Source organism: Hylobates moloch, unplaced genomic scaffold (assembly GCF_009828535.3).
Source record: "Hylobates moloch isolate HMO894 unplaced genomic scaffold, HMol_V3 SCAFFOLD_11, whole genome shotgun sequence".
NCBI lineage: Eukaryota > Metazoa > Chordata > Mammalia > Primates > Hylobatidae > Hylobates > Hylobates moloch.
Window position 1 is genome coordinate 92,201,779 of NW_026652286.1, and position 238,102 is coordinate 92,439,880.

Here is a 238,102-nt window from a genome sequence, read left to right on the forward strand (position 1 = left end):
ATATCCATTCCTTATCTTACAGCCTATAGGTCAGAAGTCCTGGTGGGCTCAGCTGGTTCTCTGGTCAGGGTTCCACAAGACCAAAATCAAGGTGTCAGCTGGGCTGGACTCATGTCTGGAGGCTTGGGGCAAGGATCCACTTCCAGGTTCATTCAGGTTGTTGGTAGACTCCAATTCCTCATGGCTGCAGGTGTGTGGCCCCTATTTCCTTGCGTTAAAGAAAAATCTGAGGCACAATAATATTTTTGAGTTTATTTGAGTAAGAAGCAATTGATGAATTGGGAAACACCAAACTGAAGAGGTCTGTTCTGGCGGCAAGCCATCTGGGGCAAGTATTTATGGGGTAAATACAGAAGCAAAATCAATAAATTATTTGGTTGGTTGCAATTATACAATTGCCTTATTTGGCCTATCCTGTTGGAAAGTCCTTGGTTATATAGTATAACTGTGTTGGGTATTTCTGACTGGTTGAGCCTGTGATTTGTTTTTCCTTAATATAGGCATTTATAAGAAAAAAAGTCAAGTTTCACTTATGTTTGCAAATCAAGCAAGGTTTAGGTCTCGTTATGAAGCCTCACTGGTTTTGTCTGCTCAGGGATTCTTCAGGCCTAGTATCCCTTTAAATTTACTTTAACAGTTCCCCGCTTTTGGTCATTCTTCTAGCAAGCTGAGAGTGTGACCAAACAGTATAGCATTACTCTCGGTAACCAGGTTACCATTATTGACTAGTTACTGGAACAAAGAATCGTGTAGATGTTGTCATTCTCAACAGTTGCATTGGAATGTAAGGTCAGGTAGTCATCATTATCTGCGGTTGCAGAGTCATCATAGGCTTGAGTGGTGGGGTTGTTGAGTTCTTCTAGTTGTCTAATCCTGATGGCAATTATTTGATGTGTGAGTGGTTAGGGTCTCACACCTGAATGCTGCTGGAAAGCATTCAAATCCCTTGAGAGGATACAATGGACTACAGAGATGAAAACCATGATTATAAGGAGAATAATAGCAAGAATTGAAATTTCTCTGGAGCAGACATTGAGCTCAGGAGTTCAAGACCAGCCTGGCCAACATGGTGAAACCCTGTCTCTACTAAAAATTCAAAAAGCCAAGAATTAACCCATTAAATAAATCAGTAGATCAGGTAGATCACACCTATCTGATGAGGAAGTTACATTTGTTTAAGATCTTTTGAATTGGAGGCAATAATTTTTTTTTAATTATTTCCATAGGTTTTTAGGGGAACAGGTGGTATTTGGTTACATGAGTAAGTTCCTTAGTGGAGATCTGTGAGATTTTGCTGCATCCATCACCTGAGCAGTATACACTGAATCCAATTTGTGGTCTTTTATCCCTCACCTTCCTCCCACCCTTTTCCCCGAGTCCCCAAAGTCCATCGTATCATTCTTATGCCTTTGCATCCTCACAGCTTAGCTCCCACTTATGAGTGAGAACATATGATGTTTGGTTTTCCATTCCTGAGTTACTTCACTTAGAATAATAGTCTCCAGTTCCATCCAAATTGCTATAAATCCATTAACTCCTTTTTTATGGCTGAGTAGTAGTCATATATATATATAGATATATATGTATATATATCTATATATATATATCACAGTTTCTTTATCCACTCATTGATTGATGGGCATTTGGGTTGGTTCAATATTTCTGCAGTTGTGAATTGTGCTGCTATAAACATGCATGTGCAAGTATCTTTTTCGTAAAATGACTTGTTTTCTGGGTAGATACTCAATAGTGGTAGTTCTACTTTTAGCTCCTTAAGGAATTTCCACTCTGTTTTCCATAGTGGTTGTACTAGTTTACATTCCCACCAGCAACGTAGAAGTGTTCCCTGATCACTGCATCCACACCAACATCTATTATTATTATTATTTTTATTATTATTATTATTACTATTTCTTTTTCTTTTTTTTGAGATGGAGTCTCCCTCTGTCTCCCAGGCTGGAGTGCAGTGGTGTGATCTCAGCTCACTGCAAGCTCTGCCTCCTGGGTTCACACCATTCTCCTGCCTCAGCCTCCCGAGTAGCTGGGACTACAGGCACCCACCACCACGCCCGGCTAATTTATGTATTTTTAGTAGAGACGGGTTTCACTGTGTTAGCCAGGATGGTCTCGATCTCTTGACCTTGTGATCCGACCCACCCGCCTTGGCCTCCCAAAGTGCTGGGATTACAGGTGTGAGCCACCACACCCAGCCCGCATTATTTTTTGATTATGGCCATTCTTGCAAGAATAAGGATGTATCACATTGTGGTTTTAATTTGCATTTCCCTGATCGTTAGTGATGTTGAGCATTTTTTCATATGTTTGTTGGCCATTTGTATATCTTCTTTTGAGAATTGTGTATTCATGTCTGTAGCCCACTTTTTGATGGGATAGTTTGTTTTTTTCTTGCTAATTTGTTTGAGTTCCCTGTAGATTCTGGATATTAGTCCTTTTTTGCATGTATAGATTGTGAAGATTTTCTCCCACTCTGTAGGTTGTCTGTTTACTCTGCTGACTGTTCCTTTTGCTGTACAGGAGCTTTTTAGTGTAACTAAGTCCCACCTATTTATCTTTGTTTTTGTTGCATTTGCTTTTGGGTTCTTAGTAATGAAGTCTTTGCTTAAGCCAATGTCTAGAAGAGTTTTTTTTTTCCAATGTTGTCTTCTAGAATTTTTATAGTTTCAGGTCTTAGATTTAAGTCCCTGATCCATCTTGAGTTGATTTTTGTATAAGGTGAGAGATGAGGATCCAGTTTCATTCTCGTATATGTGGCTTTCCAGTTATCCCATGGGGCAATAATTTCTAATTTATTGACATAGAAACAACATTTTTTTTTGAGACAGGGTCTCACTCTGTCACACAGGCTAGAGTGCAGTGGTGCAATCGAGGCTCACTGCAGCCTTGACCTCCCAGCCACAAGGGATCCTCCCACCTCAGCCTCCCAAGTAGCTAGGACTACAGGCATACGCCACCACACCTGGCTAATTTTTGTATTTTTTTTGGAGATGGGGTTTCGCCACAGTGCCCAGGCTGGTCTCAAAACCCTAGGCTCGAGTGATCTGCCCACCTTGGCCTTCCAAAGTGCTGGGATTGTAAGTGTGAGCCACCATCCCTGGTAAAACACTTTTTTAATTAATAAAAGCACAAGCTCTTCTTTGTTAAACTGTGAGGTATCAAGCATTTCTGTTTTGGAGTACTTTTGAGGCTAAATTGTTCATTTCAGATTATATTGCTTGAAAAGTATTCAAGTTATCATTCTATGAAAACAAAAGAAAAACAAAGATTAATTTTGGAGCAAATTATGATCTTAGTCTTTGTGTCTGGAGGGTCAAGATTTGTAGATTTGAGTCTGAAGTATCTTTAGATGGTGGAATGAAGATGGCATTTGAGAGCTGGTTGTATCATCAGGTGGTGTTCTGGTGAACTCACATAGCAGCAGGCATAAAGGTTCTCTATACATGGTCTGTTGCAGTGATTTTTTCTGAAGTTTGAAGTCATTCAGTTTCAGCTTTTAGGACTTGAGAAAAGGGCAGTTTTAGTTTTTAATGAAACTAGAAAACTTCAGGATTCAATCCAGTTTATAGATGGATAACAAATCTCAAAGAAAATAAACAGGACCAGAATTTGGTAATTGGTGCTCTACAGTTTTCTACTGAAATGTAATCTTTTTAATAGTCACTCTCATTTTTATAAAAAATAGTCACAGTTTGATTTTTTTAACGAAATAAGTCTAGTTTCAATAAGGTAGATCTGATTATATAAATGCAACACAGATATTAATTCTATGTAAGTTTTAAAATATGATATTTTAGTCAGAGCTTTGGTAATATCCAAGGGGCTTTACTGACTTTGTATCTGTCAAGTTTAGTTTTTTAAAACTATCTGGTATCAGCACTCCCTTAGCCACCCCGGCTGATGTCTCAGTAAGTTGTGTGCCTCTACAGTCCACTGGCTTTGGGCTCAGTTCAGTACTAGGACTTGCCTAGGAGTTGCAGTCCTTGTGGCCTAGACTGCCTTTCAAGTTTCTTTAGAGCCCCAGAGCACTTTAGCCCATGGTGGTGAGGCTTGCGGGGACTCAAGTTCACACTGCTGGGATTGGCAATTCCCCTCTGGCTAGGGCTGCTTTAAATGCCCCCCCATGGGTGGGCATTAACTGAGTTTGGTTTTGTTTTGTTTTCTGCTATAACAGGGCACCACTGAGTTCAGTACTTCAAAATTGATGTGCTCTCCCTCTCCCCAGTGCACAGAAACACTCTCCACACCATGCTGCTGCTGCTGGGGGATGGAGGATGGCGTCAGCGATTCAAGACTGTTTTTCCTACCTGTTCAGCACTTCTTTCAGCGATATGAGGTTAAATCCAGGTACTATGAGTGCTCATCTGATTTTTGGTTCTTATGAACCAAAACCAAGCACTTTGGTGCTTTTTGTGTGTGTGTGCATGTGTGTGTGTAGATGTTAAATTGGTGTCCTTGCCAGGGAGGAGGGGACAATTAGTGGAGTCTCTTATTCTGCCATCTTGCTCTTCCTCAATATGCCCTTTCTTGCAGATCTTTTATAACTCTCTATATTTGTTCAGTTTGCGTCTTACTTGTTTTCTTCTTTATTATTCTGGAACAATTGTCTTGTTTTTAAGATAACATCATTCTCTTTCTCCTTTAAAGGAAACACATTCCTTATATAATTTTTCTTGCTAAAAACACACCTACTTCTAAAGTACAGTTTTTTATATACAGTTGTTTTCTTTCTTTCTTTTTCTTTTTTCTTTCTGGAGTCTTCCTTTGTCACCCAGGCTGGAATGCAGTGGTTCAATCTCAGCAGCTCACTGCAGCCTCTGCCTCTCAGGTTCAAATGATTCTTGTGCCTCAGCCTCCCAAGTAGCTAGGATTACAGGCGTGTGCCACCACACCCAGCCATTTTTTTTTTTCTGTTTTTAGTAGAGATAGGGTTTTGCCATGTTAGCAAGGCTGGTCTTGAACTCCTGGCCTTAAGTGATTCACCTGCCTTGGCCTCCCAAAGTGCTAGAATTACAGGCTTGAGCCCTGCGCCCAGCTGAGTTATTTTCCTTCATCTTTACTACTTCTAGTAGTCTTTATTACATATATTAATTAGAATTATTTTTTATTTTTTGAGATGAGGTCTCTGTCACCTGGACTGGGAGTGCAGTGGTGTGATCTTGCCTCACTGTAACCTCTGCCTTCTGGGCTCAAGTAATCCTCCTACTTCAGCCTCCTGAGTAGCTGGGACCACAGATGTATGCCACCATGCTGGGCTAATTTTTTATTTTTTATTTTTTAATTTTTGGTAGAAAGGGGGTTTTACCATGGTGCCTAGGTTTTTTTTTTTTTTTCCCCTTTGAGACAGGGTCTCACTTTGTTGCCCAGGCTGGAGTGCAGTGGCATGATCTCGGCACACTGAACCTCTGCCCTGGGGCTCAAGCCATCTTCCCACCTCAGTCTCCCAAGTAGCTGGGACTACAGGCATGTGCCATCAAGCCTGGCTAATTTTTAAAATTTTTTGTAGAGATGGGGTCTCACTATGTTGCCCAGGCTGGTCTCAAACTCTTGGGCTGAAGTGAGTCTTGGCCTCCCAAAGTGGGAATGTAAATGGACCAAATTTCCCATTTAAAAGATGTAGATTGAAACTGGCTCTGGTGGCTCATACCTGTAATCCCAACATTTTGGGAGGCCAAGACAGGAAGATTGCTTGAGGCCAAGAGTTCGAGACCAGCCTGGACAACATATTGAGACCTCTTATTTAAAAAAAATTAAAGAATTAGCTGGGTGTGGTGGCACATGCCTGTAGTCCCAGCTACTTGGGAGGCTTAGGCAGGAGGATCACTTGAGCCCAGGAGTTTGAGGCTGCAGTGAGCTATGATCATGTCACTGCACTCCTGCTTGGGCAACAGAGCAATCCCCTGCCTCTAAATAGATTAGATAGATAGATAGATAGATAGATAGATAGATAGATAGATAGATGAGATTAGCTTAATGGATTAAAAAAGAAGACCCAACTATATGCTGCCAATGAGAAAATCACCTCACCTATAAAGAGACACATAGACTGAAAGTGAAGGGATGGCAAAAGATATTTCATGCGAATGGAAACTAAAAGTGAACAGGCATAACTATACTTAGACAAAATAGGCTTTGAGTTAGAACCTACAAAAAGAGAAAAAGAAGGATATTATATAATAGGGGATCAATTCAGCAAGAAAAATGTAACAATTGTAAATACATATACACCCAACACTGGAGCACCCACATATATTAAGGAAGCATCATTAGATCTAAAAGGAAGATAGACCCTCAATACAACAATAGTTGGGGACTTCAGCACCCCACTCTCAGCATTGGACACATCATCTAGATAGAAAATCAACAATGAAACATCAGATTTAAACCGCATCATAGACTAAATGGATCTAACAACAGATATTTACAGAATATTTCACTGAACAGCTGCAGAATATACATTCTTTTCATTAGCACATGGAATATTTTCCATGATTGACCATACATATGTTAGGAGAGAAACAAGTTTCACAAAATTTGTTAAACAATTGAAATGATATTAAGTATTTTATCTGACTGTAATGGAATAAAACTAGACATCAAGAACAAGAGAAACATTTGATACTATACAAATACATGGGAATTAAACAACATGATCCTGAATGACTAAGTAAAGGAAGAAATTAGGAATGAAATTTAAAAATTTATTGAAACAAATGAAAATAGAGACACAACATAGCAAAACCTATGGGAGATAGCAAAAGCAGTAGCAAGAGGTAAGTTTATAGCAATAAATGCCTACACCAAAAAACTAGAAAATGGCTGGATGTCACAGCTCACATCTGCAATCCCAGCACTTTGAGGGGGCCAAGACAGGAGGATCATCTGAGGCCAGGAGTTTGAGACTAGCCTAGGCAACAGGTAGAGACCGTCTCTACCAAAAATAAAAAACTTAGCCAATTGTAGTGGTGCAAATTTGTAGTCCTAGCTACTTGGGAGGCTGAGGCAGGAGGGTCACTTAAGCCCAGGAGTTCAAGGCTGCAGTGAGATATACTTGCATCACTGTACTCCAGCTTGGGTGACAGAGTGAGACTCTATATCTTAAAAATAATTAAAAAAAAACTAGAAATATTTCAGATGAACAACCTAACAATGCACCTCAAGAAACTGTAAAAGCAAAACCAAGTAAAGCCTAAAATTAGTAGGAGAAAATAAATAATAAAGACCAGAGCAGAAATAAATGAAGTTGAGACTAAAAAACCAATACAAATGTCAACAAAACAACAAATTGTTTTTTTGAGAAGATAAACAAAATTGACAGACTATTAGACTAAGAAAAAAAAGAGAGAACACCTGAATAAAATCAGAATCGAAAAAGGAGATGTAGCAATGGATGCTTCAGAAATAGAAAGAATCATTAGAGACTACTCTGAACAACTATTCACTAATAAATTTGACAACCTAGAGGAATTGAGCAAATTCTTGGACACATACAATGTACCAAGATTGAACCAAGAAGAAACAGAAATCCTGAAAGACCAAAAACAAGTAATGAAACTAAATCAGTTGTAAAAAGTCTTCTAACGAAGAAAAGTCCAGGACAGGGTGGCTTCAGCGTTCAATTCTACTGGACCTTTAAGGAAGAATTAATGCCAATTCTTCTCAAACTTTTCCAAAAATTTGAAGCTGAGGGAATTATTTCTAACTCATTCTGTGAGACCAACATAATCCTGATATGAAAACCGGACAAGGACAAAACAGCAACAACAAAACTACAGGTCAATATCCCTGATGAATATAGATGCAAAAATCCTCAACAAAATGCTAGCAAGCCAAATCCAACAACACATCAAAAGGATAATACACCATGATCCAGTGGGATTTATTCCAGGAATGCAAGGATGGTTCAATATATGCAAATCAATAAACGTCATACATCATATCAATAGAATGAAGGACAAAAGTCATATGGTTCTCTCAATAGATGCAAAAAAAGCTTTTGATAAAATTCATCACTTTATGCTAAATACTCTTAATAAATTAGGTATAGAAGGAAAGTATCTCAACATAATAAAGGACATATATGACAAACCCACAGCTAACATTTTACTGAATGGGGAAAAGCTGAAAGTTTTTCCTGAAGAACTGGAACACGACAAGGATGCTCACTCTCACCACTTCTATTCAATATAGTCCTGGAAGTCCTAGCCAGAGCAATTAGGCAAGGAAAAGGAAATAAAGGGCATCCATGTTGGAAAGGAGGAAGTCAAATTGTCCCTCTTTGCAGATGACATGATCTTCTGTACAGAAAAACCTTAAAACTCTAGCAAAAAATTCTTAGAACTGATAAAAGAATTCAGTAAAGTTGCAGGATACAAAATTAATATAAAAAACCGGTAGCATTTTTATACACCAGTGACAAATTAGCTGAAAAAGAAATCAAGAAGGCAATCACATTTACAACTACAAAGTACTGATGAAAGAAATTGAAGAAGTTACAAATGAAAAGATATGTTCATGGATCAGGAGAATTAATATTGTTGAAATGACAATACTACCCAAAGCAATCTGCAGTTTCAATGCCATCCCTGTCAAAATACCAATGACATTCTGTACAGAAATAGAAAAAAAAATCCCAAAATTTGTATGGAATCACAAAATATCTTGAATAGCCAAATCAATCTGGAACAAAAGATCAAAACCGGAGGGATCACACTTCCAGACCTCAAGATATACTACAAAGCTGCAGCAACTCAGCAGAGTACTGGCCTACAAAACAGACACATAGACCAATCAAACAGAATAGAGCACCCAGAAATTAATCCACATATCTACAGCCAACTGATTTTTGACAAAGTTACCAAGAACACTCACTGGTGAAAGGACAGTCCCTTCAATGAATGGTGCTGGGAAAACTAGACATCCATATGCAGAAGAACGAAACAAGACCCCCACCTCTCACCATACACAAAAACCAACACAAAAAGGATCAGAGAACTAAATGTAAGACTGGAAATGATAAAACTACTAGAAGAACACATAGGGGAAACCCTTCAGGATATTGGCCTGGGAAAATTATGAATAAGACCTCAAACAGACAGGCAACAAAAGCAAAGATAAACAAATGGGATTATCTCAAACTAAAAACCTTCTGCACGGCAAAGGAAACAACAAATTGAAAAGACAGCCTACAGAATGAGAGGAAATATTTGCAAACTATCTATCTGACAGGGGATTAATGTTCAGAATATACAAAGACCTGACGTATCTCAATAGCAAAAAACCAGACGATACAATTAAAAAATTGGCAAATGATCTGAACAGACATTTCTCAAAAGACATACAGAGTCCAGAGAGAGCCTGGATGGGTGTGCTCAGTGCAGCAGCTCCTAGAACTTCCTCCTTGGCTTCAGCCTTGCTGCTCAGGAAGGTGCAGGCCCTGCCACCACCTGCGTGGTGTCGTGGTGGTCCCCAAGTATCCCCAGCTGGCATGGGCCTGGCCGTCGCGTGAGCATGGAGCCCCCGGGAGCCCCAGGCAGGAGTCTGGTGGGCCAGTAGCTCCAAGACCACATGGACACCATGCTGCCACTGCCATCTGCCTTCCTTCCTGGGGCCTGCTGACGGCTCCAGTGTTGGCTGTTCTGCATGAAACAATTCCTTAACACGTTCCTTAGGCATGGTCTCCTTCGAGGTGTAAAGGGCCTGTTCTCTTCCCAGTTCCCCGCTCACATGTGCCCTAGCCAACGTGTGGTGCAAGAAACAATTTCTCCTCTGCACTGTCTTCTTTCCCTGCTCCCCAGTCCCACTAATGAGGATCAGCCCATGGTGGTATTTTGTGATGATTTCTGTGTCTGGTGTCTTCTCAGTCCTGTTCTCTGTGATGCTTACTTGTGTAGCTGATGTCACTCAGGAGCAGAGCAAAGTACTGCTCATGGCTGGGCTTCAGCCACCTTTATAGCTCTTCTGGGCAACAGCCCGGCCATCGGAACACACCTTTCTGCCAGCTGTGGAGACAGCATCATGCTGGTTGCTGCAAGGCTTGCTCTCTGGACAGCTGTATCATTTTAGTGGCTGTTCTGGAATCTCTGTCTGAGAAAAATGAGACAGTTCCCTGGGGAGTTCAGATTTCTTGGAAACAAGCTGTCTCTTTTGCATCATCGAAGAAAGTTGGAAAAAAATTCTACTGTCTTACTAACCTGCATCACTGTGTTTCTTGCATGCCTTCCTGAAGCAGGACAGTGTTTAAGTTTTTTTTTTTTTTTCATCTCAGGCAGGTCATAGATTTTGGATCTGTTGAAATTGCAGCATTCATAGCTATGGTACAAATTCTGTTTGTTATGGCTCAGACAGTCTTTCTTACCATCTTGATGAGATCATATGAGAATATTATCTTCCTTTGCATGGGTTTCCAGAGACTCCAGTTAGTGCAGTATGATTTTGGATCTCAAGCCTGGATGATGTGGTCAGTGGGGACTGTGGCCACCATGTTCAGCATCACATTTCCAGTAATCAGTGCCTTTGTCTCTCCTAATGCAGAGTCAGATCGGCAAGGAGTTGCCTAGGAGATCGTAACTGGGATAAGAGGACTATGCAATGGTCTGGGGCCAGCGCTGTATGGCTTCATATTCTACATGTTCCATGTGGAACTGACCAGGTTGGGCCCAAAATTGAATACTAACGGTGTTACCCTGCAGGGAGCTGTCATCCCAGGCCTGCCATTTTTATCTGGGCATGTACAGTTCCTATGTCTTTTCTGGTTTTCTTATTCGTCCCTGAATACAGGAAAGCCAGGGGAGTTCAAAAATATAGCAGCAGTGGCAGTGGCAGCCTGACCAACATCCCAGAATGGGGCAGTGATGAGGACAGTGAGCCACTGCTGCAAGACAGCAACATCTGGGAGCTCTCTTTGTTCAAGGAGCCTGAGAATCAGTGCACTGAAATGTAACTTGGCAGAAAAGGGGACTCTGCAGACACCACCATCTCTGAGAGCCAGGTGGGAACCACACCACATGGAGACTTTGTGGTTCTGGATGGGAGGGCCAAGTTTTGTAAATACCCGCTCTATCCTTCTCCCCTTCCTCCTCTCCCTCCTCTTATTCTTTTTCTTTCTGTTCATACATTAGAATAAGGTAAGGTTTGGAATACTCCCCTGCAAATAATGTGCAACTCTGAAGGTAAAACTCAAATAGAAAAGTCATATCTCTGGGAGAAAGGATGGCTTTTCTGTAATGACTCTGAAGTAAGAGTGACAACAGTCTTTCCATGGGCTTTCCAGCAGAAGGTGCAGGATTGGAGGGGGACTGTCATATTTGGCAAGATTTCAGGTAAAGAATCCCTTCTTATTTTCTTCCTTCTTGTTTCTCTTAATTAGTCCGTAGGTGCTGAGTGGCCACTCTTAAGAGTCACTCAGGAATATATTGCCTTTGTTCAAAGGTCAAATGAAAACCTAGTTTTACTCTCCTTTTATTTTCTCTACTTCCTCTTCTTGGCTAGAATGAAATTCAACATATATACATCTCTGGACATTAATAATATTGAATAGTGATTACCTTTATTATGTGAAGGGGCTTTTTCTTGTAAATTTAAATCACGTAAAACTTTCAACTCGTATTTATGAACTTAGTAACCTGATACGATCCAAGGTGATTTTACAGAAGGAAAAAAACCCCTCAAGCATTCTGGTGGCAATATAGAAAGTGGAGGGTGCTTCCAAGAAAGTTTTTAAAATTTTGAAATTCCTAAGCGAGAATGAGAGTTAGTAAGTGGATACTAGTAGAGTTTATATCCAAGTTCAGACTCACAATGCATTATTATGATTTGCTCCTTCCCGTGTCTCCCATGTCGTGCTTCTCAAGCAATTTTTCTCATCCATCACACTCCTGCCTTAACTGCTGTGTAGTATGTATTTGTTTTCAATTAATCTTTATTTCAATCTGCTTATCTGACTTTTGAATCTCATAGGATGCTGCACATCAAATTCCTTTCCGAAATATTGTGGTTTTATGAAGCTCAGTTTCACAATGAATGTCTTGATAATTTCTTGAGATATTTTATGGACAAAGAAAACTACAAATTTGTATGTATTTTGCTGCACCAGTAAATGGACTGCTAGCTAGGGTCCACCTTTAACAGGAGCACTCCTTTGAAAGTTTTATGGATATAAAACATATATAGATATTTGTAAGGGGTTTTAATTTTTTTTTTTTTTTTTTTTAGATAGAGTTTCGCTGTTGTTGCCCAGGCTGGAGTGCAATGGCGCGATCTCAGCTCACTGCAACCTCTGCCTCCCAGGTTCAAGTGATTCTCCTGCCTCAGCCTCCCCAGTAGCTAGGATTACAGACTTGTGCTACCATGCCTGGCTACTTTTGTATTTTTTTTTTAGTAGAGGTGAGATTTCACCATGTTGGTCAGGCAGGCCTTGAACTCCTGACAAGTGATCCACCTGCCTTGGCCTCCTGAAGTGCTGGGATTACAGGCATGAGCCACTGTGCCTGGCCAGGGGTTTTAATTTTTGATGGGGTGCTGTGTAAATCTTGTTTTTACAAATGTAATGAAGGTATTTTTAAATTTTTGAGATAGGCTCTCACTCTGTCATTCAGGCTGAGTGCAGTGGCACAGTCTCTGCTCACTGCAACCTCTGTCTCCTGGGCTTAAGCTATCCTCCCACCTCAGCCTCCCAAGCAGCTGGGGCTACAGGCATGTGCCAACACTCCCGGCTAATTTTTGTATTTTTTGTAGAGATAGGGTTTCACCATGTTGCCCAGGCTTGTCTAGAACTCCTGGGCTTAAGCAATCCACCTGTCTTGGCCTCCCAAAGTGCTGAGATTATAGGCATGAGCCATTGCACTTGGCATAACGAAGGTATTAACAGAAAAAAACAAAAAACAAAAAACTACTTTTATAATAAAAAAAAGAAGACATACAAATGGCTGACAAAAACAAAAAATGCTGACTATCACTAATCACTAGGGAAATGCAAATGAAAACCACAATGAGGTATCATCTCGCCCAGTTAGGATGGCTATTATCAAGTAGACGAAAAATAAAAAATGCTGGCGAGGATGTAGGGAAAAGGGAACTCATATGCTGTTGGTGGGAATGCAAATTAGTATAACCATTATGCTATGGGGAGTGTGGAGCTTCCTTAGAAAACTACAAATAGAACTACCATATGATCTGGCAGTCCAACTACTGGGAATTTATCCAAAGGAAAAAAAATAATTATATTGGAGAGACACCTTGCACCCCCAGGTTTATTGCAGCACTATTTATGATAGCTAAGATATGGGCTCAACCTAGGTGTCCAACAACAGATGAATGGATAAAGAAAATGTGGTATATAAACACCAAGGAATACTATTCAACCATAAAAAGAATGAAATCCTGTCATTCATGGCTTAATGTGGATGGAACTGGAGGATATTACGTTAAGTGAAATAGGCCAGGAACAGAAAGTTAAACACTGCATGTTCTCATTCATATGTGGAAGCTAAAAAAAGTTGATCTCCACTTTGGGAGGCTGAGGCGGGCGGATCACGAGGTCAGGAGATTGAAACCATCCTGGCTAACACGGTGAAACCCCATCTCTACTAAAAATACAAAAAATTAGCTGGGCGTGGTGGCGGGTGCCTGTAGTCCCAGCTACTCGGGAGGCTGAGGCAGGAGAGTGGTGTGAACCCGGGAGATGGAGCGTGCAGTGAGCTGAGATCGTGCCACTGCACTCCAGCCTGGGCGACAGAACGAGACTTTGTCTCAGAAAAAAAAAAAAAAGTTGATCTCATAGAAGCAAAAAGTAGATAACAGAGGATATTAGAGGCTGGGAAGGGTAGAGGGAAGGTGGGGATAGAGAGACTTCTTAAAGGATACAAAATTACAAGCTAGACAGGAGGAATAAGTTATAGTGTTCTATAGCAGCTGTCCCCAACCTTTTTGGCACCAGGGACCAGTTTCATGGAAGACAGTTTTTCCATGGACTGGGTGAGGGGCTGTGGGGGATGGTTTCAGGATGAAACTGTTTCACTTCAGATCATCAGGCATTAGTTAGATTCTCATAAGGAGCGTGCAACCTAGATCCCTCGAATGCACATTTCACAATGGGGTTCACGCTCCCATGAGAATCTAATGCCACCGCTGATCTGACGGGAGGTGGGGCTCAGGTGGTAATGCTCGCTCTCCTGCTGCTCACCTCCTGCTGTGTTGTTGGGTTCCTAACAGGCCACAGACTGGTACAGGTCCATGGCCCGGGGGCTGGGGAACCCTGTTCTATAGCACTGCGGGATAACTATAGTTAGCAACAATATACTCTATAGTTTCAAATAGCTAGAAGGAGGATATTGAATGTTCCCCATACAAATAAATGATTAATGTTTGAGATGGATATACTAATTATCCTGATCTTATCAGCATACATTATCTGTATCAAAATATCACTATGTACTCTATGAATGTATGCAATAATCATAATAAATATTATTATTCGAGACAGGGTATTGCTGTGTTGCCCAGGCTGGAGTGCCCAGGCTGGAGCCATCATAGCTCACTGGAGCTTCGAACTCAGGCTCAAGCTATCCTCCTGCCTTGGCCTCCCAAAGTGCCAGGATTACAGGCATGAGCCACCATGCCCAGCTTCTATAATTATTTGTCAATTAAAAATTAAAATAAATTGAAAAATTTTAAAAAGAGCGAGAGATCACAGAGGTTAGTGAGTTCAGAATAATTTTTCATTAGCAGGCAGTAGAGATTCCTTTAGAGGGCCTACTTTAAAAAAAAGTAATTCTGTCTTTTAGAAACCTCTGTATACTAATAAAAACGTATCTCATTGTTTCTGAGGCCTTCAAGATTCCCCCCTTTTTTTCTAATGCACACATAAATGAATAATTTCTTCTTTCTTTTTTGTTTTTTTGAGACAGGGTCTTGCTCTTTGCCCAGGCTGGAGTACAGTGGCACAAACACAGCTCACTGCAGCCTCGACCTCCTGGGCTCAAGTGATCCTCTCCTCTCAGCCTCCTAAGTAGCTGGGACTACAGGTGCACACCAGCACACCCAGCTAATTTTTGTACTTTTTGTAGAGACAGGGTTTCGCCATGTTGCCCAGGCTGGTCTCAAACTCCTGAGCTCAAGTGATCTACCTGCCTCGGCCTCCCAAAGTGCTGGGATTACAGGCATGAGTCACTGCACTCAGCCCAAATAATATTTCATCTAGAATAAAACTTCCCCTTTGTGGTTGCTATCATTCTGCTAATCTTTCTGAGGTACACCTGTTTCTCTAGAAAGGCACGGGTTCTGGGCCCATAATTTCTGAACATAAAATTAGCTGGAGTTCTAGGTGGAGGAGTCCTAGACTCCTTAGATTCTGACAAATTCATAATACCCTGTCCTAAAATTGTGCTTTCCTGAGGTCTCCAACTAGATCCAGTTCAGTTCCTGTTGAACACCCAGTTTGATTTCTGGATTCCAGTCTGGATTCCAGATGTAGACTAGATACAATCCAGTTCCTGTCAAGCATCCAGGTCAACCCTGGATCTAATCGTAAATAAAATCACTGGAATTCAGAGAGCTCAGGATGCAAATTGCAGAGGTAGAAATCTGAGAGGGACTTATCTGGGACCTCCAGAAGCTGTGAGAAAGCAGGGAGCTCAAGGGGCTCCGTGGGTACCTTTTGCCTGGTTCCTTGATGTTCCCGGAGGCCCTCTGCTGCCACTAGCCAGAGAAGTTTCTCTGCTTTTAAGGGCTCATGTGATTCAATTATGAGTACCCAGATCATCTTATCTCTCTCTTTGAGGATCAGCTATGCCATATAACGAAACACAGTCATGGAAGTAAAATCTCATCACATTCAGTTTCCATGCATTGGATGTGGAATCTCAGGGGGCTATTTTTAGAATTCTGCTACCACTCCCACTTTCTGATATGACTATTTTATATTATCTCCTTTTACCAAACCTTTGCCCACCTACCCTCCATATTCCCACCATCTCATTCGGCTGATGACTTTGCCATATACTTCCTTGAGAAAGGAGAGACCACTTATATGAAAAGCCAAGAAACTTCAACTTCACAAAATTTCCACTTCCTTACCCATCTTCTTTAACTTTTTTTTAAATAACTTTTTTTTTTTTGGTAGAGATGGGGTCCTGCTATGTTGCCCAGGCTGGTCTCAAACTTCTGGCCTCAAGTGATCATCCCATCTCAACTTCCCAAAGTGCTGGGATTACAGGCGTGAGCTGCTGCGCCCACCTTTCTTTGCCTTCATTTCTAGCTCTTGCCTTTCCAAAGACTCTAATTCTTCCCTTTCTTCTCCCTCTTCTTCATCAGTCTTTCCCTGTCTCCAGGCATCATCACCATCAACATACAGCCATACTCCAGTATTGCCCATCTTCAACATAAATGGACTCTCCTGTACTCCACTTCCCACATCAGTCACAGCCACACTTCCTGAGAAAGAAGTCTACACTCTTCATTCACTTTCATTCACCCACTTCCAACCTGGCTTCTGTTACCACTGGGCTGTCAAAAGTGACTCTTGTCAAAGTCACTATTCTGGCTACCTATTGCTGTGTAATAAACCTCCTCAATATATCTTTAAACAACAATTTATTATGTCTCATACTTCTGTGGTTGACTGGGCTCAGCTGGGAAATTCTTCTTGGGGTCTGTTTCTCATGAGGTTGCAGTCAACAGCTGGGACTGGAGTCGTCTGAAGCCTCAGCTGAGCTGGACATCTAAGATGGCTCACTCACATGGCTGGCAGTGGATGGTGGCTGTTGGGTGGGAGCTTAGCTTGTGCTGGCAACTTGAGTGCCTATATGTGGCCACTCTGTGTGACTTGGGCTTCTCAGAATGGCAGCTGGGTTCCAGGAGGGAGTGTCCCAGGAGTGAGCATTCCAGGAGAACCAGGTGGAAGCTGCAAGAATTCTTATGAGCCAGGCTTGGAAGTCATGCCATGTGACTTCTACTATATACTGTTGGTCATAAACAAGACAAGGCCATGCCAGATTCAAAAGAAGGGATTACCCAAGGGCGCCCAGTTTACACAGGAGGCCATCTTTGGAGACTAGCTACCATAGTCACCAGCGTATTGGTCCTCATCTTACTTGACTTCATAGCAGTTGACCCAGTTGATCACTGCTTTTCAAAACTCTCCCTTCTCTGGCTCCGCAGACCCCTGGATTTCCTCTTTCTTCACTGACTGCTCTTTAATCTCTTTTGTACCCTCAAAAGCCTAAATATTGGACTGTCTCAGATTCCAGTCTGAGCCTAGAATTATAGAATTATTCCTCTGTCATGTCTCCCTGCATGATCTTACTCGTCCCATGGTCTATGTCTACCATCCAAATAATAATTTCCAGCATACTTATATTTCTAGCCTGGACCTCTTACCTCTTGCTCAGGACTGGGATATCCAGCTGTTTTCTTGATACTTCCATTTGGATGTCTAATGGGCATCACCGATTTAATATATCTGCTTTCCCAACTCAGTGCTCCCCCAGCCTTTTCTTTCTCAACAGATGTCATCATCATCCACTTGTTCAAGCAAGAGCCCAAGGATCATCCTAGATTCCTTCTCACTTCCTCTCAAACCATCCCTGAAACATTCAAACCACCAGTAAGCAAGTCCTGTGGGTTTTTTTTTTTTTGCCAAACATTTAATGTATTTCTTTAGATATATTTGATTTATATTGTTTAGCAAACCAATATATTTATAGGGACAAAAAAGTATTACTAGTTTTATAATATAAAAGCAGTCTGTTACCCCATCCTAAATTCTTACTCCCCAAAGCAACCCTCTTAACTCTATTTCTTCTGCTATTTACTTCTATGTTTAAAAATTTCTCTCATATATATGTATATATATAAAGTGTATATATATAAAGTATGTAACATATAAAAGTATATAAAGTATATTTTATATATATATAGAACTATTTCTTGATTTTTTCAGTGTTAAGTATGATCTATTGACATTTTTTTTTTTTTTTTTTGAGATGGAGTTTCGCTCTTGTTGTCCAGGCTGGAGTGCATGGCACAGTCTCAGCTCACTGCAACCTACAGCTCCCAGGTTCAAGTGATTCTCCTGCCTCAGCCTCCTGAGTACTGGGATTACAGGCATGTGCCACCACACCCAGCTAATTTTTGTATTTTTAGTAGAGACGGGGTTTCACCATGTTGGCCAGGCTGGTCTTGAACACCTGACCTCAAGTGATCCACCTGCCTTAGCCTCTCAAAGTGCTGGGATTACAGGTGTGAACCACCGTGCCTGGCCTCTATTAACGTTCAACTATGGAAAATGTGGTTTTAGCTTTCTTATACGCCCACTTTCTCCTTCACCAAATACATACACTTAACCTTTTCCCATCCTCCAATATGTTGTCATCATAATTTTTGGTTAAAATCTCTATTTAGTGTTACCTTAGTCCATTCATACTGCTATGACAAAATACCACAGACTGGGCAGCTTATAAACAACAGAAATTTATTTCTCAGAGTTCTAGAGGCTGGGAAGTCTAAGCTCTAGGTGCTGCAGACTTAGTATCTGTTGAGGGCCCACTTTCTGATTTATAGACAGCATCTTCTTGCTGTGGCCTCATGTAGTGGAAGGAGTATGGGATCTCTGTGGGGCCTCTTTTATAAGGAGACTAATCTCATTCATTAGGGGTTCATCCTGATGACCTAATCACCTCCCAAAGAGCCCACCTCCAAATATCATCACCTTGGGGTTTAGGATTTCAAAAGATAAATTTTGAATTTTGGGTGACACAAACATTCAGACCAAAGCGAATGTTTATATCAGTATAACTATGTAAATATTATTATTATTATTATTATTATTATTATTTTTTGAGACAGAGTCTCGCTCTGTCACCCAGGCTGGAGTGCAGTGGCGCAATCTCGGCTCACTGCAAGCTCCGCCTCCCAGGTTCACGCCATTCTCCTGCCTCAGCCTCTCCGAGTAGCTGAGACTACAGGCGCCCGCCACCACGCCCGGCTAATTTTTTGTATTGTTAGTAGAGATGGGGTTTCACGGTGGTCTCGATCTCCTGACCTCGTGATCCGCCCACCTCGGCCTCCCAAAGTGCTGGGATTACAAACATGAGCCACCGCGCCTGGCCAACTACGTAAATATTATTCACAGTAAATCCATCTAACCTGTTATGAGCATTCTTTTTTCCTCCCTCTGGAGTTAAATATTTGCCATCTTTTTTTTTGGGGGGTTGTGTTGAAAATTTAAAATATTTAAAAATATTTAAAGTAAATTATAGATTTACAAGAAATTGCATAAATAGCACAGAGAGGGCCGGGCGCGGTGGCTCATGCCTGTAATCCCAGCACTTTGGGAGGCCGAGGCGGGCGGATCATGAGGTCAGGAGATCGAGACCATCCTGGCTAACACGGTGAAACCCCGTCTCTACTAAAAATACAAAAAATTAGCTGGGCGAGGTGGCAGGCGCCTGTAGTCCCAGCTACTCGGGAGGCTGAGGCAGGAGAATGGCGTGAACCCGAGGAGCGGAGCCTGCAGTGAGCCGAGATTGCGCCACTGCACTCCAGCCTGGGCGACAGAGCGCGACTCCATCTCAAAAAAAAAAAAAAAAAAAAATAGTACAGAGAGGTCTCGTCTGTACCCTTGGGGTGCAGAGGTTAGAGGTCTCATGTACCCTTCACCCAGTTTCCCCCAGTGGCAACATTTTGTATAATTGGAGTACAGTATCAAAACTGGAAATTGATATTGGTAAAATCCACAGACCTTATTTAGATTTCCCCAGTCCTCTCTGTTTTAACTCTAAATGTATCTTGAAGTCACCACTTCTGTCTATCTTAACCACTACAACTTTTGTCAAAGTTGCTGTCATCTATTTTAGGACCACGGCAATATCCTCCTGATTTCTTGTTCTACTGTTATTCTCCTTTATGTTTCTACAGAGTAGCAAGAGGGATCTTATAAAAATATGACCAGATCACATCCTTGAACACTTCTCTGTTACCCTTACAATCAAATTCAAACTCTTCACCATGACCTCCAAGGCTCCTGTTGAATCTGGCTCTTGTCTGCCTCTTCAGTAACATCATGGACCACTCCTTACCATTCCCTCCATCTGGCTGTGCTTCCTGCAGCTCTTCCAATGGCTGGCTTGTTCTCACCTTTGAAGTCTCAGCTCAAAGGACACTCCCTTGGGCTCTCCCTCATCACCCTAACTAATAGGTCACTTAATATTGTTATTATTTTTTAGAGACAAAGTCTCACTATGTCACCCAGGCTTGCCTCAAACTCCTGAGCTCAAGCAATTCTCCCACCTTGGCCTCTCAAAGTTCTAGGATTACAGGCGTGAGCCACTGTGCCTGGCCATGTCACTTATTGTTCTTTATTGTCTTCTATATATAAACGATCCCAATCTATAATTATTTGATTTATTGATTGGTTTACTTGCTTAATATCCAACTCCCATACTAGAATATAAATGTTATAGAACAAGAGATTGTCTGTACCATCTACTATTCTATTCTCATTACCCGACACAAGGCCTGGCATGGAGTGTGCACCTAATAAATGTTTGAATAAATATTGACTGGATCAGGGATTCTTCGGATGGGCCTGTGTGCTCTAAGAGCTGTTATATCCACCAGCAGTTGTGTATTAACCTAGAGAGGGGCTAAGTCCTGTCTTCAGACTGAACCCACGATGGCTTCCTCTCCCTTTGCCCTAGTTTTGCAGAGTATAGAAGAAATGACATAAAATTTCTTTTTTTGCAATTAGTTTGCAAAATAGTAGAGGCTGCTTTTTGCACTCTTACTCATGACTCCTCCTCTGGGAAGCCGCTTTCGCCTGGCAAAAGGGCCCTACATATGTGTTCCCATAGCACTTTGATAAGGTATAATTTATATTCAGTGAAATTCACCTATTTTGGCCGGGCGCGGTGGCTCACGCTTGGAATCCCAGCACTTTGGGAGGCCGAGGCGGGCGGATCATGAGGTCAGGAGATCGAGACCACGGTGAAACCCCATCTCTACTAAAAATACAAAAAATTAGCCGGGCGTGGTGGTGGGGGCCTGTAGTCCCAGCTACTCAGAGAGGCTGAGGCAGGAGAATGGCGTGAACCCGGGAGGCGGAGCTTGCAGTGAGCCGAGATTGCGCCACTGCACTCCAGCCTGGGTGACAGAGCGAGACTCCGTCTCAAAAAAAAAAAAAAAAGAAAGAAACTCACCTATTTTAAATGCATGGTTTGATGAGTTTTGATAAAGGTAACCACCCCAAAGAGTTTCGTGGTGCCTTGGCTTCTTCTATTTCTTTAATATTGTGATAAAATACACTGAATATAAAATTTACCATCTCAGCCACCTTTAAGTGTACGATTCAGGCTAGGTGTGGTGGCTCACACCTGCAATCCCAGCACTTTGGGAGGCTGAGGGGGAGGATCACTTCAGCCCAGGAGTTTGAAACCAGCCTGGGCAACATAGTGAAACCCTATCTCTATTTTTAAAAAAGTGTACGGTTCAGTGGCATTTTGTACATTCTCACTGTTGTGCTACCATCGCCACCACCCATCCGTGGAACTGTTTTCATCTTGCAAAACCAAAACTCTGTGCCCATTAAACAATAACTCCCCATTCCCTCTCCCCACAGCCCCTGGCGACCACCATTCTATTTTCTATCTGTATTAATTTGACCTTTGGCTTCTTTTAAAAAGTTGTGGTTAAAAAGTCATAAATTACAGTCTTAACCATTTTTAAGTGTATGATTCAGCAGTGTTAAGTAGCAGCTTCTTTTTTTTTTTTTTTTTTTTTTTTGAAGACAGGGTCTCATTCTGTTACCCTGGAGTGTGGTGGTGTGATCTTGGCTCACTGAAGCCTCAAAACTCCCAGGCTCAATCGATCCTCCCACCTCAGCTACCCGAGTAGCTGGGACTACAGGCGTGTGCCATCATGCCCAGCTAATTTTTGTATTTTTTGTAGAGATGGGGTTTTGCCACCTTGCTCAGACTGGTCTTGAACTCCTGGGCTCAAGCAATCCTCCCGCCTCAGCCTCTCAAAGTGCTGAGATTACAGGCATCAGCCACCGTGCCTGGCCTGCAGTTTCTTTTTAAGGTAGTTTTAGGTTTAGTTAGCAATGAATGCAGAAAAGCCCAAATAACAGTCACTTAAATAAGGTTGTCCATGGCTGCCCTGACAGCTCTACCATCACCAAGGACTCAGGCTCCTATCTTGTGCTTTGTCATTTGTAACACACAACTTCCATCTATCTCATAGTACAAAATAGCTGCTCCAGTTCCAACCATCAACTCCACATTCCAGCTAGCATAAGGTGAAAGTAGGGAGAAAGTCACACTTTCTCTCTTTTAGAGCCCTTTATAGAAATTACACATACTATTTTGTGCTTATATCCCATTGGACAGAACTTAATCACATAGGCCCATCTCACTGCAATGGAACTGGGAAATAGAGTCTTTCTTTTGGATCACACATTTCAGTTCTAGTTTATGGGTCCCATTGCTGAGAAGGAAGAGGATAATGCATGTTGGGGAATCTGCACTGGTGTCTTCCACAACTTCCCTTCCTCATAGTGCTGATCACTGCACTGAAATTGATTCCTCCCTCTTATTGGACTGTGGACCCCTTCAGTTAGGGGCTTGTGTCTTTTATAGCTTAGCACAGAGCCAGGTGCATTTAGGTGCTTAATGTTTGTTGTAGAAATACATGATTTCAGCCCAATCAGCTTATTTTAAGAATTATTGTTTTTATTATTTTTTTGAGACAAGGTCTCACAGTGTTGCTTAGGCTGGCCTCAAACTTCTGGGCTCAAGGGGGGCCTCCCATCTCAGCTTCTCAAGAAGTTGGGATTACAGGTGCCTGCCACTGCACCAAGCTCTAAGACTTTTTTTTTTGGAGACGGAATCTCACTCTGCCACCCAGGCTGGAGTGCAGTGGCATGATCTCGGCCCACGACCTCTGCCTCCTGGGTTCAAGCAATTCTCCTGCCTCAGCCTCCCAAGTAGCTGGGATTACAGGCGTGCACCACCACACCTGGCTAATATTTATTTATTTATTTATTTATTTATTTATTTATTTATTTATTTATTTATTTAGTAGAGACAGGGTTTCTCCATGTTGGCCAGGATGGTCTCAAACTCTTGGTTGGCCCATGAAAGTCCCCACATCTCACGGAGTTCCCCATGCCCTTCCCAAGGAAGCCTCTAGATATCAGAGATGCAGACATTGTGCGTCTCAGTGGACAATCCAATCCAGAAATGGGGGTGCAGAGAGGGGCTTCTGTTGCTCTTGAGTGGGAATTCCATGGCCCTAGGTATGGACTTAGGTGCTGAAGGGGGGACCCAAGAGAGAGGTTAGGACTGGCGAGGGAGTGGATGGGGAGGGGGTTGGGGCATGTGTACAGGAACTAGGGCTGGGGCCAGCCCTCTATAATTACCTGAGTCACCACAGACACTCCACAGCCTCCACAAGGCCTGCTGACTTGACCAGAGAGGGACCTACGGCTGTCGCGGCCTGTGGCTGAAAGTCTGCGGACTCCCAGCCCTCAGCATGGTCATTCCGGGTAGGTTTATTTTATTTTTTATTTTTTTGAGACAGTCTCACTCTGTCTCCCAGGCTGGAGTGCAGTGGTGCAATCTTGGCTCACTGCAACCTCCGCCTCCTGGGTTCAAGTGATTCTCCTGCCTCAGCCTCGTGAGTAGCTGGGATTACAGGCGCAGGCCACCATGCCTGGCTAATTTTTGTATTTTTAGTAGAGATGGGGTTTCGAGGCTAGTCTCGAACTCCTGACCTTAAGCGATCCGCCTCTTCCCAAAGTGCTGGGATTACAGGCATGAGCCACTGCGCCCAGCTCTGGGTAGGTTTGTGTTGTGAGGCCTGATGCCCTGTTCTTCTCTTCTCCTTTCCTGAAGTCTGTGGCCCTCTGGTGGCCTCTGTGGCTTCTTGAGCTAACCTCACCCACTGTGGGCCTCAGGTTCTGCTCCCCTAAACATGGCTGCAGAGGGCAACACCATCTCCCAGCATCCTTCTAAGAGTGTGGCTGCTAAACTCTTCAGGGACACAGTACTAGAGTGTGACAAAGACCCCACAGGAGGTGTCACACAGGTGCGAGGCTTCACACAGTGCCGCTCATTTCCTTCCAGAAATACCTTCATACTCTCTTACTACCCTGAGGGTGAGGCGCCCCACATTTCTCTGGCATTTGATCTCCCTTCCACCACAGCAGCTCTTCTCACCAAGACAGATGCCTTTCCTTGGCACGGCACTTGCAGCCCAAGCGGGGCTGAAGGAGAGGGGCCTGAGTCTCAGGGGTGTTCCTCCCTTTGCAGAGCTCTGGGCTGGCAGCATCTTGCTAAGGGGTCGTCAGCCTCTCAGTCTGGGACACGGGCAGCTCCTCCTCCTCTCTTTGTGCATGGTAACTACAGGGGTGGAAGGCAAGGCAGAGAGGTTGACGGGAGGTAGCAAGAGTGGGAGCCGGTGGCATAATTTAGATCTGAGGCCTTTAAGAAAAATGCTCAGAAACAATCATCCTACCCACTGCTAAATATCAGATGAGTCAGCCTCTGGGCAGCTGTCACCTTCCTCCCCCAAATTCCCTGGCAAAGCAGGGAGGCTGGCTTGGGACTGCCTCTAACTCTGACAGCAATTGGAACCCACAGCTACCCTGCGGTCCCCCTCTCACCCCCAATCCCAGGATGCTCGCTTCCATTTTACTCTACTTTTAGGGAAGGAGCCAGGGATGGGGCTCAGTGTTCCCTCCCTACTCCCAAAGGGACAGTATTTGTCCCCAGTCCTTTCTCCTGCTGATGCTTTTGGATTTAGGAAGTGATGCCTTGAGGGCATGGGCGTCTCCCACCCTTCCTGCTCACCCTCGCAATAGTGGATGTGCCTGGAGGGGACATTTCTGAAGAACTACCAGAGCTGAGAAGAAAAGGCAGACTGCATAGCTTAGCGCAGATTCACGCAAAGCCACTTGTGCATTCCAGAGCCAGGGCCACGTGGTTCGGCCCATGTGTTGGCAGTAAGCATGTCGTTCCAGCCAGGTGAGTCAGCAGACATGGGATGTTCGTTTAATTGGGCAAATGTGTCTCGTTAGGGTCATTCTGAAAAGAAGTCCAGTGTGCAGTCATTAGCCCCTGGGGCAGTGTCGCTACTAAGTGGTTGGGGAGAAGTCAGGGAATAGGAAGAGGTGGCATCCCCCAGCCTCACCTGTGGAGACCCCAGCGAAGCGGGGCAGGCAGGCACCGCTGGAGGAGCGAAGGCCAGGTGGACACGAGGACAGATTCCAGAGGCTTGGTTTTATTGTGCAGTTTTCTTTTTCCTCAATGAGATGCCATAAGCTGTGGTGGCACTATACACAGTCACAGAACAGGAAGAACCACCGGGTGGGGGCTGGGGGTTGGGAAAAGCCATTTCCCGAGAAGTGTCCGGCTCCTGGGTCTCACTCCATGGCCTGCCTCAGGTCCCGCAGAGGTCCCTGAGAAGGCAGGCCTGCGGGGCAGGGGGCTGTCTGAGGGGCTCAGGCACCAGCCAGCAGGGGCTGGCACTGATGGGCGAGGGGAGGAAGTGCCTCCCTTAGAAACTTGGGCCAAACCCTGTGCAGCTCTGGGACTCCACCCCACCTGACTTGGAGGCTGTGGGTCAGAGCTCTGGAAGCTCTTGGGAGCTTGGGACAGCCTGAGAGGGTCTTGTCCTCCTCTGTAGCCCTCTCCACTGTGGGTGGAGGCAGGGAGGGGCAGCAGGGCCATGCTTTTAGCTTCCTTAGGCAGGGAGGGATAATGAACCCTCATCCTTTACCTCCTCCTCCAACCCTCCACTAGCACTGCTTTCCTGGTCAAACCTGCATCTTCACCAGGTCATGCCCCAAGGCCTCTGGGGTACTTCCACAGTGGTAAGGAGGGCTGCCCCCTTTTTTTTTTTTTTTTTCGGTTGTGGCTGAGAATGCTGGAGATGCTCAGTTCTCTCCCTCACAAGGTAGACCACAAATTCTTGGTGGTGCCCTCACATATGGGGTCTTCAGGCACCAGCCATGCCTGCCGAGGAGTGCTCTCAGGACAGACCCTGTCCGTGCTAGGCCCAGGCACAGCCCAACCACTCCTCATCCAAGTCTCTCCCAGGTCTCTGGTCCCGATGGGCAAGGATGACCCCTCCAGTGGATGGTACCCCACCATCCCACTACCCCTCACATGCTCTCACTCTCCATCAGGTCCCCAATCCTGGCTTCCCTCTTCACGAACTCTCAAAGGAAAGGAAGGATAAAACCTAAATAAACCAGACAGAAGCAGCTCTGGAACAAAGAGTACAAAAAGACAGCCAGAGGTGTGCGGAGAGGGTGAGGTGGCCGCGTGGACGTGGATAGATAATCGCATGCAGCACTGAAACTCCTGATGAGGGGTGGGGTCCCCACTTCTCCTCAAGGTTTGAGGGATTGGGGGGAGGGGGTCAGCTGACTCAGAGAAGTAGGATCTCTGCACTGGAACTTGAGGCTTCCTGTCTCCTCCATGGGCCCCACCAGTCACAGGGACATGAAATCCGTGGCCTGGAGGAGGGAGAGGGAGAGCAGGAGCAGCAGCAGCCACGAGGTGTTCTGAGCCAGCAGGCTGATGCCCTCACACTTGACCAGTTTGTCTGCAGAAAGAGAAGGGGGCCGGGGGCAGGGTAGGAAGGAAGACAGATCAGGACTCAGGCAGACACAGGCCCAAAGCAAGGGTGTACTCCCTTTGGGAGATGGGTACTACAACGTCTTAGCTGGGACCAGGAGCAGCCGGGTCTCACAGAACCAGCCATCTTTCCCATTTGCAGATTACTGATCTCTTGCACACATATCATCTTATGAAAACCTTACTAAACATCATCACAAGAGAACTGGCTGAGGGACGTGGTGTCATCCCTGTTTTCCCAGTGGGGGGAAGGAAGATTAGGGAGGCGAAGGGCCTTGCCCACAGTTCTGGTGGAAGCATCTACCACACTACTCTGCCTGTCTGACTGGCCCTGAGCTCTTCACCCCATTCACACTGAAGGCAATGATTCCCCAGTTGACCAGGCAGCAGTTGGGAGAGGGTGAGAGCGTTATGGGGCTATTCTCCTCTCCAGCCCAGCCAAGGGAACTGCCTGCTGTCCCCGAGCCTGGCTCTCCCAGCTCACTTGACCTTGTTAGGGGCTTGCCTCACCTCTGAGCACAGTGACGTTCTGGGAGGAGATGGGTGGGGAATGGCCAGAGTGGTGGAGTGCGCACGTGTAGGTCCCCTCGTCCTTGCTAGTGAAGGCTGATAAGTAGAGGACCTTCATGTTGTATTTGCTGGTGAAGTTGGTTCGGGAGCGGTATGTGTGCTCAGGCACCCCCACAGTGCCAAAGAGCACGTGCTTCTTTGTCTCACGGGTCAGGCTGAACTCGTACTGGATGGGTGAGCTGGTGGTATTCTCATGGCGGCAGTCCAGACGAAGGCTCTGGTCCACTAGGCAGGCCGTTAGGCTGGTCACCTTCTGCCCTCGGGAGACCTGCAAGACTGGCACCAGCAGTGCCTCCTTCAAATTGGAGGGGCCTACGGTGCAGGGGCCTCCCACCCACCTGAAGTGGAGAGGTGGGCCTGGCTAGGGAGGGGACCTGGGTCTGCTCTCTGAGTGCCTTTCCCCACCCCAGGGATCCCACTTCTTCTTTGCAGACCCCAGCCTCCCTCCCCAGTCTGCTTGAGCCTTGGATCCTATCAATGTGTTTCAAGGACAGGAGATCTTGGGGAGTTGATGCAGGTTCCGGGTTCTCGGTTGGGGATTCTAGTTCAATAGTGCGAGGGAGGGCTCAGCAAACTGTGTTTCCAAAAACCACCTCAGGCCATCAGAATATCAGCGAGGTGGATTGGCTGACTTCGGGATCAAAAAGAGCCCTCTCTTCGTCACCTGCGCTTTTCTGAGACTGTGAGGGAGAAGCTGCTTCTCTGGAGGGAAGGAAGCCAGGGTGCCTGGAGCCCCAGTCCTGCCCTGTGCCGGGTACCTGTTAGCAGGAGAGCGATGCTGATGGCCAGGTTCATGGTTCTGGGATCTCAGTCCTGGATCTGGGGTGGGAACAGGATGGGAATCAGCCAAGCTGTGCCACACTTACCGCCAGGGCTGGGAGTCCCTGGGAACATGACATAATGGCTATGGCAGACATCTAAGTCCCTCTCTCCATTCCCCCTCTCATCCCTACTTCTCACTGAACGTGATACTGCCACTGGCTCTTTCCTGCTCAGGGAAAGCAAGGAAGGAGGGAGAACAAGCCCAGTCATGGTGTGTTTCTGCGCTTGGCCATGGAGCACTTACTTGCTGGGTGACTTTAAGTGACTTTACCACTCTTTCTTCTCTTCTTACATTAACATAGTGTATGGTAATGTAAGACCTATGAGGGCTGAGGCTTCCTATTAAAAAAAAAATTTAATCGTGGTAAAATACAAAAAGCGTAATAATTACTATTTTAACCATTTAAATTCAGTACTTAAATTCAGCATATTCAGCAGTGCTGAATACATTCACGTTGCTGTGCAGCCCATCTCGGGAACTCTTTTTGTCTTTCAAAGTAAAACTCTGTATCTGTTAAACAAAGACTCCCCATTTAGGGACTTCCCATTTCCTGTTCAGAAGAAAATCCCCAATGCTCAAAACAGTTTCCATTTGCAGATTACTGGCATATAGCATACACTCCAAAGATATTTATTGTGAATGAATGAATGAATGAATCTCTCTGAATATTACATACCCACCAGCTTATGATGGGGGTTAAGAAAAACAACCAACATCTGGCGATGACTGCTTCATATACGTGAGACACAAATCCCTAAGTCATTCGCCATCCCCAGTGGATGGCTAGAGACCATTCACGGTAGCTAAGGATGCTCCCAGATAGGGAGCATCTATTCCTATCTGGATAGGGCACAAGCCAGTCGTCGTGTTTCTGGAGGAGAGAAAGCCATATGATCTCCAATTGTATGTGAGCCAAGGATGCTTCCCAATGTCCAGCTCTCTGGAGTTCCTGGGACTGCAGTTTTCCAGCCCAGTTTCAATAGCCACCCTGGATAGGCTGTCTGCCTGGTCTTTTTTTTTTTTTTTTTTGCAGCCTCGGCTGAACCAACCCTTGGCAAGGCGACGCGAAGCCGGTAGCCTAGCCTATCCGCAGAGCAGTGCTCGCCCAGGAGAGGCCACAGAAGGGGCGTGCACCCGCGAGCACGCGCAGGGCATTGCCTCGGTTGAGTGCGCCCGGGTGCGCAGGGCGCGCCACTAGACAAGTTCAGGGTCCCTGGTGCTCAGCCCCTTGACGGGTGAGGCTAGGATCCCGCGGCGGCTGCAGCTACAATCAATGCTCTCTCTGTCCCGGGGTGGAGCTCCTGCCCTGAGCCAGATCCAGGAGGAAGGGGGGTCGGCATCTGGCTTTTGATTCGAGGACTCTTGTTTGAGATGTTGTGCGGGCTTGGGATCTAGGAGGGGAAGGGGGAGCAATGGCCAGAGCAAGAAAGGGAAGAAAAGGGTCTGGGGCTGGAGAGGGTAGAAGAGCCAGGGGAGGGGTGGAGAGCGGCTGGGGAGGTGCAGTCTGTATTCATTTCCTCTGATCTGTGTCCTCAGGCGGCTCCAGACCCAGAGAAGGTCTGCTCTTCCTCTCAAGCCCCCGGCGGGCCTCACCCTTATTCCATTTCCGTATTCCAATCCTCTCCTTTCCCAAATGAGTCCCCCTTCCCCTTCTCTCATCCTTTTCCAGTTCTCCCCTCCCCCGTCCGCCCGCCTTCCACCCAGTCCCCGCCTGCGGCACTGCGGCTTCCTTCTCCTCCGGTGCCCCGCACCCAGCCCGCCGCGAGGTCACCCGGCAGATTCCCTCCAGCTCGCCATCCTCCGTCCTCTCCCCGCAGTTTCATCCGTCCTCCTCCCCGCCTCTGCAAGCTGGGTTTGGGGACGTCTGGGTGGAACGTAGACCCACAGGCTATCCTTGGTGCCCTTCCTCCCTGTTCTCCAGCGCCCCAGCCCCAGACACCAGTCCCCCAGCGGGCGAAAGCCCGGGAGCTCCTTCCCCGAAAGACATCGGGGTGCCACGCGGCCCCTGCCCTGCAGTAGCATCCCACTCCCGCCCCTGCCTGGAAAGCAGGCCCCTCCCTAAGCTCTGCGCCCTCCTTCCCTGGGCGCCCTCGGACCGTGGCCCGAAGCCTAGTGTTGGGAAGGCTTGCGTGGGCGCCTCATGGCAGCCCTCGAACCCCAGGTCCCGCCGGCTCCAGTTCCCACCTGGACTGGGGTCTTCCGCTGCCGCAGCCTCCTCCAGACGCGCCGCCGCCTCCGGTTGCTGCACCCAGCTCGGAGCCCGCAGTTTTCACCGGGGATGGAGGAGAGGGGGAGCGGGGAGCCGGGGGCTCAGCCAATCAGAGGCGGAGATTGGGGGAGAAAGGATGGCAGGGTGGGGTGGGGGGTGGGGAAGGAAGAGAAGGCGGTCCTGCATTGGTGTGAGAGTGGCAGGTTGCGGCGGAAGGGGACCCCTCACCCTGTGGCTGGCACGCCTGGCCAGGGACGGGAGGGTTCGGGACCCCGAGGATCAGGGTGCGGCAGCCCAAAGAACATTATACTCCTCCCTGAGCCCCGCAATGGTTGTTCCCCTTTTAAGGCTTTAACCCTTTCTTCTGACCTATTCTTCAGAAGTCTGTGGGAAAACCAAAGTGTTAAGAGGTGCAGGATGCAGGCCGGGAGCGTCCACGCCTCCGCATTTCCTTTTCAGCTGGAGCCCACCTCCTCCGGAGCCTCCAGTGAGAAGTTTTGGAATATTCCAGTCTTTCTGAAAGGAAGCTGGCTGGGTATTTTTCAATGTTGTAACAGCCCTTCGGAAGTAAGGCAGGTCCTGGACCCACCCTGTCCGTCCCTGGTCCCTAGCCCCATTTCACCCCCTCATCTATTCCAGAGCACCCAGCCCTTCGGGGGGGCTGCAGGCGCTTTTTGCTCTGGGCATTAACGTCTCCTTCTGTCCCTGGGCTGGCACCTTCTGGTCCAGACAGCTGGAAGGTTCTTCTGGCTTTCCTGAGTACAGTCTGTTTGTTTGGTCTTCACCAAGGGAGTGTTGCCTTTTAGCAGGCACTGTGCTGGGCACATTACATTCATGGCGACCTTTAACCCATGGGCGCCTGCTGGGTTCATCCCATCTCAATCCTCACCTCCTGTCTTGGCTGGTAAGTGGGAGAGCTGGAGAACTGACCTGGGCTATGGACCCCAGCTCTCAAGGGTGAGCCATTCCTCTCACTCATCCCTGCCCAGTGGGAGAGGAGAGAGAGGAACTCTGGGAAAGAGGAGACAGCACAGAAAGGACTGAGTCGAGGCCAGCTCCTGATCACCTGGGGCACTCCCAATAACCCACCGATTGGATGTCACCAGAAGCCCTAGGCTCATTTTTAGAGACGGTGCTGATGACTTGTCTCTCACTCACAAGTGTGGTTAATTTTTTTCAGCTAACGTTTATTTGATTGATTTGTATCCTGCCGGCCTGTTTATGAATTCTGGTCGCGACATTCTGTGGGCTGGCCCTGCCTCCCCAATGTCTGCCTGCCCGTTCTCCTATTTCTTCATGGAAGTCAGCCCTGGCACCTTCCCTGCAGTTTTTGATACTGCAGTGGCACTGTTGGAAGCCACTGTTGGAAGCTTGCAAGTGGGAGGAGATTCGCTTGGTTTCCCAGCATTTAGGGTGATGGAACGTTCTAACTGGAATGAGCCTTGCAGATGGTGAAGTCCAAAGGAGCTATTCACTTTGGTAAACCGCAGAGGTTTCTAGGGCATTTTATGAAAAATGCAGCTGGCCTTGCCCACCTAGGACCTCCTTAATCTAGTACTAGAGCCAGCTGAGTCTGCACTTTTCTGACGCTCCCCAGGATCTGGTAAGACTGTCCCTCTTCATAGGTGAGCTAACCTGGCTTCTTGTTTGTAGGGTACTTTTTAAGGCCATGAATGTCCTGGCCCCTGGCTGCTGACTTCCCTCCTCCCTCCAACTCCATCCCAGCCATCTTCCCATTCGTCTACCTGATGCATTCCAGACACGCTGGCTCTGGCTTCTGTCTGTCTCTTCATGGCAGCGTGCTCTTTCCTGCTTAACAGCTTTCTGATTCTGAGTCTAGGGATCTTAACTGCAGAAGGCATCTGGGCTCTGCTGGCTGAGACCCTGGATGCTCCGTTTCTCACTCTTTGGCCCTGTCTCTGAGTGTTGCTGGGTGGAAGGCCTAGCAGTGCTATTTTGATAAGGTTATGAGGACCTGGCCTAATTTCTGGGTCCCCAAGCACCTTGCTTTTAGGAAGGGGAGGGGAGTATAGACTGTAGAAGGTGTGGCAATTCTGTATCTGCCAAGCAAGATCTCTGATTGGATGGAATTAATGGCTCAGATGAGACATCTGAGGTCAGGGGATAGAGCACAAGGTGGTGGAGGGAGGAGATTTTAAAACTCCATTTACTGTGGACAGGATCGGAGTGCTGAAAGCAGCAAGGCTTTAGAGGAATCCAGCTAAGGCAAGACTTCCTGCCAGAAGACTGTGGCTGCCCTGTTGGTCTCTTAGATCTCTCTTTTCCCACCATCTCCTGTTGTCCCACCCAGAAACACATGGGGATAAAAACTCTTCTAAAAACACACAGTCCTTTAGCATGACCCAGGGACTGCCAGCCATTCACTCGTTTCATCAGATTGTCTTTGTAGAATCACAGAGGTGACTACAGCGGTTCCATCTTTTAAATTATATTTTATTTTTTTTTTGAGACAGGGTCTCACTCTGTTGCCCAGGCTAGAGTGCAGTGGTGCAATCACTGCTCACTGAAGCCTTGACCTCCTGGGCTCAAGCAATCCTCCTACCTCAGCCTCCCGAGTAGCTGGGACAATAGGCACTTGACACTATGCCCAGCTAATTAATTAATTTTTTTTTTTGTTTTGTAGAGATGGGATCTCACCATGTTGCCCAGGCTGATCTTGAACTCCTGGGCTCAAGTAATCCTCCCACCTGGCCTCTCAAAATGCTGAGATTACAGGCGGGAGCCACTGCACCTGGCTTGCCCCACCATTTTATAGCTGGGACTTGAGGCCCGAGAAAGGTAATGATTTGTCAAGGACAGACAAATATTTTGAAGCATGGTCTGGACTATTAGATCTTAGGTCTCCTGACTCCGTGTTCCCGCTGTGCTCTTCAGTGCTCCCAGCACAGACCCTCAGATCTCTGCTAGACTCATTTCCCTGGTTCATAGTGAAATAAGTAAAACGAGGACAGTCCGAGGTACTCTGAACATAGCTGTCAGGTTATCACCTTGTTTTGATTTTATGTTCTTCACCCTATTGATGAGGGAGAGATTCCCACCCCCTAAAGTTAGGGGGATCACGACATGACCTCAACACTGGACGAATGAGAGCAATAGCAGTTTATTAGTCACATATGCTTGTACCCGGGAGGATAACACTGCATGCCATGAACTGCTACATGGGAGTTGCACTCAGAAACAGGGATTACCAGGAGCTGTGGGAGGCAGGCTTTGTAATGTCAAAACGGTGGAATGCCCCCGTTTCCTGTAAGAGAATGTGATTGGCTGTTTGTGTAATTCTGTGGGCTGGCAGGATGCTGAAGCCCACTACTCAGGGATAAGCAGAAATTGTGCCTGGCCCCCACAATAAGGAGGGTGGTTTGGCTGGGGGACCTCATCAGCAAAGTAGGGAGGGGTTCTTGTAATTAGGCCATTTGAGGTCTCCCTGATATCAAGGCAACCATAACATTGAGATCTAATCTTTGACTAATCGAGACTATACACCTGCCTTTCCTATACTTTCATTCTAAGGTTATACCTTTCCACTTTTCTGAAGAGGTGGTGGTATTGATATGTGTGTATGTGTGTTTTTAATATCCTACTTTATATAAAAAAAAAGAAAATTGGCAACTTTCTGTTAACCCTCACACTTCTTTGGAAATGTGACTAAGTCTATGAAATTAAAAAATCTTGGAACCGTTGCTCTACACTCTGCTACCTTTCCTAACCTGTAGTCGAGGTCAACGTCCTGAGCGAGGTCAGCTCCCTGAAGAACTGCATGTTTGGTTGGAGAATGTGACAAATACAAAGTAAACATTATTTCTTGGAATGCAGGGCAGATGTTGAGAGAAAGCACCAATGGAGATAATTTAATCTTTGATGGTTATTTTAAAAACTTTATTCATAGATGGTTTAATTGATCAAATAATTAAGACATTATTGGTACCAATAATGTTCCAAGGCACGGGGCTAGATGCTAGGTATACAAAGATCAATAGAACACAATCTCAAAGGCTTGTTCCAATGGGGGAAACAGAAATGATACACAGATAATTAGAAAAAAGAGGGTAGACACAGAGGTAGAGACGTGTAAAGGGTACTGTGGGAGTCCAGAGGAGGGACAGGTGATGACCCAGTCTGTCAGAGAGGGCTTCTTGGAGGCCAGGCATGAACTGAGCTTTTAAAGATAAATGGGAGTTGCCCAGGTATTGTAGACTGTCACATCAATGGCCTCCAGTGAGTCATGCCCCCTCGGTGTCCATGCTTTTGTGTGATCCCTTCCGCACTGATTCTGGGCTTGGCCATGTGCCTTGCTTTGGCCAATGGGCCATCAGCAAATGTGATGAAAGCAGAAGCTTGTGAAATGTTTGCACGTTGGAGCTTGCTTTTTTGGAGTTCAGTTGCCACTTGAGGAAGTCTGAACTATCTCAGTTTACATCAATCACCATTTGGGATCTGCCAGCCCCCAGTTGACCTGCCACGGGACCACACAGGCATGTGTAATTCCAAGTGATGCCACACAGAAGAAAAATGAGCCACCCAGATAAGGCTACTGTGGTGATTCTGAAATGTGGACACAAATTCTTTGACATTCCTTCATCAAGAGGTGACATCTAGGCCGGGCGCGGTGGCTCATGCCTATAATCCCAGCACTTTGGGAGGCCGAGGCAGGTGGATCATGAGGTCAGGAGATGGAGACCATCCTGGTTAACACAGTGAAACCCCGTCTCTACTACAAATATAAAAAATTAGCCAGGCGTGGTGGTGGGCGCTTGTAGTCCCAGCTACTCGGGAGGCTGAGGCAGGAGAATGGCGTGAACCTGGGAGGCAGAGGTTGCAGTGAGCCGAGATGGAAGCCACTGCACTCCAGCCTGGGTGACACAGCGAGACTCCGTCTCACAAAAAAAAAAAAAAAAAAAAAAGTGACATCTATGTCCCCTTGTCTTAAATCTCAATGGGCTTGTGACTGCTTCAGCTAATAGAGTAGGACAGATGTGATGCTAAGAGACTTCTGTGCTGAGGCCTTAGAAGGCCACATAGCTTCTATCCTGTTTGCCAGAACACTCTTGGAGCCAACATGGAAAACGTCTGGCTATCCACCTGCAGCCACCACGCCTGGCTCCAGGCAATTTCAAGTAAGGAGAGACTCTGGCGGCTGGAACAAGGGTGACTCAGGTAATGGTGGAACAATTGGCAAAAACAAAATTTCTCATGGTAACTTAGACAACAGAAGAAGTACTTAATGAATTTGTAGATTTGGCTAAAGGGATCTGGAGACAGAATGCTCAAAGTGTCATTTGGATGCTTCTAGTTGGCATGATAAATTATTAGAAGAGAGCTGAGCTACAAAAGGACCTGCTCAGTTTGTTAGGTGGAAAAGAAAACCAGCTCTCATTGCCAGTCTCAGTATCAGGCAATGGGCTCTCAAAATTAGAACTGGCCTAAAGGTAAAGATTAAATCAAGGGTATGATTTTACAACCTTTGTTAAGAAGGTCATGAGACCTTCTTGACGAGACAGAAGGGTTTCTAAGAATGTTAAGGACATTGTCCTTGCCAGGCACAGTGGCTCATACCTGTAATCTCAGCACTTTGAAAGGCCGAGGCAGGAAGATAACTTGAACCCAGGAGTTTGAGATCAGCCTGGGCAACATAATGAGACCTCATCTCTACAAAACATAAAAAACTAGCTGGGTGTGGTGTCACGTGCCTGTGGTCCCAGATACTTGGGAGGCTGAGGTGGGAGGATCTCTTGAGCCTGAGAGGTTGAGGCTTCAGTGAGTCACCCCAGCCTGGGCAACAGAGCAAGGCCCTGTCTAAAAAAAAAAAAAAAAAAAATGCATTGTCCTATAGCTGAAATGGAGTCTTTTTGAAATTAATTATGTATGTGGCTTTTGGTGCATGGAGTAGACCCCAGTAATATTCGCAGAAAACCCATAAAGTTTTAAGGAGTATTGTATTGGCAAAAGCTCCACCAGTTTGGAGTAAAAGGAACTGAAACAGTTCAAAATGAAAAGAAGCCTCTGGGGCCTCCAACTTTCTATGGGCAGGAAGCTGGCCCCTATATGCAGGTCCTTCTCTTAGGGAAAAGAAGGATCTCTTGGAAGGCAAAACCAACAGCCCAGAGAGTGTAACTAAGAGCCAGGGAGAACTGGGTCCTGTTCAAGTAACATTCCCTGCCTCTAGCATAGGGATCCCAATGACATGTGCCTGCCTGGATTCCAGAATTACTTTGAACTAGTGATTGCTATGTGCCTCTCATTTCTCCCCTTTTGATGGGAGTATCTATTGAGCTTATCCTCTCCCTGTGTCACCATTGTACATTGGGCATGTGGTCTTGTCTTTTTAGCTCACAGGTCCCTGAGTGATGAGGAGCCACCCCTGAGAAGTTGTACCCAAAGAGATTCAGCCACAGCCAGACCTACTGCACATTTTGAGATCATGGTCTTGGAGCCTGATGTCGTGATTGGGTGCTTTGGGAAGGGTAGGTGTATTTCACAAGTGGGAGGACAGCGCATCTTTAGGAGTAGAGAGCAGACTGTGGTAGAGTGCCCTAATTAATGCCCTCAATCATGCCTCTTTCACACTGACTCTGGGCTTGGCCATAAGACATGTTTTGGCCAACAGGAGTTCAGCAAACGTGGTGCAAGCGATTTCCTGAGTGCTTGCCATCTTAGGCAAGGACCCTGGGGCCCTATGAGGAAGCTAGAGCTGGTCACAATGGAGAGACCTGAACAGAAGTGCTGTGGCTACCATCCCCCGCCCCAATCTGGGAGTTACCCGTCACTGAGTGAGCCTTTCCAGGATTACCCAGTGTCCAGCCCACTTGTCACCTGGCCACACATGCAGGAGTGAGCCCAGCAAATCCCGTATGGAGCTGTTCCCTGACCAAACTGCTGACCCACAGAAAAGCTGCCTTTGGTTACTAGGTGGGGTGATTTGTTACAGAGCAATAGCTAACTAAGAAACCAGGCGAGGAGAGGGGAGAGGATCTAAGACAGAGGAGGCAGCATGAGCAAAGGAAGAGAAATACAGCAAAGCAAAGCAGAGGCAGGAAAAAACAGGCAGTTTTGTGTCTCGTGGCAGTGAAGGCTGAGAGAGGATGATGGAGAAATGGGGAAGAGGCAGTCGAGGAAGTCCTTGTCTGTCTGGACTTGGATAATGAGGCATCATGACAGGTTTATAGGAAGAGTGTGAAATGGCTGGACAGGTGTATTCTTTAGAAAGATTACTCTGGGAGGTCGGGTGCAGTGGCTCACGCCTGTAATCTCAGCACTTCGGGAGGCCGAGGTGGGCAGATCACCTGAGGTCAGGAGTTCGAGACCAGCCCTGGCCAATGTGGCGAAACCCCATCTCTCCTAAAAATACAAACATTAGCCAGTTGAGGTGACAGGCGCCTGTAGTCCCAGCTACTCGGGAGGCTGAGACACAAGAATCACTTGAACCTGGGAGGCGGAGGTTGTAGTTAGCTGAGATCGCAGCACTGCGCTCCAGCCTGGGCGACAGAGTGAGACTCTGTCTCAAAAGAAAAAAAAAAAGAAAGATTACTGTGGGGGCAGTGTGGCGAATGACTGGAGGGCCCCATGAATCCTCTCCTGCCTGTGGTTCTTTGCCCTGCAGTGCACTCAGCGCAGAGGTAGGGAGGAGAAGGTGGCTTCTGGGGAAGAGGGTGGTGTGATGCACACTTCCTTGGGGTCAAGACCCATATCTGTCTTATTTGCTGCTGTAGCTCTGAGGCTTCCAGGTCCTGGCACAAAGTAGAGTCACACAATAAATGTTTTTGGATAAACCTAAGGAGTAAGGGCATTCAAGTATCACAGGTGCTGCCCATGAGGCAAGAAGGAGGGAATTCAAAGGAGGGTTTGGGAGAAAGCAGTGGTTGTTTTCTGGAAAGGGGAAGAAAGGCATTCCTGACAGAGGGAGCCCCAGAAACAAGGGTGGAGGTGTGAAGTGCGCCTGGGAGCTGCATCAGCGAGGGGGATGAGGGTCTGAGATGGGGCAGGAGAAGTGGAGGTGGAGAAGGTGGGGCAGATGAGAGAGACCCAAGTCAGGGGTTGTTCAGTGCCTTCCTAGATGTCTTTGGGAGGCATCACAAGGACTCCCAGATTTTGGGGGTGGCTACTCTGAAGGATTGGAGAGAGGAAGCAGCTTCGGTGCAAAAGATCATGTATTCAGTGCTGGCCACGTTGAGCTTGAGAGCCTGTGGGATGTGCACCTGGAGAGGTTCAGGCTGGAGCTAAGGAGCGAGGTCGGAGGAGAGGAGAGGTTAACTGCTGGTTGTTGGCAAGTAGGTGGTAATAAGCACCCCAGGAGCACGTGTAGACCTAGAAGAAAACAGAACCCAGGACAGGACCCTGAAGAGTGCTGACACTTACGGGAGTGGTTGCAGCTGAGGAGTCTGAGGAGGTGGCCACAAGGATGGAGAATGAGGAGAGGGCGAAGGAAGCCACAGGAACAGGCGAGTTCAGTGAGGGTGTGGTCAGTGGTGTGAAGTACAGACGAAAACGTATCCTATCCGTTAGATTTGGCAACAGGAGGTCACCTGGTGAGGACAGTTTCAGAACAGTGGGAACTGAAGTCTGAAGTCATTGTTTCAAAATACAGTTTTTATTATTAGGTACGGCAAGGGCCGCAGAGCAGGAAGCGGCCTCCGTTGAAAAGATGATTTGTTAAACTCATAGATCCCAAGTAGGGGGCACGCCACACAGTGGGGGCCACTGGGAAGCACTGGGTCGGTCAGGAGGCACAGGGGGAGGGGAAAGTCATGGGCGGGAGCATTCATTGTGGTTTTCAAGGGAATGAATGGGCAAGGCAGGGTGAGCAGGCTTAGGATTGGCTATGTTGAATAATTGCAGTGGGCTCTGGGCATAGGGGCTGTCCTAATTGTGTGGAACTTGGCCTTGGGCAATCAGGGCGGGCGGCTGGTGGCTCTGAGTGTGAGAGCCAATAAGGGAGGTGTTTGGAGCGTGCACTCTGGACTGGTTGGGTGGGAGAGTTATCTCCGATCTCTACAAATTGCCTAGCCGTGGGAGGGACAGTCACCTCAGATGTTAAAACATCACAATAGAGAAAAGAAAAGACATGGTTAATATAGTCATGGGTTGAGGAGCAAGTGGGGAGACAAGATGGAGGCTGTAAAGCAAAGAGGAGCTTTGTAAATGAGCAGCAGCTGCTTGAGGCCCACAGGGTCCCTTCTTTTCCTGAGGGGCTGGCCTGGGAGGTGGGTTGCAGGGTGGCTGAGAGACAGCCAGCGTCTTCTGTGAAAGCCGGGGTCTGCCTCCTGGTGAGATCCTCCTTGTGCCTGCCGGCTGGGCAGCACCGTCTGGCATGGACACTCCAGGCATGAGGTGTGGGGGCTGCTCGGACTGTCAGCTTCAACCTTGTGGTTTCAGCTTGGCTAAGCTCAGCTGTTCTCAGTGTGCACCAAGCCAAGGGAGAGCCAGACAGGGCTGTCTGAGAGGTGAGGATAGCCCCCCGAGACTGATTCAGTCTCTCCAGCAAAGAGAAAATGAATTAGCTTTTTTTTTTTTTTTTTTTTGGCGGGGACAGCTATGCCTAGGGAATAAGCAAGACTCATCCTTGTGGAATGTGAGGAGTTAGCTTTTTTTTTTTAATGTCTTTTGAAGAAAAAATATACAAGCAGAGATCCCATAGTTGTCCGAGGCCACTGCCACCTCAACTGTCCAGGACCCATCACCAGCAAAAGTGCTTTGTAAGCAAGCCGCTGCTCCCTGATATACAAGCTGTAGCATCCCCACCGCCTTCCAAAGAAGCCGATAATTCCCCCAAACGTCCCTTGCCAGCTGGCTTTAGTTAGTAGTAGTTGCAGAATGCAAATGAAGCATGCTGCAGCTACTCTGGGTCAGGCTGCTCCAAAGTGAGGCGAAATTCAACTCCCAGATAGGGAAGAGGAAGAAAGTCAGAAATACTTTATTTATGATAGAGGCATTTCTGCTGCTCCTTGGCAGGAAGGAAAGGAGAATGTCGTGGGTGTTCATTTTTCCAAAGTGCACTGTGTAGGAAAGCATGTGAGTTTCAACTTCTCTGGGTGAGAGCATGGGGAGCAGCCTGAGAGTCCACGTGCTGGGGTGTGTGTGTGTGTGTGTGTGTGGGAGTTGGCAGCAGTTGGAGCTCTCTGCTCACCTAGGTACAACCTCAGCCTTGGCTACCCCTGTCTTCAGCTCACCCAGGCAGATCTCTGTCCTTTGAGCCTCCCAGAAGGTATTGGAGGAAGGAGCAGACCTGAGGCAAGTGACTTCAAGCCTGAAATCTTTCTCAGCCAAATCCTGTGAGTCATCCTTTCTCATCTTCACCCCCTATATCCAGTCATTCATCCAAGTTTGTATTCTGTCTGCAGAATGCTCCTTGGAGCCAGATCTTTCTCTCCATCCTCACTGACACAGCCTTAGCCCTAGTCTTCATCTCTCTTGCTTAGACCATTGCAGTAGCCTGCTAGCTGGTCTCCTGTCTCCAGTCTCTTCCTCCATGCTGCTACTAGAGTAATTCACCATTCCCCCAGCCATGTTTATTTGTTTTTTTAAAGAAATTGTATACTTAAAACAATTCTAATACATGTATGTGTTTCCAAATACAATGGAAGAAAGAATATAGAGTAAAAAGTAAATCTCTCATCAACTCCTGTCCTCTAGCTATTGCTACAGTTGTTAGCAATTGTGTAACTTCCAGAAATCTTCCATGCATGTAACAATATCAGCAAATCTGTTTTACTGGTGGGTGTGGGGAGCACACAAATGTAGTCTATTATACACTTTATTTTGCCTCTTGCTTTTTTTCACTGAACAATGTCTCTTGGGGGTCGTTCTGTATGAGGACATATGAAGTTGACTTATTTTTATCAGTTGTATAATATTCCATTTTATGGACATATTACTATATATTTGATCAGTCCTGTATCAATGGCTATTTAGGTGATTTACAAACTATACTATTACAAACAATGCTCTAATGAATGATTTATGCAAATGTAATTTCATGTGTTTGATCTATCTGTAGGACAAATTCTTTAGAATTTGAGTACTATTATTATTATTATTAGATAGGCTCTGTCACCCACACTTGTGTGTCATGGCACAATCATAGCTTACTGCAGCCTTGAACTCCTGGGCTCAAGTGATCCTCTACCTCAGCCTCCCAAGTAGCTGGGACTACAGGTGTGTGCCACGACGCCCAGTAATAATTTTTCTTTTTTGAAGAGATGGGGTCTCACTGTATGGCCCATGCTGGTTTCAAACTCCCGGCCTCAAGCAATCTTCCAGCCTCAGCCTCCCAAAGTGATGGAATTACAAGTGTGAGCTACCATGCCCAGCTCCTTTGACTATTATTACTAAATATTTAATTCAAATTAAATTATTTAAATGTTTTCTTTGTGAAAGATGAAGAGCAGTCCTCTATCTTCAGTCCAGAACTCTTCCCTGAGCTCTGACCCATCGATTAGCCATGACTTAATATATCCACATGGGTGTATCAAATCATTTACTATGTCCTAAATTGACCTCCAATCTTTCCCATCACATAAATGGCACCCCCCATGCATGCAGTTGCTTATGCCAAGCCCCTGAAGTTGTCTGTGAGGTCTTCATCTGCACCTGCTTGTCTAGCCCATTGTGGTTCCTGTGTGCTTCACCTCCTATTAGCTTTCTTTTTTGCCTACTTCTCTCCATGCTCTTGCACCATCAGTAACCCTTTTAACTCCACAGTCCCTTCAGCTGTAGCCCTCCGCAGGAGTGATTTCACTGCCCCACTCAGAGCCTTCATCATCCCCTTCTGGACTAGTGCAGTCATAATAAGAGCATGGCATCCAAAGTGCTTGTGGTGTGTCAGCACTGTGCTGGGTGTATTGCCCACACCAGCTGCTTTTCACTCTCACAGCCACCCTCAGGGTAGCTGTACTATCACCATCCCCCTTTCACAAATGAGCAAGCTGAGGCACTGAGAAGTTCATCAACTGGTAAGGAGCTGAGCTCTTCAATAATAATGAGTGTTCTTTGAACCTCCTAAATGATCCTCTGCCTCCATTCACACCCCTTACAGGCCATTCCCCAGCATTCAGCAGATCATGGCCTGCCCAACTTTAAAACCTTCAGTGGCTCAGCCTCCCATTTCTCTTAGAAGGAAACTCAAATTCTCACAAGGGGCTGCATGTGGAGACCTCACACCCCTCTCCGCCTCGCCACCCCCCAACAGGCCCCAGTGTGTGATGTTCCCCTCCCTCTGTCCATGTGTTCTCATTGTTCAACTCCCACTTATGAGTGAGAATATGTGGTGTTTGGTCTTCTGTTCCTGTGTTAGTTTGCTGAGAATGATGGCTTCCAGCTTCATCCATGTCCCTGCAAAGGACATGAACTCATCCTTTTTTATGGCTGCATAGTATTCCATGGTACATATATGCCACATTTTCTTTATCCAGTCTGTCACTGATGGGCATTTGCATTGGTTCCAAGTCTTTGCTATTGTAAATAATGCTGCAGTAAACATACGTGTGCATGTGTCTTTTTTTTTTTTTTTTTTTGAGATGGAGTTTCATTATTCTTGCCCAGGCTGGAGTGCAATGGTGTGATCTCGGCCAACCGCAACCTCTGCCTCCTGGGTTCAAATGATTCTCCTGCCTCAGCCTCCAGAGTAGCTGGGATTACAGGCACGTGCCACCATGCCCGGCTAATTTTGTATTTTTAGTAGAGACAGAGTTTCTCTATGTTGGTCAGGCTGGTATGGAACTCCTGACCTCAGGTGATCCACCTGCCTCGGCCTCCCAAAGTGCTGAGATTACAGGCGTGAGCCACTGCACACAGCCATGCATGTGTCTTTATAGTAGAATGATCTATAATCCTTTGGGTATATACCCAGTAATGGGATTGCTGGGTCAAATGGTATTTATGGTTCTAGATCCTTGAGGAATCCCCACACTGTCTTCCACAATGGTTGAACTAGTTTACACTCCCACTAACAGTGTAAAAGCTTGCCTAGTTCTCCACAACTGAGGCCTCTTTTATAAGGGCAGTAATCCCATTTACGAGGGCAGAGCCGTTAGGACCTAATTGCCTCCCAAAGACCCTGCCTCTTAATGCCATCACCTTGGGAGTTAAGTTTCAACATGAATTTTGGGGTGACACAAACATTCAGACTATATATAGCAAAGGGGATGCCAAAAACCTCAATAACCGTTATAAATACTATTATGAAAGCCTGGGGAATAAAATATCAATATTCTTTTTTTTTTTTTTTTTTTTTTTTTTTTTTTTTTTTGAGACAGTCTTGCTGTGTCGCCCAGGCTGGAGTGCAGTGGTGCAATCTTGGCTCACTGCAACCTCCACCTCCCTGGTTCAAGCGATTCTCATGCCTCAGCCTTCCAAGTAGCTGGGACTATAGGCACACTCCACCATACCCAGCTAATTTTTGTGTGTGTGTGTTTCAGTAGAGACAGGATTTCACCATGTTGCCCAGGCTGGTCTTGAATCCCTGAGCTTGGGCAATCCGCCTGCCTCAGCCTCCTGGAGTGCTGGGATTACAGGCGAGAGCCACTGCGCCTTAGCCAAAATATCAAGATTCTAAACAAAGACAGGATCTGACCCTGCACTTGTGTGAATCATTTCATGTTACCTTCACCCTGGCCCTGTCACTGGATAAAAGCTACTGTTACCATCTTAAATGCAGCAGGAAGAACTTCCTTTTTATAAAAAGACAAAACAAAACTTCCTTTTGTTGGAGTTTAAAACACATAGACAGCATGTGCAGATCACTGGTATGTGGCTTGACGACTTTTTGCAAATTCACACACAAGTGCAACCAGAACCCAGCCCAAGAACCTGAGTTGACCGGCACCCCCAGGAGCTACCCTCATGCCCCATTCCAGGCACTAACCCCACTGCAAGGTGAGCTAATCCTTAACCTGGCTTTTTTTCTTCATTTTTTTCATTGAAGTGAAATTCACATAACATATAACCTATTTAAAGTGTACAATTCAGTGGCATTTCGTATACTCACAATGACTACCTCTGTCATGTTCCAAAACATTTTTATCTCAAAGAAAACTTTTAAAATTTTATTTTTTATTATTGCTTTGGAATGACTCTTACAAAAGGAAAACTTTTATCACAATTTTTTTTTGAGATGGGGTCTTGCTCTATCACTCAGGCTGGAATGCAATGGCACGATCTCAGCTCACTGCAACCTCCTCCTCTGAGGCTCAAGAGATTCTCCTGCCTCAGCCTCCCAAGTAGCTGGGATTACAGGAGGCTGACACCATGCCTGACTAATTTTTGTGTTTTTAGTAGAGATGGAGTTTCAACATGTTGGCCAGGCTGGCCTCGAACTCCCGGCTTCAGGTGATCCACCCACCTCAGCCTCCCAAAGTGCTGGGATTACAGGCGTGAACCACTGCGCCTGGCCTTATCACAAAGAAAACTTTGTGTCCATTAAGCAGTTACCGTTTATTTCCCCTACTCCCAGCCCCTGGTAATCACCAGCCTCCATCTGTCTGTAGGAATTTGCCTATTTTGGATATTTCTTGTAGGTGAAATTACAGTATGTAAACTTTTATGTCTAATTCTTTTACTTAACATAATGTTTTCAAGGTTTACCCATGAAACCAATTTCCCGGTTTATCCATATTGTAGCATGTATCAGTATCAGCACCTCATTCCTTTTTATTACTGAATTATAGTTCACTGTGTGTCTACAGCACATTTTCATTTATCCATTCATCTGTTGATAGACATTTGAGTTATTTCCACTTTTTGGCTATTGTGAATAGTGCTGCTAAGAGCATTCGTGTACAAGTGTTTGTTTAAATAGCTGTTTTGGCCAGGTGTGGTGGCTCATGCCTGTAATCCCAGCGCTTTGAGAGGTCAAGGCGGGTGGATCACTTGAGATCGGGAGTTCAAGACCAGCCTAGCCAACATGGCGAAACAACGTCTGTACTAAAAATACAAAAATTAGCTGGGTGCGGTGGCATGCGCCTATAGTCCCTATAGCTACTTGGGAGGCTGAGGCAGGAGAAGCGCTTGAACCCAGGAGGTGGAAGTTGCAGTGAGCCGAGATTGCACCACTGCACTCCAGCCTCGGTGACAGAGTGAGACTCTGTCTCAAAAAAAAAAAAAAAAAAATTAAATAAATAAAAAGTAAATAAATAAATAGCTGTTTTAAATTCTTTTGGGTATATACCTAGAAGCAGAATTGCTCAGTCACATGAAGATTTGATGTTTAATTTTTTGAGGAAATGCCACTTTTGTACAGAGGTGGCACCATTTCATATTCCACCCTCAATGCACAAAACTTCCAGTGTCTCCATATTTTCACCAACAGTTATTCCTTCTTCTTCTTTTTTTTTTTTTTGACGGAGTCTCGCTCTGTTGCCCAGGCTGGAGTGCAGTGGCACCATCTCGGCTCCCTGCCAGCTCCGCCTCCCGGGTTCACGCCACTCTACTGCCTCAGCCTCCTGAGTAGCTAGGACTACAGGCGCCCGCCACCACACCTGGCTAATTTTTTATTTTTAGTAGAGACGGGGTTTCACTGTGTTAGTAGCCAGGATGGTCTCAATCTCTTGACCTCGTGATCCCCCCGACTTGGCCTCCCAAAGTGCTGGGATTACAGGCGTGAGCCACTGCGCCTGGCCTCTTTCTTCTGTTTTTTAAAAATTACAGTTATTCTAGTGGTTGTGAAGTGGTTTCTCACTGTGGTTTTGATTTGCATTTTCCTAATGACTAATGATGTTGAGCATCTTTTCATATGCTTATTGGCTATTTGTATATCTTCTTTGGAGAAATGTCTATTCAAGATTTTTGCCCTTTTTTTTTCTTTTTTCACCTCCATCCTCTCAGATTGTGAACCCCTTCCCCTTTTTATTGGGTTGGTAGTCTTTTCGTTGTTGAGTTGTGAGAATGCTTTATGTATTCTGGATACTAGACACTTAAAATACAGGATTTACAAATATTTTCTCACATTTTGTAAGTTGCTGTCTTAGTCTGCTCAGGCTGCCATAATGAAATACCATAGGCTAAGTGGTTTAAACATCAGAAATTTTATTTTTTCACAGTTCTGCAAGCCATAAGTCCACGATCAAGGTTTCAGACAGTTTGGTTTCTGGCGAGGGCTTACTTTCTGGCTTGTAGACTCTTATCTTCTCCCTGTGTCCTCATGCAGCCTTTCCTCACTGGGGGTGGGGTAAGGAGCAAGAGAGTTCTCTGGTGTCTCATATCTCTTTGTACTAGTGTTTCATGTAGCTGTAAAGGAATACCTCAGGCTGGGTATTTTATAAAGAAAAGAGGGCTGGGTGCGGTGGCTCACGCCTAGTAATCCCAGCACTTGGGAGGCCGAGGCGGGTGGATCACTTGTGGTCGGTAGTTCAAGACCAGCCTGGCCAACATGGTAAAACCTCGTCTCTACTAAAAATACAAAATTAGCCGGGCGTGGTGGCACATGCCTGTAAACCCAGTTACTTGGGAGGCTAAGACAGGAGAATCGCTTGAACCCAGGAGGCAGAGGTTGCAATGAGCCAAGATTATGCTCCAGTCTGGGCGTCTCAAAAAAATAAATAAAAGAGGCTCACAGTTCTGCAAGCTGTACAAGCATGGCACCAGCATTTGTTCAGCGTCTGCGGAGGCCTCAGGAAGCTTTTACTCATGGAGGAAGGTGAAGGGGGAGGAGGTGCATCATGCTGGGAGAGCGGGAGCAAGACAGGAAGGGAGGAGGTGTCAGGCTCTTTTAAACAACCGGCTCTCACATCAACTAATAGAGCAAGACCTCACTCATTACCACGGGGGAGGGCACCAAGCCATTCGTGAGGGATCCACCCCCGTGACCCAAACACCTCCCACCAGGCCCCACCTCCAACGCTGGGAATCACGTTTCAACATGCGATTTGGAGGGGGACAAACATCCAAACTGTATCACTCCATAAGGACACTATCCTATCAGATTAGGACCCTACCCTTGTGACCTCATCCAGCCTCTATTACTTCCTCAGAGGCCCCTTCTGCAAATATAGCTGTACTGGGGGTTAGGGATTCAACAGATGAATTTGGGGGGGGGACACAAACATTCAGTCCATAACAATTGTCTTTTCACTTAAAATTTTTTTCTTTTGTTTTTAATTTAAAATTTTTGTGGCTAGGTGTATATATTGTAGCAGGTGTATATATTTATGGGGTATATGAGATATTTTGATATAGGCATACAATGTGTAATAATTTCATCGGGGCACATGAGATACCTGTCACCACAAGCATCTATCCTTTGAGTTACAAACAATCCAGTTATACCCTTTTGGTTATTTAAAAATGTACAATTAATTTATTATTGAATAATAATCTGTTTGCTTTTTTTTTTTTTTTGGTTACTATTGACATCCACCCTTCTTCCCCACCCCCACACTATCCTTCCCAGTAACCATCCTTCTACTCTCTATCTCCATGAGTCAATTGTTTGAATTTTTAGCTCCCACAAATAAATGAGAACATGTGAAGTTTGTGTTTCCATGCCTGGCTTATTTCACTTAACATAATGGCCTCCAGTTCCATCCATATTGTTGCAAATGACAGGATCTCATTCTTTTTATGGCTGAATAGTACTCCACTGTGTACATGTACTACATTTTCTTTATCCATTCGTCTCTTGATAGACCCTTGGATTGTTTCCAAATTTTGGCTATTGTGAACAGTGCTGCAATAAACATGGGACTACAGATACCTCTTTAATATATTGATTTCTTTTCTTTTGGTTATCTACCTAATAGTGGGATTGCTGTATAATATGGTAGCTCTATTTTTAGTTTTTTGAGGAACCTCCAAACTGTTTTTTACGGTGGTTGTACTAACTTACATTCCCATCAGTAGTGTGCGAGGGTCCGCGTTTCTCTACATCCTCTCCAGCATTTATCATTTCCTGTCTTTTGAATAAAAGCCATTTTTAACTGGGGTGAGATAATATCTCATTGTAGTTTTGATTTGCATTTCTCTGATGATCAATGTTGAGCACCTTTTCATATACCTGTTTGCCGTTTGTATTTCTTCTTTTGAGAAATTTCTGTTTTTTTTTAACATGATACCCTTTGATGCACAGAAGTTTTTAATTTTGGTGAAGTCCAACTTGCCTGTTTTTTCTTTGGGTGCTTATCCTTTTGGTGTCATATCTATGAATCCATTGCCAAATCCAAGGTCATGAAGATTTACCCTTATGTTTTCTTCTAAAAGTTTTACAGTTTTAACACTTACACAGGTTGTTGATTCATTTTGAGTGAATTTCTGTGTGTGGTATGACATAGCTTCATTCTTTTGCATGTGGATATCCAGTTTTCCCCCCACTGTTTGTTGATGGTTACTTTTCCTCACTGAATAGTCTTGGCACACTTGTTGAAAAATTAATTGGGTATAGGTGTATGGGTTTATTTCTGGACTCTCTGTTCTGTTCCATTGGTCTGTATATCTCCATGTCTATCTTTACGGCAGTACCTCACTGTTTTGATTACTGCAGCTTTGGAGTAAGTTTTGAAATCAGGATGTGTGAGTCTCGTAGCTTGGCCTTTATCACCAGGAATTAATTTTGCCTAGTTTAGCAATTTATATAAATGGAATTCTATAACATGTACTCTTTGTGTCTTCTTCTTCCACTTTATATTATGTTTGAGAACTACATTTTAAAAAATCACTTTAACACATTTAAATTATTTTAAACATTTAAATAGGATGAAAAGATTAAAGTGAAAAGCAATGCTGAGTACCCAGTGTGGGCAGTTTCTTGAGCATTTCTGGAGGGAAATGGTAGGCATGAACAGGCCTCTGACTGTGTACCTCCCCACAACAAAGAGATGGCAACGCATACTATACCTGGAAGAGAGCACTTCGTTAGACTTGCTTTCTAAATCTTTCCTCTATTAACTTACTTTCTCTCCATTCCTATTGCCATTTTCAGTCCGTTTTTTAAAGAGTGCAGGGCTATTACTTTGTAGCCTGTCACTCAATTTTGGGGTGTCTGGCATTTCCTCATAATTATGTTCAATTTACGCATTTGGGCAGTGTGAACCACAGAAGTGACTGTTTGTGTGCTTCTCAGTCTGTCATATCACAGGCACCTCATGTCAGTTGCTGCTGTTATAGGTGAAATGAATTTTAATCACTTGGTTAAGGGGGAGTCTACCAGGTTTCTCCACTGCAAAATTACCAATTTTTCTTTTGCAATTAATAAGTAATCTGTGGGAAGACTTTTTGAGGTAATGTATTTCTTGTTCCTCATCAGACATTCACTTAAAGGTTTTAACCTCCACTGAGGATTTTTGCCTGAAATAGTGATTACCCTGATGATGGCAAAATGGTTTGTATTAATTACATTTGCATGGTCTTTGAGCTCTTCTGAACTCTACAGCCAGACCGGGTCAGCAGCTCTGTGAGGTGCCTCTTGAAATGCTTCTACATGTCTCTGGTTCCTAAAACCTGGCCTACCATCACCAGAAGGCTCAGCTTCTAGGCCCAGGGGGGATTTGAAGACCCAGGAAGAGTGAAAGATCTGGAGCCCAGGGCGACACCGTCAAATACACTGAACTTGCCTCCATGCTGCCACTCCTGGCTCCAGAGAAATCTGATGGCCGAGGGACAGAAGCTACACAAAATGGTGTATCTTGAACCGTCTCATCTCAGAGGTCATGTCTCTTATTTTTGTTCTAAGGCCTGATCAGGGTCTCTTTTTCTCTGAGCTAGGAATTTAAATCTTTAATTTTGAAACCAAATTTGGCCTCTTGGCTGTAGAACCCCAATTTCCAGAGCAAGTTGCCCTCTGGAATCAATCCTAGAGTAAGGGTTGTTCTCACACACCTTGATTAGGGTATGGAATTAGGAGAAGGTGTGTTTGGAACAACACCATCTGGCTTCTTTACCTAGAATCCTGTCTTCCGTCTTGTCCATGGTCTTGGCTTGGTTCTAAGGCCTCTGTAGGCCCTGGCCTTTTCTGGAGTAGGTACCCATATCTTCAATTCTGAAACCAAATTTGGGTTCTGGACTCTTCAGTGTTGCTTTCTAAAGTGAGTTTTTGTTTAGAAGCATAACCTGGGTAAGGTTTTTGGTTGAATATGTCGATGTGGATTTTCAGTGGATCCTCTGTGACTTTGGTGCGACTGCGCCTACCACGTGTAGCTGCGTTCTTGTTTGCGGAGTTGTCCTGGGGCATGTGGGAAGAGCGTCCTGGCATCCGTCCTAGGATACAACTAGCCAGAGCGATCTTTTAAAAGTGAAAACCTGACCAGTCCTGTGCGTGACTGAAGATCCTTAGACAGCTGCATCCCTAACCTTAGGCTGCCAGCCCCTCGGATCTGTGAATTCATGTGCAGCATCAAGCACTGTCATGTTGGCCTTTTTTTGGCCCCAAAGATATGAGATGTGAATCTGAAGGTAACTATATCAATAACACATGCAGCATGGCAGGGTTCATTGTTGTTTTTGTTGTTATGCATTTCAATCTGTAGATTCTAAAAATGTGATTGTTATATCAGGGGGATACCCAAATTATTTCAACATTAAAAAGGGGATTCTTATTCAGGCAGTGGAATGTTACTCAGAATAGAAAGAAATGAGCTCTCAAACCATGAAAAGACACGGAGGAATTTTGAATGCACATTATTTAGTTAAAGAAGCCAATCTGAAAAGGCCAAACACTCTATGATTCCAACTGCATGACATTCTGGAAAATGCAAAACTATGAAGACAGTAAAACATTGGTGGTTGCCAGAAGTTGGGGGGAGGGAAGAATGAACAGACAGAGCACAGAGGATTTTTACAGCAGTGAGGCGACTCCGTCTGACACTGTCATGGTGGATGCATGTCAGTACATATTTTTCGAAACCCATAAAATGTACACACCAATAGTGAACCCTAATGTAAACTATGGACTTTGGGTGATAATGATGTGTTAATGTAGGTTCATCAGCTGCCATAAATGAACCCCTCTGATGGGGGATGTTGATGGTGGGGGAGGCTGTGTGTGTGGGTGAGGAGGGGAGTACATGGGAACTGTTTGTACTTTCTGCTCAATTCTGCTGAGAACTTAAAACTGCTCTACAAAGTAAATGTATTATTTTTTTAAAAAAAGGATTCTTGTGATCAAAAAATGTTTAGAAGCCCCAGCATTCTGGGTCAAGTCTAGACTCCTCCGTGTGCAGGGCTGTGATGATTAGGCTCTGTGCCCACCCTGCCCCGCACCAAGTGGGACAGACTGTGCCCCAGCCACACTGGTTGCCTTGTTGTCGCATTCTTCCTTACATTGTGCTTCCATCGCTCCCTTTCCTTCAGGGCTCTGCCTGGTGGAATCCACAAATTCCTAGGCTCAGCTCACATGCCTGGTCCACCGTAGAAGATTCCTTGGTGCATTCTGTTCTGGGCACCACTTTGCCCCCAAAGCCCTTTCATCAGCGTGCTTTAGAGCAGCATCTTTTGGCAGACACAACTGTGCTTAGATTCCATTCTTGTTCTTTATGATTTATGTTTCTTTCTCCCCAGCTAGATTGTCCTTTTATTTAAAGGGCGAGGGCCTGGAATGGGGTGGGGTCCATGGATGAGAAGGTCTGTGTGACATATGGCCAGGCAAGAATGAAGTCCCCCAAATTCCAAAGCCCAGGCTGCTCACGTCTCTGTCTCCCTTTCATACATGACTTCTCACCTGATCCTTTCAGCAGCTCTTCAAGCGGGTTATAGTATCCCCATTTTACAGATGAGGAAACTGAGACTCAGAGAGTTCAAGGGGCTTGCTCAGGTCACATAGAGGTGAGGCAGGGATATAACCTGTGTCCTCTGACTGTTTCAGAGGGTTAGACCCAGGACCAGAGCACCCTGTTGACTTCGTGTAGTAGAAACACAGCTGAGATCTTCCCTGCTTTGAGTGCTGGGGACACGGTGGCACAGATGGTCGAGGCTTGCTTGCTGGCTCCTGGGCACACCCAAGTTGAGGGGGGAGCTCCCGAAAATTATCTCCTGCCTGATTTTCCTCCATTTCACCCGGCAGGTGCTGCTTCCTTCTAGCTTGGGCCTAGATTTCCTTTCTCTTCACCTGGCAACCCCTCAGAGAGCTGGGTCAGAGGGTGGAGCTGGGGGTCTTGGGGCTTAGGCCACTACCACCTGTACGTGGCCCCAGACCGGAGGACAAATGCTTTCTTCCTGCTAGGACAGTTCTGTTCTTCTCTTTTCTGCTCTAGCAACTCTTGGCCTGTGTGAGCCTGGGTGAGGTCTGTCCTCCCTCTGGCCTTGGTGTTGTCTTCTGAGAAACGGGCTGATGTCTGCTCTGCCTGCAACGCAGGCCTCGGGTAAGCATCCAGCATCGTTCCGGGGCTGCATCTGGAGGCTGTGCTCTGGGTCCTCCCACATGCTGGGTCCTCAGAGAATCAGCCTCCTGCCTAGGATATTTTCAGACACAGCTTAGTTGAATAAATCATGAGCAGGAAGAGAAGGGACTGTGACGGGCTCCTCTGAAGGCCGGAGCTGGTTCCTGAGAGGCCTGGGGGTGTTGCCCAGCTCCTTCCCCACCCACCTTTCTCTGCTCCTCTGCTCCAAACCATATCTGCCTCTTCTCCCAGAGCCAGCCCCAGCTCCTTTAAAAGATTTTCCCCACCTGTCTCCACCTGCCGCCACCTCTGAGCAGCGTCAGCTCCATGTTTCTTCTTGTTTTTTTGTCTTGACCCAGGGCCCATTTCATTCAATTTTTAAAAAACACCAATTGAGTCCCTGCCTGGGGTGAAGGTGGGTTGGAGGCAGAGGGGTAAGGTGTAGTGTTTCACCTAGAATTGCTCATCCCCCATGGGGATTTCGAGGCAAGAACACACATGTGAGGAAAGTAACACATGTGTGGTCTCATCAACGCCAGATGCAGCTCAGAAGTGGGGAACATGGCACCGGTGGGGAAGGTGGTGAGGGGCTCAAGGAGGTGCTGGCCCGGGCTTTTCCAAGTCTGTCTTCTTTTGCTCCCATTTCCCTTTCCTGCATTTGTCTTTTTCAAACATGCTGTTCTGTATTAGAGTCTGTTAGGCATTGGGAATCCAAATGCACTGGTTTTAGTTAATTAGCTCAGATATACAAGAAATAATGCATTTCTTCATTTTCTTTAAGGCAACTTACTTTAGACTCCAAGCCACATTTCTGCTGGGCTGTGAGAAATGCATCTTTGTCCTCTTGGAGCCTCCCTGCCCCAGGTAGTGCAAAGGTCCCAGGTCACAGTAGAGCCAAGGCTGGGGTTGCAGCCACCAGTTTGCTTTCTGTACTGCTGAGGCTCCCTCGGATCTGCTCTGCTGGGCTCTTCATGTCTCAGGCTTAAGACATGGTAATCACAGGCTAGGCTGGGAAAGATGTAGCTGTGTCTCTGTGGAACTGGTTATCCACTGGGGAACTACTGGGGAGCAGGCCGTGGTCCACACTGCTGGTGATACCTCCTTCTCTGCTGGGTGTGGTGGCTCATGCCTGTAATCCCAGGACTTTGGGAGGGCAAGGCAGGAGGAACACTTGAACCCAGAAATTCGAGACCAGCCTAGACAACACAGTGACACCCTGTATCTACAAAAAATAGAAAAATTAGCCAGGCCTGTAGTCTCCACGAAAAAAAAAAAAAAAAAAAAAAAATTAGCAGGTGTGGTGGTGCATGACTGTAGTATGAGCTACTTGGAAGGCTAAGGTGGGAGGATCGTTTGAGCCCAGGAGATAGAGGCTGCAGTAAGTTGTGATCACATCACTGTACTCCAGCCTGAGCAACACAGCAAGATCCTGTCTCAAACAAAAACAAATCTTCCTCCTTGCCTCTCTTTTAAAAATTTTTTAATTAGTTAATTTTTTTTTTTTTTTTTTAAGACGGAGTCTCGCTCTGTCGCCCAGGCTGGAGTGCAGTGGCGCAATCTTGGCTCACTGCAAGCTCCGCCTCCCGGGTTCACGCCATTCTCCATCCTCAGCCTCTCCGAGCAGCTGGGACTACAGGCGCCCGCCACCACGCCCGGCTAATTTTTTTGTATTTTTAGTAGAGACGGGGTTTCACCGTGGTCTCGATCTCCTGACCTTGTGATCCGCCCGCCTCGGCCTCCCAAAGTGCTGGGATTACAAGCGTGAGCCACCGCGCCAGCCTTTTTTTTTTTTTTTTTTTTTTAGAGATAGGTCTGTTGCCCAGGCCAGAGTGCAGTGGTGTGCTCATAGTTCACTGCAGCCTCAAACTCCTAGGCTCAAGTGATCCTCTCACCTCAGCCTCCAGCATAGCTGGGACTACAGGTGTGCACCACCATGCTCAGCTAATTTTAAAAATATTTTGTAGAGATGGGGTCTTGCTCTGTTGCCCAGGTTGGTTTCGAACTCCTGGCTTCAAGCAATTCTCCCACTTCAGCTTCCTAAAATGCTGGGATTACAGGCAGGAACCACTATGCCCAGCAGGAGAATCTCTTTTTAGTTCAGAAAAATCTCTCTCTTCCCATGTTTACTAGCAAGTCTCCTCTCCCTCAAGGACACCTAGTGTGTTCACTCAGGGGAAAACAGAAGCCAGGAAGAAAAGTATATTAGTTGGTATTATGGTCTGGATTGTGTATTCCCCCACTGCCCCTCATAATTATATGGTGAAGTTCTACCTCCCAGTATCTCAGAATGTGAAGTATTTGGAGATAAGGGCTTTAAAGAGATAATTAAGTTAAAATGAGGTCGTTAATGGGCCTTAATCCAATATGACTGGGTCCTTATAACAAGAGGAGATTTGGACACATATGTGTGTGTGCACAGAGAGAGGACCATGTGAAGACAGCAGAAGAAGATGCTTTAGAAGAAGTCAACGCTGCTGACATCTTGATCTCAGGCTTCCTGTCTCCAGAACCACGAGAAAATAAATGTCTGCTATAGAAGCCATCCTGTGTGTGGTACTTTGTTATGGCAGCCCTGGTAAACTAAAACAGTTAGGGTTTGTGTTTGACTGCTGCAACAGAGGAATCCAAAACACAGTGGCTTAAACCAAAGAGAGGTTAATTTTTTTCTCATGAAGCAGTCTGAATATGGGCATCAGGGCTGACGTGGGGCTGGGGCTGGGGATTCACACTTCTGATGTGCTACTCTGCCATCCTCTGGGAGGATGTTTTTATCTTCCTGATCCCACAGAGCTCCCCGTCATGTTTCTTGGTCCATGTCTGACCAGCAGGAAGTGAAAGAAGGAGAAGGAAAGCGAGTAACCCTTTTTTTAAGAGCAAGAACTGGAAGGTACACATGTCACCCTACTCAGATATTAATGAACCGAATTTAGTCCCTTAACCACATCTAACAACAAGGGAGGCTGGGAAATGGAGTCTTTGTTCGGGATGTCCATGTGTCCAGCTAAAATGTGGGGGTTCAAACATTGTAACAAGAAGAAGATAGTAACTACTAGGGGACAACCAGCAGTCTCTGCCCTCAAAGAAGCAAGGAAGAACAGGAACGGCCAATTCTCTCGAATAAAGAAAAGGGAAAATGGCAAGGAAAAATCAATATCTCAAAAACTTCTGCCTGAAGCTGAGGAACAGTAAGACCTGTGTGGACCCCACTCTCAAGTTGCTGCCAAATTCTCCCATTTCTAAGGAGCACCACTTAAAAACAAGCAATTGTAACACAATATGACAATGTACAATGGAGTGAAAACTTATGTTTACAACTTTCACTGGAATTGCTCTTAGGAAGAAACCATGTCTGTTTGGAAAGAGTTCTTGCTGAGTCACGTGGTGATGGATAGTAAGGGCTTGGAAACATGGATTAGCAAGATTCCGAGAAAGGAAAGCAATAGTCCAACCGAATCTGTGAAAGCAACATACAGGAATCAGACATGATGGAGGGCAGGAGGCAAGACCAAGTCATAGGTGGGAAGGCAGAAAGGAAACTGATGCAATTATTAGGACAAGATGCTTAAGTTCAATTTAAATTATTTGAGTTCTGTAGTGTAACTCTCCCCTAAAACCTTCAGTCAAATCTACTAAACTTGTAAAGATTTTTGTGTGGCATGATTTCACATCTGGGTCATTTCAGGGCAGAATGGGGCAGCATTATGAGATGCTGATGTAAATGTTCATTGAATAAATTAGGCAAAAGCAGGACTGAAGCGGAGGTAACTGGAGAACCATGAGCTAGTATCCCCTTTAGAACTCCAGAGAGACTGGGGTAGAGGTGGGAATGGGGAATGGGATTTTAGTCAATTTTTTTTTTTCTTTTTTCGAGACAGAGTCTCACTCTGTCGCTCAGGCTGGAGTGCAGTGGTGTGATGTCGGCTCACTGCAACCTCCGCTTCCCGGGTTCAAGCTATTCTCGTGCCTCAGTCCCCAAGTAGATGGGACTACAGGTGTGTGCCACCACACCCAGCTAATTTTTGTATTTTTAGTAGAGATGGGGTTTCACCATGTTGGCCAGGCTGGTCTCGAACTCCGGACCTCAAGTGATCCGCCGGCCTCGGCCTCCCAAAGTGCTGGGATTACAGGTGACACCGCGCCTGGCCTAGTCAATTTCATCAAATCTCAAAGAGTGAAGTACTTCAGCCAATGCCTAGATTATAACTATCGTGGTAGAAACCAGGTATCCGAGCAGACTTCCCCCTGCCCAAGAGAGTCCCGGGAGGTATTATAGAGGAAGTGACACTTAGGGCTACCTTGAAGAAGGAGTATGTTAGCCAGTGGAAGAGAGGATCTCTCAGAAAAGGGAAGAGGTTTTGTTATAAGGCATTGGAAGGTTTTAAATAGGGGCAACATGATTGGATCTGGGGTTTAAGAATGTGTTGAGGATTAAAGTTTTTCATGTGGATGTGAGTGTTCACATCTTCTCTCTTCTTCTGCTCACTAAGGACAATGCTGTCTTTTTCTCAAGATCTTCTCCCCTGTCCTGCCCTCTAGGGGATGGTTGTTTTCAATAGCTTGGCTCCTGGGTTTTTGTGAAGCAAAAATCTGTTGAGAGTGGCAGAAAGAGAAGGAGAGAAGCCAGGATGGAGACATGCATTGGAAAGGGCTGAGATCCACTCATGGGAGATGCTCAGGTGTACAAGGTGACTCTCTAAGTGGTGCCCCTCTTCCTTGCCTAAATCTTGGAACAACTGAAAATTAAGACCAAAGGCTGGGTGTGGTGGCTCATGCCTGTAGTCCCAGAACTTTAAGAAGCTAAGGCCAACAGACCGCTTGAGTCCAGGAGTTCAAGACCAGCCTGGGCAACATGGCAAAACCCCATCTCAAAAAAAAAAAAAGACAAGGTGTCAGGCTGGATGAAGATGAACTATTTACATTATGAAGGAACCATTGTTGGAGATCGTGACTTTTTTTTTTCTCTTTTCTATTTTTTTAATTGAGAAGCAAAACAATCAAAAACAAAAACACGACAAGCCTAAGGCTGAAATAGCAATATGTCAAATTGCTGCGGCAGTTCATGGATGTACCTGGGGTACATGCTCCCTCACTGTGAGGCAGGATGTAGTTTCTTGTGTTAACCCATGAGGCATAGCCATTAAGTCTTTGATCAGCCAAGGGAGGTGTCTGTCCCCTCCCTGGGGAGTTGTTCTACAGTCTCGTTTATCTTTGCATTCTCAGCACCTAGCACAGTGCCTGACAAAATGGCAGGTACTCCGTGCAAATTTATTTTGACGGAAAGAAGAGAGGAAGGAAGGCAGACATTGCCTAAGGGAAGAAGAGGGATTAAGAGACAGCACCCTGTCATCCCTTGGCTCGGGGTTAAACTGTACTTTAACCCATATAGAGAGATGAGGGGAGAAGCACATGTCTCTCTGGGATCTTGAAGAACACAGACACGTCCCTCCCTTTGTTACTTCCCATGTTTTTCAAGGTGCCGATCAATTTAGTAGGTTATGACCATAATTTAAAATGAAATTGAAAATATGAAAGGGCATTATATGTAGTGAGGTAGGAATTGTTTTGTGAAAATTGCTTCATGTGTGTTTGTGTTTGTGTGTGTGTATTTGTACTGGGTTGCTGTGTAAATTGTATAGTTTACTATGAGTTGCAGTTAAAAATGTCAAAACAATGGACTTCTCCCATTCAGCAGGACTAAATGGCAACTTCTATCTCTTCTCCTATAAGGGAGTGAATTATAAATAGTGGGGTACAAGTAATCAAGGGATGAGGAAAGAAGAGGTCACTTTAAGCCAAAAATAACAAGTCCGTTAGTCAACCCTTCGGGGATTGTGGCCAAGGGCTTTGTCTGGGTGGTGTTTTGTAGCAGTGCTTGTCCAAGGCTAGGAAATAAAATTACACTTGAGCAACTGGCTGCCATGAAGTCTCCACACTATTGCCAAAGCAGGAAACCCAGGAATTGTGCGAAGAGTTCAATTTTATATTTTTCCTGTGTCTGTGGAGCTGGTTCATGTAACCGGGGTGCTGGTTATTGTGGTTAATTTTAGTAACAGTATTGATATTAGCAGTACTGACATTGTTGCAGATTTGAGTTCTTTCCAGTTTTCGTAGGTCTTTTACATCTGTCTTCTCATTTAATTCTACAACAACCCTGGGCATAGCCAGGGCAGGATTACTTTAGAGGAAACAGGCTTGGAGAGGGTGGTCTGTGCTCATGCAGCCCCTGCTGTGTTTCCCAGTTCTCAGCTGGGTCCTTTTGCCATTTGAGGGGGCCCAATGAATAATACCTCTTTCCATGCTGGAATTCAAAGCCTACTGAGGGACAGAAACACCAGTGAAGACAAAAATATCAGCTTAATTATGGACAAATGCTGAAATGGACCAGGATTATGACTACCAGGGGCTCTGAGAGACCCTCCTGCTCCACTGCAATTCAGTCCCAGATAGGACCCAATCTTTGAGGCATCACTGGTCTCACATAAAGAGAGGTCTTTAGGGATCCACCCTCTCAGACCAAACCAGCCAACCAATCAACCAACCAACAAATGTGAGCTGGTTCTAGAGTGGCTAGGGGTGCCATTTGTGGCAGCTGGGAAGTGAGATTTGATGGCTAAGAGTTGTGGAAGGAGCTCCCTTACTTCCTTCAGGGAGGGCGGGTGGCTGGGAGCAGGAAGCTGGATGGGGCAGAGAGAAGCCAGAGTGGTGGGAACTAGCCCAGATTAGCAGGCATGGGGAAAGAGAGCCTGAGCCTGGGTTCTACAGCAGCATTGTTATGTGTTTACTGACATGTGGAAAAGCTCTGAGGTGGAGATACTGAGCCTGGATCCATTTTATGAGCCAAACTCTCAGTGAGGACTAAGGTGGTCTTGATCAGAGATGCCTTTAGCAAACCCTCTCTGGAATAAGGCATTCTGAAGTCAAAGGACCCTCCCCGGTTAAGATCAAACAATTAACTCATGAATAAAGATTACTAAACCCGTAAGAAGCCACATCACTGTGCCTGAGAGTCGGCAGAAACAATGGACAGCGATGAACAGCAGATTCAAGGACTGCAGATGGTGTTAAATATAGAATAGTTACATGTAAAATGCTTAAAGAGATTAAAATACCACTTTTTTACTGTACCTTTTCTACATTTAGATATGTTTAGATGCACAAATACTTACCACTGTGTTGCAGTTGCCCACAGTATTCAGTACAGTAACACGCGGTACAGGTTTGTAGCCTAGGAGCAATAGTTCCTACAATACTGCCTAGGTTCATAGAAGGCTGTACCACCCAGGTTTGAGTAAGTACACTCTAGCATGGTGACACAATGACAAAATTTCTTAACAACACATTTCTCAAAACATATCCCTTTGTAAAGTAATGCATGACTTAACAAAGCATGACGTATTTGGAAAAAAAGAAAACACTTCTAGATGTTTCAGGCATCAAGAAGAAACATTATCATAAACTTAAAAGTACTTAAAACTGAACAATAATGGAAATACTATATATAAAAACTTGTTGAATGCAGCAAAAAATGTTTCAAGGGAAATTTATAGTCTTAAATTTTTATATTAGAAAAAATGAACATTAGTATTGTGTATCCAATCTGAGTGGCTGGGAAAGGAACAACAGAATAGGCCCAAAGAAAGCAGAAGGAAAGACATAGTAAAAATATAAGCAGTAATCATAAAATAGAAAACATCGATACTATAGAAAGACTCCAGAAAGCTAAAAATTGGTTTTTTAAAAAGAGTAATAAACAGACAAACGGGTCGGATGCGGTGGCTCGTGCCTGTAATCCCAGCACTTTGGGAAGCCAAGGCAGGTGCATCACAAGGTCAGGAGTTTGACACCATCCTTGCCAACATGGTGAAACCCCGTCTCTACTAAAAATACAAAAATTAGCCAGGCGTGGTGGTGCATGCCTGTAATCCCAGCTACTCGAGGGGCTGAGGGAGGAGAATTGCTTAAGCCCGGGAGGCAGAGGTTGCAGTGAGCCGAGATCGCACCACTGCACTCCAGCCTAGGTGACACAGCAAGGCTCTGTCTTGGAAAAAAAAAAAAAAAAAAGACAAACATCTGGTGGAACTAGGAGGAAGAAAGAGAGAGAGGGAGAGAGAGAGAGAACATTAACAGTATGAGTAAAGGGATGTAACTACAGATGTAACAGTGTTTATAACATACTGTCTATGAATAATACCATCAATAAATGTGATATTGGAAAAAATAGAAAAATTTCTAGAAAATGTGTAACTTACTAAAACTGTGTCAAAATAAAATAAAAATTTGGAATTTCCCTATAACATTAAAACATCAGTTCCGTATGTTTTTACGAGAGTTCTACCACATGTAAACAAAAAAAAATTGTATTTTATTTTAAGTTCCGGGATACACATGCAGGATGTGCAGGTTTGTTACATAGGTAAACATGTGCCATCATGGTTTGCTTCACCTATCAACCCATCACCTAGGTATTAAGCCCCATATACATTAGCTATTTATCCTGATTCTCTCCCTCCCCCCACACCCCCAACAGGCCTCAGTGTGAGTTGCCATCTCTGTGTCCATGGGTTCTCATTGTTCAGCTCCCGCTTATAAGTGAGAACATACGGTGTTTGTTTTTCTGCTCCTGCGTTAGTTTGCTGAGGATAATAGCTTCCAGTTCCATCTGTGTCCCTGCAAAGGACATGATCTCACTCCTTTTTATGGCTACATAGTATTTCATGTGTATATGTACCACATTTCCTTTATCCAGTCTATCACTGATGGGCATTTGGGTTGATTCCATGTCTTTGCTTGTGAATAGTGCTGCAGTGAACTTATGCGTGCATGTATCTTTATAATAGAATGATTTATATTCCTTTGAGTATATACCCAGTAATGGGATTGCTGAGTCAAATGGTATTTCTGTCTGTAGGTCTTTCAGGAATTGCCACACTGTCTTCCACAATGGTTGAACTAATTTACATTCCCACCAACAGTGTAAAAATGTTTCTATTTCTCCACAGCCTCGCCAGCATCTGTTGCTTCTTGACTTCTTAATAATCGCCATTCTGACTGGCATATCACACTTTTAAGGAAAAGGTTATAACTGCAATTTTATGCAACTCATCCAGATAGTAGAAAAAGAAGGCACATTCCCCACTTCATTCTATGAAGCTAGCATAACATGACACAAAAACTAGATAAGGACAGATGGTGTGAAATTTATACACCCATCTAAATAATAAACATACATGGAAAATTCTAAACCAAATGTTAGCAAATTGAGTAAAATAGTAATAAAAAGATAAAATTCTACAACCAAGATGTTACTTAAACAAATAAAGGAGAAAACGTTTTGATCTTCTCTGCAGAAAAAAGCATTTCATAAAATTAAACACCTATTGATAAAAACTCAGTAAATAGAAATAGACTAGAATTTCTAAACCTGGAAAGAAGGATTGAGAAAAACCCTACTGAGCTTTATTCCAAGTGGGAAAATTGGAGAAGCATTCCCTATAAAATCATAAAGACAAGGATACCTACTGTTACACTCCTTCCTTACATTATGTTAGCCATTCTTTCTAGCACGTTACGTGCACACGTGTGCACACACACACACACACGATTAGAAAGGAGGAAACAAAATTATTGTTACTTCCAAATGATATAGATTCTTTACAGGAAATCCAAAAGAATATACATGATAAATTACTTGAAATAACAGAAAATTTAGCAAGAATTTAAGATATAAAATCAATAATATATACAAGTCAACTGTGGGTCTAGATCCTAGCAACAAACAGGAAAAACAGTTAATCAATTAAAAAAGTATATTAACAACAGTGAAAATCTTAAACTACCTAAGAATAGATCTCATGAAAGATAGGTACGATCTGTAAGCTATGATTCCATTTATATGGCATTTTGTTAAAGACCATGGTATAGGAACAGAGGACAAATACCGATCGCCTGGCATTTGGCAGGGCTGGGGTGGAGAAGGCTGACTGTACAGGGGCCTGCGATGAAGGTTTTGGGGTGATGGAAACGCTCAGCCTTGATTGCAGTGGTGGTCACATGACTGCATATGTTTTCAGAATTTATAGACTGTTATACCTAAAGGGTGAATGTAAATTATGCCTCAATGAACCTGACTTAAAAAAATAAGATTATTTTGTTTGTTAAATGACAAAGTAGGCTGGGTGCAGTGGCTCATGCCTGTAATCCCAGCACTTTGGGAGTGGTAGGAAGGAAAGGTGGGAAGGAAAGCAGCGTGACAAGCACAGGAGAGGGATACCTGCACCCTCCAGCTGGCAGCCTGACAGGCCCCTGATTAGCACGGAAGGAATGAGTTAGTGAAGGAGGAAATGAATAACATACAGAGGTCTGGTGGTGAAGGGGAAGGAGCTGATGGAAAATACTAAAGATGGGGCAGCACTTTAGAGGTGGCCAAGGTAGAATTTTAGGAGAACTGTGGGGGTTACAATCTTGTCCAGTGTACAGTTCTCCATCAAGAGACCGAGCAGCCCCAGGGGAAATCGCCGTGGTGTGTGCAGCCCAGGGCTGGGAGGTCCTGGCTGGAACTGGCAGGAAAGCTGGCTGACAGGCGGCTGGAGACAGCAAGCCAGAGACTGAGTTGTCATCAAGGAGGGTGTGAGGTTTCAGTGTGGTTGAACAATAAACTGGGGGCTGAGGGCTGAAGATGGGGGCACTGGGGGCAAATCTGGAGTGGCAGGTGAGGTGAGAAAGTATGAGAGGCCCGACGTATGTGGGTGCCCATGGGTAGCTGGGTGCGGGTGTCGGGGAGCAGCATCTTTCCTCCCTGAGATGCCTCCGTAAGGGACTGTCCTGCTTCCTTGCTTAGACCCTCCTGTGGTTACAGAAGGTTTTGCTAAAACTGGGGATTGGGAGGCCCAGCACTTGGGCCATTAAGAAGGAGCTGGGGACCCAAATTACTTCACTCGCTCTCCTCCCCCACCAGTCATGGAGAAGGCAACTGCTTATTTTCTTAATCTGCAAAGGCATCCTATGATTTATTGTCCAAGTTGGGACACTTTTGAGTGTGAAATGGGATGCTATTAATAATTATACCAGGAGAGCGGGCATAAACTGGGACTGGGACTGTCCCAGGAAAACTGGGGCATGTGATCTCCTACCTACAACCCCTAATATTAGATTTTCTGGCCAACAAATTCTGATAAATTTCAATTTTAACTTAGATCCAAGGCTAAGGTGTGGCCCCACCCTCCACCCAAAATCTAAACCTTGGAAGGCACATGCAGACCTGGACTGTCCCTCTCTTTGCAGTCAGCCAGGGGGACACCTGCGGGCCTGGGTGGCTGAGGTATAGAGAACAGTGGGTGTTCCCATGGGGTGTGGCTAGGGTGCTGCTCAGGTGTGTGAACCACATACCGATAAGAAATAGAGCTCAGGAAGTGAATGAGGAAGTGGGGAGTGGGCAGGAGGTTGACTACACCTCCTGCAGTGACCCTGCTCTCCAATAAAACCTTGCCCAATGATGTCACACTCCAATGCATTCTATTAGGTACACAGGAGTGAGGCAGGAGGGTCTCCTGCTACATTTACCTGCTTAAGGAAAGAGACTAGAAGTCCCAGTCTTGACGGGAGTGATGGAAACCTGTAAAGTTCTTTCTCTCAAACCATCCACTGTGTGGCCTGTTTCTGGCACCCACTGCGCGTGCAGGCTACTGTTGAAGCCTCTTCTCCCACCACTTTGCACAGTTGGCCTCAGAAAACAGGCATCCTCATCAGGCATCACAGGTTGAGGGAAGAGGCCGGGATCAGAATTTTTAAATAATTCCCAAACTAAAAATTATACAAAGAGAAAAAAGATGAAGGAAACACATAAAAGCTGCTAACAAATGATTTCAGTACTTTGATTTGTAGGCCTGTGGATGATTTTATTTATTTGTTTATTTTATTTTTACTTTTTAGAGATTAGGTCTTGCTATGTTGCCCAAGCTGGTCTCGAACACCTGGCCTCAAGTGATTCTCCTGCCTTCCAAAGTGCTGGAATTATAGTCATGAGCCATCACACCCAGCCTACTGTGGGTGATTTTTAACATTTATAAATTTCAGTGTTTTCTAGTTTATAAAAAATAGTATTATTTTTATGTTGGAAAAACATTTAAAAAATCCCTCCCCGAGTTACTCTTTAACTACAATAAGTTCATTTAAATGGCTTACAGAGAGTGTCATTACCTGCTGAATCTTACCTACCTTTTCTGGAAGGAGATTCATGCCTGTTACTGTTACTCACTCCCCGTGATTCCTGCATGTCCTGGTCATACGTCACTTTCAACCCAGAGCCCAGACTAGTACACTTGCCATTCTATAAAGGAGAATATTTGGGGAAGTGCCCAGTCCCCAAAAGCTTTTTCTGTTGCAAATGATGGAAAACCTGTTTTAACTTGGTTTAGGCAAAAAACAGAATTTGTTGGCCTAGGGATTATGTCAGTTTCAGGTGAGGCTATACCCAGGACTCTAATGATTTAATAGGAACCCAGTTTCTCTTTCTCACACTCAGCTCCTCTTTTTTGTGTTGGCTCCACCCTCAGAACAGCATTCTCATCATAGCCCCAATATGGTGGCCAGTAGCTTCCTATGTTCTCTGGAGGCTGCCTATGTCCCCCGCTTCCCTTTATATCCCCTGACATTGCCCAGTCTCCATTCAGCTGAACCAGTCTTCGTCTATGTCAAAATGGTGGGGAGGTGTATCCAGAAGAGTGTATACTGTTGAGTAGAAAAAACAAGTAGTTCTCCCTCAGCTCATACCACACAATGACCAACCAGAAGATGTCCGTGACCAAATGTGTAGAGTTTCCTCCCTACAGCAAGCAAGCAATGAATTCTGCAGTGGATACTAGTTTGGTGTCCTCCAGTTCAATTCTGACATTACCTGCTTGGAGATAGTGTAAGATCCCACACGTTGAGGGCTCAGTCCCATAAAACTGCTTCTACTTCAGACACCACTTGTAATTCTGGGCCTCCAGAACTTCTGACCTACCTATTTCAAGTTGGGGCTCTCACAGCCCCTGCTTTGAGTTCGATTAACTTGCTAGAGCAGCTCACAGAACATAGGGAAACTTACTTACATTTACTGGTTTATTACAAAGGGTATTTTAAAGGATGCAAATAAACAACCAGATTAAGGTAACATCTAGGGAGGGTCTGGGAGGGTCCTGAGTGCAGGAACTTCTATTCCTGTGGAGTTGGATTGTGCCACTCTCCTGGCAAGTGGTGAGGTCTTGTTCACCTTCCTGTAAGTCTCCATGTGTTCAGCTGTCCTGAAGCTTCCCAGACCCTGTCCTTTTGGGCCTTTTGTGGAGACTTCACTGGATAGGCATGAATGACAACTGTGCAGAAATGTGATTGGACAAAGGGTATGATCTACTACTAATAGGCCCAGTAAGGCTTGTCTGTTCAGATTCTTCTTGGCCTCTCTGTGTAGCATTCCTTCCTCCAGGATATGGGGCAGGACCCCTTCTGAAATGGAGATCTTATGACCTACAATTAATAAGGTAGGTCAGGGAATTTCTTTATGGTCAGCTCCTTGACAGAAAGGTAGGGTGGAGGGTGGGGCCTGCCTTGGGGAGAAATAGGAGCAGGTCAAAGGATGGCAGGAAAAGATCAGAAAGATTGATTCTGTTTTCTGAGGCCTGCTTCTGAGGTCTAAAGTGCCCCAACATTATAACAAGGGCAATGGGAGCTATGAGCCAGGAATTGTGGATGAAAACGAGGCCCTTCTAGGGATAGTGCTGAAGGAAGGAACTCTCCAAAAGGGAAGCTATTTCATTTTCATGCATCCATCCATCCATGAATCCATCCATGCATCCATGTATCCATCTATCCATCCACCATCCATGCATGCATGCACCTACCCAGCCATCCATCCAGCCATCCATGCATGCATGCATCCATCCATCCAGCAATGCATTCATCCATCCATTCATCCATCCTTGCATGCATGCATGCATGCATCCATCCATCCATGTATGCATGCATCCATCCATCCATGTATGCATGCATGCATGTATCCATCCATCCATCCATGCATCCATCATCCATGGATCCACCATGCATCCATCTATGCATCTATGCATGAATGCATCCATGCATCCATCCATCCATGCATCCATCCATCCATCCATCCATCCATCCATCCATCCATCCATCCAGCTATCAATCCAGCCAGCCAGCCACTGATTTATAAATTGTTGAATGTCAATTTATGTTTTATACTGCTAGGCACCACGGACCCCACCAGCAACGGCCTTTTACTCAGAGCCCCCAAGCTCTTCACAGAATACAAATTCTGCTAACTGGTTAAATCCTGAGGATAAAGACATTTTTGCAAATCGATACATCATCATAATTGTTTTGTTACTGGCCAGGATGTATTTCTCTCAAGCAGGAGCTGCAACTCTCAGGAACATTCAGAGCACCAGCTCCTTATCCAAACATTCAGTGACTTAGGGACCCTTCCAGCTTGCAATTCCTCCTTAATGTTTTGTGAAGGCAAATTTTCTACACTTTCAGGCCTTCCAGAAATGTCAGCAGATAGGTGTGGGGCCCATAGAGAATTTACACTGCCTGGCAAATAGTAGTTCTTTGGAGGGCGATTTTAGGGTTCACAGCAGCTGCAAGAACCTAGTAGACTTATAACCCGTCTCTCCATTCATTCCATTAAGCAAGTCACTGAATAAGGTTTTGTCATGTCACCAAAGCAGCCTTTCTTGGGTGGGGAAAAACCCACCATCCTGCTCACAGATCATCTCTGGCTACCTGTCTCACTCCCAGGGAGGGAGTGCAGGGTGAGGTTTGAGGGATGGACCCCAGGGGTTGCCTTGGATATGACAATCTCAAGTCTAGCAAGGGGTACTCAGAGCTCTCACATTTTCTTTATGTGTGGTTCCGAGGGCCAGGAGACCCTAAGCTAGTGTCCTGTGGTGGGAATGGTGTCAAGCTATGGAGAGCCACATTCCTGTTTCAGTCCCGGCTGACCATGAGGCCTCACCAGGGCTCCATCCAACCTCGTTAGCACCAGCACCCATGTGAGTGCTAGGCAGCTGTGTCTGGCTTCTAGTGCTTGCTGGTAGCTCTTAGTAATCAGAGCTTCCCAAGTGGGGTGTCAGGAATGGGTTCCAGGTATGCAGAGCTATTGATCTTGGTGGAGCCCAGGGTGGTACAAGTTCCCAAGCCTTTCACCTATAGCTCTGACCAGCTTTGTTTACCCCAGAGTGTCCCAATAATGTTGTCTTCTATGCATGTTGGATATAAGAGTTTGGAGGATACTGTCCTGGTTATCTCTGATTAGAAGGTCAGAAGTTCTGGAGGCCTAGAATTACAACTGGTGTCTGAAGTAGAAGCAGTTTTATGGGACTGAGCCCTCAACGTGTGGGATCTTACACTATCTCCAGGCAGGTTCTATGCCATGGGGAAGGAGCCATCGGCTTTGAAGTGGGGAGGGGGAGAGGAGGGAGGCAAGAGGCAAAGGCTGAAGGTTTCGTGGGCGGGTTGGGCAGGGAGGTAGTGGGGGCTGCCTGGAGGGCCCCAGTTGTCTCTGAAGGAGGAAAGACTTGAGCTGGAGCTTGAAGGAGGGAAAGTATCACACTGACAGGCCAAAGGACATCCTGGATTAGGATGAGGAGGAAAAGGAGGGATGAGGTGTGGAGGTGGAAAATTGGCTAGAAAGGGAGGGGATGAATTACAGAGATGGCCTGACAGCGCAGGATGAGCACGGTAGCGAGTGATGGAGGATAGCGTGTTGCTGGCCAGGTCTGGTCACTCCCGAAGGGCCGGGGCCTTGCAGGCCAGAAGGTGGTTCTGTGGGCCGGAAAGCCCTCCTAGTGCACTCAGGTGGGGTGGCTGCCACGGGAGATGGGCGGGGCCCCTCCTTGCAGACAGAAGGCAGGGGCCGAGTTGTTCAAACGGGCCCTGATAATTTGCTTTTCTGCGTTCTCTCTCCTCCTGGATTTGTGGTTTGTTTGTTTTGGTTTTCCCCCCACCACTTCCCCCCGCACCCCACAGTCTCTGGAGACTGAGCCAGGGTCTCCATGCTGCAGTTACATCTCATGTATTTAATTTGGCCCCCTTAATAAACAGACAGTGGGGCAGAGGCTGTGAGAGAAGGATGGAATTAAAACCACATCCTGGAGTAATGAGATCTCCGTTTGGCCTCCTTCCCTTCTTTTCCCACTCCCAGGCTCTGCTCCTCTACCCTCCTTTCTTGGAGAGAAACTCAGCTCTGCTTGCCTAATGGAAGTCAGTGGGAAAATTCCGTTCACATTCCGTATATAGTCGTCACTCAGTATGTGTGGGGGATTAGCTCCAGTACCCCTTGCAGATACCAAAATCCACAGATGTTCAAGTTCCTGATATAAAACGGTGTCGTGTTTGCATGCAACCTCCTGTATACCTTAAATCACACATCCTCCTGTATACTTTAAATCACACATCCTCCTGTATACTTTAAATCATCTCTAGATTACTTAGAATACCTAATACAGTGTGAATGCTATGGAAATAATTGTTATACTGTATTGTTTACAGAATAATGACAAGGAAAAAAGTCTGTACATGTTCAGTACAGATGCAATGTTTTTTTCCAAATATTTTCAGTCCTTGGTTGGTTGAATCTATGGACACAGAATCCATGGATATGGATGAATCCATGGATATGGGGGCTGACTATATAACCTTGTTGGCATAAACCCATTCCACAGTGAGAGAGCTTTGAGGAGTGGAATCTGTGTATGAATATATTTGTAATCATGTTTGGATGACTGCAGGCTTGCTCTTGGGCAGAGCAGAGTTTGGCTGTAAAAAAGGATGGGAAGATTTTCCCATCAATGGAAAACTCCCTGTTTGTCCCGACCCTTAGAGAAGGGAATGGAAGAAAGCTCTGAGTGATGTGGCCTTTGGGAGACCTCATGGTAGGGAAAAGCCAGGGAGCAGATCTGAGCTGCAGGGAGACGATCTGTACAGGAACTGACTCGTAATAAAATCAAATCTCAATTCTCCAGGCTTAGCATTTATGACTCAAGATTGGATTCTGAAGTCTCATTTGTCTTCCGGGATTCTGCTCCCCTTGGCTCTCTGATACAGGGCTCTATGGCCACTCCCTGCTGGCTTTAGGTGGCTGGCCCAGCCCGGGTTTGACCTGGGATCATTGCCTCAATTTCCCTAAATACAGCTGAGTCAAGATTGGGGTACTTAACACAATATTGTCCAAGGTTCAGGAATGACAAAGGGGAAATAAACGTAGAAAGTAACATGAAACCAGCCCAGGTGCCAGGGGCAAGGACGGCTGCTTCTTCTTCCCCCTCCTGCCCAGGGCTCTCTCCCTGGCTCTGGCCTGTCACAGAGGCCACCTTCTTCCACCTGTCCTCTCCCTGGGACATAGCTTTGCCTTGGGGGCCCCAGAGAACAATTTCCTCACACAATATCAAATAAGCCTGTAGAAGGGAGAAACACAGACAGTGACACAAGCTTGATTGGCCATTGCAATCCTTCTTTAGCTGTTTTCCACTCCCTGGCTTCAGTGGCACCAGAGGGTCATGAGGCCATTTGTTAGGACAAGGCATTGTTTGCATCTTGATTTTTTTTTTTTTTTTTTTGAGACGGAGTCTTGCTCTTGTTGCTCAGTCTGGAGTGCAATGACACGATCCCGGCTCACTGCAATCTCAGCTTCCTGGGTTCAAGAGATTCTTCTGCCTCAGCCTCCCAAGTAGCTGGGATTACAGGCACATGCCACCATGCCCAGCTAATTTTTGTATTTTTAGTAGAGACGGGGTTTCGCCATGTTGGCCAGGCTGGTCTCAAACTCCTAACCTCAGGTGATCCTCCTGCCTCGGCCTCCCAAAGTGCTGGGATTACAGGCTTGAGCCACCACGCCCGGCCTTTTTTTTTTTTTTTTTTTGAGAAAGGGTCTCACTCTGTCACCCAAGCTGGAGTACAGTGGCACAATTTCAGCTCACTGCAACTTCTGCCTCCTGGGTTCAAGTGACTCTCCTGGCTCAGCCTCCTGAGTTGTTGCAAATGACAGGATCTCATTCTTATTTATGGCTGAAGAGTACTCCCTTGTGTATATGTGCCACATTTTCTTTATCCATTCACCTATTGATAGACACTGATATGGTTTGGCTGTGTCCTCAACCCAAATTTCGTCTTGAATTGTAGCTCCCATAATTCCCACGTGTTGTGGGAGGGACCCAGTGGGAGACAATTGAATCATAGAGGTGGTTTCCCCCATACTGTTCTTGTGGTAGTGAATAAGTCTCATAAGATCTGATGGTTTTATAAGAGGAAACTCTTTTGCTCGGCTCTCTCATTCTCTCTTGTCTGCTGCCATGTAAGGCATGCCATTTGCCTTCTGCCATGATTGTGAGGCCTCCCCAGCCACGTGGAACTGTGAGTCTATTAAACCTCTTTTTCTTTATAAATTACCCAGTCTCAGGTATGTCTTTATCAGCAGCATGAAAATGGACTAATACAGACACTTAGGTGCTTCCAAATCTTGGCTATCATGAATAGTGCTGCAATAAACATGGGAGCGCAGATATCTCTTCAATACACTGATTTCTTTTCTTTTGGGCATATACCAGCAATGGAATTGCTGGATCATATGGTAGCTCTATTTTTAGTTTTTTGAGGAATCTCCAAACTGTTCTCCATAGTGGTTGTACTAATTTACACTCCCACCAACAGTGTACAAGGGTTCCCTTTTCTCCACAGCCTCACCAGTCATTTGTTATTGCCTGTCTTTTGGATAAAAGCCATTTTAACTGGGGTGAGATGCTATCTCATTGTAGTTTTGATTTGCATTTCTGTGATGATCAGTGATGTTGACCACCTTTTCATATTCCTGTTTTCCATTTGCATGTCTTCTTTTGTGAAATATGTGTTCAGATCTTTTGCCCATTTTAAAAACAGGATTATTAGATTTTTTCCCTATTTAATGTTTGAGCTCTTTATATACTTTGGTTATTGATCCCTTGTCAGGTGGATAGTTTGCAAATATTGTCTCCCATTCGGTGGGTTGTCTCTTCACTTTATTGATTGCTTCCTTTGTTGTGCAGAGCTTTTTAACTTGATATGATTTCATTTGTCCATTTTTTGCTTTGGTTGTCTGTCTGTGCTTGTGGGGTATTAAGAAATCTTTGCCCAGTCCAATGTCCTAGAGTGTTTCCCCTATGTTTTCTTATAGTGGTTTCATAGTTTGAGGTCTTAGATTTAAGTCTTTAATTCATGTTGATTTAATTTTTGTACATGGTGAGAGATAGGGGTCTAGTTTCATTCTTCTGCATGTGGTTATGCAGCTTTCCCCATACCATTTATTGAAGAGACTCTTTTTTCCACAGTGTATGTTCTTGCCTCCTTTGTAACAAATGAGTTCACTGTAGATGTATGGATTTGTGTCTGGGTTCTCTATTCTGTTCCATTAGTCTATGTGTCTGTTTCTATGCTAGTACCATGCTTTTTTGGTTACTATAGCTCTGTAATATAATTTGAAGTCAGTTAATGTGATTCCTCCAGTTGTGTTCTTTTTGCTCAGGATGGCTTTGGCTATTCTGGGTCTTTTGTGGTTCCATATAAATTTTAGGATTTTTTCCTATTTCTGTGAAGAATGTCATTTGTATTTTGATAGAGATTGCACTGAATATGTAGATTGCCTTGGCCAGTGTGAACATTTAAAAAATCTTGACTCTTTCGACTCATGAACATGGAATATCTTTACTTTTTTTTTTTTTTTTTTTTTTTTTGGTCCTCTTCAGTTTCTTACATTAGTGTTTTATGGTTTTCATTGTACAGCTCTTTCACTTATTTGGTTATGTTTATTCCTAGATATTTTATTTGTAGCTGTAGTAAACAGGATTACTTTCTTGATTTCATTTTCAGATTATCCACTGTTGCCACATAGAAATTCTACTGCTTTTTGTATGTTGATTTTGTGTCCTGCAACTTTACTGAGTTTATCAGTTCTAATAGTTTTTTTGTAAAGTCTTTAGGTTTTTCCAAATATAAGATCATATTGTCTGCAAACAAGATAATTTGACTTCTTCCTTTCCAATTTGGATGCTCTTTATTTCTTTCTCTTGTCTGATTGCCCTAACTAGGACTTCCAGTACTATGATGAATAACAGTGATGACAGTGGGCATCCTTGTCTCCTTCCAGGTCTTAGAGGAAAGGCTTTCAGTTTTCTCCCATTCAGTATGATACTAGCTGTAGGTCTGTTGTATATGACTTTTATTGTGTTGAGGTATGTTCCTTCTATACCCAATTTTTTGAGGGTTTTTATCATGAAGGGTTGTTGAATTTTATCAAATGCTTTCTCACCATCAATTGAACCGATCTTATGGTTTTTGTCTTCTATTCTGTTGAAATGATGATGTATCCCATTGATGGAGTTGTGTGTGTTGAACCATCCTTGCATCTCTGGGATAAATCCCACTTGGTCATGATGAATGATTTAAAAAAATATGTTGTTGAATTTGGTTTGCTAGTATTTTGTTGAAGATTTTTTGCATCAATGTTTATCAGGGATATTGGCCTGTAGTTTTCTCTTTTTGATGTGTCTTTGTCTGGTTTTGGTATCAGGATAATATCAGCCTTGTAGAATGAGTTGGAAGCATTCCCTCCTCCTCTTAGTTTTTGGAATAATTCGAGTAGTATTGTTAATAGTTCTTTAGTTTTTTAAATGTTTGGTAAAATTCAGCATTGAAAACATTGGGTCCTGGGCTTTTCTTTGATGGGAAACTGTTTATTATGGCTTTGATCTCATTACTTGCTATTGTCCTGTTCAAGTTTTGGATTTCTTCATGGCTCAATCTTGGTAGTTTGTATGTATCTAAGAATTTATCCATTTATTCTAGGTTTTCCATTTTATTGGCAATTTATTGGTAGGCTTTCTTATTTATTAGTAGCCTCTAATTTAAATCCTCTGAATTTTTGTGGTATAAGTTGTAATGTCTGCTTTTTCAGCTCTGATTTTTATTTATTTGAATCTTCTCTCTTTTTTCCTTAGGCTAAAGATTTGTCACTTTTTTTATCATTTCAAAAACCAGCTTCTGTTTCTTTGATGTTTTGTATTTTTTTCATTTCAATTTCATTTGTTTTTGCTCTGATCTTTATTATTTCTTTTTTTCTACTACTTTTGGGTTTGGTTTACTCTTGCTTTTCTATTTCTTTAAGATGCATTGTTAGGTTGTTTATTTGAAATGTTTCTACTTGTTTTATGTAGGTGATTATTGCTATAAACTTTCTTCTTAGTACTGCTTTTGCTGTACCCCATAGGTTTTGGTATTCTGTGTTTCCGTTTCCATTTGTTTCAAGAAATTTTTGAATTTTCTTCTTAATTTCTTCATTAACCCCTGGTCATTCAGGAACGTACTGTTTAATTTCCATGTGTTGGTATAGTTTTCTAAATTTCTCTTTTTTTGGTTTCTAGTTTTATTCCATCATGGTCAGAGAAGATACTTGATATTATTATTATTTTTTTAATTTTAAGACTTGTTTTGTGGCCTAATATATGGTCTATCCTTGAGAATGATCCAGGTGCTGAAGAGAAGAATGTGCATTCTGTAGCCATTAGATGAAATATTCTATAAATATCTATTGGGTCCATTTGGTATATAGTGCAGATTAAATCTGATGCTTCTTTGTTGATTTTCTGTCTAGATGATCTGTCCAACACTGAAAGTGGGATGCTGAAGCCTATTATTGTATTGAAGTCTATCTCTCTCTTTAGCTCTGATAATATTTGCATTATATATCTGGGTGCTCCAATGTTGGGTGCATATATATTTACAGTTGTGATACGCTTTTGCTGAATTGATCCCTTTATCATTATATAATGACTTTTTTAATCTCTTTTTATAGATTTTGTCTTGAAATCTGTTTCTGATAAAAGTATAGCTAATCCTACTCTTTTTTCAGTTTCCATTTGCATGGAATATCTTTTTCCATTCATCTTTTTATTTTCAGTCTATGTGTCTTTATCAGTGAAGCATGTTTCTTGCAGGCAACAGATCATTGGGTCTTGTTGTTTTATTCGTTCAGCCACACTATGTCTTGATTGGAGAGTTTAGTTCATTTACACTCAATGTTATTATTGATAAGTAAGGACTTACTCCTGCTATTTTGTCATTTGTTGTCTCTTATTTTTGGTGATCTTCTTGTCTTTATTCCCTTGTTTCCTATCTTCCTTTTAGTGAAGGTGATTTTCTCAAATGGTGTGTTTTAATTTCATGCTTTTTATTTTTTTGTTTATCTGTTGTAATGTTTTTTTGAGTTTACCATGAGGTTTGCAAATAATATCTTATAACATGTTATTTTAAGCTGATGACAACTTAATACTAATTGCATAAACAAACAAGCAAGCAAAGACAAAACTAATACAAATTCTACACTTTAACTTCATCCCCCTGATTTTTTTTAACTTTTTGTTGTTTATATTTATGTTATTGTACTGCCTATGTCTTAAGAAGTTGTAGTTATTATTTTTGATAGGTTTATTTTTTAGTCTTTCTACTTAAGATGCAAGTAGTTTACACACCACAAGTACAGTGTTATAATATTTTGTGTTTTTCTGTGTACTTACTATTACCAGTTTATTTCTTTTGGATGATTTATTGTTCATTAACATTCTCTTTTTCATATTGAAGAACTACCTTCAGTGTTTCTTGTAGGACAGGTCTGCTCTTGATGAAATCCTTCAACTTTTTTTTTGTCTGGGAAAGTCTTTATTTCTCCTTCATGTTTGAAGGATATTTTCACCAGATATACTATTCTAGGGTAACAGTTTTCTCTTTCAGCACTTTAAATATGTCATGCCACTCTCCCCTGGCCTGTAAGGTTTCCACTGAGAAATCTGCTGCCAGGTGTGGAGCTCAATTGTATGTTATTTGTTTCTTTTTTCTTGCTGCTTTAGGATTCTTTCTTTATCCTTGACCTTTGGGAATTTGATTATTAAATACCTTGAGGTAGTCTTATTTGAATTAAATCTGCTTAGTGTTCTATAACCTTCTTGTACTTGAATATTGATATTTTTCTCTAGGTTTGGAAAGTTCTCTGTTATTATCCTTTTGAGTAAACTTGCTGCCCCAGTCTCTCTCTCTACTTCTTCTTTGAGGCCAATAACTCTTAGATTTGTCCTTTTGAGGCTATTTTCTAGATCTTTTGTGTTTGCTTCATTCTTTTTTATTCTTTTTTATTTTGTTTCCAATGTGTGTTTTCAAATAGACTGTCTTCAAGCTCACTAATTCTTTCTTCTACTTGATCAATTCTGCTGTTGAGAGACTCTGATGCATTCTTCAGTATGTCAATTGCATTGTTCAGCTCCAGAATTTCTTCTTGATTCTTTTAAGTTATTTCAACCTCTTTGTTGAATTTATCTGATAGTATTCTGAATTCCTTCTCTGTGTTATCTTGGATTTCATTGAGCTTCCTTGAAACAGCAATTTTGAATTCTCTGTCTGAAAGATCACATATCTCTATTTCTCCAGGATTGGTTCCTGGTGTCTTATTTAGTTCATTTGGAGAGGTCATGTTTTCCTGGATGGTGTTGATGCTTGTGGATGTTTGTCAGTGTCTGGGCATTAAAGAGTTAGGTATTTATTGTGGTCTTCACAGTCTGTACTTGTTTGTACCCATCCTTCTTGGACAGGCTTTCCAAATATTCAAAGGGATTGGATGTCGTGATCTAAGTCTTTGGTCACTGCTGCCATATCTGCTTTAAAGGGCACCCCAAGCCCAATAATGCTGTAGCTCTTGCACTAGTAGAAGTACTCCCTTAGTGGTCTTGGGTAAGATCCAGAAGAATTCCCTGGATTACCAGGCAGAGACTCTTGTTCTCTTCCCTTACTTTCCCCCAAACAAACAGAGTCTCTGTCTCTGTGCTGAGCTCTCTGGAGCTGAGAGAGGGGTGACACAAGTACCCCTTTAGCCACCACCACTGGGACTGCACTGGGTCAGACCCAAAGCCTGGACAGCAACTGAGTCTCACCCAAGGCATGCATTGACCACTGCCTGGCTACCACCTATATTCACTCAAGGCCCAAGAATCCCTACAGTTAGCAGGTGGCATATTGAGCCAGGCTCGTGTCCTTTCCTTCAGGACAGTGAGTCCTCCTGGCCCCAGGATGGGGTCCAGAGATGCCATCCAAGAGCCAGGGCTGGAGTTAGGAACCTTAGGAATCTACCTGATGCTCTATTCAACTGTGGCTGAGCTGGCACCTAAGCCACAAGATAGAGAATCCTTCCCACTCTTCCCTCCCCGTTCCTCAAGTACAGGGATCTCTCCCCATGACCACTGCCACCCCAGGCCTGTGGTAAATATTGCGTGGTTATGTTCAGTCGAGGCCCAGGCTTCTTCAGTCAGCTCGTGGTGAATGCTGCCTGTACCTAGTCCCTCCCTTCCAGTCAGCAGGCTCCCCTCTGGCCCAGAGCAGGTCTAGAAATGCCATCAAGGACCCAAAGTCTAGAACTGGGTACCCCAGGAGCCCATCTGATGCTCTTCCCTACTTGGGCCTAGCTGGTACCAGGTTCTTAGGATTTTTGGTTCTTATTAAGGTGCTTTTCTGTGTGGACAGTTGTTTAATTTGGTGTTCCTGCAGGGGGACGAACGCTGGAGGCTTCTATTCAGCCATCTTGCTCTGCCTTGCCCTCATTGTTTTTTCTTGTCTTTTTCTTTTTTTCTGAGATGGGGTCTTGCTCTGTCACCCAGACAGGAGTGTAGTGGTGTGATCACAGCTCACTACAGCCTCCACCTCCTGGGCTCAAGTGATCCTCCCATCTCAGCCCACCAAGCAGCTGGGATCAGAGGTGTGTGCCACCACGCCTGACTAAGGTTTTTTTTTTTTTTTTTTTTTTTGTGGAGATGGGGTCTTGCCATGTTGCCCAGGCTGGTCTCATACTTCTGGGCTCAAGTGATCCTCCCACCTTGGCCTCCCAAAGTGTTGGGATTATAGGTGTGAGCCACTGTGCCTGGGTCCATTATGCCTTTCAATGACATATTTTAGAAAGTTTCCTGGCAGGTCCTTGGTTAAGGCTTCCTTCCGGGAGTTGCTCTTTCCATAAATCATGGTAAAGAGGTTGTGCCCTCAGAAGCTGAGCCCTCCCCGGCCCCCCTGGGTGTGCAGAGAGCAAAGCCTCCGCTGCTGAGGAGTGAAGCCAGTTCCCTCAGGGCTGAGGGAGGACTGGAGAGATGCATGTTTTAGAGCAAGGGCGTAGTCTGTCCCTTTGGGCTTCTCAGAAGGCCATGATCACAGTGGCTGTTTTCTGGCCCCTGGGTCTCCCTTTGAGCTGAGGAGGAGATGTGGCCACCTGGTTAGGCTTGGAGATTCATGGCTTGGTCCCTGGATTTTTGAGGGTCTTATTTATTTTCTCAGGCTAAGCTCCCACCTGGTGGGAAGCACTGTGCAGCTTCCTGGGGATGCAGCCCTGCACAGCCCAGACTGGACTCCTTCCCCATGGAACTTACAACACGCGGGAGAGGCAGAGAGATCCAAGCGCACAGAAAAACACATGAAGATTCAGCCCTGTCATCTTGTGCAAAGTGAGTTCATAAAATGAGAGATTGTGTTTCTGTGAGCTTCATAAAAATGAATTATTTATCTGTCACAAAAAGTAAAGACAGTACAAACGACACTGTGCATCATAGTCCTTACACTGAATTGAGAACATCTCAAATGGTCCTGAGGCCACCATTTTCTGGACACTGCATCTCCTCTCTGAAGACATGAGCTAGGGCTTTGCCTCATCTAGACCAGGACTGGTGCTGGCTATGGGAACAGCATGTGCAAAGGCCTGGAGCCACATCTGTGTCTAGCCTGATGGGTGCCAGGTGAGGACGCCAGGACCACGGCATCTCCTGGGCAAGGCTGCTCTTCCCGGGTAGCCCCAGCACCCAGCCTGGTGTCAACACACAGTAGGGCTCACAGGTATTTCTGGACTGAGGGAAACTCTAAGGGGAGGTGCTCAGGGTCCAGGAGGCAGGGCTGGCCTGGGAAACATCACTGCACTCCTTCCTGGCAGCATCTTCCTTTGTGCCTTGGCAGATGTTCCAGGAAAGCTGGCCCACACCCTTCCCGCAAGCCTTAAGACGGCTGCCTTTTGCCTGCATTTAAATGCAGTGTACCAAATGTCAGTTGGCCACTGACTCATAAGCCTTCTGAGGCCACACATGCCTTTGAAATGCTTCAGAGAGCACTTCTTACAGAAAATCCGTATGCTGCACCCACCCAATTAGATATGGAGTGTTCTGGGGTCCTCTCCACTGGCCTGCCTGCGAGGTGGCCCAGCTGTAGAGCTGAGAGACCCCGGCTCCCATCCCGCCTGGCCCCTCTCCCTCCAGACTCTCTAATGCCTGCTGCGTCAGGTGTCCCAGCCTCCCCTGGGAGATCTCCCGACCAGGCTCTGCCTCTCTCCTGTGCCCACAGCTGGGCCCAGGGACAGCCTGTTCCCAGCAGACAGTCAGACCAGCCCCACCTGGTAACTCAGACTTCTAGACCCCAAACCTGAGGGGCTGCTGCTGTGATGGCACCCCCAGTAGCTCTCCCTGTCCCTCCCTGGCTCTTCCTCCTCTTAGAGGCCTGGGAAGGTTCAGAGGCTCCAGATGCTGGAACACCCGCTTCCCTGCAGAGGCTCAGCCAGCCCCCCTCTCCCCTTCTCTGTGATCCTTGTGGTCCCACCCAGCTTGCTGGCTTCTAGCGAGCCAGCCCCACTCTCCCCTTCTCTGTGATCCCTGTGGTCCCACCCAGCTTGCTGGCTTCTAATGTCACGAATGCCTCTGCTTTCACTTCGTCTACCATCTTTGCTTTCTAGTCTGCACAGATCGTGACATTTCCACCATCTCTTGCTAGAACCCTGGACTCCCTTATCCCTCTGCCTTGCTCCTGCCCGGTGAGCCCCTAGCCCTAGATGGCCCCAAGAGGGTGTCTTCCCCAGCAACCAGTCTAGCTGTTCTCCCTGCGCTTCCCTCCCACTCCCCTGTGCTCCCACGTCCCCTTTCCTCCCTCACTCCCAGGCTGTCTTCCATTTCCCAGGGACTAAGGGAGGTGAGAGGGACAGTGGCATTCTGAAAAAAGACCAGAGGCAGCAGGGGTCCAGGGGAGGAAGAGACTCTGAAAGGGACCAGTACTCAGCCGTACCCAGCAGGACTCAGAGTGCCCAGCCGTACCCAGCAGGACTCAGGGTACTCAGCTGTATTCAGCAGGACTCAGAATGCCCAGCCGTACCCAGCAGGACTCAGGGTACTCAGTTGTATTCAGCAGGACTCAGAGTGCCCAGCTGTACCCAGCAGGACTCAGGGTACTCAGTTGTATTCAGCAGGACTCAGAGTGCCCAGCTGTACCCAGCAGGACTCAGGGTACTCAGTTGTATTCAGCAGGACTCAGAGTGCCCAGCCGTACCCAGCAGGACTCAGGGGCCTCACCGTATCCGGCAGGACTCAGGGTGCCCAGCATACTCAGCAGGACTCAGGGTTCTTGGCTGTACCAAGCAGGTCTCAAGGTTCTCGGCTATACCAAGCAGGTCTCAGGGTTCTTGGCTGTACCCGGCAGGTCTCAGGGCACCCGGCCATACCTGGCGGTACTTTAGAAATACTCAGTAGTACTTAGGGTGCTCTAGTGTGGACTTTGTCCCCCCCAGTGCCTTGGGCTGAATTAGGTCCTCACAAAATTCACATATTGAAGTCCCAGCCCCCAGCCAGGACATCAGAATATGATGGTACAGTTAACCCTTGAACAACAAGGGGTCAAGGGCACTGACCCCCTCGTAGTCAAGACTCACATATGACTTTTGACTCCCCCCAAACTTAACTACTAATAGCCTACTGTCACCTGGAAGCCTTACCAATGACAAACAGTTGATGAACACATATTATGTATGCTATATGTATTATGTACTGTATTCCTACAACAAAGTAAGCTAAAGAAAATGTTATTAAAAGAAACATAAGGAAGAGAAAATCTATGTATTATATGTATTAGTCATTAAGTGGAAGTGGATCCTTATCAAGGTCTCCATCCTCCCCGTCTTCATGCTGAGTAGGCTGCGGAGGGGGTGTGGGGGGTGGGTCTTGCTGTGTCAGAGGCAGAAGAAAGTCCTCATGTAAGTGGACTCACCAAGTTCAAACACATGTTGTTCCATAATCGCCTGTATTTGCAGACAGGCCCTTTACCGAGGTAATTAGGTTACCATGAGGCCATATGGGTGGGCCTTAATCTAATATGACCAGTGTTCTTATGAGAAGAGGAAATGAGGGCATAGATTTGCACAGAGGAAAGTCTGGGTGAAGGCGCAGGGGAAGGCGCTTCTGCAAGGCAAGGAGAGAGGCCTCAGAAGAAACCAGCCACGAGGACGCCTTGATGTCAGACTTACTTCCAGCCTCCAGAACTGTGAGGACATTTTTGCTGAGGCCTCCCAGTCAGTGGTGCTGCGAGCTGGAAGAAACCTCGGAGGTCATCTCATGATCCATCCACTTCTGTTTACTGATGGGGAGATGAGGCCAAGAGCAGGAATTCAAGGCCACAAAATGGGTCAAAGACAGCGCTCCCAGGCCAAGGCTGGCTTCTTAGCCTGGGGGAGGCCAGGACTGAGGTGCTGGAACAAGAGAAGCTGGGAGAGAGACAGGTGGGGTGCAGGTGGGACGAGGGGGCACTGTCTCCTAGGGCAGGGCAGTTACAGTGTGCTCAGGGGAGGAGGAACCTGAGGGAGTGCAGTTCAAGCTGCCCGCGTGTGTGCGTGTGCATGTGCGTGTGCACGAGTGCGTGATGGTGTTGTCGGGAGGGAAGGCAGGGAACAAGCGTTGTCTCTGCCTTCAGGAAGATGTGGTTGGTGGGGGTGGAAAGTGGCCTCTGGAGGTCTGACCAAGTTGCCTCCGGTGGCTGATGTTTGTAATCCCAGCACTTTGGGAGGCCGAGGTGGCAGGATTGCTTGAGCCCAGGAGTTCAAGACCAGACTGAGCAATATAATGAGACCCTGTCTCTACAAAAAAATTAAAAATTAGCCAAGTGTTGTGGCACACGCCTGTGGTCTCAGCTACGCAGAAGGCTGAGGTGGGAGGATTGCTTGAACTTTGGAAGTGGAGGGAGGTTGCAGTGAGCTGAGATCACACCACTGCATTCTAGCCTGGGTGACGAGCCTGTACTTCAGCCTGCACTGCAGCCTGGGCAAGACCCGCACCCCCCACCCCCGCCAAAAAAAAAAAGACTACTCTGGCTGCCATGTGGAGGGCACCAGTAGAAACAGAGCAGCACCACTCTTAGCCTCATCTCACCTCCCTGAGCCATGCTTCACATGGAGGTGAAGGGTGATGGCAGCATGGCTCAGGGAGGTGAGATAGGGCTGGGAGTGGTGCTAGGATACGAGATCCAGAGTGAGGGCAGAGTGAGCAGGAGGGGGAGGCTGATTGAATTGGGTGCAGTGGAGGCTGAGTGAGGGCCAGTGACAGCAGGCGGATGGACTGGTCTGGAACCCAGAAGAAAGATCTGGGCAAGAGACTTAATTTGAGAATTAAGGCTAGGTTATGGGAGCAGATGTGGCTAAGGGAATATATGCAGAGGAAAAAGAGGAGAGGCCTGAAGTGGAACCCCTAGAAACACCTGCATTTATAGGATAGCCTTTAGAGAAGGAGCCTCTGAGTTTTCTCATCTGTAAAATGGGTATAACTATGCAGGCTGTTGTAAGGATTAGAGAAGCTGATGTATATAGTGTTGGTGCTCCATTGATGGGACAGTCACATGCCACTGAACGTCAGGGACATGTTCTGAGAAATGCGTTATAAGACAATTTTGTCATTGTGGGAACATCATAAACTATTCATACAAGCCTAGATGGTACAGCCTGCTTCGCACCTAGGCCACATGATAGAGCCTGTTGTTTGTAGGATACAAACCTATGTAGCATGTGACTGTACTGAACAGTGTAGGTGAGTGTAACACAATGGCAAATATTTGGGCATCTAAACACAGAAAAGGTAGAGCAAAAATACGGTATTATAATCTTGTGAGATCATCACCCTATGATGTGCATGACTGGATTTGTAACTATGACATGGTCCACATCGCTCTTCCTCCTGTGTTACGTTGGCTGTTCCAGAGCTGTAGCCTGAGGACTGGGCTTCATTGCTGAATGCAGTCCTGTATCCAGACATTTGGTTCTGTTAATGCAGCCCAAAGCTGCACTTGGCTGCTGCTGAACATGGGGTCAGCCAAGACCCCTGGATCTATGTGAAGCGCGCCTTGCACCCAAGAGCCCATGAGGCCCTCGTCATGGACCAGGCCCTGTGGCAGGAGCTGAGGGCAATTCTCAGACCTAGAATCCTCACTTGCCTTTTTCAGGCAAAGACAGGGAGTTGATGGGCATCCTGAGGCTCTGTCCTTCAGTGCCCTGGGAGCCCCGGCAGCTGTCAGGAAAGGGACAAGGCCAGGGACTGGGAATGTGGAGGGAAGGGGCAGGTTTGAGGAGATCCTGGGTGATGACAGACGGACTCTCCAGGCTAGGGCATAGATGCTCTGGGTCCCCCTATCCCAGCCTCTTACATCTCTCAGTGAAGCCATGTCCGCTGCTCATGACAGAGAGTCTGGCTGTAACCATCTTTTGGAAGCTGGATGCCGGGATAGTGTCAGTGGCTGGAGCAATGCTACCTCCTAGTGGTCTGATCTGCAAGTGCAGTCAATGGATGTGCCAGAGATCTCAGAGCTGCCCTCTGGGACCCCCACCCCACTTCTCCTGGGGTCACAAACTGCCTTTTGGTCAGCCTGTCTTAGTCTTGTCTGTAGCCAGCTGTCAGCCTACCTCCAGCTGTTTTTACCTCAGCGTGTCCCTTCCGTTCTGGCTCATGTTAGCCATTGCTCTGTGGCGTATCTCTCTTACTCTGTCTGCCCTGCTGGCTTGGGCTGTCTGTTCCTCCGTGTCTCATTCCATCAGTTTCCACCTCACCCTCTGTGGGGCCCTGGCTCTCTATTCTGCTTCTCACCTGTTTTGGACTTCTCTCTGCCCCCCATACCCCGTCCCTGTGTCCCCGAGCTGGGGTCATGCCTGGGGTCATGTCTGCCCTCTTCTTAACATTGAAGCTGGTTCTTGAGAAATACAGAGGCTTTTCTGCTTTTTCCAGGATGAGTCAGGAACTCCTGGAGGGAGAAAGGCTCAGGCCTCACCCAGCAGTGACCTCAGAGAGGGTGTGCAAGGTCAGAGGAGCCTCCGGCCGAGCTCAGCACTGTGACAAGAGACTTTCCACAATACGCTTAAGGGTCTGGCCGGGGCTGGACGTGCTCCAGCAGGTGTCAGGGAAGAAGAATGAGCAAGCTGGCTGAGTCTGAGCCTAGCCCCACCTAATGTTGTCTCCTCCCTGAAGCCTCCCCTCCCTTCTGTGCTACCGCAGCTCTTAGGTCTGTGGCGTCCCATCCTGAAGCCACTGGCACCATGTGATGGTTTGCATTTCGATTAATTAAAATTACATGAAATGAAAGACTCAGTTCCTCAGTCACAGTAGCCACATTTCAGATGCTGAATGTCCACACATGGCTAATGGCTGTTGACTATATTGAGCAGCACAAAAGAGAACGTTAGCCGCATCACGGAAAGTTCCATTAGTCAGCACTGTCTGAGAATAATCTTTGGTAAAACATCCCTTTCTTCTTATACTTTCCTACCCTCACAGGGAGGATAGGATCATAACGTGTCCATCTCAGGATCCCTAGGGTCCAGCATGTCAGGTTATATACATTTGTTGGCTGGTTGGCTAGATGGATATATGGATGGATGGATGGATGGATGGATGGATGGATGGATGGATGGGTGAAGGGAGGGAGGGAGAGGGATGGGTATATGGGTGGATAGATGGGTGGGTAGATAAATAGATGGATGATGGATGGAATAGATGGATGGTGGGTGGGTGGGTGGAAAGATGGGTAGGTAGATGAATAGAGGGATGAATGATGGATAATGGATGGATATATGGATGGATATATAGGTGGATGAGTGGGTGGATGGGTGGGTAGCCATACAGATGGATGGATGGGTGGGTGGGTGGATGGTTGGATAAATGAATGGATAGATGGATGGATGAGTGGATGGATGGATGGGTGGGTGGCTGGACATGTGGGTGAGTAGATGAATGGATGGATGGATATATGGGTAGATGGATGGATAGATGGAAGCTTGAATTCCCAAACTTCTATGCCATGGAAGTCCCGGGGGACCCAGAAAGTGGGCAGAGTTGCCTCTGAACTGGCCAGGTGAGCTGGTCTGTGGAGATGTTGCTCTGCTCCAGGTTCTGCAAATGAACAGAGGGCTTTTGATGACCCTCAGCCTGAAAACTTGAACTTGTGAGTAGCTCTCAGGGGACTTAGAGCTACAAGAGCTTGGGGGTTTCTGCAGGTAAAGCGAAGGACTGAAGGGCCAGCTGTGGAGACTTCCTGTTTCAGGACAAGCACCTAGCTGTGTCTAGGGTGGAAGTAGCCAAGGTGACTGCGAGTGGATGAGCTGGAGGAAGGGTAGCCAGATCCAGGCCTCAGGGATGGGCTGTCTGGGCTCACCCTTCTGCAGCTTGAACCCCAAGGAGTGGGGCCAGGTTCTGGGAGAGGGATGGGGCAGCTGCAAGGCTTGAGTCCAGCTCAGTCAAGGGCAGACAGGAGTTGAGGCCGACCTGGGAGGAACCCTTCCCAACACAAACCGTTACCAGCAGCTGGACCTGGACAGCCAGGGCGGTAGTGGTCTGATCCAGAGCAGGAGTCTGATCCAGCAGGAGCAGGAGCTCAGTGGCAGCCTCTGTTCTATCCCCGTGGGCTGCTCTCCGCTCAGTACTCCGGAAGGCTCCTGAGCAAACTTGCTGCCTTGTTTGGACTGCTCTGAAGGGGAAAGGATCTGCTCATCCCTGGGCAGGAGAGAGGGTGGTGCAGGCCACAGTTAATTCAACAGACACCTGCTGAGCACTCACTGGCTGCCAGGTGTGTGTCAGGGCAGGGGGTCTGTGTGGAGGATGCCACAGTCTTGCCCTGGAGAGTACCTGACCCTAGCAGATGTCACATGACCCAGGGCCACAGAAGAGCAGAGGAAGGAATGAAGCGGGCGGGACTGTGGCTTCGCAGGAGCACGGCTTGCAGGGGCCAGTGTGCCGATTCTGCAGCCTCACTGTGCAGGTTCCACTTACAGATAGATGGTAGCATCATGGGCAAATTACTTGGCCTTTTGTGACTCCTATTTGTTTGTTTGTGTTTTTAAAATCTACAATGCAGGATAGTAATAGTGTGGAACCCATAGAGCTGTTGTGAGTTCATTCATGAGAAGTGTTCAGAATGATGCCTGGTACACAGTAAGCATTATGTAAATTCATGTGGTTAGCATTATGGAGCTACCTCTCTCACCTTTGGTTCTACTGGATTGATGAGACACCTTCCTCCCCAGGGAGGTAGCTGGAGGGGAGCAGCGGTGGTGTGAGGGGAGGAGAAAAAGTGGGGGTTTGGGTGCTGCAAGTGTTCTTGTTTTCTGAACCTCATCCCTTGTCTGAGGGTGAAGAGAGGTGGGCAAAGGGAAAGCCCAGGTGTCAGGACCCGCCATGATCTCCAGGGACCAATGCACAGCATTGTCTGGGCTAGGGAGGACGCTGGCCTTCCAGGGTCCTCTAGTCCAGAGAGGGAAAGAAGCGCAAGAGGGCACAATGAGTTCTTTTCTTTTTATTTTATTTTATTTTTTAGAAAGGATCTCCTTCTGTTGCCCAGGTTGGAATGCAGTGGTGTGATCACAGCTCACAGCAGCCTCAAACTCTTGGGTTCAAGCGATCCTCCTGCCTCAGCCTCCCAAAGTGCTGGGATTACAGACATGTGCCACTGAGCTTAGCCTTCTTTCCTTTTTAAATTTCCAAAGCATATATGCTCCATGTTACATGTTCAAAAAGCATAGTTCAAAAAACATAAAAAGCATGCAATGAAAGCCTCCCTCTGAAATCCCTTCTGCCTCATCAACCCCCCTCAACCCTTCCCGTAAAACCTAGTTCTTGAGATTAAACACCATTAATAATTTAGAGTGCATCCTTTCCAGGCCTTATGTATATTTTAATAATGTAAACACACACGTGCATACATACCATTTTGTATAAAAAGAAAGGAAAGAAAATTATATAATATTACGCACATTATTCTGCAACCTGATTTTCCACCCATGATATGCCATAGAAATCCTTTCATGTTAGTACGTCTGGACCACTTCATGGCTTTTACTGCTTCAGAGTATTCTATCGTGTGGATGTATTATAATTTTTAAAAACCACTTACCCAGTAATGGACACTTAGTTGGTTTCCCATCTTTTGAGATTGCTAACGATTCTGCCATGAGCATCCCTGCATATGTAGCTGTATCTGCATGCAAGTGTTTCTGAGACTGAATTCCCCAAGAGGAATTGCAGAGTGACAGGGAATGTGCATTTTAAAAGGTGATGGGTAGTAGGTAGGCATATTTTTAGGGTTTGTATCAAACTCCCATGGGAACCCCGTATGTCCAGCGAGTGGGCGAGCTGTGTTATGTGGGGAGCACAATGCTGGTGACCCAGGTCTCCACACTCTCAGGCTGTTGGGCATGGGACCACCACCCCCTGCCCCCCAGCACATATTTATTGCACCTTTGCTTCCTTCCCATGGGCCTGACGCTGCCTGGGAATCCTCCCGAATCTCCATAGCCCGTTCATTTCCTCTTGCAGTGACATATCCGTCCTGTCCCTGTGCTTTTCCCTGGAGCCTCCATTTCTACTCTCAGCTGATGATGTCACTTCCTGTCTCACTGAGAAAATAGAAGCCACTGGGAGAGAATGTCCATGGTCCCCACCCCCACATCACACACCTGCTTGCATTGGCCTGGGTCTTCTGCTTCCTTCCTGGGCTGAGGCAACCCCTCCACTCTGTATGACCAGGTCTTCAAAAAAATATTATTATTGAGATATAACTCATAGTCCATGAAATTCACCCCTTTAAATTGTACAATTTAGTGCTTTTTAGCGTATTCACAGAGTTGTGTAACCTTTACCGCCACCTAATTCCGGAACATTTTCATCCCCACAGGAAACCCCATTCCCATTAGCAGTCAGTCCCCATTCCCCCTCCCTGGTCCCTGGAGACCACCGATCTATGCTGTCTCTGAAGAAATCTAGTCTCTCCAGACTCACCTGTTCTGGACATTTCTTATAAATGAAGTCACACACCATGTGGCCTTTCGCGACTGGCTTCTTTCACTTGGCATTTTGTACTCACGGCTCATCCATGTTGTAGCCTGTATCAGAACTTTGTTCCTTTTTATGGCTGAATAATATTCCATTGTATGGGTAGACTATATTTTGTTTATCCATGCATCAGTTGATAGACATTTGAGTGGTTTCTACTTTTTGGCTCTTATAGACAATGCTGTTATGAATATTTGTGTGCATGCTTTTGTGTGGCTATATGTTTCTGGTTCTCTTAGGTACATACTTAGGAGTAGAATTGCTGGGTCATGCCAAACTGTTATCCAAAGTGATTGTATCATTTTACTTTCCCACCAGCAGGGCCTGGGGGTTTCAGTTTCTCTCCATTCTTGTGATTGCCTGGCGTTCCATTCTAGCCCTCTGGGGGCTGTGAAGTGCATCTCCTCGGGAAGCACAGTCAGATCTTCTCACCTGCTTGAGGACAGCACTCTTATATTTCTCCCTGACCTCTCCTTCAATACATTTTTCCCTTTGTACCCCAATCACCCGTCAGCATGGAGGCAAGCTCTTATGTTTTCCTGCCTTAAAAAAACTCTCTTGACCCACGGCCCCTCCAGCTAACTCTCCATCTCTCTTCTCTCTTTTACAGCAAAACCCCACAAAAGAATTTTCTCAACTTGTCTCTGATCTCTCTCTTTTCATTCTCCTTTAACATACTCTTGTCAGACTTTTGTCCCCACCCTGACCACAATCAAGTGACCTCTACATTGTTGACCCCAGGGGAACTTTCTCAGCCCTGACTTAAGGATCAGTGGCTTTTTACGTGGTTGGTTGCTTCCCCCTCTTTTCTGACTCGGGTTCCTGGGAGCCCCCCTTCCTGGTGTCCTCTCTTTCGCTGGCTCCTCCTTCTCATTCTCCCCAATTCCTCAACATCTTCCTGATCTGGAAATGTCAGAGGACCCTGGGGCTCTGTCCTTGGTCCCTTCGCTCTGCTTTCAGAGTGTCTGATATCTCATCCAGTCTCACTCTGAATGTCACCCAAGTGCTGACGACTTGCGTATTGTAGCTCCAGGCAGGGCCTCTCCTCTGAGCTCCACACTCATTTATCGACAGCCCCCGTGACATTTCCGCTGGCAACTCTGACTGTCAATTCCCAAACGGAACTCCTGACTTTCTCCCATTGAGCCTACCGATCCCACAACTCAGCAAAAGACAGTACTGGGACAGCTTCTTTCTCTACCTAAGGCCAAGGCCTTGGCATCGTCCTTGACTCCTCTCTCTCTTACACCTGGGAGCATCCTGCCATTTTCACCTCCCCACGGTCTTTGCTACCCCAGGGCCAAGGTGCTTGGAGGTTGCAGTGGACTCCTAACTGATGTCTGTTTCCACCCTTGACCCCACGGTCTGTTCTCAACACAGTGCCCAGAGAGATCCTCTTAAAACACAGGCTAGTTACGCCATCCCCCTGCTCAGAGCCCGGCCATGAAGCCCCATGTCATGGAGGCAAAGCCCTCACAATGACCCACAGGGTCCTTCAGGGTCTGCCCCCACCCCTGCCCTCTCCAGCCTCCACATAATCCTCAGGGCCTTTTTCTGTTCTTCAGACCATCCAGGCAGGCCTCGGGCCTTCGCACTTGCTGTACCTGCTGTCTGGGATGCCCTAGCTCAGAAGTCTGCTCAACTGTCTCCTGGTCTCCTCCCAGGCTTTACGCAAATGTCACTGCCTGAGTGAGACCGTGTCTGGCCACTTTGTGTAAAACCACAGCCTCCCCGACACTACTCACCGCTTCTGGCTTTATTTTTCCCCTGGGTGCTTATCCCTCTAATACACCGTCTGTTTTACGTGTTGACCTTACTTATGCATTACCTCTTTCCCCCATTAGGATGTAATCTCTGCAAGGGCAGGGCTTTTAGTCTGTTTCTTCACTACTGTATACCCAACCTCTAACATCACTCCTGTCCCAAGGGAGGTGCTGAGTCAATATTTGCTGGATGCCTGATTCAGGGCCTGCGGTCTGGAAGTTCTCCGATGGTGGAGCGGCCCCTACGGCCACGCCGCGGTCGGCCAGGAGGTGGCGCTGTGACTGCAGAAATGGCGGGCTCCGGCTGCCCGGCCGCTTCTCAGGAACGCACCTTGGACTCCCCGCTTCAGAGGCAACGCGCTGGGGGTGTGGGGCGCGGGGGTACGGCCGTGTGCCCCCCCCCCCCCCAGGCCAACCTGCTGCTTTTCTCATCTCTGGCAGGACTCCGGGGAACCTGTGCTTATTTCTGGGCTGGTGACGGTCACCACCCGGATCCCAGGCCCGGTGACATCTGCACGGGGCAGCCTCTGGAAGCCGAGTGGATTTGGTTGGACGCCCGAGTCTTTCCTGGGCCCTGGGACAGGGGTGAGGCTTCCGTGCTCACCTGCTCTTGCTCTCAGCCATGGGACCTGTCGTGCCCTGACCTGCATCCAGCTCTGAGCCTCCTTAGCAGCCGGGAGAGGCCCTCGGCTCAGGGCTCCTCACAGCTGGCTTTTGGAGGTGCCAGCGAGGATGCTGCCGTTCCTGGCCCTGCCACTTGTCGGCTGGGTGACCTTCGGCGAGTGCTGAGCCTCAGTGTTGTCATCTGTTCGATGGGAGAGACATGCCTGCCTTGATGGTCGTGGGGAAGGTTAGATACTTGTAAAACCCCCATTTGGTTCTGGGCAGGCGCTGAGCAGGTGCCCTCGGCCAGTGCCAGCTCCCATTGAGGCAGTGGGCAGCGCCAGGGCTGGCTGGGCATTGGGGTCCGACCCAAGGGGCTGCCCCAGTCCCCGCATATTCATGCCTTCACTCCGACACCTGTGCAACGCGGCTCCCAAGTGCCTGGTGCTGTGTAGGGTATTGGGGGAACCACAGGGATGAAAAAGACTTTGCCCCGCGTTCCGGAAGCTGAGAATTAATGGGAGAGACAGGAATAATCCTACGTGAAACAAAGTTAAATAACAAAGATGAGACAAAGCACAAGAGGTGTGGGCAGGCTGCTGGCGATAAACGCCTAGTGAGCAGGACAGACAGGAAGTGCTTCCAGCCCCGCCAGAGGAGCACTGGGCTGTGTGGTCCAGGGAGGTCACTGCAGGCTTGGGGCCGGGAGGCAGGCAGAGGTCATGACCGTGGCTGTGGAGGCAACCAGCCTGCAATGAGGCCCGCTGCGCCTCTTTCCCCCACTGATGTCCTCTCCCCACAGCCTGGTCTTGGGCTGGTTTCCAGAGGCTACTCCTGACTGTGATCCAGGGTTCGGGCTTTTGAAAGGAAGGGTGGGCTAGAGGGTGTCTGCTGCCTGCCCGGGACTGGGACTGGGGCTGGCACCAGCCGAGGCCCCCTGGAATCTGACCTGGCCCTTGCCCAGAGAAGGTTCCAGGGATGGTGCTGTCCATGGACATCGCAGAGCAGGGAGGCGCCCTGAGCCAAGGGCACCTGGACCCACTGAGCATTGGTTGGGGTGGGGATGGAGGAGCTCGTACACCGGGATGGGAGGTCCTCCCCTGGGAACAGGGATCAGTTAGGACACTTCTGCTGGACTCTGAAGATGGGGAGCATGATGACAGACATCACCACCCTGCCCGAAAAGTCATAGTGTAACATCTGGGAAACAAAACTGCCAAGAGCCTGTGAAAGCCGCTACACCTAGGGGATGAGAAAAAATGCAGAGGTCGTGAGCACAGTCTCCTGGCGAGACCTCTAGCACCACGTCCAATCAACCTGTGGCCCACTTTCCTCCAATGCATTTTCCAGATTATGCCCAGGCAGGAAGCTGTCAGGATCTTGGGTTAGCGTGGGGTGAGTCTTGGGGAGGGTGGAATGGCTCCAACACCCTCCAACCCTTCGCCTTCACAGACCTGTGGCCACCATCCCTGCCAACATCAGTGCAGTGCCCAGCCTGCGGCCAACTTCCTGTGCCAAATCGTAGACCTGCTGCCTCTACCCTTCTTCCTACCTTCCCTCTCTTTTACCTTCGTCCTGTCAGGTTCCCCCAGGGGGAGATTGAGACAACTGGGAAGGAACCAGGAGCCCAGGATGCTTCTCCTCACCAGAGATCCTGCCCTGCCAATGCTCGTCCCTCCGAGCAGCTGTCTCTGGGTCTCCTTCTGCTGGGGAAGCTGTCTTCATGGGTGGCCCGGCAGGCACTGGGCAGAGAGGCCCAGGCTGGTCCTGGAGGGTCTGCTGCCTCTGCCCCTCCCACCCGTCTGGACTTGGTGCTCAGTTTTGCCCACGTCCTGGTGTGGCCCAGCTGCCTGCCTGGCACAGAGGACCACTGCTGGGTCTGTGGCTGGGACATGAGCCTGTTTGCTCCACTGCACCCTCGCTCATGGCACCAAGCACAGCGAACGCTCACTTAGATTAATTAATCTGCTGCCCAGCCTGCTCCTCCGACCCATCTTTTATTCATGGACAAGCAGCGCTCTCTGCTTTACCAGGACTCGGGCATCAATATTTCATCCTTGCTTCACATGCCAGCTTCCTGCTCCCTCCCTCCTGCCTCCTGTGGCTCTAGGACCCACAAGGTGCTAGGACCTGGGGCACACTGGCCGCGCCTGGCTCAGCCTGGATGCCAGGAGGGCTTCTTGGGCCTCTCGACTGCCTTCCATGCACCAGAAGCCTTTCTGAGTCAGCAAGCTGGGGAAGCAAGGCAGAGTGGCCGGGCATGGAGGAGGGGGTCCCAGGAATCTGAGGGGTGCAAGAGGTCTGGTCTGGGGGAGGCTGGGCTGGCTAGCCCAGTCCTGCCTTGGTGTTGCTGGGTTGTCAGGATCAGAGCTGGGGGCTGCGAAGCGCCAGGCACGGGTCCTGGCACGGAGTCCTTCCCCTTTCCACCACAGTGTCTTGGCCAGTGTTCATAACCCAGGTCTGTGGAGGGCCTTCTGGAGGGTCATGAGCCCTGAAAAAAAACCAAATGTGATGTGTGTGCATGTGTGCAAGAGTGAGCATGTGTGAGTGTGAGTGAGAATGGGGGTGAGGGTCCCTGGCTTTCACCAAGTTCTCAGCAGGGTCTATGAGCCATAAAGGGTCATAAGCCACATGATTCTAGGCAGGTCCAGCCTCCTCTTTTTAACATGGAAAGAAGAGAATTAATGGGATTACTCACCCAGGGATCCCCAAGGAGTAAGTGTGCGTGGCAATATGGGCATTATGGGGGTACAAATACACACCCTTGTGTGTGGGCGTGACTGTGTATGTGAGTATGAAAGCACGTGTAAATGTATGAGTGTGAATGTGAGGATGCAAAATCGTATGTGTGTGAGCATTTCGAGTGTGCGAGGGCGTGTGAGCGGCTGTGTGTGACAGTGCGTGTGTATGAGTGTGTGTGCACGTGTGAGCATGTGTGTGTGTTGTGTGGTGGCACTGGGGTCACAGACACGCATTGCTGTCCTGTGCTGGAGGAGCCCAGCGCAGAGCTAATGAGGCAACGACACCCAGGCGCTGGGGACAGGTTGGGCCTCCCTTCCCAGGCTTGCAGTGCCCTCATCTCCACGGGGGGCCTGTGGTCAGAGGGTGCCGGCTGGGCTGAGATGAAACCTGGGGAACTGCTCTGGCCTAGGCTGTGCTGAGCAGGAGTGGGGACAGGGGTAACAGGGGTAAGGGGTGTGGGGAGGCAGCTGCAGCAAACTCCCCTTTGTGCTTAGTGTGGAAGCTTCATGAGGGCACCGTGAAGCACTGCACTCCCCGCCTTTCCTCACACCCTATTCCCCATTGGCCAGGAAGTCCTGCCGCCAACCCTCCAAATACATCCAGAGCCCAACCTAACCCACCCTGCCTTGGGTCCCTCCATGGCCCCTGCAGTCCCTGCTTAGCACAGAGGCTCCATCTTGCCTCTGCTCCCAGGAAAGCCAGGCTCTCAACTGCCCAGAGCCCAGACTGCTGCCCTGCAGCCCTCCTCGCTGCCTGCAGCTCGCTCAGGCATGCCAGCCACCCCGACTGCACATGCCTGCACACCCGCACACCCACACACTCACACACCTGCACTACCCGCAGGCTCCCCCAGGGGCTTCTGCATTTTTCTCTCCTCACATGGCTGCCTGGCTCCCTCCCTCACCTCCTGCAAGTCTGCTGCCTGATCCTTTTATTTCCCTCCATGGCATGCATGACCTTCTCACACCCCAGCCCATTGCTCGTCTGTGTTATTGCACTATCTTCTGCCAACACAACAAAAGCTCCCCGAGGGCAGGAATTTTTATGTTTTGTTCACTGATTCATCCTAGAGCAGTGCGCACTGGGAAGGGCTCAACACATATTGGAGGGTAAATGAATGGGTGAATGAATAAATGAATGGATGAATTGCCCATCCCATTCCTCAGTGGCCTGTTTGGAACTACATATGGGGGATGTATTTTTTTCCTCAGGCTTAAGGGCTAATAAAACCTCAGCTGTGTTGAAAAGCTGGTGTTGATTAATCAATGATTCGATATACTTACTGTGCACCTACTGTGTGCTGGGCACTGTCCTCGCTGCCGCTAGAGGGTAATGAACACACAAGTAAACACCACTCCTTTCTCCCAGGGAGCGTTTGTCTCTTGGATTCTGAGGACCTTGTCACTGTTTTCCTTTCCGTGGTGACTGCCCCCATGCTCAGAGCCAATTTTCTGAAATGTTCTGAGTATAAAAACATCCCCTCTGATCTCACCTCATTATTCTATGCTTCTTCTCCCTGTGTCTTGGTTGTTTTTGACAGAAAAGGGGAATTCATGACGAGCATGTGGAGCCCTTGGTGGCCCAGTGCAGGCCTGGGGAGCTGCCGGCTTGAGGCGCTCTTGTTTCTCTCTGGAACCTCTCAGTTGCTACCTCTGCTCCTCACCTCTGTCTCTGGGTCTTTGCCACCTGCCTCCTCCTTTCCTCCCTCCTGGACCTGCTTTCCCTCTCACTTGCTGAAGATGAGGCCCCACCACTCTTGCTTTGATGAAATCATCCATTTATGTGTTTAATCTTATAGTATTATATGCATTCTTTTACATGATTTCAAAATCTTTTGGCAGCAAAATATGCATAAATGACTGCTTATAGATGAATGCACGTGCACGTGTGTGTTTGGGGAGGGGGTGGCGCTGGCTCTGCCTGGAGAAGTCCCCCCTCCCCAGTACAGATGGAAGATTCCCTGGAGAAGAAGCTTGAGGTGACAGAAGTCTTGCATTACAGGGGAGGTCCCTTGCTGCTGCTGCCCCTTATAGACCCCTTGGTTAACAGTCCGTGTGACTTGCTCAGCCACAGCCTAGCATTGCTGGGTCTGGATACACTCTTGTTGACAGGTTGGTGAACATATCATCTCCTGGTTAGCTCTCCCCTCCCTGGCCCCGTCAGCCAGGCTTGAACTTCCTGGTCTCATTCCCAAGTGATGTCACTGGTCCTTTTGTCCTTGGCTCCCTGTGACTGTCCAGTGGCTGGGGTGACCCTGCAATCTGAAGCTTGGTGCCAGGAAAAGGGATGGATGGGGGTAAGGGAAACAAGGGCAACTGGCACAGAGAGCCAGAGATGGGGGACACTCAAGAGGGAGATTGGCAGGCTCTGGGGTGGGGTGGAAGGAACCAGGAGACTAACAGCCAAGCAGCCATGTGTCCCAGGGTACCCAATCCACACCACCTCCTTCAGCACCACAGTCTTGAACAGCACGGACTATAGGTGTATATTGAGTGTCAGGGGAGAGGAGTGTGATAGACAGAGAAGGTGATTTTGACCTGAAAGTCAGGGCAGAGACACCTCCATCCTCCCTGTGGGTCCTGGGTCTGGGGTTCTTACTCTGACAATTAGCACCCCATTTATTCCTTGTCCCGCAACTCCCACAATGTACATTCTGGTTCAGGAAGAGGAGTCGGTGGGAGGAGAAGTAGCTTCCTCGGTGTCGTGGCTGAGGCTGTGAGGGGCAGAGGCTAACTAATCACATGCCTTTGAATGCCTTAAGCAACCTCTCCGTGCCTCAGCTTTTCCATCTGCACACTGGAGATGATAACAGTACCTGTCTTAGAGGATCGTAAGTATTAAATGAGTTAACAAGAGAAAGAATTTAGCAGAGTACCTGCACATAGTTAGCCACTGCATAAGAGTGGCTAGCAAATGACAATAATAGTGGCTAACCGTGCAGGCTAACTGTGTGCAGGTTGGCACACAGCCTGCACAAGTTGGCCACTATTATTGTCATTTGAGGAGTTCTAGAAGTTCTCCTCAACCCTGTGTCTCCTCCACACATGCATAGCCTGAAATTCCTCCTGCACTTATCTCTTGGGATGATAATTGTATTAGTCCGTTTTCATAAAGAACTGTCCAAGACTGGGTAATTTATAAAGGAAAGAGGCTTAATTGACTCACAGTTCCGCATGGCTGGGGAGGCCTCAGGAAACTTACAATCATGGTGGAAGGTGAAGGGGAAGCAAGCACCTTCTTCACAAGGTGGCAGGAAGGAGACGCTCAGCCAAGGGGGGAAGAGCCCCTTATAAAACCATCAGATCTCATAAGGACTCATTATCATGATAACAGCATGGGGGAAACTGACCCCACTATTCAGTTACCTCCACCTGTTTTCTCCTTGACATGTGGGGATTACGGGGATTACAATTCAAGATGAGATTTGGGTGGGGACACAAAGCCTAACCATATCAATAGTTCTTCAAAGGCACCTTTAACAAAACTCAGACTAGCACCTGACAACACAGGGTGAACAGGGTTAAGAACAGGGACTTGAGGTCTAGGCAGCTGTGTGCCTTTAGGCAGTTCCATGGCCTCTCTGAGTTTTGATCCCTTCTCTTTAGATGAAATGACAATAGACCCTCCTGGAAGATTCTCGTGAAGACAAAATGAAATTACGCACTTAAGCACTCAGCATAGGGCATGGCACCGCATGAGTGGTCAGCAGACAGCAGCCTGCACTCTTTACAAGGCGCCTGCACCTGCATCATCCCATCTGATCCTGGCCCTACCTCTGGAGGTGGCCTCACTTCCAGGTGAGACGGCTGAAGCAGAGAGAGCAGTGGCATTCTGAGCAGGGCTGGAGCTCGGGCTCCCTGACTCAGGCTGGTGCTTTCTTGAAGGGGTGACCTTCAGAGGCCTGGCACAGGTGGCATAAAGGGAGCATTAGATGTCCTGGATGTCTTGCCTCTGACCTGAGACCTGTAGGGACCTGGAGGCAATGAAGGACATTCCTGGAGGGAGAGGGACATCAGGAGACAAAGTGAGGCTCCTACTTCACAGGTTTGCCCGACTCTCTCTAGCCACAGGGTCCCCCTGTTCCCCAAGTCTGCCCTCTCCTGCAGCTCCCCGGACCTGGCCTCTAGGCTTATAGAGCCCTGGAGTAGAGCCTGTCTACAGGAATGGAGCCCGGTGCTGCCCTAGCCCAGCTGATGCCTTCAGGCCTCTGCAGACCTCAGGAAGGAGAAAGGCTGACCAGCGAGGGAGTCCACTTTAGACTGTTCTCATTTTTTACTGAAATTGCAAGGGAGAGAGGTGGGGGAGGGGCAAGACAAGTAAAAAATAGTCTCATTTGGACTGAGCAGGGAAGAAAGCAATTTCCTTCTGAAATCTCTTTTCCTGATTCTTGAAGGATGTAATTTGGAAATGTCCTGGTGGCTCTGGCTGGAGTGTGGGCCAGACCACCCATAAGGCGTGGAGTGGGGACCTAGGGGTGGGGAGCAGGGAAGGCCAGTGGGGAAGGAGACAAAGGTCTTGCTGATGGTTTCAGCCCAAGCCTCAAGGACAGGCCAGCCAGGGAAGATGTGGTAAGAAGGACTGTCATGGCACAGAGGACAGCTGAAGAGTGAGGTGGCAGAGACTGACTCGAGAGAGGAAGAAGATCTGGGGGTCCTGATGGACCAGGGTGGGGGGATACACTGGGGAGAATTCCAAGCCTGGCTGGGGTAGGACAGTGGCCCAGTACCTAAGAGAGGTCCATGCTCTGGGGTCTGTATCTCAGGAGATTTCATGGGGCAAAGGCACAAATCCATCCTGAAGGACTATGCATCCTCAAGTTTCTTTGTTGGAAAGTCATCCGGGTGCTGGGCAATCTGGCGGCAACTTGGAGGCTTATTCAGAGCCTGCAGGAGAAGCAGGGCCTTGGCATGGGATGGTTAAGGAGCACAAGGGAGGCTTGACACGCCCAGGGTTCCTCTGCTTGTCGTCCTTTGGAGTCATGCTCCAAGTTCTTCCATAGCCTCTTCTGCAGCCCTGCCACCTTCCAAGCTGCCATGGTGTGGCTCTGAGGGTCCCAGCTTGGGGAGCAGCATTCGCCCTATGAGAGGGCAGAAATGGAGACCGAGACCCACCAACAAATTAGGGGCCTCCCTGGGACTCGTCCTTCCCTCTGACATGATGCTAACTCCACGTCCTGAAGCATCAGCTCATCACCCCATCCTTCAACTAACCCATCAACCAGCCAAGTCCACCAACCAACAAGCCAAGCCACATCCCACTCACCAATCCACCAGCCACCACTCTACCTGTTACCCTACACCCTGCCGTGCTACCAACTCAGCAACCTTCTAAGCAACATACCAATTCACCAACCAGATAATCTACCAACCGTCCTATTCTTCCACCATCTAACCATCCCACTAACCAGCCTATCAGCCAACTCATCAACCAACTCATTACCACACTGTCCAATTGGGAGATAGAAGCTACACAGTGCTATGAACAGAAAGGTTTAATATAAAGAATTATTAACTATAACAGGAAATCACCCACTAACCATGACAGGAAATCAATAACCATGACAGGAGATCACCCACTAACTGTGACAGGAGATCACCCAGTAACCGTGACAGGAGATCACCCAGTAACCGTGACAGGAGATCACCCAGTAACCGTGACAGCCCACTAACCGTGACAGGAGATCACCCAGTAACCGTGACAGGAGATCGCCCACTAACTGTGACGGGAGATCGCCTACTAACCGTGACGGGAGATCGCCCACTAACCGTGACGGGAGATCGCCCACTAACTATGACAGGAGATCGCCCACTAACCATAACAGGAGATTGCCTACCTAAGGAACACTTCTACCTCTAGGACTGAGGCTGAGCATCGAAGGCAGGAAGAAACCTGGAAGCGTCTTCCCGCAACCCCAACACTCAGGGATGAGACCCAAACCTTGTTAGAGAAGGTACAGCCGAGGCACCCTGGCTGCAGGAAAGTTTGCTGAAGTGCCAGTGCGGGTGGAACTCTTTGGCAGGCCACTCTCTGGGCTGCTGCGGATAGCTGGATGCTGCGGGACACCTCACTGCTGGAGCCTGCAAGAGAAGCCCTTCCTCGTCCTGTGCTGCTCCTCCAGCACCGTCTCCTGGGAAAGCCGAACATGGAGCCAGCTGGTTAAAGAGAAATGTTGACAGGGTCTAGCTCCATGATCACAGACCAGGCCCTGGAGAATACATCTGAAGCTGAGACGCAACTCAGTAATAACTGGCACACCTGTTCTCTTGCTTCCCCACCAACTCTGCAACTCACTAACCAATATGCCATTCATCCACCAACCAACCAATCAGCTAACAAGCCTACCCTTCCACCATTTCACCACTCCACCAACTGCAGTCCTCTGACCAGAATACCCATCTACCCACCTACCTGCTACCCCAGCAACCTAGTTTTCTTGAATGTTCCAGGCACTGTGCTGAGGGCAGTGAGGAATACAGCAGTGAAAGGGAAGTCTGCACCCTGAAGGAGAGACACTTATTTATTCAAATTGGGCGACATATGCAACCTATGCCTATGATTTACTGTGGGCCGACAAGGCCCTGTTTCATCCAGGTGACATCCATTAAATGGACAAACAGTGGGCAGACAGCAGGCTCTGAAGCTAGTGGTGGGAGAGATCACTGTGGCCTGATGGTAGAGAGCAGCCTCATGGAGGAGGGAAGTGATCTGGGCATTGAAGAATGAGCAGAGTAGAGATTCCAATTTGGAAAAGGAAAAGAAAGGCATGGGGGCAGGAATGTCTGGTATCTCCGGTGCGAAGGAGGACACGGCACAGGGAGACTTCTGCACAAGAAGGGCTCACCATGCTGGGGGCGCCATAGGCCGCAGCTGCACGGGCCTGCAGGGAGCACATGTCCATCTTATCCGTGACAGGCAAGAGCTATCACGCCCCTAGGAGAGGCTGATCCTATCATCAGCTTCTTTCTCAGGCAGTGAAGGGGCTCCTCCTTTTCATCAAGGGCTAAACAGCAATTTAAAAAAAAAAAAAAAAAAGAGGCTCACCCAGCATCAAGCAGACATCAGAAAGAACGTCCAGTCCAGACCAGCAGGAGGCTCAGGAATGCGATTCTTCCAACTGTCTGGGGTGGCTGAAATATTGACCTGCTCAGAGGCAGGGGAATATCTGCAATGACCCTTCCTCACCCTGTTGTTAAAGGGCTTCTTGTGGCCCAGGTCCACCTGCTCCCAGGCTTCCATCAGCCCAAGTGCCATTAAGTATCTCGGAATAAAAATCTGACTTTAGAATCAATTGATGGAGAGAGGTTCTCCAAACATTCGCTGGTGAAGGTAATTAAATTCCAATCGGAGAAGATGGAGCTGTGTGACGGGGCGGTGGGGGCAGCGGCTGGCGCCTGGCTGCTGAGCAATGAAATCACGGGCGTGCGCAGCCCAGAGCTGGCAGCGGCACAAAGGAAATTGGAGCAGTCAAATATTTCCCTCCTCGTTGAGTTCCATTTACATGTTTATAATAGAGGTTCTTAAGGCCCTAATGAGAAGGCTGCTCATTGCAGGCAAGAGGATGATTAAGGCTCTGCCAGACGAGATCAAGGACACGAACAAAGGCCTGTTAATTACTACAGAGGGACAGGAGGAGCGCCAGGCTCCAGCTCGCTGCTCCCCCAGAGCCTCCCCAGCCTGGTGCCTTCCGGTTCCCTGAGGCTGCCTCACCTTTGCTCCCAACCCAAGTGACCTCCCAGGGGTGGGCTAGATTCCCCAGAGCTAGAGTCAGGGGTTCAGGGACCATTTCCACTTTTCCTCCCTAGGGGGTGATTTCAGGCAGTACCCCTGGCACATGCAGATTTGTCCTCTGAAGGTGCCCTGTTGGGGGAAATGGCTTAGAGGAAGCCACGCTGCTGAACTGCTTGGCCACCGCCTGAACCACGAGGTTCACCTGCCTACCAGGGGGTCGCTCACTTGAGCTTCCAAGCCCTAGAGGGAGGACCACCCTGGGCAGATGACAAAGCCCCTCTTCCCAGTCTTCGGGACATCCAAGAGACACAGTTATACCTGTGGAGACCCAGGCCGGAATTAGTGATGGGTGATGTCATCTGGTACAAAGGCAGAGGGTTCTTGCCAAGTTGATTTTAAGGCCTTTCTAACAACTGGAGTTCATGGTATGGTGGAAAAAGCAAAGGTTTTGTGTCAACAGGCTTAGGGTCAGGCAGACTTGGGGTCAAATCCTAGGTCTTCTGTTTGCTAATGAGGTGCCCTGGACAGGTTATTAACTTTTCTGAGCCTCAGTCTCTTCATCAGTTAAAAGGGGGTAATCTCACCTACTACATTTGGGCTGGTTTTATGATGCAATGAGATAATGTTGACTAGGTCTGGCACAAAGTAGGTGGTCAGTTCACATTGGTGACCTTGTCCCCTATTCTGAGGGGCTGGGTTGGTATGCTTTGGAAGTCCTGCCTATCTATGACCTGCAAGACATGGGGCTGAGTGTGGGCAGTATCTGGTTTCCTTCAGCCTGTCGCTGCTCCGTAGCACCTTCTTGTGACATGGCATCTGGCAATATTGAAGGGAAAGAGGAGATTGTCTGGCCAGGGCTTGGAGGAAATCGGACTCTGTGCACTGCTTGCCCAAGTGCCCCTCACCTGTGTCCTACTCTACCTCTGAGGGCTCAAGAGATGAGGGGAAGATGAGAGGAGGGAGAGGAGAGTCATATGTTTGGGGAGCTCCCTGATTTCTCCATGAGAAAGAAAAATCAGAGAGAAATAAGTTATGTCATGCAAAGTAGAGTGAATCTGGGAGTCGAGAGTTGAATTTGAAGAACTTTGATTTTTAGGAAAAGGGTCATCTTGTAAAGGCCCAAACCAGAACTTTCTCAACTAGAATCCGATTTTAGGCCCAGGGGATATAGGGTCTAAGAGGACAACGATTCTGCGGTTAACACAAAGACCCAAAGATGAGAGACCCCCAACTCCCTGGAGGATATGGTGCCGTCTTGGTCTTCCCGGGGCCAGTGTTGGCAGCTGGGAACATCTCAGTGGCTTCTTGGCTTACTAAGGTGCTTCCCTTGGAGCTGTCCACGGTGCTGGCCTCAGAGCCTATCTGGCCCTGGCTGCCTGGCCACACCTACCTCTCCAGCTGGCTCTCTGCCAGGCCTGTCACCTGCAGAACTTCTGCCCAAGCCCACAGCACTGAACCTTGCTGCAAGCCCCAGGATTTTCAGACACACCTAATGCTAAGATGCATTTTAGCTCGAGCCTTAGGGCTAACAATAACCTAGTCCCTAGAGTCCACCTTAAACAGAACTCTCACCAGAATCCAGACTTGAATCCATATCAATCTGAAGTACAGCTCGAATCATCATCCCTTCCTTAATATGAATCTTAAACCCTATTCTCATTTCTAGTCTCCAGTTGAGTACTGGTCTGAAGTTCACCTCTTACCCTAACCTCAGAATGAACCTGAGCCCTAAAGACTTGATCTTGGGCAAAGGATTGGCCCATCCCCTCTTCTCTCCTTCCTTATGAATGTGGCAGAGCCTCTGTGGTGAGCACTGCGGGTAGAGAGATGTGTCCTGTGCTGCCCCTGCTCTCCAGGAACTTGGCTGTGTGCCCCTACCGCCCTTACCATCAGACAAATTCATGTCAGTGTCAGCATTGACAATATTCTCCCAGGAGGGAAAGTCTTTAGAGAAGATGTCATCATCATTTACAAGGCAAAACATAGAGATGGGCCATGGAGAGCTCTGAATTCTTCCCACTGTGCACCACCTGCCAAGAGGCTCTGGCTCCTGCCTCCTGCGCCTTTGGTCCACGCTGCATGCTGGTGTGGGTGGGGAGTGAAGAGTGGAGGAAACTTTCATAGGGGCAAGGCCCACCTGTCTCTGTGGAATATGGTCCACATAGTTGTAGGTAGATGCTGAGGAGGCCCTGGTAGCATAGGAAGTACCAGACCCTGGTTGACCTTCACAACACTCACTGAGTGGGGCTGAGGAAGCTGAAGAGCCTTTGTATCCATTACAAAGATAACAGGTAGAAGAGCTGGGAATGAAATACAAGTCCTCTGGCTGCTGAGTCCTAGAGGCTCGGGACAGTGAGGGGAGAGGCTTTCTAAAGGAGGTGAGGTGCAGGCGGTGGGGATGCAGGCAGTGTGGGGTGCAGCATCAGGAGGGATGAGTGGGGGTTGAGGTGAGAGGTGAGGAAGAGAGGTTGACCAAGGCTGGGAGATGCAGATGGGATGGGGATGGCCCCATGGGCTGGTCTGGACTTTCCTTGTGCCCAAGGCCAGGCGCTGGGGAAACTCAGGGAGAGAAGAGAACTTGCAAAGCCGAGTCACATTCTTCTCTCCCATGGCGGGTTCCTCCTGAGGGGCCTGCTCTTGTGAGATGACATGAAGAAGGGGAATGGGGAGAATGGCGGCCAGGAGAAGACATATGACATTCCCCAGGGTCAATGGTGCGGCCCATGTGTCTGTCTACTGGCCCTCCACTCCTCCTGCTCCACTTTCTTCCTTCCCCACAGCCACCATCCTAGTCCAGGCCATGCCTGGCCACTGGCTGCAGCCTCCATTGCCTCCCTTCTCCATCCTTTGGGTCCTCTGCCCACAGCCAGAGGGACCTGCCTGAGGCCCTCATGAGGACCCTCCTCCCCAGGAAGATCGGCTGCTCCCTCTTTCCCGCCAAATTCCACTCACCTCTCCTCCTTGGCTTTCTGTCACTTGTAGCTGTGGCAAACTCGTCCGAGCTGGGACACTGATGAGGAAGGCAGTGCTGTGGATGATGATGAGGGCAGCAGGCATGATGCCAGGATGCCCCCTGACTCCTGCCTCCTCTCCAGCCGACCCCGCAGGATTTCCCAACACCTCCCTCAGCTCCTCCAGATCCTGCCAACTGCTAGGCTCAGGCCCTCCCACAGCTTCCCGGGCCTGGAAAGGGCGCTAGAATGGGAGTCAGAGGAACCGAGCCCAGTTCCTTACTGACTGCCCTGAAGCCTGGGATAGGGCACCTCTCCTGTCTACTGTCTCCCCTGTAAAATGGGGAGAATCCCTCCTGCTCCACTCTTCTCCCAACGAGAGGGAGACTATGACAGCACTTGGTAAGTAACTGCACTGCATAACGAGGCCTGCTGGAGTTACTGGCCCCCATTCCTGCCTACATTTTGGCCTCATTATTTACATTTAGTTTTATTTCCCTCCTCCTGGAGTCTCCGTTCCCTGCCGCGGGGTGTGCAGCTCGCACCCTCTGTGGCCTCCAGCATTCTCTGGCTGAGCCTGCTGCCTGCCACTGATCAGGCCTGTGCAGGGAAGGTGGTGCCTTTCTTCCCTGCCAGTCTTAGCACAGTCCTGGGCTCCCAGGGGAGCTCCGTCTAGTTGACTCCATATTGACTGAACCCAGCCTTAGATCAACGGTTCTCAAGGTGAAGCACGTATCAGAATTGCCTGGTGAGCTCATTAAACCCCAAATTGCTGGTTCCCTCCCCAGTTTCTGATTCTGGAAGTCTGGGTAGAGCCTGAGGATCTGCATTTCTGACAAGTTCTCAGGTGATGCTGATGCTGCTGGTCCAGAAACCACACTTTTAGAACCACTATTGTTCTCAGCAAAAACCTGGATGGCCCTGCCAGGAAGTCTTCTGTCTAAGTGGGCTGAGATGAGATGGCCTCATGGGGAGGATGTGTGTGTGGAGGGGCCTGGGGCTGTGGCACCCCCAGACACCAGGAAGCAAGCGCCTCTTGCCTAGAGGCAGAAGCAGCCTTGAATGTCCTCAGTCAGAGCCGCGACATCTGAGTTTAATCTGTGTGGAGCAATTCAAGGGAGGGAGCCAAGGCGGGGGGAGTGGGAGCTGGGAAGGCGGCTGCATATTTCATACTGTTTCCAGCTTTGAAGGTCCACGGAAAGCGTGTGGCAGTCAGTGACAGCTTCATGGTAAAGAGGGATGGGGAGATGCACCCTGCTTGGGGTGAGGCGCTCATCAGAGGGGTGGAAGGATGGTCAGGGAGGGGCAAGGGAGGTGGTGGTAGGTACAGATGGGAAGTGGTGGTGGGGGTGGATAGAATCTGTAGTGTGGGCCCCTCCTCTAGACTCATCCCCGTCTCCCCAGCATATGTGGGTGGTGATGAGATTCCTGGAGGGTTTTCAGATGCAGTCTTTAAGGGCCTGTATCCATCCCCAAGGTCACATCTGGAATATCCTCTCCCTCCAAAGAGGTATCTCAACATCAGCAGAAGCTCTAGCAAGGCAAAGCCCCACTGTTCCCGAAACTGTCCCCAACTGGACCCTGGTGGTATCTGGAGCCTCTGAACTGCATGAGAATACGGCTCATTACCATTCAGCCTCAGATCTGCACCCTGTTTGCCCTTCCTGTTCCATCCCCCCATCCCCAACCTCCCACCAGCAGGGGCCAGGACCATTTCTAAAGAGCTTATAATGGAGGGCTTGGGAGGAATCTCTGAACATTCTAAAAAGGCCTCCTCCTTTCTCTTAGTTTTGGGCCCCACCTGTGGTACAGCCCTGATGTAGGAATTTAGCATTCCAGATCTATGGCAATGGAGGAGTTGGGGAGACACTGCTCAGAGGCAGGGTTGGCTGGGCGACACTTTCTGGGACCAGAAAGGGGGTGTGCACAGGCTGAGTGCCCCCTGTTTACAGCCTCTAAAGGGCTCTCAGCACCCAAGTTGGTTGTATTGACAAACATGCCCCTTCTGGGCTCAGCAGGGATCCAGGCCAGCCTCGGAGGAGTCACAGAACCATTTAGAGTCGGTGACCATAGTTTCCTTACAGACAGTGGGGTATGTGCAGAGGGATACCTGGCAGGAGTCACACAGACTTTGCTGCTCCAGAGCTGCCCAGCCCTGCCCCATGATCAGGGCTGCATTTGCTCTTCAGAGGCCTTTGCAAACACAGGGTGGGCGGGACCCTGGAAGGTGAGAAGGGAGGATGGCAATGCAGCCCGGCTTCCCTCAGACAGACCCAGGCCCAGCCCTGGCTTTGCCTCCTAGTTTCTAAGGATGCAACCTTGGGCAAGTCATGTGGCTTTTCAGAGCCTCAGTTTGCTCATCCTTAAAATGGGAACAATTGTATCAATTTTGCGGGACTGATATGAGATGACATATGGACAGCACTGAGCACAGTGCCTGGCACTGGTCCGCTCTCAATAACAGCATGTGCAGACCTGGGGCGGGAGGCATCCAAAGCTGCTTAGGGCCTCCCCTGCCCCAGGGCCTCCTCTCTCCATCCCAGACCTGGTGGAACCAAGGACCGGCCTTGAGCCCCCTCCCTCAGAGCGGCTGTAGTGAGCATTCAATCCTGATTAGCTCCACCGGGCTCCCTCGTAACCTTTTCATTAGGAAATTATGTTTAATAGAAATTGTTCTGACACCTCTCAGCAGCGTTTCCCTGCAATTCATTACCACTGGGGAGGGGGCAGGTGGCAGAGCGGCTCTGGGGCCCAGCTCCTTGGGGGAGGGGCCGCCCCTCTCCCCGCCACTTTCCTGGTTCAGCCTTTGCTATATGGGTGGAGGGGATGCAGGACAGAGGTGTTCCTGCTTGGCTTCCCCACAGAGAGGCAGGCCAGCTGTTGAAGCACATCTGGATGGGGCCAGTCACTCTCAGCACCCTCCCCTGGGTCCGATTTGGGATTACCCAGCTGTTGCCAGTGATGCTCATGTGTTAATGGCACTCTCTATTCTTGTTTAGCCCTCACTGTCCCCAGAAGGAAGAGAGGCACACAGCGCTCCCCAGCTGCTGGAATCCAGGAAGAATTGAGGTGCTCAAGACCCACCACCTCTTTGCCTGCAAACTGTAAGCTCGTTGTCCTGCTCCCTTGCTCCCAGAAGTGGCACTGGATGGATCCCATCCAGGTCAGCCCAGGCTGTCATTTCCTCCCCTTCTGTACCTAATCCCAGCGAGATGAAGAGTTTACACGTGTTTCTCACTTGAATCAGGGAAGTCTAGTTTGCATTCTCCTGACTGGATGGGCCTGGGGAAGGCAGAGACTGCATTGAATCTTCCATCTCATTGGTCTGGGGATTTGGTTCTGAAGACCAATGCCTTTCAGAATCTTCCTGTCTCTCCCCAAATTCTGGACAGTTCTGTTTCCAGCACTCATCCATGATGGGGGGGTACAGGAAATGAGTGTCGAGGGAAAGGCATCCCACCTTCTCTCTGTTCCACCTTCCAGATCTGACAACTTACTGGAAAGTTCTTCTCTGTGTCCCTGTCCCCCATCTGGTTCTGAGGCCGCTGCTTTCCCCAGCCTTGGTGCCTTGGGTTTTTCTGCTCTGTGAAATGAACCAGGTCCTTTATCCTGTTCTCCCCTGAAGAAAAGAGGGTGTGGGGGGCTTGGCACAGGAAATGGCCCTTGCCTTTCACAGGCTTTGGGGTCTGAGGGCAGCTCTGATGCCCCAGCATGCTTTTCCGACCCAACAACTGGGGAGACCCTCTTGCCATTTTACCACCCAGTATCTGAAATTAGCAGCCGCCTAATCTCTCTCTGCCATATCACTCAATGGTTTAATTGTGCAGAAAAAAATGTATTAAAATGCAAAACACTCAGTTGTACTTCTTTATGTTAAATCCCTTCTTTGCTCTATCTCCCTTTTAATTTTACAAGGTTTTTTCTCTCTCCCCCTTTCATAAAAGGGAGAACTGGGCATGCAGGGAATCATTTCAACTCCCCTATAAATCTCCAAAATGAATACTTAAATTCGAGGAAAAAATACATTCTTACACCTTTAATTTCCCTGCTATGAAGTGTAATGAAAAAGCCTGATTATTTTTAATTCTTCCCTTTAATAATTCAGCGGCGGAGTGATTTAAGACTAGGATTCATAATTACCTTTCCGCTTTCTTGGCAAATGGAGTTTTAATAGAAATGAGAGCTCTGGCGACTGAAATGGATTTCAACAGGTCGCTGGGGGGTCAGGTTCAACACCAATTGGTGGAAGAGTGTTCCTAAGGCCCCTCAGGTGTGGGGTCTGGACTGGTTACCTGGGCCCATGCGGACGGAGGAAGTATATCACCTTGTGCTCACTGGGAACCATCTGTTGTAATAGTAACAGAAGGTCACAGTGTGGGTGCCTAATGACCCATTTATCCTGGAGGGAAGAAACTAGTGAAAAATGGCCATCAGGACAGTCTTCTTGATTAGTAATAATAACTAATAACTATGATGTTAATGATAGCAGCTACCATTAACTGAGCAAATACTATGTGTCAGGCACAGTGTTAAGTGCTTCAGAGACATTCTAGGCAGGCGTGGTAGTGTGCACCTGTAGTCCCACCTACTCAGGAGACTGAGGTGGGAGGATTACTTGGGCCTGGCTCACTTGAGGCTGCAGTGAGCTATGATCATCACCACCACCATCATCCAGCCTGGGTGAGAGAGTGAGACTCAGTCTCTAAAAAGAAAAAAAAAGACATTATTTTTTCTCATTTTCACAATAATCTATTCTACATGGAGGGAAACTGAGGCTCAGAGACTGATATGGTTTGGCTCTGTGTCCCCACCCAAATCTTACCTTGTGGCTCCCATAATTCCCACGTGTTGTGGGAAGGACTCGGTGGAAGATGATTGAATCATGGGGGCGGGTCCTTCTCATGCTGTTCTCATGATAGTGAACGGTTCTCACAAGATCTGACAGTTTTAAAAACGGGAGTTGCCCTGCACAAGCTCTTTTTGCCCACTGCCATCCACTTAAGATGTGACTTGCTCCTCCTTGCCTTCCACCATGATTGTGAGGCTTCCCCAGCCACGTACAACTGTAAGTCCAATAAACCTCTTTGTTTTGTAAATTACCCAGTCTCCGGTATGTCTTTATCAGCCTTGTGAAACAGACTAATACAGAGAGGACCTAGCAAGTTAAAATTAAGGAAGATGGCAGAACTGGGGTTTGACCTACATTCTCTCTTATTCTAAAGCCACCACTCCTCTCCACTGACTAACTTCCCAAGCAGTACCCAGAACTCATTACCCAAACATGGTACCTGCCTCCCAGGAGTAAGCAGAGATAACCAGACACAGTGGTGGAGTGGAATTTTAAAGAGATCTGTGGAAAGGGCAGCAGGTGGGGTCAGAGTCGGAGCCCTGAGCCTTCCTACCAGCTCCATGGCCCATGAGCTTGGAGACACTGGGAAAGCCACCTTTCTGAGCCTCAGTTTCCTCATCTATAGAATGGGGATAATAAAAACCAATTTGTCTAGTTCAAGGGATGGTAATGAGATTCAAAGGAGAAAATACATGTGGAAAAGCTTTGTAAATCCTAATTTGCTCTACAAGAGTCAAGTTTAATTAGCATTATTTGATAACAGAATACTACTTAAAACACCTATGTCTGTCCAACCCTCCACAGCCATTTTTCCTGCTGTCTGCATGCCCAGCCTTCCCATCAAAATCCAGCTCATGCTGGGTGCAGTGGCTCATGCCTGTAATCCCAGCGCTTTGGGAGGCCAAGGAGTGAGGATTGCTTGTACCCAGGAGTTCGAGACCAGCCTGGGCAACAAAGCGAGACGCTGTCTCTACCAAAAAAAAAAAAAAAATTAAAAAATCAGCTGAGTGTGGTGGTGTGTGCCTGTGGTCCCAGGTACTTGGGAGGCTGAGGCAGGAGGATCCTTTGGGCCCAGGAGGTTGAGGCTGCAGTGAGCTGTGATTGTGCAATGGCACTCCAGTCTGGGTGACAGAGAGAGACCCCATCTCAAAACAAAAAACAAACAAAAAATATCCAACCCAGACCTTACCTCCTCTGCCAGAAAGCCTGGATTGACCTCTCTCAGGCCCCATTGTTCCATGACCCTCCACTCCCTCTTTTCCTACATTTCCCATTCAGTTGTTTAGAGTCCTTAAGTTCCCTGAGAGAGCACAGAGGTATGTGTGCACATCCTCACATCCTCTAGATTGTCACGTCCCAGGCCAGAGCTTTTTAAATTCCCTTTGTTTTGTCAGCTCAGAACTCAGCCTCTGCATTCAGCGTATCACATCAATATGGTTGATTCACTGCCTGAATAGAGACATAGAGGGTGAAAACCCACAGACAATCCCAAACCATGAAATATGAGTACTGGAGTGCTGAGGCACGAAGTGAGACACCGGTGCAGACGCGCGCACACACACACACACACACACACACACACACGTACACACACACACCCCTACCATCATGCCTGCGCCTGGCTCACCTGAGCTTGCCTCTATTGTGGTTATCCAGTGGCGAAAATTGGACCCAACGCTTATTTTCCAGTTTATCAAGTGCTTTCCCATGCATTAAAGAACATGATTCTCTCAATAGCCTCCTGCAGAGAGAGGCAGGGCCGGCAGGGCGGGTTGGATCATTGTTTCTTTCAGAGCAGGAGAGATTAGGTGGCTTGCTCAAGGTTCCTAGGCGGAACAGGGAGAGCCCGGGCCTTCAGACGCCGGAGCCATGGCTCTCTCCAAGACAGCCTCAGGGCCGCTGCTGCGGATGGGGAGTTCTGGTGCGTGTGCTGGGAAGGAGCCCGGCTGAGGGCACAGGGGGCTGCCCAGGGGGCTCAGGACTGCCAAGTCATGAGCTGGGAAATAAAGCCCTTCTTGAGTCCAGCAGGAATTTGAATTCGGACCCAGGCTTCCCGCAGGCAACCCTTTGGGCTTCCCTGTACCGGGTCTTACTGAAGACCGGGGAGTTGAGCCTCCCAGCTCTGGAGTCCCCGCCCCACCCCACCCCGCGCTCTGTGCTTTGACTTATGGAAGTTCAGGCCCTCAGGGCCTCAGGAAAAGAGGGTGCTGGAGTAAGAGGAATGGGCTGTGAGGACCCTGCCCAGACCCGGTGGGTTCCCCGCCTCCCCTTCTCCTATTAGTGCTCCCTGGAATGAGAAGGCACCAGAGGGGCCCTCAGAGACACTTGAGGCCTGATTGGGAATAAGTGTCTGATAATGACTCCCATCAAATGTCAAGCGGCCGTGCTGTGCTCCTGGGGCTGATTGCTCCTTCTCAAGGGGGGTGCGTTGCGGCGGGGACGTCTGGTCCTGGATGCTTCGCCACTGCGGAGATGCCACCCCAGGGCTTTGTCTCCGAGGTGAGCTCTTCCTGGGCTGGGGACAGCCTCCTCTCGCTTTGCAGCTGTCCCTGTGCGCAGCAAGGGGTCTTCACCTCTCCTGATACTGCCAAGGGGTGGGGCCTGCGGGTGGGTGGGAAGGGTGGGACTGAAGCTAGAGCTGACGTCACTGCCCTGTGTGGGTCGGGGCCTTGAAGCTGGACAGAGGAGGTGGAGGCTCAATCAGTCTCTTCACAGAAAGGGTCCTCCTGCTTCTTCAAGGCTCTGGGTGGCCACAGGCCTCAGCTCCTCAAAGGCTATGGCTTGGGGGTCTTTCTTTTACTACTATTATTAGCTAGTACTTGGAGAAACTCAGTGACTTAACGATGTTTATGATTTCTTATGAGTCTAGGGGTGAGCTGGTTGGTTCTTCTGTTCTTGGTTGGGATCACTTGTGTATCTGAGTTTGGCTGTGGGTTGAGGAGATGCTTGTGTTGACCTAGGATGGGTTCCTATGTTTGGGGGTCAGCTGGCCATCAGCACGTTTAGAGAGGTTTAAAGTTTGGGTGTCATCCCCTCCAAATCTCATGTTGCAGTGTGATCCCCCGTGTTGGAAGTGGAGCCTCATGGGAGGTGTTTGTGTCATGGGGGTGGATCCCTCATGAATGGCTTGGTGCCCTCCCCATGGTAACAAGTTTACATGAGATCTGACTGTTAAAAAGAGACTGGGGCTTCCCTCTCTCCTCTCTTGCTCCTGTTCTCACCATGTGACATGTCTGCTCCCCATTCACTTTCTGCCATGAGTAAAAGCTTTCTGAGGCCTCACCAGAAGCTGAGCAGATGCTGGTGCCATGCTTGTACAGCCTGCAGAACCAAGAGCCAATTAAACCTCTTTTTAAAATAAATTACTCTTCCTCAGGTATTCCTGTATAGCAATGCAAAGTGGACTAATATAGGAGGCCTCTGCTGAGACAACTGGGCCTTTCTCCACTGGGTCTGTCATCCTCCAGGTGGCTGGCCCAGGGTAGTTCATGGGGTACTGCAGGGCTCTAAGAGAGAACGGAAGGCTGCAGAGTCTCTTGAGGTTGAGCCTTGGAATTGGCGCACAGTCCCTTCTGGTGAGTTCTATTGGTCAGAATGAGTCACAAGGCAGCTCAGATTCAATAGGGGGAATAGGCTCCACTTCTTATTGGGAGGAGCTGCAAAGCTACGCTGCAAAGGGACATGGATGTATGGAGGGGAGAATTAGAGGATATTTTTACAATCAATCTACTATGTCCAGCCTCTGAAGCCTCTGTCTCTGCTCCTTCAAGGTCTGAGTGGGAGGACTTGGCTTGGATGGCCAGGGAAGGATTGGCAGGGTTTGGCCACATGACCTAGGATTCTTCCAGTTCTGATATTTTGGGATGAGCTCATGGTCTTCTGTCAGCAGGTCCATCACCTCATTTTCCAGCTGTGTGACCTTGGGCTACTCACCACTTCTTTTTCTGTCTCAGTTTCCTCATCAGGGAAATGAAGTAGTTGGATTAAACCTGATGATTAGATTAGATGGTGAATTGCTGAGGACCTACTCTGTGCTAAGGATAGGTGTTATGGCAGGGAATGGGCTGGAAGATCTCTAAGGGCCTTCCAGGGAGGCACAAGAGGACTGCAGAGCCCATGATGGGGTGGGCAGGATGGAGCAGCTGGTTCTAATGTAAGGTCACGTCCTTCTCCACCACTTTGTGCACGTCAATTCCCCAGCCTGGGCTCATTTCCCTTTTGGCACAAATGGGCTGTGAAAGCATTTGGCAAGATAATGAGACAGCCAGCTTGAGCAACAAGGCAAGACTCCACCTCTACAAAAAATTTTAAAATTAGCCGAGTGTGGTGGCACATGCCTGTAGTCCCAGCTGCTTGGGAGGCTGAAATGGGAGGATCTCTTGAGCCTGGGAGGTCGAGGCTTCAGTGAGCCATGATTACACCATTGCATTTGCTGACTGTAAAGTTGTAAAGTGTGGTGCACAAGTTCATTGCTAGAGTCACTAGACCCCTCCAATTTTAATTGTGGAGGGCTGTTCTCTAGTCTTGGGGGCTCATGGGTTTTATTCACTTCTGCTAATATCTGATGTTGGTTTCACACCGTTAAATAAGTGCTCCCCAGGCTGAAGCAGCATTGAGGAATTTGCTGAACTAGGCTTGAGGTGAAGAAGGTTGTGGAAACAAGGTCATTGTTTATCCTCAGGCAGAGGAGGCTCAGGGGACTAGGTCTCACTCTCAGGGCGTTCAAGTAGATCCAGATTCTACTAACATCCCTGCCTGCCACATCCCCGGCATTTGCTTAGATGATACTGAATTGACTTAATGCTCACCATGACTTTTTGGGGAAGGTGTTTTTTTCCCACTGTACAAACAGGCATGCCGTAGCCTGTGGCTGGAGAAGTAGAGTGATGTCCACACATCCACACAGCTAGTCATCATATTCTTGGAATCTGTCTTGTGCCAACTGGATTTAAAGAGAATCATGGCTAATAGACCTGAGATGGGTGTTGAGCATAGCTCTTTGTTTTCTAGCACCATTACTCTTCCTGCCACATTGCACTGGGGACTGCTGAGCCCCATGCCTACCGGGAAGGGAACAGGCTGGAATGGCCTTAATAGGCTGTGGATAGGACTCAGATGAGATGAACCAAGAACTTCCTGACCATGGTGAGTCATAATAATAAGAATAGTTAACATGGGGCCAGGCGCAGTGGCTCATGCCTATAATCCCAGCACTTTGAAACGCCAAGGCGGGAAGGTTGCTTGAGGCCAGGAGTTCAAGACCAACCTGGCCAACATAGCAAGACCCCCATCTCTATTTCTAAAAAATAAAAAAAAATTAAAAAGAATAGTTAACATAACTGAGGACTTCCTATGTGCCAGGCACTGTGCTAAACCCTTTGCAAACAGTATTCCAGTTAATCCTCAGAAGGACCTGTGAGGTAGGTAGCATTTAGGCAACTTGCCAAGGTCACACAGAGTGAGAAGAGGAGCTGGGCTTTGACTCCAGGTGGTCTGGCTCCATCTGGGGCATAGCACTCGTAGCTAAGGTCATGGGCAGGTGCTTTCTGTCTTGGGCCTGCCTAGGCCCCTCTGCTGATGCAATGCTGTGTGCTGCCTGAGGAAGGGGAAATGCATGGTCTTGTCCATGCCCAGGGAGGTGCTGCTGGGCTTTGTGTGAGTCTGCTCCAAGCAGAGCAGTGTATGGAGAAAATGTGCGTGTGGGGAGAGCATCTGGACCAGGCTTTGTTTTTCAGAGAGTGACGCATCACTGAGCTACCCAAGGCCATTAGCTCCTGAGATGGAGGCTGCTCTCTGCTTGGTTATTTATCATGCCCAAGGGCATGAAATTGATTCCAGAAAGTCTGTCCATTTCCTCTAGCTCTTCCCGTAGAAGGGGTAGAGTGGGGAGTATGTGGGCAGGGCTGGACAGGATGAGGGACATCCCTGGGTTGGTAACATAACCCCCATGGGAATATCTCTCCAAGGGCCCTAGGAGCACCATCTCCATGTCCAAGGATCGAGACCTTGTCCCTGGCTGCAGGTGGAATGGGAGTGTGTGGTGGGTGGAAAGGCTGAGAAGGGACCAGCTGGCCAGAAGAAATAAATGCAAAGCTATCTGTCAGGGGTGATCAGGGAGTTGGGCAGGGGCCAGTGGGCACTCTTGTGGTATTTTAGGGGACATTCTGATGGGGTCTGCAGCACCTAAAGCCCATGGATGTCAGCCCATGGAGGGTGGCTGAGTCTGGAGAGAGTAAGGACGAGGTACAAGCCATTCTCTATGTGTATTGCTCAACCCAGAGTCAGGCACAGGAGGCTGTTTCATGTCAAATAATGATGACAGTGGCAAGGATCACATTAGCAGCAAATACTTAGTGAGCGCCTTAGTAAGCACTCTGGGTTCTAAGCTAGAACTGAGGATGTAACAATGAAAGAGACATGGTCCCAGGTCTCAGAGAGCTCAGAGGGGTGTGTGTGTGTGTGTGTGTGTGTGTGTATGTGGAGTGTGGAGGGATGGTGTAGACTCACATAGAGGTTTATGCCTCTGTTCACACTGCCATGATCCAGGCATGAGGCTGGGTGTGATGGCTCACGCCTGTAATTCTGGCATTTTGAGAGGCTAAGGATGGAGGATTGCTTGAGTTCAAGACCAGCCTGGGCAACATAGTGAGACCGTGTCTCTATACACACAAAAAGCCAGATGTGGTGTCGTGTGCCTCTAGACCCAGGTACTTGGGAGGCTGAGGTGGGAGGAATGCTTGAGCCCAGGAGTTTGAGGCTGCAGTAAGCTATGATCGCACCACAGCACTCCAGCCCGGGTGATAGAGTGAGACCCCATATCTCAAAAAGGGGTGGGGGTAGGGGGAAGAGGAATGAGCAAAATGCCTGGGCATGAGGGAATTCAGGCAAGGGGCCACCCAGGGTGTCTTCAGAATGAGTCATTCTCATCAAGGGTGGGGCACACTTCTGCAGCAGTCAGTGCTGTGGTCTGAATGTGTCCCCTCAAGATTCTTACGTTGAAATCTTGGCCCCCAAAGTGATGGTATTTGGAAGTGATGGTATTTGAAGGGTGATTAGATCATGAGGGTAGAGCCCTTGTGATTGGCATTAGTGCCTTTTGAAAGAGGCCTTAGAGAGCTCTGCCCCTGCTAAAATGTGAGGACACAGCTAGAAGGTGCTGTCTACGGACATGAAAGAGGGCTCTCACCAGAGACTGATCTGCTGTGCCCGAGTCTTGGCCTTCCCAGCGTCCAGGACTGTGAGAAATAAGTTTTTGTTGTTTATAAGCCACCCAGTCTATGATATTTTGTTACAGAAGCCCAAAAGAAATGAGACATCCAGGGTTCATAGCTTTAGGCAATAGAAGCCGATTCAGACCGGCTAAGCAGAAAAGGAATTTATTAGAAGAATATGGGGTGTCTCATGTAATCAATAGTGTTAGGGAGGGCTGGAGACCCAGACTTAAGGCTACGCTTGCAGGCACGATGGCCACGACACACAGAACTAGATGGACGGGGAAACCACAGCTGCTGCTGCCTCACCAGCTTCAGCTGCCACTGTCACTCCCCATTGATTGCACTTCCAGGCCAGGAACTTAATCTTGCTACCATTTCTAACCCCCAAAGCTGGACACATTCTTACCACCCTTGTCAGCATGATAGGTTCTGGGTATGGTCTCCTTCCCCAGACTCCTCCCTTCTAGAGAGGGGTCTCTGGGGAGTGAAGCCAATGGGTGGAGTCAGAGTCACCTGCTGTGCTCCAGCTGCAATGGAGGCTGGGTAACCCAGTTCCTGCTTTCTGCTTTCAGAAGGTGTGACTCATAAGACTGGAAACTCCTGAATGTAGCAAGGATGTTTGCAGCCAAGCCAACTGACTACAAACATGATAAAGTCCATTACAAGGATGGAAAGTCCACAGAACGGAAAATGTGTCTATTTTTTCACCAGTGACCCTCCAGCACTCAGCTATGCCTGGAACAAAGCAGACAGTCAGAATAACATGTAGAATGAATGAATGAATGAATAAATGGCAGAGAGGGTGGTGATGATCATGGGGCTTGGACAAGCAGTCCTTTTACTTACAGATATCCCAGGAAAGATTTGAGGCCTCTGGACAGCTCTTTGAGCTTAATTTGGACCAGTCTTGCCACCCAGTCTGTGATCTGGGCCATTGGTCTGATTCTCTACTCTTTGATGAATGGGCAAAGGCCTGGATCTTGGAATTAGGCAAAAAGAAATTGACCCAGCTCAAGCGGGGAAGGTTGAAGCACACATGGCTAATGATTAAAACATATATTGAGTTCAGCAATCTCTACACACTTCCTCCACTGTTACTACAGTGGACGTTGTTTAATCCAGCGTCCAGTCTGAATTTCCTCCTTCCTAGCAGGCCCTATTTTTGTTCTGGCACCCCTCCTCAGGGTGTGTGTCTCAGGGAAGGAGTTGGTCTCATCCCAGCTCCTGAACCACCTCATTGGTCTAAAGTAATCCTCTCTCCTTGCCATCTTGTCAAGAGTGGGCCAATAAGATGCAAGCAGATATTTTTGGGGGGTGGGATGGAGGAAGACGTCTTTACACTCTTGAAAGAGTTTTTGAAGGTTGCTCTAATCTAGTTTTTTCAGAATGTTGTTGTGGGTGAGTCTAAGGCCCTTAACTGCCCCAGCCATCTCTGATCTAGTCATAGGATAGCGTACACACACACACACACACGCACGCACACACACACACACGTCACAGGGAAACAGGGCCAGGCTTCCAGACAACACCAGCCCTGAATTCTGCCCTACCTGCAGGTTTCCAGAGCTCCATAAGATCGGAGCCACTTTGGGTTTTGGATATTCGGTGTTTTGTCTCTGAGTACCCCCCGACAGCCATCCGGACCACTGCTTGCTCGTGTGTGTGATGGCCCCAATCCCAAGGCAAGACAGGCATCTGGCTGATGCTGAGGGGCTAATAAAGGATGGTCCCTTGCCCGTTCTCAAATGCCCTCCTATGGGCGCATGTGAGTCTGAGATGCATCAAGGAGGGGCTTTCCTTTCAAAGCAGCCCTGTGTCTAAAGGACCCTGTTTAGGATAGAAATGCTCCAAGAATAGGTGACCCATCGCCAGTTAGCATCTCAGAGCATGAAGAAGTTGGTCAGGGAGGTGTGAAGCCAGCTGCCAGCCACCCTAGGGACTTGGATGGAAAGAGACCTTGGGCAGAGGGAAGAGAGGCAGAGCGTCCCTTCTGCCCAAGGTCTCTGTTGAGCAGACTCTGTTGAGCACGTGGCATGTCCTGTGACCCCAGTTAGGAAAGCAGTTGCGGGAGCATTTCTGCCTCCACATCACCACCCCACAGGGGCATGGACTGGTTCCACATTATTTAAAGAGAAAGGAGGGCCTGTTCTTCAGGTCTCCAAAGGGCTCCCTGTTTCCCTGGGAGGGGAGTCGGGCGGAACATAAATAAGACAATTTATTCAGAGAAACCATCTCCCCTATTTACATTTAAATTGAATAATTTAAAACACCTTTACCCATTTCCATAAATTATCCCCCGTCGGACAGGCAGCACAACTGTGCAGAGGGGGTTCCATCCTGGGGAAAGGCCTAATTACATTCCCTGCACAAGGCTGGGTGGGAGAGGGAGCGTGGGGAGGTGGGCAGGGGTGGGCAGGCCTGGGAGGAGGGAGCTCCACGAGGGGCAGATGTTTGCCTTATAATTGGCAGGAAGAAGGGGGTGAGGTAATAAGAAAGTGAGGTGCCTTTAAGAGCTTTAAAATCCAGGGGTAAAGGGCCCCAAATCTTCCTCTTCACAGGAGCAAAGTCACTGGGACCAATCTCCTGCCTCCCAGCCAAGAACATCACTCAAACTTTGATCCTGGGTCATCTCTCCTAGTTTTACAACTTTTGCAGCCTCAACCTCCTGTACCAAGGGGGGAGGAGGAAGGGGAAGAAAGAGCAGAGTTTCCTCCGCGATGCCTTAGTCATGGTGTTTCCCAGGTACCTATTGTTTGCCAGACTCTGAGCTGAGTGCTAGGGACACAGGGGTAACCAGCCCCAGCCCCACCCTCCAGGGCTCCCTGGGGATGGGGGAGGAAAGTGACTTTCATACAAGCTGTGTACTCAGAGCAGAAGCGAGAGAGACAGAGAGACCCATAGGAGGTCAGAGGAGTGAGAAGAGCCGTCCCCTGGGGGTATCTGGGCTTCATGGAGGAGGTGGCTCTTGAGGTGCCCCTTGGGGGATGGGTAGCCTTGGGCAGGTGCTAAGGTAGGTAGAGGGCATCACCAAGCAAGGTACAGAAGTGAGGAGGTTTCGGGGCCAAGATGCCCACAGCAGACTGGCGAGGCTGGGGAGGGGAGCGTGTGGGAGAGGGGCCTGAGGCTGGGCTTTATCTTTCAGGAGGAAATGGAGAGGGTGCAGGAGGCAGAGCTGTTGCCAGGCTTGGTGGCCTTGCCATGGCACTATTTTCTTTAACAGCACAGAGAGAGCTTGCGTGGGTGGAGCCTGGGCATTTGGATTCTCTGATATCAACTTCTTTTAGGCTGCTTAAGAAGGAGAGCTCTCCTATTGCCCAAATGCCTCTGTTTCCCCACCAAGGGCCCAGTGCAGCTGGAGGCTCTTCCCAGGTCCTGCTGATGCAGAGGGGATCTGGCTCCTGGCAACTGCCTGCTAGCTCTTCCAGGCCCTGGTGTCTCTGTGCCTCCAGGATCTCCTGGGCTGTCACTCTTGAGTCGCCCAGACATGAGAACTACAGACTTTCCCCACCCTTGCCCAGGATCTCCTCTTGGCCTTTCCCGGAGATGGGGTTCTCGCCAGCTTCTCTCCTCTCTGGACTCAGATCAGAGCCCCAGATGACTCCACTCCTCGCCGACTGAGGGGGAAATGAATGGCTGGTGAACCGTGTGGTGATTTGGAGAACAGCCAAGAGTGGCTGGAAGGAAGGCTGGTGACAGGCTTTTAAATGCTTATGACAATCCTACAGGGCAGGCATCATTAGCTCTGCCTAAGAGGTGAGGAAACTGAGGCTCCAAGCTGGGGAAAGCAGGACTTGCCCTCCGTTCTGTCTGCCTTTGAAAGTCCCTGCTGCTGCTGGCAGGCTGAGCCGTGTCTCTCGCAAGGATGCCGACAGCAGTGGCTGGTGAGCAGGGCTGCGCTGGGGGCCCTGCGAGCAGATGGGGCATAAACTTCCCTGGGAAAACAGATTAAAGTGGCCGTGGTGGTGCTTAAAAGCTATGTGGTCCCCTTGCACGTTCATGGAATCTTATCAATGTGTTCCTCTGCCAACTTCAAGGGCCCTCCTAGGGGAGGAGGGGTGGATGCAGAAGTGAAAAATGCCTGTGGGACAAGGCACACTGGCCCCGTCTCCTGCCTTTTCAGAGCCAAGGCTCCTAAAATAAGCTCCTCTATGCTAAGAAAGAGGGGTCTCCAGCAGTGGCCTCGGAGCTGCTTTTTAGCCTCTCCCAGCACCTGTTTTCTCTCATCAAGACAGTGGCTTGTCCTCTCCTACAGATTCAGACCCGAATCTAGCATCGACTAGCTGTGTGACCCTGGGAAAGTCACTGTCCCTCTCTGAACTTGAGTCTCACCTCAGAAGGTGGTCATGAGAGTTGGATGAGACTGTATAGTGAGCCACATGGCATGGAGTGGCATACCACGCAGCTGCTCCCTAAATGCCAGCCTCTGCTCTGATAGGCCTGCTGCCTGTTAAGGAGCTCCTCCTCGCCTTTCTCAAAAGCCCCAGGGAACCTTGTCTGGGAGACCTACCAGAGTGTACTCCCTGCAACAACTGTCGCAACGTTTGGTGTCCCCTGGCACTGAGGTGTTCGGTTTGCAGGTGTTTGCGTGTGGCTGGTGGTAGAGCCGGGCCAGGCAGACCTGCTTCATCTCCTGGCTCCAGTAACTTCTTGCAGTGTGACCTTAGGCAATTGACATAAGCCACTTGTGTCTCACTCTATTTGTGTCTCATTCTCCTCTTCTGTTAAAAGAGGCAAAATAATGGCTGCCTTACAATGAAATTGTGAGAATTAAGTGAGAAATAACTTGAGTTAAGTACATAGCATGGTGTGGCGTACACAGCAGTCACTCAGCAACTGCACTGTGTGTGTTGAGGGGGATAGGCTGCTCCCTATCAGGCTGAGTCCTCCCAGGAAAGGACTGACTCTTCTTTGTCCTGGGTCTCCCCAGGCACCAAACAAAGACAGTCCCCATTCTGGAGAGTTCATGCTAATGGGAGGGAAAGCCCATCCCCCTCCTACTGCTCACTTCCTAGGCTCCCAGGCCATTCATCTTATTAACTTGGTAACTGTGCATTAACTATTGGCAGAGGGCTTGCCAGTGTGGCTGTGGAGCTATTTGGGGATGATTATCTTCCCTCTTTTGAGGTTTCCCATTTGAGTTTAGGGGATCAACGATCTATAAATGGAGATCTCCTATTTCATTCGACAAAGAGTGATTGAGTATCTAGAATGTGCAAAGCAAATGCTAAGCTGCATCCTGGGCTGGTATTGGGGCATCAGAGATACCGAAAGATCCTAGCCCCAAGGCGTCCCCAGATGCCGTCTTGCTCATGCCAGCCTAGCCCCAAGCATGGTCAATTAGCCAACTTTTTAGCCCTGGGAGAGGGAGTCCAGCAACGGGCAAAGGGTGGTTTTGTCAGGGAGCACTGCCCAGGATGTCCTGGACGACAGCTCAGCCACAATCAGCTGTTTGATTTTTGAATGAGTTTCTAATTTCTCTTGGCCTCAGTTTTCTCATAAAATCGGGAATTTGATTGGATGACATTCAAGGTCACCTGTCAATCCTAAAGTACTGTATTTCTAGAACTTTAGGTTCTTTGGTGGGTGTAAACTGAATCCCTCTTGCTGCATCTGAAGCCAGTGAGAACTATATACTTGGTAACAGGTGAGCAACATGGGGTAGGGGTGGACAAGCCTAGTTCTCAGCATAGAGAGCTGCATTTTTAATTACTTTATTAATTTTTAAATTTTTTTATTATTTTTTCTTGAGGTGGAGTCTCACTCTGTCACCCAGGCTGGAGTGCAGTGGTGCAATCTCAGCTCACTGCAACCTCTGCCTCCCAAATTCAAGTGATTCTTCTGCCTCAGGCTCTCGAGTAGCTGGGACTACAGGCATGTGCCACCACACTCAGCTAATTTTTGCATTTTTAGTAGAGATAGGGGTTCACCATATTGGCCAGGCTGGTCTTGAACTCCTGACCTTAGGTGATCGGCCCACCTAGGCCTCCCAAAGTGCTGGGATTATAGGCGTGAGCCGCCGCGCCTGGCCTGCATTTTTTTTTTTTTTTAGTCGCTTATAGTGACAGAGCTCTGGTGGGATTGCATTCTAATTAAATATTTAATGGAGAGTGTCTGTCTGTTAAAATCACTGCCACCGCCTTGGGGATGGGTCGCCTTTGTATTCTTATTTGCAGCTTGCCCGCAAATTGCAGGACTAAGCCTAGCTGGAAATCTCCCCCTGAGACCACGTGGGATCTCTGAATCCAGAGAGATTGTCCAAAGGCCAAAGGAGCATTTCAGGGCTCTGATCCCGCCCCTCCTACCCAACTTCTCAGAGCCTATTATGATACCGCAATCAGGAACCAGGAAATGGGCTCAGCCGCATGTTTGGAGCTTCTCTTTATTCTGCCTGCTCTCTGAGAGCTGGGGGGAAAAATAGAGTGTGTGCTTTTTTTCTGCGTTAATAAAACCCGAAATGAGTCTTCATTAAGGGCTCCATTAAGAAGCCACTGTTATTCTTGGCACTCATTAGCATTGCTGCTCACCACTAAATTGCCACACTGGCGTTTTCCCCGGGCTTCGCAGAGCCTCCTCCCGATGCTGGAAAGCTGCTCTTAAGATAGATCTCGACTTGCTGAGTTTCAGAGATGGGGGGACTAGTTCTTGATGAGTTTATCTCATCCATTCCCCTGTCTCCATACACGTGCTTTTCGTTCTAGCTCTGCCAGCTTCTAGAGCCTCTCTCATTAGACTGTTTGAAGACTTAGTGGACCCTGGGTGGAAGTTCTTCCCCTTGTGGAACTGCCATGTTTTGCTGCAATGTCACCCCATGTGGATCCTTCATTCTGACAATAAAGAATATCTTTCTTTCTAAGAGCACTTTGCTTTCTTCCTCCTACTGAATTCAGATCCTTGGTCAATTTTTGTAAGTGATGAAGCCCTGCCTCCTTCCCGTATCCCTGTGGTAAGACCCCACCCTAGACAATGTACTTCCCTAGGGTAAGTTTGTCTTTTAGGTTCATGGCTCCCTGTATTTGTACCCTTTTTAGAGAAAAAACCAACTTCACCCTTGCTTTCAAGGCAAGGCCTTTGACAATGGCCAAGCCTTTATCCAGGACCTGTGGCTGCCTGACCTCGTCTCCCCAAGCAATCAACTAATACATATTAAATTCATACGATGTGGCAAGCATGGGGTCAGGTTTTCCATCTCATTTAGCCAGAATCATAATCCCAACAAGTGAGATTTTGGTTGCTAACATGTTATAAATGAAAAAAAAAAAAAAAAAAAAAAAAAAAAACCAGGCAATTTTAAAGGAGTTTAGGCCCTTAATCACACAGATAGTAAAAAGTAAATGCAGAGTCAAACCCAGATCTCCTGACTTCAAGTAGAATGCCTGCCCACCTCCCCAGACCGTCCTTGTCTTCTCTGTCCTTCAGATAATGACTAGTAAATATCAGAAAGGACTCTGAGATGCACTGTTAATGGCGAGCTGCTGATGTGACAATAAAAAGTTAGACTAAGGGTTTTGCTCACATGTTAGAACTTTTACATCCAAGTGGCATTGTTCCCATTGGTGTAATTCACTTAGAAAGCTTGATACCCATTCCAGTCATGTCGCACTGTTAAATCACTTTGGGAACTCCCCTTTGGAAGTCTGTGGCATGTGGTCTTGAATATTGGCAAATGTTTATTCTTTGAGGGTAAACCGTATCTTTGGAAAAACCCCCAAAGGCATTTGGATTCAAGTCTGGAGAATAGGTAAGTTACCAAAACATGGGACTTTGCTTTGGGTCAAAACCTTTTAAAACATTTCTTAGTGACATGTAGATACTTATTGCAAACAGGTCCTAGCTTCTGTGTTGTAAGAAAGATTTCTCAAGTGTTTCAGAATCTTGCCATATGAAATAGAGCTTGACCGACCATTTGATAGGTATGGGGTGGGGTAAAGGTGGGCACTGATACTTGAAACCAAATGACCCATATTCTCCCCTCATGCTTTCACCACTGTTTTGGGTGTGGGAGAGATGTTGGCTCCCTGATCCTGGGTCAGCTGGGGCATCAAAGGTCATTGATCACCATTTTCCTGCCAACAACGCTAAATGGAGATGCTGTCTCTTCTGTCCATCACAAGAGTGTGGCTCAGCCTTTTACAAAACCATTCCCTGTTCCTGCATTCCCTGAGCTCTTCAGCCATCATGGTTACTTTTTTTTTGAGATGGAGTTTCACTCTTATTGCCCAGGCTGGAGTGCAATGGCACGATCTTGGCTCACTGTAAACTCCGCCTCCTGGGTTCAAGCAATTCTCCTGTCTCAGCCTCCCAATTAGCTGGGATTACAGGCATGCACCACCATGCCTGGCTAATTTTGTATTTTTAGTAGAGTTGGGGTTTCTCCATGTTGGTCAGGCTGGTCTCGAACTCCTGACCTCAGGTGATCCACCTGCCTTGGCCTCCCAAAGTGCTGGGATTACAGGTGTGAGCCACCATGCCCAGCCTCACCACACCCGGCCTCGTGGTCACTGTTAATTATCTCTTCCAATGAACTCAGTCTTTTACCTTCTTCAATATTTTCATTAGTCCCAGAGAGGAAAGAGGAAGAGGGCTGGACAATTGCTTTTGGCTTCTGGGTCCTTGCTCCTCTTTCTTTAAACTTGGTGACTCTGTGTAACAACCTATTGCTTTTTGGCATACTTCACTTGGACACACTTTTTTGAGATGCTCAAGTGTCCCCTTTGAGCTCTCTGACTTTAGCCATGTTTGACCTTGATTTTCAGGCCTCAGGAGTCCTCACTGGGGCTGAATGCAGTAGGAACAGGAAGTGTGTGATGGGCTGATGTTGAGGAATTGCTGCTATGGACTGAGAGGTATCGGTCTCTCCTCCTCTGCTTTCAGGGGAAACCCATCTGGTGAAGTTACGGTCATATTAAGCATGGACTACTTAACAGGGACCCCTGGAATTAGGTGCCCTTTTATCTGTTATTTCAGGCGAACTCAATGGGAACTTGGGCAGTGACCATCCCTGTGAGCTTCAGTTTTGTCATCTGTAGAGTGGGATAATGATACCTATCTTTGGAGGTTGTGAAGACCAAGTGAGATGATTCATACAAAAAGCTTGGCTCGTGACTGGTGCATACCAGGTGTTCAAAATGAATGCCACTATGTATGATGACACCAATGTATTAGTGACTCCAGCTGGCTGTGAGCCGGAGCTAACTCATCTGGGAGGGAGGGGAGGGGAGAGGTGAGGGGTGGGTGGGAGCTGTCCATGGTTTTGCGTCCATTCAGCCAAGAAGCCATTTGGCTGATTGAGTAAACATCAGTGATCACCTGTTTTGTGTCAGCACACTTCTGGGCACTGAATTCTTCAGGCAAAAGGAAAGCACTTATCTAGGTTCTCAGAGGTGACACAGGTTCACACAGAGGTGAGAGTGTGGCGAGCATGGGGCTGTCTCATGTACGTGCATCTCTGTGGGCACGTTGTTCTAACACTGTGTGTGTACTGTGGGTGTACTCTGTGTGTGTGTGTGTGTGTGTGTGTGTGTGTGTGTGTGTGGTGAGAGAGAAAGAGAGGAGGGAAGGTGCGAAGGGGCCTTGTGGGTGGCAGCTGAGATGAAGGCGGGGTATTGCTGTAATAGAGCTCACCTGTGTAAACTGGCCGGCAAGGAGGCCCCAGCTCAGCCACGAGGAAAGGATGGCCTCCCAGAAACCCCTGAAGAGGCCGTAGGGCACACTGACTTCTACCCCATCCCCATCCCAGCCCACCAGAGCAGAGTAAATCTGAGGACAGAGCTGAGCTGTTCCCCTGCTGGGCACTCCAAACTAATTTTCTGGTACATTATACACTTGGCCTTTTGAACAATCAATGGCCTTAAATGCTGTTTGGTTTCTGCAGCCAAATCCAAGAGAAATAAGACATAATCTATCTGGCGGATATGGCCAGGGCAGAGAGTGAGGGAGGGAAAGAGGAGTCTAGAGTCGCTGGGACTGGACCTCCGCCTGGCTCAGGAGGGCGGGGTGGGGCTGGGGGTAGAATTGAGAGGGACCTGCCAGGTTTGGAGAGAATGGGCCTTTAAGGGGTATTGATGGCCAGCTAATCACAGGCCCATTTGTCTCAATGCATCCTGGCCACTCCAGCTGTCACTCCCTCAGGGGCTGAGCTCTGGTGGAGGAGGGCTGGGATACAGCTCAGGGTTCAGGGCTCAGGGCGGGGACCCCAGCCTTGGTGTGGATGTCCTCGAAGCCAGGACAGATGTGTCTCAATCTGAAGTTAGATTTTGGGCAGAATCACCTAGGATCCCTGAGATGGCACCGGGCAGGATGTCCTGAGGGCAGGGACTGGTGTCCCAGAACAGGCTTGGGACTGATCGAAAGAACCCACCCTGGCTCAGGAGGACAGCATGACCACTGACAGCCCTGGTCTGGGGCGAAGCCTGGCAGAGGGTGGAGTGGACGGGGTGCATGTGGAGGAAGGGGCTCGGTTATTCCCTAGTGAGAGAGAAAGCAGGATCGGCCTCCTTCAGAGCCTCTGCTGCCCACAAGGGTGAGACCCCTGGAAGGACCAATAGCCCAGAGTCTCAGGCTGCCCTGGTGCCACCAATGGCCCAGCTAGAGGACTGTACCCCAGGGACCCCAGAAATGGGGACAGGGGGGTCAAGGACCTGGCCCAGGGCCTAGTTTCCCATCTTTTCTAGAAATAGTCACTGTATAGAGAGAGGTAGGTAGAGGATACAGACCTCTTCTGGACCCATGGGCTTGGACCTCTGCTGGACTCAGGGGTGGGGCCTTGTGGGAAACTCTCTGGAGCTGGGAGAGCTGATGTTTGTGGTGTGAGGTCAATTGTCTCAGCAGCCTGCTGAGATGTGGGGGAGGTGAGAAAACGCACCATTCCCAAGGGCTGTTTGGAAGTGGCTTCCCTGGGCAGGCATGTGGGTGGAGGGGGTGGTGTGTGGGAGGTGGCAGCTCCCTGCACCTGGCTCTGGGGAATGGGACTCACCCTAACTGCCTGTCTGCATCTTCAAGCACTATCTCCTGCCTGGGTTGCTGCTGGTACCATGCCTGAGATACAGGCCACACCTCAGCCCCTGGGGAGAGAGGGGGTAGAGGAGGCTAATAAGGGGCCCACTTAGGTGCCAGGGCAGAGACAGAGATAGGGGACAGGGAGCCTGGGGAGGAGGAAGGGGGACCTCCCTCTAGATGGGCAGGTGGGGGCTCATGGTGGGTGATGCCAGGAAGAAGAGAAGCCAAGCTTGGCGTTTATTTGGGCTGTGGAATCCCCTTCCTTCCAATTATTCACAGCCAGGCCCACAAGATCCCCTCCAAAGCATGGCCCTACCTGGCCCTACTTACCTAGAGAACTGCTCCTGCTTCCTTGGTTTGGGGACGTGCAGCCTTCAGCTGCTGCAGCAGCGACAATACAGTGGTGGCAGCAGCTCTGTGATAAAGGCGGGGCCTGTGCACCTCTCCAATAAGTAATTATGCCGAGAGTGTGTTCTGCGGAGACGCGGGGCTTGTCTGACAAGGCACACTCTTGTTCCTGCTGCCGAAGCAGCTGGGGAGCTGAGTGGAGAGGCCAGGGGCTGGAGGCGATGGCGCTGCATGGGGACCCGGCATGGATAACGGGCTGCTGATCCTCAGGGGCTGTCATCCAGGGGGTGCACCTGCCCCTTCCCAGGCCAGAGGAAGGAAAAGGGGGCTAGGTCAGAGGACTCCCCAAACAGGGATGTGTAGAGGAGCTGGGGGATGTTACACACTTATATTAATACCTTGTTTCAACAATTATTATAGTAGCAGAGATACCTAATATTTACATAGTGTTCTGCACTTTTCAGAGCATTTTCATGTTTGATTCTCCCCATAACCCTTTCATGAAAGGGCAGATCTTTTCTCCCATTTGAATGATGAAGAAGCCAAGACCTGAGAACATTCGGCAGCTTGACCAAGGTCGCCGGACAGAGCTGGATTTCTTGACCCACTGGTTGGGCTCCTTCCCTAGGTCCAGGTTGGCCAATCCCCTTGATGCAGCCAAGCCTGCATGGCACACCACAGGCCCTGTGTGTAAGGTCCCCAGGCAGGAGCTGAGAGGAGAGGTCTGGAGGGAGAAGGGACTTGGGATGCTGCATTGGGAAGCTGCTGGCAGCAGGACTGGTCGTTCCTGCAAGGCAGAGTGAGGCGGCTCCACAGGTGTGGACAAGCACGTGTTTCCACACAGACACAACAGTGTCCTAGGAGGGGGCTGCTGACACTGATTGCCATCTGCGTGCCAGGTCTGGTGTAAAAGACACTGCATGACAACCAGCCCTTTCCACACCGTGTACACGTGAAGATGGAGCTGATGAACCCCACAGATTCTGCCCAGGAAGCACCGAGAGCCCAGAAGAGATGACAGGCACATTCAGTGGGCCTGGACGAGCCAGGGAAGCTTCCCAATGGAGGCAGTTCTGAGCAGAGTCTGCAGGAAAAAAGAAGGACAGGCACCATCAGATGAGAAACAGAGGGCCTGGGGCAAAGGGATGAGTGGTCTAGGATGGTGAGTGTTTCAGCTTGGATAAACCCAGGGGTGGATGAGGGGCCTGGGATGGCTGGCAGTTGAAATAGAAGGTCAGGTATGAATTTGATATGCTAGAAATTAAGGAGCCCCTGAGGATCATCACAAGGGAAGTAATATGATCAAAACAGTGTGACATGAGGATGGGAAGGAGGGACTGAAGACAGGCACGGGGTGAGCACTCTGGTCAGCAGCGTTCCTTCTGACTTGTAATTCCAGGCCACCATAGAACCTGGACTTCTCTGGCTGGCTGCCAGGCTTTGGGACCTCTAGCGCACTCTGCCACCAGAGTGGGCTGGGTTCTGGAAGGTGGGGATGGATGGCTCCCACAGCCCATTGCCCCGACCCATGGCGCCTTCCTCCCCCAAGCCAGGCTCCAGCCTTCCCTCGACAGGATGCCAGTTCAATGCTGGATTCTGCCTCAGGCTCCGGGAAAAATCTTGCTGCTCTGGGAAGATGCCCTGCTGCTCCTTCTGCTCTGCTCTGCAGTGATAGATGGCTGTGGGTAGGTGGGTAAGAGCCTTCCTTCCTCTGCTCCAGATGGTTGGAGTGGGTGAGGCTGGCTCCCAGAGTAGCCAAAGAGGAGTGGATGGGCCAGGGAGGTGCCCAGAGGTGGGAGGTGCTCCAAGCGTGGTTCTAGATGTAGTGGCTGGTTCCAGGGGCCAGGAGATGGCTGTAGAGTACCATACCATTATCTTAATACTGAGCTCTTTTTTTTTTTTGAAGTGGAGTCTCACTCTGTTGCCCGGGCTGGAGTGCAAGGGCATGATCTCGGCTCACTGCCACCTCTGCCTCCTGGGTTCAAGCGATTCTCCTGTCTCAGCATCCCAAGTAGCTGGGATTACAGGCATGCACCACCACCCCCGGCTAATTTTTGTATTTTTAGTAGAGACGAGGTTGCATCATTTTGGTCAGGCTGGTCTTGAACTTCTGACCTCAAGTGATCTGCCTGCCTTGGCCTCCCAGAGCGCTGCGATTACAGGTGTGAGCTACCACAACCAGACAATACTCGGTTCTTCTAAGTAGGAAGAAAGCAACATTTTGCTGCCTAATTTCTTGGCCTTTCAAGGCCACCCTGGACTAAGACCCTGAAGTACTCATGGCTGAGCAGGAAGGGCCTGCTATTGTCATAAAGGGGAACCAAGGTCCAGGGCAGAAAAAGGTGGTTTATCCTCAAAAGTGTGTGCTCTGTGAGTGACACTCCAAAGCGCCTTCACTAACCCATCTGGGTACCCACAGTGTGAGGTAGGACAGGGTTGCTTCTGTCTCCCTCTGCCAGGCCTTCCTGGGGAATTTTAAAGGGACAAATTCTCCTCCCAGGATTGGGGGTGGAGAGAACCCAGGAGCTATAGGCACCTGTAAAACCAATTTAAAAATCAGTCTAGCCAACCAGCCCCCAAAGGAACCAGAGGGAGCTATAGAGTAACTCAAAAGCAGACACTAATGGAGGAGAAAAGAAATGTAGTTACATATTCATCAGCTTTTAAATATTCATGAGGATTGTAAAGCAGATTAATTTTCATGCCTCATTTCTCCCGAGGTTCCCACTGTCCATATTTTACCACAGCAAGAGAAGAAAAGGGAGCGATGGATCACCTGGCCACTGCCCTTACCATCACTTAAGGAGCAGCGTCTGTGAGCGTGTGTGTGTGTGTGTGTGTGTGTGTGTGTGTGTGTGTGTGTAAGGGCCAGGGAGCAGGAGCTGTGGTCGCTGTGGAGGTGTAGGCGCTAGCCTCCTGAGAGACCAGCTCTACCTCCTGCCAGGCCAGGACAGCGAGAGGACAGCAGGGCACAGCTGCAGACAAGGGTGGGGAGGAGGTGGGGGTATCGGAGGACAAGGGGGCATCCTGGAGCGGGGCAGACTCTGGAGTCATCAAGGTAATTTCAGTCCTCCCCAAGGTGAGGAGAGAAGAAAGAGGACCTTTACCAGAGAAAGCAGGAGCTCCACCTCCACTCCCCTCAACTCATGGTCTAGACGAATGACTGAGTGAGGTGAGGGAGTGGAGGAGAGGGCATGTAGAGGGGTGGAGAGGCGTGAAAGAGACCAAAGGACAAAGGGATGGGGCAAGAAACAGGGGCAGACAGAAACCACGAGCGAGGAGAAAGCAAAAGGTCGAGCGTTCCATTTGGAGGGCTGAGAATGAAAGGACGAAGGGGAAAAGCAGCAGGGATGGAGGTTAGATATCTGGAAGGACTTCCACATCCCAGGGCTATTGGACTTTCTCTCTATAGGGCATGGGAGAAATATTCACCCAAGCCATACACCACCGGTGAGGCACAGTAGAGAGGAGCTGAAATCAGAAATGTGCCAAGATTGCTGGGGAAACAGCCAACAAGTGTCCCGGCCAGCAGGGGCAAGGCAGAGTTGAGGGAGACTCCCTGTCAAATGCAAGGTGTCCAGGTGAGACATCCCATGGGCTAAGGGGACAAATCTTGTTGTCCAGAGTCATGAATAGGAACCAGAGAGTTCTGTGAAGAGCAGAATATGGGCCTCTGGGGGACAGCTGCCTGTGCAGCTTCTTGGAGGCCCTGGAGTGTGGTTCTTGGGTAGGGATGCAGTCCATTTAAAACAACGCCAGGCCAGCAGCCTCCGGTAGCTTGGATCCACTTTCTTGGAATTAGAGGAGGAACGGTCCAGCCTCCGAAGGGGCCAGGTCAGTTTTCCAGCTCCTGCCACTTCATGGAGACTGAAGTCTGTTCCAGGGAGTGGGAAATGCAAGGAGCTCTCTGGTGATGTTGGAGCATCACTAGGCAAGACCTTCGCCAGGGGGGTCCTTCCCCAGCTGCCTTCCCTTCACACTCTCTGGGATCTTGCCACTGAATTCCTAACTTGTGTGTCCAGCTGCTCATGGGATATGTCCACTGGGAGGTCCGGTCGGCGTCTCAAACCCGGCACGTCCACAGCCACGCTGACCCACGCACAAGCCTGTCTGGCTGCAACCTTCTCTATACCAAGCCAGTGGCAACTCCATCCTTCCAGCTCCTCAGGGCTGTCAAAAGTCTAAAGATCTTAAATGGCTTTTATTTGTGGTTCTAGAATCAGGTGACACCTTGTTTTATAAAACAGAATGAGTGTTCCGAAGAGCTAACCAGAGGAGGTGGGTTTTATGGACAGGAAAAGGCTGAGCAGAAACAGGGAATGAAAAGTGAATTAGTCATTTCAAAGTTCCTTTTTCCTGTAAAGGTTAAAGCAGAGGGGACTTCCTTTCTTGCTGATGAAAATTGGCCAGTTTGGAGACTTGGCTATTATCTATCTCTCTCTCTCCTGATCCCTCCCAAGTTCAGATAAAGATCTTAGTTTTGGCTTGGTGGTGTGGAACTTCAGCATGAATTACTCTGCTTTGGTTTGGTCTGTTGGGCCCAGTGCAGGAGCTTAGACCAAGCGATTGGCCTCCTATAAATTGTATTTAACAGGGCAAACAACTTAGGAGTCACCCTTGCCTCCTTGCTCCTTCAGCCCTTCAACATAGTAGTCAGAACCCCACCGCTCCCACCACCTCTGTGGCTCCAGCTGGGCCCAAGCCCACATCCTCTCTCGTTTGGTTGCAACAGAAGCCGTCTGCTTCCCTCCTGACCCTCCGCTGTCTATCCACACAGTGGCCAGAGTGAGGCTTTTACCAAGGCAGAGCGTGTCCTGTCTCTGTTCCCATCTCAGAGTCACAGCCCATATTCTCCATGGCCTAGAAGGCTCTTTGCAGCTGGCCTCCCCATTTGTTTCCCTATCTCGCCTCTTTCTCATGCACACCCCTGCAGCCACACTGGGCTCCTTGAGCAAGCCCGGCCTACTGCCACCTCAGGACCTTTGCACAGTGCTCCCTTCCTCCCTCCCGAGCACTTGCGTAGATGTGCCTTCTCAGTGAGGTCTTCTCTGAGCACCTGATTTAAAATTGTCATCCTGTTTCCTGGCTCTCTCTCACCCTGCTCTGTTTCTTTTCCCCCATAGCGCTTTTTGCCTTCTACCATTCTACACAGTTATTTATTTTGTTTGTTGATATTGTATACTGCCTGCCCTCACCCACTGGAATATTAGGTCTCTGAGAGCAGAGATTCTGTCCATTGAGTTCAGTGCTGCGTCCTTAGCACCTACAGCAGGGCCTGGTACATGTGGAAATCCTGTGGGAGATTGCCACAGTCAGTATTTATTCCCCAGGAGGCATCCCCTTCTGACCACGAAGGGTTAACCGCTGTAGAAATTGCCTATCTACCCAGCACTTTGGGAGGCCAAGGCGAGCGATCACTTGAGGTCAGGAGTTCGAGACCAGCCCAGCCAACATGGTGAAACCCCATCTCTACTAAAAATACAAAAATTAGCCAGGTGTGGTAGTGCTTGCCTGTAATTCCAGCTACCTGGGAGGCTGAGGCAGGAGGATGACATGAATCCGGGAGGTGGAGGTTGCAGTGAGCTGAGATTGAGCCATTGTACTCCAGCCTGGGTGACAAGAGTGAGATTCTGGCTCAAAAAAAAAAAAAAAAGGACAAAGAAACTATTCATCTAATGCAAACAACTGAACACTGAACACTGGATGAAATATAGGGCTTGGTGCGATGGCTCACGCCTATAATCCCAGCACTTTGGGAGGCCAAGGTGGGTGGATCACCTGAGGTCAGGAGTTTGAGACCAGCCTGATCAATGGTGAAACCCTGTCTTTACTGAAAATACAAAAATTAGCCGGGCGTGGTGGCGCGTGCCTGCAGTCCCAGCTACTCAGGAGGCTGAGACAGGAGAATTGCTTGAACCTGGGAGGTGGAGGTTGCAGTGAGCCGAGATCATGCCACTGTACTTCAGCCTGGGTGACAGAGCAAGACTCTGTCTCAAAAAAAAAAAAGAAAAAGAAAAAGAAAGAAATATAGGAAATGACTGTTTTCAGACAGTGGGCATCAGGTGGCATAGGGTGGTGGGCCCCAAGAGAAGGGAAACAAGCTAGATGCCCTCACCCCAACACAGCACAGCAGCTTACTGCCTGGAGAACGTTGGCAGAGCCAGGTGGTTGAGTTGGTGAAATGGAGATTGGGTTGGAGGAGGCTAGAATCTGTGAGGAAGAATCCTGGGGAGAAGGGAGCTGCAGGCAGAGTTCAGGAAGCTTGTAGAAAGGACCTCAAAACTTTGGCTGAACACTGATCTGACAGAAAGCAGTAGGCTGAACAATTAATTCCTGGAGCTTACATGCTGCTGTGGCTCAGATTCCCACCAGTGAGTGGAGAGTCCTTGCAGTAGCTGGTGCATTGGATAGAGGCCTCCTGAAGATGCTACTGTAGCCCTGACGCCTGTCCTGAACTCATTCTAACAGAGCTTAAAAACAAGCATGAAAAGGATCAAAGCAATTCCAAATAACTGAGCCAGAACAAAGTCCAACACTCTTTAAAGAATAGAATAAGATCCAGAACTCAGCAACGTAAAATTCACAATATCCATCATCTAATAAAAAAATTAAGTCATGCAAAGAAGCAGGAAAATATGGCTTATAACCAGAAGAAAAATCAATCAACAGAAACAGATCCAAAAATCAACAGAAACAAAAAAATGATGAAATTAGCAGAAAGGATACTAAAGCAGTGATTATAGATTATGTTCCATATGCTCAGAAATGCAGAGGAAAACATGAACATGATGAGAAGAGAGATGGAAGATTTAAGAAAAACAAATGCAATTTATAAAGATGAAAATAGAATATCTGAAATAAAAATACTGTTGAACAAATAAATGATTTTATTTCTGCTGTTGCTCCTATCAAAACCATATGGGTCAGGGGTGGGGGAGAGCGATGCAGTGGCTCACGCCTGTAGTCCCAGCACTTTGGGAGGCCAAGGTGGGCAGATTGATTGAGCCCAGGAATTCAAGACCAGCTTGGGCAACATGGCAAAACCCCGTCTCTACAAAAAAAGAAAAAAAATTAGTTGAGCGTGGTGGCATATGTCTGTAGTCCCAGCTATTTGGGAGGCTGAGGTGGGAGAATCACCCGAGCCTGGGAGGTTGAGGCTGCAGTGAGCCATGATTGTGCCACTTGCACTACAGCCTAGGTGACAGAGTAACTCACTGTTGTTTCAAAATAACAATAACAACAACAAGGAACCCCATATGGGGTATGAGAGGCATGTTTTTCCAAAAAGCTTATTCTCCCTGCAGCCTGTGCTTGCCCCTCCCCCCACCTTGAGATGGCATGAGTTGACTGCATTCACTTTCCCAGCTCCGCCGGACTCTGTGGAAACAGGCTTCTTTTCTATTTGGTCCTCAAATACAATCTAGATTTCAGGTTGCAAGCAGCGGCTCTCCTCAGTCACCTTTCAGCTGATGTTTCCTGAGCCCCTCCCGTGTCCTCCAATCTGAGTGCCCTCCACCTCCCGTCCAGCACCATCATGAGCCTCTCCTCTCCATCAGTCCTGCTGTATCCCACACTTAGTCATGGGGCTCTTGTAAGGGGATGATGAGCAAGACCTGGCCTTTGCCCCTTGGAGCTCTGAGTCTAGCCAGGTTTGCACAATGCAAGGAAGAAAGTGACAAGGTTCATGAGATCAGTGTGGACAGGTACTTAGGGAGAAAGAAAGCTTCATGTGGAGGTCAGAGAAGGCTTCATGGAAGAGGTGGCATCTGTGCTGGGTTTTGAAGGATGGATAAGATTTGGGCTTCTGGGAATGAAGGGATGGGTATTCTGGACAAAACTGGCCTCATCCTGAACTCCCTCACCTCTTATTTCCCCTTCTCTCAGCACCTTTGTCGGCTGCCTACCGGCACTGCCATGAAGCTTGGTCCCAAGCACCCGAGCCTCTCATTTCTTATCCCCCTCTCATTTCATCTTACCCCTTTCCTTCTCTCCCCATTTTGCATTTTGAGTGCAAAATATGAACAGCTCCTGAAAAGGGCAGAGTTGTTCGTCGACTGCTTCCCACATATCAGCTGACCTTCAGGGTGCCTCAGGGTGTGGTGGGCATGTACAAATGAGCAGGGCTGGAGGGAGGCTGAGCAGTGGGTGGCAGAGGTGCCCGTCCTTCAGGTATGCTTGTTCGAGATAAGGATGAGCTTGTTATTGACAATGATGTCACTGGACAAAGCCCGAAGAGGGAGGATCAGGAGTGGGGGTTCCCCGTGGTGGGAAGTTTGAGGAAATGGAGCACTCAGACACCGGCTCTGAGGTGACACATGCACCCCTCCTCCCTTTCCACCTCCCTGGGTCTGCCACCTTCCCTGGAATGGCTTCTGCCTGTCATCCAGGCAGATGTCCCTCCTCTCCCTTCCCCACAGCAGTGTGGAGAGGTGGTGTCCATGGGGTGGCAGACAGAAAGTCTAGGTGAGCTCTCAACCCCCTAGGACTTCCCACCTGAAACCTCAAGATCCAAGCTGGGGCAGTGCTGGCCTGTGGCCCTGGGCATCAACTGAGCCAGCCTGGGGAAAATCTGGGAAGAGGGCACCACAGTGGGGTGGCTGTGAGGCCTGACTTTGGTGCCCCATGGCGCTGGGCCAGAATTGCATCTCCATTATCTAAGTGCTTGAGATAAGTTGCTTAACCTTCAGTCTGCAGTGTCCTTATCTGTAAAATGGAGATAATGAATCTGCCTACCTCTCAGTGTGGGCATGTTAAGCACTGCGTAAAGGCAGGTGCTATTATGATTATGTCACCTCGTTGTTGTTGTTGGCAGACTTGCTGAGAGGACAGTGGCTGTACCCCCACACCTTGTCCTGGCTCCCCTCTCATCACCCCCTCCTCCAGCTGCTGTTTCTAAGCCCCAGCTTCCTGACCCCTGCTCTGGACCCTTGTCTGACAGCCCCCAGAGGGACTCATCATGTCCTTAATTGCAATTCTCTTGCTCAGCAAAGCCATCAGCACCTAATGTCCCATGTCATTGCTGGTTCTCTGTCTGCAGACACCTCGCTCCTCCTCGGAGCTGCTCAGCCACCAGGGCAACGCCATCTGGCCAGGAAAGGCCACGGCATGGAGCAGTGCCAGGACCTTCTAGGGATGCACTGGTGACAATTTGCTTACAAATAATTTAACATCAGAGGGCAAAAGACTTCATGACTCTATTCTTGGCTCTTTCTGCCACTATGAACCTCCACGCTATCTTCTCCTTGAAATCACAGAGGTACCACTTGTCTCTAACACCAAGGCCTTCCCCATCTCCTGCTGAGCTGGCCCCAAACCCAGTGAAGAACTGCGGTCCCCCCGCCTGACTTGGCTCTGATGCCCTTGTTGAGTTTTTAAGGTGGGGCCCAGCAAAAAGCCAGAGCTGGGGAAGGGGAACTTGAAAGAAGACTTGGAACCCAGCAGAGGCCAGGATCAAGGGAGAACTTATCCCAGGAGTCTGTGTTCCCATTCCCTGGGCCCCAATGCAGGGCCCCCTACCCTGGGCAGAACCTCTGCTAATCCAGTCAAGCCACTGCTGAAGCCATTCTCACAGGGTGAACAAGAATTCTGGACAGAAATATGGTGATAAGCATTAATCAGGCTGCACTTTGACCCACTCACTTCTTTGTAACCGACAGTCACGTAGCACTTGACACTGGCCATTTGCATCCCAATTGTTCCTATAGATAAGATATCTGATGTTAGAGTCGTAAGACTTTTGTTTAAGAATTACTTAAGCAGATCCCGAATTCCAGGGAAACACCTGACACCAATCAGTTTGAAGACCCCTAAAGAGGAACTGAGTCAGGGTGAGAGCACAATTTCTTCATCTCCTTGTCCCATAACTTCACCCTGCACTCGAATCAATCGACAATCTCCACACTCTGGCCCACTCCAAAACCATTAAAAACCCTAGCCCCAGACTCCCTGGGGAGACGGATTTGAATTTTCCTTCTGTCTCCTTGTTTGGTGGCCCTACAATTAAACCTCTTTCTCTGATGTAACCTGGTGTTTCAGCATATTGACCTGTCATGCACAATGGGCAACAAACCTCTTACAGTTACACTGCTGCCCCTCCTCCCAGCCTCAGCACCCAGGGGCATCCAGGGGCACAGGGAGCAGCTTCCTCAGGAGTCCACACCCAGGCCTGGGCTGAGAGTGGCTTGCTTAGGCTGCCTGCCCCCCACCCCCAGGATGAGGCTGAAAGTGTGTGGGCAGTTCTAGCAGCCAGCCCAGTCGAGTCCAGGACAACAGACTTTGTTCCCAGGGAGCCCAGAGACATCCCAGGTTCAAAAGAGAGCTCCAAGAGAGGCCCTCCAGGGGAGCAGGAGCCCTGCTGGCTGCAATCCTGGTCCTCCCCACCTCCAGTACCTCCATGTCCAGCCATGTTCCGGCCACATCCACTCCCAGGGTTGTGGGGGATTTGTCTCTCTTACCATGAGCCTAGGAGGAGACAGAGACCCCATTGCTGGTTTCTCTCAGTGCTGCTGGGATCCGCTGGCATTCTCACAAAGAACTTCCATAAATACTAAGGGAGAACAAAAGGGAAGTAATTACAGCAAATACAAACAGCATGAAAATAGTCAAGTTTTTAAAGTACCGGTTTCCCAGCCTCAGACAACCACCCTGGAGCCCCAGGGGCTGGTCTGCCTTCCCAGCAGGCCCTATGCCAATGCTCTCACCTTCCCGGACTCGCCTGGTGCTGCCCATCAGGATCTTGGCACCTGCAGGTCTGGGGGCCAGGCTGAAGCCCCCACCTTTCATTTCTAGTTTTCCATGTGAGGATTTGCCTCACCACAGCTGGCCACTGGAGCTGCAGCATCTGACACACTGAATAACTCACCTCTCAGGTGCACGCGAAGGCCTCAACCACCTGGAGAACATCTGCTGCAACAGGTAACACCCCCGTGTCCAGGCCCAAGGCCTTGTCCACTGCACACCCACCACCCAGCCCTGTTTTCACTACCATGATGGACAATTGTTGGAGTTAACTCTCCAGCTATCCACGAACCTTGATCCATCCTGCTTACACACAGCACTGAGCACATCGAAGCCATTTGTTCAATGTGACCCAACCCCCTGAACTGATGCTGGCTGGATTAGAAAAGGCACCTGAGCCAAGCTGGACCCATGAGAATTCAGTCTTTGGGGCACTGGAGTCAGGGCGCAGGGACAGTCTCTTCAGAGAGTTCTCTATCTATGCCACGTTTGGGATCTGTGGGTGGTCACCCTGGGTCATGAGGTCTGCCCACAGAAAAAAATGAAGCAGGTGTGCAGGAGAGATGGTGACCTGGAATTCCTAGTGCCTGGTGGCTTTGCTGTCCTCGATACCCTTCCTTGCTGAGGCTCCACCACACTCCTGCCTTTAGGTTCTACAAGATACTCTTAAGTTCTTTCAGTAAATTGCCTCTTTGGGCTTAAATGCTAGTTTGAGTGGGTTTCTGTAACTTGCAACCCCAGAATCTCAACCCCTCGCCACACTGTAAGTGATAAAAACCTGGTGTAGTTGGGGCCCCAAGAGGACCAAAGCTAGGCACTTGCCTGGGGACTTGCAGGAGGAACTGAGAAGGCCCTTGGAAACGTGTGAGAGAATGGAGGGGCACCAGGTATATCTCTCCTCTGTAGGGGAGCTGTCGGGGTGGGGACCCCGGAGAGCTCATGAATGGGGCAGGTCTAGCAAATGAGGGACCCTTTAGAGCACTGCTCCTCTCGTAGAATCAATATCAACTTGTCAGTAAACGGACTGCTGATGCAGTAGGATCTTTAAGCCCGAGTCCCCACACTCTTTCCAGCATCTCACCTTCTGGCCAGACCCCCACTCTCACCCTCTGCCTCCATGGCCGTGTAATGCACCAGACTAGGAGTCTGAAACCCTAGTTTGAGCCCCAGTTCAGCCACCAATGGGCTGTGTGAGTTTGGGAAAGCAACCCCACCTCCCTGGGCCTTGGTCCTGTCATCAAAAACATGGCTGCCATAATCGCCTTCTATTTTGCAGGGTTCCTTCAAATTCTTCCCTCCCTTCTCCAGTCCCTTCCTCCTTTGCCCCTTCCTTCTGCTTGGCACTTGCCTGCCCAGCAAGCCTCCCCTTCTGATCCATGCAGTTCAGTGCACTCCCACCCCCTTCCTACAGCTCAGGAAACTGAGGGCCAGGCACTGGTGTGTACGGTGCCTTTGAATCTTACAGTTAAGATGCTCACCCGGTCTCCCCTTTCAGAAGGAGACCCTCTGAGGGCAGAGATCTGGTCGTCTTCTCCTTCTTCTAGACTGCTCAGTGTGCCTGGAACAAGGCTGAGCCCAGAGCGGGGTGCCTGGATGAGCCCTGCCCTGCCGGCCTGCTCCCTGACCTTTCCTCCGGCCCTTTCCCTTCCTCTCTCCTGGCAGGGAGGATGCTCCAGAGCCCGCATTCCAAACTAAGCCAGAGTTGGGGGTCCCCAGCCTCCCCAGAAAGCCAGCTCCATCCATGGGAGGGGGCATTGCTGGCTGTTTCTTCCTCACAGGCTTGCTCTCCTTACCCCTGCACCCTTTTGTCTGGAGGGGAGGCAGTGTGCCTCACCTGAGCCAGTCACCGCAGCCCCAGTGCAGCTGGCTCCTTCCCTTCCTCTCCCACTCCCTGGCATGGACCGGCACACCGTTCTTCTCCCACCGCCCATCCTCAGTCGCCCCTCGCCTCCCCCCACCGCCTTCTGTTCCCATGCTGGCGTGTCTCCCCCCCAGGCAGCTGGGAGCAGGGCGCCTTCGATTTCTCTATTCAGTCTGAGGCGTAGCAATTTTCTGCTCTCCCATAATTAGGGGAATTTTAAGCAAACTCCCCGACGGATGATTACAGCAGGTTCAATCCCGGCTCCTTTGATCAGGGAAGAATGAGGACGTTGTTGGAATATTCCTCAACCTGATGGCCAGACAGGCTCTGCGGCGCACGCCTGGCTCTCGGGCTCCCCCTGGAGGGCTTTGAACTTGTGTCCTGGCGTCTGAGTGTCCCTGGGTGCTGGAATCTCCCCAGGAGAGGACTGGGTTCAAATTCTGCTTCATGAAAGACTATCCCAGATGTAGCTTCTCCAGCTTTAGGCCAATATCTGGGCTCAGAGCCAGAGTTGGAGGTGGTCTCTTGGGTAGGTAGGAATATTAAAGGGTCATGTAGGGCAGTCTCCCAGGGCTGCTGTGAGTGGCTGTGCAGGCCATACACTGTGCCCTCTAGGGGACATTATTCTCCCTGTAGCTTGTGTGAATGGGATTCCTAGGGTTGTGCAGTGTCCAGCCTGTGCAACACAACTGACAGGTTGAACCGCTTGAATGACTCCACTTTTCTAAAACGGCAGAAGAGCAGCCTCCTTAGGGTTGAAAGGGGCTTTCCTCTGTTTAGTCCCTTTCCCTCGCCTGTTGTGCCTGCCCAAGGCAGTGTGGAAGAGAGAAAAAAGCATGGCCTTTGCAGCCACAGACTAGAGGGGAATTCCAGTGGGAATGTTTCCTGGCCGTGTAACCTTGGGTTAGTTAATGAACCTCCCTGAACTGTAGTATCAATCTTAAAGGACTGTTTTGAAGATTAAGTAAGAGATGGACTAAAACGTTGCTTGGCCCTTATGAGTCCTCAATAAATATCACTCCCCTCTCCTTTCCCTGCCCACGTCACACTTTCCTCTTAAACATTTCATCTTCCCAGACAAACCCTTTCTCCTCTGTCTGCCCCATTCCCGGGTCCCCCAAAGGCTGTACCAGATAGCAAACTGGATAGCTATATATATATATATATATATTTGTTTTTGAGACGGAGTCTTGTTCTGTCACCCAGGCTGGAGTGCAATGGTGCGGTCTTGGCTTACTGCAACCTCTGCCTCCCCGGGTTCAAACAATTCTCCTGCCTCAGCCTCCTGAGTAGCTGGGACTACAGGCGCACACCACCACACTCTGCAAATTTTTGTATTTTTAGTAGAGACGGGGTTTCACTATGTTGGCCACGCTGGTCTCGAAATCCTGACCTCGTGATCTGCCCACCTCGGCCTCCCAAAGTGTTGGGATGACAGGCGTGAGCCACCGCGCCCGGCCCAGACTGGGTATATTAATAGGCTACTGATGTCTCTGGCATCCCTGAGCAGTGGTCCTGGCTTTTCCATAGGTTAATTAGGCCATATTTCAGGATAATTACGACTGTATATTCCTACACTAATTAAGTGGCTCTAAACCCTCTCCACAATACAGCTCTGTGAATCATAATTAAGCCTTATCACCAAGTTCCTGTGCCAGCCACAGAGCCCTGTGAGCAGCCTGTTGTCCCCATTCCCAGTCATGAGAAAGGCTGCGTCTGAACTATGGACTTGAAAAGGACCTATTTTCCTGGGATCAGGTCGAGATGATTCCCACTGAATATTGGATGAGGCTTTGCCCTGTTCCTCTTTTGTTTTCACAAGGGGAGAGAGGAATAGAAATACACTGTTGATATAGGTTTATCTCCTTCTCCTCCCTGCTCTGTTGAGTAGATGTAAATGGATTCCCAGGGGATGCAGGTGGTCGGGGATGAGAAGATGATGCATGCATGCCTGGGTATGGGGTGCGTGTGTCAGACTTTGGTGAGAGTATGTGAGAATGTGTGTGCTATAGCTATTGTTCACTAGGGACTTATGTCTAACATTAGCCAGCCAAGTTCATGACTACCCAACAATGAAAACGCATGTACCAGAAAACACTTGTTGGAGAGAGCTACATCGATATTCTCATTCCCAATTGTTTTGTTCTTTAATTTTTTTTTCTTATTTTAGAGACAGAGTCTTTGTATTAGTCTGTTCGTCACACTGCTATAAAGAACGACCGGAGACTGAGTAATTTTTTTTTAAAGATGTTTAATTGGCTCACTGTTCTGCAGGCTGTACAGGAAGCATGGCTGGGGAAGCCTCTGGAAACTTTCAATCATGGTGGAAGCAGAAGCAGGCACGTCTTACATGGCCAGAGCAGGAGAAGAGAGAAAAGGGGGAGGTGCCACACATTTTCAAACAATCAGATCTCGTGGAAACTCACTATTACAAGAATGGCAAGGGGGAAATCCACCTTTGTGATCCAATCCCCTCCCACAGGCTCCTCTTTCAACATTGGGGATTACAATTTGACATGAGATTTGGGCAGGGACACAAATTCAAACCATACCCTGGTGGATAGTCTTGCTCTGTCAGTAAACCTGGAATGCAATGGTGTGATCATAGCTCATTGCAGCCTTGGACTCCTGGGCCCAAGCAATCCTCTCACCTCAGCCTCCTGCATAGCTAGGACTACAGGAGGACACCATTGCACCTGGTTAATTTTTTTTTTTCAGAGACGGGGTCTCACTGCATTGCCCAGGCTGGTCTTGAACTCTTGGTTTCAAGCAATCCTCCCACCTTGGCGTCCCAAAGTGCTGAGATTACAGGTGTGAGCCACTGTGATTGACCTGTTTTGTCCTTAATGGACCTTGCAAATTAGGCTGTGCACACCTGGTGTTGGCCAGCCCTTCAGGCTAATGTCAGGATTAGCCTGAATTATGGAGTTGTCAGAAGATCCAATTTTGAGTCTTGGCTCTACCACTTGCTGATTACGTTACCTTAAGGAAGTCATTTGGCCTCCTGAGCCTTAGCTTCTTGTCTGGAAAATGAAAATATTACCAACTGTCTCACAGAACTCCTGAGAAAATTAAATAAGACATGAGGATGGAGCCAGTGACCCCATATGAGAAGGCAGTGGGCTCTGAGCTCTTCTTTCAGCCATGGAGAGGGGGCTCACCTGGAAAGGGCCACACTCCCTTCTGGGTCCTCTATTTGGTGGCTCTTGGTCCTGGTGTGTTCCATCTGTGTTCATGGGCCACAGAGGAACAGAAGCCAGGACGTCATTGCAGTAGCACCAGCGTTCACCACCAGGACTCACTGGGATGCATGTATTCTCCTTAATGAGGGAAAACACGAAGCCCCTCTCATCTTATACTGCAGGAGCTTGGAAAGGCCACCATGGGTCAGGACAGCAGATGGAGGATGGATATGAAGATGTCTGGAAAGGGTTTCTGAATCAACAATGCGTGGACCTCGATCCCAGGCTTGCATTCCTTAAAACCCCTGGCCCCCCTGCCCTTGAAAGCAGCTTCATTCCCCCACCCTGGTCCCTGTAGTCCCACCTCCCCGTCCTTCTGGGGCCAGCAGCCTAGGCAGCAAAGAGGAAACAGTGGAAACATGTCCTCTTTCTTGCTCTCTTTCTGTGAAGAGATGGCCCCGGGCACTCTGAGTAAGACACTAATCAAATAAGGACAGGTGACAATATACCAACATCTGTGGAAGCCAAGGAGACACTCGGCTGTCCTCGGTAACAGGACAGGGAAGGGAGGCAGCGTTTATTTAACCTGGTTGTCACACACCGCCCCTGGCTTCTTTGACAAGAGAGCACTGTGTGAAGGCACAGATAAGCTCTGCTGGAAAATTGACAGCAATGAAGGAGGCCCCAGCCTCTTCACTTCTGTGGCCTGTGGATTATGGCTCTGTTCAATAGAGGGAGGTGAGAGGCATGTGCAGCTTCCCCGAAACACGATCTGTAGGTGCAGGGGAATGAGCCTTGTTCTCCATAAGGAGGGAGGGAAAGCCCACCCTGGGCTAGCAGGAGATAAGAGCTCGGAGGATGGTCCTAGCTGACTATTGATGGAGAAGGGAACTTGCTTTCTTGGTAGAGATGCAGAGCAGATCCAAGGTGGACTTTCTACTGTTTGTGCTGAGGGAAGTGAGAAAGGGTGGAGCAGAAGGCAGAGGCTCAGCACATAGGAGTGGTGAGTGAGCTGGTCATAGTGAGCCTGCACAGCCAGACTGTGCCCACAGAGCTCCCGGGCAGCACAAACAAAGCTTGTAAGAGATCTCAGCCGAGGAGGAGTCTCTACTGAAGTGGGAGGCTGGGCAAGAGATGGGGGGAGGCAACAGAGCGGAGCCACAGAGGCCAGGCTAGGGGAACAGATCCTTTTCCCTGTGACTCTCACACTCACTTCTTGTGCACAGGAAGGCATGCACAATGCCTATTTACACACTTATGCATGCCCATATGTGTACAAACATCTGTGTATGCACACTGCTATGGTGGTATTGTTTATTTTTTTGAGGTAGGGTCTCACTGTGTTGACCAGGCTGGAGTGCAGTAGTGCAATCATGACTCACTGCAGCCTCAATCTCCTGGGCTCAAAGAATGCTCCTATTTCAGCCTCCTGAGTAGCTGGAACTGTAGGCATGCACCACCATGCCCAGCTAATTGTTTTATTTTATTTTGTAGAGACAGGGTCTTGCTACATTGCTCAGGCTGCTCTCAAACTCCTGGACTCAAGTGATCCTCTCACCTTGACCTCTCAAAGTGTTGGGATTACAGGCATGAGCCACTGCACCCAGCCATGGTTTGATTATATAAGCCCTCTAAGTCTTATGTTGAAATCTAATCCCCAATATTGGAGGTAGGGCCTGGTGAGAGGTGTTTGGGTTGTGGGGTTGGAACCTTCAGCACCATTCTCATGGGAGTGAATGAGTTTCCAGTCTTAGTTCCCACAGGATTGTTGGAAAGAGCCTGGCACCTCCTCCCTTCTCTCTGTTGCTTTCTCTCTTGCCATGTGACCTACACATGTGTCTCTGTTTGTCTTCTGCCACTAGCGGAAGCTTCCCAAACCCCTCACCAGAAGCAGATGCTTTGGTGCCATGCTTCTTGTACAGTCTGCAGAACCACGAACCAAAGAAATTTCTTTTCCTTATAAGTTACCCAGTCTTAGGTATTCCTTTATAAAAATGCAAGTGGATTAAGACGCAGACCTGGTGTTATGACTGAATGTTAATCCCTCCCATGAATTCCTATGTTGAAGCTCTCACCCACAATGTGATGGCATTTGGAGACGGGGCCTTTGGGAGGTGACTAGGGTTAGATGAGGTCATGAGTGTAGGGCACTCATGATGATGAAACCATTGTCAGGATGTACCACAGTTTGTTTATCCATTCATCTACTGAAGGACATTTTGGTTGCTTCTAAGTTTTACCAGTTATGAATAAAGCCGCTATAAACATCTGTGTACAGATTTTTGTGTGGACGTAAGTTTTCAACTCCTTTGGGTAAATACCAAAGAGTGGGCTTGCTGGATTTTACGATAAGAGTATGTTTAATTTGTAAGAAACCACCTAACTGTCTTCCACAGTGTCTGTTGTATTTTGCCTCCCCACCAGCAATGAATGAGAGCTCTCATTCCTCCCTGCTTTCACCAGCATTTTGTGGTGTCAGTGTTTTGGATTTGGTCATTCTAATAGGTGTGTAATGATATGTCATTATTGTTTTAATTTGCAACTTCCTCATGACATCTGATGCTAAGCATCTTTCAATATGCTTATTTGCCATCTGTGTATCTTCTTTGCTGAGGTGTCTAGATCTTTTGCCTATTTTTTAATCAAGTTGTTTTCTTATTGTTGTGTTTTTTTGGAATTCTTTGTATATTTTGGATAATGGTCCCTTATCAGATACGTCTTTTGCAAATATTTTCTCCCAGTCTGTGTCTTGTCTTCTCATTCTCTTGACAGTGTCTTTTGTAGAGCAGTTAATTTTTTTTTTTCCTTTCTGGAGATGGGGGTCTCCCTATATCTCACAGGCTGGTCTCAAACTTCTGGGCTCAAGCAAGCCTCCTGCCTCTCTGGAGTAACTGGGACAATGGATGTGTTCTACTTCCAGCTTAGAGGTTTTTAAATATATATATATTTTTTGAGATGGAGTCTCACTCTGTCACCCAGGCTGGAGTACAGTGGTGCGATCTCAGCTCACTGCAACCTGTGCCTCCTGGGTTCAAATGATTCTTGTGCCTCAGCCTCTTGAATAAGTGGGATTACAGGCATGCACCACTTAGCCTGGCTAATTTTTGTATTTTTAGTAGAGATGAGGTTTCACCAGGCTGGTCTTGAACTCCTGATCTCAAGTGATCCACCCACCTAGGCCTCCCAAAGTGCTGGGATTACAGGTGTCAGCCACTGTGCCCAGCCTAGAAGTTTTCAGTGTTAATGTACCCCTGATTATCAATTACTTCTTTCATGGGCTGTGCCTTTGGTGTTATATCTATAAAGTCATCACCAAATTCAAGGTCATCTAAATTTTCTCCTATGTTATCTTCTAGGAGTTTTATAGTTTCTGTGATCCATTTTGAGTTAATTTTTGTGAAGGCTATTTTTGTGAATGTGTCTAGATTTTTTTGTTTTTTTTGGCATGTGAGTGTCCAGTTGTTCTAGCACTATTTGTTGAAAAGGCTAAATTGTCTCCATTATATTGCATTTCCTCCTTTATCAACAATCAGTTAACTACATTTATGTGGGCCTATGTCCTGCTCACTATTCTATTCTGTTGATCTAGTTGCCTCTTCTTTTACCAATACCACACTGTCTTAATTACTGTAGGTTTATAGTAAGTTTCGAAGTAAGATCATGTCAGTTCTCTGATTTTGTTTTTCTCCTTCAATATCATGTTGGCTATTCTGGGTCTTTTGCCTCTCCATATAAACTTTAGAATCAGTTTGTCAATCTCCACAAAATAACTTACTTGGATTTTAACTGGGTTGCAGTGAACTATAGATCAAGTTGGGAAGAATGGACCACTTGAAAATATTGAGTTTTCCTATTCATGAACATGGAATATATCTCCATTTATTTAGTTTTCTGATTTCTTTCATCAGAGTTTTATAATTCTCATCATATATATCATATATAGAGAAAGTTAGATTTATATCTAAGTAGTTCTTTTTTGAGTGCTAATGTAAATGATATTGTATTTTTAATTTCAAATTCTGCTTGTTGCTGGTATTAAAGTGAAATTTAAGCACATCAAAAACAAAGACAGAAAGCTTCCAAAAAAAAAAAATATCAACTACAAATAAGGAGAATTAAACGGATACTGAAATAATAATCAAGTGATATCTAGAAACTGTTGGGGAAAAAAAAAATTGAATCTAGAGTTTTACATACCGCTGATAGCAGTGGTGGACTGTGGAGCGGCTGCTGCCATCATGTTGGCTGCTGACGGGGGGTGCTAGGAGGAAGCAGATAGCCCCCCTGTGTCTCTGGGGTCTGCCCTGTGATGGTGATCACTGAGCCTGACACTCCAGATGGCTGGGCCCAGGTCCCGAAATCCACTTTGCCTTGGGCTGCCCCTGAGCACCAGGGCAATGCCGGGAGCTTGTGGTGATGCTGCCCCTGCCCTGAACACTGGCCTGGGCTCAGTGAGGACTGCAGCCCCTGCCCCAGGCTGCCAGGGGGCATGGCTGGGGCTGCATGCTCCACAGAGCTGGCTGGAGCCAGAAGCAGGCAGCAGCCCTGCCCTCCCAGGTGCAGCTGCAGCTGCCCAAGTTGGGGTTGTGAACTTGGGCCTCCATATGCTCTTAGGGGCCCAAGAAGACCTCGCCACCCCCTCTGCCCTTGCAGGCTTGGAAGTGCCTGCTCCTGCTGCCTTGCTTCTCCCTGCTGTCAGTGCTGGCTCCCATCTTGGAGCAAGATCGGGGCCAAGTCTGGGTGTTGTCACAGCCCAGCTGGGTGTGCACATGCTTGGGGCAGTGCTGACATACCAGCCCTCTGCCACCTTGGCCCCTTCTGGACTTTGGGCATCAATGAGCATGGGAGGGAAGCCAAGGGGGTGGTGAGGGCAGCTTGGCACTGGCCTGTAGGCATCCATTGACACAAACAGCCTGGGCGCCATGAAAGGCAGCAGGAGGCAGACAGACTCCTGGGCAGAAGGGCGTGGTTCCCAGTGAGGCCCCCACCTTCAGGCCAGGGAGGGCCTGAGGCTAAAGGCTGGGCTGCCAGTCCTGTGGACTGCAGTGGGAACTTGAGGTGCCTTTTCCACCTGCCTATGGTCGTCCATGGACCAATCAGCACACACTTCCTCCCCTCTGAGGCCCATAAAAGCCCCAGGCTCAGCCAGAGCTGACAAGATGTCTGACGACCAGCTGCAGAGGGAAGCAACCCACTTCAGGGCCTCCTCTCAGCTGAGAGCTGCAGAGACAACTGGATGACCTGCCTGCAGAGAGAAGTTTCCCACTCCAGGATCTCCTCTCTGCTAGGAGCTGAACACCTGTTGGGACACCCTGTCTGTGGAAAGGAGCTGCCCCCTGGGGGAGACTGAGCTGTTCTATCACTCAATAAAGCTCCTCTTCATCTTGCTCACCCTCCACTTGTCTGTGTACCCCATTCTTCCTGGTCACAGGAGAGGAACTCAGGACCCATCAAATGGTGGGGCTAAAAGAACTGTAACACAAACAGGGCTGAAACATGCCTCTTGCTTGCCACATTGTGAGTGAAGAGGAGAGAAGAGCTGCGGCCCTTCAGGTAGCCCAGACTTGGGAGCTACCCAAGCCAGGACTGTGACTCTCTCTTTGGGGCCCTGCGATTCCTGGTGTCTCCAAGTGTCCAGGTGCCACTGTGTTCCCCGATGCTACTGTGGAAGCTGCTTGCTGTGTGCCTGGTCCAGCTGCAGCCTTGTGGGGAGCCATGCCCGTGCCAGCACCTGGAGCTGCCCACCCCACTGCAGCAGCTGGCATGTCTGACTGTGAGCAGTGGCTGGACCCCATACTTGCTCACACACCTTTCACCATTCCACGCCTGACTTGCTCTTGGCAGGCATGGGACCCAGACCAGTAGCATGAGCTGAGCATAGCCTACCAGGCCAAGAGGGTGAAACAAGCCCAGCATTCTCGAACAAAACTTGGGCAAAGGTGCCACTGGCCACAGAGGTTTCTGGCCACAAAAATGATACCCCAAAGATTCCATAACACTGCTAAATATTAATTTAAATATGAAGCCAAAGTAAAGTTATTTGCAGGCATAAAGATTGCATGAAAAATGTATTTCAGCAATTTAAAAAAAGTGGGCTGGTGCACTCCTGTAGTCCCAGCTACTCAGGAGGCTGAGGTGGGAGGACTGCTTGAGCCCCGAAAATGAAGGCTACAGTGACCTAGTATCGCACCACTGCACTCTAGCCTTGGTGAAGAGCAAAACTCTGCCTCAAAATAATAATAATAATAGTAATATAAGGTGACTCTAAGAGGTAGTACAAGAAAAATACGATTGGAAAAGAACTTATTGGCCGGGTGCGGTTGCTCAAGCCTATAATCCCAGCACTTTGGGAGGCCAAGGTGGGTGGATCACCTGAGGTCGAGAATTCGAGACCAGCCTGACCAACATGGAGAAACCCCGTCTCTACTAAAAATACAAAATGAGCTGGGCATGGTGGCACACGTCTGTAATCCTACCTACTTGGGAGGCTGAGGCAGGAGAATCACTTGAACCTGGGAGGCGGAGGTTGCGGTGAGCCAAGATCACACCATTGCTTTCCAGCCTGGGCAACAAGAGTGAAACTCCGTCTCAAAATAAATAAATAAATAAATAAGTAAAAGAAAAAAAAAGAAAAGAACTTATTAAATTTTATTGATGCTTGAATAAATGATGAGTATATATCACATCTAAAGCTAAAATCCAAATAATATCAACATGATAGTAGTCGAGAGAGACAGGAGGTGGGAAGAGATGAAAAGAATAGCCAAAATGTCTTCTGTCTGAAAAATAAAAACATACTACTTTCTGGCCTTTGGATTAAAGAGGGAATCTTAACAGAAATTATGAATTACTTAGAATTGAATGTCAAGAAAAGCTCTACATGTCAACAATACTGCTAAAGCATAGCAAGAGGAAAATTTATAGCTTTAAGTAAATCTCTCAGAAAACAAAAAAGGCTGAAACCAAAGGAACTGTGTACTCAAACCTGGAAGAGAAAACCCAAACAAACAAGAAAAGGGGAAATGACAAGTTAAGAGCAGAAGTTGATGAAGTAAAGAACAATATCAAGAACAACAAAAACAATATGAATGATGGGTAGAAACAAATTTTTTTGAAAACACTCACAAAATAAACTTCCTAAAAATGCTGATAAAAGAAACATCAAGAACACAAGAGAGCATTTCAAGTAACGAAACTACAGAATTAAACAGGGGCTAAAACTAATATTTTAAAACATAAAATAATACTGGAACAATTATACACATATACAACTATATACATTGGAAACCTAAATGAAATGCACAAATTTCTGGAAAATATATAATGCTGAAATTGATACAAGATAAACAGAAAACTAATAGCAAAATAGACCGATTTAAGTGGTAATTACAAAAATCTCCCTGCCACCTTGAAAGTCCAAAGGCTCAGGATATTTTATAGGTAAGGTCTACCAAAATTTGAAGAGACAGCTAATTATGCACATTATATATGTTCAGTGTTTCATATTCCAATTATACCTTAATAAAGCTGAGGTAGAGGGAAGAAAAAAACCCAACTAATTGGTATGTAACACAAATTGTTGCAGAAATAGAAAAGAAGGAAAGCTGTTCAGGCTGTTTCATGAACTTGATATAACTTGTATAAACTTGATTCCAAAAAAGAAAAAGACACAATACAAAAAGGAAATGTTAGGCCACTTTTTTTTTTTTTGAGATGGAGTTTCACTCTTGTTGCCCAGGCTGGAGTGCAATGGCATGATCTTGGCTCACTGCAACCCAACCTCTGCCTCCTGGGTTCAAATGATTCTCCTGCCTCAGCCCCGCCAAGTAGCTGGGATTACAGGTGCCTGCCACCACGCCCAGCTAAATTTTTGTATTTTCAGTAGAGGCAGGGTTTCACCATGTTGGCCAGGCTGGTCTTGAACCACTGACCTTGTGATCCGCCCGCCTAGGCCTCCCAAAGTGCTGGGATTATAGGCGTGAGCCACTGCACCCAGCCTAGGCCATTTTTCTTTACAAATATAGGTATAAAAAGCTTCAGTAAGGTATCAACTGAATCTAATACTATTTTTTAAATACATAATTTTTCAAATAATATAATACTAAATAACATGAAACATCTAACTACTGACATACATAGTATAATTGGATCCTTACTGTTCAATGAAAAAGTCAGACACACAAGACCACATACTATATGATTCCATTCCTAAGAATTTTAAGATAGGAAAATGGATTTGTAGCAAGGGAGTTCAGAATTGTTACCTTAAGGGTGAGAGGGTTGGCAGTGTAAACTGGCTGAGAGCATGAGAAAGCCTACTATATTGCTGGAAATACTCAGAATCTTGGTCTGAGTGATATTTAAATGTGTATACATATGTAGAAATTCATCAAGTTGTACATCTAAGATTTGTGTAATTTCCTGAAGTAGTTTATGCTACAATGAAAAAAATAGACTGAATGGAAAGGATTTATTTCAGTAATGTGAAAGTAGTTCAGTATTAGAAAGTATAGTATACAATGTAATCCATCACTTTAAAGCAGAAGTTAGACAACTTTTTCTTGTTGAAGGCCAGATAATAAATCATTTAGGCTTTACGGGCTAGCTGGTGTCTGTCTCCTTCTGCAACTCTTCCACTGTAGTGTGAAAGCAGCCATAAACAATATGTAAATGACGGGTGTAGCTCTGTTCCAATTAAGCATTGTGAAAAACAGGCAGCAACCCAATTTGGTCTACAGCCTACAGTTTGTCAACCCCGATTTAAAGGAATAAAAGAGAAAAATTATAGGGTCTCCTAAGTGGATGCAAAAAACTTCTGATAAAGTTCAACACTAAAAGTTGAGCTTTTAAAAAACTCTAAGGAAACTAGGAGCTTTCTTAACTTCATAAAAATTAGCTAACAAAACCCTGCAGCAAACATCATGCTTAAAGAAGACAGTTTTTATGTATGTTTGTTAAGGTCGGGAACAAGAAAGTAACATCCACTGTCACTGCTATGCTGTTCAACAGAATAATGAAGGTCATGACCCATGCAATATGTCAAGAAAAAGAAATGAAAAATATAATATTGGGGCCAGGTGTGGTAGCTCATGCCTGTAATACCAGCATTTTGGGAGGCTGAGGTGGGCAAATTGCTTGAGCCCAGGAGTTGGAGACCAGCCTGGGCAATATGGCAAAGCCCCATCTCTGCAAAAAATACAAAAATTAGCTGGGCATGGTGGTTTGTGCCTGTAGTCTGCAATCCCTGCTACTCAGGAGGCTGAGGTGGGATGATCACTTGAGCTCGGGAGGTGGAGATTGCATTGAGCCGAGGTGGTGCCACTGTACTCCAGCCTGGGTGGCAGAGCAAGACCCTGTATTAATATATATATATTATATTAGAAATAAAGAGAAAAGAGTCACTATTTGCAGATGGTACGTTAATTTAATGAGAAAATCCGAACAAGTCAACAGACGAACTTTTAGGAGTATTCAGAGAGTTTAGTAAGGTTGCTGGATTCTAAATCAAAATAGAAATTTGAATACAGAAAACATTAATACCATTGATAATATCCATGGACAAATCCAGGTGTCTTTTTTTTTTTTTTTTAATAGAGACAGGATCTCACTATGTTGTCCAGGGTGGCCTCAAACTCTTCACCTCAAAAAATCTGCCTGCCTCAGACTCCCAAAGTGCTGGAATTATGGGTGTGAGCCACCAGGCCTGGCTCAAATCCGAGTTTTGAGGAGTGGAAGTTTGTGCAATTTGGGGAGCCCTCTTTCAGAAAAATAAAATAAAACTACAGAGTCAAAATTAGATATAAAATAAATGTTTATTTAGAGATAGAAATCACAACTAATTACAATTTTTAAAAACTGGAAATATCATCGTGACAACAGAAAAGCAACATTAAAAAAATTAACTACTATCTTTGCACTTCTATGTTCAGATATCCAGTGAGTCAGGAGAGTGGCCGGAATGAACTCCAGGAATTTCTGAAAGTCACTCTGACACCGAGACATCTAGCCATGACTTAACTAGACCTGGATGTGATCCTGAGGCACATAAATACATCCCATCAACACCAAGTTAGTGTATCCCCATCTCGAATTCCTCTTAGCTGGAGCTCCAAAGCACTTGTGATCACTCCAGTGCTGTCTGACGTTAGGGGAGATGTGATGGAGGGGAACTTAGGATGGAAAGAGACAGCAGCCTTAACCAATTGTAGTTAAAATACTTTACTTTTTAATTAAAAGTAAAATACTTTACTTTTTAAATTGTAGTTAAAATACTTTACTTTTACTTTTACAATGATAGAGGCACTTTTCCAGCCCCTCCCAGGATCCTGGAAAGGAGAATAAACTTGCCTCTGATGATGGCAATGAAGACCATAAAGTTCCTATGAATTAACATAACAAAGAAGACCCAAGAGCATAAAGAAAAAAAGAAAAAGTAAACTTTACTAAAGGCCATTATATAAAAGACCTAAATAAATAGAAGTACTATATCTATGTTTGAGATGATTTAATCTTGGAAAGATGCCTATTAGCCCCAAATGAATTTCTACATTTAATTAAATTCCAGGAGGGTTTTTGGAGAATTAAACAACTTGATTATAAAATTTGTAGAGAAGAATTGAGATCCACAAATAGCAAATCCAATTTTAAAAGAAAAACAAAGAGGCAACATTTGTTCTGCTGATAATCAAACTATGATGACAAGGTCATAACAGTAAAAGCAGTGTGTAATTGGCATAGGGACAAACAGGCTGAAGAAGCAGAGTAAGAGACTAGGGACAGATGTAGACATACATACATAAATTTAGTAAACAAAAACAAGTCTAAATTTAAAAACTACAAGGGAATGTAGCATATGATAGACACATCACAAATCAGTGAGGGAAGGATGAGTTGCTTAGTACACAGTATGAGGAACAGCGGTTCACTGTTTTGGAAAGAAGTTAAGTCGGGCTCCTACTTGATACAACATTTAAAAAAAAAAATCCAACTGGAGAAAAACCTAAATGCAAAAAGTAAAATTTTAAACAATAATATTAATAAAAGAAAATGTATTAAAAATAACTCTGGCCAGGTACGGTGGCTCAGGCCTGTAATCCCAGTACTTTGGGTGGCTAAGGCAGGTGGATCTCTTAAGCCCATGAGTTCAGGACCAGCCTGGGCAAAATGATGACACCCCATCTCAACCAAAAATAAAAAAAATTAGCCCGGTGTGGTGGCACACCTGTAGTCCCAGCTACTTGGGAGGCTGAGGTAGGAGGATCACTTGAACTTGGGAGGTCAAGGCTGCAGTGAGCCGAGACTGCATCAGTGTAGTCCAGCCTGGGCAACAGAGCAAGACCTTGTCTCAAAAAATAAATAGATAAATAACTAAAAATAAAAATAACTCTGAACCTCAGAGTTAGTATTTTTTTATTCTTTTTTCTTTATCAGTCAAGATTCAAGTTAATATTCTTTGAAAAGATTAAAAATAAAAAAATATACAAACCATTAGACACAAAATAAATAGATTTGATTACATCAACATTAGAGATTTCTGTTAAAAAAAAAAAAAAGACAAATGACAACCAGTATAAACAAAGTTAACAGTGGGATGACAAAGTGAAAGTGGATTTTTTTTTTTTTTTTAGACAGAGTCTTGCTCTGTCACCCCGGCTGGAGTGCAGCGGTGTGATCTCAGCTCACTGCAACAGCCACCTCCTGGGTTCAAGTGATTCTCAGCCTCCCAAGTAGCTGGGACTACAGGCACTTGCCACCACGCCTGGCTGATTTTTTTGTTTTTTGTATTTTTTTAGTAGAGAGGAGGTTTCACCATGTTGGCCAGGCTGGTCTTGAACTCCTGACCTCAAGTGATCAACCCGCTTCGGCCTCCCAAAGTGCTGAGACTACAGGCATAAGCCACCGCGCCCTGCTGAAAGTGGATATTTTTAAAAGTCTAAAACTGACAAAGGTTTACTCTCCAGCTTCTATAAATAAAAGCAAATCCATAAGAAAAACACATGAATCTAATGGCAGGAAAAAAGGAAGAGTATTTAAATCAGCCATTCACTGAAGTGGACATTTGAAGAGCTAATAACTGTAAAAAGAATTGCCCAATCTCGTTAATTCAAATTAAAATAAGAAGGTACCATTTTAACCCCTCAGACTGGCAAAAATTAGAAAATTGGAATCATATCAAGTACTAGTGAGGAAGAGGGAAAGGGAAAACCTTTCAGTCCCTGCTGTTAGGAAATGTGAACCAGGACAGCCAGGTTACAGAGAAACCTATATTATTAATAGTTATGCATTGGGAGGTGGAGGTTGCAGTGAGCAGAGATCATGCCACTGCACTCCAGCCTAGGTGATAGAGCGAGACTTGGTCTAAAAAAAAAAAAAAAGTTATGCGTGAACGTTCCCCATCACTGGTACTTACCCTTGGCACACACAGCTTCAGAGAGTTGCACAGAGGCCCACGAGAGACATGTACAAGGATGAGACAGTCATGCTGGTCTGGATTTGTGTCAGCCTGGTGTCCTTCACTAGGGGATGGGTAAATAAAACATATTTGTACAGGGTGGAATACCACGCAGCCGTCAGAAGTAATGAACTGGGTCTTCACTGAGCAACTGGGAAGATCTCACAGGCAACCCAGAAGGAAGAAATGTAAGACACAGAATGGAATTGATAGCATGAATCCATTTGTTTAAATTTCAAAAACACAAACAGCACTGTGCTTTTAAAGAGCATCCATATGTCTAAATAACCAAAACCCCAAACATTTGAATTAAAGAATGTTTTGACCCCTCATGTTTGACACAGGAGACATTTTGATGGGGGCTTATTATCCAGAACTGTTTGCTATAGAGATGCTTGCCTCTCCCTGTGCCCCTAGGGTGGGATTTGGGGATGGGGTGAGGAGTCTGCTTTGCTGTAACTTGGCAGTAAGAGGAAACTATAAGTTTAATGGCTGCTTTAGAGGCCACATCAAGTGTCTTCATGTCAAAATGGTTTCATCAAGATGTCACTTACTCTCCCAGAAATAAGTTAAAAGCCCTGTTCCAGTAAGCCCTCTGAGCTGTGGAGGGGCTAATCTTATCTTCTCTGTGAGAGTCATTTGCCCTGTGAATCTCTGTGTTGCTGTAATGAGTCATTTTAAAGTGGGAATGGCAGCGTTTCCTGGAGGACCATTCTGGGGCCAAAGCTCATGCCCTGGGGTCCCTGGCCTCAAGATCCAGCCTCATTAGCCTGGGAACCTCCCTCTTCGCCTCTCCTTTGTGATTCTGCTGTCTCCCTACTTGCATGTAAAAGCAAAAATAAAAAAGAAGAAAAGTAAATAAGACCAAAAACATTTTTTAAGCTAAAGGAAGACTTAATAAAACGGTAGAGATCGGCCGGATGTGGTGGCTCACGCCTGTAATCCCAGCACTTTGGGAGGCCGAGGCAGGAGAATCACCTGAGGTAAGGAGTTTGAGACCAGCTTGGCCAATATGGTGAAACCCCGTCTCTACTAAAAATACAAAAATTAGCCAGGTGCAGTGGTGGGCACCTGTAATCCCAGCTATTCAGGAGGCTGAGGCAAGAGAATCACTTGAACCTGGGAGGCGGAGGTTGGGTCTACAGTTTTGGGCTGGAAGTACAGTTCTCACCTCCCGAGGCACCCTCCTGGGCCCCTGCTGGTTCTGTACCTGCCTACCATCTGCCTTCCTCCTCCCTGTGCCTGTCCACTCAGCACGGAGAGGGGAGGGACCACAATGTTTGTGCTTGACTCCCACTTCTGTCACCTACTAGTTGTGGGACCTGGGAAAATGGCCAAGTCTCAACTTCCTTCTCTCTATAAAGGTGAGAATCGTCACAGGCATCCTTTGGAATCCTAGGGCACTATGGAAATGGGAGGGCTTTTTATGAATGGATGCTCAGTTCAAGATGGCCTCCCCCTTGAAGCCCTCCAGGAAGGAAAGAGCCTTCAGGCCCCTTCAATATTCTCCCACCCAAACCCCTTGCCCAGGCTCTGGAGCACTTAGAGTGCACCAGTTTATACTTTAACATAGTGCTATTAACACCTAAGATATTCCCTGTATGCCTGGAAAAGTGTGGTGGTTATTAGTTAGTGCTTAATAGATATTAATCCATTGATTGAAAGGTCTTCTATTCTCTTTGTTTTGTGCTTCCCCAACCAGATAGTGAACTCTTGGAAAGACAAACCTCTTCTTCTTCCTCCCTCCCTTCCATTTATCCTGTTGAGAGGTGATAACGTGCTGGCAGCCCTTGCAGCCCTTGCTCACTCTCGGTGCCTCCTCGGCCTTGGCGCCCACTCTGGCCATGCTTGAGGAGCCCTCTAGCCTGCCGCTGCACTGTGGGAGCCCCTTTCTGGGCTGGCCAAGGCTGGAGCCGGCTCCCTCAGCTTGCAGGGAGGTGTGGAGGGAGAGGCGTGGGTGGGAACCGGGGCTGCGTGCAGCACTTGCGGGCCAGTGCGAGTTCCGGGTGGGCATGAGCTCAGTGGGCCTGCACTTGGGGCAGCCAGCCGGCCCACAAGCCCCAGGCAGTGAGGGGCTTAGCACCTGGGCCAGCAGCTGCTGTGCTCAATTTCTCGTCGGGCCTTAGCTGCCTCCCTGAGGGGCAGGACTCGGGGCCTGAAGACCTCCATGCCTGAGCCTCCCCCTACTCCATGGGCTCCTGTGCAGCCCGAGCCTCCCTGACAAGCGCGGCCCGCTGCTCCACGGTGCCCAGTCCCATTGACCACCCAACGGCTGAGGAGTGCAGGCGCACGGCGTGGGCACCTGCGGCCCCACTGCGGGATCCACTGGGTGAAGCCAGCTGGGCTCCTGAGTCTGGTGGGGACTTAGAGAACCTTTATGTCTAGCTAAGGGATTGTAAACACACCAATCAGCACCCTGGGTCTGGCTCAGGGTTTGTGAATGCACCAACCGACACTCGTATCTAGCTACTCTGGTGGGGACTTGGAGAACCCTTATGTCTAGCTAAGGGATTGTAAATACACCAATTGGCACTCTGTATCTAGCTCAAGGTTTGTAAACACACCAGTCAGCACCCTGTGTCTAGCTCAGGGTTTGTGAATGCACCAATCAGCATCCTGTCAAAATGGACCAATCAGCTCTCTGTAAAACAGACCAATCGGCTCTCTGTAAAATGGACCAATCAGCAGCATGTGGGTGGGGCCAGATAAGAGAATAAAAGCAGGCTGCCCCAGCCAGCAGTGGCAACCTGCTGGGGTCCCCTTCCACACTGTGGAAGCTTTGTTCTTTTGCTCTTTGCAATAAATCTTGCTGTTGCTCACTCTTTCGGTCCACACTGCCTTTATGAGCTGTAACACTCACTGCAAAGATATCCAGCTTCACTCCTGAAGCTAGTGAGGCCACTAACCCACTGGGAGGTACAAACAACTCCAGATGCGCCGCTTTACTTTAAGAGCTGTAACACTCAGCAGGAAGGTCCTCAGCTTCACTCCTGAGTTAGTGAGACCAGGAACCCACCGGAAGGAAGAAACTCTGAACACGTCCGAACATCAGAAGGAACAACCACCAGACACGCCACCTTTAAGAACTGTAACACTCTCCTCGAGGGTCCGCGACTTCATTCTTGAAGTCAGTGAGACCAAGAACCCACCAATTCCAGACACACTATCAATCAACAAATACTTGGGCATCTATTAATATTATTTTCCAAACCTTGCCGTAGGTGCCAGAGATCCCAGACAGACACAGCCCTGTCTTCATGAAGCCTACATGCTTGGTGGCAGATGGGGGAGAAGGCAGTTAAACACTTTAAAAAAGAAACAAATAGATAAAAACGACTACAAGTTTTGAGAAACACAGTGGATACAAAAAAAAGAGATTAAGCTGGGAGGCAACTAGGGGAGGGGATCTGCTGAAGCAGGGTGACCAGGCCAGGCCAGACCACTGCCTGGGGAGGGCACTTTATTGGGAGAGCTGGCAATTAGGAAGAGATGGCTGGTGGCTGTTGGCAGAGGTGGGGAAGAGTGGCGTCCCTGGCAGAAGAAACACTCTGTAAGGCTCAGAGGCAGCAAGCAGCCTGTCGTTTTGAGGCGGGAGAATAGGGTCCGGAGGCAGGGAACCTAAAGCCAATTACACTGACTTCCTAAAACTAAGTCAAAAGGAAAACCCCAACACTCCACACACAAAGTAACAAAAGAACAAAAGTAACAAAAGGTTGCTCCCTTTGGAACCCTCCATCTTTTTGAGTCCCAGGTGAGAAATGGAAAATACCTCTGATTGGGCCCCTCCCACAACCAATCAGACTGGTCACAGGCCTAGTCTTCATTTGCGTAGGAGTATAACTTTGGAACTTCACTTCCTGCTCTGATTGGTCCCCTCCCACAACCAATTGGATGTTTGCATAGGGGTATAACTTTGTAACTTCACTTCAGGCTCTGATTGGTCACCTCCCACAACCAACTGGATGTTTGCATAGGGGTATAACTTTGTAACTTCATTTCAGCCTCTGGTCACCTTCCACAACCAATCAGACTGGTTGCGGGCCACTACTTCATTTACACAGGATGTAAACCAAGAAACCAATGGGAAACCTCTAGAGGGTATTTAAACCCCAGAAAATTCTGTAACCAGTGCTTTTGAGCCCCCTGCTCGAGCCCACACCCACTCTGTGGAGTGTACTTCCGTTTCAATAAATCTATGCTTTCATTGCTTTATTCTTCCATTGCTTTGTTACAGCATTTTGTCCAATTCGTTGTTCAAAATGCCAAGAACCTGGACAACTCATAGTCAAAACCCTCCACCAGTTACAGTTTCAAAGTAGGGAAAGGAGAGAGAGGGGAATGGAGCAAAGCTGAGGGGACAGGACAGAGGGTGGAGAGGTGGGAGGTGAGGTTTGACCAATCATAAGGGCAGGTCCTTGCAAAGGCCAAGAAAAGGGTATGGATTTTCTTTTCAGGGCAGCAGGAAGCCGTAGAAGGGTTTCAAGCAGGGGAATAATATAACCATTTTATACTTCTGTAAAGATCTTTAGGGAGACTGAAAAGGATGTTAAATAGCATCATGAGAATGCAATCAGTCACTGAGAATGTGGGACATTTCACAGGACAATGACCTATTTAAGGTGGTGGAGGCAGGAGGGAGTGGGGTGAAGAGGTTGGGGGCAGTTAAAGACTCAGGAGACATCAACCCAATGCAATGGACAGGCCTCGTTTGGATCTCGGCTTCTATTGTTTTGTTTTGTTTTTGAGACAGAATCTCGCTCTGTCTCCCAGGCCGGAGTGCAGTGGTGCAATCTTGGCTCACTGCAACCTCTGCCTCCCGGGTTCAAGCAATTCTCCTGCCTCAGCTTCCTGAGGAGCTGGGACTACAGGCACCCGCCACAACGCCAGGCTAATTTTTGTATTTTTAGAAGAGTTGGGGTTTCATCATGTTGGCCATGCTGGTCTCCAATACCTGACCTCAAGTGATCTGCCCACCTCATCCTCCCAAAGTGCTGGGATTACAGGCATGAGCCACCACACCTGGCCTGTATCCCAATTTGAACAAATCAACTGTGAAAAGCTATTTATCAGGCAACTGGAGAAATTTGAACATAGAGTATTACATAATATTAAAAAGCCATTGCTCATTTTGTTAGGTGAGTTAATGGTGTAATTAGGTCAAGGGAAAAGAAGTCCTTATGCACAGTGAAATATTTACAGGTGAAATGAAATAATGTCTGAGATTTGCTTAAAATCTTCAGGAAAAAAAGTGCATGGGGGAGAATAGATGAAATAAGATTAGTAAATGTTGATAATTTTGGAAGCTGGGTGATGGGTACATGAGAGTTCACTATACTAGTTTCTGAAATTTTCCATTAAAAAGTAAAAAAAAAAAAAAAATAAGTTCTCTGGTTTTCCATGGTGGGGTATGTGGTGTCCATGTGCAGCACCCTGGCACTGGTCCCAGAGGGTGGGACTCTAAGGATGGAGTGAGGACTGTGGTCTGGAAGATGACATGTATGGGGACACTTTGTGAACTGTTGGGGGAGGAAGTGATAGGGAGCCATCCATGGACACTGTTCACTGCCCCCAGGCATGAGCCCAGCCTGCCCCCAGTCAGAGGCAATGGAGGAGACTGACTGTGAGTAGTGGGGTCAGACAGACCCGGGGCAACACTCAAGTTGGCCAGTTGCTTTCTGCTACCTTGGGTGGATCCTCTGTTTCTTAGCTGTGAAATGGGAGTACTTGCAGTAGCTTTCTCATTGGGTTGTGTATTAGTCTGTTCTCATGCTGCTAATAACGACATACCCAAGACTGGGTGGTTTATTAAGAAAAGAGGTTTAATGGACTCATGGTTCCACATGGCCTGGGGAGTCCTCACAATCATGGTGGAAGGCAAAGAAGAAGCAAAGGCACATCTTACATGGCGGCAGGCAACAGAGCTTGTGCAGAGGAACTCCTATTTATAAAACCATCAGCTCTCATGAAACTTACCCACTATCACCAGAACAGTATGGGAGAAACCACCCCCCATGATTCAATTATCTCCAGCTGGCCCCACCCTTGACAGGTGGGGATTATTAGAAGTCAGGGTGGTATTTGGGTGGGGACACAGAGCCAAACCATATCAGCTTGTTACAAGCGTTAAATAGAATGGTGCATGTAAAGCCCAGAGCTCAATGCCAGGTGAGGATCACTGCTCCCTTCCTGGTAGCCGTCAGAGGCACAACACAGGCTGCACTGAGGCACAGCAGGACTGGGTTCTAGACCCTCTTGGGACTGGTCTCCAGTATCTAGAAAGCTGAGAGCTGATACATGTGTTGAAGTATGTGCATCTTCATGCGTGTGCACACACCTGTGGCTACATTCACGCATATGCACACACACAGGCATCCCTTCAAGGTGGGGATGGGGTTCCTCATGGAAGACCTGAGCAGGCCTGGAGCTTGGCCTCCAGGAAAGGCTGTGGATGGTCCTCCCTAGAGGACCCAGTATGGAGGTCAAGGAGGGTGATTCTCAGAAGAGACTCAGCCAGGGGCCCAAGGATAAGCCTGGGCACCTGGTGAGCCCAAATGGGAGAACACAGCTAGACACAAGGGCAGCACCAAGGGGTAGCCAGGGTCTGAGGAGGTGCTGTCCTGACCAGAAAGGGACAGGCTGGGGCATGGGGAAGGCCTGGCTGGGAAGTTTTTAAATATGAGGGAGTGCATCACCAAAACTGCAAGCCCCATGAGAGTGGCTGAGTTTCCTGGGAACTGCTTAGAGCGCTCAAGTTGCTAACCTTGAGTTGCCAAGACTAGACAACCTCACAGGCCCCTTGCTGCTCCTGTAGCCCCCACATGTCTCCACAGGGTTCTTTCTTTGTGGTCAGGCCAGAGAAATGTAAGCCGGCCAGGCCTCCTGAGACCCTTCCTCTCTGAAGAAGCTTCTGGAACTCAGGTCTGAGGGAGGTGAGGGTGTGCAGAGAGAAGTTTGGGGTATCATGCTGGGTCACCCCTGACTCCCAGGAAGGGTTGCCAAGGAGGCAGGGCAGAAAGAACAAGCACCCCCTTCCTGAAACCTCCCTTCCCTAGACCTCAGGCACAGGAAAAGAGCCCACTAATTCAATCCTGTCTCTAACGGTGGGAAAGAGCTTTTAATCAAATCCTAAGTTGAATGGTGGGGGAGAGGAGATCCATCCTGCCTTCACTTGCTCCATTCCAGAGAACAATTTGGAGAGTCGCTAATCCTGTGAATATCACGTTAACACCAATAAAACACCCTACAGCTCCCACTTGCTAAATGTCAACATTTATTAACTTCAGAACCCAACACCATTTCAGAGCGGCCTCCCTGCAACACAGGACTGGTGAGAGGAGCAGCTGGAGTGGGCCCTTGAGGAGGGAGACCTGTGGCCATCACCACTGCACCTGCCCTGGGTCTTGCCCTGAGCCCTGGGGCAGGCCAGGATGGGGCTCAGAGCTAGCAAAGGCTGAGGCATATCCCCCTGGCAGAAACTTGGGGACATCCATGTTGGGGACAGGACTTCCCTTGCTTCCCCTAATTCAGAGGACCTTGGGGAAGTTCCTCTCCCTATCCCTCATCCTAGGAAGAACAGCTCCCCTTCTAGCCTGGCCCCTGCCCTCCCCTAATTTCCCACTCCCTCTCCTGGAAAAGAAATCAAGATATTTTTCTTAGACATATTTTGAGTTGGGTGTCAGAGGGCCAGCAAACAGAAGTGGCCCTGCAAAGCTGCCTTTTGAGGGGAGATTTGCATTTGCAGAGAATCTGCATTGATGCAGGCCAGCCTTCCCTCATCCTCAAGGCAGCAGATAAGCTTCTGCACCCCATCGTGGGGGTGGGTCTTCATTCTGAAGGCTCTTGTGTACATAAAACTATGATCAAATAAAGTTGTATGTCTTTTCTCCAATTAATCTGCCTTTTGTGAGCTGATCTTTTAGTGAACCTTCCAAAGGTGAAGAAAGCTTTTCTTTCCCACCACACCTGGGAAGGAGTCCTGGTGACATTTGAAGGAGAGTGTCCTGCTGGCACTCGGGACCTCCCCAGGCCAAATATGGCTGGGACCTGTGGCCCCTTTGACACAAACCAAAAGACCAGACGCAGAAGGCTAGTGGGTCTGTGGGGCTGGGGCTCTAGGCCTGGAGGGCAGGTGAGCTCTTCCTCTGTGCAGTCCCCAGCCAGCCCCACCTACCTCAGGGCACTCAAGAGCCTTTGAAGCTGAGGAGATGTCCGGGAGGTCCAGCAGATTCCAACAGCTGAGCTCTTGAATCTGAGAAATGACCTTCAAATTTTCCTTCTTGGGAACCCTTCCCCCACATGGGGATGAATATGAATACCCCAAAGGTAGTCATTGCAGTGGGGGAGTCTGAGGGCACAGTCCAAAACAACCACAGCTTTTCTTTAAAGCTCCTTCTTTCTCTCTCTCTTTCCCTCTTTTCCTTCCTTTCTTCCTTCTTTCCTTCCTTCCTTCCTTCCCTCCTTCCCTTCCCCTCCCCTCCCCTTCCCTCCCCTCCCCCTCCATCCCTCTCTCTCTCTCTTTCTTTCTTTCTTTCTTCGTTTCTTCCTTTCTTCCTTTCTTTCTTTTTCTTCTTTTTCTTTCTTTCTTTCTTTCCTTCTTTTTCTTTCTTTCTTTCCTTCTTTCTTTCTTCTTTCTCATTTCAACAGAGTCTCAGTGGATCACTGTAGCCTCAAACTCCTGGGCTCAAGCCATGATCCCACCTCAGGCTTCTGAGTAGCTGGAATTACAGGCACACACCATCATGCCCAGTTAATTTTTTGTACTTTTTATAGAGACAGGGTTTTGCCATGTTGCCCAGGCTGGTCTTGAACTCCTGAGCTCAAGTGATCTGCCCACCTCGACCTCCCAAGGTGCTGGGATTACAGGTGTGAGCCACCATGCCCAGCCTCAACATTCTTAAAAAACAGAAAGTCCAACTCAAAACTTCATATCTGGCCAAACTAACCTAATAAGGAAAGGAAAAATAAGATTCTTTTCAGACAAGCAAATGCTGAGAGAATTCATTACCACCAGACCTCCTTTACAGGAGCTTCTCAAGGAAGCACTAAATATGGAAAGACAGTTACTAGCTTCTACAAAAACACATTTAAGTACACAGACCAGTGACACTATAATGCGACCACACAAACAAGTCTGCATAATAACCAGCTAACATCATGATGACAGGATCAAATCCACACATATCAATACTAACCTTGAATGTAAACAGACTAAATGCCCCAATTAAAAGGCACAGAGTGGCAAGTTGGATAAAGAACCAAGACCCATTAGTATGCTGTCTTCAAGAGATCCATCTCACATTTGATGACAGCCATAGGCTCAAAATAAAGGGATGGAGAAAAGTCTACCAAGCAAATGGAAAACAGGAAAAAACAGGGGTTGCAATCTTAATTTTAGACAAAACAGACTTTAAGCCAACAAAGATCAAAAAAGACAAAGAAAGGCATAACATAATTGTAAAGGGTTCAATTCAATAAGAAGACCTAACTATCCTAAATATATATGCACCCAACACAGGAGCACCCAGATTCATAAAGCATGTTCTTAGAGACCTTCAAAGAGACTTAGACTTTCACACAATAATAGTGGGAGACTTCAACACCCCACTGACAGTATTAGACAAATCATCGAGACAGAAAATTAACAAAGATATTCAGAACCTGAACTCAGCACTGGATCAAATAGACCTGAAAGACATCTATAAAACTCTCCACTCCAAAACAACAGAATATACGTTCTTCTCATCACCACATAGCATATATGCTAAAATTAACCACACAATCACACACAATACACTCCTCAGTAAATGCAAAAGAACTGAAATCATAACAACCACTCTCACAGACCACAGTGCAATAAAATTAGAGATCAATACTAAGAAAATTGTTCAAAACCATACAATAATATGACAAATAACCTGCTCCTGAATGACTTTTGGGTAAATAATGAAATTAAGGCAGAAATCAAGAAATTATTTGAAACTAATGAGAACAAAGACAAAACATACTAGAATCTCTGGGACACAGCTAAGGCAGTGTTAAGAGGGAAATTTATAGCATTAAATGCCCACATCAAAAAGTTAGAAAGATCTCAATTTAACAATCTAACATCAAAACTAAAAGAACTAGAGAACCAAGGGAAAACCAACACCAAAGCTAGCAGAAGACAAGAAATAACCCAAATCAGAGCTGAACTGAAGGAGATTGAGACACGAAAAACCATCCAAAAGATTAATGAACCTAGGAGTTAGTTATTTGAAAAAAGTAATAAAACTAGATAGACCACTAGCTGGACCAATAAAGAAGAAAAGAGAGAAGGTCCAAATAAACATAATTAGAAATAACAAATGGGATATTACCACTGACCCCAGAGGAAATGAAATAATTATCAGAGAATAACATGAACACCTCTATGCATACAAACTAGAAAATCTAGAAGAAATGGATAAATTCCTGGACACATACACCCTCCCAAGACTGAACCAGGAAGAAATTGAACCCCTGAACAGACAATTAATGAGCTCCAAAACTGAATCAGTAATAAATAGCCTACCAACCAATAAAAAAGCCCAGAACCAGACAGATTCACAGCTGAATTCTACCAGATGTATAAAGAAGAGCTGGCACCATTCCTACTGAAACTATTCCAAAACATTGAGGAGGAGGAACTCCTCCTTGACTCATTCTATGAAGCCAGCATCATCCCGATACCAAAACCTGGTGGAGACACAACAATAAAAGAAAACTTCAGGCCAATATACTTGATGAATATTGATGCAAAAATCCTCAACAAAATACTGGCAAAACAAATCCAGCAGCACATCAAAAAGTTTATCCACCATGATCAAGTAAGCTTTGTTCCTAGGATGCAAGTTTGGTTCAACATACACAAATTAATAAATGTGATTCATCACATAAATTGAACTAAAGAAAAAACCACATGATTAACTGATGCAGAAAAGACTTTAGATAAAATTCAACACCACTTCATGTTAAAAACTCTCAATAAACTAGGTATTGGAGGAACAATACCTGAAAATAAGAGCCATCTATGACAAACCCACAGCTAACATCATACTGAATGGGCAAATGCTGGAACCACTCCCCTTGAAAAATGGCACAAAACAATGATGCCCTCTCTTATCACTCCTACTAAACATAGTATTGGAAGCCCTGGCCAGAATAATCAGGCAAGAGAAATAAATAAAGGGCACCCAAATAGGAAGAGAGAAAGTCAAATTATCCCTGTTTGCAGATGACATTACCCTATATCTAGAAAATCCCATAGTCTTAGCCCAAAAGTTCCTTACATTGATAAACAATTTCAGCAAAGTCTCAGGATACCACATCAATGTACAAAAATCACTAACATTCCTATACACCAAAAACAGTCAAGCTGAGAGCCAATCAAGTACATGATCCCATTCACAATTGCCACAAAAAGAATAAAATACCTAGGAATACAGCTAACCAGGGAGGTGAAAGATCTCTACAAGGATAACTACAAACCACTGCTCAAAGAAATCAGAGATGACACAAACAAATGGAAAAACACTCCATGCTCATGGAGAGGAAGAATCAATATCGTTAAAATGGACATACTGCCCAAAGCAATTCATAGGTTAAATGCTATTCCTATCCAACTACCAATAACATTTTTCACAGAACTAGAAAAAAACTATTTTAAAATTCATATGGAACCAAAAAAGAGGCCGAATAGCCAAGAGAATCCTAAGCAAAAAGAACAAAGCTGGCATCACACTACCTGACTTCAAACTATACTACAGGGCTACAGTAACCAAAACAGCATGGTACTGGGATAAAAGCAGACACATAAACCAATGGAACAGAATAGAGAGCCCAGAAATAAGGCTGTGTACCTGCAACCATCTAATCTTCAGCCAAGCCAACAACAACAAGAAATGGGGAAAGGATTCCCTATTTAATAAATGGTGCTGGAATAACTGGCTAGCCATATGCAGAAGATTGAAACTGGACCCGTTTCTTACATCATATACAGAAATCAAGTCAAGATGGATTAAAGATTTAAATGTTATAGTTTTCGGTTTTACATTTAAATGTAAATCTAGGCAATATCATTCTCTATATAGGAATGGGCAAAAATTTCATGATGAAGTTGCCAAAAGCAATTGCATCAAAAGCAAAAGTTGACAAATAGGATCTAACTAAACTAAAGAGCTACTGCACAGCAAAATAAATTATCAACAGAGTAAACAGACAACTTACAGAATAGGATAAAATATTTGCAAACTATGCATTTGACAAAGTTCTAATATCCAGCATCTGTAAGGAACTTAAATTTACAAGAAGAAAAAACAACAATCCCATTAAAAAGTGGCAAATGACATGAACAGACACTTTTCAAAAAAAGACATACCTGCGGCCAACAAGCATATGAAAAAAAGCTAAACATCCCTGATCATTAGAGAAATGCAAACAAACCACAATGAGATACCATCTAACACCAGTCAGAATGGCTGCTATTACAAAGTAAAAAAGAAACAAAAACAAACAAAACAGCTACTGACAAGTTTGCAAAGAAAAAGGAACACTTACACACTGTTAGTGAGAGTGTAAATTAGTTCAGCCATTGTGGAAAACAGTGTGCGGATTCTTCAAAGAAATATCATTGAACCCAGCAATCCTATTACTGGGTATATATGCAAACGAATATTTATTGTTCTTTCATAAAAACACATGAACATATATATTCATTACAGCACTATTCACAATAGCAAAGAGATGGAATCAATCTAAATGTCCATCAGTGGTAGACTGGATGAAGAAAATGTGGTACATATACACCATGGAATACTGTGCAGCCATAAAATGAATGAGATCATGTCCTTTGCAGGAACGTGGTTGGAGCTGGAGGCCATTATCCTTAGCAAACTAATGCAGGAAAAGAAAACTAAACATCATATGCTTTCACTTATAAGTGAGAGCTAAGTGATGAGAACACAGGGACAGAAAGAGGGTAACAAGAGACACTAGGGATCTTTGGAGGGTGGAGGGTGGGAGAAAGGAGAGGATCAGGAAAAATAACTAATGGGTCCTAAGCTTAATACCAGGTGATGAAATAATTTGTACAACAAACCCTTCTGACACAAGTTGACCTATATAACAAACCTGCACATGTACCTGTGAACTTAAAATAAAGGTTAAAAAAAGAAGTATATTTTGGGGTGAAATATTTTGGTTTCCCTTAACCTCATCTCAAACCTATTTCCAAACAGAATCACATTCACAAGTACCAGGGGTTAGGACTTGGACATAGCTTTTTAGGGGCACTATTCAATCCAATACAGGAGCCAATTTTAGCAACACTGGGTGGTGTCAGGATACAAAGTGAAGCAAGCCCCACACGCCGGAGTCAGACAGGCTAGGGCTTGAGCTCTTGCTCTGTCACCAACCCTTACCACCTGGTTGGGTGACTGTGCAGGTCATTAATGCTCTCATTGTTACAATATTTAACGTGGGTATAATAATAACCATGATACGTTATCTCATGGAATTGTGGTGAAGGTTAAATGGCTGAATGGTTTGAATGTGTTCCCCAAAATGCAGGTGTTAGAACTTAATCTCCAATGTAGCAGTGTTGGGAGGTGGGTCCTAATGAGAGGTGTTTGGGTCATGAGGGCTCCACCCTCATAAATGGGTTAATGATTATTATAAAGGGGCTTGAGGCTGCAAGTTTGGTCTCTTGCTCTCTTTTTGCTCTTACACCATGGGAAGATGCAACAAGAAGGCTCTTGGTAGATGCCAGCCCCTTCATCTTGGACTTTTCAGCCTCTAGAACCATGAGCCAATAAATTTCTGCTCATTATAAAGTACCCAGTCTCAGGTGTTCTGGTACAGCAGCACAAAATGGACTAAGACAAGTCAGACAGCCCTAGCCTGTCTGACTCCGGCGTGTGGGGCTTGCTTCACTTTGTATCCTGACACCACCCAGTGTTGCTAAAATTGGCTCCTGTATTGGATTGAATAGTGCCCCTAAAAAGCTATGTCCAAGTCCTAACCCCTGGTACTTGTGAATGTGATTCTGTTTGGAAATAGGTTTGAGATGAGGTTAAGGGAAACCAAAATATTTCACCCCAAAATATACTTCTTTTTTTAACCTTTATTTTAAGGAACTAATGAAATGAAAGATCTTGGAAAATTATGAAGTGCTATCTATGTACAGGGTAATTAGCAAGCATCTCAACTTACTAATTGTGTGAGCTCAGTCAAGTTTCCTAACCTCTCGGAAGCTGTTTCCTCATCAGTAAAATGGAAAGTACTCACCTCATTGGGCCACCGGAAGGACTCAATGAAACTGCATGTGAGGCACTTAACACGTAGAAAGTTCTCTTAAAGTAAAAGCCATGAGCACTGTGGTGGGGCTTTCCAGAGGGATGGCCTGGCCTAAATGTCCAGAAGAGAAGTGAACCAGACTCTTGATTTTTGAGATTTTGTGGGTGTTTTTTTGTTTTTTGTTTTTTTTTTTTGAGACAGAGTCTCACTCTATCACCCAGGCTGGAGTTCAATGGCACAGTCTTGGCTCACTGCAACCTCCACCTCCCGGGTTCAAGTGATTCTCCTGCCTCAGCCTCCTGAGTAGCTGGGACTACAGGCGTGTGCCACCACATCCGGCTAACTTTTGTATTTTTAGTATAGAGATGAGGTTTCACCATGTTGGCCTGGCTGGTCTTGAACTCCTGACCTCAAGTGATCCACTCGCCTCAGGCTCCCAAAGTGCTGGGATTACAGGTGTGAGCCACCGCACCCGGTGTTTTTGAGAATTTAGGAGATTAGGCACCTGTTCCCCACCCCTTGGGGTTTTGAAAATTAGGTGGGAAGAAGCTGATTCTAGGTTTTGCAAGTAAAGGGAGACCTAGTACTGCTGGGGCCAGCTTGCACCCAGGAAGTGGCTGGTAGCTGAGCAGAATGAGCCACTGATGACAGCTTTGGCTCTTTGACCTTAGGCCTAGTGAGTCCCCAGGGTTCTGCTGATCTGAGCATTTCGCTGGGGAATTTCCTCTTCGGAAAGGGCTCCACACTAACGTGGTGGCATCATCTGGGGCCTAGGCCAGGCACCTTCTGTCTATGGACTCTGGCTTGAGTTTCAGGGACATCTTGACTCACAAGGGGAGCTTTTCCCTCCCACCAATCATGGCATTGATTTAGCAACCACCCTGGATGACATCACTCAGTGCACACCACTGCTGGCCCCTGTGGCTGTTGCATGAAGATGAGACGGGGCCCCATTTTCCAGAAATCGTCTGTATTAGGCATCCCATTGAAGGGGCTGAGCCAACCTCTAAGTTTCCTCTAAGACGCTAAGAAGCATTGGGGGAACCCTGGATGCACCCAAGCAGGGACTGGATGGGGGAGGCTTGAGCATTCGCTCTTTTCTCCTACATGGGTTGGAGGCCACTCTGCCTCATTGCCGTCCTCTACATTTGCATGACTACTGTCCTGTGAAAAATCTCCACTTGTGAGCCAGCACAAGTATGACTCAGCGTGTCTCTTTAATTCCCTTCGGGCACGACCATCAGAGTCAGTTTACAATAACCAGACACTTGGCTTTACAATCACTCCTCATTGTTGACCCAAAACAGCATCCCACAGCTTGATCATTGCCCATGTGCCAGACTTCTCTCGGAATGACTCTTATTAAAAAAAAAAAAAAAAAAAAAAAAAAAAATCACATCTGGTGCATTTAGTGGCCTATAGCACATGCCTTTGAGAATTCATCAAGGCAGAAAGTATTTGTTATTCGAGGATGGGTTTGATTTTTGGCAATGATGTTGAGGCTCTCTGAGTCAAGTCTGGAGGATTACGCAGCAGGGAGAGCTCTTCGCTTAGACCACTGCACCAGACCGCCCTCCTCAGTCTCAGTCCTCAGCTACCACTTCCCTTCTATAGCTCCCCCAGTCGCCATGGCAGATGTGGCCAGACACCTCACTCTCTTGCCATCCACGCAGGGTTTCTCTGCCACCAGGGCCATGCCCGCCTCTTCCTTGTCTCAGGTGCATTTTGCATGGTTCTTCAGAGGTTCCCTAACAGGATGGAGCCTCAATGACCCACAGTGATGACCAGCTCAGTTAAGAAAACTTAGCTTGGCCTTTCTGCTTCCCTGTTTTATGCTTCCCAATCCCCCTTGGGATTCTAGGGAACCACTGCTTTTCCCTGGAATCTCTTTCCAAAATAAGCTACTTGAACCAAAGGCTCTTTATGTGGGGGAACCCAGGCGAGGACAGCTGCCCTGCTGAATTTTTTGTAAGACTTTCAACAGAGCTTAAGGACGGAGTTGGGGGGAGTCTATTGAGATACTAGGTCATAGGAGTTCATAGTGTCCCAAGGCATCATATATATGGGCCATCTCTTTTGCTCTCTCTCTCCCCAGTTTTAAAAAACAGTTTTTTTGAGATATAACTCACCTACCATATAATTCCCATTTAAAGTGTGCAATTTGGCCAGGCATATGGCTCATGCCTGTAATCCCAGCACTTTGGGAGGCGGAAGTGGGAGGATTGCTTGAGTCCAGAAGTTCAAGACCAGCCTGGGGAATACAGTGAGACCCCATCTCTATAAAAAAAAAAAAAAAAAAAAACAAAGTGTGCAATTCAGTGGTTTTTAGTATATTTACAGAGTTGTGCACCCATCACCACATCAATTTTAGAACATATTTATCACCCCTAAAAGAAACACAGTACTCATTAACAGTCCCTCTCCATTTCTCCCACAACCTCGTCCCTCTAGGCAACCAGTGATCTACTTTTTGTTTGCCTATTGTGGACACTTCACTTAAGTGGAATATGTATAATATGTGGCTTTTTGTGTCTAGCTTGTTTGCTCAGCCTAATGTTTTCGTTATGAAGGAATGAAGGAAACTCAGCATAAGGTTAATCCATATTGTGGCATGTATCAGTACTTCATTCCTTTTAGACAGGGTCTTGCTCTGTTGCCCAGGCTGGAGTGCAGTGGCACGATCATGGCTCACTATAGCCTCGAACTCCTAGGCTAAAGTGCTCCTGAGTAGCTGGGACTATAGGCATGTGCCACAATACATGGCTAACTAAAACAAAACAAAACAAAACAAAACATTTTTTTGTAGAGGCAAGGTCTTGCTATGTTGCCCAGGCTGGTCTCAAACTCCTGGGCTCAACTAGTCCTCCTGCCTTGCCCTCCCAAAGTGCAGGGATTACAGGTGTGACTTCATTCATTTTTATGGCTGAATAATAATCCATTGTATGGATATACCACATTTTATTTATCCATCAATCAGCTGATGGACATCCCAGTTTTGTCCACCTTTTGGCTATTAAGAGTAATGCGGCTATAAATATTTGTGTACAAATTTCTTTCTGTGCAGATGTATGTTTTGGTTTCTCTTTGTTATATGCCTAGGAGTGGAACTGCTGATTCATTTTCCTCCTCTTTTAATTTTTTTTTTTTTTTGAGACGGAGTCTCGCTCTGTTGCCCAGGCTGGAGTGCAGTGGCGCAATCTCGGCTCACTGCAAGCTCCGTCTCCCGGGTTCACGCCATTCTCCTGCCTCAGCCTCTCCGAGTAGCTGGGACTACAGGCGCTCGCCACCACGCCCGGCTAATTTTTTGTATTTTTAGTAGAGACGGGGTTTCACCGTGGTCTCGATCTCCTGACCTCGTGATCCGCCCGCCTTGGCCTCCCAAAGTGCTGGGATTACAAGCGTGAGCCACCGCGCCCGGCAATTTTTAATTTTACTATTAGGTTAGACAATACATTCCCATGCTATCTCACAATTTAAAAGGTACAAACAAAGAATTTCTATTCTCTCCTGAATCACAAGCAATATTTCCCACTTTAAATGTATTTTTGGAGATATCTCTAGCATATATAAACAATTATGAATATTTGTTCTTCCTTTTTCTATCACAAATAGTGATACAATATACACTGTTCAGTACCTTACTTGATTTGTTTAACATTAGATCTTAGAGCTTGCTCCATGTCATTACAAAAGAAGCTGTTCATTTTTGTATCTATGTAGCATTCCCTTGAATGGAGAGAAATAGCTTTATTTAATTTAAATTATTTATTTAACCAGTCCCTAATTAAAAGGCATTAGGTTGTTTCCAATCTTTTGTTATTACAAACAATAATGCAATGAAAAACCTTAAACAAATATTATTTCCCACATGTGTGAGCTCATCATAGGATATATTTCTAGAAGTAGAAGAACCTGTATCAAAAGGTGTGTGAACTTGGCTGGGTGTGGTGGCTCATGTCTGTAATCCCAGCACTTTGGGAGGCCAAGGTGGGACGATCGTTTGAACTCAGGAGTTCAAGATCAGCCTGGTCAACATGGCAAGATCCCATCTCTATTAAAAAAAGAGAAAGAAAGAAAGGTATGTGAACTTTAAATCTTGACCCATATGCCAATTGCCTTCCATAGAGGTTACACCAATTTACAGCCCATCAGCAATGTGTGACCTGTTTGCAAATACCCTCACCACTTTGATGGGTAGAAAATGATATCTCCATGTCATTTTAATGTGAAATTATGAGTGAGTTACAGCATCTTTTATTTCCTTTTTGTAAAATGCCCGCTCATATCTTTTGCCTGCTTTTTCAATCAATATGATCATTTTCTTGATGATTTGGGAGTATCTTATTTATCAGAGAAATTAACCCTTTGTTTATAATATGAGTATCTAAAACTTCTCCCAAAGGGTCGAGTCTTTTGCTTTTGTGTACTATTGTTCATGAATACCCAGTATCCCTCCCTGAAAAGGCATTACATTCCCTGCCCTTGTGAACCAAGGTGTAGCTGTGTGACTTGTCCTGGTCAATTAAATGCAAGCAGAAGCACGTGTGACACTTTGGGCTGAAGCTTGAAGTGCTGGTGCTTTGCTCACCCTCTTTCTCTGTGACATGGGAATTGGCATCAGCAGATGGTGGCTGTGCCTTCAACTTGGGAGCCTAAAGTGAAAGTGACAATACTGACAACATGGGAGTGGAGGCCTCAGCCAATCCACAAAACGATATGTACTGTGGGCCAGAAATAACCACTTGTTGCTCTATACCCTTCAGATTTTGGCTTTTTTTCTTGTTGCAGTATAACCAGCCTATCCAGACTGATTTTTGCCACAAAGACTTTTGAAAAAAATTTTATTTTGATGAGGTTAAAATGATTAATCCTTTATTTTATGACTTCAGGGTTTGTGCCAAAAGATCTTCCTCAATCATGCAATGAAAAACCTTAAATATTACTTCCCTGCCAGGCATGGTGGCTCACGCCTGTAATCCTAGCACTTTGCGGTGGGGCGAGGCAGGTGGATCACCTGAAGTCAGGAGTTCGAGACAAGCCTGGCCAATGTTGTGAAACCACGTCTCTACTAAAAATACAAAAAAATTAGTCAAGTGTGGTGGTGGACGCCTGTAATCCCAGCTACTCAGGAGGCTGAGGCAGGAGAATTGCTTGAACCTGGGAGGCGGAGGTTGTAGTGAGCCGAGATCGCACCACTGCACTCCACCCTGAGCAACAAGAGCGAAACGAAACTCCGTCTCGAAACAAACAAACAACAAACAAACAAAAACCCCCAAAACAAATATTATTTCCTGCATCTGGATTATTATTTTAAAAATCCTCCCATGGTTTGTTGAAAATGCATTATTTAGCTTCCAATTTGAAATGCCATCAGGTGCCATTCCTCTGACTGTCATTGTTTCGTAGTTCAAGAAGTGGAGCTTGGGGCAGCAGCTATTCTTGCCTGGGTCCACCACCATAACCCCAGTGTCCAAGACTGTGGCTGCTGCTGAAAACAACTTGACTGCAGATGTGTATTACAATCAGGAGCTTCTCCTGTCACACAGAAGCCTAGCGTTGGGCATTTCAGGGCCAGTAGGGCAGCTCCAGGGGCTTCTTATGTGCTTCTGTTTTACCCACCTTAACACGTGGCTTTCCCAGACCTCATGGTCCAAGATGTCTGCTGGAGCTCCAGCCATCAAGCCTGAGTTTCAGGCAGGAAGTAGGAGAAGGCAGGTGAGGCCAAAGGGACTATGCCAATTGTTCATCTCCCTTTTAAGGAACTTTCTTGGATGTCTCACCTACAGTTTTCTGTTTATACCTCATTGCCTAGAACTTAGTCATAGGGCCACACCTTGTATCAAAGGGGCAAGACATGTAGAGTTTATGGTGTTGATGTGATGGAATGCTGGAGGTTGCTGATGAGATAGGGTGATAGATAAGTGCTCTGATAGTCTCAGAACTTTGGGGGCAGGGCCTTCTAAAAAACAGAGCTCCCTGGTAGCAAATCTCAGCAGAAGGCACCACAGCCCTCCCTATCCCCTCCTTGCCTTCTGGCCATCTCAGGCCATATCCAGCTTTTGGGGACTCCCCACAAGAGGCTGCACCTGTGAGTGGGAGCTGACAGCTGGGAGGGAGCCCAGCCCCTACTCTGGGAGTCAGAAGCCCTCTTGGTCTTTGGCCAGTTCACCCTTGGCTGGCACTGACTAACTCTGGCTTGAATCTCTGAGCCTTAGGCAACAACAGTAGCTTCCCAGGGCTGCTGTGCTAACAGAGAGAAGTTGCATCTAGGAAAGCCTTAGGAGGTTGCAGCTGTTGACTTTGGGAGAATAAGGGAAGACTGCCTGGGAGTTCCTGCTACCACCAGCAGGGGTGGCCTGGGTGCTGTCAGAGAGGCCCGGAGGAGGAGAATTGTGTGGTGCTCTGTTGCTCCCACCTTTCCCACTGCTTCCTGATCCTCCTTCAGGATTTTTCACCTGTCCACACACCCAAAATCACCAGCACTCCCCAGCATCCTCACCCCAACTTCTCCGGCTCAAGCGATCCTCCTACCTCAGTCCCCCGAGTAGCTGGGACCACGGGTGCATGCCACCACACCTGGCTAATCTATTTATTTTTTGTACAGATAGGGTCTTGCTATGTTGACTAGGCTGGTCTCAAACTCTTGGCCTCAAGCAATCCTTCCACCTCAGCCTCCCAAAATGCTATTACAGGCATGAGCCACCATGCCCGGCCACATTTGTTTCTTGTTCTCATGAAATTCCCATGCCTCTCTGGGACAGCTCTCCCTGGCAATCCAGACAGCTTAGATCTGATAAAGCCTCCACCTCAACACTTGCCTCAAAGAGTGAAGAGAGAATGAGGGCCTCATATCTACTCTTCTATGCTTCGGTCTGTAGGTAACACTTAGACCTATAGCCTGCTGGCCAGAGCAAGGTGCACAGCTCTGTGACCTGCAGGCCCTGGGAAATGCAGGGAACACACAGACTGAGTATCTGCAGTCAAGCCTCTGTTACTAGCAGTAACAAATGTAGTAGCTGTGTCTGCTAAAAGCCTGTAGGACCATGCTACCAGTTCATCTCCAAGTTCCTGCCTAGTCCTCTATAACTATGATCTGGCCTGGCTGATGCCTCCCAGCCCATTACCCCCAACTCTCTTCAAATGCATCTTGCAAAGTCCTTCCTCCCAGCCCTATTCATGCTCTTCTTCTGCTTTATGAACTGTCACCACTTCTTTCCTCTTTCCTAAATTCTTCAGGGCCCAAATCAAGTTCAATCTCTTCCTCAAAGCCTCCTTTTGGCTTATCCCTTAGTGCTATCCCTTCTTTGAGCTCCTCCAGGGCTGATTTTTAAGCTTCTCAGTCAGCCCTGAGCATATACTCCTTCTGTATGTCCTCTCTAGTGTAGGGGAAGGAAAATAATTTTGTCTTCAACCTTCATAGGTTCTTCGTTAGCATGGACCCCTGTAACAGAGGACAGATTAACAAGAGAAAATAAAGTTTATTCACCTGTATATTTCATATATACATGGGAGACACCCAGAGAATGAGTAGTTCTCAAAGAGGCAGCTTTGAATTCCAGCTTATAAGCATCTTCAACAAAGAATAGTCAGTTTTGTTTGTTTTTGAGACACGGTCTTGCTCTGTCTCCCAGGCTGGATTGCAGTGGCGCAATCTCGGTTCACTGCAATCTCCACCTCCCGGGTTAAAGTGAATCTCCTGCCTCAGCCTCCCGAGTAGCTGGGACTACAGGTGCCTGCCACCACGCCCGGCTAGCTTTTGTATTTTTAGTAGAGACAGGATTTCACCATGTTGGGTCTCCAACCCCTGACCTCATGATCCGCCCACCTCAGCCTCCCAAAGTGCTGGGATTATAGGTGTGAGCCACCGCTCCTGACCAGAACAGTCAGTTTTTATGGTCAGGTGCAGTGGCTCACGCCTATAATCCCAGCACTTTGGGAAGCCAAGGCGGGTGGATCACTTGAGGTCAAGAGTTCGAGACCAGCCTAGCCAACATGGTGAAACCCCGTCTCTACGAAAAATACAAAAACTAGCTGGGCCTGGTGGCATGTGCCTGTAGTCCCAGCTATTGGGGAGGCCAAGGCAGGAGAATCACTTCAACCCGGAAGGTGGAGGTTGCAGTGAGCAGAGATTGTGCCACTGCACTCCAGGCTGGGTGACAGAGTGAGACTCTGTCTCAAAAAAAAAAAAAAAAAATGGACTTTGACTCTCCAGGGGCAATAACTTGTGGGTAGGCAAATAACTGGCAGATAAAGGTTAGTTAGTAAAGCATGTTAATATAGATGCCTGTGGTACCATCTTCAGGCTGGTAAGGGTCTAAAGTTGTCCTCCTTGGTTAGCTTGCATTCTCCTAGGTAGAAGAGGGAGTGGGCTATCTTTTGTCTTTGTAAATCGATGTCCTGCTTTTGGGCACATAGAAGCAGAGTAGAGAGCTTTCCTGCATCTGCTTCTAAATTGCCTTCAGCCCAACAATCCATCTTTTGGGGTGGCTTTCTGGTCTCCCCTACTAAACTATAACCTTTGGAGGTCAAGGGTTATATCTTTCTCTTCTTTGCCCTCTCAGTGCCCTACTCTGTAGGGCTCCTAATGACTTTAATTCCCAAATGGTTACTGGGCACCTATTAAATAGCAAACACCATGCTAAGCACTAGGGATGCAAAGAACAGTAAAATAGGACCTGGGAAAGAAATAGGATTTATATGCACCTGCTATGTATCATCAAATGACTAAGAAAGAAAGACAGCTCTGGAGTCTGCCTGGGGTTGAATCCCATCTCTGGTGTTAAATTAACTACAAGACCTTGGGCAAGTTACTTAACTTCTTTAGCCTGAGTTTTCTCATCTTCAAAAATAGTAATGATCATTACCTACTGTATTAGCTCCCTAGGGCTGTCGTAAAAAATCACAAACTGGGTGGCTTAAAACAACAGAAATTTATTCTCTCAAAGCTCTGGAACCCAGAGTCCAAAATCAAACTGTCAGCAAGGCCATGCTCCCTGGGAAGGCTCTGGGGAAGAACTCCCTCCTTGCCTCTTCCTAGTTCTGGCGGCTCCTGGCAGCCCTAGGTGTTCAGTGGCTTGTAGCTGCATCATTCCAAGCTCTGCTTCCACCTTTACAAGACATCCCCTCTTATGCTCTCTGTGTCTCTCTGTGTCTTCTCCTCTTCTAAGAAAGACATTAGTCACTAGATTTTTTGTTGTTGTTGTTGTTTGAGACGGAGTTTTACTCTTGTTGCCTAGGGTGGAGTGCAATGGTGCTAACTTGGCTCACTATAACCTCTGCCTCTCGGGTTCAAGTGATTCTCCTGCTTCAGCCTCCCGAGTAGCTGGGATTATAGGCGCCTGCCACTAGGCCTGGCTCTTTTTTTTGTATTTTTAGTAGAGACAGGGTTTCACCATGTTGGTCAGGCTGGTCTCGAACTCCTGACCTCAGGTGATCAGCCCACCTTGACCTCCCAAAGTGTTGGGATTACAGGCGCGAGCCACCATGGTGGGCCCCAGTCACTGGGTTTAGGGCTCACCCTAATCCAGTGTGACTTCATCTGAACTAATTACATCTGCAAAACGCTATTTCCAAATAAGGTCACACTGTGAGGTTCTGGGTTGACAAGAATTTTTGGAAGACACTTATTCAACCCACAGCACCTATTTTATCAGGTCATTTTGAGGATTAAATGAGATGATCCTGTGAAGCATTTGGCACAATGGCTGGCACATAGTAAAATGCATTGAATGTTAGTCATTTTTAGGACAGTAAATTAATCGGCATTATTTTTATTTGTGAACGTCAGAAACCCAATTCAGTCCTCGTGAGGCTGGATCTGGGTGCTCAAATGAGGCTATGGAGGGCCTTTCCTTCTTCGTCGCCCAGCTTTCTTCATTGTCTTTATCCTTAGGCACACTCTCCTAGAGAGGTGGCAAGAAAATCTCTCAGCAGATCTAGGGCTCCATTTGACCAGCTCATCATGCTTGGTGGAAAAGGATCACCTCTTTCTCAATAGTTTCAGCCAAAGTTCCAGGGCTGAATCTCATGGAACCAATCTGGAATATGAGCCTATCCCAGAGCCAATCTCTGTGGCCAGGGGGATGCAATATCCTGAACTAGGGGGTAGGGTGGAGGGTGAACCACCTGAGCTGCAAGTGAGGGACAAGTCTGCAAAAACACAAATATAGACTGTGACAATGTTGTGTGCCAGCTCTTAGTATGGTCTTTGGCACAGTGCAGAAGTTCAGTAAATGTTTGTTGAATAATCGTATGAATAATGCAAGAAAACATGTTAGGCACCAAGTAAAATGCTCATGTTGGCGGAGCACAGTGGCTCACCTCTGTAATCCATGCACTTTGGGAGGCTGAGGCAGGTGGATCACTTGAGGCTAGGAGTTCAAGACCAGCCTAGCCAACATAGTGAAACCCCATCTCTACTAAAAATACAAAAATTAGCTGGGCATAGCGGCGTGCGCCTGTAGTCCCAGCTACTCAGGAGGCTGAGGTGGGAGAATTGCTTGAATCTGGGAGGCGGAGTCTACAATGAGCCGAGATTGTGCCACTGCACTCCAGCCTGTCGACAGAGTGAGACTCTGTCTCAAAACAAAACAAAACAAACAAACAAAACTCACGTTTTCTCATTACTTCCCACTGCAAAGAAGATATTCCATTTTGCAGGTGTGGAAATTGAGGCTGACTGAGTTTAAGTGATCTGAGATGACAGAACAAAAAGCAGTGGAGCTAGGATTCAAAGCCAGGTGGGTTTCATTGCAGTGCCTGTGTTATTTCTATTACACCATGCTGCCTTTGTCCACCAGACTCATAGCCAGAGAAGAAAGTTTGAACACACACCACTGTTAGGTGCGAAAACAAAATGAGTTTGTTGATGAAGATACTGATGTAGAGGAGGTAGTGGAGGAGAAAGAGAGGATAAACCTAAAGAAGATGTTGTAGGGAATTCACCCTGAGAAATTCAGATCCGCCTCTGGGACCGGAGAAGGAGGACATTCCAGGAGCTCCGAAAGAGCCCAGTAAGTGGGTGAATCAGGTGACCTAATCCACCAAAACAGCTGCTGTGTCTCCAAGAGGGAGGGGGACATCAAGTCTGTGAGGGTCACCCATGCGTCAATAGTTCATCAATTATTGATGGCTTTTCTTTTTGATTGCTATGTAGTATTCCATTGTGTAAATATGCCATGATTCTATTTTTTGAGATGGGATCTCATTCTGTTGCCCAGGCTGGAATGCAGTGGCCTGAACTCCTGGGCTCAAGCGATCCTCCTGCCTCAGCCTCCCAAGTAACTGCGACTATACAGGAAATATGCCATAATTATTTTCTCCATTCTGTTGTTGATGATATGTCGGTTGTTTCTAGTTCTTTGCTATTAGGAATAAGCCACTATGAACACTCTCCTGTCTGTCTAGAGCTCTCTAAGCCTGGAGGCAGGGGGTTGGACAAGGTGATCCCCCGAGGCCTCTCTCAGCATTCTCTGAAGGATTTAGCCACGGGTCTCTGGCCCCAGCTCCTGCCAGCATCACTGTTTGCTCACGAAAACGTTTCATGCGATTAGCCAAGTAATGACATCTTAAAACTGTAGAGCTAATATATTACGTAATAAAACACAAGAGCAAATCTCTTTGACACATACTGGTGATTTACTCCACCAGCCATAAAGATAATTACATTTCAGGTTGATATATAAAAGGCGGCAGGCAGAGCTTATGAAGAATTAGCATAGCTTTGTGTTGGACCTCTCCATTCATGGGGACCAGTTCATCATTCCTTCTGCAGTTAGCCAGCAAACATTGACTCAGCTGGGCTTTCCCGGTGACTGGTCACCGCTGCCACTGGAAGGCCCTGTTGGCAGCATGGAAAGGGCAGGTGGAGAGGGCCAGGTTTGAGGTGTAAGGCATTCATTCCTACAGGCAGCTCTGTGACATTGAAGCTGTCTTCACGGGGTTAACAAGAATTCTGAACAGAAATATGGTTATGATTAAGCATTAATCAGGCTGCTCTTTGACCAGCTTCCTTGTAACCAACAGTCATGGTAGAACTAGATAGATACTGGCCGTTTACATCCTCATGGTTCCTGTGGATAGAATTTCTGATGGTAGAACCACAAGACTTTTGTTGAAGCTAGATAGGATCTCTGACATTAGAATCACAAGGCTCTCATTTAAAAATTGCTTACAATGTCTTTCAGATCCCCAATTCCAGTAAAACAGCTTATGCTAACCAGTTCGAAGACCCCCACAGAAGAACAGAATCAATATGAGAATACAGTTTCTTCAGCTCCCTGTCTTATGGCTCTCTTTGACCAATCAACTATCTCCACACTTTGGCACACTCAAAACCCTTAAAAACACTATCCCCAAACTCCTCAGGGAGTTGGATTTGAGGTTTCCTCCTGTCTCCTTGTTTGGTGGCCCTACAATTAAACCTCTTTCTCTGCCGCAACCTGGTGTCTTGGGCATATTTAAAATTGCCTTTGCAAAGATTATGACAGTGAGAGAAGTCTAGCAAGGCTGACTCCATCTTTCTTCCAGCCCCCCAGGCTGGCTGTCCTCACTCATTCCTGGGCATAGGCCAAGCTAACCATGGGAGGAATTTAGTTTACAGTTTAACTTTGAAGAAAGGATGATAATAGTTGCTCTCTAAAACTGATCCCCTCCTCGTTAGGGGGCTGAAACTGCCTTTGTAAGACTAATGGAAGGCCACAAGATTAGGAATATAGGAGGGGCCTGAATTCTGCTTAAATGTAGGGCAGGGCCTGGCGCAGTGGCTCATGCCTGTAATCCCAGCACTTTGGGAGGTTGAGGCAGCAGGTTACGAGGTAAGGAGTTTGAGACCAGCCTGGCCAGCATGAAACCCTGTCTGTACTAAAAATACAAAAAAAAAAAAACTAGCCAGGCATGGTGTCTCATGCCTGTAGTCCCAGCTACCTGGGAGGCTGAGGCAGGAGAATCACTTGAACCTGGGAGGCGGAGGTTGCAGTGAGCTGAGATTGCACCACTGTACTCCAGCCTGGGCGACAGAGTGGGACTCCGTCTCAAAAAAAAAAAAAAAAAAAAAAAAAGTAGGGCATAGTTTCCATCATCTCTTATTGCTAAGGAGTTGTTGTGGCTAGAGGTCACAAGTTTTGTGACTTCCCCATTGCTCCTACAGATAACACCACTACCGATCCCAGAATCTAAGATTAGTCTTCTGAGATGTTTCTCAGAAACATCTGAGCCCACCTGGACTTAATGCATTCTGGCAACCAACTGAGCCCACCTGGACTTAATGACTCATGACTCAACCAGTCCTGTGCCCTCACCCCAACCAGAGGCAGACACAGTGGATGAGGACAGTTTCCCACTACGATTGCATCCCTGACCAATCAGCAGCACCCATTCTTTAGTTCCCTGCCCACCAAACTATCCTTGAAAAATTCTAACCTCCAAGCCTTCAAGGAGATTGATTTCAGTGATCTCCAGTTCTCCCACGTGGCTGGCCTATCATTAATTAAATTCTTTACTATAATACCACAGTATCAGTGCATGGGTTTTGTCTGTGCAGCAGGCAGAAAGAGCCCACCGGGCAATTACATGCTGACTTGCTGAATGCATCAGGTAATGGATCTATTGCAGTTATAACACTGTAGAAAAAGCATCTGGCCTGGGAGACAGGATGCCTTGTCTCTGGGCCTGATTTGCCACCACCAGCCTTAAGCAACTCACCACCTCTCTTGGAGTCAACATGCACGCTGGGAGCAAGAGGCTCCCAACTCCTTGCTGATCACCCAGGAGAGGTTTACAGTAAATGCTCTGAACTTCCAGGACCAATTTTCCAAGGCAGAAGTCAGGTCTCTCAGTCTGACAAGTTGTTTCTTCTTCTTCCTTCTTCCCTTCTCCTTCTCCTTCTCCTTCTCCTCCTCCTCCTTCTTCCTCCTTCTCCTCTTCTTTCCCTTCTTCTTCCTCCTCCTCTTCCTCTTCTTTCCTTCTCTTCTTTCTTCCTCTTCCTTCTCCTTCTTCATCTCCTTCTCCTTCTCCTTCTTCTTTTTTAAATCAGGCAGGCTCCCAAGCCCAAGTAGGCACAGAGAGGTTACTGGCACATTTCTAAGGATGAAAGGACAAGGAATTTGCAACTGAGCTGTACTGGTGTCATTGACCTCAAGGATTCTCTTCCCCATTGTTGCCCTGAAGGAAAAAACTGAGGCAAAATTAATATAAGAAGAGAGTTTGTTTGCACCAAGTTCGAAGACTGCAATCAGGGAGCATAGATTTAAGTTGCCCTGAACATAAGCTTAATTAGCAGCAGTTACAAGTGGGTTTTCAAAAGAGAAGAAGAGGCAGTTCACAGGTTGTCTACCAAGAATGTACACTAAGATAAGCTGGGCAACAGAGTGAGACCCCTGTCTCTCCAAAAAAAAAAAAAGGCCGGCCACATTGTCTCACACCTGTAATCCCAGCACTGTGAGAGGCTGAGGCTGGTGGATTGCTTGAGCCTAGGAGAGCAAGGCCAGCCTGGGCAACATGTCAAAACACTGTCTCCACTAAAAATACAAAAAATTAGCCAGGCGCGGTAGCACACGCCTGTAATCTCAGCTACTGGGGAGGCTGAGGCACGAGAATTGCTTGAACCTGGGAGGCAGAGGTTTCAATGAGCCAAGATCATGCCTCTGTGCTGCAGCCTGGGTGACAGAGTGAGACTGGGTCTTAAAAAAAAAAATTACCAGCGTATGGTAGTACCTGACTGTAGTCCCAGCTACTCCAGAGGCTGAGGCAGGAGGATTGCTTGAGTAGAGGAGGCTGAGGCTTCAGTAAGCAATGATCATGCTACTACCCTCCAGCCTGGACAACAGAGTGAGACCCTGTCTCTAAAAAACAAGTAATAATAATAATAACAACAACATAAGCTATTCATTCGTCATTTGCTATTCTTTGTATCACAAATTTAGGAACCTGAAGATAATGGGTGAGGCAGCTAGTCAGGAACAGGATCCCTTTGAACAATTGCTCCTGGGCCTGGGTGGAGTATGAGGAGGGATGTGTATGACTGAATTCCCAAACTCCTGTCTCTCAGGGACTGATCAATTTTGCAGGGCTTAGACCGCTCTGAGCTATTTTTCTTTTCTCACTATGTTCTCTACTGCCCCACAGCATGAGGCAAGGGCTCAGAGGGAGTTCCGGGAGAAAAGAATTTGGAAAAATGCTCAGGCATCAATATACAAAGTCCTTGTTTAGAAATAGGAAAGTGAGGAAGACAGGAGCCCCTGGGTCATCCAGATTCTGTAGGGGAGGAAATATACCTTTTCCTTCCACCTTTCTTAGGTTCATTGGTTGGAACACCTGTAACAAAAGACAGATTAACAAGAGAAAAACAAACAAGTTTATTAACCTCTATACCTCATGTACACGTGGGAGATGCCCAGGGAAAAAGAAGTAAATCTCAAAGAGGTGGTTTAGAATTCAGGCTGAAATACCATCTTCAGCTGAAACCAAGAAAGAAGGATATGAGGGAGGCCAGTTACGGGGAGGTGACCAGGAAAAGCACAGTAAACCAGGGTAAGGTTTGCTATGCATCTTAAAGTCAGTGCTTATCCATTGATAAGTCTAGTGATTTGGAGACATCCTTCTCTTTGTGGTACAGAGAGGGAGACATCCTTACAAAGGGAGATTTCCTTTGTAAATGTAAATTTCCCATACAAAAGGGTAACATACACTGTTTTCAGTTTCTCCTGTGTCTGCAGATTCTCAGAATAATTAACTCAAAATAATCCTTATGCCAGAGAGACATATGTTAGGGTGGTATATTCTGGTCCCCTGCAGTCATATTTTGGTCTCCTACAATTCACAGAGAAAACTAGTGTCAGAGCCGAGACTAGAAGCCAGCAGGAGATGTATAGAGCCAAAGATATGTTGCTGCCATTCTAGGAGAAGGAGCCCAGAATCTAATGTGGTATCTGCTCCTTCTCTTACCTGGGCACAAACTGACATCTTTTTTTTTTTTTTTTTTTTTTGAGATGGAGTCTCGCTCTGTCGCCAGGCTGGAGTGCAGTGGTGTAATCTCAGCTCACTGCAACTTCCACCTCCCGGGTTCAAGCGATTCTCCTGCTTCAGCTTCCTGAGTAGCTGGGACTACAGGTGCATGCTACCACACCCAGCTAATTTTTGTATTTTTAGTAGATATGGTGTTTCACCATGTTGGCCAGGATGGTCTCGATCTCCTGACCTCGTGATCCACCCGCCTTGGTCTCCCAAAGTGCTGGGATTAGAGACATGAGCCACTGCGCCCAAACTGCAATCTTAAAGGAAACCCAGCCTCATGCTTCATCTTTTCTCATGTTTCCCCACCCCTCTTCTCTTGCTCAGGTGCTGGCAGCCTGTCTAGTGGAGGGTTGCTCTGGATGCAGCAAGGCTGGACAGGATGAATGCTAGAGAGCCAGGGCTTTTGATCTTAGACTTGGGGAGAGGTGGGACCTGGGAGGTGAGCTGCAGGTAACCCAGTTGCAGTAGCCATTAGCCAGCTGTGAGCCCTTGGGAACTGGGAGTCAGGACTCCTGGGATCTGCCTCCCTTCTCTCTCCTCCCTGGTCTTCTGAGGCCAACTCGTCTTTGGTTTTCCACTGGGAAATGTTTTCACCTCTCCAAACCTGGACAGAGCACCTCCTCCTGGCTGAGTGGGGATGTTCTCCAGCGAGCCTTGGGACCTTGGGGAGCAACACTGCACACATGGGGTTCATCAAAAAGCCATTTGCAGGCCGGGTGCGGTGGCTCACACCTGTAATCCCAGCACTTTGGGAAGCTGAGGCGAGTGGATCATCTGAGGTCAAGAGTTCAAGACCAGCCTGGCCAACATGATGAACCCCCATCTGTACTAAAAAAACAAAAATTAGCCGGGTGTGGTGGCATGCATCTGTAATCCCAGCTACTCAGGAGGCTGAGGCAGGAGAATGGCTTGAATCTAGGAGGCAGAGGTTGCAGTGAGCCAAGATTGCACCACTGCATTCCAGCCTGGGTGACAGTGTGAGCCTCTGTCTCAGGAAACAAAAAAAAAAATGCCATTTGTAAGGGTGAGAGTTGCATCCTCTGAGCCCCTAGCCCCTCCTCCTTGGCCTGAATGCAGGAATGGCAGGCTTGGGCACTAGTTGGATGGTTGGAGGAGGACTCCAACTCAGGAGAGCAGCACGCGGGGCCTAGAAGGCAGTATGCGAGCCACTTCTAGGTTCTGGAATGTGCAAACTCCGGCACGCACAAACCCTCAGCTTCCGGCCCAGCCTCCTGCTGAGTTATTGAGGCAGCTAATGGAAGAGGGAGGGCGCCTAGAAACCCCCAAGCCCCTCCTCCAGCCCATTGTGTCCTCCGAATCCCTCTCCCGCGGCTCGGCGCGGCGGAGCTCAGGGGCGCAGGCTCTTAGAGCTGCGGTGGGGCGGGGGCCGCGGGGCGTCCGTTTGTTCTCCGCGGAGGAGGCGACGCGCCGCCAACGACCGCAGCTCCACGTCCTGGCGCTCCTGGGAGCCGCCCCAGCGGGAGCCAGGGAGAAGATGAATCGCCTTGAGTGACACAGGACATGGCAGATTGGATGTTTAATTTGGGTATCTCTTTAGAACGCCCCCCACGCCCACCTCCTCTGCTCCCACTTAGCATCCAGCCGGCGAGAAAGCCCTGCTCCTCACAAATTGCCTTGTCGGCTCAGAGAAAAATGCCAGCGTGACTGATTGCTAGGTGGGTCCCTCCAAGTGCGCGGGAAGGAACCGGCACGACCGCACAATGCTGCTTCCTACAGAGACGCGGCGTCGTGCCAGAGCCGGAGATTTGAGTCAGACACCGGGAAGGACTGCCCGTGGAGGAGTGCCGCTCGTGGGGCTGGGGGTTTGTTTAGGGGTCTCTCGGGGCCAGAGGGAGGGCCAGGCGACCCTGGCTGGGGTCTGGCGGCTGTAGGGGGCCTGCGGGGCCCGGAGGAAGGGGCCGGCACCCGGTCCGCGAGAGGGGGGACGTACGGGGCGCGGAGAAGGAACGCAGCCCCCAGCAGACGGACAGCCTTCCCCAGACTGCTTGGAGCTCGGAGCCCGGCGCCGAAACGTGCAGATCACAACCTGTCAGTCGCGCTTTCCCGGCAGCCTCACCTGCCTCCAGATCTTTCCAAACAAGGAAAGGAGCTGCAAACATGGCAATCACCTTCCCGGCAGCGGCAGACAGCTGCCAGGGAGCAGCAGGCGACGAGCCAGCCCAGTCCGGGAGGCGGAGACGTGATCAGGCTGTGGCAGCTCCCCATACCCAGCTGGAGCTCGGGCGGACCGCCGCCCCGCCTCCCGCGGGGAGTGTGGTGGATGTCCAAGGTCACCCTCAGCTCGGCAGGGGTTCAGCACCGGAGCAGCCACCTGTTCAGGTGGCAGTTCTGGAAGGACCCCTCGGGGCTGGGGGAGGGTGGGACTAGGGCCGCGCCCTGGCTTTTGCTAACCATTTGTGTGAGTGAGGCAAGTGCCCTGGCCTTGGACTTTGACCGCACCGCACAGGGCCTGGGGTCTCTGCCATGCAGCTCTCTCATTCTGATTTTGGAGATCTCTTGGGAAGAGCTAAGGGTGGCTTTTAGGCCCTGAAGCTGGGTAGGGCCCAGAAACCACACTTTCTAGGCCGTGGAGTGGCCCTGATCCTCTCTTCATTGTCCAGATGATTGCTTGAAGCTAACTCAGTGGGGTGTTGAGGTGGCTAATCCAAGCTACTTGAGATGAAGAGATGTTGGAGGTCTGACCTGGGATAAGCCTGAGTGATCCGGGACTCAGGGCTCCCAAAAGGCTGGAATGAAGAACCTCCTTTGGAGGATTAATATAGGAGAATTTAAGGGGTCCTCACCTTCCTTCCCATCAGCCTGCTGGGTGTTACTGCCCATGCCAAGGACAGCCAGATGGGTGTGCCAGCTTCCCCTAGAGCTGACTGCCTTTTACTCCATGAACTGTTTGAGACTGCATGGGTTCCTCTGAGTTCTTGAAGGTATGGGGACAAACAGAAGGGAGGATGCTCTCAACATGAATATGGATAATTTGCCCCTAGTGAAGCTGCAGTGTGGGTAATTTACCTGTACAAATCAAGAGATGGATGTCTTTTCCATCTGGTCTCATTCAGATGTCTTCTCAAATCAGAAAATATCTACTCTTTAGCTCCCAGCCCAGGTGACACTTACTACTCCACCAAGCCCACCTTTCCAGCTTCCTCACATACAGCAGTGGATGAATCGCCCCCAACATGCCACACTGAACAGAGCCATCAAAGTGGCCCTAGGCCAGGGGAGGTCTCTGCCCCCTTCCCCAGCTCTGGGCTACCCTTGGGTCCTGCTCCTCAGGCCATTCCCCTGTCCCTGGCCCTGTGGGGAGGAGGCTGCCCTGGTCATGGCTGCCTGCCTGTCATTCTTGACTCACCACTATCTCCAGGTGTACCATTCCTGCTCTCTGCTCAGCTGCAATTGAAGGCTTTAACTTTGCACACTTTGGGATCACGGTTGTGTCACTGGAATAAATCAAGCAGGTCTCAACCACCCCCCCTGCCCCCCGGGAAAAAAAAGCCGGAGGGGCCCTAGGATGAGAAAGCTGGAGGAGCGGGCAGGAATCCACTTAAAAATATTCCTTAAGCTTAAAACATGCTGTAGGTGGGGAAAATATCATGATCAGATGGAAGTTAGGGTGGCAGAGAATGTCACCAAGTCATCTTGATCCATCGCAAGAAAGAGGCTGGGATCTGGGTGCTGAGGAAACCTTCACCAAGCTGTGTGAAGACTCAGCCTTTCCTCAGTATCCTAGCTAGCTCCCCCTTCCCGAGCCACACCTTCTCTACTCTCTAAAGGGGCTTAATATCCTCATGGTCTCTGCTTGCTCACCAAGTTTTCAGCAAAGTATCTCTAACAGTGATTTACACCTGCATTAGAAGATAAGTTCCCGGGTGACAGCTTATGTAAATGTTCAGGTCAACTTTTCAGAAGGTATTTGCTATGGTTTGAATGTGTCCTTCCCAAAAGCATGTGTTGGAGACATAATTGCTATTGTAACCATATTAAGAGGCGAGCCTCTTAATACGGTGGCTCATGCCTGTAATTCCAGCTATTTAGGAGGCTGAGGTGGGAAAATCGCTTGAGGCCAGGAGTTGGAGAACAGCCTGGGCAACATAATGAGACCCCATCTCCAAAAAGTAAAAACATAAAAAATTAGCTGGGTGTTTGTAGTATGGCTATTAGCTGGTAGTTGGTGCCAGCTACTCAGGAGGCAGAGACTGAGGTGGGAGGATGGCTTGAGCCTAGAAGTTAGAGGCTGCTATGAGTTATAATTGTGCCACAGTACCCCATCCTGGGCAACAGAGTGAGACCTCGTCTCTAAAAAAACAGAAAAAGAGGCCAGGCATGGTGGCTCACACCTGTAATCTCAGCACTTTGGGAGGGTGAGATGGGCTGATCATGAGGTCAGGAGTTCGAGACCAGCCTGGCCAACATGGTGAAACCCCATCCCTACTAAAAATACAAAAATTAGCTGGATGTGGTGGTGTGTGCCTGTAATCCCAGCTACTTGGAAGGCTGAGGCAGGAGAATCACTTGAAACTGGGAGGTGGAGGTTGTAGTGAGCTAAGATCATGCCATTGCACTCCAGCTTGGGCGACAGAGCAAGACTCTGTCTCAAAAAAGAAAGAAAGAAAGAAAAAAAAAGAGGCAGAATCTTTAAGAGGTGGTTAGGCCATGAGGGGTCTGCCCTCGTGAATGGATTAATGCCATTGGCCATTGTCTCAGGAATGGGTTCCTTATAAAAAGAGGAGGTTAGCCCTTCTCTCTGTCTTCACCCTCTTCCTCCCCTCTCTCTCTCTCCCCCACCTCTTCTCTCTGTCTCTCCCTCTCTCTCTCGCTCACCCATGTGATGCCTTCTGCCATGCTATGATGCAGCAAGGGCTTACCAGACACTGCCCCCTCAGTCTTGGACTTCCCAGCCTCCAGAACCATAAGCCAGTAAATTTCTATTCACTATAAATTACCCAGTCTGAGGTATTCTGTGGGAGCAGCACAAAACAGACACAGATGATATTCATATTTAAATAATGTAAGACTTTTTATATCTAACTCTGGGCTTTCTTCTCTGGTAAAAATAAGATCAATGTTGATAGCACTTGGTCTCAGAGCCCCTGACATTAGCACTAAGTTATAAGCACTTACTCTGCCATCAGATATGGTGGCCCTGCTGAGGCTCTGGCAGTAGGACGAGCCCAAAACAAAGCAAGTGGTCCCAGTGCCCTTCCCTGCTTCCACTTCCTGCTCCAGGTTGATGGGCTGGACACAAGGGTTAAGATTAGGGGATCTGGCCAGGAGCGGTGGCTCACACCTGTAATCCCAGCACTTTGGGAGGCTGAGATGGGCAGATCACTTGAGACCAGGAGTTCGAGACCAGCCTGGGCAACACAGTAAAACCCTGTCTCTACTTAAATTACAAAAATTAGCTGGGTATGGTGGTGCATGCCTGTAATCCCAGCTACTCAGGAGGCTGAGGCACAAGAATCACTTGAACTCGGGAGGCAGAGGTTGCAGTGAGCCAAGATTGTGCCATTGCACTCCAGCCTGGGTGACAGAATGAGACTCTGTCTCAAAAAAAACAAAACAAAGCAAACAAAAAAATTAGCCAGTGTGGTGGCACACACCTGTAATCCTAGCTACTCAGGAGGCTGAGGCAGGAGAATTTCTTGAACCCAAGAAGCAGAGGTTGCAGTGAGCAGAGATCACGCCACTGCACTCCAGCATGGGCCACAGAGCAAGACTCTGTCTCAAAAAAAAAAAAAAAAAAAGATTAGAGAGTCAGGCCCAGAGATTCCTGAGAGGAACTTTGTCAGTTCCCCCTTGTCAAGAAAGGACTGAGTAAGCCCATTCTTGGTCTTTTTCTGAATCAGCCTAAAAGTGGCCTCTCTTGGTTGGGGCAATTTTGGAGAGCAAATTCCAAGGGGTAGAAGCTTGGAAAGGGCTAGAAGGAAGGAAGGAGGGTATTGTTGCAGCCAATGCCGGCTGTTCCCCCTCCCAACCCAATGCTGTGGACTGCTGGCTAATGGGTGCACATGCTTTTTAGCCTCTAGCTCTTCTCTGCCATTCCCACCCCACAGCTGGAGTGTGCTTGGCAGAGGCACATAATTGGCTCTGTGCATTGGAGCCAGTGAGGGAAGAGCTACAGTGTGAGGTACAGAAGGGAGATGACAGGGAAAGAAGGAGCCTGCCCCTTTCTCTCTGCCTACCCACTGTGGTCCCCTCTGCCCTCAGGTGGGTCACAGAATGATGGAACGGAAAGCTCAAGAGATCTGCAGTCAGAAGACCTGAGACCTCTTCATTTGCTAGCTGTCACCTGATTTTGTTTAGCCTTATTTTTCCCATCTGTAAAACTGGGATATTGGTTAGGGTTACAGACAAACACAGGTTGGGAGGATGCTTTTTGGTGTGGGAAGGAACTTGATAGTCTGTAGAGGGATGTGCAGATGTGAGTTGTTATTCCTACTCCTGTCTTGCAGGAAGCGGGATGCCTGGCCAGACACCTCAGCATGCATATCACTCATCAAGCCACCCCCACCCCTGCACATACAGGTGCATGTTCCATGGTAAACCAAAACAACAGCCTCAAAAACAACCAACAAAAACTGAAGGTGTGGTGTTTATCCACGTGGGTTCCTCCCAATCCAACAAAAGTTAGACTTGGGCCTCTAGGACTCATTCCAGTGAGGACCCTCTGAGCACTCATGAAAGCTTTCATGGGAGTCTGCAGGAGGGAAGGAGGGTGGAGGAGGGGCAGGATTTCTTCAAAGGGCAAATTAATGCATGCCAAGCTAACACATGCCGACCAACTTTACTGAGCATCCCCTGAATGCCCATATTTGCTGGACATTTCACAGGAGCCAAGACAACTCTGAAGGGTTTTACAGTCAATGGAGATGATTAGTAAACCTTCCTTCAAACAGAGAAATAACAGGAAATAATGGGAAACATAGATTGCAGTACACACAATTGTAGAAGGAAGGAAGCTGTTTTCAGAGCCCTAGGCCCATCCCATCAAACAATGGTGCTCCAAGGGTAAATTGAGTTCTCTTTGGCTGGGCAGAGAGCATAAGGCCAAGAGGGAAAGATATTGGGGTGCCGGGCATCACAGCAGGCTCCCTTTCTGCCTTCCCACACCAGTCCCCTGACACCAGCTGGATGTCACTCACTTCAATTCAATTCAATCCAATTCAATTCTGACATCAGCTACCTGGTGTTAGCACAAATCCCACAGGTTAAGGGGCTTAGTCCTGCAAGACTGCCCACATCAGGTACCAACTACAAGTCCTGGGTGTCCTCAAGCCACCCACACTTCTGCCTGCCTTGCTATAAATTCAGGGGTTCCTCTACACCCCCACACCCCCATTTTGGGTTGATAAAGAATGACTCAGAGAACTCACTGGAAGCATTATATTTACAATTACCATTTTATTGTAAAAGATACAAATAAACAGCCTGATGAAGATGCACACACAGCAAGGTCTAGAAGAGTCCCAAGCACAAAACTTCTGTTGGAGTCAGGGTGTGCCACCCTTCTGGTATGCCAATATTAGTATGTTTACCAACCAGGAAGTTCTCCAAGCCTGTTGTTCAGAGTTTCTATTGAGGTTTCATTATGTAAACATGATTGATTTAATCACTGGCCATGTAACTGGACTCCATCTCCATCTTTTCCTGGAGGTGGAAAGGAGAGGGGAGTGGCTGAAAGTTCCAACTCATTAATCCCTTGGTTGGTTTTCCTGAGAACCAGCCTCTGTTCTGAAACTGTCTAGGGGATCTGCTGTGAGTCATCTCATTAGCATAAACTCAGGTGTGGCTGAAAAGGGCTCATTATGAATAACAAAAGACATTCGTATCATTCAAACTTCTGAGGGGTTTTGAAGCTCTGTGCCAGGAACCTGGGACAAAGACTAAATATATTATTTTTGACTTTATCCCACTTTCCTACTCACAGAGAAGAAGGAAGAGAATGGGGGAGCGTCCTGGGTGTTTCGTGACTTCATTGTGGGAGGAGGCGCCGGAATTGTATGAGTGGTTGAAGGAAAGTATGAAGAAAACAGAATCACAGATCATCTTTACTTAACTGAAGGTCTATCCTACAGAAGAGGGAGCCTCTGCCAGGAGGAATTTGGACCAATGAGCGAAAGTAATGGGAAACCAGTTTTCAGCAGGAGCTGATGGGGTGGGCTGCCTTGAGAAGTAATAAGCTCCTAGTGGATATTTTAACAGAGCTGAATGCAAGTTCCATGTGAGCATCAACTCAGTCGGACTTGACTTCTGCTGTGTGCCTGGGGCCTGAATATTACCTGACAGGGTAGATCCTTACTAAATATTTGGTAAATATTTGTTGAATGCACATTTGTTGAGGAGAAGGGAAGTTAGTTTAAATAACATGAAAACCTAGGCCCAGTCATAAGTCTTTAGTATCCAGCCATTGTGCTGGCTTTTGTGGGAAAAAACAAAAACAAAAACAAAAAAAATTCTTCTTAAGAAGCTCACCACAGTAAGTGCTGTAAGTGGGGAGATAGACATTTATGTCTAGAGCAAAGTTTAATAACAAACAAATCAGTTCCAGTTAAAGATGGCAAATTGAACCCATTCATTAGTTTACACTCCCCAAAGCCGATGGAAATAACAGTAAAAGGATTTTATTAAAAGGCATAAGCCCGTCAGTTCAAAGGTGGAATGCAGATGGAGACTTCCAGGTAAAAATGGTGAATTGAATGCACACAATTCTTCTTGCTCTTCTTGAAAACCCTGAAGTGACTATAAAGGGATTTTTTAAAAATCAGAAGCCCACAAAGATAGAGATGAGACAGAAATTCGGCAGGACTTGTTTCACAAGATACAGGTCACAAGGACACTGCTAATAAACAGGATGTTGCAAAGAAGCCAGTCAAAACCTGCCAAAACCAAGATGGCAACAAAAGCAACCTCTGATTGTCCTCACTGCTCATTATATGCTAATTACAATGTATTAGCATGCTAAAGGCACTCTCACTAGCGCCATGACAGTTTACGAATGCCATCGCACATCCAGAAGTTACCTTATATGGTCTAAAAGAAGGAGGAACCCTCAGTTCTGGGAAGTCTCTGCCCCTTTCCTGGAAAACTCATGAATAATCAACCCCATATTTAGCATATAATCATGAATTAACTACAAATATAGCCAGCCAACAGCCCACAAAGGCTGCTCTGCCTATGGAATAATCACCTTTTATTCCTTTAGTTTTTTTCTTTTTTTTCTTTTTTGAGATGGAGTTTTGCTCTGTTGCCCAGGCTGGAGTACAGTGGCACGATCTTGGCTCACTGCAACCTCCGCCTCCTGGGCGATTCTCCTGCCTCAGCCTCCCAAGTAGCTGGGATTACAGGTGCACACCACCATGCCCTGCTAGTTTTTGTATTTTTAGTAGAGATGGGGTTTCTCCATGTTGGCCAGGCTGGTCTGGAACTCCTGACCTCAGGCAATCCACGTGCCTTGACCTCCCAAAGTGCTGGGATTATAGGGGTGAGCCACCATGCTGGGCCTATTCCTTTACTTTCTTAATAAACTTGCTTTCACTTCATTCTGCTTGCTCTTGAATTCCTTCCTGGGCTTGAATTTCTTCCTGCACAAAGCCAAGAACCCACGTGGCCTCCCGGGCTGAGCCCCAATTTTGGGGTTTGCCCTGTGCCAGAAATAATGGGAGAGAAAACAACAGCAGCCCAAGTTTGGAAACTGTAAAGCAATGAATGAGTAAACTGAGTAGACTAGGAAAAGCTGAAGCCTAAACTGAAAGAGGGGAAAGCTAAAAAGCCAATTCCCACTCCCTTTCTCCAAAACCCCTCCAGAGTGTCAGGCATTGGTGACACTACTGTTGCTGGAAAGTAGAATGAGGAAGGGAGCTAAAATAAGGAGATCTTGGGCCGGGTGCTCATGCCTGTAATCCCAGTGGCTCATGCCTGTAATCCCAGCACTTTAGGAGGCTGAGGCAGGTGGATCACTTGAGGTCAGGAGTTCAAGATCAGCCTGGCTAACATGGTGAAATGCTGTCTCTACTAAAAATACAAAAATTAGCCAGGTGTAGTGATAGGCACCTGTAATCCCAGTTACTTGGGAGGCTTAGGCAGGAGAATCGCTTGAACCCGGGAGGCAGAGGTGGCAGTGAGCCAAGATTGCACCACTGCACTCCAGCCTGGGTGGCAGAATGAGGCACTGTCACAAACAAACAAACAAACAAACAAACAAAAACAGAGACTGGGTAATTTATAAAGAAAATAAATTTATTTTTTATAATTCTGGAGGTTGGGAAGTCCAAGAACACGGTGTCATCATCTGCTCAGTTTCTGCAAGGGCCTTCTTGCTGTGTCATAACATGGTGGAGGGCATCACATGGCAAGAGGGCAGGAGCATACCTATCAGCTCAGGTCTCTTTTCCCTGATGGGACTGGTGGCTTTATAAGAAGGAGTTTTACCCTGATGATCTTACTTAATCCTAAGAATCTCCCAAAGGCCCCACCTCCAATTGACATATAAATATGAAGATTGTTTCCAACACATGAAACTTGGGGAACAGATTCAAACCATAGCAGTGGCCGGGCACAATGGCTCACGCCTGTAATCTCAGCACTTTGGGAGACTAAACCTCAGCATAGGGGTGGTTTCCCTCACGGTGTTTTCATGATAGTGAGTTAGTTCTCATGAGATCTGATGGTTTTATAAGTGTCAGGTTTTATAAGAGGCAGGAAAAATCACCTGAGGCCAAGAGTTTGAGGCTAACCCAGGCAACATAGTGTGACCCTTCTCTCTCTCTTTTTTTTTAGATAGAGTCTTACTTTGTCACCCAGGCTGGAGTGCAGTGGTGCGATCTCGGCTCACTGCAACCTCTGCCCCCCAGGTTCAAGCAATTCTCCTGCCTCAGCCTCCTGAGTAGCTGGGATTACAGGTACCCGCCACCATGCTCGGCTAATTTTTGTATTTTTAGTAGAGATAGGGTTTCACCATGTTGGCCTGGCTGGCCTTGAACTCCTGACCTTGTGATCCACCTGCATCGGCCTCCCAAAGTGCTGGGATTACAGGCGTGAGCCACCATGCCTGGTGGTGTGACCCTTCTCTACAAAAAATTAAAAAATTAGCTGGGCATGGTGATGTACACTTGTAGTCCTAGCTACCTGGGAGGCTGAGGTGGGAGGATCCCTTGAGCCCAGGAGATGAAGGCTACGGTGAGCTGCGATCACACCACTGCACACCAGCCTGGGCAACAGAGTGAGACTCTGTCTCAAAAAAGAAAAAAAGAGTAAACTATAGCAGTGGATAATTGCTCTTTCTCCATGCTGGCAGAAGACTGAGGTTTGTTCTTGGAAATGGTAAAACGGGATCTCTGGATTGGGGGATACCAGGTTGAGGATAGAGACACTATGTTAAAAAAAGGGGAAAGAGATGAAACTGTTGGAAGAAAAAACTTCCCCTCTACCAGCTTGGGTCTGTGTAGTTGGGGCCCTGCAAATGAATGGACATAAGACAGATTAACAGGAGAAAAGACAAACGTGCAGGAGCAGTCAGTAGTGAGTGCCTTGCTGGACAGCAAGAGTGAAAGGTTTATACATGGTTAACAAAAGAAGGGGTTAGGGCTTCAAGGATAGGACGTTCTGATGAACTTTCTTTACACAATTTTTTTGGAATGTCGTAGTGTCCAAGGTCAGTTGACCTCCCTGGAGGGTGGGAGGGGGGCAGGGTTGTGGCCGCTGACTCACATAAAGCTGTGTTTTAGTCAGATAAGGAACATACGGATCATGTATCTTTCTGTTTCTCCTTTTGTGTTTTTGGTCTCTTCGAAATGAACTTATGCATATAGGAGCCTGAGGACTCCATATCCCTCTCCTGAGAATGCTGACAGTCAGGCCTTTACTTTCTAAGCCAAAGACCGGAAGAGTTTTTTTTCTGGGGAATCTGGTTAGCTCAAGAGGAAAGACTTAAAGATACAGACATCAGAGGTTCCCCAACTACATAGCCATTCACCCTACAGGGATCTCATGGTCAGACAGGTCCCATTCACCCACTAAGAGCTTCCAGTTAACACTCGGTCCCCAACTCACACAGGAGCTAACAATGCAGGAAAGTCAAGACAAACAAGACAATAAGCAACTCAGCAGTGCTAAGTGCAATGTAGGAAGAAAAAAACTACTGAAGAACTATTATTAATATCCTTAGATAGATAAGTGAAGATAATTGCATGAAATAAGAAATGGATGCTATATAAAAGAACAAAAAAGAGCTCTTAGAAATTAAAAATATAACAGGAGAAATTGAAAATTTCAGTAGAAGCATTAGAGGATAAGGTTTAGGAAATGTGGGGGCCAAAACCCTCGGACCTCTGGAGTTTTGAGGAAAATTTGACATGCAAAAGACGAGTATGAACAGCTATGTAGAAATACGATAGAAAGAAAGAGGGTCGGACCTAATGCTGGTAGACTGAGTGGGGAAACGCAGCAGGGTTGTCTGTCCAGATTCTTCTCGGCCTCTCTGAGAATGCTTTCCTTCCGTTGGGTGTGCATCGGGACCCTCTCTGGATTAGGGGGTCTCACAACCTACAATCTAACAAGATAGGTCAGATAATTTCTTTATGGCCAGTTTTTTACACAGAAAGGCAAAGGGAAAATGAGAGTAACCTTTTTAGGTTTCATGGCTGGCTTTGGGGAAAAGGGATTCTTGCTTCTGCGACTGGCCTTGAGGGAGAACTGGACTGAGAGACAATGGGCAGGAGAAGATCAGAGAAGAGCTTTTGCCTTCTGAGGCTGCTGCTGAGGCCTTCATTTTGGGGTATTGTTTCCTGAGCCCAAACAAATCTCTCAGAAAGTGGAATGATATGGTTTGGCTGTGTCTCCACCTAAATCTCACCTTGAATTGTAGTTCCCGTAATTCCCATATGTCATGAGGCGGACCTGGTAGGAAGTGATTGGATCACAGGGGAGGTTTCCCCCATGCTGTTCTCATGATAGTGAGTGAGTTCTCACACGAGATCTGATGGTTTTATAAGTGTCTGGCATTTCCCCTGCTGGCACTTCTCTCTCCTGGCACCTTGTGAAGAAGGTGCTTTGCTTCCCCTTCACCCTCCGCCATGATTGTAGGTTTCCTGAGGCCTCCCCAGCCATGCAGAACTGTGAGTCAATTAAACCTCTTTCCTTTATAAATTACCCAGTCTCAAGTAGTTCATTATTTATTTATTTATTTATTTATTTATTAGACAGAGCCTCACTCTGTCACCCAGGCTGGAGTGCAGTGGTGCGATCTCAGCTCACTCCAACCTCTGCCTCCTGAGTTCAGGATTCTCCTGCCTCAGTCTCCTGAGTAGCTGTGATTACAGGTGCACGCCACCATGCCCAGCTAATTTTTGTATTTTTAGTATTTTTAGTAGAGCTGGGATTTTGCCATGTTGGCCAGGCTGGTCTTGAACTCCTGGCCTCAAGTGATATGCCCTCTTTGGCCTCCCAAAGTGCTGTGATTACAGGTGTGAGCCCCTGCACCCAGCCCTCGGGCAGTTCTTAATAGAAGTATGAGAATAGACCAATACATAGAACAAAGAAGACAAAGAGATAGAAAATAGAAAAGATAAGAAAATTAGTGGAGTGGTCCAGGAAGTCCTTTATATGAAGGAAAGAAAACCTAAACAGAGGAGGGGAAGTTGTAAACTAACTCAAGAAAAGTACCAGGCCAGAAGAACGTGAGTTTCCAGACTGAAAACGCCTACCAAGTGTCCAACATGGTGAAAAAATAGCTCACACCAAGGTGCAAAATCATGAAGAGAAGATTCTACAAGTTTCCTGAGAAAGACAAGGAAAAAGCAATCACTTACAAAGGATCTAGTATCAGAAAGGCATCTTTAGCGTCACAATCATGTAAATATTGATCTAACAAAAATTGCAATATACACAAATCGTCAGCATGGAGAGGAGGAGTGTGTGTGTGTGTGTGTGATGGCAGGAGGGGGAAGATGGCCAAATCTTCATACTATATAATGGCAAATCAATAGATAATGCCAAAAATGGAATAACAAAGACGTAGCAACAGAAGCACATTTTAAAGAGATTTGGAGGTAAATATCAAAAGAATCAGCTAAAAGCATTGAAATAGTTGCCTCTAAGGAGTGGTTGCCTCTGCCTAGGGTGGGTGAGGGGTTGGAAAGCAAGGGATTACTGTCGTGTTTTGTTTTTAATTTCAAACCCGGTAGAATTATGTAACTCTTTAAACCTTGTGGATGCATAACATTCATAAAATTAAAAAGTGGAACTAAAAAAATGTTGGGCACATGTCTTTTGCTATGATATTGTATGTATTTGTATGTCATCTTTCATAATAAAAATGTTTTAAAGAAAAAAAATCCCAGTCCTGATGATAACGTCAGAGGAGGGAGAGATTTCTGTGGGCTGGAGAAGCCTTCGTGACTGGGGCTTTCTTGAGCTGAGTGATGAGCTTGGATGAGAGTTAAATGGGCAGCGGGAGGCAGGGGGGCTTTCTGTGACGAGGAGGTGGCAGACAGCAAGGGCTCAGGGAAGCTCTGATGTAGGTGTGTTTAGTATGTCTCTTGCTCCGGTTGGGTAAAATGCTACCCCCTCCCCCTGTACTCTGCTCACACAGTGAAAGATGAGGTGGATTTTGAGGGAGACGGAAAGCCAGGCAGAGGGATCTGGACTTCCCCTGGGAGGCTGGCACCATGGGATGAAAGGTGTGCCTGAAAAGGCAAGCTGCCCTGGCCACAACCAGGATGGGCCCATGGGAGAAGCTAGGGCAGTGACTTTGCAGCAAACCAGTGATGGCCTTGGGTGGTGGCAGTGGAGATAGAAAGAAGGGAAGGGTAAAAGAAAGTTTTGAAGTTGAAGGAAAAGAACTTGGTGGTGGCTGGAGGAGAGAGGTGGAGTGAAGAGTCCAAGGTGGTGGAGGCTTTGGGTGTGGGAGAAGGATGGAGATGTGGGGAGAAAGAGGAACACAAGGAGTGGGATTGGGGGAACCGAGGATGGGGTTTGAAAGTGTGTAGGGGCAGAGGGAAGGGCCCGCAAGTAGAAAGGACTTCCTGGGAACTGGGAGGGAGGAGGAACTGCTGATCTAGAGGAGAAGTTCGAGGTGACGGGCCAAAGTCCACGGTGACAACTGACATGTTTCTCAGGCTTTGCAGCCTTTCTCGGGCCCAGCCTCATTCAGCTTTATGGGAGAGACGGACTTATCTCCATTTTACCAAAGGGGAAACTGAGGCTCCCAAGAACTTACCCAATGGTCACATATCAAAACTCTCATTTTTTGCCCAAACCACTGTGGTAGGTGACAGGAATGGATGTTGCCCCTGAAGGAGGTTTGTAGAGTGAGGAGAGCAGAGGGTACAGGGCCTGAGCACCCCCAGGTGGAGGGCAGGGGAGGCAGGGGAAGAGTCAGACAGGGAGACAAGAGAAGGGAGAGTCTGGTACAGATGGGGAGAAAGCACAGGGTTGAAGGGGATGTCAGGACAAAAACAGCTGCCAATGAGATGTACTAGGCTCATGCCCCAGGCTGAGCACTGTGCTCAGCTCCTTATCTCAGTTGGTCCTGATGACAACTCTATGAAGTAGGTGAGAAATTAATGAGGAAACAGGAACTAAGCCCTTTCCAAGCCCACTCATCAGTGAGTGTTGCAGCCAGGATTTGAATCCCAGCATCTGACTCAGAGACCTGGAATCTCAACTCTGCCATATTGCAGGCCATAGGCCTGCAGCCAAGGGGATAGGAGACAGGAGCAGTGGTTTTTTTAAAATTTAAATATCTTTTTTTTTTTCTTTTGAGATGAACTCTCGCCCTGTTGCCAGGCTGGAGTGCAGTGGCATGATCTCAGCTCACTGCAACCTCTGCCTCCCAGGATCAAGCGATCCTCCTGCCTCAGCCTCCCGAGTAGCTGAGACTACAGGCACATGCCACCACGCCCAGCTAATTTTTTGTATTTTTAGTAGAAACGGGGTTTCACCATGTTGGCCAGGATGGTCTCGATCTCTTGACCCTGTGATCCTCCCACCTCAGCCTCCCAAAGTGCTGGGATTACAGGCATGAGCCACTGCGCCCGGCCAAACATCGTTTTTATGTTAAAAAGATAGATTTTTAAACCATTTACCCAAAATAGTGATGCTCATCATAATAAATAAAAGTAAACCATTACTAAAAGCCAATGGGACTTCCTCCTTCACTCCTTCTACCCCCAGACATTGGTGCACTCACCCCGCTACGGGTAGGGATGGGACTGCCTGGGACCCCAGATCAAGGACAAGCTTCGGACCTGGCTGGATTTCATAAAGGACAAAGCCCTTGGGATGGTGTATGAATGTTCGTGTTTCTGCAGACACAAACAGCATGGCTGTGGGGAACAGCCATCAGCATGAGGGCCCCTCAAAAGTTAAAAAGCTACTGATGCTGCCTTGTGGCCTGGCCTGCTCTGCAGTGGGTGTCCTGCCTGTGCAGAGAGAGAGGAGTGTGTATGAGACAGTGTGTGTATCAATGTGTGTGTGTGCACATATTTGTGAGTTTCATTGTGTGACTATGTGTGTGGGTCTTGTTTGTAATGATGAATTGTGTCTGTGAGCAAAGAGTTGTGTATGTGCCTATAAACCAATGTCTGTGTGTGTATGTGTGTGCAGGTATGTGAGTCTGTAAGTGAAAATGTAAGGATGTCAATGGTGATAAATTGTGTATCTGGGGACGGGTACATTTGTGCATGGGAGCGCCTGTGTATTAATGTGTGTGCATATGTGCATGTGAACAGAAGTGTGGGATGCATGTTCTGTGATTATGGGTCATGTGTAAGAGGGCAGATGTATATAAATATGTGTGTCAATTATGTGATGTTGTCTGTGGATGGAGTGTGAGGTGTATGTGGTTATGAATCATGTGCCTGGGGCACGTTGATTTGGTGTGTGTGTGTGTGTGTGTGTGTGTGTGTGTGTGTGTGTGTGTAGTGGTGCCTGGGCATGAGTGAGAGTGCATGGGTGCAGGTCTGTTTATAGCCTGTGTGTGCTGGGAAAAGGCATCAGAAGTCCTTGCCATTCCCTCATCCCAGCCCCCAAGCCCTCAGAGCCTGCTCCCATTTGGGTCTAGAGCAGCATGTTCGAGAGAGATGTGAACATCCTTTGAGCTGCCTGTAGCCGGTCTGGGGAACAGTGACAAGGAAATGCGCTTGTTTATACCCGAATACCTTAATAAACCATAAAATTTACATGTGTGTTGCAGGGAGGACGGGAACAGGCAGCATTCAACTTGCAGGACATGCAGATATTAAACTCAATGTGAAAGTTAATTTGTAAGCCCAGAGAGTGAGTCACGCTGGAGACAAGACTCCCAGGCCCCTGCGAGATCTGGGGCACCATTTCCTTTGTCGCTCCTCTCTCCCCTGCACGGCTTTTAGCAGAGCCTTGGAATAACATTAATTTATCTAATGCGTGCACGCCATAAGTTACTTTTTTAATGATTATGATCAAAATATTGCTGAAAATTGATGCCAGCTGCATGTGTTTCTGTCGGAGTTCATAATTGCCATTGTAAATTGGGGAGCAGCTCGGCTCCAGGAGCCTCCCTGAGTAACGGCCCCAATACCATTACCGAGAGGTGGATAAAAATAAAACTGCAGATCGTGCGGCGGAAATACACCAGTGTGAGTTAAAAGGATAATTAGTGGAGCAGAAAGGGAAGCGGGACTCTTGTCTGCTCTGCGGCCCACGGGGGTGAGGACTGTGCCGGAGGCTGGTCCCAGGCTGGGCTAGGGCTGGGTGGCAGAATGGCTCTTAGGGAAGGACCCAAGCAGGTCCCTGCACCTCAGTTTCTCCTTCTGCAAAATGGAGATAATAGGAACACCCAGGTGATGCATGTGAAAGTTCTCCAGAAACCCACAAGTTCCCTATCTAAGTAAAGGGATTATTCTTGGGCTAGGGAGAGAGTGCTTTTTCCATCTTCCCCATCAGGAATGGTTTAGGCTGACTTTGACTTTCAAAGGAAACTGCAGTTCTAGGACCAGAAGGCTGCCTTAGAGTGCAATGGTAAGGAGCACAAGCCTTACGATTCTTTTATTTATCCATGCATTCACTTGAAAATATTTATTGTGCACCCTCTATGTTCCAGGACCTATCCAGGCATTAGGGATAGAGTAGTGAACAAAACAGAGATCCTTGCCCTGCAGAGCTCACATCCTAGCAACGGGGCCAATAAGCAATGAAGATAGCAAATAAACTGGGTAATACAGAAGTGAATTATATGGCACATTACAAGTGGACACATTGTAGTTGTATGACTTTAGACAGGTTACTTAACCCAGCACTGCTGAACCTTTTTCACATAGTGGCCCATGCCATCATCATCTTAGTGACAATGCAACCTACTAACAACCCATTTGATTGTCATAGTGGTAATAGTAAGAACAATCACTTATAAGGCATCAACTGTGTGCCAGACACTGTTCTAAGGGCCTGCCATATAGGCGATTGATGATGATGGCATGGGCAAGACTATTTTTCTTGAACCTTCATGCTATGCCATTAACCCTCACAAGGAATCTATGAGGCAAGGAAGTGATCATACACTGTAGGGCTGGTGGGGTAGTCCCATGGAGCTGCCGTTCTGCAGCTGAGCAGAATGAATTTCCATATCAGAGAAATGGGAACAATAACAGTGCTCAGCTCCCAAGGGTTGAGAAAATGCCTGGGAAGTGCCCAGCACAGTGCGTGGCACAGTATGAAAGTTCAAGAAAGATAAGCTTGTTTTTGTTACTAACCAGTAAGCCCTGAGACAGGGGAGAGTCGGGAAGCTGGTTAGGGGCATAGAGGGGAGCTCATTAACCTATCAGTGAACCTAGTTACCTGCAGAGCTGATACATCACCTAAGGGACCAAGCGGAGGCCACTGAGGGTAGATGGCCTGTGAGAGGCAATTTCAGTGGGGAAGGGTTCTTGTTCCTGGCTGGTGTCAAACAAAGAGCAAATCAGGACTTAGGTGAGAGAGGTGAGAGAGACTATGTGAAAAGACAATTGCAATAAGAGGGGAGGGTTACTGCAATAGGGAAAACACAAATGTCTCAAGGTCAGACAGAACGGGTTTTTAAAAAAACAGGGAGGCTATTATTATTATTATTATTGTTGTTGTTGTTGCTTGTTTGTTTGTTTTTGAAACAGGGTCTTGCTCTGTCGCCAGGCTGGAGTGCAGTGGCACAATCTCGGCTCACTGCAACCTCTGCCTCCCAGGTTCAAGTGATTCTTGTGCTTCAGCCTCCCCCTCCTGAGTAGCTGGGACTACAGGTGCACACCACCACACCTGGCTCATTTTTGTATTTTTTGTAGAGATGGGGTTTTGCTATATTGCTCAGGCTGGTCTTGAACTCCTGGCCTCAAAAGATCTGCTCGCTTTGGCCTCCCAAAGTGTTGGGATTAAAGCATGAGCTACTGCACCCAGTCTATTATTATTACTATTATTATTATTTGGCAGAGCTAGCTGAGGTTTATTTTGGACCAAAAAAAAAGCAGTTGAATTTTTTTGTAGCTGGAGGCATGGGCAACGGGGGTCCCCAGGCAGTAAACTCCCCAACGGGTGGGCTGAGGGCTAGGGCTGAGCCTCAGGTGGGTCTCCTGTTCCCTGTGCTCCCCAGAACAGCAGCCTCCCTCCTAGGCTCTGGGGCAGCCGCAAGAGGGGCAGGCTGGGAGTGGCTGCCGTGGCTGTTCACTTGGGCAGGACATCAGAGGACTCCAGCTTCCCATCGCGGGTCTTAATCTTCTTCACAACCACGGCCCTGGTGAAGCTGGTGCTGCTGAAGGAGCTGGAGCCCGCGCCAGAGCCAAAGCTGGAGCCCCGGCTGTAGCTGAGGCCGGGGCCTGCGAGGCCCCCAAAGGCCGAGCTCAGACCACCTGCATAGCTGCTGGTGGTCTTCGTATGGATGTTCATGTTCTGCATCTCAGACTCCAGCCGGCTCTCCTCGCCCTCCAGCAGCTTCCTGTAGGTGGCGATCTCCATGTCCAGGGCCAGCTTCACGTTCATCAGCTCCTGGTACTCACGCAGCGGCCGCGCCACGTCCTGCTTGGCCCGCTGCAGGGCGGCCTCCAGGTCGGACAGCTGGGCGTTGGCGTCCTTAACGGCCAGCTCCCCACGCTGCTCGGCATCTGCGATGGCGGCCTCCAGGGAAGCCCTCTGGCCTTTGAGACCCTCAATCAGCCTGGAGTCGCCTGATGTTCCAGTTCATCTTGGAGATCTCAGTCTTTGTGCGCCGCAGGTCATTCCCGTGCTTCCCAACCAGCGTCTGCAGTTCCTCATACTTGATCTGGTACATGCTCTCAGCCTCAGCCTGGCTGCGGTTGGCGATCTCCTCGTACTGTGCCTTGACCTCAGCGATGATGCTGCCCACGTCCAGGGAGCGGCTGTTTTCCATGGACAGCACCACAGATGTGTCCGAGATCTGGGACTGCAGCTCCCGGATCTCCTCTTCCTACAGCTGCCTGAGGAAGTTGATCTCTTCAGTCAGCCCTTCCAGGTGAGACCCCAGCTCTACCTTGTTCATGTAAGCTTCGTCCATATCCTTCTTGATGAGGACAAATTCATTCTCCATCTCTGCAAGCTTATTGATCTCATCCTCATACTTGTTCTTGAAGTCCTCCACCAGCCCCTGCATGTTGCCAAGCTCCACCTCCAGCTTCAGCTTCTCTTGGCCCAGTCTCCAGCTGCCGCCTAAGGTTGTTGATGCAGCTCCCGAACGTGTTGTGTGTGTTGCTCTGAGCCGTCTTCTGCTGCTGCTGGAGGCTCTACTTGGTTTCCAGCATCTTGTTCTGCTGCTCCAGGAACCGTACCTTTTCCATGAAGGAGGCAAACTTGTTGTTGAGGGTCTTGATCTGCTCCTTCTCCTGGGTGCGCACGGCCTGGATATTGGGGTCCACCTCCAGGTTAAGGGGGCTCAGCAGGCTCTGGTTGACCGTGATGGTGGTGATGCCTCCTGCTGGCCCCACCATAGCCTCTGCCCAGGCCACCCCGGAAGCTGCTGCTGCCCACTCAGGAGAAGCTCAAGGAGCTGATGTGGGCACTGGGCCCACTGGTGTAGAAGCGGCTGCTGAAGACCCGGGGTTCAGAGGTGGACACCTTGTAGGACTTCTGAGTCACCCTGATGGACATGGTGGAGGGAGGAGTGGAGGCAGGTGGGCTGAACCAGGCGGAGATTCCAGAAGGAGCGGAGAAGCTGCTTCTTGGTCTATTATTTTTAATAAATAAGGCTAAAAGGAGACAGGTGCGGGGAGTGGGGCCAACAGGTGGCCTGGCTGGCGCTGATGCAGGAATGTTTGCCCCTGCATCCTGAGCAGGGGTGTTGAGAAGGGCGTCCTGAGTTCCTGTGCTGGCTCAGGCTGAGAGTGGGGCAAAGTTCAGGGCAGAGATGCCTGACTCAAGTGTGGTCGGGTCAAGCTGGTGGCATTTTGTCTAGATTGGCTGCTGGTTTGGCTAATCAGTTATGAGACAAAGGATGGGACTTAGGAGTGTCTGTGCCTGGCCTTCTCACACCTAAGCAAGGAATCTTGGGGAACGGGGCTTCTTGGCAGTGAGCCTTTTCCTAGAACACAGAAGGGTGGGGAGTTTCTTGACCATCAGGCACAGGGCTCAGGATGCATTTAGCATTGTCACTGGCCACTGCAGCCTGGAGTGGAATGGAACAGCAATTTAGTCCCACCTTGGAAATGGGAGGGCAGGGATGGGGGAAGCTTTAGAAGCTGGTCCTGGCTAGAAAGAGGTGTCATGTGGTAAGAGGAGGCAATGGTGCTGGGCAGTTCACAGCTTGCTTGACCTCCCTGTGCTCCCCACCTGTGGCCCAGGGAGACAGTGGGGACTGGGCCACCCCCTGGTCTATGCCCTGGACCAGCAGAGGCAGAGCCCCATCCCTCTGGGTGGGAGCAGAGGCTGGAGGTGGGAGCCCAGGAGCCTGGGCCCTGCTGTCTCCCACCAAATTTAGAGGCTGCCCCATGTCTGACCTCTGCCGGTAGGGACAAGGATTTTCTTTAGACTCTTCCCTCCCAAGCCTTCTTTCCAACCATCCTATGGGAAGATGTGCAGGAGATGGCCATGGTTACAGAGTGCCCTGAAGCTGCTGGGGGCCTGGAGGCCGGACCCAGAGGCATCCACTGGGTCTACAGCCTCTCACTCTCACCCTCCCACTGTTCTTGCTGTGCCAGCCGTGGGTTGTTTGACTGGAGCGACGGATGCCTCCCCACAGGGAGAGGGCAGGAGAGGAGCTCAGCCGCTGCGCTTTCTCCAGGCTCTGCTCTCCAGCCTGAGCCAGTCCTGCGGCACCCCCCAGCCGCCTCTGGCCTCCTGGGCTGCCGATGTACCACCCGCTTGTCTTCCCGTCGCTCAGGGTGACTCCCTAATGACTATAATCAGGGTGTGCACGGAGAGGTGAGGGAGGGACAGCAAGTGCTTCCCTAGACAGCCCATCCATTAGTGGGGCAGCAGCCTGTCACAGCTGTCCAGAGGCAGATGAGCCCGGATCAGACCAGAGAGACCTGGGGAGGGAGACCAAGAGCCCCTCTCTTCTCCGTCCCTTCTTCCCCTTCCCTGTTCCTTGGCCTTCTGCTTAGGAACTCTGCTCTAATTATAAATGGTTTGACAACTTTAGGCCAGGCTCTGCAATTAAAAATAAAGAAGAAGACAGGCAGCGTTGTCTCGTAACGATGCCTTTAATTGGTGGAGTTAATTTTAACAGGGCCTAGTTCAGTGCCTTGGAGGAGGCAATTCCAGAATTGGGGCTCTTCCTGGCATCCCCTGAAAGGCTCGCCCAGCCCAGCCCATTTACCTCATCAGCCAGGGGCTCCTCAGGCAGTGGGGGCAGGATCTTTATTTATTTAATTTTATCTCCAGTGCTGGGCACACAGTAAGCAGAAGAAAGGGCCTGTGGTGAGGGAGACCCAAAGCATCTGGAGCTTCCACCCAGTCAGGAGGATTGCCTGAGGCCAGAAGTTCGAGACCAGCCTGTGCAACATAGTGAGACCCCCGTCTCCACAAAAAAAAATTACAAAACTTAGCCAGGGGTGGTGGTGTGCACTTGTAGTCTCAGCCACTCAGGAGGCTGAAGAGGGAGGATCGCTTGAGCTCAGGAGACCCAGGCTGCGGTGAGCTGTGATGGTGCTGCTGCACTCCAGCCTGGGCAAGAGAGCAAGACCCTGTCCCCCACTCCAAAATAAATTAATTTAAAAAAGAAAAAGAAAAAAGAAACACATTGGGATGGTGACTTGCAAGAAATAGAAAGAAAGCCTCCCAGACTGGCTCAAGTGACAAGGGAGACATTGCAAGTGCGAGGGGGGGCTCTTGTGGATACCCCAAGGAAGGAAGGGAATAACAGCTGATCCATGCAGGAGCCTGTGTCAGGGAGGGAAACCCCTCCCTCTCCCTCTGAGACTTCCATAATTGAGTCTGTGAAATAAACGGACAGCAGGCAGATTAACAGGAGAAAAGGTAGACACGTTTTTTTGTGTGCACAGGAGCGTCACATGAAGGAAAAGTGCATACCCCAAACCCAGCGAGATCTAGAAGCTGAGATGCATTCTTCATAGAGGAGGGAGAAGGGGGGATGCAGGCAAGTTAGGGGAGAGTATACGAGGTTTGGAAAAATGAACGGGCCCTTGGGAGAATAAGCGACGGTCTGACAAAGTCTGCCTGGGTGGGTGCCCCCTAGACCCCCAGTTTCCTCTCTCTCCTGTGATAGGAGCCAGTCTTCTCTGCTTGATGGATTCCTGGGGAGGGGTTCATGACAACTGGCTTCTTTTTGGAGGACCTGTCTTTAGGCAGATACAGGGAGTTCAGAGAGAGAGAGCCCCTGACTGCATTTACTGCACCCCAAGTGCTCTCAGTTTGAGGTAATCAGCATACCAGAGCTGAATATTTTGGGGTGATATTTCCTGAACTTTTTTTTTTTTTCCAGAAACCAGGGACGCCAGAAACCCAACCTACTTTCTCCATCTCTCAAGGCCTCCCTAGTAGCCAAGACTTCTCTGTCTCAGGGGTCTCGCATCCGTTTCGGGACCAGCCTCCCCAGAGGTAAGGGACAGTTTTTCCCTTTTAACTTCAGCTCATGCTGAAATTAAATCCTTTCTTTAGTTCTTTTAGCGCTGCCAAAGACAGGCTGGTATTTTCAAATATAACTGTATCTGTTAAAAGCTAGAAAATAGAAATAGAAAATACAAATAGCAGAATCAGTTTTCCAAAGGGCAGATTCTGAGTGCTAGGAATCCTGGAAGAAGTAGAAACTCAGTTTTCTAAATTCCAAGCAATGCAATAACTTTTCTCTAACCTTCCAAGAGCTGGGACAATTCTACCCCTGCCTCCATGAGATAGATGCCTCAGGTGGAATCTATAGAAGCAGAATTGTCCCAGTCTTTTCAAGGAACCCCTTTAAGAATAGAGCCTGGCACATAGTAGGTGCTCAGTAAATATATGGCATCCTATTTTCCATCAAGTGCAACAGTTTAGCAGGATATTTATTCCCTCCTGGGAGGAACAAGAAAGACCCCCCAAAGACAAATCCTTCTGTAAATTAAACTTCTTGGATCTAAGCCTTCCCTCATCCCCATTACCTAAGCTTCATCCCTAAATCTTGCCAGTTTCATAAGAGGCTGGATAATGTTTTTGAAATAGTAAACCTACGTGTTCCTATTGCCTGGTAGCCCGGCACCCACTGAGTCAATGACATCGATGCCTCTGGGGAGGGCGGCTACAGCCTAGAACAAAGAAGTCAATTGAGTTGCTGAATGGATTTTTTTTTTTTTAACTCGAGGCAGATGCAGATACAATAGTCTATGGGCAAAGCGATTTTGATTTGCAAGAGCTAGAGCTTAAGAGAGAAACAGTTTAGCTTTAAATTCCAAGAAGTCTTAGTTTAAACTCAAGACTGGTCATTGAATTTCTGAAGGTTAACCATAGAGTGTCTGGGGATGCAGTAGGTGTTTCAGTGTTGATTAAATCAACCTTTCTCCACGTGCAAAAATCCATCTATGTGACTCAACTTTTATTCTCATGCAATGCTTTAATGAGTAGTAGTAGTTAACATTGTGATTACCTTGTGCTAGGTACTGTGCTAAGGGTTAGATAACTCATTTAATATTCTCAACAACCTCATAGAAATGGTAGCACGATTATTCCTACGCTCAGATGAGCTCATGTCGATTGCCTGCTACCCAGCTATAACAATGCCTCTCTGTCTTTCAATCAGTTCTCTCACTTCTGTTTCCATTGCTCCTTCTCCATCCAGGTTCTTGTGCTTGCTCTTCTCTCTGCTGGGAAGATCCGTTGACACCTTGTCTCTTTGGAGAAATCAGACCCCCTTGTTCTGAGGCTTCCAGAGACAAGTAATCATATCCTTTTCCATGCCCCAGCTAAACCTGTGCACACACAGGTTTTCTTTTTGCACGTTATATACAGAACATTACTGTAATTATTTGTGTACGTTGGTCTTATTCTTTGCTCTGACAGTAGTGGGGTTTTCTCTGTATCTTTAGAATCTAGCAAATGCTCGGCACATAGTAGGGACCAATGATTATTAAATAAGTGACTGATGGATGAATGGGGGAAAAAAAGTTAACCACAGAGCAGAGACCTGAGGGTAGTTGCCCCTCCACGCAGGAGAGGCATCTTGGGAAATTGGGGAGCCCAAGGAGAGAGGCAGAACCATCATTTGGAAGGAGCTGTTGGGTCTGGTCTCCACCTCTGCCTCTTTTTCTTTTTACTTAGAGGTCAGAACCCCAGGGGGTGATAGAGACCACAGGTGCGTCTGCTCAGCCCCAGGCAGTTTATGCCCTGCTTCCCTCTGGAACTCTCATAATATCCTGCATCAGCAGGGAACAGACAAGCAGAGCAGAAGGTGCCTTTAGGCAGTGCGAGGGCCTGAGATCCTTGCAGCTGATCCTTCCCCATAACCCCCTTCAAGTTCCTGGCCTGTAGCTGGTACCAAGGAAATCTGGAGTGTCCTCCAATCTGAGAGATGAGGACTAGGGGGACAAGTCAAGTCTAGCAGGAGGGGAGCAGCCCAGCAATCAAGATAAATAATATTTTAATGCAACACTTAAAAAAAAATGGGCAAAGTATGGCTCATGGGATTTCTGCCTAGTTTTATTTTTAATTCTTTTATTTATCTATTTATTTACTTATTTATTTTTTGAGACAAGGTCTCAGTGTTGCCTAGGCTGGTCTCAAATTCCAGGGCTCAAGCAATCCTCCTGCCTCAGCCTCCTGAGTAGTTGAGACTACAGGCTTGTGCCACAGTGCCCAGCTGTTGCCTTTTTTTTTTTTTCTGGTTTTATTTTGTTTCGTTTTTGTTTTTGTTTTTGAGATGGAGTCTTGCACTGTCGCCCAAGCTGGAGTGCAGTGGTGCGATCTCAGCTCACTGCAACCTCTGCCTCCTGGGTTCAAATGATTCTCCTGCCTCAGCCTCCCCAGTAGCTGGGACTACAGGCACCTGCCACCACACCTGGCTAATTTTTGTATTTTTTAGTAGAGACAAGGTTTCACCATGTTGGCCAGGCTGGTCTTGAACTCCTGACCTTGTGTTGTGATCCACCCAGCTCGGCCTCCCAAAGTGCTGGGGTTACAGGTGTGAGCCAATGTGCCTGGCCTGCCTGGCTTTATGAATAAAATTTTATTGGAACTAGGGCCAAGATTAGAGTGAGGTGAGTGAGACAGGATCATCCATGTGAAGGGTTGGATCCTCCCTCAAAAATTTGATATATTGTTCTGATTTAAAAAAATTTTTTTAATTAATTTATTTATTTAGAGACAGAAGTTTGCTCTGTTGCTGGGGCTGGTGTGCGGTAGTGTGATTATGGCTCACTGCAGCCTTGAAATCCTGGGCTCCAGCAATCCTCTTGCCTTAGCCTCCCAAGTAGCTGGGACTATAGGCACGTGCCACCATGTGTGGCTAATTTTTTAAAATTTTTGTAGAGATGGAGTCTTGCTATGTTGCCTAGGCTGGTCTTGAATGTCTGGGCTCAAGCAGTCTCACTGCCTCAACCTCCCAAAGTGCTGGGATTACAGGTGTGAGCCACCACACCCAGCCCAATTGCTGAGTTCTGGGGCTATACCTAATATTCTGTGCCTGTGGTGAGTGCCTTGGTTTCCTTGCCCCAGTCTTGGCCGAGGAGGTGGGACCTGTGTCAGAGGGGCTGGGGGAGTGGTAAGGGCTGCTCCCTCTATAAGATGACTTTGCTTTTTGACAAGAGCACAGGCTGGATTTCAGTTTCTTTCACCATCTCAGCAGCCCCCTCTGTACAGAGTAGAATCTGCAAAACTTTACGGGGTGGCCATGTCTGGAGAACAGACTACAGATTAGTCCGCCCACAGGTAGTCCACTGCAGAGGCAGATGCACCACGAACAGAAACCAATGCCCAGGACCATTGAGAACAAGCTACCCTTCAGCCTCTCTTCTGGGGAGGCAGGGGGAGCCCCTTGGCTGGGTATGGTGCAATCTCAGCTCACTGCAACCTCCACCTCCGAGGTTCAAGTGATTCTCCTGCCTCAGCCTCCCAAGTAGCTGGGATTACAGGCGTGCACCATGCCTGGCTGATTTTTGTATTTTTAGTAGAGACAGGGTTACATCATGTTGGTCAGGCTGGTTTCGAACTCCTAGCCTCAAGCAATCCACCTGCATGGGCCTCCTAAAGCGCTGGGATTACAGGTGTGAGCCACTGCCCCTGGCCGGTGATTTGTCTTTTAATTGCTGAGTTATTAGAATCCTTTATATACTTTGTATACGAGAATGTTATCAATGGCTTCCTTTTGTGTAGGGGGATGCGTTTCAGTCCCTTCAGCTGGCCTGCAAGGTTCTTCCACATCTAACCTGATTTCCTTTACTGCTGGTTTTGTCTCCTGCTACTCCCTTCCTTTTACTGATAACGCTTTTTCACTTCTCCGTCCAGAAAATGCTTTCTCTCACAACTGGCCTTTTGAAGATACCATTCCAAGGACATTATTGTCCCTTCTGACTCTCCACTTAAGGTTCTTCTCTGTGGGCTAAAAAGATGGTGCAGACCGGCCGTGGTGGTGCATGCCTGGAATCCCAGCACTTTGGGAGGCTGAGGTGGGAGGATGGCTTGATCCCAGGAGTTTGAGACCAGCCTGGGCAACATAGTGAGACACTCTCCCAAAAAAAGTTAAAAAAAAATTAAATAAATATTAAATTAAGAAATAAAAAGATGATGCAGCAGGCAAGCTCCATGCCTGCGAGCTGGTCTACGTTCAGGGCCAGCCGCTGAGGGCACGTGTGGATTCTGGCCCTGTGATGCTGACAGTGAGGTGGTGGAAAGTGATTGTAACACTGTCCCTGTGATCCAAGGTGGGCAGTGAATCCCTCAAACTTAGAGGAGATGTTAAAGGTTATTTAGCCCACCCTCCTGTCCCGGAAGTTGGAGCATTTCTGCATCACCCCCTTCTAGCCTGTCCTGTCTCTGGATTCCATGACGGACAGCTGGGGATACTCAACATGGCCTTTGGGGAATGGGGGTTGTGTATTTGCCTGCAGGCAGGCAGCTCTGGACTTCAATCCTGGCTCCACCCTCAGCCAGGGAATCTAGGGCAGGTGTCTTTAGTTTTTCAATCTGCAGATTGGGCCTAAGTAGTAACACCTGCCTGGTGGGGCTGTTATTTGGCATTGGGCAGGCACTCAGCAGTGTTGGTTTCCTTTCCCGCCTATTAGAAAACTTGTTCTCAGATTGAGCCTAAATCTGTTTTCCTGTGAATTCTAAACATTGGTCTTGGAGCCACAGGGGGCACATCTCTCTCATCCCCCTGTCTGTTCCATGTTTGGAGTTTGTCCCCTTAAAAGCCTCTCTTCTGCAAACTCAACATCTTCACCTCCCTCAGCAGCTCTGCACAGTCACCCATGCTGAGGTGAGCCTCACCCAGACGTCCTTGAGAGGCAAATCCATTCCACAGTCATTGGGTGCATTTTTGATATGGTTAGGCTTTGTATCCCCACCCAGATATCATCTTGAATTATAATCCCTATAATCCCCATAATCTCTTACAGGCCAAGGGAGAGACAAGGTGGAGGTAATTGAATCATGAGGGCGGCTCCCCCCATGCTGTTTTCACAATAGTGAGTTCTCACGAGATCTGAGGGTTTTATAAGTGTTTAGTAGTTCCACCTGTGTTCATTCTCCTTCCTGCTGCCTTGTAAAGAACGTGCCTTGCTTCCTCTTCTCCTTCCACCATGATTCTAAGTTTCCTGAGGCCTCCCCAGCCACACTGAACTGTGAGTCAATTGAGCCTCTTTCTTTATAAATTATCCAGTCTCAGGCTGTTTTTATAGAGTGTGAAAACGGACTAATACTATTATCCATGGCGTTAGGTCATTTCTGTCAGGATGGGAGCCATTTCTGATTCACTACGTGGGGTAGAGCTGTTTGCACTTGCTAAGTATGTAATAAATATGTGTTGACTGAGCCTGTCTCCCTTGGTCAGAGGGAGTACTCTTGCCCCAAGTCTTCTCTCCCTTCCTCAGCTACAACTTGAGGCCAGGGAGTGAGGCAGGCAGTGTATTGTAAGACCTTCCATTAATTCACTCGAAACATTTACCAAGCACCAGGCTAGGGGCTCCGATAAGAACTCTGTGAATTTCCTAGGGGCTGCAGTAACAAATTACCACAAACAGCATGGCTTAAACAACAGACATTTCTTCTCTCGCAGCTCTGAAGGCTGGAAGCCCAGAATCGAGGTGACGGCAGAGTCATGCTCCCTCTGAGGTTCGAGAAAAGAATCTGTCCCACACCTCTCTCCCAGCTTCTCATGGCTTCTGGCAGTCCCTGGCATGCCTAGGCTTGTAGAGCCTCACTCCAATCTGTCTCTGTCTTCACACGGCATTCCCTCTGTGTGCCGCTAGGACCACATTTCCCTCTTCTTAAAAGGATGCCAATTGCGTTGGAGTGAGGGTCCACTCTAATCCAGTGTGAACTCATCTTAACCCTGATCATATCTGCAAAGACCCCGTTTCCAAATTAAAGTCACATTCCCAGGTTCTAGATGGACATGCATTTTGCAGGGACAGCAGTCAATAGTACGGGACACAATGCTTGCTCTCAAGGAGCCCATTGTCTGGTGGAAGGGGGAGCAGACCTGTTAACATAGAGGAGCGATGTGGTGATTGATGGAGGCATATGCTGGAGCAGAGAGAGAGCATGTGTGCTGGGAAGACCCCTGAACCAATCTCTGAGGGGACAGGAGCTGGTCAGAAGAAGCATGTGAGTGAAGGTGGGCGAAATGGCCTGGGGCATGCAGAGAACTCCCAGGAGCTGGTGAGGCTGGAGCCCAAAGAAGAGATCAGGGAGTGGTGAAGACAAGGCCAGGAGGTGAGCAGGGGGCAGTTGTGGAACACCTTGGACACACGGGCCTTTATCTTACAGGCAGCCAATCAGAAGCCAACGAAATACTTTACGCAGCAAAATGATAAGGCCAAATGTATCTTGAAAGCTGACTCTGGCATCCATGTGGGATGGGTTAAGGGGTGAGACTGGAGGCCAGCGAACTAGTTAGATGCTGTTGCTAGTGCAGGCTAGAGATGTGAAGCGGTCAGCGGCTGATGGGGGTCTTGGCCAGTTCATGCCCACTGTTATTCCAGAGATAAACACTGTGGACCTGCATCACAAACACCATTCTGCCGGTAGAACTTGATCTTCATAAAAGGAAGACATAGAAAGACATCAGAAATTGTTTTTTAAGAGCAAATGTTGGATTTTCAAGGGATCTGAAGTCAAGGTTGAATTTTCCAATGAGCCAGCTGGACTCTTCTTGGCATTTAGACATCCCAGGGTTTGCTTTCCATTGATTTTCCAGTGGGAACCTCCTGACATGCATGATCTTCCTCTTACACTGTCGGCCCCTTGTCAGGTGCAGTTTCTGGCGAGGTCTTAAATTTTTCAGTGGTGCCCAGCTAGCTGGTGAAGAAGCCCTTAGGTCTGGGCAGCCTGGGGATGCCCCTTTCCTGTAAGACTGTGTCAGACACTCTCTTTCCTGGGCTAAGATCTTCCATGGGCCAATGCCAATGTGAGTGGCAAGGGAGTCCACGCACTGTAGGGCTCTCCCTCCCAGCCCATCTGTGCCCTTGCATGGCTGTTCTGAGTCAGAGGCCCCCTCCATTTAGGACGTTGTAATGCGGCCTTTCTTTACCCTAGACAAAGGAGATACTGCACAGGCAGTTGTAAGTGTGAGTCTGGGCTGTCGGTATCACTGTGGGTGGAGTTGGTTGGCAGTTGAAAGGCTTCAGGGCCAAGCTGTGGGACCACCCACTGTCTGATGGAAGTGGGTGATGAAAGAAGCATGACAAAGTGCAACCCCAGAGAGATGGGATTGGTGGTGGATGGGGGAGTGGACACTCCCAGTGGCATCCCAGACAGCTGTTTTCATTGATGCGTTCTATAGGGAAAATTGTGAAAGACTTTGAAATGGACCAAAAAGATGATTGTGTGTCTTGTCTAGCATACTCTTCTGGGTTTTTTTCTGGCTTTCATGGTCTTTGAGCTATTTTACAGCCCTGGAAGTTACAGAAAACTGGTAATAGCACAACGAGGAAAGGGCATGTGAGGCTATAGCAAGAGGACACACAAGCCAGGAAGTGAGCCCCCATCAGACACCTGAACCTTGATCTTGGACTTCCAGCGTCCAGAACTGTGAGAAATAGATTTCCCTTGTTAAAGCCACCAGCCTATGGTGTTTTCTTATGGCAGTTGGAGCAGACCATGAGAGCTATATTTCAGGTTCTTTGAGATTTTCTTTTAACCAATTGTAATATCTTACTGGTTCCCCCATGAATTAATGAACTAAATACAATTTTCGACATAGGTTGGTTATTTGTATGAGAGTCACGATTTTGTCCTTAAGAAAAAGTTATTCTTTGACCATTCAATCATTCAGCAGAATGTCTGTTGATGCCGGCCCTGGCCCTGGCACTGTGCTAATGGCTGGAAATACAGAGATGAGTTCAACATAGTCCTTGTCCTCAAAGAGCTCCTTGTGTGGTGCAGAGGCGGGCAGGAGGCACACCAGCGAGCATCAGAGTGTCGGTGCTGAGGCTGCAGTTGGAGGAGGTCGCTTTTGGCAGGGATTCGGGGCAGGGCTGGGTTTTTCTTCCTGGGAAAAGCATGAGTTTTGGAGTCAGACAGGCCTAGCTCTAAGTCCTAAATTCACCACTTCAAAGCTTTGTGGCTTCAGATACATTCATTTTCTTATCTGTGAAGTAAGGATAGTATTTTCATCTTAAGGGTTTATGAGAAATAAATGAGGTATTGTGTGCAAAGAGCTTAGCCCAGTGCCTGACATATACTAAATGCTCAACAAATGCTAGTCTCAGCCTTCTGGGCTATGATTTCAGAGGTGCAAGGAAGGCCCCTGATTCCTTCCTCTCCCTGCTAGGAGACACCTGAAATTCCTTTAGGAAAGGAAAACCCTTTCATTACACAGCTAGCAAAGCACTCCCAGTATAAACAGCCTGGGACAGGAAGTGTAGTGACTCAGCACACGTTAATATGTAATTTGTTGATGCCAGGGCTTCCGCTTAGAGAAAGTTTTCATAAGCATAACCCCTTGCCTGTGAGTGCCTCTGAAAGCACTTTCACATCTCTGACCTCACGTAATCCCCCCAGCGCCTATCTGGGGAGGGCAGGCCCTGGAGGATCATCCTTACTCATTTTACCAAGGAGAGGACTTGGGCTTTGAGCCATGAAATAAATAGTCCATTCCAGGTTACCCAGCCCTGATCCAGGAGCTGGGCCTCAGACCTCGGTCTCCAGACTCAAACAATGCACCCTTTCCTCCAGTGGAGTGAAGAGGGAGAGGAGTCACTCTAGAAGAGAACTTGGGGAACCTGAGCTTAAAGAAGCTGAGTCAACCCTGGGTGGAGGAAGCAGAGCCTCCCAGGATGGCGGGTTAAGGATCTGCTCTCTATAAGCTGTGGAATTCTTACCATGTTGGGCTTTGATTTCTTCTTTTCTAAAATGGTGGTAGTAATGCTTGTCTCACAGGGCTGCTGTATGGATAAAGAGGTAACACAAGCAGTGTCTAGCACAATGCTAGATGGAAGGCTTCAAGCCACACAAGGGCAGGAACAAATCTGACTTGCTCCCCGCTGCATCCCAGCAATCGGTAAAGCACCAGGCACGTGGTAGGTGCTCCAGTAGTATTCAGCAAAGGAATGGATCAGTGAGTCGCATGTGCTCAGTGCACAGCCACTGTTGTAGTTATTGTACAGGAACAGGATTGCTGGTGGAACTCACCGAGCCTGCGGACATGGAAGAGAGCCTGGAGGAGCCGGGTCTGCAGACACCTTTCAGTGGCTGTGGGGAGGGCAGGCTCAAGGAAGAATTCAGTTTCTTTGGATATGAGGGCTTTGGGACACCTTCTGTTCTGAATGGAGGAGCCAGGAGCTGGGATACTCCACACCCAGGCCAGGGGACAGGGTGACTTCAGGTAGAAGTTGTAGGCATGCAGGTAAGCCCCAGAGAGCATAAGGAGAGAAAAACCCAGGTCCATGCTAAACCAGCAGGGGCAGCCCATGTGGGTGGTGCAAGGACCAGACAAGCAGCCTCCAGGGGGTGGGCAGAGAGCTTCGCTGTGGCCCCTGTGCTGGGGTGGGGGGCATGGGTGGCCCAGAAGTACCCAGGATGCCACTGTATATCCTGAGAACTGCTTCCCCAGCCCCTAGCTGTTCCTTCCACTAGAAGCCATTTTCGTTCCTACTCTGACCCTCCTGAGACCATGGCTCATGGTCAGGCCCTGATCTTCTGGTAGATTTCTATCGATCTGGATGTTTTTGACAGAGCGTGTCTTTAGGAGAGGCTGGTGGGACCTTCTGCTCCTGAGCTGCCATCTCTGCCTCCATCTGAATCTTCACCTCTGCTTTCTACCTCCCCTCTTCACTCACAGCTGCTGGCTCAACCCTCCCACTTAAAACAAACAAAACCCTCTCTCCCTTGGCCCCAGCTGTCTCTTCAGATCACGTCTTCACGTCTTATCTTTTCTCCTCCAACTCATATCTTGGGAGGATTAGCCTTCCTTGCTGTCTGATGTTCTCCTCTCTCATTCACTACTTTTTTTTTTTAAGCAAATGGTCTTCCAGGTGTTTTTTCTGAGTGGCATCACCAGTGGTCTACAAAGTCACCAAGTCCCCTCTCCAATCCATCCCCTTACCACTTCTAAATCCAACTGCTGTTCTCAGGACGTTTCTGCCTCCCATGGCATTTGGCCACGTGAGCCGCTGCCTGCTTGGAAGTCCAGCCTCAGGTCCCAGGCGGAACCCCACTGGTGCCTGTGGCCTTGGCTGGCTTCTTGCTTTCCTTCGCTGGTCGCCCTCCCCCTTTGCTGCGGGTGCTCCTCGAGTGGATCCCAGTCCTCACCTCCTCCCTCCACGTGTTCTCCCTGCGTGAGCTCATCCTCCCTGTGGCTTTAATTACCATCTTCAGGCTGCTGGCTGCTCCAGTGTGGGCTTGTCTCAGGAGCAACAACCCAGCAGCTTCAGAGCATCTCCATCCCCACATGTGTGAACCTGAGCACGTTCTGAACACCCCTCCCCGCCTTCCCGCATGGCCACCATCTCACTAAACATCTCTCCAGTTGCCGGTCAGAAACCTGGACAGGATTCCTGATTCCACCTTCTCTGTCAGCCCCCACACTCAGTCCTTCTGTTTGATTTGACCCAACCACCCCTTAGGTTTTCCTCCTAATTTGCTTTCCAGTACACCCGCTTATCTCCTGCCCACCTCAGTGTTGGCTTCCTCCCAGGCTCCCTGCCTCAGTTGTCCTGGCTCACTCCCATGGGCTCAGCAGGTCTTGGGCTCTGCCTCATGCCTTGGGCTTCTCTGTCTGTTCCCTCCCTCCAAGCTTTGCTCAAGCCTCACCTCTTTGAAAGTTCATGTCACAGTTGAGAGGGATAGTCTGGAGCCCACAGACCTATTTCAAATCCAGATGTCACCACTTAGCTGCTTCCTGACCTCAGCCTCAGCAAACTTCTTACCTGCTCTATGCCTCAGTCTCCTCTTATGTAAATGGCGATCCCTGCTTCTCATTGATTGCTGTGAGTCAAGTGTGTATCTCTAGCTGCTTTTGTATTCTAGAGAAAGGCATGCATTGCTGCCAGGGAGACAGGGATCTTTGTTCCAGAAAATGACCCATTGATTGTGTCAGATAAAGCTCTCTACCCACCAGAGTGAAACTGGGAAGGCCAAAGAGTGGGGCTGAACTGCTCCAAAGACAAAAGCCATTTCAGCAGGAAGCAATGTGAACCAGGAAATGGGAGAGGGGGGTCAGCCACGGGATTGGAGGGCAGAGGCTGAATACTGAACCCAGAAGATGTGACTGGTTCAGGAGGAACTGGCAAGAGCAAGAGGTCTGATTTTTAAATTTCGAGTCACTTGTTAGGCTTCAAGAAGGTCCCTCCTACTCCCCAACTTCTAGGAAAATTATCTTACAAGTTCTGCCATAGGTTAGTAACATTTTGGGGGAAAATTCAGGACGAGACAGATCCCATCTGCCACTTCTTCCAGGAAGCCTTCCTGGACTCTCCCTGTCTCCCAAGTCTGGTTTTGGTATCTCCTCTTCTGTAGGTCAACAAGAAGAAACAAACAAACAAAAACAAAAAACAACCCAAAAAATTGCATGAACTCAGGAACTGAGTCAGAACAGGATTGAGAGAGAAGAGGAAATCAGAATGAGAGGGAATCATGAAAATGCCAGGTCCTGGCAATTCTTAGGCATCTTGGAGACTGTACGGCATGGAACTGTTTTTATCTGAATACTGAAAGTGACCCCCAAAGCTTTAAACGGACATCAAGAGATCATCTGAGAATTAAATTAGATGATGTACATAGAGTTCTTAGCCCCAGCCCCAACACATAGGAAACTCAGAAATTTGGGAGTTTCTTTTTTTTTTAAACAAACATTATAATGTCCTATTTTATAGATAGCAAGAATATAACAATCTCATCAGAGGTGAGGTGGGCAGAGATCTACAGGAACAGAGGGAGCTTATCTCCTCTTAACTTCCCTGGGCACCCAGGCCCCCTAATGGGGACACAGCTGCTGGTGACACTAGCCAAACAAGGACAATCTGACCATATCTGGAAATGTCCACTTTGTTGTTATTGTCAGCTACTATTATTATTTTTAATAGGACAGGGTCTCACTATGTTGCCCAGGCTGGTCTTGAACTCCTGGACTTAAGCAATCCTCCCACCTCGGCCTCCCAAAGTGCTGGGACTGAGCCGCAGTCTGAGCCGCAGCGCCAAGCTCTATTATTTTTAACAGCACTGTCCTTCCTCAGTGTCCCCAGAGTGCCTCTGCCTGTCCCCACTCATCTGTTGTTGAGTGTGGATCTTGGATTACTACTTTTCTACTTAGATGTAAGACATCTGGCTGATTGTCACATGTGGTTTATGGAAATAGAATGATTTTTTGGTTCCATCGTGTATCCTGTCTTCCTCCCTCCAATTTCACTGCAAGCTCTGAGTTGGAACTCAAATGGCCAGTTCTCCTTAGGTCCCTTGTGCCTCACGCACAGCAACGGCTCCACCGATGTCTGTTTCTGTGGGTGTTAATTTCATCCCTGGATGGGTCCAGAGAGCCCACACCTGGGCAGGAGGCTGGGCTCAGCCTGGAAGCCCCTGCTCTGTCTTTGCCTGTGTTTTCACTCAAGTCTCTTGGGACAGCCTGAGCTGCTGAGATGTGGTGGTGGAGAGGAGACAGAGATGGGGTCTTTGAGAAAAGAAGGACGAGCAATGTGAAACTAAGGGGGTGGTAAGAGGGTGTGGGGGTTGTATTTAATTAGTCACAAAGCCCTTTCATGAGATCTTGAGCCATGGTCTCTTGTTGAGGAAATGTGTATACATGTGAACTACATGGAAAAAGATCTCAGGGTTGTCACATCCAACTCTGATCCATTGCAAGAATCTCCTTTTATACCTCTGACAGGTTTTATTCAGTCTTTACTTGAATGCTTCTAATGCTGGAGAGTTCATTACCTTTAGAGCAGGAACTTTTGGTTACCTAATTATTTTTATTTTTATTTATTTTTCCTTTTTAGAGACGGGTCTCACTCTCACCCAGGCATGAGTGCAGTGGTGTGGTCATAGCTCACTGCAGCCTCGAACTCCCAGGCTCAAGCGATCCTCCTGCCTCAGCCTTCTGTGTAGTTGGGATTACAGACAGGTGCCACCACACCTGGCTAATTACTTTTTTTTTTTTTTTTTTGGTAGAGACAGGGTCTCACTATGTTGCCCAGGCTAGAGAACTTGATTTTAATTAAGTACTCACCCTTCTTCATAACTGATCTAAAGAGTTGTAGTGAGCCCATTTCTCTTCCCAGTGAATAATTTATGCAAGTGTATGAGCATGTGACACAATTCTAGCTAATGAGGTAGAGAGGAAGCCCAGTAGGGGCTTCTGGGAAAGGTTTCCTCTCTTTTAAAAAGAGATACAAAAAGGGCTGGCCTGTTCTTCTATTAGAAATTTAAGCAGATACGTGATGTCTGGAACTGCGGCAGCTATCTTATCACCATGAGGGGAAGTAACCTGAAAGCCAAGAGGACAAATTAAGGCTAACAGAACAGAAATGTGTTAAAAAACAAAACAAAATAAACATGCAAGCAAGCAGGCAAACAACTGGGGTCATTGATGTAATCACTGAACAGCTAGGTTAACCAGTGCTGGGGGTGCACCTAGTATTTAAAGCAAACCTGAAAAACTGTTCACTCATTTTAACATGAGGTCAATGAAATAGTTTATATGAACTGGAACCAAACAGGAAATCTCTAATTCTAAATATCAGTCGCCGAGTTTAAAGCCTAAAAAACGAACTTTATATCCATCTCTGTTACACTTTATTTTTTGGTTTTGATCTAACCTTCCACCTTTTACAGACTTTTTGGATTTCTGTTTTAACTCTACAGAACATTCCTAGTCCCTCTCAACTCTCTCTCTCTCTTTTTTTTTTTTTTTGAGACAGGGTCTCACTCTATTGCCCAGGCTGGAGTACAGTGGTGTGATCTCTGCTCTCAGCTCACCGCAACCTCCGCCTCCTGGGTTCAAGGGATTCTCCTGCTTTAGCCTCCCTAGTAGCTGGGATTACAGGGGCCCACCATCATGCCCGGCTAATTTTTGTATTTTTAGTAGAGATGGGGATTTCACCATGTTGGCCAGGCTGGTCTCAAACTCCTGACCTCAGGTGATCCTCCTGCTTTAGCCTCCTAAAGTGCTGAGATTACAGGCGTGAGCCACTGTGCCTGGCCTCAGCTCTCTCTCTTTCACTTTTAGAGCCTCCATGAGCATAATTTCTTCATTCAAGGAAATGATAAGTTGAAAAGAGCCAGGCCAAAGAGAGAGCCTGGCAACACTACACACAGCACTGGGGGCCAGACACTTTGGGGTCACCTAGATGTATCACACAGCCCACATTTCTCTATTTTGTCTGCATTTGAACAAATGCCTTGCTGAAATCAGGATTTAGTGACTGCGATACACTGACCCATTCTTCCTTATGAAAAATGGAACCACCGTCAGCAGAACTATGCCAGGTCTGCCTGTGCCAGGGCTGTGACCTTCTCTGCACAAGTCTGTTTGCATGTGGGGAGGGATGGTGAGTTTGTGGCCTTTTCTACATGTTTCATATCTGGACCCATAGTTCAGTTTTGGGGGTTAGGGCTGAGCTCTGGTTGGCACTGGCTAGGGCTGGACGCTGGGAAGATGGCTGGAAATATTGATGACAGATAAGCCTTTTTTGTCCAAGGCCAGACAGGTTATATCAGCTCAGACTGAGAGCCTTCTGAGTCCCCTCCCCTCCCCTCCCCTCCACTTACTTCTATTACCCTGGCCTTGCCCTGGGCCTTCCTCCTTCAGAGCTTTCTGGCTCTCTGTTAGGGTAGGGCTCCATCTCCCATTGATCCTGAAAATAGATCTTGAGGGGACTCTTGAGAAGAGAAGTGTGTATGGGAGGGGTGGAGGCCCCCAAATCCTCCTCAACCTCTGGGGGCCCAGATGAAACTCAGAATGGGGGACAAGATATATATTTTTTTTCTTTTTTGAGACGGAGTCTCGCCCTGTTGCCCAGGCTGGAGTGCAATGGTGCAATCTTGGCTCACTGCAACCTCCACCTCCCGGGTTTCAGCAGTTCTCATGGCTTGGCCTCCTGAGTCACTGGGACTACAGGTGGGTGCCACCACGCCCAGCTAATTTTTGTATTTTTAGTGGAAATTGGGTTTCGCCACATTGCCCAGGTTGGTCTCGAACTCCTGACCTCAGGTGATCCATCTGCCTCAGCCTCCCAAAGTGCTGGGATTATAGGCGGGAGCCACCGTGTCTGGCCTGACAGGAGATTTATTCTACCTGGGACTGAAGTTTTCCTGAGCTGCTCTGAGGGTGCCGGCTCCTGTCCCCACCATTGTAGATCTGGTCTCTTCCCTGCATCTTTTGGCCCCTTGTTGGCACAGGAGAAAGGGGATGCCTGGACTCCCAGTGCTCTGGCCACTCCCTCCCAGCTCACATGGGGGCTGCTAGCCTTCGAGCAGGGGTGAGGTAGTGAGGGCAATGGTGGCTTATAGGACCATAGGATGCACTGGGCTCACCCTGGAGATGCACCTGTGCCAGGCCTGAGGGTTTGGAAGATGGGAATCTCTCTCTACGGCTTCCTGGGTTGGCTCTCCCCCAGCTGGAGGAGAGTCAGGCTAGAACAGCACTGGCCTGGAAGCTTCGTAACCCCCAGCAGGAGAAGCCCCCTCACAGTCCAGGAGCCTCCAAGCCTCCTGGACTTCCTCGGCCCTGATGGTGGGTGAAGGGACTTGGCCCAGTGGAGACACCCCAAGCTCTGAGTGCCCAGAAGAGGCTGCGTTCTGCTCTGAGTTCCTTGGCCCCCTTAGATGATCTACCTCTAAAGGCATGATCCTGAGATAATAGGGCGTAAGAAGACGGATGTTGGTTTAGAGTTTGGAGGTGGTTTGGGAGTGGCTGGAAGGTGGGCGGAGCTGCCTCTTGGGTTCTACTGCTCAGCAGGAGAGGAAAGGCAGGAGGCTCAGGCCTGGCAGCCTGGGCTGGTGCTGAGCCTGGGAGATGGAGGAGGAGTCTGGTAGCCTCTGTGAGAGGACGAGAGTGTGTGACAGTGGTGGGGTGCCCACCTGTGCACCCTCAGGCACACCCATCCTTTCCCATTCAGAATTCATGTTCACCCGTGGGAGTCATGCTCAGGTGTTCACCCACAGGTTTGTCCCTGTGATCGGGGTGGAGGGAGGTGGAGCCTGGGGGCTCTGGAGGTCTAGGACGGGGCTTCTGTCCCAGGCTGGCCTGGATGCAGCAGGTAAGGGCAGGGTGTGTGTGTGAGAGGGACAGAGTCTTGTCCACAAATGCCCTTACAGGAAGGGGCAGAGCCCAGGGAGGCCAGTGAAAAGAGGCTGGAGGAAATGGTCCTGGGGTGGCAGGTGGGCAGCTGGCCCCAGGTCGTGGTCTTCCCAGATGTCAGGGTAGCTCTAGAGGTCCTGGGGGTGGCTGTTCTCACCCTGGAGTTCTAGGGAAGGAGAGAGGAGGAGGGGAGAGCAGGAAAGAGAGCTGGAGATTATGGTTGCCCACTACCCACCAGGCATGCAAGCAGCGCATCCTGAAATCCCCTCATCCTGTCCATCCCACCCTCCCAGCGGGCCCAGGAAGTTCCACCCCTTTGCCCAAGGTCATGCACAAGTAAGTGGCATAGCAGGGTTTGAACTCAGGTCTGCCTGACTCTAAAGCCCATGGCCGATCCCTCCTCTGCACCAGGAGCTGGGGACAGAGGAAGGCGGGGAGGGAAAAGAAGGGTACTCTGGGCAGGGTGTGGGTGGCATGGGGTGGTGTGTTCACTTGGGGTTCTGTACTGACCTCCACTTGGCTTCCCACCACCCTAGGCCCTGGAGGAGATGTCTTGGGTCCTGGTCACTCCATCCTGTCTCCTAACCCGGACCTGAAGTCCCAGGGAAGCTGGGGGAGCTCCCAGGGAAGCTGGGGGAGCTTAGCTTGGGGAGGGGCTCCCAGCCCTGCATATGGCAAAGGGGCACGTTTCCCAGGCTGTCCAGCAGGGGGAGCACACACACCCCCCCCCCCCCCCCCCCCCCCCCCCCCCCCCCCCCCAGCCTCGGTTATCCCGGGTCCGACAGGATGGGAGGTCCCAGGCAGCCGGCCTCTGCTCTGCCCTCTAAACACAGCTGGGGCCAGGGCTCCAAGGCCTAAGGACTGGACAAGAGTGGCTGGCTCCGGGGAGGGCCTCTGGCCCTGTCTGATCCTGGCCTGCCTGGCCTCCCATGAGGTTGACAGAAGACTCTGGCCGCCAGGCTCCCAAGCCCCCTCCATGGGTGAGCCTGGGAGGTTTGAGACCTCCATGGGTGAGAGGTCTCAAACTCATGGGTGAGGTCTGGTCTCAAACTCCTGACCTCAGGTGATCCTCCTGCTTTGGCCTCCCAAAGTGCTGAGATTACAGGCGTGAGCCACCGTGCCTGGCCTCAGCTCTCTCTCTTTCACTTTTAGAGCCTCCATGAGCATAATTTCTTCATTCAAGGAAATGATAAGTTGAAAAGAGCCAGGCCAAAGAGAGAGCCTGGCAACACCACACACAGCACTGGGGGCCAGACACTTTGGGGTCACCTAGATGTATCACACAGCCCACATTTCTCTATCTTGTCTGCATTGGAACAAATGCCTTGCTGAAATCAGGATTTAGTGACTGTGATACACTGACCCATTCTTCCTTATGAAAAATGGAACCACCGTCAGCAGAACTATGCCAGGTCTGCCTGTGCCAGGGCTGTGACCTTCTCTGTACAAGTCTGTTTGCATGTGGGGAGGGATGGTGAGCTTGTGGCCTCCTCATCAAAGGCCTGGGAGGGTGCTCAGGCTTCCAGGGCTCCCGGGCTGCACACCCAGACTCAGGAGCCTACTGGACGCTGCGGCACCTCTCTTCTCAGGGTGTGCTCCCCCTCCACTCGCTCAGCTGAGGACTCTGTCCTGGGCTGGGGAATTCAGGAGCCAGGAATTTTTCTTGCCCACCCGATATATTCCACTGCTGCAGGTGTCTGCAGAGGAGAAGGGCAGAGACCAGACATTCAGGTGGTGCCTCTATCTGCACTGTGCAGTATGGCAGCCTGTAGCCATGTTTAAATGAAATGAAAATTAAAGAACATTAGCATTAACATAACGACAACAGCAGTTACTCAGTGGCGCTGCCTACATTTCCAGTGTTCCATAGGCTCCTGTGGCTAGTGGCTATGTATGGGGGAGCATGGAGGTGGAACATTCCATCAGGCTGTTCTCCTGGACGACACTGGTCCAGCCCCTAAGCTGGGGGAGGGGGAGGCCCTGGTGTGGGGGGTTGGGGTCAAGGAGCTGGAAGCTGGGTGGGAGCCAGTGTATGTGTGGGGTGCTACCATGGGGTGCCCTGGGACGCGGGAGGAGGGAGGGGCATCAGAGGAAGAGGGCAGACATCCAAGGAGCCCAGGAAGGGCCTGGGGACACGAGGGGGTGCAGGTTGGAGCCTTGTCTGCGTATCTTGGCTCTGAGCTTCCATGTGCCCATTTACAACCCGGGAGGACTGTCCCGGTCAGGTGGCGGGGCAGGGAGAGCCCGAGAGAGGCTTAGGTCCGCTTTGTCACTCTGCCTCTGCTTGCTGTGACTTGGGGCAGGCTCCTTCCCCTCCCGAAACTCAGTCCCTTGATCGGTGACACAGGACCCACAAGGTCTGTGTCTCAGGGCTGCGTGGGGCTCAGGGAGATGCAGGGTGTGTTCCGCCTGTGGGAAGCAGGGCAGACTGGAGATCGGCACCTCCTCGTCTCCTGCTGGCCTGAGGGAGCTCAGAGATCTTTGAGTTCTATCTCCTCGGTTTTTTGAAATTACCATGTAGACGGAGTCTGCTTCCTAAGGAGGATTTGAGGTAGCTAACCCCTTATTTTACAAATGAGAAAACAAGCTTTGGGAGGTTTAGGGACTTACTCAAGTCACGTCGTCTCTGAAGTTCCCTGATGTTCAGAGCCAAGAAAAGTTTCATAAATGCAGCCTGGGCCTCTCAGCCCCACCTCCCACCCCATCCAGACGCCTTTATCCCCTTAAGGGATGTGGGGCTGGGCTGAGGGCGAGGAGGAGGGCTGGGGCCAGAGATTGAGGGTGAGGCGGCGGCCTGGGCAGAGGAATCCAGTATGGGGAGAGAGCCTAGTTCCTGGCGGGGGAGGGTAATGGGGATAATGGGGACTTTGAAGTGGCCACTACATCCTTCAAAGCCCAGGCCTACAGAATGGGGTTTATGTGGAGCCTCTGTGTGGAGAGGGGCCCAGACTGGGGATGTCGGGGTCCCCCTGCCCTTCAGGGCAGCAACAAGCCTTCCTCCCAGCACCTCTGCTCTCATCTCCACACGCACTCATGCAGAGGGCTTTGTGATGGCAGTAGTGTTAACAGCAGCAATTCACTGAGCACCTGCTATAAAACAGGCACATCACTAGATATTTTACCTGCTTTCTCTCCTTTAATTCACTCAACAACCCAATCAAATCCATAATAGCCTTATTTAAAACCTAATGTAATTCTGAGTCAGAGAGGGTCAATGACTTGCCCAAGGTCACACAGCCTAAAAGCGGCTGGCTGGCTGTGTCAGCTTTCCAGCTGTTCCCTGAATCGCACATGCCAGGAGCTTTCCCCCAGGCACAGTGGTCTGTCCAGCACCGGGTGCTGGCTGATGATGTGCTTCCCAGGGGGCTGCAATGCAGGACTCTGGCCTGTCAGGGAGAGTTACAGTCTGATGGGAGGGGGCTGCTCCTGGCAGAGCCCGGTCTTTGATGGGGGAGCCCAGCTTTGATCTCCTTTTGAAGTCCTGGCCTCTGGAACCAGCAGCTTCAGTGGGGAGAGTGCAGGGGAAGGGGGAGATGAAAGGGCAGGGGAAGCCAGAGTGGGAGAGAGAGGGGGCCAGCCACAAGGAGAGAAACAGATGTGTGCATGAGGACCCGGGAGATAGGGATCTGGGAGAGGGAGTGGGAGCGGCTGGGGGGAAGAACTGGGGCAGAGGAAATGCTGTGGGCAGACAGGGAAGGCCGGGAGGGAGGGGGAAGAGCTGAGTGTGCCACTGGGGGGCAGGGGAGACATGAGAGACAGGCTGGGCCCAGCAGCTCCTCACCTACCATCCCCAGCTTCAAATCCCCCTTCTCTTCCCAGGGAGGCCCTTCTGGCTGTGCCATGGGCTGACTGTCTGTCTAATGGTCCAGAAGTTCCAGCGAGGTCCTGGCTGAGCCTTATCCAATGGCCTGCGGATGGGGCGAGGGGGAGGTGGGGAGCTCACATCCAGGACTTTTCTGGGATCTACCGCCCAGGCTTGCACCCCAGGGGAGGGGGCCGGATGAGGGATGGGGGAGGGTGTCTGCCGCATGGTGGTGCACCTGTTCCTGTCTGACATGCTGGTTCCTCCTGTGGGGCTGCCGAGCAGGCAAGTGAGAGTGCGTGGTGGGGCGGGCTGCCCGGCAGGAAGGGCTAATTCCCAGCTAATCCCCCAAGCCTACCCCACCCAGTGCCTTGCACTGCCCTCCCATCCCCCACACTCTCAGGTCCCCTTCAGCTCCCCGCAGCGCCTCCCCTGTCCTGGCACCCTGGTCCAGCGCCCTTCAGACCCTGCACCCAAACAGAGGGCATCTCTGGGGTTCAGGGCAGCAAGTGAAAGCCAATGAGGGGGTAGCAGTAGACCCCCCTTTTTTTGGGTTTCCTTCAGGGGCACCCAGGATTATACCCACCCCAACTCCACGTACTTCAGAGAGGCTGGGAGGAGGTCCAAATTAGGGTTTATGGGATTAATGACTTTTCTTCTGGCCCCCCAGACTGTCTCCCCAACTCCAAGCCTCATTCCTTCCTCCCGTTGGCCTCTCCTGGGAACCAGACCTTACAAGGAGCTGCAGTAGCCAACCATGCCTCCTTTGGCTCATAGGGGCTGGGGAGAGAAGGAACCGCACCTGGCACCCAGCCCCTTCCTCATGCCCACAGCACCTCTCCCTTGGTGAGGGAGAGGACAGGCTGGAGCAAGGACACGTCCTGGTTCCCACACCAGGTTCTCCAAGGATGCTGCGCAGACGGCCTCGGGCCCCTTGCCCTTCACTCCTCCATACCTAAGCGGGGGACTGAGACTAAGCACATTTCTGTTGAGGTGGCAGAGGATGGCGTGTCACAGGAGGATAGGAGGTGGTTGAGATGTAGTAGGGGTGGGGAACACTGGGAAGTGGGGAGCAGAGTTCTGTTGTTTGTGGGTCCTGGGACCCAGTGGGCTCTCCTGGCGGGTGGGAAAGGTTCTGTAGGGACCACCAGAGAAGCCCCTCCTGGGCCCATCCCCCTGCGCCAGCCCTCTCCGGGCCTGCTGGCTCCTGGACCCATGGGACCCCTCTTAACTCAGCGCCATCACGTCCCTCCCAGCAGTCCTGTCTCCTCCACCTGTCCTTCTCTCTGTCCCCTCCCACCCTGCTCATCCCAAACCACTCAGCACAAGGACCGAGGCCAGGCTTCCTCACCGTATGTGGCCCCTTGGCCTGAGTCCCCAGCCCTCAGATTCCAGTTTCTCAGTCTGAGACAACCTTCACCTTCCTTTGGCTCTCAGGGAGGTCACATGTTTGCTGAAACTCCTCTGATCTTACCACGTCCCCCAGACACTGCCTGGGGTCTTTGCACTGTGGCCTCTGTGTACCTCGCAGTATCTTCCAGGGCCCACGGTGGAGATAGCCCTGCTCACCACCCATCCCTGCAGAGCCTGTGGGCTCCCCTTCAGCCCAGGGCTTAGAAGTCCCGAGCTGGCCACTCTACTGAGAGTGCCTCAAGGCTAGGAACTGCCCTGGACCCTGGGGCCTCTGCGCGGGCCCTGGAAGGTTGGTTGAATTCAACTGTCCAGCTGGGCTGGGGGTCAAGAGGAAATGTGGGTGTGCAGCCTTGACCCTGGGGGCTCCTTGGTAAGAAAATGAAGTGGAGGCCAGGCGCAGCGGCTCACACCTAAAATCCCAGCACATTGGGAGGCCAAAGCGGGTGGATCGCCTGAGGTCGGGAGTTCCACACCAGCCTAAGGGGCCAGCTGGGTTGCAGGGAGTGAGGCCACTTCTGGGGGCCACAGAGGGATAAGGAGGACTGTTGGAACAGGAAGGGGCCCTAGACTTGATTTGGGTTTCACAGGTGGGGAAACTGAGGCTCAGAGAGGGGAAACAGTGCGTGGCAGAAATGGAACAACATTCCTGCCCTCTGGGCTCCTGGTCCCCATTTCTTCTCCTGTGCGCACCAGGCCCCCGCTCACCTCCCCCACCCTTTCATTGCCAAGCCCAGCAGGTGGGGTGCAGGCCCTTCCAGGAAGGGCAAGAAGGGGCTCTCAGAGCAGGAGGGAGGTGGGTGGGTTTACCTGTGGTCCAGAAGCAGGGGTGGGTGGCTAGGGGTTATGTGCTAGGGTGGGCTCAACTGGATGGTGGCATACTCCACAGCCTCTGCAGGCCCTGGCACGGGGGTCCGCAGCCCTGGCATGAATTCCAGGGCAGAGGTGTCCAGTTCTGCATAGTGGATGTCAATGTCCTTTAGGCCAGAGCCTTAGGAATAAGGCAGAAGGGACAGGTGGCAGGAGGGGTCGGTGGGGGGGTGGTCAGGACAGGACGAGGCACCCCAGGGCCAGGCGTCGGGAGAGATGGGAGGTGTGGGTGTGCAGGGAAGCATATGAGAGAGAAGGGAACCATGGAGGGTCAGGGGGATGGGCGGAGAGAGAGACACAGAACACCAATTACTCAGTGACAACAGAGGAAACAAAGGTTTAGAAAAGGTGTTTACAAAAATTAGTCACAAAACATTTACCTGCTGTGCTAAACTGTGTCCTCTTAGGCCGTGGGCATGGGTGGACAGAGGCAGGGTGGGTCCCACTCCTGAACCCCCTGTATTTGCCTCCGAGACATTATTTGTGCTAACCCTTTCATTTTGCGGAGGGAATAGAGATGCCTGGAGAGGGGACACGCTGTGCAGGGGGTCACGGGGAGATTCCTGGGGCATAAAACGGAACTTGGAGTCAAAGGGCCTGGCTTTAAATTTTTGCCAGACCCCCTGCTGTGGCTTGACAGGCAGATGGCTCAACCCATCTGAGCTGAGTTTTTCTTTTGTGAAATGGGAAAATAGAACTTATAAGCATATCACTGTGGTTAGAACCCAGGGCTCCAACTCCCACCTCTAGCTATTCAGCGGCACTGCAGTTCTTTGACTCTTAGTATGATTTGCAAATTATTAGAATAAGAGTGCTCCAAGGACAGGGGCTGCCATGAAGTTGAGTAGCAGAGGCTCTCCCTCCCTCTGCTGGGAGTTGCAGATGTGTGAATGGGGACCCAGGAGACAGGGAGCTGGGAGAGGGAATGGGAGTGGCTGGTGGGAAGAACTGGGGTGGAGAAAATGCTGTGGTCCAGAAGCAAGGGTGGGTAGCTACTGACAACTCACCCTGTGGCTGTGCCAAGCTCCTTTCCCTCCCAGGGCCTCGGTTTCCCCTTCAGCAAAATAGGAGTGTGGCTTGATGATCCCTGAGGTCCTTCCAGCTCTTCTCTCTAGATCTATCCTCACAAGCTTCTCCTCCTCAGCTCAATGCTCAATGCCAGTGTGCAGGCAGATAGATCATCTGTCCACAGAGCAGGGGCTGAGGGAGAGGAGGACTCTCGCACGCTGGGAGGGCAGGGGCTGGTACAGGAAGAAGGCTGTGTGCTATTGCAGGGATCTCTGTGACCTGGGCTGCTGCTTACGCTTTTCCTTGGCTGGGCCGCCTGGGCAGCAGGGAAAGCCAGGTGTGCTGATTTCAGTTGCCCTCCAGCAACGCCCATCTCATGTCCATCAATGACACATGGCATGGGCAGGGACACATGGCAGAGCTAAGATGAATGCGATGAGCTCCTGATTCCTCACAAGGGAAAGTCACACTCTGACACCTGCTCCTCCCGTTGGCCCTGTGCTTCCACAGCCTGCCTGGAGTTGGAGGTGGGGTCGGGGGCTGGGAGGAGACACCTCCTTTCCAGAAGGAAGCAGCCTGGGTTGGAGGTTGGGTACAGGAGACCAGGGGCAGAAGGAAGGGGAAGGAGCCTAGACAGACAGGAAGTCTAGGTCCCAACCCACAAGTTGGGGGGACCTATAAGGGTGGCTGAGGGGCGGGGAGGTGGGGTCTGGGCAAGCAGCACAGTGCGAGTAGGAGATGCTGGGAGCAAAAGCATTTTTTTTTTTTTTTTTTGACGGAGTTTTGCTCTTGTTGCCCATGCTGGAGTACAATGGTGTGATCTCGGCTCACCACAACCTCTGCCTCCCGGGTTCAAGTGATTCTTGTGCCTTAGCCTCCTGAGTAGCTGGGATTACAGGCATGTGCCACCACATCCGGCTAATTTTGTATTTTTAGTAGAGACGGTGTTTCTCCGTGTTGGTCAGGCCGGTCTCGAACTTCTGACCTCAGGTGATCCTCCCGCCTCAGCCTCCCAAAGTGCTGGGATTACAGGCATGAGCCACTGCACCTAGCCACAAAAGTTCTTATCCCCAGGAGCTGCGGAGACTTTGGCTCCACTGGAGGAAGTCCCATAAAGATGGGAAGAGTGGCTGCTGCTCTGGGATGGTGTGAAGGCCATCCTGCAGAGGCAGGGGGGTACATTGATGGTGTCCCTATGACTAAACAGATCCCACCTCTTGTCCCTCCCATCATCCTGAGGATGCCTGGGGACTGGTTCTTCAGGGGAATGCAAGGCCAGGTGTGTCCTGGGGTTGTGCAGACTCTACAGATTTCCACTGGGGAGGTCTTCCAGACAGCTTCTTTACGCAGACCTTCCCTAGCTGCATGCCCCTGGATGGGAGCAACCTGAGTCTGAGCCCCAGGGAAGCCTGGGAGTTTAGAGGGTGATGGCCAAAGGTGGTTTGGGAATATCTCATCCACCTAAGTGGAGAGGAGCTCAACTACGTGGTTTGGGACCACCTTATCCAAGATGTGGGGCTGCCCAGGGAGGGCTGGGCACTTTGCCTTTAGCCTTCGTAGAATCTGTCTCAAAGATGACAGAAAGCAATGACCTGTGACTCCTGCTGGGTGATACCAGGAGGGTCCCAAGAAAACAGGTGGCAAAAGGTAATAGAGAATTGGGCCAGCACCTGCTGGCAAGGAGGACCTCACCCAAAGTGGAAGGCAGGCCCTGGAGAGTTCCCAGCACAAAGTGGTAGCCCAGTTGCCAAATCTTTCACCAGCGGGGACCTGGGAGAACATCGTGGTGGAGGGGAGTTTCAGGTCCAGTGCTTCAGGCATTTGAAAGATGTGCAGGGAACAGGGCTGCAAGGGCAGCAAAGCTGGCTGGTTATTGTTAAGTCATGTTGGAGAAGGAGAAACTGAGGGCCATCAGCAGTTAGAGGCTCAACCTCAGAACTGGAGACCCTCTTTAGTTGCTTCCAAAGAGACCCATATCCTGCAGTGGAAGAGTGGACACAGCCGAGGAACAGACCCAGGATGTGAGAGTAGGAATCAGAGGGCTCCAGGGCAGCTCAGCCAAGGCAGGCCTGTTGTGCTTGGTAAGGGCCCTGCTGGGGAAAACCTGGGTCCCTGAAACTGGTGGGAGGATGAGTGAGTGGAGAACCTTGAGTGGGTGGCCCACTCTTCTCTAGTTAAGGAGCTAATAGCACTGCATGCCGGAAGATGCTGTGGAGGCCTTTCCCCTGCGAGGCAACAGATGCCCCCTCCTCTGTTCTGGCTGCAGGCTGATGCTAGGGTTAAAGCCCAGCACAACCCAGCTGGGGACATGCTGGACCTGATCAAGAAGGAAGACGACAGGCCTGCAGAGCCAGGAGAGCAACAGCAAGCTAGCATGGACCAGCAGAAGCCTGGGGAGCACCCCTGGGTTGGATTTTGAGGGTTCTTGACCAAGTGAGCCAGAACATAGACTGAATAAACAAGAACTCATTGAATTGGGAGCACTTTCTCAGGACATGGGATTCAACACCCTGCAAGGACCCCAGAGGATTGGGCAAATTGGCCTAATCTCAGCTTGGCATCTGATCCTTGGGGTACCTGAACTTCAGACTCCATCCCTCCAAAGGTCATTGGGTCCAGTTTTCTGCCTCTAGCCTGGGCTGCCCGTGCTCACAAGACCGAGGCGATGGAAGCCCCTCTCCTTAGGACAGGGGACGTCTCCTCCACCCTCCTTGGCGAGACCTTGGCTTTGAGGCCTCTGGAAGTCCTTCCTCAGACCGAGTTTAGAGCCTCCCAGCTCTCTAAATGGTTCCTGCCACCTGAGTGGTCCCTAGTCTAGAAACCGTGGCGGATGTTGAGTGGAGTACCACGGCCTTAGTGAGCACCCTTGGGTGTGTGCATCATGGACCCGGCCCACACAGAGGGGCCTGGGCCCACCTTGTCTGGGGCCGCTGAGCTTGGCCCCCAGGCTCCCTGCAGCCTTCCCACCTCCCTTGGAGCCCCCACGGTGAACAGTGCATGCTCTCTGCCTGCCTCCTTCTCACGACTTTTTGGGAAGGAGAATTGATAACATCAATAATGTGACTTGTATACAAGCTGCACCGTCAACAAATCCGAGTTCTAGGGACAAATCCTTTTCTTGCCCGGTAATTGCTCTGTAAGCCAAAAGGAATTATACTTTTTATGGCAACCACAACAGAGCCTCTCCAGGACGCCAGAGCTTCCCTTCCGCTGGTGACTTCCACACACCACCCCGCAGGCCGTTCACAAGCCTCAGTCCATCCAGATGCCCTAACCACGGCCCCTGGGCTCAGGACATAGGGTGTAGGTGCTCTCCTGGCCCCCTCAACCTGGCTGGTGGGTGGAGGTGGGCTCACTGTGCTCTTTGTCCCAAATGGCTCTTGAATGGATACACTCATCGGGGGATTCCACTAACCCAACATAAGCAGAGCCCAGGGAGGGAAGGCGGTGAGGGAGGAGGAAGAGTCAGGGCCATGAGCTAGGGTCTGGGCTTGGATGAGAGAGGAGGGGGCGAAAGGAGGAGTGTGCAGAGGGATGGGCGAAGGCAGTGGGCACTGTCCTGAAGCTGCTGCTCGTGCCCCCAGGGAGGGCTGTGCATGCCAGGCATGGGGGCAGCAGTCACAGCAAGACCGAGAAGTCGTCAGTGGGGATTAGGGCCAGCTGCAGCTGTTCTACTCCATCACAGAGATTTTTATGCCCAGCCTGGGCCCACTCTATGGGGGATCCCGCTGGAGTCTTCCATGATTTTCCAAATTGCTCCCTTCCATCATCTTCCTTCTCCCTCCAGCCCCAGGCCCCCACCGCTCCCTCTTTCTCCTCCCCTTCTTTCACCATGGCTCTGACAAGTGAGGTTACTGACTCTTGGAGGCTGAGGGAAAAGGCCCATTTGGAGAACCCCGAATGGGGCATGGCTTTCTCTTTCTGGAAATAGTGGTCTCCCCGCTCCCCTACCTCCCTTGCTTTCGGGCCTGGGATGATGTGCTCTCTCTCTCCTGAGACAGGCGTGAGCTGGTGTCTGCAGGTGGGAGATTCTCACCCTGCTTGGTGCTTACGATGCCCTGGCCCCCCACGCAGGACTCTGAACCCAAGCTGTCTGGGCTGTGTGTTCACTCTCTGGGCCCCTGGAGGTGAGGGGCCACCAGGCAGCAGAGCTGGGCCCTCCTGCTGACAGTAAGCCCGGGGCTGCAGCAGCCTTGGCATTAGCAGTGCCAGGTGACCCCGAGGCTCTCAAGCCCTGCCCAGGCTCCCCTGTGTTCAGGTGGACTGCCCAGCATCTGCTCATCATGCTGGCTGCTGCCTGCTTAGGGCCTGGACTCGAGAGCCAGGGTCCCAGGGTGTGCAGCCTTCCCCAGTGTCTCTGGGTGATCTTGGGCAAGCCTTTTGTTATGGTTTGAATGTGTCCCCCCGCATTCATGTGTTGGAAAGTTTATCTTCATTGGCTGGGCGCGGTGGCTCACACTTGTAATCCCAGCACTTTGGGAGGCCGAGGCGGGCAGATCGCGAGGTCAGGAGATCGAGACCACTGTGAAACCCCGTCTCTACTAAAAAAAATACAAAAAATTAGCCGGGCGCAGTGGCGGGTGCCTGTAGTCCCAGCTACTCGGAGAGGCTGAGGCAAGAGAATGGCGTGAACCCGGGAGGCGGAGCTTGCAGTGAGCCGAGATTGCGCCACTGCACTCCAGCCTGGGCAACAGAGCGAGACTCCGTCTCAAAAAAAAAAAAAAAAAGTTTCTCTTCGGTGTAAGGGTGTGGGAGGTGGGGCCTAATGAGAGGTGATTAGGTCACGGGGGCACCGCCCTCATGGATGGATTGTCTCTATCAAGGGAGCAGGTTAGTTATGGAGACAGTGGGCATGTTATGAAAGGGAGTCTGGCCCCTTCCTGCTCTCTCACTCTCAGGGCTGCTTTCTTGCCTGCCGGCCTTCCACCATGGGCTGATGCAGCAAGAAGGCTCTTGCCAGAGGCAGGCACCTTGACCTTGGACTTTCCAGCCTCCAGAACTGTAAGAAATAAACTCCTCTTCTTTATATATTGCCCAGTCTCAGGTATTTTGTTATAGCATCACAAAACAGACTAAGACACTTCAAGTTCACTGAGCTTCCGTTTCCTTATCTATAAAATGGGGCAACGGAAGGACTAATCATATAGATTGTTGA

General features: G+C 48.1%; 1 protein-coding gene and 2 pseudogenes across 2 annotated transcripts; 1 reads left to right on the forward strand and 2 right to left on the reverse strand.

The window, feature by feature from the left end:
- Positions 1-7,401: 7,401 nt before the first annotated feature.
- Positions 7,402-201,880, forward strand: LOC116476213 (hippocampus abundant transcript-like protein 1; annotated as a pseudogene).
- On the reverse strand, positions 25,270-30,458 carry THY1 (Thy-1 cell surface antigen). Of its 2 annotated transcripts, XM_032167708.2 has the most exons (5): positions 30,229-30,458; positions 28,288-28,382; positions 27,980-28,040; positions 27,162-27,497; positions 25,270-26,619 (listed from the first exon to the last, which is right to left on the reverse strand). In XM_032167708.2, the coding sequence occupies exons 3-5, from the start codon at positions 28,014-28,016 to the stop codon at positions 26,507-26,509; spliced, it is 486 nt and encodes a 161-aa protein (XP_032023599.1). In that variant the 5' UTR covers positions 28,017-28,040; positions 28,288-28,382; positions 30,229-30,458; the 3' UTR covers positions 25,270-26,506. The 2 variants fall into 2 exon arrangements, with proteins under 2 accessions (XP_032023599.1, XP_032023598.1); XM_032167707.2 differs by lacking the exon at positions 28,288-28,382 and having other exon boundaries at positions 30,229-30,432.
- A 3,144-nt stretch (positions 201,881-205,024) lies between the features above and the next one.
- On the reverse strand, positions 205,025-206,647 carry LOC116477453 (keratin, type II cytoskeletal 8-like; annotated as a pseudogene).
- Positions 206,648-238,102: the final 31,455 nt, after the last annotated feature.

What these genes read in the sequence shown, in the direction of transcription:
- THY1 (XM_032167708.2), bottom strand. Translation starts at nt 28,016, where the DNA reads ATGAACCTGGCCATCAGCATCGCTCTCCTGCTAACAG. An exon ending in CATCGCTCTCCTGCTAACAG is followed by an intron (nt 27,498 to 27,979) that starts GTACCCGGCACA and finishes TGCTGGTGCCAG; the next exon opens with TCTTGCAGGTCTCCCGAGGG. An exon ending in GAACGTCACTGTGCTCAGAG is followed by an intron (nt 26,620 to 27,161) that starts GTGAGGCAAGCC and finishes CTCTTTCTGCAG; the next exon opens with ACAAACTGGTCAAGTGTGAG.